Here is a 288,358-nt window from a genome sequence, read left to right on the forward strand (position 1 = left end):
CCTGGTGGGGAGACCACTCCAGCAGCCTTGCTGCAAGCTGCCTGAGGAAATGTCCCAGCTTTAAAAAACCCCAAACCTGCAAAAAAGTGGACAGCACGCCTAGAGGACAGCATGATGCATGGGAAACACTGGTAATGAACCGCTGATTTCACCAAACACTTGGTAGCCTTATACACACGAATGTTCAGGGCGGTTTCTCCTGGGAGGAACTCACTGTATTTTGTGTGCCAGGAGATTACCTATAAGAGCCAGCATGGCAATAACACAGATACAATGTTCAATAATATTTCCATTAGAGAGGATGCATTTGCATCTGGGTTCACCAAGCGACTGAGTACCTATGATAGGTTCATGCCTATAGAGTTATCAGTGCTCCTTCATTTTTATTCTGCACTCTCAAGTCTGATTGGTATTTTTGACTGTGAGGTTAGAGCCAAACTTATTATTCTTTCTTTTTAATACCATTAAAGCATTAGTATTTTGGCTTTGTGAGATACTTTATTTAATAAAAAAGGAAAATAAGGGGGTTTATTTCTACAAAGACTAGCAGGAGGCAAGAGCCGGTATTAACAAGCTTTGAGAACAGTTGCTTTCAGGAAAATAAATCTCCAAATGGAGGCTGAGGGCAATGACCACGGTGAACTGAATCGCAACATGTAATTTCATTACTTTGACTGGGCTAAGCTGCCTAAGCTTATTGCTACCTTACAGAGCACACTGGCTTGAAGTACTGCACCTCTGCAGTGGAGGGATGTGAAAGGCTGCAAGGGTTGCTACAATTTTCTCAAGTGCTGTAAAAAAGCGGCCAATTGGTCACTAGTTCTTAACGCCACAGTTTAAACAGATCCCATGCTACTGAGATCCTGAAAATATGCTGGTTAGCACTTACGGCAGCACTGCCATCAGACTAGCTCTTGCAGAATTACCATGCATATAGGAAATCTGTTTGATTCCCACGTGTTTGGTTTTCAGACTTACAGGCTCCATGGCAGGGTAGGGGGAAAACCAACAATCAAACCATCATTTCCTTGAGCTCTGTGCTGCATTATTTTACTGTATGCAATCCTTTTTTTGTTTACAAGGCTATACATACCAGTACAGCATTTCTTGTCCTTTCTGGTGCTTTGAAAGTAAGAGAGGAAGATGAATAGCAATCTTGCATGATGGGTATGTATATCTGTCTGTATACATTTATATGCTACTTTCATGTCTCTGAATTGTGCTGGACAGATAATCATGAAAACTTGACAGCCTCTCCTTCAAAGCAGTACTGTGAGAAGCAATTACGTGCACTTTGAATACCAGCCGGACAAGCTTCCCACACAATAAAATACAATATTTCATTTTGAACCTGGAGGAGAGAGTCACATCCTGCCATCTTTACTCTGCCTTCAAATAAGATTACCTGTACTGTGCTCCAGGAAGAAACATGCTGCTTATCGTTTGCACTAGCTGCAGGAAACCTCAGCTGAAATTTGCTGACCTGTGTGATACGGAGGGTGAGACTGAATGATCAATCATCTTTAATCCTTAAAATCTATGAACAGAAAGAGGGAAGTGAGCAGCTCACTGCAATATGAGCTGTTCTGTTATCTATGGCACAAGCCCTAGTACGTAACGCTCTGCGCTTCCTAAGCTGCCTCATAAAATCCTGCATTTATAATGGGTGTCAGTACTGGGTGTAACTAAACCAGCATGGAGAGTGGTTTAACAACATGTATAAACAAGACCAAGCAATGCAAATTACAGTTCCTGCAACTCTTTTTGAGCTCTTCTTAGAACAGGGAGGAGCGATACACAATAAAGGGTGAAAAATCATGTCGGTTTTCCCCTTCTCTAGCTTTTACTTCTTGTTAATTAATTCATACTGTGAATTAGTTCTGGTTGGTGGATACATTTACATGTTTTGTGAGTCTGAGAGCAAGTCCTACCTCCATTCAGATTATGAAACAAGCACGACAAACATGCCTATTGACCTATTGGGTATCAGTGTTGCATTCGGTCATTTGAGAAATCTGGCCCCATAAAGGTCAAACGGATGTCTGAGGACAGGAGGAAGGTGGAAGTATAGAGGACCATACGTTGCAAAAGGACTGTCAGGGGACAGGAGGTGTGGACAGGCTGTTTTGGCTCTCCTGTCAATCTACAACTCCGTATGTTGGTGACAGCAATGTATTTACTTTTTTTTTCTTTTTTTAAATCAAGGAACATACCTGAGTTCAATCAGATTCAAATTGTCATTAATCAGCGCTCCAAAACTACCTTTAAGTCTTCACACACTACTTGCTGTCGGTCAGTCACCAGGGCTGACTGCAGAACACAGGAAAAACTTCTTGTCTGATTTCTTAATTTAATTTCCTCAGTCTGAAACATCAAAAAGAGTGTTAATTACATGGACAAAAAGCTTATTCTGATTTCTCAGAATATATGTATTTATACATATACATATGTATAAATGTTTTTAAATCGCTATTTGTCTTTTTCCCTTAGTAGATTTCTAGCTAGCCATTAGAAGACTAATCCCCGCTGACATCCCTGCTGCACCTGTTTGTCGCAAAGTGGCTGGAAACTGGCCAAGAATTATCAGTAAAGCCCAGAAAAGGACAGAGGAGGAATTGGCAAAATCAAGGGAAAAAAAGCTGTGATCCTTTTAAATAATGGCATCGTTAAATGTCATTTGCTTCTATGAGAAACCTTGGTGAAGAAGGCTGTCCTTGCTGGGATTTTCGCAAATCCTGCTGAGAATGGAGGGGTCACCCAGGAGGAACAGGATGTCTTCCACATCTGGAATTTTTGCCCGAGAGGAAGCAATCAGCCCTGAGACTTTGTTCCTCAGTGTCAGGTCAGGATTTGGTCAGCTTGCTCTGGTGCAGAGCTGAGCCGGCAGCACGCCGCAGACGCCCCGGGAAAAGGGGAGAGGGACTGTGATGCCCTGAAACCCTGGGGAAAGGGGAGAGGGGTGACCACACCAAGGGGCGGAGGGGTGTCCCTTGCACCCGCAAGACTCAGCACGGCAGGGGCAGGTAGTCTTGCAGCACCCCCTGATCAAATTTGGTTGATGCCCAGAAAGCTGGGAGCAGATGAGACCATCCTACAGAAATTGTTGGCCAGGCTAATGTGCGAAGACGGTGAAGAGGAAGGTCTTCTCCTTCTGAAGAGATCAGCAAATGCCACTGCCAGGCCCAGAAAGGGGCCTCGTATAATACTGCTATTTCACTTCTTCATTTCATTGAAAACAAAATAATTGGGCAAGTCTCAATAAGAACACAGGAAAAGACAATAATGCCCCCCAACCAGGGCATGGTATTAATAGGCTTAAAACCTCTCAGAACAGCAGTTGATTATCCCATTTTTTTAATGTGTTAAATAATTAGATTGCCTGAAACTTTAATGATATGTGGTACAAGTGCATATTATGCCACCAGTGCATTGCATTGGGGTTGGAGATAATGTAGCTTCTCATCTTGGTCTACTGTATCAGCGGGACTCTCTTCCTGAGCTCCTACCACTGGTAATTCACCGCACAAATGGGCAATCCAAGCCTGCTTTTTGGATCTGTATTTAGTCTTTGGAAGAATTATCACTTAACATTTGTGAAAGTATCATCTGTTATTCTTGAAAAAACAGCAGGCAACTTAACATGTGTGGATTTGGGCTTGGCTTGGTTTTTTTCCTTACTTCACACAGAGAACCATGAGCGGCTCTTTTGATGCTGTTTTTAATAATTGTTTCATACTATCCAATAATTTCATACTACCAGACTTCCTTGGCTGTTATGCATAAAATGATTTCCAAGTGACTAACTCGCAGCCAAACAAAATGAGGTTGGGCTCTGGACCAGGTAAGGGAGCGCCCGCTGGCGAGCCCAGCGCTGCACGCGTCTTGCCTCAAAACGATGAGATTTTGTGGGGAAAGAAGGCAGGAGGATCTGCACAAAGTGGGACGGTGACTGGAAGGGACTGATATGATACTGATCCCTAATATCCATTCAGACTGTCTTTGAGCTATTTGTTCAGCTGCGAGGTCAAAGGAAAAGTGGGCATGGAAAGCAATAAATAGCATTTTCTTATTCTTTGTTGTAGGGTCATGTAGGTTTTTTCCCAATAAAGGAGTGTACACAATAGACATAGACTGAATATGCAGTGCAAGCAGGCTAACAGTGACTCTGAAAAGCATTGCTTTAAAATGCCTGCCCCTAGGCATATCATGCAACAAATCCCAGAAGGTGGAAACTCCAGGCCTGCTTTAACACTGAAGAGAGATATAATAAACAGTAAGAATAGGCCTTGAAAGCAACTTCAAAATCCTAGGAAGTCTGGGAGTGAATTTTCTGTATTGCTCCTAGTTACAGAATATTCATTATCTTTCTCACAAAAATGTATTTTAAATGTGAGAAACATACAAATAACAGGCCCAGCTAAGTCATTATAATTTTCTCATGTTTTTCTCTGATCTTTTCTTCTCTACCTCTTTTTTTTTTCTTTTTCTTTTCCTTGGCTATTTTTTAGTAAAGATGCTTCCTTTCTACTAGACTTTTCTTTCTCTACCTATTTTCATTCCTAAAGCCAAAACAAACAACAGTGATTATCAGACGATAAAGCCCTTCATGATTCCTTTGTTGACATTTTTCTTAGCCTTTTTCTTATCTCTGTTATCCAAAATAATTAGAAATTTAAAGCATTAATCAAGTAAAAAGAAAGAGCAAATATTATGTCACCGCACCTTCTGGGTTAGTCCTGAGGTAGCTATGGCTAAGAGCACCTGATTAAATTTAAAAGAGTGAGAGTGCCTAAGCAACGAAGTTTAAGGCACCGGTTGCACTTTTGTCCAGCAAATAAGCCCAAAGGTGCAGTACAGCTCTGCCTTGCTCCTTCCCGCCGCCTCCTGTACGATGCTACGGCGGCTCTACAGCACGGCAGGTAACGGGACTGGTCCCTCTGGAAACCAACCTACTTGTTCAGCCGAGGAGGTTTTAGCCATAAGACTACTAAGAATTTTGGATACTTCCTATCTTGCCCTAGAAAAGTTTCCTTGATTTTAAAGCATTACCAACTCAAAAATGAAAAAAAAAAATCATCAATATAGAAATTCTTCCCAGACAAATGCTTCATCTGTAATTGAGGATTTTGTTTAGTGTTAATTAACAAAAAATAAAAATTTCAAAATAATAAGCCCTTCAGGATAAAGACTTTTGACTAACAGTGTCTTGGTAATTTTAAGCACAAAATAAGTATTTAATCACAATAACTGAAATTGCTTCCTAGTAAATGGTTTTGATGTTAACTAATGGAGAATTTCCAGGATTATATTAAAAAAAAATCCCAACTTGCTCTACAATAAATCTTTTGCTTCCTCTTCTTCCAAGTTTTGGGGTTTTTTGTTTGTTTGTTTGGTTGGTTTTTTTTAATTTCTCTGTATGGTCTGGCAGTTCTGCAGAAATAGGAATAAAGAACTTCGAAGGGGGGGCGATGTTTTAGACAGCTAAAAGACATTTTCTGCAGATAGCCAGACCATTCAGTGCACATTAAATGCATTAACCGTAAGTTTTTGCATTTGTTGTCTTTCCAGGGGGACAGGGAGATACGGATGTGATTTTTGATACTGTGTACTTGTACTCACTTACATTGTTACGCAAGGCATAGAAAAGCTATAAAATGTTCCCAATTTCTGCACGCTTAAAGTGATCTTTTCTGTCTTTGTAAGTCTCTTGTCAAAGACTGTCCTTGGTCCCTTCCATGCTATCTTTTATTTGCCTTTTTGTTATTCTCTGGAACAGAGAGTTGTGTTCCCAAGGGAGTTTTGTTAGTTGCAAATTGTTCATATCAGCTTAGAAAATCCCATCCTTTCCTGTACTGTGTGTCCTTTTATTTAATTTATAATAGTGAGGCAATTGGACCCTTTGCTTTTGTTCTCCATATGAAACAACAGAAACCTAATAGGAGCAAGCAGTGGAAAGGAAAACCTTACTGTAGGGCAGGAAAGAAATGTCCCTGTAACATCACACTGGGGAATCGTGACCCGGTTTAGCTTCAGCAAAGGGGTGGTTTTTAGGGCAACTTAGTTCAAGCAGCAAGTTACATCAGGTTTTTGCATTCTTTCAGAGTGAGAAGGACAAGGGATGCCAGCACAAAAAAACACTGAAAAAAGAAGGCGGCACATAAGGAAGAATGAGGAGTCTGCTTTCACCTTTTATTCACGGTGTATTTCCATTGCTGACTTCTCATTTTGAGCGTTCATGGTTGTCTGAGTGTTGACAGGAATTAATTGGCTTGTGTACTACTTGAGGCCAATGCCCACTACAAGAACAGCAGCAACCACAAGATATAATTTTTATATTCCTGTCTTACCAAGGTCCAAATTTGGAGTCTACAGGTTTTAGCTGGGTAATTCAGCTGAAGTTGCAGGCATTGGTACAAATCAAAGAATCTCACCAGTCTTGAGATCTTCTTCGAGTAAACTGGCATGTGTGGAAAGAAATTGGATTAAGGTGCTATGCTGAATGATAAAAAGGCAAACTCTTCACTCACTACATAAAGGAGACAGGTCTGTGGGTATTAACTTTTACAATCAAGTCTGTCACCAGACAAATCACTTATAATTCCATTTCTTAATTTGTTTTTGTGAAGAGTGATATGAAGTTACTAGTCTATAAAAACAATTGTGGAAAATATGAAAAAAGTCATAAGGTATTGTAATAGTGCAGGCAATAAAAATGTGCAGTTCATATAGGAAGACCACAAGCTTAGCATAAAGTTTATGAATGTCTCAATCCATTACTGTCAAACCCTACATTTGCTTTTCCTGTGTTAATAACAGAACACCTTTGTTAACTCTCTGGTTTCATACTTCTTCATGGCTAGCACAGTTACCCCCCATCAATAGTTTGATATTGACTTGTGTGAAAAACATGTAATCAGAAATAATTCCTATGATTGGTGATGACTCCATTTAAGATTTTTTATTAACTTTGACCTTTTTGGAAATGTAATTGCATTTTCAAAAGAGATGAAAAACGGTATGTTGAGGTTTAGTTTCTTCATTATTCTCCATGTACTACATTATTAATGTTGCCTCATTGACCGTGTCCCTTGAGGCAGGCACTGCTGACACCTTTTTTATTATTTTTCTCATTAATAAACATGTTTTGCCTCCTCCACTAGCCCATGCACTTCTTCCACTACATACAGTGGATAAAGTGTCTTTTATCATTCGTTTATCACTCATTCACTGTTGATTGTATGTCTTTCCATGCCAGCTTCCTATGAAAAGACCACTTGAGTGGTTAGATTCTTCATTTTGTACCCATGCACGTAACTTAGCTGTTTGAATAAGGATTATAGGCTCTGAGTTTGGACACTGGTAAGTGAAAACTATCAACACAAAATGTTTGAATTGTTGCTATTTTGTCTAGGAGCAAGACATGTCAGTAATGTAATTTGCTAGTGAGTTCTCATTGTAAAATATGAATACACACACAGAACCAGGATGAGGGGAATTCCTACCACTTTTGCCATCCTTCCTATATTCACCCTGTCCCTCATCCATTTAGCAAACTTTTTAACAGGCTTTGCAGTGAGATTTAATGGAGGCTGCACTACAGATAACTCTTTTGTCCATTGGTTAGACACTAAACTACAGTGTACCTCCCCTAAATCTGTTATTCCAGATTATGAAGTAAAAAGAAAAGGAAGATATTGTCTGTGGCCTTTACGGGGTTCTTGGCAACTAGATCCATCAAAAGAGGAGAAAGACACCCTCCTTTCCCATGTCATCCAGCCATGCACTTCCTCTGCACTGTATCATTTAAATGCAGATGTCTCTGTAGCACCCACTTAGCTCCCTGTCCTTCTGTCTTAGACATACAGACACATGGTAAATACAAGGACAGTTTTTAAAGTCTTGGAGTGTATCCTCTACATAATTGCCATGTTTATCCATAATGATATAGGAAGTGTTCAGACCAAAAAAAAATCCCACAGGGTTAGGAGATAACGCCCCTTGACTATTATAATTTTGTTCCATTGCCTCTGTAATTGCACAAGTGAAGGCAATGCATTTTTTCTGCTTGATGGGGAAGATACAGAAGTAAAAGGTCAAGGTTTTATCTGTCTGCAGTTCTGCCACTGAGTTGCTGTATGATCTTGCACAAATCATTTTGAGCTGTTGTGTATCATATTCCTAGCTAGGATAAAGAGTTAATGGCATTTTCCTACTCTGCAAGTAATTTTAGGTCTGTGTCAATTTTAGTAGTTTAATAATGTTAATCAACATTAATTTACTGGAGAGTGCTTCAAAATGTGTTTTGTGTGCTTATTTTTTTATATTAAGGTTTCCAAAACTGTTTTTATTGTCACGACTATAAAGTGCATTTTAAATCTGTACTTTTGTCATGGTATTTTCCCAAGATTGTTAGTTGAAAAGGCTTGGCTTTGGGTTGGTTTTTTTTTGTTTTCAGGAATGCATCTTGTTTTCCTCTAGCACTGATTGATATCAGTGACAAATGATCTGAAAATTTATGCCATCATAGCAATATAACAATAAAACAGTATAGCTTGAAACTTTGACTTTGTTTAGAATTGTTCGCATAGGCACATTAATTCAACCCTACTGTTTATTCTTTCATGCTTTATCCATTCATTCTCTCACGTACTCTGCTACTGACCTATTCATTGCATTATATATTGGTCTGCAAACCTCCAGGCACGTTCACTGCCCTTTTCACTGACTTACTAAATACCTACCACCTGTTCACTCACTCACTCACTCTTGGATTGATCTGCCCTCAGCCTCAGACCTGGCTTCTGGGCCAGCTTCGGTCTTCCTCTCCTTCCCTACTCCCTTCTCCTGTCTTCTACCCTGCAGCTTATTTCTTCCTGAATTTAATGAAGGACTTCAGGTTTAAGAGCACAGTCAGTTGCTAGAGCTTTCTGTAACTTTTTCTTGCTTAATTGCTTCCCCCCCCCCGCCTTGGCACAGATTTGATACAGCTTGCCTAGGTTTAAAATACCCATGTGTATATTCATCCCTCAACATGATTTCTGAACTAGGTATATTATGACTGAGGCAATCTTTACATATTATTACTTCACAGCATGCATTATGTGTACTTTTGAAGATTATACTTTATTATGCTTATAATGGAGGTTTTTAAAAGTACTTTTCATGCGTATCTTTGGAATGGCCGTTATGGAGTTGCTGTGGATGTGTATTAATAGTTGTTCATTATATGATCTCATGGCCACAGCATGTTGTATTTGAAAGATGATAATAATTTTTAGCAAAACAAATTCAGTTATAATGACTGCCAGGACCAGTGTCTTTAGCCCTACACGACTAGTTCACATACAATCCAGGCTAATGTTACAGACCTTTGGAAAACCTCCCAAATTTGTGTCCATCACGCCTAAGAGGCCATTAGTTTTCAAATCCTGTGAAAGTTATTATTTCTAAAGGGAACTGATTGGAATTTTCAGTGGTGCAATTTATGCTACTTGCTGTATGTTCCTGACACTGTTGTTATTATTAGGGCATTTCCTTTTTCTCAACAAATCCCTGTTGGTCACACATTTTACTTGAAAGAAGATTGTGAATGTGGCTGAGAATCTGGTATTTGACATGGTCCAAATATCAATTCCTTGTTTTACCTCTGACCTTTCAGCCTGCAATACTCCACAGGTTTTATTGAGAATGGAGATTGAAAACTACGTTATACAAATGAACAATATAATTCTTAAAGGTCACAAAATCTAACCTGGGTAGAGACAACAGAGGTAATGGAAATTTTGTCTCGGTGCTAGCCTTTGCTCCAGTTCCTTTGTGCCGCTCTGGGTTTTTGGAAGGCCCCCTGTGATTTTCCTACTCTATGCTAAGAACTGCCCTAGCCTAGAACTTGTACGATGCAAAGGAGATTAAAAAAACACCTTTGTTTCTTCCTTTGGAATATCATTTCATAGCTGTATCCCTCAGGAGATGCTTAAAGTCTTGTCTATGCTAGGAAGGTTTTGCTGGTATATCAATACCAGCAGCCAGTCCCAGGGGAGCTGCAGCTTATTCTTTTGCTGGTATAAATTAAAGCAATTCCCCAAATAAAATATGATACGGATTTTTTTATCCTGCTACTGTATTTGCACTAGGGATTTTCCGGCATGGGTTCAGCGTTTGATCCTTTTTCAAGCTCCTGGCAGAGGCAGGTGGATCGTCAGAAGGGGTTCTCCCCCCTTCCCAGCAGACCCTGGCTCCTCAGCTCCTCCTGCTCCCTATTGCTGTTGCCTCCCGGAGCTGGGCGCGACTACTCGCTTCCCCGTGCTCAGGTCTGATGTTCTGATAGTGTGTGACCCTGTTTGATGTTAACGGTGTGATGGATGCTGGTGGCCCAACGGTAAGCTGGCCTAAGTTAAATCACCATTTTGAAAATTTAATGAGGGGAAGTGGATCTCCCAGTGTTTTCCACACAACAACAAACTCTTCACTGGCTGTGCTAATATCCTCCTTCAAACCCTACAGTTTCAGATTCCCTGAACCATCGAGGTGGCCAGGTCTTGCCTTGCAACTCTCGTCATCTGAGGTTATCATCATGAGTCTATGTCTTTAAGAGGCTCTATTTCCTCAATATTTTCATTTTTACAGTATTTCTCAGCAGTGGCTAATGTGAATTGCAGCTATTAGAAACTGTTATGTTACTGTAACAATACATACATATTGTGTAATGCTGGAATTAGGTCAGACAGTAAAGCAAATGCCAACATCCAATAAACTAAATATTTTGTTCAGTCTTGCTTAAATGACTCCTGTTAACAGAGCTGTATGACTTTGGATATCACCTGTTCCCCAGCAATAAAAAATCTGCGTCATCCCTGTGTTGTTTCATGTCATTCATCAGAAGGTCGCCACGAGCGTGTAGAGACATGACGGTAATCAATAACTCATCAGTGACTCAGCAGAAGCATCCTCACTGACCTATTTTCTTTTTTATGCCAAGCTGCTCCTGCTTTAATATTACCAAGCAGTCACTTACGTAGGCCTATGTGTTAAGGTACGGTAATTCCCGTAACGTTTGCCTTCAGTATAAATCATTCATAATTCCATGGTGCCGAGAAGCTGCATCCCGGATGCGGTTTGCGCTGGACCGCAGCGAGCGGATCCATCCTTCCCGAGAGGAGACGGAGCAGGAGCAGGGGAATGCGAATGCAACAAGCAGCACAAGGTGCGAGGCGGCTGTTGCTCGGCCCCATAAATTGCAGGGGCATCGCATCTGCTTTCGGCGTAAGTGCCTCAAAACCTTTTCAAGTCACACAACCCTAAATCATCAGGGAGGAGCCGAGTTGCCGGTACTCTTGCTTGGGGTGTCATCCAGTGGGCACCATCAAACTGTTGCCCTCTCCGGCCGGACGCTGCAGAGATGCTGCCGTTAATGGGGGATGCGCCGGCGGAGGGGGAAGGAAAGAATAACAGAGTTTATTGAAAAGAGGGCGGAGTAGTCGCCCCCGGCCGAGCCCCGCCGGTGCGGCAGCAGCCACCCCGGGCTTCCCCTGAGAGCGAAGGTCGGGTCCGGCCCCCCCGCGTCGCTGTAGCCCCGCTCCAGGCCGGCACTGCGGCCCGTCACGCCCTCCACTCCTCTCGGCCCTCGTCCGCCATACTGCGGGGCAACCCAAACTTGTTACACGCGGGCACCAACTCCTCCTCCCGCCACCGCCCTGCCCCCGCCGGCGCGGGGAGGAGGGGGCTGCGCCGGCCCAGCCTGCCACGGGGAAGGCGCCGAAGCGGGCGGGGCTCGGGCGAGGGAAGCGCCGCAGACCCCCGCAGGTAGGACAGCCCAGCGGGGCGGGCTGCGAGCCGCCTGGGGCTGGGGGAGAAGGCGGCGGCAAGGGCGGGGAGGAGGGGGAGGAGGAGGAGGAGGCGGCGGCGGCGGAGGAGGCGGCGGCGGCGCTGGTGGCGGTGGCGGAGGCGGAGGCAGAGCGGCCGCTGCTGGGGCGAGCGTCTGGCCGTGCCCGCCGTGCCTCCTCCCGCCGAGGTGGGTGCGGGGGCTGCCTGGGCGGCGGGGCTCGGGTCTGCACCGGGGCGGGCGGACGGTGCCGGCGCACCTGCAGAGCAGGGCCTCCCGCCCGGCGGGGCCGAGCCCGCCCGCTGGCTCCAGGGAAGGGGGCGCCGGCGGCGAGGTGGGACCCGGCGCGGGCGCTGGCAGCCCCCGCCGGCGGCGTGGCCGGAGCGAAGCAGGGCGGAGAGGAGGAGCCTCCCGCAGCAAATGAGCGAGGGCTGGCAGGTTTATAAACGTGCTTTTTCTCCCCCCACCCCCTAGCCTCGCTGACTCCGACGGCAGCTCCGTGCCTGCCCGCCCGCCGCCCCGCAGCGGCTCCCCCTGGTGCGTCCCGGGGTGACGGGCCAGCGCCCGGGCCCCTGCTGCCGGTCCTGGTTGCACCTGCCGCGGCGGCGGGGCTGGGTGGCGGCCGGGGGCTCCTCCCGGGGATGATTAATAGGGATGCGAAGCGTTTTCACCCAGGCGGGAGGTGGCCCGGTCGCTTCCAAGTGCCAGCGCAGGTTACCATTAATGTGTCTGGGCACTTCAGGGAAGGCTGCTGTCTGCTGGGAACCGCGGTCCCTTACTCAACGGGTAGCAGGACGCTGTACTGGGTGCTTGCTGTTGGGAAACGGGCTGCATATGTTTTAAAGAGCTATTATATGCTGTTTTATTTTTCAGCTGTCGGGAGAGTTTAAATCAGGTCTGCACAGAGGTGCTAAGTTTGCAAGGGATGGGGAAAATGACATAAGAGTTTCCTGTCTATTCCTATCTGCCCTCCTGCTTTTTATAGGGGGTTGTCTTCTCTACTGCTTCGTGGAGGTGTGGGCTGCTCGGTGGTGTTTTCTGCATGTACAAAACGACACAACATCGATGTTTTAAGGGGGAGGGAGTGAGTGGGTGAATGCAGCGACTAACTTTATTGTTGCAGCTCGTTTCTGTTATGTGACTGCCATTAGCAGGGAGGGGAACAGGAGCTTGTTCCTGCCGTGCCGTGGCGTGGGAGGGAACCTGATGGATCTGCAGGTTGAAGGGCTTTTTCAAAGCTGCTCCTTGGTTTCATGCTGTAATATTTTCCTGCCTTCTCTTACCTCCTGTCTTTATTATCACATACCTCTTGCAAGGAGATACTTAGGCTAAAAAATGTGAAACATTGCCTTTAAGTCTATGATAACCAAGTATCTAGTAGGCTCTGGAAATCTATGTAGTAGTAAACTGTCTTTTTTTTTTTTAAATTAAAATTCCTACAGTAATTAGCCATAGGCTGTTGACTGTTTTATGACCATCAGGCTCAGAAATAGCTACTGACCTCATACTCCCTTTTGGATACCTATACAGAGGTTTTGTGAGAGACCTGTTTAATGACTTCTTTTATTAGAAAGAGTGCGAGCTTTGGCAGCCATGCAAGTGCACCTAAAGGAAGCCCAGCTGCCTGCGCGGCTGTGTGGATGGCGTATGCGGAGGCCGTGCCGGAGTGGGAGTATCGTTTACAAACTGGATTAGAAAGGGGCATTGTCAGAGAGAGAGAACCGAGTAGCTCCTGTAGGACGAAACGCACACCGTGTTCCCTGCAGTGCAGAGAAGTGTATGAGTACAGTGTGCTGTCTGGGATGAGCAGGTTATGGACGGGCCCTCGTAATTCTTTCAGGTAGCAGAGATGAGGTGCAGGCAGCTCTTTTCCACTGAAAGCAAATGAGTGGCAAGGGAATAGGTTTCTACGTACATGTTCATCAAGGGGAAAAAAAAGAAAGGTTTGCAGATGTGGGGCTGCATTGACAGAAGAAATCTGTCTCTACTGGGATTTCTTGGCCTAGAGAGCAAATAATTCACCCCCCACCCCCAAAAAGCAATTATTCTGTGTACACTTTGTGGCGGTCAGGGTTTGCTACAGAGCCTCTTGACAAAAGCTGCTTGCACTTATACCTACAAAAATAAGTCTATAGCTGTTTTGTTTTCTTTAAAGAAACAAAGGGCATTGTAGCTGATGGGGAGGGCGGTAGCTTCTTCCACAGCAAGTGAAGCATTTGATGTCAGTGTTTCATGTGAGTGTATTTATTCAAAACTGTAAGACTGATTGATAGATTTTTCTGGACATTGTAAGTACGGGTGTGCCTGGAGTTTTCGTGTAATGTGCTGTGTTGTCCTCTCTTTGCTGGTGTTATGGTTCAGTCCTCTCTCCTCCTCCAATATAAACAGCTATTACATTAAACACTTGATAACCTTTTGTTAACCTGCTCGCATGGATACAGCTGTGCCCTGCCAAAAGCACGTGGCATTGTACCACTTAGAGGACCTGCAAGAGGAAGAGGTGATCTGGTTGCCCTGGTGCTTCCCTCGCTGGCCTGCCTCCTGAGCAGCTGAGCTTCTGAGTTACCTGCTTCGTGCAACTCCTGCTGGGGGGGGAGCTGGACACCTCTGCAGAGGATCTGTAATCTGCACAGGGACACTGGGCTGGAGTTGGAGACTGCAGCTATGCTCGCTCTGTGCCTGCTTTCATGCTCTCCTGGCTATCTTAAGGGGTGCACGTCGAATGAATGTTACAGTGTTGAAATACATTGTCTTAGATGTTTTCTCGCAGCGAAGTAAGTGGAGGTCTCTTTCAGTCGTGCCAAACTGAATTCTTGATCTGAGCCGCTATGACTTGATCTAATACTTGCATATGCTACCTCGTTTTGTTGCATAAATTAGTAAATGGTTGTGCCTTAGTCTGATTCTAAGGACAATGATCCAAATTGGGACCCTTATTTAAATAGACAGAAGTGCTCCAAGATTTTATATTATCTCTGAGCTCCTCAAATGTGTGGTTGCAGGTTTTGTTTTCTCTGGAAAAAATGGAATCTCAAGCCATAGGTGTGTGATTTTGTAGATCATAAGAAAGTATTTCCCCTGAATGCTCAGGGATGAGGTTCTTTGTCCCAGTTTTTGCTGTGCAAAGATAACTTGAAATGAGTAGTGACAGGGAAGGAAAAATGTAATTGCCAAGGTTGACTAAGATTTCTTCTAAGCTGTCAGTGCTTCCAAGTGTTGGATCTTGTAAATATTCTGTGATTTAAATGAGTTGAAAAGTAGTTTCTGAAAGTGCATGACCATGAAAGTGTTACTTATTAATGGATGCTGATCAACTATGCTTCCCACTGAACCAAGGTTTAATTACTTGCAGACATGACTGAGAGAATTTCTCCACAATGTTTTAATTTTAGAAAAATGCATGAAGAAGTAATATATTCCAGGTAGCATGTGACAATAAGGATGGAGACTTAAAGGTGACAACAAGCAGCAGCAAAGTAGGTCATAAACTTCCCTGAGTTACCCTTTAAAGGTTCCTTTTTTTACACCTGTACATAAATTACTGTGTTGAAAGTTTAAAATGAGAATTCAGATTTTCATTATTGTGGTAGTATTTAACAGTTTTGGGGTGTTCTTTGTTGTGTTTAATACTCAGCTGTTGTGTGCAGTGTTTAGTTAGCTGAAGAAAGATGTGCTCAGTTGGGAGGCTGTATCATAAATAAGGAGCTGTGAAGTGCTTTTGGCCATCTTGTTTGATTTTTTTTTTTTTTCCTTTACCTGAAGCTTTCCCCCTCCTCCTGTCTAACTGGCCATTTCTCTGATGGTAAGGCAGCCTTTTATAAGGCCTTCTTCATCTGGCTTTGCATAGTCTTATGCTTGAGTGTCTAGGCAGATAGGTGGAAGTGTATCGAAAGGAATGAGGAGGGTCCCACTTGTTTTACTGGGGTTTTGAGTTTTGAGAAGATGAAGTGGCTGCAGAGCAGCTTTTCCAGTGTAGCACACAGCTGGTTGCGTACCAAGAGGAGCCTGTTAATGCTGAAAGCATGCTGCTGCAGCTGCCATTTGGAGTGTTAACAGTGCGTCGACCTAGCTGTAACTGGCTGGGTGGAAGCTGTTTTAGCTGGTTTCCCTCTGGTATTGAGGGTTTCGTCTTTGTTTCTCAGATGAGTTAATGAAAGGAAAGAAAATGACTTCTTGTGTTCCCACCACTGTTCAGTTACAAACCAAAAGTAGCGCCTCGTATTTCAGGCTAATGTATGCCAACATGTTGGATGGGGAAGTTGCAGGTCTCGCTGTCCAGAACTGGATTAACGAGGTCTTGTATTTAATTGTGTTCTGGCCAAAAGGCTTTTATGTTCTGTCCTTTTATCTACCTGTAAAGTTCCAGGAATGCAAAGAGCTGTTCAGCTTTTGCCGCAGACTGCCTTGACTACGGGGGAGGTTAGTGCCTCTAATAAGAAGGGTGTTGCGCTCCACTTCTTCTAAGCTTGGGTGTCCAGGAGCCGCTCTTTTCCCTCCTGCTCCCCACCTTGCCAAGCTGTGCGGCAGCAAGCTTCTGGGTACGTGAACACACTTCTGAAAGTGGCATGAGTAAACAACCATAAACTTATTTATGGTACTGTTCACGCTTTTTTTTTTATGATGGGATGGAGGCAGAAGAAAGAAAAGACTTTTCAGTGAGGGGGCATGCATGTTGTTTGTAGTACTGCTGCTCAGATTTTTGACCTGTAAGTGTTTTAAAGCACCAAATGGCAGACTTCACTTCAAGGGTATGTTCTTACAGTGCCTGAGGGGGAAACAAAACAGACGGCAAATTAATAAAACATTGGACTATAGATGTGATCAGATAAGGAACTTTGCTGAGGACAGTAAATAAAGTTAAGCCCGTGTATCAAATTTAGAACAAGTTTGTTAGTAATCTAGAAATAATACCCATTTTCCTGTCTTTCCCTCCTCTTATATGTATTTCTTTTTCTCTCAGTTCATGTACAGCAGTGAACTCATAATCCACCAGGCATTTTCTGCATTGATCCTCTTAAAAAATTAGTATTAGCCTATATATGAAGCACACCAAAGAGGATTGAACACTGTGCTGCAAAATTATTACCTGTTTGGCCTCATTGCAAGGACAGGAAGGTTACATTTCACTTCTTCCCTCTCTGAAGAATGCTTTAGGCATTGTGATACAGTACAGGCTTGAGAGGAGAACAGGTGATCGTGCATTGCAAGGAGCTCAATTTGTATGTTCCTGTGCACGATTGTGCATGCCAAGCAGATGTGTACATGATTGAGCACTTATATGAAATGTATGGAATTAGCAAACTGGGAAATCGTGACGTCCTTAAAGCATCTTATTACTCAACTGAGCTGGGAGACAGAGGCTATGCAAAGCAGGGGGAAGTTTACGGAGACGGACATTTCTGCTGGGAAGGCAGGCAGGAGAGTAGAAACTTCTGCAAACTTTATGAGTTCTTTGCTGGTGGTACGCAAGAGAGACCAGCTGGTGTCTGGAAGCTGAAGCAGGTCTAGCACGACTGCAGCAAGGTGAGACGGAGCAGGGAGGCTGGTGTTCTTTGCTTGAATACGGCCTGCCAGGTCTGGACAGATTTGCATGCATTGCAAATGCTGGAGAGGGAGGAAAAGGGGGAAAAATGCATGAAACGTGATTATAGTTCTTGCTTTGTTCAAGAGTGTTTTTCAAGGGCAGGCTTTAACTGTGTTTCTGCTGAGTTTTTGCTCCGTCCCCCAACATAAAGCAGGCATTCTCCTTGCCCCAAATGACTGGGTTTTATATGTATATGCTTAGTTGTGCTTGGTTTTTTTGGTTTTTTTTTTTCTTTTCATAAACAAATGATGCCTATGAACTTTGTCATTGTAAATACAAAGAGATGCATAGAAAAGTGGAGGCTTTTTTTTTTTTTAAAAAAAGAATGTCTTTGTTCTCATTTCCACTGAAAGAGATAATGTGTTATGGTTGTTTGTTACTGGAAAAACAATGCAGGATGTAGGGAGGAGACCTAGAGATGTGAAAGTTCTTAGATTTGTGTTTAAATTCTCTCTCAGTCTAAATTTGATGCTTTTTGGAGCGAATGGAACAATACAGATTTTTTTTTTTTTTTTTAGACAAAGCAAAGTATGAATTTATGTCTTAAATCAGGTTGCTGAGGTTGTGCATGGCTTTGCACAGGATTGTTGTAGTTAAGTTCCCAAGTTTGAAGTAACTTCAGAAGCAGCTAGCTGGCTCTTACATTGTTTAGTGTAAAATAGGTTGGTTAGAGCTTGTTACTAAATGTGGTAATTTATGTCCGTAGAATGCATTATTGCAACCTCCCAGTTAGCAAGTTGTCTCTTGTGACAGTAGAAAAGAATAAACCTGCTGTGCCTTGTGGTGTTTGGGACTGTCATATACACATGGGTGACACTGGTATGTTCTCTGGAGTTAAGAGTAACTTTTAAGTATTGATATAATACTTTTACAGATACCTTTATCTGTGCTTTTACCTCATCCAGTAATGCCTGAATTTATTCAGAAGCCATTTATTAAATCACATTTAAGAAATAAAATGCCAGGTGCTAACGCAAGTGGAACACCAGATGAGATTCTTCTCACTGTGCAAAGAGGCTATGCATTTCATTGGGCCAATGGATGTAATTGGGAAAGTGATGGGAATATAGACAGGCTTTTGGACAATCAATCTTATCTCAACTTAATCTAGTAAAATATTTATCACTCTTCCCTGCAAGTCATGTCTTCGATGTTCTTGGTAGGCGCTGTAATTCTTGCCGGACATTATAGTATGGGCCGTAAGGTATTTCTGTGTATAAATCTGTATTTAATTTGAGTACAGTAAGAACGATCTGCAAAGCATTGTTCTGCACACAGAGGTTAGTAGTCAGGGCCCTGACCTTGCCAGCAGGCTTGTGTGGATGGACTGTCGCTGAGGTTGGGGATATGCCTCCAGAGGTTTACCTGTAGGACAGGGGCTCCGCACAAGCATGTGGTCCTGACATCTTCCCATTAAAAAAAAAAAAAAAATCTCAAAGCTTTTTTCCACTCCCACATTTCTGTAGTTTCTTTGGACAAAAAGTGTGTAAAACAGCCACAGGCAAGGAATTATGCATTCCTGTTTTCACTCAGCAATTGCATAATTACTAAGGATTTGCTAGAGATGCATACGTATGCACAGACAGATCCCCTTCTGTATTTGGCTGCAGATGTACCCTACCTGAAGGGTCCATTTGTTAGGAAATTAGTCGTACATCAGAACTAAGTGCAAGGAAAATAAATACCTTTGATAGAACTAATATCCCTTCTGCCCTCCTGAACCCAAACAAATCTGCAGAGCTACTAAAAAGTATCTGTCTTTTGCTCAGGAGTAAGAATGACTTTTTTTTGAACCTGTTAAAATCCAGTCTTGTTTAGATGAAAGAATGGCTGCCTTTTTCTTCTTGAAATTAATAGGGTTGTTAAAAATCTGCAGTTAACATGTTTAAATGCTTGGTCCTATTGAAACAAGTTTACTATTCAGCTGAATTTGACTAGGTTTTTACTCCAAGTGTCGGGAAAATTGATAAACTGCCTTGAAAGGTCATCCTGAATACCTGCTAGGTAAGTGAGACATATAATGGCCTTTTCATTTCACTTCTACACAGGATTTAGTTGTGAGGCACTGTATGCTAAGTATGTAAGACAGACCTTTTCATAGGCTTAAGAGCTTTCCTCTCTCTGCAATTCTATCTCCCCAAAGAATTAACTAACTAACTAAATAAACCCCCAACCTATATGTATGCATTCACAGCATATTAATTGTTTAAAATATTTGACTAGCTATTTTCAGTGAGGTTTGATACTTCTGAAACAGTGTTGTCTTCAAATCCACAAATAAGTAAGTGTATCTTTAATCTCATATTTTATATGTCTAAGGGACTTGTTATTGCAATGGCAGAGGGTGTGTGACATAAATCTATTTCATACAAACATATATGGCTGTGTAAATTAAATGTGTGCATTTCAAAATTAATGTTTGTTCACAGAATTAAGATTTTGATAAGGAGACATTCGCCAGTGGTTGAATTTGCTTATTTGGAATTGTTTGGGTTTTTTTTTTTTTAAAGGCTCTGCTTGCATCTGCCCTGAAATGGGCCTCCTATGTGCATAAATTGATTGTGCATCAAATGGTACATGCTGATACTCAGGAATTCCACTGAGGTTGTTAAGAACTTCTTCCTGCTTTAGTATTGACAGCCACCAGGGCAAAAAGTGACCATTGTTCAGAACCTGTCTTCTGTTGTCTAATGTAATTGTTGGCTTTTATGAGAGTTCAGTTCCTGTCGCTGCATGTCTGCCTCTGTTTTTCTTCATAGCTATGCCTTCATCATCTGGAATGGGATGTGGATTTATGATGTCAATTGCTTTGGAAAAATAAATTTCTCAACAGATTATGAAACGATGCTTTTGATCGGGTGAAGCATCTGACGGCCTTTGCACTCTGCGATTTCTGCTCAGTGTTTGCTGAGAAGGTCGTACATGTTGAAGATCTGTGTGGCGCTGGATGAAGGATGGTGCCGAAATAGTTCTGGGAGCGTGTCCAGGGGAAGGGGTGAGTGCAGCAGGAAATCAGCTGAGCAGGTGTAGTTAATGTTTGTCTGTGGAAGGTGAATGGAATCAGCTGTGCTAATTTCTATGCAATACATGGGCTTTGGGAGTCAAAGGTGTTAGTGTGGCCCTGTCATTACACGGCGGTCGGTAGTGAAGAGAGCTTTGAGGTTCCCACAGAGAGACTTTGGCCTGCATATTTCCATGGCAACTGCCATCACTTAAACATTTATAACCTTTGATTAAAGATACAAAAAGGAGGGGAAAACCTTTTAAATGTTACAAATGTAAAGCTTTAACTAGGTCCTTCATTTTAACGGTATCCCTTATTTACATTCCATGGAGTGTGGAGGTTTTATAAGGAACACAGCTGTCCCCTCCCCATTTGGTAGACTTTGAGATGACATTTCGGGGTAAATGCGGTGTTCTGGAGGTAGCTATTTGACTTCGATCATAGCTGCACTGACATCACTCCACGAATTTAGTTGCTATTTATTTACATTAGTGCATTTTGTACCAAAATTATACTTGAAGTCTATTATGCAAGGGGATTTGGGTCCCTCATAAAAGGGTTTGAGGAAAATAACTAATTTTGTGTTAAATAAAACACATTTTTAAAGAGGAGGAACATGAGATATACCCTAAATAAGCAGTCTCTTAAGCAGTATAATGGCTGATACACAAGAGCCTTGTGCCAGCGGGGAGAGCAAGCTGTGCCTGCAGAAGCTGGAGCTTGCTGTTGGCTTGCGAGCTGCATGGAAGGGAATGTTTATGCTTGGTGCATCTTCCCATTCCTCCTTCCTCTCCCCCACGTGCATGTCCTTTAAAGTATTTTACTTTATGCTGTGGTGGCCAGGCAGCAGTGGTGCAAAAGAAACGTGCTCTGTTCAGGTCAGGTATTCTCGCATCTAATGCTCAGGTGCAGCATGTTATACTTTTTTTGTGAGTTTCTCACTGCTGGAAAGCAGTGGAATTGTGGAAGCAAATTGAGTAATTTTCCATAATATTTTTCTGCTTGCTTTCTAATCTTGGGCTTTTTTTTTTTTTCCTATTTTTATTTGCCACCTGCCACTCCTTTTGAATCATCCTTGGGGAGATGAAGTACTGAATGTGCTAGTGGGTTTCATGGTTATGCTAGCAAAAGTTGAGCTGTAATTTCAGAACTAGCACAGTGGGAGCGCTGAAGAGAGATGAAATAATGCTGTGTTTTTTCTGTGCCTCTACTTTGGGCAGCTGAAATTTGGTTTTGCTTTGTACTAATTGGTACTGACTGTAGGTGAGGGTAGAAGTGGTCGACTGGCTTGGTGAGAGAACGTGATGTGTAAAGGGCTGTTTTGCTAGGACTGCATGCTCCAGCATTTCATCGTCCATCACCTTTTTTTCTTTCTGAAGGAAGAAATGTATAGATACTGCTAAGCCTAATAGCTGGTGATAGGTAGTTTAAATGGATAGGGCTGGCTACGGTTGCCAAAACAGGATTTTACTGCTACAGATGCATTGTTCTATCTGAATTTCTAAGGCTGAGCACACTGTATGGTTGTTAGTAGCCTCATGTGCTGCTGCCGGGATCGTGGAGGGGCCTTTGCGCTGTTTTGGTACAAGCCCTTAACATTCCTTGAGAAAGTTTTTAGTGCTGAAAGACCTGGTTGGTTACTGTGGAAAGTTCATAATGACTGTGCAAACTCGACTGGAAAGTTCATGATACTGGGATATTTATAAGGATGTCCTCAGTCATAGAAGAGGCAGAAAGTAAAAGAAAACTTGGAGAAAAATGAAAGGGCACTGTGAAATACTACTTTTTTTTGTTTTTTCATCCAGGCTAGCTGTAGGTATTGATGCTGTTACTAATCCATGCAATTTTGGGTTGGGAGTGATTTTCATTAGCTGTTGTGATAGGAGTAAGTACTTGTGGCTACCCTGTGAAATTAGAGAAATAACTATTCTGGTGACATGTTGCCTGCTTGAGATCTAAAGATACTTTTGAAAAACAGCAGCACACAGAGGTTGTCCTGATGTCAGGGCTGTATGTCAATTAGACTTCTTGGCATAGCATTTCCCACTGTTTTCATGAATCAGAAAGGTGGGGTTTGGGATTAGTCAATTTTTTTCTCCTTTTTTTGGATGAAAACTCTACAGCCCAGTCTCAGGAAACAGCCCAAGGTGTCCTCCGTGTTGAAATGTGCATGTACTAGATTGGACAGCTTGGAATTACATATTCCTGTCTTGCGTTTTAGTATGCTTCCTTTTAGTATTTTGAAATGTTTGTGATCCAGTGCACGTTTTATGACAGCGATGTCATCGTGAAATGGGTTGGCTCACTTACGAGGATTGCGAATGCACAGGTGCTACTAGCGTTAAGAGAACTCAGAGCTGTGTTTTTACATTCTACAGACTGCTTCAGAGTGATTTTTTTTCACATCTGAGTTCCTTAATCTGCTTTTCCCTTCCTAACTTTAAAGCAACTATCCATTCTTAACTTTTTCACAGAATATCAGCCATTCTACAGCTCAAGTGGCTTTTTGTGAAAGTTCTTGATTAATCCTTGTTGTTTCTGTTCCGGAGACGCGTTAGGCCGAGGACCTTTGTAATGAGAGGAGTGTGGTTTACTGCTCGCATGTTGCGAGGAGAAGGGGTTGAAGACTTTTACAGGCATTAGGGCACTTGCTGGGTAATACTGGTCCCTTGAATGATGACATCCCCAAAGAGCTGGGTTTGAGGGGGACCTGTGTAGTGGGGTGAAAGACTCAAACTCTCTGAGGGCATTTGTGGACTCAGCTAACGGCTACTGGGAGGTCAGCGATGAAGCTGGTCTTACCTGCTGGTAGAAGTCTGCTCCCAAAATGAACTAATTAGTGTTTCGAAAAAGGATAATGATTTGGTATGGGGGGGATATAACAACTCAAGTTGACCTACTAGCAGTCTGCAAAGGAAAGAAAGCTCTAGAAGTTTTGTAAGTTAACTGAAAAATGTGCACCAGAATGTAAACGTGGGCAAAATAAAGACCTGAGAATGAAATCTCTGGAGTTAGTAGTGGTAGTGGTTTGCCATCAGCAAGGCACATCTGTTTGCCACCTGCTGAGGTAATTTCTCTCTGAGAGAAGACCTTGGCTGTAGTCGGGGGTTGGGTCCAGAGAGAGGTGTCTCGATTAGTACGCTTTCAGATCCTGAAAAGTAAGGATTTCTTTGACTAGGCTCCTCTTGGATTGCTGAGGTATGAGGTGTTGTTTTGGCAACTTTAGTTTTTAACCAGAGTTGAAAGCATGTATTGAAGTTTGAAGACAGGTACATAGAATGTGGGACAGACCCTAATGATCTGAACGTGCACCTCCAGCTGGAAAGGTGCTACAGCAGCTCTGAACTTGTGCGTTTAGACCATGATGTTTGGGGCATCTTGGTGATCAGTTCATCCAGATCCTGAAGTGTCTGGATAAAGCTCAGCTGGAATAGATCTGTACACAGGAGAGAATACTGTAGCCTTTGTTCAGAATTTGCATGTTTTTATGTTGCCTTCTGAAAAATGTTTTAATGGTTTCACTAAAAAGAGCAGTGTGGATTTTTAATTTAATACTTTCATGACAGCCAGCAGCACTATGAAAATGTTTGTTTAGATGTCCATGTAGGGTTGTGATTGCCGCAGTGACTTCAAAAGTTTTTCAGATGTGATCAAATGACTTTAGTAGGCTTTTTTGAGACCCTTCTTGCAGTGTTTAAAGTCCTTTGTGATTACATGAGTTCAACATGTTCAAGCCTTGAGTTTTAAGGCTTTATACACTTTAAAATTGTAAAGGTATTAATACTGAGATGTTATACTTAGTTATCAAGCCAAGATCCTGTATTTAGTTATCCAGGCAATTATGTTGTTACTTTTTTTTTCTTTACACATTGCTATCTGTGAATGCTTCTTCTCTTCACAGACAGAGGAACCTTGGATTAGGGATAAAATTAATCAAATATTGACAGTAAAGCTGTGGGCATTTTATACGCGATACTGTCTAATACTGGCATACATTAACATTCTTATGGGAAACAAGGAAAAAAAGTTTTATTGCTGAGCTACTGATGATAATGATGCCTATCAATTTTAACTATTCAGAGGAAAAATACAGAGTTTTGAGCCACTGTGTTTATTTCAGCAAGGCGTTTTTTGAAAATGTATTGATGGAACTATTTATACTGTTGTAAGCCATAACAATACCATGTGGGTACTGTCTGTACTGGAACAAACAACTTTATTGAATCACGCTGAGTGTAAGAATGTGAAGGCCAAAACTGCAATAAAACTGGATGATTATTTCTTTTCACTCAAAGAAAAAAGGTGTAGCTGAAATTCAATTCAATTTTAATTCTTGATGTTTGATTTCCTTGACTTCAAAGCATTTGATGAAAACATAGTTGATACTTTGCTTTTAAAGTCAGGACTTAGAATTCAGGCTTTGTTAAAATTAAAAACCACTTTAGTCTAAAATGAATATCAAACTGCTTAGAAATTGTTTTAATATAAATTCTAATATCAAACTGTTCAGATATTTATGTGGGTAGAGCAAAGTTGATATTTTAGTTAGTTTTTAGTGACCAGTATAGGTAGGTTATGTAATTGAGGTCATATGCGTACCATTTGTAACACCTAGGACAAAGAATTGTACATAAAGTTTGCTTTTTGGCTGCCTAGAATTCCTAATGCTAGCATGTACAACAACGTACACACAGCAGCCGGCTGTTCTTTTTGCGAATTACGTGCTACAGATAGCCACATTGGCACAGATTTTCCAGACTCATCATATTGAACCAAGAGTGGGATGCATGCCAGGGGGTTAAGTGTTTAGAATAAGAGGCATGTGATATCCAGCACAGCACTGGCAGTTTTTACCAGCGATGTAATGGTGGTCTTTTCTGGGGCTCCGTTATGGTTGGTAAAGTTTGTGCAACAATCCTTCAAAATGTTGTATTTATATTACTTTCAGTGCTTGGGTTTGTGGCAGAGGGGAAGGAGTGGGAAGGTGAAAGCTCTTCGCTTTCATAAGATGCATGGCAAAAGGAAAAATTCAGCTGAGGCTCTGTCTCGTTAGCCCAGCTGTCAGCCAGTGGGCTGCTCACAGGAGTAAAGTACTCCTGCTTGTTTCAGGATCAGGATTTGTGGCAGGTGGAAACTGGAGTTCATTGAAACAGCCGAGCGTTTGCTGCAGTGGTTGTGGAATGCTTCTGGACTTTGGCTGTAAACCCCTGCTTAGCTCTTTGGCAGGAGGACACAGCAATCTGGTCCAGAGCCTAAGGTCAGCTACTCAGGCTTGTATGTCTGAGTCGTGTGGAACAGTCTAGCTCTGAAACTGGTAGAGAGGAAGAAACCACGGTAGCAGTGAAGATCAGTAATGAAGCTTTACGCTTCTTGTTGTGGCTGTCTGTGGAGTTGAAAATGTGTTCGTGACCTTCAATGCGTGTTGTGTTAACAGCTGTCTTCGTACACGGGGGTCATGTGAACATGCATCATAAAGCAATACATTGATTAATCAAGGAAGTCTTCTAGTGTGAACAGGAAACTTAAAAATGTGGGCTTTTCAGTACCACTTCCCTTTCCCTGTCTCAGCTCTGTCTATTGAAATAATGCAGTTTATTTGCTTCTCAACTTTAACGTTTTAAGGACTCAGCAAAACCTACTTGTAGTCAAGCTTTTCACATCTACTTACATTGCTGCCGTGTTTTTTCCACTTCTTAAGTTTCTTAACATGACTATCATCATTTCCAGGATATAAAGCACTTATTTCAGATCACCCAAAGCAGGGATTGCTTTCTCCGTTTTCGAAACTCCTCGCTTTACTTCTAACACCTAATTACACTTGCTTTTCAAAGTTTGTGTGAAGAGGCTTAAAGGTTTCTTTGTGGCTGTGATGTGGAATGGACCAAAGGAATTTAATCTTCTATAGTTGATGAAAATGTGAGCTTTTAAAAATGGTTGGGGAGCAGAGAAGAAAACAGGCTGAAATTTAACTGAATCTTTGAGAGGGGATATGTGCTTGCAGAAGGGGATATGAAGGCTCATGAAACTTTAATCGCAACAATCGAACACTGTCTAATATAACCAAATTAGGTAGCTCCCCTTACGTGGAGAGGAAGGACTTGCGGGTTGGTAAAAAAGGACGGTGCCTGTCATTTTCTCAATTAATGATTTGCATTTCGTGGAAAAATCTGAAGCTGCTAGACCCAAGTGTAATTGATAGTTTTAAGGTACTACCAGGGCTTGTTGTATTCTGGTGACATTCGAGGGCCCCAAGGAGAGGTTTGGTACCTTAAGAGTTTGCAGTATAAACGTGTGGGAGACTTCCTTGGGAAGTTTACAGCATAGTTTGAAACAAGAAGAAATGGAGCCTCATGGAAGGAGGAGAAGCAGAATTTGGAAGAACGGGTTAAAGATTTAACTTGTGTGGTCCTGCTGCATCCAGTCATTGAGCTGTGCCTTTGGCTGTTGCATATGAAAATTATTTCCTCCTGTATGTCTTGCTGCAAATGTGGATCTCAAATGCACAGGGCAGAAAAAAGGGGCAGTAGCTGTCAGTTTACTGTATAAGCTGCAAAATGAAATGGGGGGAGGGGCAGTGAATATGAGAGTCTGCCGCGGGTTCGAGCTGTGGCTTGGTGTCAAACTTCACGAGCAGCTAACTAGCAAGGGTACAGAGTTGTGAAGGATGGACAACTGGATAAAAAGAATGGATGAATAGAAACAATTATAGAATATAAGTGTCCTTCCAGAAAAGATGATTTTGGTGGCTCTTTGAGGATGGTGAGGATCATGCCCAGATTTTCAAGTAAATATGTGATATGGGGAAGAGAAAGTGACTTGTTTGGAAGAAACATACCCATGCAATTTCCAGATGCTGACATTTGGTCCTGGAGTGAAACTACAGTGTGTTACTGATCTGATGAAAGCTGAAGTTTGTATTATTCTGACGCACACATATCCTTCTTGGTCTACCCACTATAAGTGTATTAGCAAAGCCCACGAACATGTTTTTTCTATCTTTCCAAATTATTTAGAAATAGATATCTAGTTTTATTTTAGAATCATAGGATGGTTTGGGTTGGAAGGGACCTCAAAGATCATCTAGTTCCAACCCCCCTGCTGCGGGCAGGGACACCCTCCACTAGACCACGTTGCCCAAAGCCCCATCCAACCTGGCCTTGAACACTTCCAGGGAGGGGGCACCCACAACCTCTCTGGGCAACCTGTTCCAGTGCCTCACCACTCTAACAGTAAAGAATTTCTTTCTAACATCTAATCTAAACCTACCCTCCTTCAACTTAAACCCATTACCCTTTGTCCTGTCACTACATTCCCTGATAATACCTTTTCTAAGGTATTTCTGCAGAGAAGTAAATTAATCCCATTTTGTAAATGGAGTGTAGTTTTACTGGTGGTCTTCCTCTGCCAGGGCATGAGAACTTGCATAGCTACCACTGCTTATTACCATGTTCACGCTGTGCTAGAAATTTAAAGATAACACAATTGATTATTTCTTGCATATGTGTATCGAGGTATACCAAAAGTGCTGTGAGTTAATTTCTACTAATGGATTTTCCCTGAGGTTTGTATGGAGGCTGCACTAATTGATCCTTGGCAATAGGTGTTATTGATAAATGAAGTCCTAACAGGCAGCTGGTATAATGACGTGAAGTGGGTTTTTGGAGGGTGACCTTAGTGGAATATTGTTCTCATTAGGGGAGAGTACCAGATTTACAGTCATTTTAGTTCTTGATGTTGCAGTACTGCCTGTGGAGACAGTGCGATTACTCCAGGGAGAAGGTGGAAATGCCTTGCATCACTCAGCTGTCCTCCTGCTGATTAAGGAGCGACACTGTCCGAGACGCCTTTCGAAGGCAGGCAATTATTTTCAGCTGAAGAGATGTTAACCAAGAACTGAAGCCTGAGGGGACAAAAGGGTGAGCACGGCTGGAGAGGGAGGGGGGCACTCACAAAACATGTAGCATTTATTTTGCTGCTTCTAAGTTTCGGGGTCTCTTTAGAAAGCTTTCACCATTTGCATGGTGAGGCATTTCATGCTTGTGGCTGACTCTGTGCAGAGCCACAGAGCCAACAGTGTTCTCTGTTTCATATTCTTATTTTTTATACTTGCTTAAATATGAAACAGTTTAGTGCTGATTTGCATTCTGCTGTATAGTTAGACCAGTGCAGATACTTTTAATTTTTGCTACTCTTTTCAGATGGTACTGGGAGGTTGTTTTGTTTTTGTTTTAATATTGATCCAAAATCTGGTTCTAAGCAGCAAAGGGATTTATATCCAGCAGGCTGCTGCCATGTGGTCATTATTTTTGTGGCAGGCTCATTACTTGATGACAAAATTCAGGCCATTGCCTACTGCTTAAGGCAACCTTTTGCTACGGTCTTTGTAAGAGAGCTGTGAGAACAGCCATGCAGCTTGGGTTGCAGGTAAGAAATTAATTTTTTAGGTATTTTGTAAGGCAGTGTAAGTTAAAAGCTCATTTAAAGGTTCTTTATCAAGTAAATTAGTTGTCATAATAGGGAATAATTTAGTAGCAGCAGAAAATAATTGTCTTAGCTTGCAAAATGCTGTAATCTAGGCTCCAAATGAGAGAGGTTTATATAGTGGTGTCAGTGTTGACTGACTGATTTCATTACATCATAACTAACAGTGAAGCTGTTTGAATTACTCAGCAGACTGAGATTTCTTAAACTGACTGTGAGTCTCATTGCCTATGTGGAGATGAATTGTAAATGATCTTACGTTTGTATGTACATTGGAGAGGGAACTCTGACTACAGTCTTATTTCTGTAATAGCCTTGGTCCACTTTGAGAGTATTCAGACGCACACGCGTCGGGGTGCTCCCCACGAACAGCAATGCCTGAGCAAGCACCTCTGTGGCGTTGTGATACAAACTACTGGGAAGCTGTGTTTTTGTTCGTGCATTGTAGGTAGATACCGTGTGTTTTCTATTGCCATATGGCTGAAATAGGGAGATTTAATGAAAAAACCCTTTGGTAGGTGTATTGTGTAAATTGTAGCTGAACAGGCAGCAGCTTTGTTTACATTGTGAGTGTGCAAAACTGTAGTTTGAATCTTGAGATCTATTTTGAAGACATCAGACTTTGAAGTCATCTGTATTAGTGTATACAGACTAATCTGTGTTTACATAAGTAACTGGCAGTTGAATATCAATATTATTCTCCTAAAGAACAGCCATGCTGAAGTTAGAAGAACAAAGGAGGTGGAACGGGACAGGGACAGAACTCAGTTGTGCTTGTGCCCTGGAAGGTATTATTATGTTTTCTGGTTATTGCTTTTGATGATACTTTTGGTTTTTATTAAAACTTAGGCTATGTGTTGCATAACTAGTATATGTTTTTTCTGGTTTTGCTCTTTTTAAATTTAAGTGTACCTTGATTATCAGCATCACTGAAGCTCGCTTGAATAAATGAACAAAACTCCACACAAGTCAAAATCACTAGGGTGGTGTGTGCAAAACAAAAGGCAAACCGAAAATAAAATCTGCCTTTTATGAGACATCAGAATAATCTTTTATACTTCTGAGACTTCTGTTTTCCTTAATAATGAGAATCTATTAAATATTGAAAGGATGCCATTATGTTATAATGACATTGATGCTTTATCTAATAAGAAACAGAGAAAACAAAAGGGGATGGGAATTTGTGAGCATTTTGAGAAACTAAGACTTTAACTATAAACTTGCCTTATGCTCAGTTAACAGGGTTTGGGTTTTTTTTTTAATTTAAATCTGTTGGAATGTTTCATTACTTTGGTTGAGGTCTAAGGGTACCTATTAATTCTTAATCAGGTTTTTTGTTGAATTTGGTCAGAAAAGCAAAGTCAGAACTGTCACTCTAAGAAAAAGGAAGTGAATCAAGAGCAACAATCTTTTGTCACTTTGGATTGTTTTGTGGTGGCTAGGCATGTAATGATGTCTGAGGCTTGATGAGCTGAAATGACTTTCCCCTCCTACTATTGAAAAAAAAGGTGTATATATATCTATATCCAGGGAGATGAACAGATAACAGACAAAATAAGAACTGAGGATGTTCAGTGCAGAATGGAGAATGTTTTTACAGTAAGCGGGACCATGGCACAGACAAGGAATCAAGTACCTCTCGTGAGGATGTCTACTTTTGTTGAGAAGGGATTTTTTTCCTGAAAAATGTTGTGACTGAGGAAATGGTGCCGTGGGTCAGGGCACCGTGAGTGCAGGATGGGTGCTGGTAGGAGAGCAGCATTTGGCTTGGAGGTGGTAGGTCCTTCAGAGAGAGTTTGCTGCAGCAGGCTTTTCTGGGTTTTGGTTTGGCTTTCGGGGCTGCTGGGAGATAAGGTTTATTTTTGTGGGTGCAGGTGGCTTTTCTCTGTGCCCAGCTTGAGTGATTCGAGAGGGTGGTTCCATCTGTCAGTGGGAGATGTGTATGATACAGACCTGCTTTTCTCCTGAATGGCCAAAAACTGACACACGGTGTAATTTTGGGGAATGGTAAGCTGATACTTCTGATCCAGAGTAGCTGTCTTTGGTGTCTCACTCTGCGGTTGGTGCTGCTTTCGCCATCTTCTGTCTGGGTATGTAGCGCTGTGTGCTTTTTCTTTTTTTTATTTTTTTTAAGCTAATCAGATGCTGTGTGACTGATGTCTAGTATAACAGGGCCTGTTTTATTAATGCACTTCAGTACAGACTATTCTGCCTTTGCTTTTACCTGTCCCTTATGTAGTAATTAGTTTTTCCCTGAGCTTTGCAGGGGCTGGAAGCCAAGGGCAAAGGTGCCAGTGCTGCAGAGCGGCTCAGCAAGTCTTCTGCTGACCTGGTGGCAGCGGCTGCTGCTGTGGGAGCCTCGCTGGGGCTCCTGCCTGCCTGCAGCCTCTTCTCCCAGCCTGCCTACGGACTGCCCACCCAGTGAATACAAACACCCGAATGGGCTGTTACAGAGGCTTCCCAGTACCGGTGTAGCAAGGGGAAACGACAGCGTTCCTCACCTTACAATTGCGTCCCCTTCCACTGCTGCTGTCTTTTTACACAAACACATTTTGCTAGGGCTTTTTAAAATAAAAAAACCCACAAACCCTCGTATTTGCAAAGTATTTTTCTTATTTGTGTACTGAGAATTACTGCTTTTTAGTGGCAAAGTTGTGCTGAAGTGTAAGCTGTAGAAGTGTAGCTGCAGATTTGAGTGTACACTGTTCAGATTTCCTTTTTTGTTATTCTGTCAAGAGCGAAATGGTTAAAACAAGTAAGAAAGGTTTCCAGTTACCATATTTGTATCAGTTGACTGAGTGTTTTTCTTATTAATGAAATGTGGCTAACCAAGTAGTTGGCATCTGCTATGAGAGAGGCTGAATGGGAAAGGGAACTATCAAAGATTAGTTTTATGATGTTGCTTTGTAAACCAGCTATTTAACATAATGCAGTAAACCGTACCAATTTCAGAATGATCTTGGCAGTTTCACACGTTGTTTTATTATGTGAGCAAAGTGGTTATTATTCTTCTGGTCGTTGCTGTTTGCCTTAATCAGTGTAAAATAACGTTCAGAAGAACTGCTGTGAAACTAACAATCCCTTTTGAAAGAATCACAAACGTTTGGGATTAGCCCTGCATTGCTTCAGCAGGGTGAACAAGGACCAGATGGGGGGGTGTAGCACAGCGTGCCAGAGCAGGAGCCAGTGGCGCACACTGGCTTTCCCAGTTAAAATGCCTTGTAAAAATAATGCTGACAAAGTCGCCCCATTGCATTAGCTTACAGAGATGCAAACAATCAAGAGGCTTGGGGAGGGCTGCAGCAGCTGAAGTGCTGCATTCTGTTTGGCCTCTGGGAAAGCCACAACATAACCAAATACAAAATGAAGGAGTTTTGTTTTAAAAGTCTTATGGGACTTTGGGGAGATAGCCTCGTGATCGTGAAATTAAGTTCTGTGGACAACATAAATCTGCAGTTTGAATCTTGAAACTAGAAGGAAATTTTCAAAAAGCTCAGTAAAGTGCTTAGATTTGCCTGAAAGACCAAAGTAAAATGAGTGCATAAACTGACTTTCATGCCTGTTACGTTTTCTGCTCTTATATTAAATATTGCTTTCAACTTTAAAGTCATCAGTCAATTAAAAAAGACTATACCTTTCTAAAATGTTTTTAATAAATATAAGTCATTATATTACTTTATTAATATATATATTATAGTACCTAACGTAATACATACTAAACTGTATTATTATAAGTAATTATAGTAATTACATTATTAATCATGTAAATACAAATTTTCTTGTTTGGAAATCTAGTGGAGGACAGGATCCTGAAGGGCTGTATTTGCTTGAAGTTCAGATGTTATTCTGAGGATGCATGAAGAACTTAGAGAAGAAATTACAAGTTATACCTGTTTCTTTGATTTGAGAAGCTACTAGTTACAAGCTCAGGAGTCTTACAGCTCTTATTATAGGATCTGCCTTCTTGCTTTGGATTTGTGGGTGACAGAAGCAGATTTAAATATATAAGGAAGTAGTCAAGAATGGAGAAGGGAGGCTGCCTGAGCTCAGTGCCAACTGATCAGGTTTTGTCCATCTTTCTAGGTGATGGGGGGTTAATTATTTCCTGAAAGGACCACCCATGCCTTCAGAGGCTTGAGGCTTGCTGGGCTCCTGGGGAGCACATTTAACTGTACATTAAGAGTAGTGCTTCTACACCAGGCACTACATCAGCAGCCCTGCCTCTGCATGAGAATTTGCAATGCTGTGGAGGGAGAGACGGGCAGGGGAGGAAAGATCATTACGTTGTGCTGGCACATGCTGTTGGCTTCAGTCTGGCAGATGATTTCCCGAGCGATGGGTTCTGCTAGTGTATTTTCAGTAACCCTTCAGCCTTATCAGGGTAGTAACAGTGGGAGCACAAATGCTTTGGTTGAATTATAATTTGGGCAGAGATGTGTGGTACCAAGAGGGATGAGAGAGTTCCTCCAAACCACGTTGCTACCATAGGCAAAACAGCACTTACTGCTGCTCTGCTTTTGCTCCAGACCATCCCAGATGGCTTCAGATCCCGTGTCAAGTTTTAAGAGAAAGTTTTCTGAGGTCTGGCATGCATGCGGAACACACAGTGTCTTGAGGCTGAAATTTACCTTCCCATTAATTTGATTTTACAGTCTATCACTTTCCTGGCCTACAATGAGATTTTTCTCCACATGGGATTTCTCATGAAGGCTTTTAATTATCTCATGTGCAATTTGGGGAGTTCCCTTTGCATTACCTAGAGCTGATGTTCTGTCAGTGTACTTAGGTTGTAATTTGTATTGTGTTATAATTGTTGTTTATGAATTACACCTACACTATGCTAAAGGTTATCTAGAAATGGAGAAGTAAGTGGCATAGCACAATGTAAGCATAACATGTGAAATACGTGTGTACTGAGACATTTCCTTTGGATTAACATGAAATGTCTCAGTTAAATATGCAAAAATATGCAGAGAGAACATTTGTAATTATGCTATGCAAGGTTGAAGGAGTTAATATGGAAGACTTGTATTGAAATGATTAATGGCAAATAAGAGCAGACACAGAGGAGTGTGGTTTTGTGAAGGAGACTTTTTAAAATCTAGGTGGGATTTTTCAAAGCTGTGTATACAACCAAAGAGAAATTAAGACTTTTTTTTTCAAAATAATTTTCAGATAGGTGACTGAGTAGAGCTTTGCTCTGTGATGACTAGGTGTTATATTTGCAAAGCACGTATATATTGATGCTTGGGTTTAGCTTTCAACTTGGTAATGGGTTGGGCAGAGTCATAATGAGAAAAATCTGTGCTGTAATCATGATTTTTGGTTTTTTTTGTGGAAAAATAAATGTATTCAAAACAGCCAGAAGACTGATGGCTGCCTTGATCTTTGTTGTCTCTGTGAGGTATATGCATGAAGTCTTTCTGAGCTTTTCACATGGGATTGTGAGGTTGTATTTTTCTAAGGGAGTAGCACTTGGAGCAGCAGGCCATTGAGTGTGTTGCTGCCCTGAAATGGGGTTGCACTGTAGAGGCATGCGTGCTATGGCTGCAGCTGTGCTGCAGCTTTCGTCGTTTCTCAGTCTTGTAGCTGCAGTTGCATTGCATTCAGCAAAATGTACAAGTTAGGAACAATCTTGTTAAAACCAAGAAACTGTTGGGAAAACAGTTGTCTTGTATCATCCCAGAATTAGGGCAGCTGGTATCCTGCCTGCCCCGTCCGTGCCCCCTCTCTTGCCGGAGATGGAGGGTGGTGAGGCAGGGTGGTAAGCTTCAGCTTGCCTGAGGTGAAAAGATAACCAGATAAAAAAGTAACCCAGTACTTCCCTAAAGAAAAGCAAATTAAAGGTGTTACCTTAGCCCTTGAGTAACTGGACATCTGGAATGACTGGGTGAAATTCTACCGAGCCCTGGAGTTTGCCCACTACTCTCATTTTCCCCATCCAGAAAAAGGATCTCTCCTCATGTTGTTTCTAATGATTGCAAATCACCCATGTCATCTTATTTCCAATGGTTAATTACTCTCCGCCTTGAGAGTCTGCACATTTTATTGTTGGTCTTCAGTTTCTGGCTGCTGGATCTTTTCAGTACTTTATTAAATGAACGACCGTGCTATTCAGTATCACCTTCTCTGTAAACATAAGCTCTAAGTTGCTTGCATGTGACTTAGACTCTAATGAGGTTTTTTCTTAAGCAAATGGCTTACTATTAAAATTGTTGATCTCTCTTCAGAGAGGTGTATAAATGTCTGTCGTTTGTAGTGTTAAAATTCCAGAATATAGTGTTGCAAAGCTGGAAGTCTTCAAATATGGTAAAATGAGATTATGGAAAATGATGAGCAAAATCAGTAGTAAATATTATTGCGTTTTTTTCCCTGTTGGCTTATTAAATGTTTTAAATATAATGCTAAGTAACTCACCATCTAAAAGCACTGACCTAGAACAATCAACCTGATTATTTGATTTTAAGTAAATAATTAATTTTGCTGCTTTCACCTGTCTGTGAGAAGGCTGGAGGGAAGGATGGATGACCGTGTTATTGAGTGGACTAGTTAACTAACCTTGGCTTTTTACACTGTAACTAATATTAATGCCAAATAACCCTGGGAATGAATTTGTTTTTACTTAGTGTGTATAGAGAGCTATAGTAGTTGCATGCTATATTAAACATGAAAACAGTTTTTAAATACAGGTGGAGTAGGAATTTCTGAAACAGCAAGTGCAGCAAAATTTTAATTAAGCTTCTTGTTCAATTAATTGTATGTTGGTAAGTGTATACTAACCTGTGAGCTGGAGCTGTGTGGTCTGCTGCCTCTCCTCCTGGTAAAAATAAGAGCAAGGTGTACCTTCAGCTAACTCGGCCCATGTCTGGTTTAACTCCTACTTTTGCTAGCAACGGGGAGGGGAGTGTTTTAAGGAAAAAACAAGCCCCAAGGGGAACAGCAGTTGCTGTGTGATGGGCAGCAGGGGCTTGAGGCAGCAGTTGACAGCGTATGTGGTGGTTGAACTCAGGATTAGGTCCCCAAAGATGTGAGGCTGGGCAAAAGCTGCTTGGTCATTGCCTATAGGTATGCTTTGGCAGTGAAGTAGACCAAGTGTGTGAAGTCCTAATTCTGGGCAATAACCTTTTATTCATTTTTTCTACAATATTTATTTTACTATAAGGAATAGTCGCCCTGCTGCTGATTACTTTTTTTTTTTTTTAAATTGATCTTGAAATGTGATTCTGAACCTGGGACCAACCTTGGTTTGTTGTTGAAAAGCTTTGCGGGGAAATATGTATAAATCAATTTGGGAGGAGGAAACCATTGACACTGACTTGCAATGAAAATGTGCACTCCTGTATTTATACCCTTAACTTTATGATGCTGACATGCTTAAGTGGTGATTCTCATGAGATGTACATACGCAGTCTCAAGTGTCTTCCTTCACAGTAGCATTTTGTGACACACAGTCTGTTTTTCAGTGCAATTTACCTTGGCATTTACTTGAGTAGGGTTTTCTGTTGAAAAGGGTATTTTAGCTATTTTATTGTAAGGTTTACAAATTATTGTGTTTAATTGCTCACACTGAAGTGCTCACCCCTCCCCAGCTGCACACACTCTGCCCATGAAACGTGTTAATCCCCTCCTGCCCTCCCCCCATTGAAGAAGCCTGATACATTTCCTTTTGCATTAGTTAGGCCTTCTGGGAAATACATGCAGAAATAAAAGGCTTTTTCTATAGCCTTTTCTCCCTCAGGAATGCATAGAAACCAGTGCCTTGGATCTGGTCCACAAACTTGAAACTTGATTTTAGGGGCAGGGGGGAAATATCTATAATCTTGTCCATATGTTACTGAGAAAGTCGTAGTTACAAATTCAGGTAGAGGTGTAGGATCTCATAAGATCTTATGGTACTTTAGAGAAAACCAACCAAACAAACATGTTCCTTATTTGCAATCCATATGTTGTGCTGAGGTTTGTTTCCAAAGCAGGTATTTAAAGCTCTTTTAGCTTTGTGACATTTGTTTGTCCTTCATCTTTATTAGTAGTGTGTACCTAGACAGTCTGCTTAGAAGACACTTACTGTGTTTACAAAGATTACTCAAGTATGGTCATGGTTTCTCAACTACCAGTAGTATTCAGGCATTTTACCTTAACTATAGCAAGAAGTGTGTGTGCCCTTTGCCTTGGGACAACTATCCATGCATTGTAGTTACACATGTATGAAAACCCATGAGAAAAGGTACTGCAGGTTTTTAGTGATATACATATATTTATAACTGATATCAGTACCTGGTATGACAGGCAGAAAGGCCAGTCTGAGCCTCGTGTGGTTTCTACTCCTCTGTGCGTTGGGATGGATAGGAATGCCCACAGCTTGGGGTGGGCTGACCATCATGTAACGAAGGACCCTAAGTTTTGAGCTACCTACGCATCTCAGCGTCTCTTGGGGCACGTAGGTGCTGTGCCTTCCTGAGAAAGACCTTGTAAGGAGCTAACCTGGGGTTAGCCATGGTGGCACGATGGTGCTGCTAGGGTAGGGAGAACACACAGTGGTGTGATGACTTGGACGTGTGGCCTGTCCGTGTCATTGGGCATATGCTGGTGTCCATGCTCTCCTCCTGCCTAAAACAGATGTAAGCTTGGCTTGAGGCATGTGAAGCATGAATGCGAGCCTTTATTGGCAGGAAGGACAGTGTGGTGGTTCCCAACATATGCTCGCCTGTGGGTTCATCTTTACCATGGGCAAAAATAGAGTTGCCTTTTTCTCCACCATGATTATATGTATTGTTTGCATGTAACTTGAAAATTGCACCATAAAACTGTTTTATTGTGAATACATATGCAAATATCCAATGTTGCCGCTTGCTTGTTGGACTAACTCAAGAGCAGCAGTGATGGTGTTTTGCATGGTTCAGTTCATTGCATTCATGGAGGTTTGTGCTTCTCAATGTTGGTGCGTCGCTGCCGCTGTATATGCCAGAAAAGCCAGCCTAAACTTCTCTTGCCAATTCCCACTCCCTTTCCTTGTTCCCATGTAGCCTCTTCAGAAGTGGTGGTGCAGCTGCTTGGAGGCCTGACACTGTGCCACATCAGTGCTGCTCGCTGATGGTACAGCCCCACCAGCGACAAAGCAGTGCTGCTGCAGGGGCAGGAGCTGCTTCAGCTGGTTTTGCCAGCGAGGGGAGCGTCAGTGAAACCACGGTGTGATCCGTGCTGTGGTGAGCTGGAGAATGAAAATGGGCATCAACAAGTTAGGGGTGAATCTGACTTGACTGAAGTGACAGTTTCTTTCAGCTGATAAAAATATTTCATAAATACTAGCTTTCTTTCAGTTGTTATCTACCATGGAATTGTAGGTCATGTTCCTTGGCAGCCACCAAAGGAGAAAATTATTTTAATTCCACGCCTCTCCTTGAAGCGAGAGATTATGATCTCTGTGATGACAGGTTATCAGGTTATCTCTTTTTCTCCCCCCACCCCCCCCCCCCAAGTTTTAAGATGGAATTGCAGAGGACAAGGTGTAGGAGACCTGTTGCACAACGTCCTCCTCCTTCTGATGCCGACATCATCACATCACGTCTTAAGTGATCTTCTCTGCTTCTCTTACAGCTCGGTTTAATAACAGCATCTGGCACCCTAATGTCTCCTGCTGACATTTTCTTAGAGCGGGCTGCCTGTTTTGGTTTCTCTCTGATTTTAATTTCAGGTGAGCAATTGACCTTGTTTGTTCAGGCACAGATTTTCACCTTCTTGTTTGCTCTCAGTAGGTGGCATTTTGTTCTGCAGGCTGTCTTAGTTTAAAAATGGACCCTCATCGTAGAGAAGGGCTCTCCATAAGGTGAGCGAAGGTGGCGTAATCTGGTCTGTAGGCTTTTGGGTGGGCTTTTCAACACAGACCAGCTTGCTACCAATGAATTGGGGGGCATTTTCTGTGTTATTGTCAGTGGGTGGTGCTTTTTAACAGGTCATATTCTGCTGCTTAAGTAGTTTCCCCAAGATTTAATATGCTCATTTCAACCTGTATTTTTTAAGTATGTTGAGCAAGTTCCTGATTTTAATAGGGAATAGTCATTCAGTAGTAACTTTGCAGGCAGTAGGCGGTGGTTTGCTACAAAACTATCTTGATTTACCTCAACCTTGTGTGACAGTTCCCATGAAGTTTCTTGGTCCAGTTGACTTAATGCCGGACTACTTACTAGGTAAGAAGACTGAAAGCAGAATTTTTTGCTTATTTCGAAAATTCTTAACTTTTTGTGGATTGATGTAGTTTCCATAGAATCACATAAATATAGCATATGGATAGTCTTATTTTGCAGTATTGTTTCCTTTTGAATGGTAGAAAAATTCCAAGAAAAATATGTTAGAAACCACAGCTGTTTAATGATGGAGGTCTTAATTTACTCCTTGATTTGAGGTTTTTATTTTTAGGTGTAGAGACACCTTTCTGTATCAAAACTTGCATCATAGGGACAGAATGGTGTGCAGCTTCTTCTCTTTAGCGATCTTCCTGAAGGAGGGGATGTTATAGGCATGATGAGTCTTGAATCTATTTGTTGAAGAGTGCCTGGAGAATAAAATGTACTTAATTGAGCCAAGTATGTTTATCTAGCACTTTAAACTCCTAATTTGCTGCATTTGTATTCTTTATACTGGTTTTATTTCAAGTAATATGTTTCTCTGTGGAATAGGGTTTGGGAATGGGGAATGTACCTCCTCCTTTTACAAGCGGTATGGCATTGTTTTGTATTCATGGGTCAGAAGAGTGTGTAGATCAGCTGGGTTTCTTCAAAACTAGAACTGGATAACAGCTCGGGGTTTTTTAGGTTTTGGGTTTTTTTAAAAAATTCTAGCTAAAAGAAAAAGCAATTGTCATTCAGGTTCTAGGTGAAAAACTTAAGCAAGAGTTTGGAGGTATAAAATACGAACTGGTAAAAGCTACCTTTGTGTAACTTAGGAAAAGAGAGTTGACCCTTACGTGTAACAAACTGATCAGTTAATGCATTCAGCATGGATAACATGCCTTCTAAGGGTCCAATAAATCAGTTGCATGGTTTGAACAAAGCCGTTTTTTAAAAAAATAATAAAACTGTTTGATACTGTGCCTCAAATTATTAATGGTAGATGATAGCTGTAGACCTCCTTCTGCGAGGTATTTTAATGGCTGTTGCGCAGGGACCCTGGCTGTTGCAGTGGTGTTGGCCGGCAGCGGGTGGTTCGGTGTGCCAGAGCCCTCTGGGGCAGCCAGAGGCCGGTTGGGGATGTGAGATGTGGGGAGGATCTGGGAAGGCTTTAACCCAAACTCCTCACCGAACAGAAACACAGCAGGGCAGCCATTAGAAAGGGAGCAGTTACTGCTACACTGGCAGGCTCTTTAAGTTTGTATCATCTGAGGATATTTTTTTTTTTTTAACACCATGGATTTAATTTTCTTTCTAAATTAGGTGTGGAGTTATTTACCTTTCTTGTGTTTGACAGTGACTCCACTTTAATATCTTGATGGTAATTTTTTTTGTCCGCCCTTGTAAGTATGCAGAGCCTGAAGTAGCAATGTCAGCCTGGTGGCAGTAGGGCTGGCCTGCTGGCCTCTGTGGCCATAACGCCATTCTCCCAGGCATTGAGGGACAGGGAGGAACAGCCACCCGTCCTTCCCTGCTTGTGGGTGGTGTGACAGGAGAGCTGTGCCCCTCAGGTGCCATCTCCCTGAAATGCCGGCCTTTGTGAAGGGCAGCTGGAGCTGAACGTGGCTGGGATGAACGTGCTCTGACTGACGGGCGGCAAGCATGTTGTTTTTCTTCCCGTTTGGTTATTGATTGAGAGAGGTGCAATGCTGCTGCTCCTTTCAGCACCACTACAGAAATGGCCTCCATTTGTAGTAATTGATACCTCTTACCGAATTTTTACGTGACACAGTGTTTACTGTCACGAGCACTGGCTTGATGTGTTTCCTGCCCTGCCATGTGCCCGTGTGCCCGTCCGTTCCCTCCCAGGCTCCCACCGCCTGCCAGAGAGAGCAGGCTCTGAGCGTCTGGCAAGCGTGAACTCCATCTTTTGCCCTTCCTGTGGTTTTGCGGAGACTGGCGTTGCGTGTTGTGGTGTGGCTTGCATGGTGAACGGCTGAAATGACAGTTTGTGAGCATACAGGCCCAGGCTGGCCTTCAATCCAGCGCAGGGGAGGGAGAGCAAACCAAACTCTCTTGCTCCCGCTGGCCTGGGGCGGTGGAACTGTCTCCTTCACAACAGCTTCAGTGGCCTCTGTCCTTTTCTTGTGTCGGTGAAGAGCTGTGAATTGCCTCTTTGTGTCTGTAGAAATTGGATTCATCAAAAATGGCATCAAAAAGCAGGTTAACGAGAGAGATGCCCTCTTGGAGGAGTCATATTAGGTACCAAGTGGTGGCAGGGCCTGTTGTGAGAGTTAGGCTCTGTTACTTTTGGGTAACGGTGCTGTTAATAAGGTTTCCTTCCATGTAATCTGGGAGTATTCTTTGTCTAAACTGGCTTGTTTTTCTAAATGCTGACTCATGCCATCTGAGCCATCAGGTTTCTACGATTTGCTGGGCTCACATACAACACAGTATTGTATTGGACTTTATTTCTGTTTTTCCCATTTTGGTGTTGCTGAGCTCTTTCCTGAAATCCTTTGGGTTCTGTAGCCTGTTTTTTTTAAGTAGGTATTTTTACCTGTATTATTGAGGAGCTTTCTAGAGCACACATGGTATCCACTACCTTAAATCCCCGTGGCTGCTGCTTTCCTGATGCACTGGAGTACTGAGCTAAGATAACATCAGTTACTTCTCAAATAAGTCAAATTCTAAATGAAAATGGTCCCCCAAACCAGAAAGCTGGCTGGCGGAAAACACAATGCCCTTTCTCTTCCCTTGTTATCTCCACTCTATTTTCCTCCCCGTGGTGAACAGAGCGCTTGTGTCTGGGAGGACAGGAGCTGAACACAGCAGTGGCCATGCTGGCTCCGGGATCTGGTGGGGGGGTGAGGGGCAAGCCTGTGTCGGGGGGCACGTACAGCATTGGGCAGCATTGGCCTGGAAAGACTCCAGCCCTTGGGTAGCCCTCCCCTCGCCTTCACGTCTGTTTGTACTGAAATTTTAATTTACTCTTGGCCATGTAATGTTTTGAACCTCAGCTGAGGGGAGGGCATTGGGAGCCTCGCTGCCTGACGAAGGTAAGTGCAGATGGTAATTAATCTGAGTGATTTCTGCCGAGTGATGAAGGCGAGAGGTTTGCTGGCTTGTCATGAATGAAAGGGGAAGGATTTACTTTTGTTTTTTGTAATCCCATTTGCTTCCCTTCCTCTTGGAAACTTTCATGTATGGGAATAAGAGGATGAAAGGGTTTTTGTAAGAGTTTGACTCAGGTTGAAGAGAAGTATGTGTATTCATGGTATGGTCAAAGTTGTGTCATGAGAAAAATCTGTTGTAACTGTCTCAGTAGCTTATCCCATTTCCATACTTAGGTGGAAGAATTTCAACCTATTGACTCATCTTCTTTACCCATGTGAAGTGGTGTACCTAGAGTCAAAAAAAGGACGCAGAAGTGCTCTAGAGCTTACTATTTGCTTTCCCACCCTAGGAGTGCTCTTTTTGTGCTGATTTGGCTGAAGTTGCATCACTTAATGAAGGAACTCGGTGTACTGAACAAACAGCTGATTTAAAAAAAAAACACAACCAAAACCCAAAATCCCCAAACACAAAAAACCCCCACAACACAAAACAAAAAACCCAAAAGCCCTCAAGAGATGGCCTTACCTATGCCCCTTGTGTTGTAAAACGAGTGTATGTGTTTTACAGAGTCTGGGGAGTAAATGCTTGCTGGAGGCTTCTTCCTTTCAGTAATTCTAGAGCTACCTAAATTGACTTGACATCAGAGGAGCCTAGTGCCGACAGCCCCTGGAGGCTGCTGATCTGAGTCGTGACTTTTGGCTCTGAACCTGGTTCCTTTGGGAAGATGAGGTCTTGGACAGCCATTGTCTGAATGTCTCAAAAAAACCCCACCCCAGATTTAAAAGCCACTGCTAAGGATGCATTTGAAAATTTGGGGCTTTTTTGGTAGTCTTAGCCATTATAAACTGGTGCTATGTGTCTTTTTAATCTGTGGTGCTTGTATTGCTGTCAGTTTAGTTGAGGTAAAAAATTGAATTAGTGTCATTTCATTGTCTTGTTTGCCTGTGGACAGGTACAGGATGTTACCCGAGTCCTGGAGGGTTGATAAGTGCTAGAAAATATGTTTATAGTAGGACAAATTCAAGAAGCACTACCTGTATAACTTACCAAAGAAAAGGTAATTGGCATAAGTTGATAAATACAAATGACGGGGAGCAAAAATTTAGTTGACTTCTCAGGGTGAGGTGCGTAGGACCTAGTGTTTGAAAGCTGAAGGCAGGCTTTTTTGACCAGTTATAAAGCACACTTACACAACAGAAAATTGGTATCTGTATTTTCCCTCCTGTAAATGCTTAACATGTATTAATTGTTCCTTGTGGTTTTGTTTCGTTGCTTACAAGTTTCTGTCCCTTTAATTCATAGCTGTTGCATTACCTGCCTTGTGTTTCAGCTTCATACATCATTTCATCTGTACACTAATGTAGAAGCAGAGATGTTTGAAAGTAATGCTGGTACTTGGGGAGAATTACAGTTTACATCTGCTTTTCTAATTTCTTTTGGTTTATTTTGAAGATAGCGTTGAGGCATGCCTTCATAAACTTAGGGTCATAAAAAGTAATGAATTTTAAGCCATTGTTTAAAGTCCTCATCTGTCATTTTTGTCACTTACAGACACTTGACATCAGCCAACCCAGATCCATATTGCTAATTGAAAAACATTTTCTCCCCAAGTGAATACCTAAATCATGTGGGCTTATTACATAACCTGACACTAACAGGCTGTGATAGAATAAATCACTACCATTAGAAGCCCTTTACTTGTCTTACCCTGTTATTTCTTTTTGTTCAGGGATTTCTTTGCTCGTTTCTGAAGCTTTAGACATTCTCTCATGTGTTTTATTCTTCTCAGGAAAATTGGGATGAAAGTATTAATTTTGCTTTTTTGACTTGGTCCTCACATTATGGCACCTGTGATTGCTGTTTGTAGTTAGTGCAGTTGGTAAACCATCACAGTTTAGAAACATTGCTGATAGGAATATTGTCCTGGTTTAACGGCAGCTGGCCACTAAGCACCACACGGCCACTCACAGTTTAGTAATTGAAATGAAATAATAATAGAAAATGTTTAAAAAATTGTAATGAAAAGCAGAATAACAAAAAGAGAAATAAAACCCGAGAAAAATAAGTATTCAAATGAAAAACAATTGCTTACAACCAACTGATGCCCAGCCTGTCCCTGAGCAGTGGTGGCCTCCCCGGCCAGCTTCCCCCAAGTTTATATGCTAAGCATGACATCGTATGATATGGAATATCCCTTTGGTTAGTTGGGGTCTGCTGTCCTGGCTGTGTCCCCTCCCAGCTTCTTGTGCACCCCCAGCCTGCTTGCTGGTATGAGAAGCTGAAAAGTCTTTGACTGCTTGGCAACAACTAAAAACATCAGTGTGCTATCAACATTATTCTCATCCTAAATCCAAAACACAGCACTATACCAGCTATTAGGAAGAAAATTAACTGTATCCCGGCCAAAACCAGGACAATTATGAATTGGTTTTTGTTTTTAAATATGTTGCACAAATTTGTGGAACAGTACCACAAGTTCAAAATCCCCCGTATGTTCCTTTATGCAGGGAGCCTCCTCCTTACCTTCTCCTGGTAAGCGTTTTGCAACTTCTTGTTATGCCTGTCTTTTTATTTTTTTACATTAAAGAATAACTTTGTCATATCACATGTTTTGAAGGAAGGGGATATCTTATTTTTTGAGACATTTGTCTCGTATTCAAATGTCAAAATGTTGTATTTAATTCATATGTTTGAAAACTTGCAAAAGAGCACTAAATGTGACAACTTGGGAGGAGGGAAGGAGAGTAAACTGTCCTTAGGTGGCATTTTGTGCTATCTTTTCTAGGTAATAATGATGGATAAGTGGTATGATACTGAACTTAAAAACTGATGGTGCTTTTGAAAGGGTGCTGTTCAGTGAAAAATTGTAATAGAAAGCTTTTAGGTTTGGGTTTTTTAACTCAGGTTTTCACCTCTTTCAGTGCAAGGTCTTTTTTTGCTGTTGAGTTTGTCATTGAGAAGCAATGCTACCTGCAGAAGTTCAAGTCCATGTTGAATGTACAACCATCACCTTTTGTTCTGCAGTTGAATATGCAAAGGAAGGACTAACAATGGTTTCATTATGTGATGGCTCCTCAATGTGCTGTTGCCTGATGGGCAGAGGTGTCAACTTTAATTAATAGACAGTCTGTTAGTACAGTTTGTTCATTTGAACTGTGCTAGCAGGCTTATTGCTCAGTGATACACTAACCTACAGGAATATTTAGTCCTGTGCCTTGGAAACCTTTCAGACTGGGATATCAATTGCAACATCAGAAATCCACTGATAGGCAGAAAAGTTAGGCTCATGCCAGGAGCTGTGAATTATGATTTATTACCATTTCTGAGTGACAGCCTTAGCATCCAGTTCTGACAGGGAAGTGAATGGGTACCATCCACCCTTAGACATGGTTTTAATCACAGAGCTCCTGGTTCTACTTCTCAAAATGGCAGAACCCACCTAAATCCATTTTGTGACTGTAATGCTTTCTCTTTGGGAACACCTGATGGTGTACATTTCAAAAGGTATGTCTACCTCACTATAAACAAAGTATCACATACCCATTACTTAGGGGTGCAGAGCATGAAAAGCAAAGGTTGATGAAATGCTCATGTGTGAAGGTCTTAGTTGTATGTTAACTTTTTTTTTGGCAGCTCTAAGCTTTCCTGACTTTGGTAGCTTTGGTAGAAAGCAGTGCTTTGTCTGCTGCAGACATCGTGGCTATACCATGTGTCTTGGTCAGTCTGTCACTGTTCATTGATCTGGAGAGGGCAGCCATTAATTACTCATTTCACTACCTGTTTCTCTAGCAGTTTTGTGTTTAGGAGCTCCTGATGAGCATACCGTCTAACTTTGATAGAGTGAGATGGAAGTATTTGAGTAAACATTAGTTTAAATTGTTTCTTCAAAGAACTGTGTCTTCGGATTGATTTTGTTGTTGTTTGTTTTGTTCTTGCACTCTTCACTTGCTCCCTCAAGTTGCATCAAGGTGAGGGCTGTGAGAATGTGTGTAACTGTAATGCAGATAGTTTGCATGTTTGCCATACCAGTTGCCTTCATTTTATAAACGATCCGTTATGGTAAATTCTCAGTCTATACCATGTGGCAAGTAAAGTTTAAACCTGGAAACAGTGCTTGTTCATGCTTTTTGGTGATACCCAAGTAGTGAAACCAACTTGTGGTAGAAATTGTACTTGCTGAGCTCGAGATTCGGGGGTTTGTCTGCTCTGTCTCACAGCACTCAAATGGCTTTCGGCGTTCTGAAGTCAGTGAAGTTGGAAGACAAATAAAACTAAGTAAACAGGTTTCAGCACAAGTGGCTTGTCCCTCTCTCTTCCTCCTCAGTGGTCCTTTTTGGGTCCTGCGGCTGTCCATTTTGAAGCATTATGTCCCTGCCACAGGCTGCTAGCTTTCAACAGCACAGGAACTGAAGAGGGCTGTGGGAGAGCTGCCGTTGTGTGGTTTTGTAATCCTCTGCGAGCAGCTCACGTTGAGGCTGGGGGTGGGAACGGAGTAACAGAGGCTGGGCGTCCCCGGCGCGCTGCCGCAGAGAGGCTTTGGAGGCAGCTGGAGCCCATGCTGTATGTCCACTTAAGGGGCTGAAACAAGGTCTGGGGTGGGAAGAGAGCAAAGGCGGTGTGATCTGTGTTAAGTCCTGCTGTTCTGGGCTCCAGATCTGCTTTCTAGTACATCTGTTGTTACAGGCTTTGATGTGTAGTCAGTATTGTTGTTGATCAGAAGCCTTTGGCTGTGGGTGGCGAGTTTCAGTGATGCTCAGGTTGGTGTTCTTGAAGTGCACTGCTACCCTTGTGTCACAGAAGCACAGCTTGTGCATTTGCACTTGCGTTTATTCAGTCCTCTGGCATCAACACGGGGCTTTCAGAGCCTGCGTAGTCCAGCCTTTCTGTATGCTTCTCACCTTCACTGGAGCTCAAACACAAGTTTACACAAAGTTCAAATGAAATGGATTGGTGTTTGGCAGCGCTTTCTCACTTGGTTAGCAAGTGCCCTAGGAGCTGATTAACTCTGTGTGTGCTGTGAGCCGAAGAGGCATGCTTCAGAATTCACATCAAGTCTCTGGTGCAAGTGCCACAAGGAAAGTTATATTCAAGAGACTCAAAAGATATCCTCATGCAAATACAAGTTAAGGAGACAGGTGGGTCAGTGGAAACTCCAACTTGTGAGGAACGTATTAAAGATGCTTTGTTCCATGGCAGCACCCGGTCTGGTAGCTTCCAATCTATTTTCTCTGGTTGGCAGAATTTCAGTCAAAACCTTAATGCTTTCCAAGACTGCAGTTCTTCACAGTGAACGAGACTGAGCATATTTTTCTCAAAAACCTGCAGTTAAATGAGCTCTTACTTGTTTCCCTGCACTAGTATCAAAACTTGTCTGGCTGTACAGTGAGCTGCATTCAGAAACTGATCTGACTGGAAAGTGGCATGTCAAAACCTCCATTTCTCCCCATAAAAGCAAATGGCTTATTTCTTCAGTTGGATAAGTTTCTTGAACCAACATAAACTTTAAATGTAGTGTTTTCGTTTGTCTCTGAGAACAAGGGAAAAAACCCACATGTGCACATGTAGCTTTCTGCATGTCTCGTACTATCATATAAACATATTTTCTGCTGTTGAAGTGTCATTCCAGGCGCTCTCAGCATGGTGGTTGTATGAAGTCTCCTGTGAATTTTGCTGCTTGTGTGCCTGGTCCTGTTCTTCTGGTCCCTTGGGTGACGACATTCTGTCCGTGGTTGTGGAGGTGGAGAGGAAATAGTGTCTGCTGCCGGCAAGTCTCTGCATCTACATTAATGCTCTGCTAATATTTGTTCAAATTCTCTTCCCTCTCCTGCTTGACACACTTCAAACAAGTGAGCTTTGGGGCTTTTCCAGCTGAGCAAACTTCAGGCAGTTGGTAGTTTACCACCTCTTTAATCCTTGATAAATAACACTGATCAGACGCCAGACAACAAGAGGGAGGAAAAATCTGCATATGCAGATGTCATTCTACCACTAGCCTGGAAAATATGTTTTTGCTTAACTTGTTTTAATATATCCTGGAAGGATATTTTCCAGGACATGTCAGGTCTGAGAAGTGCTAGAACAAGTAACAGTATGGGTTCCTGCCTTAATCCTTTTAGCCAGGATCACTGGTTAAAAAGGAGGTATGTTTGGGGGAGCACTGTTTCTCTTTTTGCTGTGCTGGTAGAGAAAGCTAGCTTTCTCCCCCATGTAGCCAGCCTGTTCAGCAGGGGACAATGCTGGAAATTTCTCTTGCATGCAAGAAAAGGAAGAAGAGTTGGATGAAGGTACTGTTTGAGCAGTAATTTGCTAAGTAGCCACTGACTACCAAGCACAGACTCCTGTTCCACCTTCAATGGGAAGATCTTTTGATTCTCTTTTGCATAGTGATGACATACGTGTTTTTGCCTGTTTTCTGGCCTGAAACCAGGAGTGTTTAGGGACTGTTTCATGGAAATGGAGGGCACAGCATGCTGAACGCATTCACAGTGCTGGTGTCCAGGTGATTTGCAGCAAGGCCCATCCTGCCATCAATCTGCCAGATATGCCTTACTCCACAGGGGCTGAAGTGTGTCAGTTAGTAAAGCTTTTGCCATCAGGCCACTGCAGAGGAGGAGGGGTATGGGTTTGTGTGTTTTAAATCAATGAGTGTAGCAAGCACCCCACTTAGACCATTTCCCTCTGAATTACGAGGTGGTTTTGCTTCTTAGAACAGGAGATGCTGTGTCTTCAACACCAGTGGCACCCTGTCGGTGCTTTCTGTTTTGGTTTTCATGAACCTCATGTTTCAATCACTTAACACGTGCAGAATGAGGAAATGGTACCATTTGCAATGGGACAGCTGGCTTCTCGTTGCAGTTGAGTTTTGGGCTTATAAAGTCCTTTTAGTAGCTCTGGCCTAGTTTGGGAGCTGTCTCTGTCAGCCACATATTATTTCAGATGGGTTAGCTATGCCTGTAACAGTAGCAGCATGCTTACTTTTGAAGAATCCCAGCACTGGAAAAAAAATGATGTCCTAGTCACTGGTAGTACCATTTCCACTTCTGCTTCTCCCTGCTATGAAATCCAAAAATGACAGCCTTGCTTTTGTTGCTCTATGAATGTGAAAAGGCTAAATTTGGGAGGCACACTTTTTAAATGAATATAAGTCAAGAACTGGTTTTTATTACAGAGAAATCTGGGAGAAAAAATGTAAATAGACATCATTTTTTGGTTTTCTTCATGCTATGAGAAGCTTGGCTCTGAGAAGAAGCAGCTATTTGACAAAATGTTCTGAAGTGTGAGCGCAGAACTGGGATTTTGTCACTTAGTGCTGCAAGAGCAGAGGAACTGCTCACACTCACATTTTGGTATTGAATTTTGCTGAATTTTTTATAGCAGCTTTACTCTGATTTTTGCCTGTCCTGTGCTGCTGTCGTAACTCTTCCGGGCACCAGATGACTACTGAAATTTTGAATATGCAGTTGTAGTATGCTAGATGTGACTCCCACTGAAAAACTATGCCTTTTGAAAACTGCCATAAAAAAACTTTTAGAAGAGGGATTCTTCTCCCTTTCTTGTCCCTTGCCTCCCAGAAGGTCTTGCCATGGAAACAATGAAATCCAAAGCATGCAAGTTGTACATTCAGGCTCTTGGTGTCAGTAGGCTGTGCTCCCCTATAAATAAAGTTCCGTGGTTTTTATTATGCCACTCATAGTTTTTTTGGTGGTTTTTTTGGTGATGTTTTGTTTGTAACTGAACACAACAATTAATTGTGTTGGAAAGTGATCTAGAAGCACCAGGGAAATTTGAAAGCTCCATTGTGCTCACTGCTGTGATGAATGTATTTTCTGTTCCTAGATGACTTGCAGCAGTGTCAATTTCAGAGTTGTCTTGGAAACAATAAAACAAGCTTTTACCTTTTGGAACTTGCATTGTGAGTAAAGGGTGTATTTTTCAGTTGGAAAAGCGCACGTATGCTTATTTATACTGCCAGGTGCAGCAGAAGTTAATCCTGTGCTGCAGTATATCTCCTTGAAAAATCATGTTTTAAGTCTGCTGGCAGATGGGTGCTAACAGATGGGAAATTGGAGAAATGTACTTCTAAGTATGAAAGTGTTAAAAGTCAATGTATGTTATGCATCTCTACTCTCTAAAAGCAGTAACTTCACATAGGAAACCTACCTGTGCTCTGTGTTCGTTCTTGCCTCAGTGTGCCTCTTCCAGTACTCTTCTCCTGTACATCCCTGAAGGATAGGCAGTATCCTGACAGCTGAAACTGGCCGCTGCAGATGTGTGGAAGTTATGTCATATGAGAGCTCTGTTCTATAGTCTGTACAGCAATTGTTTTAAATAATTTCTCCTGGTTGGTATTTTACAGATGGGTTGGATAGAATTTTTGGAAACTAAATGAACACGAGTTCTTAATTTCTTGGTTATGCTTATATGAGGCTGTAGCACTGAGGTGTTTTTTAAAATTGTGGATCACTCCAATAGCTTCCTTGATTTGACATTTGTTTACTTTACCAAACAACATACTCAAATATTTAAAAACAAGTGTTGCAAGATTCAATTGTATGTGCGCATTGCAATTCACTATTCTATCACCTTTCTTTAAAATACAAATATTGCCAAAAATGTTGTCAATAACATGATATCTGTATATGATATATGCAGATAGTGAAGTATTTTAATGCACATATGAGCAAAATCTTTTCAGTAATCTTTTTTTCTGCTTCTTGCTTTGCTTTTTGCAAAGGTTATAGCCTTGGGATGCTAGCCAGTCTTTGAACTGTAAAAGGGAGCATTAAGAATGCAGGATGTCTTTAGAATAGTCTCAACTGAGCAGATGGCTTCATTAAATTCTCTTTAGGAGCAAGGAGAGCAATTGCTGGTTTTGGAAGAAAATTGGCTAGAGCAACTGCTTTTACATTGCCATCCCAAGTGTGTGGCAGGTAGCAAGAATATTTGTACAACAATTTTATCTAAAGCAATTGGTCCATGTATCTTCAAAAAATAGGTGCGGGAGAGTGGTGCCTCTGTTTTGTAAACTGATAGGCACAAATTAGAATAAAAGACTGAATATTTCATTATTAAACTTCCTGCACGTTTAAAATCTTGGGCAGGGGAAGCTCTGCTAGTTGCTTTGCTTTGTGCTTCTCAGCCCCAAGCATTTCATATAGTTGTGTTCTTTGCCACAAAATCTTCTGGTTTGTTTTGCTTTTTTGCCCTCATCTCTGGAGAACACTGAGGAAAACTACATTTATAACTACATTTAGTTATAAATGACTTGTGAAGGAGAGTGGTATACAAAAGGTAGTTTTCCTCCTGTAGGATACAAAGACTTCTGGCAGAAGTGTATCAAGAGTCTGGTTGCTCAGGGTTTCAGTGTTCTTGTGTGGATCAAAGTTAAACATGGGCAGTGTGAGCACATTTTTGCTTTGCTTGGACCTAAGCTGTAATTAGGAACTTCATGCTCAATTTCTTCCCTGCCCTTCCACCCCTGAAGTTAAAAACCAAATTTCTGAGGTTTGGGTCAAGGCAAATACTCTCAAGTTATGATATTTTTGAGGCTGAATAGCCTGCTAAAAGCAGAAAAATGTCTGTTGGGCTTTAAAGATGGGGATGGATTTGAGGAGCAGAGTTTGAAGCTGGCTTTTGTTCTTTTTAGATGAAAAGTCAGAGATGTGGAAAAATGTTGTACTCGTTAAGCCCTTTCAGAGTTGTATGTTTTCTTTAACTTGTTTTAAAATTAAATTTGGAGGCAATAGACTGAGTAGCAGGGAAGACAGTGCCCTGCTGTAATGGTAGATTTGATTGGTATTGATTATTGCATATTCATTCTTTGCCCTGTGAAATGCCTCTTTTTTACAAATTACATATTAGCCTGTGTTAGTAGCAGAGGATGACTAGTGCGTCTGCTGCTGGTAGGTCTGAACTCCTGTGTTGAGGTTTGTCTGTTGGTATATGATACATCCTGGGGAAGACTTGGGCTCTAACCAACCTGCTTGGCTGATTTCAGCTCTATAGTCTGTTACGATGCCTCCAGCAAGTAATCTGGGACAGTGACATTGAGATGTATTTGTTGTTTGAGATCATCAAGTGAGGAGAATGACTTTATGAAAGTGGCTGTAGATCAGTTTGCACTATGTTGAACCAAATACTTCTGTGTAATACTTGTGCAGAAATTTGTACATGCATGTTTACATGTTTGCATAATAGAACGAGTCCATGTTTCTTCCTCAAGTTGCGCTTTAAGGGTAAATTTGAGTGTGCACATGTATTGGCAGATACTCTCTGAACGAGACATCGTATTAACCACTATTGCTGCAGGAAAATTTGTGCTTAATTAAAATCAATACATACCATAATGAGAAGAAAATGACCTTTTATTTGGAAGGATGAATTACTGGCATATTATTGGCCTTGTTCCAAGGTTTTTGCTGCATTATTCACACTCTGACTTCTGTTTTTTGTCTATAATACCTAGTTCTAAAACACTGTCTTTTGTGTGTGTTCTCCAGAACAATACGGTACTAAAAGGAGCCGGACAGTACCATTGTTTTGATAGAATTATGTGACCAGACCCACTGTAAATACAATTCTGGCCTTAGTTATCTCATACTGTCACAATCTGTAAGACAAACTTTTTGAAGTTATGCTGATACATCTTCATCAAACCTGAGGGTCCATATCAAGACTGTAAGTGGAACACTTCCCCCCAACCTGTGGTGTCTCAGGTATTTTCCAAGCAGCATTTTTCATATCTCATTTCTCTGCTCCATCTCCTTGTTGCTGACAGGTGTGGCAGTGCTGCATAGGGACGAAGGGACTCTAATGGGCAGGTCTTTTACAGCCCAGATTGTATCCCATTTTGACCTTTCCTTTGAACAAGAACTGAATGTTGTAAAACTACAGTTGTGGTACATCAGTGACTTTTAGCAGTATGTGCTACCAAAAATAGTCTTGTTAAACTCCTGGCCTTGCACGTCCGCTGGACAGGAACTCAGTCATGTATTTGTGTCTGTCATTCTTTTTTGATGTTTTGCAAACATCTCACAACAAAGACTGCTAAACCATTTGGACATCTGGGCTGAATCACATTTAACCAGCTTATGTGAGCAAATGTTTCTACCCATTCACACAGTGAAATGTTAGCAGAAAAGCCTGGGACATTCTGCCACGGCGATGAACAGCTTAATGTGGTTATGATTAACTAAATTCACTGAGCTTATTCTGACTCTGGCTTTTTCCCACGAAGGTGGAAATGATTGCCACTTGCAATCATTGCCCTAGATTGTAGTCTAGGGCTTTTTTTTGGTTTTTAGACCTGTGGAAATGTTTTACTTTTGTGCTTGCCCTGTTTAGCTTTTGCCAGCTGTAGAACCTTTATAAGCAGAAGAAAAGGAAAGATTGTCTGCAGACATACTGCAGACCAGGTGCCTCTTGTGTCCAGTCAGCCTTGGTTTGGACTACAACATCTGAAAACATCTTTTGTTGGTGATGATGATGTTTGTCTGTGCTGGTGCAGTAAATTGTCAACTTCCCTGAAACTGGAGCTGCAATAGTGGCCTGTGTGATAAAAAGATAAGATGTCCAGTAAGGCTGGAGAGTAAATAATCCTCAGTTTCCAGAGCTTTTGTAACGTGCAGTAAAGGAAAAGGACTGCTATGCTCCTACTCACTCCTGCAGTGTGGAGCTGGTTGTTCGTGCTGGAGCTCGTATGTGGGAACAGCTTCACACTGCTCTCAGCTGCTGCAGGGAGCGGGGCAGGAGGAAGGCCAATCCTTCAAGGGTGCGGCTTTAAGTCATGGCTTCAAGTTATTCTTAATTCAGGAACTGCAATTGCCTGTTCCTTGTCTTGTTCCTCCCTTCCCTGACCTCCTGTGCTGCTGTTGTTTCCTTTGAATGAAATCTTAATGATGTTGGGGCTGTAGAGTGTCACAGTTAAAAATGTATTCTTTGTCTTGTTCCACTGAAATAGCTTGCTGATTTTTTTTTTTAATTTTTATTTTTTCCTTTTTATCCCCACCATACTCTGTGTCCATTGCTGTGTGTGGGATTACTTGGCCAGGCAAGCTGTGCTTATTCTTTTCTTGTATTGCAGTGTCCTCTTTAGTGCTGAATGCAAATCCTGCTAATCAGCAAGGACCTGTTTACTGTCTAGGTAAAAAAACTGAGGCAGTTTTACACTAGCTTCCTCAAGTCCTGGTTGATGGGCAGTGTCTAGTCTGTGGGTTGAGAGTCTGAGCCGAGGCCTCTGCTCCCTGTCCTGGATGTTGTCTAAACCCAGACCTGACTGTAGTCTTGACTGCAAGAGTTGACTAATACTTGACTTTCCTGCCTGTAGACTTGCCTTACCCTCCCTCTGCTGGTGATCAGCCTTCTGCAGTTTCATGGATCTAATTGTCAAAGCCAGGCTTTTCTATACAAGTTACGTGTCGCCCTTACTAATCCAAGAGAATTGAATCTTTTTGACTACAAACAATTTGCATTATTGAAAAGGGATTTGACAATAATATACATTCTCTAAGCATTTTTGTTTGCTATTTTCCATTTAAATTTGGCAAACCAACAGCAGAAACAATCCCATGCTCTTCTGTGGTACTCCGCAGCTCTGAAGACCTCTTTGAAAAACAGGATTTGTGTTTTGGTCACATCTTCTAGCTTGCTGCAGTAACACATTGAAGTGTTTGCTTCATCTGCTTTAATAGATCACTTTAAGATCTTGTAATCTTATTTATCTCAAATTTCACAGTTACTGAGGGCAAGGAATGGAGGACTACAGGATTTTTATTTTATGAGTCTTTCACCTGAGAAACATTGTCCAGCTCTGGATTTTGTAGTGCCTTTGTCCTGCCTGGGCAGTGAGGTGATCCAGATGATCATGCCTTTATTGCTTTTAATTGTGTGTCTTTGCCTGTTGAAACAGCAGGTGTCCCTGAATAGGCCACACATGCTACTGTCTGAGAGACAGGGCATCTTGTTGCTTGTTGGTCTTAAAATTTATTACTCATCCAGGAGTCAAAATGGTGAAACAGGACCCTGTGTAGCAGTGGGAGAGAGTTGCCCACCTGGCCCTTGGCTCTTCTGGCAGCATGGGAGGCAGTGTAGGGGCTGGCATGGGCCCCTGGCTTGCACCTGCGTCTCTCACTTATCAGAAGTGTGTGGAGATGGGTTTATTTACAGCACAGGGGAAGTCTGAGGATGCCATTTTAGCTGCAGCTCCTCAGGAAGGAGATACCCCACCACTTCGGCTGCTTCTCTTAATGTGTGTTACACTGATGAGTTGAGAAGAAGATTGACGATACCCGATCTTGCAAGGTGGTGGCAGAATTTGATCGTTGCTGCTGCTGTGATACTCTTGTATGCAGTGCAGTGTTAGTCTGCTTGATTTTTGCATATTTCTGCAAGCCGTTAAAGACCAGATAGGGTGATACTGTGAGAACAGGCACTTTTTCAAGCCTGCCTGCATTCATACCCGTAAGACTAGAACTGTAATGTCTCTGCTGATGGTGTTTTCTAACCTTGCTTGTAAATACTGAAAGTACAGTGACACAGCCCTATGGCAGGCGTGGATTGTTGGGTGCAGTTGGGAGAGCCCTGTGGTGGCAGAGGAGTGGCTGCTAGGATGAGGTGGCCCTGTGATGCGTGGAGGAGGACCGCAAGCAGCAGGGAGATCCTCACAGGCTGTGCCACCAACTTCTCAGCCCTTTAAAGAGCCAGAAATATAATGTTTATTAAACTCGTTTTCCCTCCTGAAAACTTATGAAGTGGCTTAGATGTAGGAGAAATCTATTTGCTGACTGACATAAGCCTTAAGGTGTTTAATCAGAAATTGGTGCAAACTGTGTGTGGTGCAGACTTTCACTGAAAGGTGAAAATTACAGTTTTTACAAGGGACATGAAAATCCTTATTACAGTGCTGTGGATCTCAGTAGGCAGTCCTCTTGCCTTCTTTCTATTGGAGTTGCTGAAATTGTCTTCCTGACAAGTAAAATTTTTTTGTGTTTTGAACTGTTGTTCCTGTGTTCTACCAAGACGACCCTTTCCTTGAGTCCATCATGACAGTCCTCTTGGCTTATTGAGCCTGACTTTCACTAGGAGCCTTTGCGCACTACAGGAGCTGGTGGGGCTCTGTGCTGAGCTGCTGTTTTCCCAGGCATGATCACCTTCTCCTAGTTTTGCAGTTACTGTGTCCTTTAGAATTGAAGCAGTTGATCCCAGGCTTTTGCACTCTTTCTTAGGCATGGAACTGACAACTGCACTGGCCCATGTCAGGGAAGGTTAAATGTAACGTATGTCTGAGAGCTGGAAAAGTACCAAAGCATAGGGTATGGGCAGGAGATAAATGCTATTGAGAAGTTCTGGGCCTTGGATGGAAAGACCCATCACTCATGGAGCAGTCTGAGAGACTATTAGTCAGTAGCTCATCTTTGCCAGGATCTGACCAGATTGTCTTTAGGGCACATTTTCTCTGGAAGTGTTCTGTGAAAACTCACTCAGACAGAAAGGACCGCTGTAGGAAATCCTGCAAAAAAATCCTGTAGTAGGGAGAATGAAACAACACATTTTCATACCCTGAGAAGCAGCAGGAGATAGATCTTTGGTTCCCTGTACATCAGGAGTGGTGTAGTGAACTTAGGTGCACGGCAAGAAGATGAAGCATCTCATATGCATTACAGCAGTGATATAAATAAACCTAATGTTTTAGCATTCTACTAGTTTGTCATTGTCATCAGAAGGTTAATTTTGAGCAGTACTTTCAAATGTTAACATTGGAGTTCCTCATTTCATGCTATCAAAAAGACAAGGGCATTTTTACTGCTGAAGAGTGATGTCAGTTCATATCATCCAAGACGACCCGCAGTGTGACAGTGTTTTGCTATAGATGTCTTGAGGGAGGGGTCAACTGTAGTGAAATTGCATAACCGTTGGCTGTCACATAAACATTGGATGTGCCACCAGTCTTTCAAAGCATGTTAGAATTTAGAAAACTTTAACCTATTCAGATATTTTTAAAGTGCCATGGCTCAAAAGAGCTAACGGTAAAATGGGTGATACCCACCATGTTAGAAAGATAGAGAAGCTGTTTGAGCATAGCTACTCAGGTACCTGTATTTTTTCTACAGAATGACAATTAGTTGTGGGCTTTTTCCAGAGGGGAGTCATGGAAGTTTTGGGGTCAATAAGGAGCAGCTTGTGTAATGCCTTGAGGTGTCCGGTCGGCTGACCTTGCCGGTGGATTTCTCAGGCCATTGCATCACAAACTGTAGCACAGTTTCTTGGGTGTCACTGAACAGTGAATCCGTTGTTAAAGATGATAAGCGTTTTTGCAAGAAGTAATACGTCTGTAGCCTTTAAGAACAAAGAAGCTTAAATGAAGCTTGCTATTTAAAATCTGCCATGAGTGAGGACCATCAGCAAACAGTCCGACAGGAGATAGGTTTCTTAGCAACAAAAATAATGAAAACTGTCATTCAGTCTTTAATTGTAGAAGAGCAGTAGCAAACAGCTAATAAGTGGTCATTAATGTGAAGTAGTGATAATCAACTTGTAGTCTATATATTCCTGGGTACCATGGATGACTTCTAAGAGATCTGCAAAAGCTACTTAAGAAAAGCAAGGCTTAAATTGTCAGTGCAAATCTGGACATTCTGTAGGAAACTTGAAGATTAGTGTTTTTCAAGTTCTCAAAAAAAAAAAAAGGTCTAGACTTAAAGAAGTATAAATAATAGCTTGCTGGAAAGAAGACTGTATGTGAGAAGTTCCTCTGTTCATAAATAAATAACATTACCTAGCTAAGCTCACATTTTAATACTGGGTCATTCTCTTGCTTTGCTGTTATATATACTCCTACAGTAGTTTAAAGCTAATATTCCAATTAGACAAACTTGGGGGAAGCATCAAGGGAGAGTGAGAAGGAAACTAATGCTTAGTAACAATCATTGTTTTATTTCTGCCCTTATTAAAAAAAAAAAAAAGAATCCAAATAACAACATAAAGCAAACCAGCAAGCTGTTAGCAAATGAGCTGCATTACAACTGAAATTTAAATTTAGGAAACTAGTATATCCACAGAGAACTTTGAACTTAAGAGTTGAGTTGTTTTGAATTAATATGGAATGATGATATTTTTAATGGAAATGGCCCATTTATTTTACAGGATGTATGGGGACTTTGATTTGTTTCTTGCTCTATTAAGCGTGCTTTGAAAGCAAAGGATATTTTGCAATGCAGAATGACACTTGGAGTATAGACAATGACAGTATCTTTTTGAGTCCTGTCTCTGCCTGTTCTGGGTCATGCAGCAGGAAAAAGGATATAGCTGTCTCAAGGATGTTCTCCTTTGTGTATCTTTTGGTGGTGTGATACATGGTAGCTGCCAACTTCGGAAGATTATAGAGCGATACACGGAAGCAGCTAGCAGCTTGAGCACCTCTACAGAATCTGGTTCACAAATAACATTAATTGCCATCAAATTCTCTGACGCATCTCTCTAGGCTGGGATTAATTTTGCATATGGCTGGTCTTAACCTTATTTTTCTACTGTGATATTTGAAAAGTGAAAGCTGTGTGTAGTCTGGGGTGAGGAATCTCTGGTTTGAGATAAGATGTGGATGGCTGCTGCTACATTTGGAGGTCAGCTTCGCAGAGGAAGGCTTTGTGTTTCACTATTGAGCTCTAAACCTTGAAGGAAGCACATAAACCTCGTTTTGCCTCTAATACCTTCATACAATTTTACAGTTCTGCTTTTCTGTAATACTAAACCCCTGAAATTTAGCATTCAAGGGCTGGAAACTTGCAGTAATTATCTGTTTCATCAAGAAACTTTGAGGCAGAACCTCTGTAGTATGCAGCTCTCAGATCTATCTTTCCCTTTCATAATGTCTTTAATGATAGTGCAAACAAGATTCTTAAAAGTTAATCATCAAGTGTAATAATGACTCTTTCTGCTACATTTCATTTGGCATAAGAAAAAACTCATTTTAGGCTTGGCAGGAGTTAAAATCCCAATAATGCTCATGAGAATGTTCTGCAAGCAAAGCTTCTGTTAATCCTGTTCCTGACATGCTCACACATCATTTAATGTGAAATCTGAGGCATTTATACTGAAAGATCTGCACCTGTGTTTTTTGAATGTACAGAAAGCAGTAATGTGGGCACAAACTGATATCCAGTTACTAGCTAAAGGTCAAAATTACCTTTGCATTGTTAATATCAACACAAGGGTTGTATTGAGGCAGGAGCAGGTATGATTGATGCTCTGCAACCTCATAGAGTGAATGTAGCAACATGTGATAAATTGCTGCATTTGCATAAGTTCTCCCAAAGTCAGAGTTGTTTTTTCAAACTCCAGAGTTAGTCATTGCTAACTGAGTTGTTGCTAACCAAATTCTGCAATGAAATGTCTATGTTTAACAAGTTTGATTCTGCACAAACTTTTTTGTAGTTGCTGGTATGTATAATGTCTCTGTATATCTTACAGAAGTGTGCAGACTCCCTGGCTGTACAGTGTTAGTTTAAAAAATAGTGAAGGTTAGTGAGCGACAGTGTAGTAATCTGATGATGATTAGTAAAATCCATGCCTATGCTATCTGTGAAAAGCTGTAGCAGCTTTTTTCAAAAGTACGGTTGTGTTACTTCTCAGCATAAAAAATGCCAGAGTTGGTAGATGTTTTAACATGGAAAAAAAGAGCAACTCTCTTCTGAGCTAGCATAGCCTTAAACACAGCAAAAGCCCAAACCTTTTAAAGTGCTTGCCACAGAGGCTGTTTGCATTAGGTGTTTTTATTATGGTGAAATGATTTCTTAAATTTTAAGGCTACTTTACTGCATTTCCATGGTGCTTGCCAAGAAAACATGAGTTGCAGTCTGCTATTGGAGATTAAACTCCTGTCAAGATCTTGGGTATTTAAAATGACCTTTGCAGTGTGGTGCGAGTTCTGGATTTTGAACCTAAACCTGGTATATCCTGATTTGCATGGGGTAGGTTGGGACATGGATTTGTCCCATGGTACGTGCTCTTTGCCAGTCCTTCAGAGGCAGCTGAGTATCTTGCATATGCAAATAACTGTAAGGGTAACACCCTTGTGGCCACGGTTTAGCTGATGAGAAGGAATTGTAGTTTGTTACTCACCACTGGCAGAATAAAGTAAATTGTTTTTATAATGATGTTGCAGCAGGAAAAGAGCAACATTTACTGTCAGGGACATAGCCCTACCCTCGGGTAGTTCTGAGTTTTGTCTTTTCAAGGTCTGTTGCAGCAAGCAGTCCTGTAGAAAGCTCAGTCCCCTGGCTGGTGCTGTGCAGCATCAGAGGGGAGAGCTGCATCGTGTCCATCACAGGCCTAATCCCAGATAGCACTCAGTCCTTCAGGGTTTTGTTTTTCAGGCCAGGATCCTTCATCTCTTCCTTGCATTTTCTTACATTGGCCCTGAGGTGAGGCTGGGAGGACTCTGAGTGAGTGTAGCATTTACTGGGCTTCCCACTCAGTTTTTCTTTTTTCTGAGGAAGGCTCAGACTTAATGTCTCCAATGGTGTTGTACATACATTTCATCCGACACAAGCTAGCACTGCTACTGAAAGGAGCATTGTGGATGGATTTGAACTGCCCTGACCCTTCTCTTCTCCAAAGTAGGTTTTAACCTGTGGAAGTTGATCAGTCGACTTCCATAATTGGTTGCACAGTGACACAAGTTTGAGCTGGGAGGTGGAGATGGATGGAGACCAGGGGACACAGGTAGGCAGGACAACTTAAATAAGCAGGCTGGACCCTTGGTAACTATACAGGGGAGGAGCAGTTACCTAGCTTGTTTCCACCATCCCTATTTTGGGGATCCACGGTATGATTTTTTTTAAGCCATTCACCCTGGCACATTGCTAAATTTCTGATGTGTCTTAAAACTAAGATGTTCGCATAATTTCTTATCAGTGCACAGTTGCTTTCTAGGACCCATGAAGCCTAAATGTGCTCTAATTAAATAAGAATATGGATAGAAGAGTGGGTTACCACATACGACAAGTGGAATACTGCAGGGGAAAGAGGAAAACAGCAGTGACCTGGTGACAGGCCAGATGTGAGACCTGAGCATGTCAAACTCTGCTTATGTCAGTGCAGGGAAAACTGCATTGCTGCCTGGTGCTCTTGATGCTGTACTTGAAAATAAAACTTGACATTTGATGTCCAAGGGTCTGGTATCAAAGAATGGGAATGGAAGGTAAAAAGATGATGTTTCTAATTTTTTTCATTAATAAGGGGATGAGCAGACCTGAGGGAAATGATCAATTTTAGTGGTTTTTTTGTTGTTGTTAATCTTTAAACTACAGCAGGTTCTCAGTGGAAATAAATTTGGAAACTCAACTGGTTTTAGCTTGAGAAGGTTCCCTGTAAAACTTCCATTCCATGATGCATCCTAGTAGCACCTGCATGGAGGCACTGGCTTCAGCTCGGTATTTATGAAAGAGAATTGACAGCACTTGTGCTTTAAGTAGCTGCCATACAAATGGCATTCTTACTCAAGAAAAAAAACCCTGGCATTTCAAAAGAGGGCTTTACCGCACCACCTTCGACAGGTGTACATGCCCAATGCAGGGAAAAATGCACAGCTTTTACTGTTTAACCAGCACGATTCACGTCAAATGCAAAGCTGGTTGTGTTTAGTGGGCCACAGAAGCAGCTCTGTGGAGTGACAGGTGAAGTGCTGGGAGCAGCAACACTGCTATCTCTTCACTGCATCCAAAACTGAAAACTCAAAATTATTATTGCAGATCCATTTGCCAGTTGGATGTTGTAGTTCTTTGTCCCAAATGAAACTGGGAATGTGATACAGGATGATTCAGGAATGTGTGAATTTCCTGCTGTCCATTCTGCTTGTTTTGCTATTGAGTGGGCCTGTTTTTAATGTGATATGAAGTATCAGCCTAACCAGTCTAATGACATTCTTGTTTGTTATCACTTTGTGCAATTGGACATGAGAGAGAGAGAGAGATAGTTTTAAAGGGGTGTGTGTGATAAGGGACTTGTAATGCATGATCAGTAAGATACGGATATTGGGAAGCATAACAAATTTTACCTGTGTTCATAAGTCAGATATCCTTACATAACTTGTAAAGCTTGAGGAAATCCCTTTTTATAGCTTTTGGGGTTTTTTGGACATGAACAGTTTTGTTTTGTTTTAACAAAAAAATGGGTAAATTCCACCTGTGAACTTTAATTGTTTTTTAATAATAAATACTGCTGCAAGGTTCAACTTCTGAATTCCATATAGCCAAACACAGTGAAGTTTTGTTTTTGTTATTTCTCCACTGTTTTTGTTATTTCTCCACTGTTTTGAATAACTTGGTTCAAATCCCCTATTTCAGCAACCTCACGCAACTCCCTCTGAGATGCTGTGTTGTGACTTACACAACCAGGGAGCTGACTCTCTGGCTTTTTGAACTGAAGTCACCTGTTTTCTCAGCACAGAAGCTTTTACTCAGGACGGACAGGTAACCTCTGCCAAGGCTTCTCTTCAGTAAGTTGGAAAAAGTTGTGCTGTGCAGGGTGGAGGAGGGCTGTTTTTAAATCTCATGTGCTGAGAGGAAAATTACTCTTTCTTTTCCTCTCCCTTCTCCTAATGCTAATTCATTTTAGGAGGGTAAAAAAAAAAAAAGAAAAAGGAAGACAGTGAGTTGGACATGCTTTTAAGGTTCATTTAAAAGCTGCCTTAGCATTTTGCCTTCTTGCTGTAGGTGCCCCTGAGCAATGCACAGTGTGTAGGGGTATGTACAGCTTAATTTAGTTGGATGTTTTCACTGGGCAAACTGGCTGAGGGTGTTCTGGTACTGAAAACCTCTGCTGTGTGGACAAGGTGGCTTTTGTATTTACATCCTCTGAGAGTCAAGAAACTTCAGGGTCTGGCACCTGTCAGTAACTGATGTAATTTGTTAAACTGTCTTGAAAGCTTGAAGAGCATGAATCTGTTACTGAATAACAAGGTTTTTCTACAGCATCATGATGGTAAAATACTCTGGGTTTTATGCATTAAAGACCCACTTCCATGTCTTCTCATTGCCTGCATTATTTGGAAGAGGCCATGCATTTCTTAAGGCAAGAGAGAGAAAGATATCAAGACAGCATTGAAAAATGCTAAATATGGAATGCTGTGAAGTAACAACTGTGTGTTTTGTAATCTCAGTGTTCAGATAACTCTTTTGAATATATTTAGACTATTACCTGTGAAGAGTGGGAAGTGGAGTTTTTGTGAAGAATCAGAGATAGTCAAAAAAGGAAATGCTGGAGTAATAAATTGTTGAAAAGCAACAAAAGGTGCTATCTGAAAGTGACAAAAGATGTGATCTAAGCTCTTAAGAAGTTAGGTGGTGTAATACAGCATGTTGATTTTAGCTTTAGCTTTTCTGGGTTGCTGTATTGTCATAGGGAATATAGAAATACAGGATATTCATTCACTTCTCTTTTTAATATTATGAGGTGTTTCCACGTAATTGGCAGCTGATACTCTTTTAGGTAAAACATCTCTGTGTAGCAAAGCTTGTAGTACAGGCTTCCTGGTTGTTGGGTGGTTTTTGTTTTTTTTTTAACTCTTGACTTTCTTGTAGTGTGCTTCATTCATTTTGTTAAAGAACATTAACCAAAAATACAGGCAGAATTTAAACTTTTGTTTTTTGTTATTTTTTATTGAATACTTAGAGTAAGATTTGGAGGCTCATCTGCTGTTCCTTGTTCAGGTTTTAGCACCAGCAAATAATTCTCTGGATTACTCCTTTTCTGATAGAAGGAGGAGGAGACCTTGTAGGATAATAAGGGATGATGCTTGTGTGGTGTGAAGAGAGGCAATGATCTCCTTCGTACTGACCTTGTCGAAGTAAAAATGTGTTGAATATGAGGATGCTCCCAATGACCTCTGCTTCTCAGAGACTCTGTTGTTTATTGGCCACATAAAATACTCTAATGCAGCCTCTGAAAGAGCGTTTGCTTCCTTAAGCAAATGCACTCTGTTATGAGTACAAATAAATATTACATGTCCTCAAAGCAGTCATTTAAAAAGTTCAATCTGAAGCCAAAGTGCTGGTATTTGCTATTTTCTTTGTGCAGTTGTGCACCCTCCTTTCTCTTCTCCAGCGCTTTGTGGCTCTTGGTCTCACACAGTTGGTAGTGCTAGTGTCCTCTGGCTTTATTAGAATTTGATTCAGAACCGCTACCATGTTTTTGGTTAAAATTATATTATTTCTATAATAATGCAAGTATTTGTAAAATATTTTAACTGTAGGAAAGCTAGAGTTGTGAAATACACTCAGATCCTTTCCTGAAGAGGGGTAGCATGCATAGATAATACCATGAATGCTCCCATCCAGTTCTGTGGAAGTCAGGTTGCTTAATTACAGTTTCTCTTAACATCCTTAAAAATGGAGGAACTCTGCTGTCAGCAGTAGCTGGCCCAACCTCAGTATTTGTGTTTTGTCATTGGGACACAGGAGAGATTCATGGCAATCCTGGCCTCTCTGCTTCCAGGATAGTCTTTATGTTGTTCTTGGCTTTTTAGAGGGTGCTTGTGAGATCTGAGCATCAGGTTGATGGGGGAATTGAAAGCTGAAGATCCCAGTCCCATTTGGGCTAAATTAAAATGACTGAGACATAAGAGGGCTCTTCTGCTTTGTTGTTCCAAAACGTGGTTTAGCACGAGCCTCTGCTGCAGGTTAAAGCTTCTGTACATAAAGTCAGGCCCAAGTCAACCCTATCTTTCTTTTAATGTAATGTTTAGAAAAAGTTGGGGGCCAGTAAATGGTTATGTGAAATAAAGATTTTTTTTTTTTTTTTTAGGAAAAGTGAAGCTTCACAAGTCGGAAGGGGGAAAAACATTTGAGGCTTTGCTCTGTAAATCCTGTAGTGTGTTTATTACTTGACTTTTTTCACCCCAATGTCTTGCATAGATGATTAGCAGGTATGATCGGTCCCATCGAGAGAGGGTGGGAGGTATGGAAATTGCTGCAGTCAGCAACAGCAACATTTTGATATGTCAAATACCCAATTATCAAATTAAATTTGGGTATTTAATTATTAAAGTGCTGGTAATATGCACAGTTCTCGAATTTTGTAGTCTAGCCTACCTTTTCATGTAATTGCTTCATTTTAAGACTCTAAAACCACACATAGCATTCACAGGAAGGTTTTTAGCACGCTGTCTGTGGGCAGCATACGCAGCAGCCTTAGTTATTCATAGCTGTATGTCGGCTTTACCTGTGGCTTCCGTACAACCATTTAAGATAGCTTTACTGAGAAAGCACATACAGGTTGTGGCCAGCTTGAGGTGCGGGTAGCAAGTATGCCTCTATTTGCAGTCATCAAGGTATGGGTCTGGAAATTGTATTTTGGTAAGGTCAGTGAATAGTACTGTAATAATACAAACGTTCTTAAACTTAAAATTTGCCTCCATGGTCTCTCCAAGAGTTCTCTCAGTAATTCATATTCATTTATAAGCTAGTTTTCTTCTGTATTTCCTTTCTCCTTCTCATTTAGAATCCCTAGGACCTGGTTACAGCAGACGTATGCTTGAATAGAGGATTAAAGAAATGCTTCTGATATGGATGGTAATTGATGTGCAGAAGGAAGGAGTACAAGTTGTGTGTTGGGTCTTTTTTTTTGGTGGGTTTTTTTAAATACAAGTAGGCTTTGACAGCTAGAAGTACCTTGTAATAGATTAATGTGCTTTGGAATTTGACAGAATGAAGTCCTCGAATAAATAAATATATGCAAACACACATATATGAAGGATTGTGGCTCTCTCATGAAAAATTTCTGTAAGATGACTATCATGTTATTCTACATAATATATTCCAGGGTGTCTTTCATTTATAATCCAGTAGGTGTTTTCTTTAATCTTTGAGGATTTAGTCACAGTTGTCAAAATAATGAGCTTTTTGTGGTGTAATTTTTTGTTGTCCCTGTACCGTCCCCCCCAAGCTCAAGTAATTGTTACATGAAGAAACAGGGCTTTTTTCCCCTTAAGTTTACACTGAAATATGGTTTTCAGTCTTAAAACCCAACAGCGTTCAAGGTTTGTTAGGGAACTCCTGCAGTGCCTGCTTTAAAGGATCACCTGTGAGGCTTGGGTCAAACAAGAGGACCCAATGGGTGCCTGCAAACATAGATGTTAATTTCATATTCAAAGTCCTGGTTGGATTAAAGGGTTTAATTATGTCATAGCTTTTGGCAAGCTGTGAGTAGTTACTCATGTGCATAGCATGACTACAGGTGTAGTCCAGACAGGCAGCCAGCAGCAGCATGATCAAAGGAGGAGAATTGGCCCCTGCCTGCAAACCACCCTTCACCTGAGTCTGGCCACCTTCACACCCAACCCATGTCTGTGGGCTTCTCTGCCGGAAACACTGATGGTTAGTGCCCCGTTCTCAAGGGACAGACTGAGGAAGGGTGCACTGCTCTTGGGAGCTGAGTTCTGGAGCAGAGGTGCCTCAACTTCAAAGTCTTTGTGGCTCTTCTCCTCCCCCCTGCCTCTGTGGAGATTCAGGGGGGCTGGCTGAGGGCTGGCCTGGGCTCCAGCCACCTGTCCACCTGGCTTTTGGGTCCCCAGTGGCCTCAGACCCTAGCTCAGAAACCTGGAGCCACTTGTGGAGATGTGGAAATCTCTATGACAGGCCATTTGGAGAGCTAGTGAAGTCTGCAGGTCAGCTAATTTGCTGCAAGGGTTTTTATGGGAAGTTTCACACCTACTGTAGCTATTTATTTAGATGCAAGTGCTTCATTATAATGAAAGTGCTCATACAAGCCACAGGCTGCTAGAAATCCTTTCTCAGCAGAGGCAAAAGAGAATTTTCTTTTCCCTGTAAGGTACCTAAAATGGATGATTATACTTTTGTTTGCTCTGTAAGTAGTTAGGAAACACGCTAGGATCTGAAACCTCTGGGTATCTTGTTGAAAAGTCATTGTGGGGAGAGTCAAGAGTAGATTCCCCTCTCTGTAACGCAAAAGATCAAAAAGATTTTGAAAATACTTTTTTTAAGCAAAAGTGGGTTTGATGTACCTGTTTGATACCTGCTACCATACTGGCAGCCACAAAACATGCTCTGTTGAAGGACAGGGCAGATACTGTGCCTTTGGAAAGACCCTGTACAGACTCTCCCTTTCCTTAGAGACCTGCAATATTGGCCTTTTTCTTGTAATTTTGTCTGGCCTGTTTCTTTTGGGGCCTTCTGTCTTGTGAGTCTTTCGTATAATCTTCTGAATCAAGAATGAAGCCTTCAGATGTGCAGTGGAGATTTTTTTAGGTTCATTCTCTTCACATTTGCATCTGTGGAAACCCTCTCACTGTTGACTTCAGTGAAATCCAGATCAGACCCACGGTGGCTTGCATTTAAAAAACACTATCCCTTCAGGTAGCCCACACCCTTCTAAAAGTAGTTGGGTGAACAGTAGGAAGTATATATGCTAAATACAAGCTGATGTAACAGTATTTAAGTCTGCATATTTAAAGGTATGTTACCTAGAATAGTGTTTGGATAAATGCACTGTGCACCCTGTTTTGATTGCTTTGGAGTGGCACACTGTTCTCCTTTGATTACAGCAAAATAAATTTGAACATGCAAGGATTCGTCATAAATATCCAGATATTCTTGTTCTAAGCTTGTGCATAATGTCGTCGTTCAGTAATGCAGGAGAGTGTTAGAACTGTTTTATGTGGATTTAGTAAAGATAATTGTGGGGCTGGCTGGTGTCTAACCTTTCTGAGCTCTGTTTGTATGTCCTGTACAAGCATAAGAGGTCCCAGACTCTTACCAGGGTCGATAATTGCTACTGCAATGCAAATGTGGATAATTTTGTACTGAGTGGTTCCCAGCCAGCTTGGGATAGAGGAAACAAATTACTGAGTTTGAAAAGGGCTGGTGTGTATGCTTTTTATCAGGACTGCTTAACAGGGGTTTTTTTTGTGTTAAGTGGAGCATCAGGGTCATGGCTCATTGGATGCAAATGTATTGGTTCTGGTTTCTGTCAGAAACTATCTGTCCTGGTAATCTGTGAAATAAAAGCCAAACTTTCAGGGGAGGATTTATTATAATTCCCATAACAAAACTTGCCTTTTGGATTTATGTGGTAATGATATCAAACCCCGTTTCTTATCTCTTTGCAGAAAGAACGTGTTTCTGACAACTCTCCAGCTCCAGGAGTGTGCAGGAGACTCCAAGGGGTGGCAGGTAGGTACAGTGAAACTAGGAGTACCCCCTTGCAGCAAGGGGGCTGTGGTGGATTCATGGTGGCAGTGTTACAGGTGCCTTTGTTAGTAAAACAAATAAATACACTGCAAGACTAGTGACTTAATTCATGCGGAAAAACACAAATATGGATTTAATTATAAGCTCTATTTATTACTTTGTTTTTCTTCAAGACCAGAATAAACTTATCTAGAAAAGGGACTTTTTTCACTCAGGGAACGTACTGTATATTTACCTGTGCGTTAGTTACCACTGAAAGGTCATGTTCAGGATTGCAGCCCTCATGTGTTACCCAGTTTGTGTGTGAGGGGGTACTGGGGTTGCTTTGCAGAGACGTTTGTATCTTTGAAAGTGTTGCTGGACACCTAAGATAAGTGTGCTTTTTAAAAATAACAACCAAACTCTGTCTATTGATTTTGACACGCAGGTACTTTAGCGAGTGTTGTTAGCTGCCAGTAGGCATCTTGAGATAACTTTGACTGACTCAGTCCTATGAGCCTGAGAAGAAACAAGGAAGAATCTGAGCAATATTTTGTATTGTGTATTGTGTGTTTAAGTGGTAGGGGAAGATGGAATTTCAGGGACTTTATTTCTTGGTCATTTGAACTGTTCACACTGCAGCACTGACAACTGTCACAGCCTAGGTTCAATATCTGGGAGAGCATAGTGAGGCAGAAAAAGATCTTAGAACACATCTGTCTCCTGGGCAGCTCTTGAATTCTGGATTTGGGATAGCTCAGCATCCAAGTTAGCAGGAGGTGCTGGCATTGCAGCTGTGGTTGGGTCCCACTGATCATCCTTGTAGTTTTAAGTGAATAATTTGTTTTGTTTGCTTCTATGCAGCCAGGCTGAGAACCCATGTCTACAACCTCTGATAGCCCAGAGGTCAACTTGTCCAAGGCTAGAGTTAGCTTTCTTTTTCTTAAAGACAAAGCAACTAGAAGCAAAACCTGTTTTCTCTTTCCTGTTGCTCTTTGAAAGTGAAGTCTAACAATCCACCCGTAATAATCTGAAAAATAAGAATTTTAATCTCCTATTTGTGTTCTTGTAATCTTTGGGGTGTTTTTTATGTTTGTTTTGTGGTGGTTTTTTTGTTTGGGTTTTTTTTTCATAATACTTTATAATCTTCTGATCTTTACCCCCAAGAAAGTGCATAGTAGTAAAGAAAATAACAGGAATGGGAGTTTTAAAAAAAAAAAAAAATCTCTTCGTGTATTTCACTGAAGATTATAAATATTCACTGCTTTAAGCTGAAGCAGTAGTTTCCTGAGTACTATTTTATGGCATACTTATAATGCAGAATCAGGAAAATATTAAATTTCTGTCTTCACAGGAAGCTTCAGAATAAAACTAGGAATTTCATTTTCCTCCAAATTTTTATGCTCTTTTAGCACTAGTGCTCATCCTCCAGCAAGCTTTGTGGTGGTGATCAACAGCACATCAAATTACCTTAAAAAGCTTCATCTAACTTGTAAGCACCTAGCAACTACAAAGTATTTTGGTTACAGTTTGAAATGTAAATAATGCCATGCTCTACTTGTGTGTTAGTCATAAAGGGCTACTGGTCTGCTAGTTTGAGGTTTTAACTTACCTCAGCAGAAGAGAAGTCCATACGTATTGTATAATAAGAAAGAGTGTAAAAATGATGTTTTTCATGAGACAGTCTAAAAATGGCAATGTGGTTGAGGTTTTAAAGATTGAAAACTAAAGCAAAGGCTATATCCAGCCTGTCCTTACCAGTCTAAAATAAACGAACTATGTAAATAAAATGCAACTGTCAAAGGTAAATTGCACATTTCTTACTGTATAATTTGATTGCTTAAAATACAAGCATTGCTAACTTTTTCTTCCATTTTTGGAAACAAAACTTTGGGCAAATTGAAAAAAAAAATCAGTTTTAAGCAAAATCTCACAGTGGGAGTTCTGTGGTTGGGATTTTTTATGTATGAATCCTTAAAATCTTTGTTATCAAATACGCATAAATAAACATTGAAGCAGGTCTGTATTCTGTTAAAGCTTTCAAAACCCTTTGAAGAAAGTTATTTTGGGAGAACTTGCAATTTATGCCCTCTGACAGATGAATTCTTTAACCGCCGCCTTTTCTGCTGGAGGAAGCAATTTGCTTGTAAATTTGCCTGTCTCCACATACTGAGCTTCATATTGTTCATCATAGTAATGTACAAGTTTTACAAATGCATTTTATATATATGTATTTTTTTTTTTTCACCTAAAAATAGCATGCTAGGCTGCCTGGGAAACCTGCTGTGGTTTTTTGCTCCTGGCGGTGGGAATGGAAGGTGCCTTGTGGTTAGTTTTTGCTTACCGTGAGGCTTTTGTTTGCAGTGCCTGGGCAGCAGGTGGTGTGAGAGTGATTTCATGGAGAGGTAGGGAAGTATATACATTAGAAGGTCTTCCTTCTAGCCCAGAGGTGGGTGGTCTTTTGTCTGATAGCCACACCGGGGCTTGCGTCACTTGTGGTCATGTAGCTGCTTGTGTTGGGGAGGAGGTGGCAGCAACATGGATGGGAGCATAAGCACAGAGTAGGCAGGGGATTGCAAGAAAAGGCAGTGCTGGGGAGGAGAAAAAACTACAATACCAAATGGGAGGAAAATGATGGGGACACTTGGTGTGCCTAGGGAGTCATGAAAAGAGTGACAGGAGTAGGCCAGGATGGCCGGTGCCCTTCTGACTTTCTGCAGGGGGAGGCTGCATACTGTGTGATGGTAATGATCATTTCTTGGGAATCACAAGTATCCCAGCTATAATGCTGACTGCTGTGGGCATGTCAGTAAATTCTCATATGGTTTTAACCTTCACGGAGAAGACAAAGATGGATCCATTCAGCAATTTGTGTAACGCTGAGCAGAATTCAGAAGTTGCACAATGCAACTAAGCATTTATTAGAAAAAAAATATATTTCAAAACCAGGGTTGCAAAATTGGGCATTTCCTAACTTTGACATTCCAGAGTTTAGATGGCTTGTGCAAGCATTGCGCATACAAGATGCACACTTTGCCATGCTGATTGGGGGTGAAGACACTGACCTCTGGGTATTTGATGTTGTGGTTTTTTTACTTATCAAAAAAATTATTTGGTACTGATAAGGGTGGCTGAATAGGCATCTGTGAAAGGTGACATTTTATGTTCACAAATAACTCTTTGTGCTTAGTTTGCCTCTGTTTCCTGGAGGATGGGAAAGATGGCAGACTTCTTCTCACTGTTGGTTTCTCCAGCTTATACCATTGCAGGGCTAGCATTTTGCATTTTTCCAGTAGGTGGACCAGAGCACTGCTTCTTTGATGCCCACTGGCACTGGCAATGCGAGAGCCAGATGTTTTTTGATCTTGGTGACACTCAGGATATGCCATTGCAACTTCCTGCTTTCATAATTTGTGCTAGTATTCCCTATTTAACACTTAAGCAGCCTGAAATTTTTCTTTCTATCGGTTTTGATTTTCTGTCCTTTGAGAGAGCAGAAGCTCATCTCTTCCCATTTCCCTGCCTGTGCACTAAAATTATGCGTGTCAATGGGAACGTTCACAGCTCTGAATTTCCAGCTGTGCTCTGCCAAACTGACAGGAGCTCTGTTGATTGTTTCTTCTTCTATAGTTGCCCTGTTTTCAGTCACCATAAATAACAAGCATTATGGAAAACTCACGCAAGTAGTTGCTGCAGTTCATCATTATACATTGATTTAAAATCAGCAGCAGCAGAGTGCCCAAATTAAAATTATTCATTCAAATTTTACTTCAGAAATTTTCAGCAGTTTTACAAAAAATGGAAAAGTAGACCTGTGGTCCCTTTTAATTAGAGTTTAATTATATAACTAAGCATTTCAAGTTTCTTTCTGCTTTACTTCTTAAATGTTCTTGTTTTCAAGCAAATTGTGGTTCATTTTTAGGAGCAAAACCTAAAGCATTAGGAGACCTAACTTTCCAGAAATGCAAAGCACTCAGATCTAATCAAAGTCCATGAAAACTGATGGAGCTGAGCTACTTCAGAAATTAGGCCATTGTCTGTGCCTCTTTTTTTTTTTTTTTTTTCCCCTCCTTCTTGTGTTATATAAAACCGGTTTTATATTAGATTATGGATGACTTCCCAGTGGATGTCAGTGAAGGAGTTATTCCAGATAATTTTCAGCACAGGGAAGGGAGGGCAGGGAGAGATTAATTAAATTGAAGGCTAAATTAAAGGACAAAGTCCTGAGTGCATTTTCATCTCTATTTAAACTAATAGGAGTGAGAACAAAGTGGATCTTGCACGACTGGGCATGTAACGTTCACTGTAGTCTGTCTCCCTTTTTTATCATGCAGAATTTTACCTTAGATCGACAAATAATGTCCCACAAGTCAAACTTACTAATGTGAAAAAGGGCCTGTCTTGCAAACCCATGCAGTGGGAATGAAATGATGTTTCTGCTTTGTGTGGCCAGAGCAATTCTCCAGCCATACAGCAAAGCAGGCACCAACTAACCCAACCAGACCTTTTGTCTTCTTCAGAAGGTAATGTATTTTGTTGCGGATTTTGTTGTCATTTTGCATTTTCTGAGGTACGTGGGCTAGGGTAGGAGTGTAACTGTGGCTGTAGGGAGACTCAAGATTTTCCTTTACAAAGGCATAGATTTGCTAATCCTATTTTAAAGTCCAGAAAATTTACAGGCCTTCACAAGTCTTCTCTGGAGACATCTCTACCTTACGGTGTTGTACATAAATGATTGTTTATCATTGGGACTGGTACTGAATAATGGTGCTCCGGCTGACTCTTTTAGAAAAAAAAAATATCAAGAGTTAACAGGGAATTGATTATTATGTGGAGTCTTTTCAGTAACAAAAGGTGGTATGAAAAAAAAGAATTAGCAGTGTGTAGAAATAAAGGCTCAAAGATCTTTCTTCAAACTGCTATTTTTCCCCTTACATTGCCATTAAAATAAAATTGCTAAACTGCCTTGAACTTAATCATTGAACTACTGTTCACTCTTTAAGTACTTAACTGTAAAGCTGTTTGCCTCAGAATACATTTGTGTGATACTTTACAACTCTGAAGAATTTTTAACGTATTTGAGAGCAAAACATGGAATTGCCTGTCTATGATAATAAAGAGGAAGGGTGCAAGACAGACAAACAAGCCTGGCAAGCTTAACTGAAAATATGATGCCTAAAAAACCAAAATGATTTATAGGATCCATTATAAACAGTTGGATCTGATGCAAAGTGCTTACAAAACTAAAAAAAAAAAAAAAAAAAGTCAGACGTTCAGCTTGAGCAAGTTTTGGTGTTGTGTGTGGGGTTTTTAGTAGACAACAGATTTGCAGGAATAAAAGAGATTTTTAATTTTTTTATCTCCCTGTGATCATTTAGTAAAGTAGGTGTAAAAGCTGCTAATGTATTTGTCTGTCTTCTATTCAGCCATGTTATTTACGTGTTCTTTAGCAGATCCTCTCGTTCCATGTCCCAGGGGATACTTGCCTTTGCCTGCTTAAGCCCAGGGCCTCTCCCTCCCAAAGAGGCTGTCGGCATCGTGCTTGTCTTTAGAGATGTTCCTGATAAAACTTTGCCTTAGTTTTTTACTTATACCTTTCAAGTGATGCCCCTTCCCTCTTGAACGCTACTCAGGTTTTCACAACCCTCCCTTGCCCTCATGGTGGATAACCTCTGGGTATTTTGGTTATCTTGGATTGTGGCATGTCTCTTCATAGTGTCACACTAGTGTCTTGAGCCATGGCACGGTATAAATCTAGCACCTTCTCTGCCCTGCTGCATGGAACAATGTGCTTTTCTCACACCTTCACCCCGTCCTGAGTGTCCAGCCCCCAAAATTTATCCATATGCAATAATCTAGTCATTGATGAATGCACTTGTTTCTCCTGGTTAATGCGTGCAAGAGCCTTGACCTAGAATGGTTGTAGGAAGAGGGGAGCAGTGGAGACTCGTGGAAGGTGATGTAGAAAGTAGTGAATGGTTTTGTTGATTGCTAAGGACAGAGCCCTTTCCAGGCCTGAGTAATGGGTGGCTCACAGAGTGATTTCATAGGCCTATCTAGCAGTTTTAGTATTTAAGCATTTTCTCGCTTTATTTTGTATGCAATGCGTTAGCTCTTTGTTTCCGTAGCTGTGTTTCTTTCTACCCCTGCACTCCTTGAGTGCATTAGTAGCATGAAAAGACTTAGCTAAAAATAATGCTTCTGTTCATAAGATCCCAAGGATGGCAGGTTTGTATAAGCAATGCTTAAGATTATTCCTGCATTCCTCATGTCCTTTGCTCTCTGAACTTGGTCATAGTGATTTTGTTTCCTTGGTTTATCATTTATCAAAGAAGTGGGATTTTCTTTGATTCACTATTAAAAGTAAGAAAATATGTAAACTAGACTTGAATTTAGTGCATTAAATGTAAGTGAAAGATCAAAATATTTATACTTGTCATTCTAGATTGAAATAACTGCTTTCAGTTACTGCTTATTTGCCATGTAATTTGTGGCTTGTTTTTAAGAATCATATTTTCACCAATGCATGTAGTCTTTATCCAAATTAAGCTATGCAGACAGCTGTAGAAGTATTGCAAGATGAGTGCGTACAATGTGTTATTTTTGGCAGTACTCAGTTTGCTTTCTCTTCTACTTCTTGCTCCCTTCCTTTCTCCACAGCATCATTTATTTCCTCAACGAAACAAAAGAATGTGCTCAGTTGCGCTTCTCAGCAGCTCCACAGCCTGTGGAGAGTGTGGGCAGTCTCTGTATGCAGCATCCTGGAAAATGTGCGTTCCCTTGAAGTGATCCGCTGAAAAGCGTGTACTTGTACAGTTGTTCCAGTCTGCCTTGTTGCACTGCTCTCAAGGTCTGAAATGCTTGGTCTCTAATACTCCCTGTGATTTGCATTTCTTCTGCCGAAGAAACACTACCTGCCGCAGTTATCCAAGGAGCCCTGAAGAGCAAGGACACTGAAGATGGCTCTGTGTGCTTTTTATGCAATTTGGGGTTTGTTACTGGAGGTGGCAGTAGCATTTGGCCCAGTACCGAGGATCACTTGGGAACACAGAGGTAAGAAGAGAAGTTTCAGTAATGTAATACAGGACACTGCCACAGCCTCAGGGTTTCTGTAGGATCTGAAACTCCTTGAGGCTGTATGTTCTTCCAACCTGCTTGCTGAGAGTTTGGCCAGGTGTTGTTGGCTTTGCTTAGTTTATGAAGTGCTTAGGATCAGAATATTCGCAAGTGACTCAGGCACTAGGTTAACAAATTTCAGATCCTTTAGAGTTCTGAAAACATAGCTTTTTAAAGGAAGAATTTCAAATTTGGCTTTCTCAGCTGAAGGATCTTGCAGCTGAAGCTTGCTTCAAGAGAAAAATCCAACAGCCATATTTTGTTTTAATCAAATTATTTTTGCTTTGAATCTGAACATTTTAGCAAAATGCACCTCTCCAGCAAATAATTTTTTTTTTTTTAAGACTTTTTTGGACTGAGATGTATTTTGACACTGAGCCATCCTTTGCACAAAATAAATCACCAGGTGAAGGAAAGATAAGCATTTGGCTCTCTTCTGACAGCATCATATGGTGTCTAGAGTTGAAAAAGCCTTTTCATAGACCACTTTCCCTGTATTTGAAGTTGCAGCAAATATTTGTAACCTTCCAATACAGTTAGCAGGAGTCAGCAAATGTGGCACAAAGAGAAGTGATAGGGAACAGAGAATCCTTTAGCTTTTAGTTTAATAATTTAGCCTGGGTCTGAAGAGAACTCTAGAGCAAGGACTATAAAGTAGTTATTTGCTGCTGATTGTGAATATCCTTTTTTTTTTTTCTTTCTCTCTCTTTCCCCACCCCACACTTCTGTGTGGCATGGATGTTTTAGATTTTATAAGGTTTGTGTTTGGGTCCTCCTTTACTACTAGTTAGTTAGCAACAATTACTTAACCAAGTGTGCTATAACTGATCAAAACCAAACAAGTATATGGGCAGTAAGAAGAAGCAGTCTTAAGTAAGGATGTTAAATACTGAGCAGTCATAGTATAGGAAATGTAGATGGAGATTAAGAATGAAGTAACAATAAGCTGATTTATGAGATGACTGTAGGAAGTGTTTTTCCTGTTTATTGGTATAGCAATTAGTTGCTGATGTAGCTGTTCAGGCAGAATGGTCTAGACAAGGCTTGTAGTTCCTACTCAGGCTCCCTGATGTTCCTATCTTATATAATAGTTAAAATTTGGGAAGTTGCTCTTTAATGGTATTACGGTAATGCTCCAAATTACTCAAAATAAATGGAATCTATTTTCATTGCTGCCATTTATCCCTGCCTCTCCCTGGTAAAGATTGTTGCATTTAAATATGGGAAGCCTCCTTTGAATAGGAGGGGGAATCTGTATCAGTGGAGGAATGAACTTGTGGAGTTGTATGAACGTGTTCATCCGTTTGGGGAAAATGTTCTCGCCAAGTAAAAGACTTTAAAATTACATGCTTGAGAATCTAGTTTAAAATGAAAGTTTCTGGAGTACTATAGTTGAAAAAGTGCAATTTCTAATATTAGAATTGGGAGCAATAATACATTTTTTAAGATACAGGCAGAAAACAACCATGCTTAATTTTGTGGTGGTCTCTTGCACAAACTACAGTCTCCCAAGCTTTCAGTCATTTTTCCATTATGGTTGTACATGCAGAAAAAATATTCTCGTATATTAGTCATTTTGTGTCATCTTTCTCCAAGCCATTCTGTTCCAGTCTGCATGCTTCCTCATTCCACTGACTTGTCCCCTGTGTCTCCCTCTTTCTCTCATCATCTTCCTTTTCATCTTGATTTCTCCCTTGTTATTTCTTTCTATCATGTGCATTTCATCTCTGGTCTCCACTTCAAAATCAGCTTATTGACCCTGTGTTGTCTTTCTGCTATGGTAACATACTGAAGTGTTGTCTTTTAAGGTGCATGATTTTTTGTGAGATTGCTTTGGGGTGGTTGCAAGGGACGTGGTGACTAACCAGATTTTCCACAGTAGGTGGGTATGTGGAAGGGAAAAGGTAAGAAGGGACCTGACAGTGGATGTGTAAAATGGAAGGTTAGAAAAAAGGGAATTCACAGGTAGAAAAAATGAAGGAAGACATGAGTTACAGGGTTCACTACAAGAGGAAATATTCAGGCATTTGAAATTGAATGAGAAAGTGGGGACCGATGATTTTGATGTTGATAATAGGAGCTGCTGTTTCTGCTGAACCAAGCTTCTGAGGGGTCTCTCATCTGTTACATGGGTTGTTCAGACTAACCTTTGTCGTTTTCAAGATATCCAACAGCTGTTAGACAACATAGAAAAATGACCCATAAACTTGACCTTCAGTGATCGTATTTCTTCACGTAGTGCTATTTTTCTTTCATTTCAACAGAGGTCCAGCTAATACATTTTCATGAATCAGAAGTGTCAAACTATTCAACCCTGCTGTTAAGTGAAGACAAAGATGTTCTATATGTAGGAGCCAGAGAAGTGATCTTTGCATTAAACGCAGTGAATATTGCTGAAAAGCAGCACGAGGTATGCGTTTTAGTACATGATCCTCCTGGTAAAAATTCTACTCCAAATTTTACTTAATTTCCTGATATCAATAGCACTGCATTTTAGGTGGTAGGTACCTAAAAGAGAAAATACTGTGCAGGCTACTCCTGTGTTATTTCTGGAAGACACTATAGAGTAAAACATGCCATTAGGTGAGAGGAAGAAATGGGAAGTTGGATATAAACAAATCATTAGAGGTCTTCTAAGGTACTTTCTTGTTGGGGCCAGCATGCTGGACTGAAGGAACTTTGTGTATCATCTGTAATGGTGTTTTTCATACAGGGTTTTTTTTATCAGGAGTGGGCCATCTCCTGTTAATCTGAATCAGAAGGTAATCTAATCCAAAACAGAAGCAGAGTTGAAGTTTGCTCAGGAGTGGCAGGCTGCAGACATGCCTCAAATGAAATGAGAGCCCTGTCCTTTCGGTTTCAGCTTCTTTTTTGTGTCTCTAGGTGTGTCTGCACAGCAAGCAGTGGTGCAGACAGGTCTGATCCAGCTTGCTCAGAAAAGTATTCTGGATGTGTTTGCTGACACTGGCTTCTCAGAGCAGATTAGCCCATGTGGAAGTCTGCTAAAGTTGTATTGCTTCCAGTCCTTCTCAGGCTCCTGCCTCTCATCCCATCAGCAGCACAGCCTGACGCTTAGGGTGCAGCATGGAGCCCCCACCTAGGATGTTCAGGAAGATGCTCACACAATTTTTAATCTGAACAAAATGTGCATGGGTAGTGGTGGTCAATTTCACGAGCGTATAAAACTTGTTTTATGAGTGCATGTAACTCGTCAAAGTTGTACTTCTCAGTGTAGTGTAAATTGGTCCAGTAAGTTTTGATTTCCCCTCCCTGCAGTGTTTTTCATTCAAGTGTGAATGAAATGGAGAAGTACTTAACAGTTTAAAGTACTTCTCAATTTTAACAGTTACATTTCCCTAATACATATGGTAATGCAAAATTCATTAGCATTTTGAGAGGAAGCAGCAAAAGATAATAGCAGTGGTTTATCCCCACTTAAGGCACATGCATTTGGAAGTGCTGCCTCACCAGGAACGAATGGCTTCGAACATTTGACAGCTACTTGCAAAATGGCATGCAGCAGATAGTTTTAGGATTGCCTTTTTTTGTGTGTGTGTGGGCGCGTGTGTTATTGCAAGATTTTTCAGACCTTGCATTGAATTAAAGTGCTTTAAATGTGCCTTTTTGTTGCTTGTTTTTTAACTTAGCTTCACTGGAAAGTCACTGAAGATAAAAGGACTAAATGTGCAGTCAAGGGCAAATCAGAACAGGTATGTACTTTTATTGAACTTTGAGAAAGATGTTATACATTTCACTTCAAGAGGAGTGATGTTAAAAGAAGAAAGGCTCCAACTGTTTTAAAATCTTCACATAATCACCTAAATTCTTTAACTTGAGCTTTAGAAACTGCAGCATGCTTAGTATTTTTTAAAATTCTTAGTTAATTATTTCTTGCTAGTGAATATTATTTGAATGTTTGAAAAATCTGAACACACCCTTGTAATGTTACAAGTTTTTCCATTGAAATGATAAACTAGTATTACTTTAATTGAGGTAACCGATAGCAACTGTTGTGTTATGTTATTGCAATAATTCCTCCCCAGCATTTGATTTTAGAAAATAACTGATAATTTTGTTTGCTTTGCTTTAGGGCATAGGGTTTATTGATTGGGCCAGTGCTGTTCCACCAGTGTGTTTTTTCACTGACTACATACATCCTTATTGTGCTGCTCAGCCGGGTGTGCCCCTTTCGGCAGCACCTTGCTGATATGACTGCTCAGACAGCTCCCTGGCACCTGAGCAGCTTGATCTCCTGCCAGCTCGGCAGTGCAGGCAGCTCAGCCACTGGGATACCTCCGTATTTCTGGGAACCACAGACTCCTCGCGACTGCCAGCACACAGGCTGGCTTGCTTATTTTGAGATGGTTTACTTGAGGTGGTTGACTGTGTGTGGATGTACCTTTCCCCTTGTGTAGCGCCACTTTGTTTAGTGATATGGTAAAGTGAGAGTTTACTGGCCAAGACTGATGGTCAGGCTTTTAGCACGGGTTTGAAAGTGGAAGTCTGCAAGCCCTGCGAATACAAAAAGCAGTCTTACCCTACACTTGCAGGGATTTGACATGTGGCACCCTTGAACCTGCAGCCTCTTTGGTTCACACTGTTACAAAACCCCAGATGCTACATCCAGGGCTGATAGACGTCCTGCATTCATGGTGCTCCTCGAGGTAGGAGTGGGCTCTGTCTCCCTTGGCTCAGTTTACTGCCTTTCCTTTGACTGACAACCATCACTACATTATCCTAACACAAGGTGTGGCAGGTATTTAAGTGCCATTTCCTCCTTGTCTGCTGCTTCAGGATGCATTCAGAGAGTGTTGTATGTGTTCTGCAGGTTCAGTTGGGGTTATCAGTAATAGTAGTCACATACAGCCACAATGAATACGAGATATGAATTTCTCTCAGGTGCATACAGTTTGGTGGACAGTGTGTGCATCTCCACCAGTGCTCTGCAGAGATTATTGGTGTTAATTAGAAGTGAGGTTAGACCCCATGCGTAGGTATTTTGCCAGAGCTCCAAACTTCTCTTCCTTTTTTTCCCCATGCCCCCAGTTTAACAAGTCACACATTGCCAGCCATGCTTTTTCTTCACTGTACTCATAGAACCTTTTCTAGTCACATTTATGTTGTAGCCGTGATGTTTTGCATATGCAATGGTTTCAAAAGGGTCAAGGTATTAAGCCACTATTGCAGTTTCTTACACTAAAATGGACAGTCATGTCCCCCACCCATCACTACTATGCTGTTTAGTGCCAGCAAAAAGCATTTATGCAGGTGTTCAGGGACCTCATCTGGCAGAAAACTGATTTTGCTCTTTTTTCCTCCCATGGAGGTTGTGCTTTCATGGAACAACTTGAGATGGACCTTGCTGAGTGTGTGGTACTTGGTGATGCTACCCTGATAGGTATACTGAGGCAGCTGTGCACTACTGGCTGTAGGAAACCAGATGCTGCAGGACTAGAGCTCCTGGAGATTGCAGGGAGATGGTGTCCCAGTGGTGACTGTATCACCCAGCCTTACTGCTCTGGTGTGGCAGAAGTAGTGGCAACAGACAAGCTGACAGCATAACTTCAATTGTATATTTATGTTGAAATGTGGAAGCTGTACTTTATCAGACTGGTCCTTTTCTCATCTTCTGTTACAGACAGAGTGTCGTAATTATGTGCGTGTCTTGCAACAGCTGAACGATACTTTTCTCTATGTGTGTGGAACTAATGCATTTCAGCCAACATGCGATTACTTGGTAAGAATGTACATACGTTTTGACCCAATTACAACTGTAACTTAAAAGCAGCTCATTTAAACAATGAGTTGATCTCCATTCCCAAAGATTGTTGCAATATCAGTGCCAGCTGTAAAGTCTGGAACATTTATTACACTGTCCCACAGATAGAGTATGGAAATAAACCATACTGTCCTTTTTTTTTCAAAGCGCTTTCTGAATTACTGGTTCATCTTGTTTAACGGCGGATTTACTTTTCCTTAGCTTTCATAATTCTTTGTGTATTGTGTATTAGCATAAAAACGATTTCTAAAACTGAAATGACATTCTTTGTGACTTCCATCCATTACCGAATCTCCCTGAAATTTGTCAGGTTCCTGTCTCTGCTTGCCTTGTCTCTGCTCCTGGCTATGTCACAGATTCATAGTGCTGAATGCTTCAGAGCGAAGTCTTGGCGCAACATCAAAACTCCCTTTTCTTGCTGCTGGCTCTTGTATCGTTCTCCTTACTGTGGCTCTTAACAATTCTGAAATTGAGAAATCTTGTAATTGTTTGTTCATTTTGTCTCCCCTGCCTGCAAGTCTGCCTGCCATCACCTCTGGAACATTGCTAGAAGTCATTGCCCTTAGCCTCCAATGTCTTCATTACACAGTATATGCAGTATAACTGATGATTTTCTCAGTACTGTGCCTACGGTTCTCTGTTGTCTTCCTGATCCTCATTCCCTCATTTTTAAAAGGATTTATAAAGTAACAGCCAAAGTACTGTGTTGCTCTTTAAAATTTAGTTGCCCCATCTCACAAATTTAACAATCTTGAAAATTGCTAAGTCCACTTCAGAAAGCCTTCTTGATTTCTAAAACTCTCAATTTTTGTGCAGACTAACTCAATAATGTCCAGCTCTTTCCATATATCAATTAACTTCCCTGCCTTTTTTGCTGTCTGGCTTTTTTGGGTGCTCTTTCTGGAGGTCTGTCTGGATTTAACTTTTCATCTTTTGTTTTTTTTCTGCTCCCACCCTCACAAATCATAGGATCACATTTCTTCTCCGTCTGCTGGACTTGATAAGATTTTCTGAAAATGTGTATGCCTTTTATAATCTTACAAAAAATGCCTTTGATGCTGGAAGTTAATGATATAGTCCATTATTTAGTATTAATTTTTCAATTAACTTTGCATATCAAGTGGCTGAAAGAAAAGGTGCTAACAGTTGTTTTTGTGGTTTTCAACTTACTTTTTTTCAGAATTTAATTTCATTTGAACTCGGAGGTAAAAATGAAGATGGTAAGGGCAGATGTCCATTTGATCCTGCTCAAAGCTACACATCTGTTATGGTTGGTAAGTTCAGACTTTGCATACCACATTATTATGTATTAAAACGTTCGATCTTTTTCTGTTGTCATTTTCCAGTCTCAATACCAAAATAGTAGTTTGTGTCCATATTTTTACATCTTCACTCTGTATCTAGATAGACATTAAAATATGTAGTCAACCTTAACATGTTTCTTAAAAGGAAAACTTAAAACTCTAGGTTGGTTTTGAAGCAACTTTTAAAATGCTAATTTTTAAACTGTTTTTTCAGCTATTTAACATATTTATTCCGGGTAGTCTAAAGGTACTTTTACTGCCTTTGTAGTATCAATTGCTTCCATTTCAGTAAATTTAACAAGTAGAATTTTTTAGCTGTCCTGAAGACATAGACATGAGACAGAATTGGGAAGCGAGATATTTATAGCAAGTATATTACTGCATGGTTAGACACCACTGAATCTTGATTTGGTGAAGCTGGAGTTCATGGCTGTACCCTGGTGTCACAAGATCATAAAAGAGAAGCTCAAAGAAACAGGAAATGAGAAAGAAAAGAACACACTCCCTGCATTGTTGCTTAAATTCTTAACAGTTGAGTTTGAATAATGGTGGCATAGAAAGAAAGTAATTACTTCCAAAACTTTTGTGGCACTTCTGAAATAAATTTGCATGTTTGTACATGAGCTGTAGGCTTACATGTTAAATGTTAAAGTACACAAAAACAATGCTGACTTTTGCCAGTTGCTTCTGTTAGAGCAATAATAAACTCAAGTGTTGGAAGTGTTAGCCTTGAGAATGGTCAGCAGAAACGTAAACATAGACATGCTTGGGGCAATTTAAAGGAAATCCATGTTTATCTTTTCTTGTGGGAAGTTTACGCTTGCACAGTCTCCCAAAATATTTATGTACCCTTTTTGGTAGTCCAGTGCATAAGAAAGTCAGAAATACTTGTTTTTGTGTTAAAGATGAGGAGCTTTATTCCGGGACTTCTTACAATTTCTTGGGAAGTGAACCTATCATTTCACGGCACTCTCATCAGAGCCCTCTGAGAACAGAGTATGCAATACCTTGGCTTAATGGTAAGTGGGCATGAGAACTTGCGCAATCAAATTGTTTTTCCTTCTTCAATGTCACATTTATAGACAAAGAGTTTACATGTCTTACCTGGGGCAAGGGGCAGTTGTCTAATATCTCAAAGAGAATGGATTTTGTTATACTGGCATACACTGACATGTGAGTGTGTGCCCTCATGTCTGCCATCAAGAGATTTTATTTTGAAATTTCAGGGGGTTTATCAGCTTTGACAATGAAAACAGCTTCAAGACATGCAGGCTTCAACTTGACATTAAAAGGCTAGAGTTTATTTTCTATCTACTTGTTCATCCTTGCAATAACGCAGCATAGTTATTATACAGTAAGGAAGAAAACGGGTTTGATGGGTTTTCAAATTGAGCAGATCACGGTTCCTGATGGTTTCAGTTCTAGAATTTCAAAATTCACCAAGTTTTGTGAATGCTCAGAGGTTTGTGGCTTTCTGCCAAAAAGGACCAAAAAATGTCCAAAAAGTACAGGATATTGAGTTTTGTAATACATGTTGTAATGATCCTGTAATTCTTAGTGTTTCAGCTAGTAGCTGAAGTAGAGCAGAGGCAGGCAAGGGAGGGTACCTTTCCAGGCCTATTAAAAAAGCACACTTGAGTGCGGACTGAAGAATGTTGAAGTAATGAGGTATCAGACCACAGAGATCTCTCAGGTATCTTAGTGCTTTCACATAGGGTTTGTGATTTGTTTTTTTTTCTTTATTTCTATAATTTTTAGAAATGCTATTCATGTTATGAACAGCAAACTGTGTAGGCAGTTCAGTGACGGAGAGCAGGTAAATGAAGTTGGAGGTTTGAGCAAAAGAGAACTCATAGAGGGTCTTTGAGGGAATCAAGTTAGTCTCATATATAATACAATATTCTTCTCTTTGTGTCTCTAGAGCCCAATTTTGTTTTTGCTGATGTGATAAGGGCAGATCAAAACATCACAGATGGAGAAGATGACAAAATATACTTCTTTTTCACTGAGGTGTCTGTGGAATATGAATTTGTTGGAAAACTGATGATTCCAAGAATAGCTAGAGTGTGCAAGGTGGGGATGTAGTTCAATTCACTTTTACTAATTCAACTAGAATTTTGTGTGTGTGTGTGCTAAAAAGCATTTATTGTTGTGGACTTACTGCCAATTAAATGCAAGTGGTCAAACTTGGTGAATCTTGGTGAATCAGCAATTTCAATCACAACTCAATCAGAAATTGAATCAATTTCTTGGAACTGATAAAGCCTAACTGTTACTTTGGGAATAAATACTTGATTTAATTTTGCACAATGGTGAACTTCCAGTACATCTGAGGGTTCTGCCCACCCCTGGGGGAAAAAAAACCCCGAACACCATAAAACCCAGCAGCAGAAAAAAAGTGTTTCCCCTGGCTTTCCTTTTTATTTTTTATTTTTTTAAACAACTTGTTTAAGTACAGCTCCCTGGGAAGAACTGACTTTGGAGCTGAGCAGATAGGATGTTTGTCAAGTTACTTTCAAGCAGCTGTATACAAACAAAACTGTAGCTGTGTCCACAGCAGAATAGCTCGTGTCTGTGGTCTAGCAGATGGGATTTCCCTGAAGCTGTTGGAGCTGCCAGAGCCCCAAGGAAAATGGTCACCAGCAGCCTGATTCTGTCACACTTGCTGTGTTTAAACCTCAGTGTGTTAGGCTGATTCAAGTATGTACTCAGGAGTGTTGGTTAAAAATCTTGCTGATGAAAGATGTTTTTTCCAGGAGAAAATGTTAATTTAGCAAAAACCTTTGCAGTGGAATGTATCAATTTCCTTAGGATTTTTTTTTTCCAACAGGAAATTTATCTACCCGTTTCATTTTGATGAGGTTGAAATGTTGTATTTTGACTTAACTGTTTTATATTTAAGCAGAGAAGTCAAAACATCAATAACAAGTTAGTGCCCTTGAGATTTCCATTAAACAAGCAGCTGGAGGCAGATTTACATGGGGCTTATTATGGCCCTCTGCCCACTGACAGCTTGTGAATGCTTTAAAAGGGAAGTATCATGGAGTATGAGAGCTTTATTGCTGCTGCTTTTCTGAAATAGGAATTAATGGCAGGTTGCATATCTATAAGCATTTATACATAATTGTACATAAGTGTTGGAGATTTCCTTTAATACTTTGCATAACAACATTAGATAATGAATGGGAAATATTAATGATGTTCAAAAATGCCTGCTTTTTGAAGACAAGTAACAGAGCTACAGCTTAAGTATCAAATATTTTGAAACACTTCTAACTGATACATCTTTCCTTCTTTAAGCCTTGGTTCTGCAAATCCTTAATAAAGGTGGTAATTACTTGCAGGATTAAGCCGTTGCTCCATTTCTTCTAACAGAATTATTAATGTCAGGCAAGTTTAAGTGCATATTGCAACATTAGAATTTAAATCACAGTTCAGATATCACAGAACAATTGCAATGCTACTTTCTCTTAGGGAACAGTAGCATACTTCCATGTTCATTTTACTTCTTCTAGTACGCAGGGTTTTTTCTAAGGGTACATTGCCCATCTCAATTTTTCAAGTGTTGCTGAAGTATTTTTTTATAAGTCTCATATCTTACCTCTGTGTGTTGATAAAAACCATTCTGCATTATTTTTATTGAATCAGCTAATTGTCCTATGGCTTCCTTACTTTTCTGTTTGTGAATGTGTTAACATTTATTTATGTTGCTACAGATGAAATGTTAGAAAATAATACAGGTCAGTAATTCCATGCTATATAGCAGTGGTGTTTGAATGCAAAAATGCTGCTAATTCTCTTCACAAACACCTTTTTATTTTTTTTTAATATCAAAAGAGAGACCAAGGAGGATTAAGGACTTTGCAGAAAAAATGGACTTCTTTTCTCAAGGCCAGATTGATTTGTACCATCCCTGATAAGAATTTAATTTTCAATATTATCAATGATGTTTTTATTCTCAAGTCTCCAACTTTGAAGGAACCAGTGATATATGGAGTCTTCACCCCGCAACTGTAAGTGTAGTATAGCCTTTTCCTGGATAAGTACTCTTAATCTCAGTTGGTTACTACAAGAATTAATAATCACTCCTATGATTTTTTTTTTTTCTTTCTTCCTGAACTTTTAGGAATAATGTGGGGCTGTCAGCAGTGTGTGCATACAATCTGTCTACTGTAGAAGATGTTTTCTCAAAAGGAAAATATATGCAGAGTGCTACAGTGGAACAATCTCATACAAAGTGGGTACGATACAATGGGGAAATTCCTAACCCTCGACCTGGTGCGGTAAGTTTCTGTGATCTTGGATCTGATGACTAGTCTTCTTTTAATGTTCAGGAGTAAAGTAACTAGAAAATCTGAGAGAACCTACCAAAGCGTATTTTAGTTTGCCCTGATCTGGATACTTTTTGTTATAAAGGCTTGGTAGACAAACACTCAAGTGATTTATTCTGAAATTTGTATCTGGGAATTGAGATGGGTTTTTTAATTTATAATTGACTTTGGTTGCTGGTTTTGTATTTTCATTATTCTGTTACTAATTTTCTAGTGGTGAAATAGATGCCAGTACACACTAAGCAACATCAAATACTTTTTAGTTCAGATGAACAGAAATAGCAATTGTTGCACTGTCTCAGTAGGTTCAGCATGTTTATCCAATGCAGTGCATTGCTCTGCAAACTAAAATGTTCATGGTGCTGGGTCTCTCTCACACTTTTCTTACTTTATTATGTTCCCTGCAGTCATCTTGTTGCTACTGCTGAATGACATGACAGTTAAAAGTAGTTAAGAAGCCTGAGAGTTCAGAAAGAATATTTTCCTAAAATATATTTTGGGCCCAAACAAAAATACAGTCTGAAGCTCAGAGATTAGTACACCGCAGAAGCCAAAGTGCTGTGAGACCAGAAGGCCTTCCTCGGTAGAATAAGTATAATGTAAAGGTGTGCTTACTGGCCCAAATAATGCAGAGATGATGATGTATGTAGCTGGTGTTGTCTCTACTTTGTACAAGTAAATGATACAATTTATTGTCTGTCTTTCTTTGTTCCCTCCTCCCTCCCAGTGTATAAACAATGAAGCCAGAGCATCAAACTACATGAGTTCTCTGAATTTACCAGACAAAACACTGCAGTTTGTTAAAGATCATCCTCTAATGGATGACTCAGTGACTCCAATGGGAGACAGACCTCGACTAGTAAAACGAGATGTGAAATATACCCAGATTGTAGTAGACAGAGTCAGAGCACTCAATGGCAGCATATATGATGTTATGTTCATCAGTACAGGTGAGTTCTGCAACACACTTTTTTTTTTTTTGATGCACTGATTCTTTAGGCTGAAGTGTATTCTAAGAGAAACTCTTGAGATTTCCATACTTACAGTGCTTTTACACCAGCTGGTGTTTTCATTAAAAAGTAAGAGGCCAGGGTGAGTGAGTGGAGAATCATATGTGCTTTGAAAAAGTATTGTAGGAAAAGAACTACAAAACTGCAATGACTACAGCAAAAGCACACATAAGATAATCCCTAAGTGGTCATTCCTTGTCCCAAAATTTATTTCTTGCTCAGAGCTCCTTGTGATGGCAGGTTTAATGGTTGCCATTGGCACAGAGTTGGGTGAAGTCTTCAGCTGAACAGCAAGCAGATTATAGCAATTGTGCAATTTTTTACTGCCTTCTTATTTTAAGGATCTTACATGTATTGCTTTGTTGTTTCAGATCGAGGAGCCCTGCACAAAGCTATCAGCTATGAAAATGGAATGCATATTATTGAAGAAACACAGCTTTTCCCAAACTTTGAGCCAGTTCAAACTCTCTTGCTTTCATCCAAAAAAGTAAGTGCTGTAAGCGTCACAGCATTCATCTCACTTTGCTTTTTCACAAAAGTTTTTAGTACCGCCTTGTAACCTTGTTGTGATGAAAGATGGCTGTGCACAGAGCCCAAGGCTGCATCTGTAACTCCTGGTGCAGCAGCAATATCACGTATTGCCTGCTGCATTTCAATGTGTTTGGTAGGTAGCAAGCTTCTGAAGGTATGTAGATATGGGGAAGGTATGGAGTAGGGAACAGGTGTGCAGGTCTTCACCTGGATTCCATGTGCAGAAGCTGAAAGCTGTTAACATGTTTTAAGGTACTAATTTTCAGGTTAGGAGAAATGTAAAAATCCTGACCTCTTGTGGCCGTTGTAAATCCATGAGAAAAAATCCTTGGGGATTTAGCAGAGGAGTGGTATGTCTTTCTGAGGAAATAGACCTAAGAAGAGAGAACAGTCTTGTCTAGCAGAGACACTCATAATTGTGTAACTAATTGGTTTCTGCTGTCCCAAAATCTCTCAGGCTCCTGTATGCGAGATGTATCGTGAGAGCAGTCATGTTGGTGCAGCTGAGGGTGAGGACGGCTGGTAAGGTCCTGTCTGCCCAGCAGGGCTCTGTCTGGGGCACACAAGCCTTGCTGCAGGCTACAAACCCAGCGGTCATTTTGTACTATTAATCAGTTGCTGGGTTTAATCTTGGAGTGGTTTTGGGACAGTGGGAGGATAATCACTGTATGTACTTTGTACATTAGTTAGGCTTTTGGCCCTAGTTACGCAGACCTGCAGATCTGTGAATGTCTGTGAAATTATTACCCTAAGCAGTAGCTTGTAGCATCAGACACCTCAACTGGTGAAATTTCAGGGTTTCTTAAGGAATGAATGACTCTTTTGAAGTGTCTGGTAGTAATACTGGCATTCAGTAGCTACCTAGCGATTAATAAATTCTCTGCAGCTAGCAATTTAGGAGTACTACCAAGATATCTTAGAAACAGCTTTTATTTTTGTTTGATATTTAATAAAACTTTGCATACCAACATGATCAACTCGGTGGAAAAGACCATTATGCCGTACTTTTCAAGCTCATCTTGTGTGCTTATTTGTCCTTTCATGCTTATAATAGAAAGAAGTCTTGAGGACAGAATATACCTTTGATAGACAAATGAATATCAGTGATTAAAAACTAGAGTGCTCATAGAGTTTAGTAAAGATGTTTGTATTATTTTTGTATGGCGCGTCACACTGGCAACTTACGCGCACATATATGTATATTGTCTGAGTATATACACATAGAAAAATGTTTGCTGGTTTCTTCTGCTTTGTCTGCAAAGAAAGCTTCAAATGCCTTGCTTTGACAGGATATTTCAGCATTTGCCCTGTGATAGAAGGTAATGATAGGTGACTCTTCTAATAAATAAGTTAAAGCGCATTCTTCTGAGTAAATTGTGGGATCATTCATACACTGGCTTAATTATGATTCCGCCATTTCTGGGTAGTGAAAAGGAAGGGATAGGCATTACAGCCTGATAAGAGACACATGATCTAGCAGTTTCAGTACACGCTTGGTAGCCAAGGCTAGTGTAGAAATGATGGCGCTGTATTTATTCGCTTTGAATCTAGGTGCCACATTCTCAGTTCCTCAAGAATATCCCTAAAGGGGGCAGTGTGAGACATGGCACAGGGGCTGCTTAGGGAATGCCCTGTCTTTTCCCAAAGAAACTTCTCTCAAAGCTTAGGATTGAAACAAAACACTGCTTCCTGCATGGCACTGTGGAGAGTAACAGCTTGTGTCTTCTGCAAGGTAAAATTTCCTTGTTGCTAGGAAACTTTTGACACGTAGAACTAACAGCAAAACTGAAGCAGTGCTGTCCAGTCCATTCCCATAAAAACAGTGGTCCTTTCCAGTGATGAGGAGTTGGAGGTTGGGTCAGGTGCCAGAGTCATGATGGCTGTATAGTCATGGTACCACCCAAGCAGGGATTACTTCTGCTCCCCAGTGTGAAAACACAAGTTTCTACCTCCTTAGACATCACACTAGCATTCACAGTCAGTTGCTACTGCAGTCCTTCATAGAGCTGATATTGTGATACATGTAGTGGCATCTTGTAGTAACGGATTAACCACAAGAGGGTAACAGTTGTTACCCTGATGGTGGGCTTCACACGTCTTTGGAGTCAGAGTCCTTTCTGAACATGTTAATGCAGTAGTCTTCAGGCCCTTTCCATACATACACCTTCTTCACTGTGTTTGCAGGGTGGTGGGCAGAGTCAGATGAACCTGTAGTAGATCCTCATAACTCTTGCTTGACTGAAAGATGTGTCTGGATTTTTTAAAATGGTCTGCTCAGCTCGCTTCATGTTCTCTGAACTCATGCATGGGAACCATGCCTAGACACTAAAACCCATGCACAGTCTTGCACTGTTGGCTTGGGTGTTTAGCTAGCAGAGTGCTAGAGCAAGGAGCAGTGCTTAATGCCTTGGGGGAGCTTTCTGACAGAGTGGAAAAGAAGCTCTTCCTAGAAAGTCCTATGTGTCTACTGCAGACTTCCTTCTGTGGGCACTCCAGCATAGTCCAACACCAACCTAAGTTAAATTTCAGCATGAAATACTGCATTTGAATGTATGTCTCTGAAGTTTGATTCTCTTTCAAAGTTCATCTTCCAGCAGTGTCATCAGATTCTTTTTTATCTAGTTTTGTCTTGCATCTTCCAGTGTCAAGAGTTTCCTTGAAAGCTGTCTACACACTTGACATATAAGATGAATCCAAACTGATTTCTGCTTGGTCTTCCTCTAGAGCTTCTTCTAGAGACTACTGTTAGTCAGAATGCATTGTTCATTAGCTTAATTTTAAGACAGACTTCTTAATGATCATTGCATTAAAGAGACTAACCTGTTCTGAGCTTTCATGGCAAAACTCCTTATATAGTGAAAAAACCATAAGATGCCTCATTAGTTGTTTTCTTGAGGCTGTTTCTGCTGCCAAGACCAAGAGTCTTCACCACAAACATGAGATTTTTGAAGAATGTTTCTCTACTAGAAATCTTTCTTGAATGTCCATCACTTTGTGACCATATTCATCGCACTGGAGTCAAGCAGAGTCCCTGCAGATACGACCTCTGAGTACATTTCACCGTACTGAGATCCGTATGGCTGCAGTACAGGAAAAGCATCTCTGTGCTTGGATCTGGCTCATGGATCTGCCATGACAACTATGGTGGAGTGCTGATAAATCTACTCAGTATTCTGCTCAGGATGAAGCCAACCCACTGCCAAGATGGGGAGTGCGGTTTGGCTTTGTATGCACAGCCTCTAAAAAAGACTAGAGGGTCGGTCGCTGGTGGTTTTGGGTTGCAGCATAGGCCCCTTTCTTAAGGCTTTGCATAATTGTAAAATCACAGTGTACTTTTAGCCATTGGTTTTCCTGAGCCTTGAAACAGACAAGTGCAATAAGGCAGATGCCCACCTTTTATGAGAAGAATGTTCGGGATGAGTGTGGCCTTTTCCTTCCATGCTCAGGGTGAGATTTGTTTGGGATCCCTGACAACAGTGGGTCCAACAGCTGTTCTGTTTGTATCTCCTTTTCCTAGGTGTCACACAAGTGCTGTTTCCTTCGAATACTCTCCAGTGTTCCTCCTTGAGCAGCAAGTAGGCAGCTGCATTTGACTCTTGTAAGGCTGGTGCTGATGTGGCTGCAGAGACTTGCCTGGTAGAAGAGCCGAAGGCAGTAGGGCTGCTTTGGGTTGGCAGGAGCAGGTCCTACATACAGTAAGCCTTGCCTGTCAGGCTTGCGTGCACCTGCTGGAGCCTTGTCATCAGCACAGGCTTGCCTTGCCTCACACAAGGATTGTCGGTGCATTTGTATTTGTGGAAAAATTGTGCGATAAAGCCACCGTTAGACATGGTTACTTTCCATTTTCATAAACTGTACCTATTTCAGATTTTTGTACTTCCAGCATTGCTGAATATTTTCAGGATAATTTTCCTTTCCTTCTTAGAAATAAAAGCTAATAAATGTTTATTCCCCTCATGTTCCAGTTTTTACAAACATGGCTGTACGTATGCAACTCTTTACTTTTAATAATTTTTAAATTGTTTCATGAATTGGATTGTTTGGCTTTGAGAAGGTGATTGGCTGTGGGTTTTTTGTTGTGCTTTGGTTTTTTAGGGCAGAAGATACCTCTATGCTGGTTCAAATTCTGGTGTGGTTCAGTCTCCGGTGGCGTTCTGTGACAAGTACACCACTTGTGTTGACTGTGTTTTAGCAAGGGATCCTTACTGTGCTTGGAAACCCGTTGAAGCTTCCTGCATTGATATTGTTAAAGAAAGCGAAATTGAAAGGTAATGGTAGCCTTTGATTACCTCAGTTACAATCAATATTGCATCACTCTTGCTCCTTACTGATAACTGGTATTTATTTTAACTGAATGTTTTCAAATATAGACGTTTTCTTATCTATCTATGTCTGTGTGCTATTTAGATAAGATGAATCTTACTGAGTATGAGAGAATGGGCAGACTGTAGGAAACAAGATTTGAAGTTGTAATACTTGGACTTCCTTTTACAGGAACTGGATTCAGAACATAGGTGGAGATGCATCGTCTTGTTCTGGTGAGTTAGTTTTTGAAGAGTTATTTCACATGTCTAAGCAGAGTAGTGAAAGTTGTGTTTAGTTCGGCTCGGTTTTTGTGATTATCTGGACATTCACTTACATTTTAAGGTATGAGTTTCTGCTTTTGACTATTTGAGCATCTGTACAGTCTGCATGTTTCTTAAAATGTCTGTATTTGTGTACATTTCAGTGTGCAGTGCACAAACCTCTGAAATGAACGGGGGCACCTCAACTGCAACTTGGGAATGAAAGCAGTATTTACCATAAGTACTTCTAGTGCAGAGGCCTCTGTCTCTGTGATACAGCATTTGACATTCTACTGTGAGCCTTGATAAGGGCTGCTGGATCAGATGAAATGATCCTGAAAAAAGCTGGTTTTATGGTGAGCAGGGAGGGGGACTCAGAACACGATACAGAGCAGCTGACGTACCCTCCATAGCACTTTAAGGCAAGTAACCACAGGTCCTTTCTTTATAGTGTGTGCTGCTCCCACCAGATCAAGGAGATCTTGAAGAAGAGTAGTGTTACAGGAGATTTGTACTGCAGTAAACAAAGCTCTTATGAGTTTGATTTACTCCATTTTTATTTCTAATCCAAGCAAAGCACGGACCACTATGAGAGTTTTGCTTGTTAGTTTTTTCATTCATTTATGGTGTTGCATTGTGGGTGTGCCATAAGTGCTGATATCTTTTTTTAGAAGGGAGTTTGAGTAACAGCACTTTGTTTCTTCTTGCTATTTTGTAGTTTCTTCTTGATATTTTGTAGTTGCTGATTTACTTAAAACGCACTAATTGCATATAAAGTGATACCAAGTTCAGCATCTTGTCTCAAATAACGACTCATCTCAGATGCACACTGTTGTGGATCAACAAGATCTCATCTTTATCTAGAAGTGGAGGCTGTCTTAGAGTTTGAGGTGTCCTATCTCTTAGTCTGTCTTGATGGTCTCGCACGCAGCTGTAGCTTGGTATTTCACTGAGATTCTTGCATGCTGTCATCTTGGTCTTGTGAGGTAATCTGAATGCTGTAATCTTTACATTTCCGTTAAGACTATAGCACAGTCTTGTGAAACTGTACGGATTAGAGCAAATGGGAATCATTGCTGATACTCTGCACATTTATTTTGATGTTCCAGATAAAGTAAGAGAGAATTCCCTACAGCACACATTCAAGCATGGGAGCACAGCAGAACTCAAGTGTTCTCAAAAGTCCAATCTGGCACAGGTAGTTTGGAAGTTCAAAGACGATGTGCTCAGAGTGGAGAGTCCCAAGTACCGTCTGCTGGAAAAGGCACTGCTCATCTTCAATTTATCAGAAGGAGACAGTGGTGTTTACCAGTGTTTGTCAGAAGAAAAAGTGAAGAATAAGAAATTTTCTCAAGTGCTGGCTAAGCATGTTTTGGAACTGAAAAAGATCCAGCATACCACGGTGGGCCCCACTGTGGCAGCTGCACCAACAGAAGGTAATAGTGATGTGCCAAAAGTGTCAGCTCTACCAAGCGAGGGGTCTACCACTCACACCTCGACCACTCAGATGGTACCGGTAACAACAGCAAGGATAGTAACAAAGCCTATTGGCCCCATCCTAACAAGTGCAGCTTCCAACACAGAGCTCTTCAATTCCATTCCTGACGCAGTCCCGGAAAAGACGATGTTCCTCAAGTCAAATGATAACTTCCTGTTGATGTTCCTCTTCCTCTTCTTTTTTATTCTCTTCTTGTGCCTGCTCTCCTACAACTGTTACAAAGGGTACTTGCCAGGGCAGTGCTTGAAGTTTCGCTCTGTCATGCTGCTTGGTAAAAAGAAAACGAAGTCAGATTTTTCTGATTGCGAGCAAAGTGTGAAGGAGACCCTGGTGGAGCAAGGCAGCGTCAGCCACCAGAGTGGGGAGCAACCAAAGCCGGCGCACGACACCGGCTACGAGACTGAGCCCGACTGCGGGAACGGCCAGCTGCAGCCTGGGGATTCACAGGCATCCCGAGAGGCCAAGGACAAGCCCTTCGATGTCAAGTGTGAGCTCAAGTACGCCGACTCAGATGTGGAGGGGGACTGAAGAGCCCAAGCCGTCGTTTCAGTGGTGGAAATCAGCTGTGGTCCTGCGGCTAGCTATTCGAGCACAGAGAGCGTGGGGGTGGCAGCTGAGCCATAGCGGGGTTTACATGCTTAAGCTGTACAGCAAGCCAATTTGTGTTCAGATCTTGCCAGATTAGAGAAGCGGTGTTCTTGTCTGCAGACCATAGCATCTTGTGTTGTACTGTCTTTATTTCTTTTTTTAAAGGCCAGTTTCAGATCACCATTTGTTTGTTCCCAATTTTTCCCCCACTGAGCGCTTCACTCTGAACAGTTACTTGCTTGTTCTTTAGCCCTGTTCTTCCATAGTATAAAAATAACTTTCTAATTCAGTTGGCTTTAAAAAGTTGTTCAGTCTACACATATTTTTAGCTGCCATTAAAAAAAAAAAAGACCTAGTTTCACTTTAATTCCAAATTGGAAATTAAGTTTAGTTTATCAGATTGGTAAATTATAGACTTTTGTCCAGATTGGGACATTTTTTTCTTTGCTTTTAGTGATTATTTTTAGTTTTGTGTTTTGGCATACTAGGTCTCTCTAGTTGGTTAAAGTTAATTTTTTTTGACTGTTTTTAAAGTATCTTAGATTTTAAGGTATAATGGGGATAGCATTGGCTTGATTTGTGTAAGACTCTCAGGGATAATCTTGTTTAAAGGCTTTTTTCTTTGCTGCTTTCTAGAAATTAGGTACAACAATATCAGTACAAAACATGGAATAAGTGGGAGGGGATGGAGGAAATAATAGATTTAGGAATGTTTTTCTTTTTCTTCTTTTTTTTTTTCTTCTTATCCCACCTCCCACCCCTCAACCAGCAAGCTGGACACAGTCACATTCTATTTTTTTATACAAAACTGGAATTTTTTTTATTTTTTCTTTTCTTTTTTTTAATGAAACAGTACAGGCAAGCAGCTGTCAGTTAGCACTGACACGGGAGAGGTTTTTTGCACTGTGGAAGCGAAACAGGAATCAAGAAGAATTAACTACAATAATTGAGCTAGTGACTCGCTGGAATGGACTGTTAGGATACAGCCTGATGAGAAAACATTGTCGATTTTTTTTTTTTCTTTTTTCCAGATTCAGAAATAACTCAGCTTCTTTTTTGTGACAAATCTTTGCAGCGTCACCCTTTCTGGATGACACCTTCCAATCTCTTAGGCAACTGGAGACTGAAACTGGAGCTGCTCAATCAATCAATCAGTCACTTGAACTGTTTATGTGAATCATGCCTGCAAACGTGAAAGTGTGCATTTGTTCTCAGCCTGGTTCACAGCAGCACTGTTTGTCTGTAAAAGCATTTTGTGTGGTACAATCCTGAAGAATTGTTCCTCTCACTGCATCTTTCTGTAAATATTACTAGAAGTAGAATACATTTTAACAGTTAATAGCAGTGTGCCTGGGCTGCTTTTCTATGTTGAACTTTCATGCAAACATAATTTAGACCATCTTAGTGTAAACAGTTTATATTTTATAAGATTCAGTTTGGTTTTATTTTTCTATTTTTAATTATGTACATATAACAGAATAAATATTAAAATAAATTGTATTATATCTTGGCTTTCATGAAACTTGACACAATGACACTGCTTTCCATATTGCAAGTACTAATGTTCCTTGTGGTTTCCTTTAAGGGGGAAAAGTGAAAACTTCTGTAATTAATTTGAAGCAAATTTTCTTCTCAGCTTTGAGTGGGTTATAAGCAAGGGTGGTGGTGGTGGTGGCGGATTGGAAGGATGGAGAAAGAAACGTGGGTGAAGGAGGAAAGCGCTCTTTTGTAGGGGCCTAGGGACACTTCTTCTTATTACCCTTCTAAAATTCATTTGTCTTTTTGCATTATTTCTTCAGTGTGTGATGTATTTCTTACAACTTTTTTCCTTAGTACCCTCTTTTTTTTTTTTCTTTTCTGTCCTCTTCTGTCGCACAGCCTCATCTCCTATACCTTTCCCTCCTACTGGTACCTCCTTTTTGTCCTGTGTGGGAAGTGATTCACCTCCTTCACCCACCAGTACCCAGCCTGATGTTTGGTCTAGCACAGACCCTGTAAAGGTCATGTTGTTGCCACCTTTCCTAAGTGACCAGGCACAGCATGTTAGTGTCCGTGGACCCTTTCACCTCTTCTGCCAAGCCATAGGTAAGTTGGAGGACCCCTGTATAAACAGCATTTTCTGCATTGAAGGTTTAGATATGTCACCATGTACTGTGTATGTTTTACTTTTTTGACATTTAAAAAAAAAAAGACCATTTCAGGATGTATTGTGAACATGCTGTCACCAAGAATCTGGCACTGTGAATACTGTACTGTAAAATGCAGGCTCTAATTTAGCAGCCTACTTCAGTATATTAATAGGCAATTGACTTTAATAGGCTCACTTGCACGCTGAAGTTCACTGAATCATGATTGTATATGGATGTTTAGCAGGAAAATATTTTCTCTGTCAGTATGTATGCTATTTAAAAAACACTCTTTATGTTGGATTTTAATGTAGTGTATTTTTTCTGGATCAGATCAGTTATTTCTTTTTAGTCTTAATTTACTTCAAATGGTAAAGTACTTACAGCAATGGCAACTTAAAAGTAGTGTTGTTTTGTATCGGTCTGTGGGTTAGTGTGTGTTAGTGTTACACAGAATCAGATCAAAATGCATAAATCTTTATTAGAGTAGGCCTTAAAGGCAAGATTTGTAATTCCATGGCTAAAAAGAACAGCAGTGTGATCTGGGTTCTTTCAGCAATAATTTGTTCACTGCTGCTATAGACAATTCAGAATCACGAAAAAAATTGTAAAAAGCAGCACAAGGGATTTAAACGGTTTGATAATTGTGCTACACATCTGGAATTTATTTTAAAATTACTTTTTTCATACAGCAATGTCTGTTTTAACATAATACTCATGCTGCTTTTTAAAAATTGTCAGTCATTGTAATTGCCTTGGCAGTGAACTTAAGAAAGAAGGAGCGGTGTCCTAAACTCAGCCTGTGGAATTCACTCCTGGGGGTGGGAGGAGCGGGTAGGGACGAACAGCAGAGGAAACTGTCACAAGAGTCTGGCATCCAAGTGATGATTTCCAAAATCTGTGACAGACTGGAGTTTGTGCTACAGGGGTCAGGATGCTCTTTTTGCAAAACAAGAGATGTGGCTGATACATCACTCTTAACTTTATTCCGTTGAGTTAAAAAAACCCCGAACAACCAAAACCCAACAAATGCAAGCCAGCATACCAGACTGTTGTAGAGCTTTAGCATCTTTCTGGGACCTGCATGTGAGGTTATACTTGGATTTATTCACATTTCTTCAGTGCCTATTGATATTTCTTTATACAAACATAGCTGTAATGGCACTTTATTTCTCTCAGAGAGTTTGAATGTCGTACCTGGTCTGCTGCTTAAAGGATATGGTATCAGCAAATGTATGATGCCAATACATAGATTGCCACATCATCCAGTCAAAAACCTGAAGCTTATTTTTAGTTAAGTTTCTAACATTATTTTTATGAGAATTACTGAATCTCTTCCTTTTTTTAATTGTAAATGTCTGCTTCAAGCTGCCTGGAAACTCAGCAGGAGTTGGTGAGTTCTCTTACTCATCTCTTACTCATCCCACCTGTTTTTAACCTGACAGCTTGCCTAGGGATAATACTTTACACCATTGTAACTGGCTCATTTCAACAACATTAAGTTCAAGTGGATACAGCACAAACAGCCACTTGTCACATACTGTTGGGGGTTTTTGTTTGTTTTGTTTTGGGTTTTTGTTGGTTTTGGGGGGTTTTGTTTGTTTGTTTGGGGGGGGAGGGGTTTGGGTTTTTTTTAATGGAAAATGAATTTTTCAAGAACTGACCACTGCTGCCCTTCCTGAAAAGGAACACAACTCCCTTCACGAGTTGCCTTCCAGTTTCTCTCTCTACTCCCCTGAAGACTCTTGCATCTTCACATTTCTCCAAAGACCTGTCTGCTAGATATGCACTGGCAAACGTTAGGTTTCCTGTATACTTTCTCTAATAGAGCTTTTATCTCCTGTTACAGAATTTAAAAACATTTGAGGCGAGCTTCAAATAAATTGAGCAAACTACACCATCTGGTGCAGGCGAGAGGCAGTGCGTGATGTATGCACCTGCTTTATAATTTCTCTGATGTGCTCTGTTGAATTTGGGTATAGTGGAAATGGGCTTTTTCTAGTAGTTTTGGTTCTGCTAAAAGATGTTTTATTGACACCTCCGCCCCCAGCTGTAGAGTAGTATATCCTTCACCTTAACTTCACAGATGAACGGCGTACTAGAATACCCCGAGTATGCTGAGCCACAATTTAAATGCATTTATAATCAGAAACGGTGCAAAATGTTATGCTTTGTATTTGTGGCCTACAGATTCAGAGGGCCCTCAGTGTCCGTGGTGTCAGGAAGTCTAACCTCCTCCCTTAGTTCATCTGAAGCTGGAGTTTTTCCATAACGGTTTCTTAACTTTCCAGGCTCATTAAAATAACCCCAGGAGTGTGAACACAGACATTCCACAAACTCAGCAACACACTTTAAAGAGGTTATTATTTCATGGAGATACTGAGATGGGTACCTGATAACACCCACGTACCATGCCTGTTCCCTGTAGTTACGCTATTTTAAAGGGAATGCAAGAAAGCTTCCCACATCCACACAGGGAAAAGATCCATAACTCACAAGAATCACAATCGCAAGTGATTGACTACAGTTTTTCTGTCTGTTGAACCCTGAAGCTGCACTGAAGGGGCGTGCAGAAGTGTGGGGAAAATATGATGTGCTGCACTTCACCAAGTGCTGCTGCAGACAGAGTAAAACTCCAGCCAAAGCACCTGCAGAGCGAGTCCAAAACAGACCTTCCCACAGCTGTGTCTGGGTGTCGGGAGGGTGGGCCCTGCTGCTGTCACCAACTGCTCGTGCAACACGCGTCTTAGCAGTGGGGCACAGGAGTCCTGGCACCCCCAGGTTCTGCCCCATTTGCCCCTGGGAGGAGGAGGAGCTCGTCTGCCAGAGATTGACTTACCCACAGAAATGAGTAAGACTCCTGTCTGGAAGTGGCTTCGTAAGGCATTCTTGGGTGAGGTTTTGTAAAGAAATTGCATCACCCATGGTGCCCTGGGGTGGTCTGATTGGTGCGATGCATTAAGAGCTCAGTCAGATGAGGCATGGGGGTGTGCAGCACCCAGAGCAGAACAAGCCTGTGTAGGAAAGTGCTTTCAGCTAGACAACAAAATGTTTGTCTGGCACCACACAGCATTTAAATTACAGCATGTCAGTATCTTAAAATGGAGCTTACTTTGGCTGTTTCTTTGTTCTGCTCTTACAAGAACGCAAATAGCAATTTTCCATGGATGTAGACTTGTGTTTTATAACCAGTTGCAGTTTTCCAGCTTTTTTTTTTCCTTTTTGTGAACTGTTGTATAAAATAATTCCCAGAACATGTCCTTTTCCTGCCTTTGTTACTGAGTGTTCCTTAATAATTATGTCTGTGGACAGATACATTATTAGTTTTTTGAAACCTGAAAATGATTTAACTGGTAGCCTAGAGAGGAAAAGCTCTGCATCTCCAGGACAATTCAATCCACTGCACAAATATTTTAAAAATTTCTAAAATATTTTTATGCAGTATATTTTGAGATTTACATGGTGGTGCTTTGTTGAAGCAATACCCATGACTTTAATCTGCATGGTAGCGTAGTAATCTGGGGTTGGTTTATCTTCATCCTCATATGGAAATCTCTAAGTTTGTACCTTGTAACGGTTCCAAATCCCGCTTTTTGAATTGGCTTCTCTGCAGACCTTTGGTGTTTTATCTCATGCTGTCTGCCTGTGACTCAGTTTCAACATCTTTGGCTACAGCGATCTGATAGCTGTTGATTTGTAATTTTGTAGTTTTATACTGCTTCTTTCCATGACTTGTGCACTGAGTGAACATTCATCACTGAAAGGCATCGTGGTACGATAAAACCATTCCTTCGTGCAGATCTGTGACATGCCGCCTGCTTTTTATTATTTGAGATGCATCTTTGTTCCTTTAGTATATTAACCAGAAAAGGACTTAGAAGTCTTGGCTTAAGGTTATAAAATCAAGTAAATATTGCAGACCCATTTTGCATAAAAATCACAGGCATTAAAAATAACCTTCTTGTTACTTTAGATTGCAAAATGTTGGCATTCCTTTTTTCAGAGTCCAGGGCCTGCTCCTACATCTAACTCTGCAGGCAAAAGCAGCAGCATGTAAGTGTTGGTGTTACCCTGGCTCTGATGGCATTCTCCATAGTGACTTCTAAATTAGTGACAATTAAAAATTAATTTCTGTAAGGACTATGATATGAATGCTGCATTCTTAAATTCTGGCATCAACAGCAGATTTTGAAAAATTTACTTTCTTTTGCTGTGCACTTTTATACGTGAAGGCTATTGTAAAGCTAAGAAATATGTGAAAAGATATGAACCCTTTTTCCCCCTTTTTTGTAATATATTATTTTCTTGTAAGGACTAGAATAGGTTCAATTTCAACAGAATTTAAGGGTAAGGCACATCAAGTTAAAAATGGGGAAAGTAAGGAGGAGAAGTAGAACCAAGAGTTTCTTCTTAATTCTTCTTCAAAAGATTTCCTTCAGTTTTTTTCTGCTGAATAGAATCTTACCTTGCATGGTGTGCAGCTGACTGCATTCATACAGGTTTTTCCTGTGCAATGAGTAACAAGGTGCAGTTTGGAAGCCTCTTCTTGTGTGACTTGATAACTTATAAATATTGAAAACATAAGAAAATACACTAAAATATCTTTCTCCCTATGAGGAAATCAGTTAGGACCAGTACTTACAGCCTGCAAGTAATTATTACTGTTGCAATGCATGTTGTACTGTTTCCCATATATACCAGTAAGTGTTCTTGTATACTCATTAAAGGATAACTTTTATCAGCTGCATCATATGTTAGCAGAGGGCTTACATAAATTAAGCCTGTTACATGATTTTAAAAGTTTTCGATTGGTATCTGCACAGTTTGAATAAGCCATCCTTTTGAGAAAATAGTTTGTCAGAAAGTCTCTGGAGACAAAAGAGAACAGGCGATGCCTGTGCACAGGCGACCTCTGTGAAGCACCAGCTGTGCTGCTGAGTGGTTCAGTTCCACTCACTTCTGGAATCGGGTGCTGCACGGGCTGTTTGCAGAGACAAACTGATTTCGTCACAAAACAGGCAGTATTCACCGTTCTAATTTAATATACACATGCTACTCCCTAGTTCTAGCTTGCTAATGCTTCATTTATTTAATTATTCTTATTAATTTAATTATTCTTCAGAGGGGGGCGGGCAAGGAGTGCACAAAAGTTATTGCAGAATCCATGGCAGCTTTTATAGTGTGACTAGGTATATCTAAAAGGAGAAGTTTGCTTCCCCTTGGGGTCTTCGAGATCCACATATGTAACTTTTAAATGATTTTTGGCATGTGTCCTCTCTCAGGAGAGAGATTTGCTTTGCTGTACATTTGCTTCTATGTACCATTTGCTTATGGGTTTTACTTGACTTCCCAGCTTAGCCTTTCTTCTTTTGCACTTCAACATAAATATTTACACTGTGTTTCTCCTTGCTAATATGCAACTCTGATTCAGTAAGGTCTCAGCTTGGAGCTGTGCACTGGTAGTAGCTCCTAAACCCCGGCTGTGATTGAGAAGCCGGATTTCCTGGTCCTGCCTAGTGAGGTGTGATGTGTTTGGATGGGTGTTGGAGCATCTGGAGCCTAACCCCAACTTTATGCTCTTTTCCTCAGAACTTGTTTCCCCCACCAACCCAGTTTGCAAACTGAATACCTGTACGCTTATTTTTCTTGTCTTCACCATGAGAGCTACAACCTGTAGACCTGTGATAATTAATCCCTTGGTGTGCTGGCTGATTAAATGGGTACTGATTTTGAACATAGCTGTCACCGATTATTAACTATTTCAGCAGAAATTGCTTACCAGAGCTGCTTCAGCATGTCATGTGCATTGTTCCCTCAGTGGAGATGAAAATCTCATTTCTATCTCTTCCAGTGATCTTCCTGCTACATCTGCTGGGCAAACAAAGGAGCAGAAGCAGTAGCTTGTGCTCTGTGGAGAGCAGGAGTGATTTCTGGAGAGCATGTTACTCCCTAAAATACGTTCTCCAATTTTCTTCACTTTATTTTAAAACTTCATGTAGCAGTCTTGTTAGCTGATGGGAGGGCCAAAAATAAGTAAGCAAACTTGACGTGGAAACTTGTTTTTTTCCTGCTACTCCCTAGTTCTAGCTTGCTAATGCTTCATTTATTTAATCTTATTATAATTCAGTTGTTCTTCAGAGGCAATTATCTAGGTCCCAACTGTAAAACCTTTTTTTGGACCCATTCAGAGAATATCTAAATAAATGCTGTTCGCGCTGGCAAGTGCAGTCAGTTAGGAATTGCATTTTCATCTCATAGGCGAGTCAGACATTTTGCCAATCTGCTTTCCAATTCCATTCCGAGAAGGCAGATGCTGTGCCCTGCTTGCATCCGCATCGTGCTGTGCGTCGCCTCCTCCCGTGGCTGGCTGCTGCTGCCAGCTTTTACCTGGTTTGGGTTTCACAGGAAGCACTTCCTGCTTTTCATCTGCCTTGATACAGCTGCTTCAACTTTTCGCCTCGATGTTACACCAATTGACTGGGGATTTAACAAAAGCACCAGGTTTTTGAAGGAGTATGTCATGCGTTCCTCAGTATGAATTATTTGGTGTTTGAAGTAATACTGTTTGTTTGGCATTTCAGAGAGGTCTCCTTTCCTTGGCATTTTAAGTAATTTTTTTTCATTGCTGTCAAGCTATTTCTAGTTTGTTTTCTAGAATGTACTGCCCCTACTTTAAAAAAAAAAAAAAAAAAAAAAAAAACCACAAAAAACCACCCAAAACCAACCAACCAAAAACCAAAACTACAAAAAACCCCCAGTTATCTGAGATGTTACCTACCCTGTACACAACTGCAAAGGTGCTTGTCTCAATTTAAAGAGTCTCTTTCCCCACTTTTCCAATCTGTTATCTTCCTGATTGCTTCATTTACTATTTAGTATTTTGCAAGCTTGTTAGCAATAGTGACTCAAGACTCCTACAACTCAAGAAACCGTGACCAGCCTTAAATCTAACTTTTGTTCGTGTCTTGGGTAGTGCTGGCAGTTTGACTAACCTTTCCCTGTGATAACTTTCATGTCTGATTTAAAATAATCTTTCTGCACCCAGATTATAGTGTCATTTTAAAACTTAATCCCTGCTATGGATGAGAGCTTCCTATATGATCTTGGTTTTCTGAAATCCGGGATGTTTAGTTCAGTACAAGCCAAAGCTGCAAGCTAGATACCAAGTATTAAATCCAGATGCCACGTGGTTGGTGGTTTATTTTATTTTTTTTTAATCTGCTGCATGTTGTGAGCTTCAGAAGGGGTTTTGGCATATATTGGGGAATACAGGGGAGTTTTTTCCAAACCTAAATTCCATGTCACTGAGGATAGCCTCTGGTGGCAGCTCTGTGTCTAGATTATAGGAATTTGTGAAAAAGACTTTTTGTTAATCGTGCTGGAATTTCTCTGTGGGCTGTCAGTTATCTTCACTAGATTTCAATTTGCTGTCAACTTTCAGAGATTAGGAAAGCTTTTAAGAGGTTTAGCCTTGCTGATGGCTCCTGCATTGTTTTACCCACCGCTCCCCTCCCTCTATCTGGAAACGTTGCTCTGAATAATTCATAGGGAAGCCTTGTTTTAATGTTTACCCTTCAAGAACCGTGTTAAAAATTAGGAAAAACAGTGTGTTACACCAAGAGCAATGGGGTAGCACTTCCCAGTGTTTTGCTGCATGGCTTCATTCGGTAACTTCTGAGACGTCTGCGCAGTTCTGCAAGATGCAGCTAAAGGAGCTAGCCTGGCCAGTACTCCTTCTTGCTCCCCCACTGCAGTCTTACATCAGCGAGCTCGACTTAATCCGTAATATCTTGCCTTTAAAATAGTCAATCTCCAAGCTTTCTTCAAAGCCATATGTCTATTAGGATTTGATGTGTATATGGCAAATACTTAATTTGGTACAGTTTAGCAGGGCACATCAGCATGCTGATCTGTAGCTGTACACTTCAGTTCTTCACATCTGGATTGATTGATCTTAACCTAAGATCAAATTTATATCAGTAATTCAGTGAACACGGTTAGACTGCAGGTAGAAGTTTACAAGCAGGTGCAGTGGTTTTAAGTTTTTAATGCTGTCTGTGGCTGCTGGATTTTTTCCTTGTGGAAAATCCTGTAGCAACATCATCTGTCTATTGAATACATGGCTTGTGCAAACCTGCCTGACTTGATGCAGGTTGGAGAAACCATTTTGCCAGCGGAAGCTACCCGGACAGTGCCCTTTCACTCACAGTGCTGAAAGCAGACGTATGGAAAATGAAATCTATATGGAAAAGTAGCCAAACACTTCCACAGTCACTGGAAATTATGAAGGGCTTATGCAGAGAAAAAGGGTAGCTCAGACAGTGTGGCAAAGTTTATTTTTGTTTGATAACTGTTAACCTTTTCCTTTCTAAAATCATTAAGGTGAAGTTGATTATTAATATTTTTGCTGAGATTGAATCAATGTTTTAAAGTTAACTGTTTGAAATATCTTTCATTGTTGCTTAAACATAGCCACTTACATATCTGTTTAATTCTTTGCTTGAATATTGTGTTTTAATGACTTTTTAAAAAAATCTTTCAAGCATTCTTAAAATGGATGGCAAAGTAAGTAGATCAAATGTGTTAGAAATTCCCATTATAAAGTTTGCACTAGACATGCATTTACTTTGTATTATAGCAACAGTAGCAAATGCCCAGTATATCTTCATATTAATTTCCTTTATATTCAAAAAATACTTCTCTAACCATCACATCTGAGTCTGAATTTTTCTCGCTCTACAATTGTAGAAAATTTGCATTTAATGAATGTGAGTCAAAGTTTTTTGCGATGAAACTGTTTCACAGTGTATTTTTTTTTCTATTGCTCAATCCTGAAAGGGAAATCAAAGTAGAGAAAGTAATAGCACAGTGCCTGGAAATCAGGAATAAACTGCAGTGAAACATAGAGATCAGTAAAAACCCTGACTAGTGCTCGAACCTAGATTTTGCTGTCGACTAACTTGTATGAGTGGGGATGAGTGCACCTCTGGGGGGGTTTCCAGTGCTTCTGACTGCACAGAAAACAAAGGCATAAGATAAAATTGCCCTGTCGCAACTTCTTAAGGGGCTGACCTGAAACAACACAGCTTACAAAATTTCCCACATAAGGCAATTGTTGGATTTTAGTCTTTTGGTGAAACGTGTACCTACACAGAGCTTTTGGCAGATTTCCGGAACAACTGTGATCTTTAGCACCAGAAGATAGAGCAGGTTCTGTGGTGTGATCAGCAACTTTTGAAGCAAGTTCAGGGAAGTCTCCTGCTCTGAACATGCCATTTCCTCACATGGCCCTAAAATGGCATTTTTCAAGCTCGTGGTTTTAGGTAATGGCCCTATTCCCATGTGTTAGGGCTTGAACTACTGCAAATAAAACTTGTGAGCTTGTGGCTTTACTCCAGCACCTGGCTTTTAGCTTTCCAGTGCTGGAGTAGTAAATTTTCCATGCTTGGAAAAGTTCATCCTGAGGCCGTGCCACAGCGTTTCTTCTTCATACTGATCTTCACTCTGATCAAGTTGGTTCTTCATTTCTCCAAGTCTGCAAACACTATTGCTTAATTTCGTTTCTGTATTAATGCAGTCTCAGATTTATTGTGGCATTTGATAAAAATTATAATCCAGAATGTTTCTCAAGGTAGGTTTCTACTCCCCCCCCCCCCCTTTTTTTTTTACTTAAAGATTTCCATCTTCTGTGCTTTTATTTATTTACTATTCCTCCCATTTGTCCAAGTTCCAACTTCAGCATTAGTTTACTGAAATAATTTATCCCTGGCTCCAGACTTCCTGTGATTTCAGTGATATGTAACCTATCTACTGTTAATTGTAGAAAGAGTACATTCATACAGAAAACTTTTTTTTTTAGAGTGTGTGCTAGGCTAGCTGTTTCCAGTTCAGTGTATGCTTGTTCCCTCTTTGTCAGAGCTGATTGTGTCCCGTCCCTCCCTCTGAGATAAACGCTACCAGATTTAAACTAGATCACATTTTCTATCATTCACTCTTACTCCTAATTTATGTCTCTGTAGTTGTAGTATTTATTTCCAAATGAGTTAAGAATTTAACACAATATGCTGATGAAGTGGACAGATGTAAAGACTACCTTTTTTTTTTTTTTGGTCTGCCTGCATGATTTTGTAAAATTTAATTAGTTTTCAGGACACTGACCTAGAATCACATCTTTTTCTAGAGAAAAATGCCACATTGATCTGGAATCTGAAATGCTCATAGTAAAAGCTGACTTCTGTAGCAGGTTACTCATTCTGTTCGAAACGTACTTGCAAAAATAGTTTATTTTCTTTTTTACCCCAATTTTTTTCTTTGTCTTCTCTTGCTAAGGCTAGGCTGGATTCTAAACCCCAAGGGAAAAACAGGCATGTTTTAAACATCAGAATTACTGCAAAGTTCTTAGCTTGGCCCAGACGCCTGTCTTCTAAATGGGAAGGCTCTGAGACTGCCAAGTACACTTCAGCCAACCTTGCTAATTTTCTGGGAACAGCTGTTCTGTCCTCTGGGCTACTGTCAATCTCTGATTTATTCACATTCTGTCCTCACAGGTTAAGAACAATAATAGCAAGAAGGTTAAAAGATTAGATTGCTCTTTGTGGTTGATCCAGCTTCTTCCAAGTTCTGTCTTGCCTAATTGACTGCTGCAACTAATGGTTCTGTACTTTTTCCAATTCTGCTGCTTTCATTATTAGTTCCAGCATCTTTCACACACAGAGTTCTTGAACCTTCTCCCCTCCCGGCCTGTATTTCAGATTTTGCAAAGCATGTCTCAAAGGGCTTCAGCTTTGTACCATAAGCTAGCTTCAGCAGCAGCAGGTAATGTGGCCTAGCTCTACAGGAAATAGTATAGACAGATAGTGCCTATAGATCCGTCATCTGCTGTAATGTACTTGTGGCTAAAAAAGTTCCCCCTTGTAAGAATCCAGACAGAACCCCTATATACATACAAACTCACAACTTTGGCTTGAATCTAAGTTAGCAGTGCCTGCTCCTTTTTATCTCAGGTTTTTGGTATGCATAATTTCAGCTGAACAAACCTAAGAAACATTACAATCAACCATTTAGGCTTTTGAGCCTTAACCTTGAGGTCTTAGGCTTTTGTTTTCTTTTCAAAGACTCATCTTGTATTTTCTAACAAAATACACTGACATTTTTACAGGCCCGGATGACTCCTATTTTGTCTGGAAGAAGAATGGACAGAAGATGAAGGCATGCATCACTGAGCAATCTCATATGCTGTTTGATGGCAGAGTGCATGTTCTGAGTTGGGTGAAAGACTCAGTATCAGAAAATACAGAATATAAATGTTTGTTCATCTCAAAAGTTGGGAACACAACGTCAGAAGTGGTCATCACAGTGGAAGATAAAGGTAGGCTGGTTTTGAATGCATGCCATGACTGGCCTGACCCCGATGAGTAAAGCTCTAATTTTCACCCATAAACGTGCATATCTGAAGATGGTAACTCTTGCTGCCTGTATTAGTATCCACTTTAACTGTTTATGAAAAGGTTTCAGAGCCATAAAATTTCCTTCTTCTACCCACTCCCACAAAGGACTAACCTGCAAATTAGCAGTTACAATCTAGAAGTGAAACCCAAACCCATAAACTAATGGACACAAATTGGAAATGAGATGAGTTACTAGAGAGTTAAAAATAGGTACTCTGCCAGAATTCTACAGGGTAATGCAGAAAAATTCTTTAATGCCAAGGAAGCGGATGGTAAAGAGAACCCCCCACCACCCAGGATTTTTAAAAATCAGATGATTTGTAAACCACCTGTGGTTGGGTAAGGTCATCTCCTACCTCTTCATCAGGACACTACCTAGGTAGGACCTCTGGGTGCAACTTAAGCATCATTTACAACTAGCTTTTGAGAACTTATCCAGGCCTGGAAAAGGTCTGAACAGTCTTTAAAAAGACAGCAGGAGCAATGAAGATGATACAGTAAGGATTTTCTTGGCAGGGTGAAGGAAAAATTCATTAGCTTGTTAATAACAAACATGAATTTGTCAAGAACAGCTCAAACCTTTTTTCCATGCCAGAGAAAAGCAACAGGAGTTACACAAGCTGTCTTGCCATCACTCCAGTTACTTTGAAGTCTGTCTTGGAAGCAAAATGAAGAGCATCTCAGTGAAACCACTCTAAATGTAAATAAAACAGAGGGAGGCTTTTGCTGTGGTCCAAAAGCATGATATACTGTTGCACTGTACAAGAAAAGCTGGCAGACAGAATTACTAGAATTTTATCAAGATGCAATAAAATAGCCCTTTTTAAGTTCTCAGAATGAAGAGTAACTACATAACATTAGCAAAAAAATAGGGAAATTACAAACTGGACATAGTCAGCTGTATCATATCATTCTACTCCTCAGGCTTCGTATGACCTAACTGGAGCATTCCTGTGCTTCTTAGATGGGTTTGAACTCTTAACTTGTAGGCTGCATTTTGTAGATCTTGAATCGCAGATAAAGGCACTGACTCTGTTTACTCTGAAGGCTATAGTTTGCTGCAGAAGGGATGAGACATGACCATTTCAACAGAATTTACTTCCAAATAATGTAAGAGCAGGTAGAGCAAAATGAAGGACAAGATGGTAGCCTTTGTTCCTTCTAGCCCAATCCTCCACAGGAAGTAACTGCAACTGAACAGCTATCAACTTACTTCATCATTATGTACTTTTACATAATCATCCCATGTACATTTCTCAGGTAGTGCTGGTCAGGATGGATGGACCAAAGAATTTGATACCTGGAGAAGTGCCATCAGTGAACATGACAAGATGATGCAAGACTGGAGGAAAACATGGGTAAGAATTTTTGGAAAAGATATCTCCTACAGTGCTTTCTACAGTCCCAATTTTATAAATAGCCTATGATGCTTCTGGAACGAAATGTATTTATATAACAAAGTGATTAGTGTTCCTGTACATGTCATCATTCTTGACCCTCTCAGCAGTAAAACCTGTTCGATCTGTGACACGTTATGGTTATGTCAGCTTGCTTCTTCACTAACCAAGTGCTGATCAGTCAGTAGTTCTCATCATGCCCCAAATACTAAGTCTGTTTATACTGAATATAGTAGATTAATTTTATCACATCTGTTCACTAATTGGATTGCAGAGACTACTGGATTTCATCAATGGTGCTGTTGATCAAAGCTGGCCTTCCTCTAAAAAAGTCCATACTTAGCTTTTAATGTTTTTCTCCAACAGTTAGATCAAAGATTACTTTTGATAACTTTTGGATATGACACATACTTGCTGCATGTAGACAACCTTTAAACTCCATTTTAATTTTTAAAGCAATACTAACACATCATTCTGATCCTTTTCTTCTTCAGGAAAGCTGCAACAAGAAAAACAGCCTCTAATAGAAAAAGGAATGAACAGGCTAGAAGGAGAAATGTATGCAAGTTAAGAGTACCCAGTACTCTTAATGTCACAGCATTCAAAGAGAGATTTGTGAGTGCCAGTGCTGGCATTAAAACTGATATTCAGGAGAATCACCTGAAGCTTGAGGTGGAAGAGGACAACCTTACTGCACCAAAGAATAACCGAGTTACAAGAGAGGCCACTCATCCCATGCTGGAACTTCATCCCATGCTGGAACTGTCTCTGGTTTTCTGATGCCAGTTATTTCAGCTTAATGAAGAACAAAAGTCATCTCAGTAAGACTTGTGCTGCTCAAATAATATAATATGACGTATGGCTTCTGTTTTGAGTTCATTAAGCAAACCAGTTAATTTGGGGCTTGAGGATCTTGGCATATGATTTAGAGATTAATAATAACATGTGGATCACATTTATTTAAAGGCACTTCAACTGACCCATTTATTTTCTTTTAATGTGTTTACCCTTATGCTCTGTTCCCAGTGTTTTGAAGAGCATTCCCTTCTCGTGTCAGCAAGTTCATTTGTTCAAATGTATTTCCTTTGGTAATAAAGCTTCTATAGCAAATAAAGAACTTCTGAGTAATGCTCAAAATACACACAGATTACAAAGCACAGAAGTTAAAGCAGATTCTTTAGTTTCTGTAAATTGTTCTTCTGTATTTGAGGTAACTGTGGTAGCTTAAAAAATTCTATGTTGAATGAATTCTCAAACTATTCCTAGTGAACAACTGCAAATTGAAACTTAACCAATGCTGAAATTGTTTTACTGCATTGCTGTTCAGAGTTTTGTCCTTCTGCATCTAATAAACAAAAGTCTGAGGCATAATTCAAGTTTTCTGTGTTATCTTCTCAATGGTTTTCAACAATCTAGAAACAAGTAAGGTATCACAGCTGCTTCTAGCAATAGCAGAAAGCTTCATACTTATCCCCTAACTGGTAAGATGTAAATTAGGTTGTTTTCCACATTGAAGAAACCATTCTCCTCCCTCTAAGATCTGCCTGAATGACTTTTTTTTTTTTCCGCCCCTCCAATACCAGACCACCTTGGTGGTTACACATGCAGGGTGAAAATTCTTATACACAAACCATTTTCGCTCTTTTTCACATCAGCAATCACAAATTAATGCTAATGCAGACTTCTGACAGCAATGTTCAGAGGGAGTTTTTCCCCACTGCATTTCTCTTATGACATCTTTTACAGCTAAGGTACAATGAAAAAAAGACTTTTCTTGAGTTGTGCCTCCTCTATTTGTTCAATAGATCTGGAGCAGTGTACCTGAGCTCTGCCTTGTCTCTGCAGCAAAGTACTGCAAATAGTAACAAAAGATTGCCAGATTTTTTGTTTAGCTCAACTTTGTGAAAAAGCATCTCTGTAACAGAATTAGTGAACACAGCTGTAACCCCTTATGGTGAATTTTTTTTGCTACATTCTAAGAACAGGAAATAACTCTCTAAGACTTTGAACAACCTATAATGCTTCTAAAGTAACTTTTCATGCTCTTCTACAGTAAGACAAAGTAGAAAATATGCCCCCCCCCAAAAAAAAACCCCCAAAGCTGTTAATGTGATCTTCACCAACTGGTCCCCATTCCATGCACAGACGAGGTTCAGCAGTTTCAGAGTTTTAGATGTGTATCAAAGTGGCACAAGTACAAATAAATCAGAACTTACCTCTGGATCAAGGATATCTGCTGGCCAAAACCACCTTTCATCACTGGGATCTTTCACCCTCAATTTCCATTTAAAATTATAAGACACTAATACAAAAAGATCATCATCATAATGAGTGACCAACCATGCATTTTGGGCTTCCCTTACCAATGTTCTTCCTCAGAACTGGCATTTCAAGTATCAAGTGCCCACCCGAAGAGTCTACTTAAGTCACAATCATACTTTATAGAATCAATATATTGTAACAGATTTTATACAATTTACATTCTACAAAATTGTTTGAATTCCAAAATTATTTTAAGTTTTTATATAATTTCTAACTTCAGAAGGCAGCTACTTTCCAAAGTATTGCACTACAAATGTTCAATGTAGTGAAGCTTCAGAGATGCTGGCAGCAGCACATGGCATCTATATCATCTTTCAGAACAGCTGACAAGTTACATGTGCATCCTCCAATTACTTTCTTTAAGCTGTCCTCTTACACCTGCAACTTGTAAACAATAGTATTTATATAGAACATTCCCACTAAGGTGCTCCACCGTCATTATGAGAACATTTTATTTTTAAAATTTTCTATAGGAAATAAAATCTATTTCCTATAAGACATTCATTTTCTCTACCTTAGATATAAACTGAAATTGATCAGAAAGTCTTACATATATACACTGACACAACTCCAAACTGAAGGAATGAGGAGTCAGTCAGCATGGAGAAGTTACAGACAGGATAGCAGGCTGGCACATTTGCTGTCCTTAAATATCCTCTACCTTCAAAGCAGGACCTATGATAAACTAGTCTCAGTAGCAGCAGAAACATCATCATTGTACGTTTAATCAACTTCATAAAATTTCTAAACAGAGCATTTTTTACTTCAGGAATTTCAGACTTTTGTAGTCCACGCTCTCTCCTTTACACATGCTGTATGATCCCAGAAGATGACAATACTACACAGAAGAGCTAACTGGGAAGTTTGTCATTGTGGTCTTCCTTAATTTGTTTCAAAGAAGCTGCCTGCCCTGAATTAATTTCTTGCTGACAGGAAGAAAGTGACATTGATGCCAGCTTGCCCACCTGAGCTATTTAGAAGAAAAAACCAAAACTAAACCTACACTCAAAAACCAGTTTTTTAAAAAAGAGTTAAAAATAAAAAGCAACTCCCCGTAGGCACCAAACTTCTGGCTCATGGAATCTCTTCCCCAAAAAATTATCTTTCTAGCAAAGTTCTCTTGGTCTATTGTATCACTAACAAATCAATGCTAGTCCATCAAACCATTAAAGTATGCCAAGCCAGCTCAAGTGGTTTGGGGCAAAGGCAATTTGCTGTTGTCAGTAATCAGCCAAATACATAGAACATAAAAGCATTAGTCAGTGCCTCATGTCCTCCAGTGTGTCTTTTGCTTAAAGGGGTTCAGAACAGTTTACTTAGCTGACTTCCAATATTTATTACATTATTTAATTTTGCTACTCTCTTCCCAGGGGGTCTAAAAATAAAAATTTGCAGATCCAATTCTACTGGGCTTTTTTACTGATGCTCTTCTGAATTCACTATCACCATGCCAGCAGCTGCACTCCTTTCCAGTTCCAGTGCATATGGGTTATACTCTTCTTCAAGTTTTCTCTTCCAGATTTTAACTAGAGAATATTAGAATAAAAAAAACAAACAAAACCATAAACAGATTACTCTATAATACTTGAGGAAAAACTTAAAATGAAAAGCCACACTGATTTTCTATCTGCTCCTCAAAGTAAGTGCTGAGGTAAGTTGGCACATAGATGTGTTGCCATGTACATCAGGTGACATCAGATGATACATGAAAGAATACTTTAGGAATGATGGGATCCATTGAGGTCCTTGTGTCCAGCCCCCTACTCAAACAAAGCTAACTCTGAAGGTGTATCCAACTTTTAAAAACCTCAGAAGTTTTCAAAACTTCCAAAGAACTTTTAAGTTGCCTACTGTATAGGTGACCATATGAGCATGGCTAGAGGAATGTCTTTCTAGAAGTGGCAGGCTTTTACTTTTGGACAGGAAGATGCATCTCAAACAGGCTTCAATACAAAAATTAAGTCCACCGTAGTTACAGAATATGTGCTTCTAGAAAAAAACCTTATGAAGACTTTGTAACAAATAGAAATAATATGGAGCTCTGTTAAACCTCCTTGGACAAAGGAGTGAGTACTGCCTGCCATCAGTGGATTTCAGAGGAATTTCTCTCAGACTTTCTCAGCAAGAGCTGACCTCAGGTTTATAAAGTTAGTGTGGCAAGGGGAAATCACAGAAAAGCAGAATTTCCCCCCTCTTACTAACCACTGCAGGGTCAGGTGTCATTTGTTTCAGTGCAAATGGTAGAACCGAAGAGCACTTTGAATGAAATCTGAACCAAAAACAGGTCAGGAAATACTCACTGTAATTTGGTACATCCTCATCCGAGTCCTTGGAAGACACTTTACCAGTTTCTGATAAGCCATTTTTTTCATATTCAGTGGTTAAGATGGTGGATTGGGTTTGTCTAAGTCCTCCTTCAGCTTCTTCCTCTAAAGCTGCTATCATATCTTTGTAGGCCTTCCTGGCCTCTGTTGTCAGTTGTACCATTCTATGAAAATGGTCCTATGGAAATATAAAATATTAGTAGAGCTTAAATCATACAGGAAGTTTTAACATATCCATGAAAATCTGCAATGAATATTCCTTATTCAGAACATAAATGTTCACATATAGAAGCATGTATAAAGACATGAAAAATGATTTATAAGCATTTATAAAAACTCCAATTATCTTAGAAAAAAATTTTGAGAAGAGGTCTAGATGGAGAGGATGTTAGAAAGAGACAGCCAAACTACTTTTTTGAACAGCGCTGAGTGGCTGTACTTCTAAAATCAATTTTTTGTGTAAGCCACTCACCTGGGATAAGAGTCTAAGTGTGCAAAAGCAAAACAAATAAACAAAACCTTAAAGTCAGAATATTTTTTTCCCTTACAGGTAAAAAGTAAAGCTAAACAAAACCATGAACCTAGGTATTTCAGCTTACCTGAGCCCCATCGTAGCTAAAAATTCCCACCACACTCACAGGCACTGCTTTGTTCACACAGCGCCCTAAGGCCTTGCGATTAAGAGCAAAAACAAACGGGATATTCTGTTCACAGGCGCAGTCGATAATGTTGTGTAGAGTCTCATCCAACCCACCTGGAGCAGACAACAGAATTAGCAAAAAATGACACTATTCAAGCTGATTATAACTGAAGGACAGTACTGATAAAGATGGCAAAAAATACCCTGAGATTATGCGTTTATTTTGAAATTAGAAGAGTTTATACAAAAAAAATACATGGATCTCGGTAACAGCATTGGATCTCCATTTTCAAAGGAGAATTTGCCAATTTTTGTCTTAGTTCTTAATTAGCAGTATCCTTAGACTGCTACTATTCCATACTTAGTTATGTGTGTAGTATAGTCTAATGTAGTATTAAAAAAAGACCCAGCTGCTAAGAAATTATTCAAAAGTTAATCAAAAGTAATGACAGTAATTAAAAAAAATTTAAACAAACTATCACTGACAACTTACTGTTAATCTGTGGCCTAAATGAGAATGATACAGCAGGACTTCTCGTGGCGGCACAGCTGGCACCAGTAATCTTTGTCTCTTCTCAGCTGTGCCAGTGCAACCTTTTGTGCAGCTGCACTGCAAATCGGTCAGAAACAGACCCTAGTTTGAGGTAACGTCCCCCACCCCAGACAGTCTTGACTCGGCTCACATTTCAGCTGCACAGCAGTAAACAATCTGAAGGAGGAAGGCATCTGTGTATGACTGGATTTCAAAAGTTACTCAAGTAAGTCCCTCCAATAATAATACTGCTGCCAGTACAGTGAGGCTGCTTTTTAACATTTCTTTTCTTAAACAAACATTTTTTAAAAAAAATTATTTACCCTTTGACTGAATCTTTTCACAGTTAGGCGATATGATGACACATTTCAGTTTTTTCAGCTTCAGATGTTTCAAAACTTCTCTAAGACCCATAACAAGCCTGCGTTTTATCTTGGCCTTTACTGGGTCTTTCTGATACAAGCGATCTTGGAAACGAACGAGTTCTTTTAAGAGATCTGTCACACAACTGTCAACTTCTTTACTAAGTACCTGGCTGCAATAACTGGAAGAAAGTGTTAAAAACGCTAAAATTACAAATATGTAACACATACATAAGTAAAATAGGTAGAATATAAACACTTTACCTTCTATTCTACGTCTTTGTCTTTTTTTCTATTTCCACTCCAAACACACTTGTTACATACATGAAAACAAAAATTTACTTAAGATTTTTTTTGGTGGCTGAGAACTTAGAGTTTTGTTACTTGTGGTGTCTGGGTCCCATATCAAACTATACTAAAAATACATACACACATGTACAATAAACCTCTCTCTATATATATGTTTTATACCAGTAAGTATATACATACATATGTTTTTTCTATTGAAGCATTTTCCTGAGGGCATTTATTGTGACCACTACAAATCAAAGTACAGCAACCAAAGTAAAAAAATTCTTATTTATTTCTATAAATACAAGCCTACTTAAAACAAAGACAGAAATCTGGATCAAATTTTTCCTCCCCAGGTTCATATTTTTTGCCTGTCATCCTATTTCACTTATCAGACTACAGCCTTGTGGTGTTCATAAGGAAAAAGTAAAAATGGATGTACTTCATCTTTCTAGTATTGCCTGGGAAAGATCAGGGTTCCAAATTATTTTTTCCCCATCTCTTACACAAAGAATCATTCAGTAAAGAAGGGCCTTAAAGAGAAAAACTAAAGGTATCTCAACTGCACAGTCAACATAAAGATACCAAGTGGCAAATTCACATAAGAATATGAGAAGAGATCACAAGATCTATCCGGCATCTCAAGAGATACATTTATCTCAAAATTTTATTTAAGTTACAAGAGTTTTTATTCACTATTTCGAGTTGATTTCTCTAAGGCTCAAAGACAAGTCTACTAAAACACTGAAAATCTAAAGACATAAAATATTCTAAGCTTTGCTGAATGCTCTACATCCTATAATAGGTAGAACTGAGTTGCCTGGTACATATTCAACGCAAACTGTGCTTTCAGTAAAACAGTGTTACATAGACACAAATTATTTTTTAATGCAATTAAAATTTAAATTAGCATCAGGAAGATAAAGAATGGCTGTATCAATATTAACCTTTATGATAACAAGAATTGCACAAAGGCACAATGGTCCCTTTATGGTAAGAAGACTAAAAGTTAAAATACTGGTTACCTAAAAGTGACTGTTTTAAACTGTCATGACTGCATCTCTGACCTCTTCAAATACAGTAATGGTTATTTCTATTTTTATAAGGAAACATCTGCTTAAGTAAAACTGAAAGTGTTTGCACGTAATAACCCATCAATTTTCTTTACCTAGCCACAACACGAAAATGTCATCCGGCTAGTCACATTCTTTAAATTTTTGGCATTTGGTCTGGCAGCAGAAAACAAAAGAACACACTAAAGGTAAGTAAGGTGTACCACTCTTTCTTAAACATTAAGCTGATACTCCATTTATTTAAAATAAGGTACTTACACTTTAACAGCAGGTCCTTTTCCTTCCTTAGCTTCTAATGAATTCCTGATCTGTTTTTTTCCTTCAAGGAACATGCATTTTGAAGTAAAAATTACAACAACGTACAGACTATTTCTCTGGATATAATTTAATTGTTCGTTTGTGTGTCACCTTACAGAAAAACTGAAAAAAATTTTAGAACCTTCAGTCTAAACTCCAATTAGTGTTGCACAGAAAGCAACTGCAGCATCTTGTTTGAAAAAAGCCGTATTGGTGGTACTGTGGAAAAACAGACATCAATAAAATCAGTACTTACTCTCTAAACTTCCTACTGTGGATTTTTGGAAGACTGGAGGTGAGCTGCTTTGATGCCATAGAACCTTCTGTAGATTCCTTGATCCCTGTGTTCTCCAGAAGCCCTTCAGCAACTTGTGTTACAGGAACAGCTATCATGTAAATAAAAATATTTCAATGAAAAGACAGACCAAAAAGCTACAAGGATATATAGATCTCCTCCCTCCTCCTCTGGTGGGATGGGGAGGAAAAGAAAAAGGTAAAACTCATGGGTTGGGATAAGGACAGTTTACTGGGACAGCAAAGGAAGAGGAAACAACAGCAATACTTATAACAGAATATACAAAGCAAGTGACACACAACGCAATTTGCTCACTGCCCAGAACGTGATGCCTAATCCATCCCCAAGCAGCAATCCCTCCTCCCCAGCCAGCTCCCGTTCCTTATATACTGAGTGTGACAGCATAGGGTATGAAATATCCCTTTGGCTAGTTTGGGTGAGCTGTACTGGCTGCGTCCCCTCTTCCAGCTTCTTATGAAAATTAGCTCTATCCCAGCCAAACACCAGGACAATTGACTATCAGCTTTGGTACACTATACATAAGCCCAAGCTGAATCTTACAAAGTTCTGAAGTTAGAGTTTTCATCTGGCAATATTTAGTTCATAGTCTTGAAAGTACTAAGCGTGCTCAATCTCAAATCTCCATCTACATACTGCATTATAGCCTTCTCTTGAATGGTACCTGCTTGACTATCCTGCAGAAGCAATTTATCTTCAGTAATATTTTCTCCAGACTGACAAACATCATCTTTTGGTACTGCTGTCTGTTCCAACAGGTGTTGCTGTTTTCGTTGTTCTCTTTCTTTCAGAATAATCTAAAATATACATACATAAAAACCAAATTAATTCAATGTCACATAGATAACACGGTAGTTTCTCTCACCAAGTGTTTACATACAGAAGTTTGGTACTATCGTTCAAAGTCTACAACGTTTTTTTTTCTTAATTTGCACATGAAAAGAAGAAAAGATATTCCCTACTCTACATAGAAAAGGACTTTTTCCTTGATTACCAGTGTCTGGGTGGAGAAAATAATTACCAGGGATCAAAAACTACACAGGCAGAACTAAGGTTAAAGTGATAAATTGCTTCAATGAAGAGAAGCAGGTGAAAAAGTCTCCCTCTTTACTTCTTCAGACTGTCAATTTGTAGCAATTCAGCCACACACTCAAGTACATATATATATATATGCACAAATATTCTTCCCCCTTATTCCCCTGTTAAAAATCGTGAGTCAGTCTAATACAATGCTGTCTCTGAATTTGCTAGTTGAAGAAAAAGAGAATGTATAGCTAAGCCATATGGTACCCGGAAGGAACACAGGACATTATGTATCCCAACATGTTATCATAGGTGAAAGCAATCATCAGTTTCCTGAAACTCATCTTCCTTTCTGCTTGCATAGCTACTAAGAAGCAGTTATTGTACAGATGACCACTAGCTCAACTAATCTACCCAAAAATTTTAATTAATTATACCACAGAATCTAATTGTGAAAGTAAATGTCTCCATTTGCATTTGTCAAAGATGAACAAAGAAGAAAAATAAGGTCCCTACCACACTCAGAACACAGACATTAATTACACAGACAAAGCAATCTTTGTCTTCTCAAACCTACTTTGGAAAATAGATGGCATGAAGATAGAACAGCCAGAAGACACAGTAATTAGTATCACCCCCTGAGAGTTTGTTGTATGTTGTTTACGTTGTATAGCTCTCAAATTCAATTAAGCAGCACAGAATGGCCACTAAACTACCTTCACTAGCCCCACGAGAATTGCTCTAGACCAAAAAGTGACCTAGCAATGGAGTGGTATCTCAAAATCCTCTGTATAGAAGACATGACAGGAAGCAACGTGAATAGGCAGAGAGGTAAGTTACAAGAGAAATCACCAGGTGGATCTAGCACCAGCTACTGCAGAATCAGCTGAAGTTCTGCCTTTGAAAAGCACAGAAACATCAGATTCTACTTTTGTGTTATCCATTCTCCCCAGTCCTGCAAACAAACATATCTTGTCCAAAAAAAAAAAAAAAATTTCTTTGGATGTCACCCTGTACCAATGATGTGCGGACGCTTTTGTAGTGGTACTTCTTCAGCTATCAAATGATTTATGTAAGAAAATATATTTTGGGGGAATCTGTATATGCTATTTAGCAAGAATCCCCTCTTCTTCCCCCCCGCCCCTTTTAAACCAAGGAAAGCTAAAATTGAATTTAGACAAGTGGATGCTGAGATGCTGATCTCCATACCAGAAGGTTTAACAGACTTGCAGAGTAACACTGAAGGTAAAAATATGAGCACCTTTTTAAGAGGTGTTGGTCTCTTTGCTTTAGGGACTTCTCTCTGTTTCCCTTTCTTTACCAAAGGAGCGCTGGAATCCAAAGGGTTATGAGGCATCTTTCCTTGGTTCAACCGGTGACTTTTTGTGGCTGTAGCAGGTTCTTTAGAAAGCAATGGTATGGCACCACCAACTGAGATTAAAAAAAAAAGTATGCATCAGACAACTGTAACAAACACCTAAACTAGATTCCAATGCAAGTTTAATGACTAGATTAGGACTAGTATACACATATTAAATTTGTGTTGTGTTGCTATTCCTGTGTCATTAAACAATGTTATTTAATAACAATACTCCTCCCACAAGACTCACATGTCCTCTACTTTTATTATACAACTCCAATGACAAGCGCTATCCCTGAGCTCTCAAAAGTAGAATTTGGGAAAACACTGTGCTGCTCCAAGTTACCTTCAATGCCATGCCATGCCGGCTTGGCAAACCTTCAGGAGTATCCATGTTTCATGGTAATGGTATTTCCTCCCTCAGAGATTCTGTACTATGTTAAGATAAACACTGAGTTGCTGTATTAAAGATTTTAGATTTAATTGCTGTAAATAATCTGGAGCATTTCCTCCTACCATTTGTTACACCTTAATGAAATTGGATGAAGTTCATTTGCAGATGGGTAATGAGTAATGGAAAGCTACAGCTAAGTCTCTTTTGCTTAACCAGCAAAGCTCTCAGGAGATGTCTACTTTACTTGCATTCTTCAGAGGGTTTAGAGCACAGAAGCTTTAAATGACTGGCCGAGTCACTGAACCTGGTCCTTCCAAACCATGACCTCACACCCTAAAAACTACACTCCCTTTGCAACTGCTATCAGTAAGAATTGCTGTATCCTGTGAGAGTATTTTGTCAAACTTCAGTTACCTGCAATATAAACCAGTTTACATTAGCAAGTCAATGAAGAGGATGATGTAAGTATCAGTGGAATGAGCTTGACACCTTTACGCCTCAGGCAATTTTTTTCCCCTAAAAAACACCCAAAGCTTCTGGCAGCTTGTCTTAAGCCATCTTCATTTACTGCTTCCAAAGTATTTATATGCTGATCCTCCAACACTACCTTCAGTACTATTAGCACAAAGAGTTTACTTCATAAAACTGCTACACCACAACTTCTCTTTTTTGGCTCTGTGTAACAAAGGCAAATTGAGAACACTGCCAAGAATGTTGTGCAGTATATGTCAGCATAAGTGGCTACAAGAATTGAAGCTGGATTTGAAGCAATACATAAGTATACATCCTGCAGACACATGGTATTTCCTTCACTGTGTACATCGCTTCTTCCTTTCAAATTCACAGAGTTCCCACGTTCATGTTCCTGAACTTGATCGCTTTAACAGTTCGTGCCGTTTTGCATGACTAATGCATTTCCAAAATGTAATTTAAATTCAGGTTACAGAATGACAGAATGGCAGGGCTTGGAAGGGACCCACGAAGATCATCTAGTCCAACCCCTCTGCTAAAGCAGGTTCACCTAGAGCAGGTGATAATTACTGCTTTACTATGCTGTTCCATCCATGTTATTTACCAAATGAAGTAGTATGTGGAATAAAATAACTTTGTCTGCAGTCACACTCCTTGCCCGTCTTGTTCACTGTGCTTCTCTTCTGGTTACAGAGGTCACTTCACAAACCAACGTTACATTTTGGTACACACAAATTTATTGGGTGCACTGAATGTTAAAAAAAAGAAGTATAAAGCTGAGTAACATCTGCCTTATACTTCCAGGATATGAACATGACACATCAATTTCCCTTCTGCAGCAGATTCAGACACAGGCAATTTAGTATTAGAAAACAGGTATCGTGATCCGTAACTTTGTGCTCTACTATCTACTTGCCAATCCATGCACTGTATAGTTTTATAGAAACAAAAGTGGTTATTAGCACCTCTACAGCATTGAGGTTGACTGACTCAAATGAAAAAAGAGACCAATTGCAGAAAAAGAATTTAAAAAAGCATGTTACAAGTTCTCTCAGTAAGTGAAGAAAAAAAAAATCTCATTGATGCTTGGTATTTTGAGCTTTTTATTTAAAAGCTCAGCTATCATATTAAACATTGTGTGATTAATTCTCTCATGATTAGCTCTCTTTCTGAAATAATTAAAAAAAAAATTCTTTACTGAAATAAGGAGAGAAATTTTAACATCATTAAATTCTAGCAACCATTACACTTCTTTTTGCAAAATATACTGCACTAACATAGCCAAGACTAAGTTTTGACTTACAATGGAAAAAGACACCGAGCTATTTGTTTCGGCTTCCTGGTTATGCATCCACAAGGTCTGAAAGATTCTCTCCATCACCAAAACCTAGCATTTCATTAACAGCAATTATTTTACAATTATCAGGCATGGCAGAACTCATCCTTTGCCTTGGGCTGATTGACTCTCATAACCCCTGTGCTGCGAAAGAGGTTCTTCTCTCAAGTTACAGCTCTAGGATTTCTAGTATCAGAGGAGTTTAAGAAAGCCTTTGTTACTGTGCAGTGCCCTCCTGCAGATTCAGATCACAACAGCAACACGTATTTAAGACAGAGCAAAAACCTCTACAAATATTAGTATTTTCAACAAAGCTAAATTTCAATTACCTCTCATATTTATGCAAGGTATTCTTTTACAAATCATTGTCCTGAAGATTTTTTCCCCCCAAGTCTTCCTCCAAGCAATTCAGATTGCCATGCTTTTTTATTTTTTTTTTTAAAGAATCTTCATTTTCTCTTGTATTTTGTGAACTGTGCTCCCACCTGCACGTTCAGAGATCATTACAGCTCCAAAATCAGTCTACATTTAACTTTTGATTACTTAAAAGCAACTCAAGGTGAAAGAAAGGAAATTTCATCATAACCAATACCTGAAAACACCACAGGTTTAGAAGACTGTTTTGACTTCTCTGTTTGCTGCTTCTGCTCCAAGACTGCCAGCATGCCACCCAAATCCAACTGAACGGGAATTTGACTCTTCTTACCACTGCTCCTGGATGCCTCCTGAACAAGTTCAGTACCAATTAGTAATGGCCTCCATTTCAGAATATAAAGTGTATGGTATGTAATACATTCTTAACATTTTCATCCACGATACTTTTGATTTTTAACTTGATTCAACGACAATATTTTGATCTTTAAATACACATCAACTTTAATGTGAAAAATAAAAAAATCAGAAACAGTTCAAATAACTTTTGAATAGCTACTGGAATAAAGCATAAAAATACAGTCTTCAATAAAGGAGGTGCTTTATGTCAGGCTCCCACTTTGGTCAGACTGACACCTATCTTTGAAAAAGAAAAAAAGGCTGATCAGAATTGAAAGCTTTGTTAAAAGTGCAGAAAAACTACTCTCTGAATCTTCCAGGGTATGTGATTGCAATACACATATATATCATTATCTTCAATGCCTTATTAAAAAGAGAGGTCATCATCTCTCAGCACCACCTTCTCATAAGCAGTAATCTTTCTGTCTGCTTTGAAGAGAAGGCAAAAGCAGCATCCCACGCTTGGCACCACATTTAATGATTCAGACTATAAAAAGATTACAAATGAATAGTCTAGCAAAGACTACGAAAGGGCAAACTACAATGGCAGAACACGCTAAGGAAATGACTCACAGATTTTGTATTTTTAGAAGTCTTATCCTGGAGGATCAATTCCTTATAGCTTCTGTTACAATAGGGTTAAGGAATGTGACCTCCTCCTCCTGAGCCTAGGATCTCATCTTGCATCAGGGCTACGCCAGAACCCTCTCACCAACATGGAACTACTTACTGACCTCCCTGTTGCTCTGTAGTTCTCCTCCTTGCCCCAAGCTAAGTGGATCTCCTTGCCTCCTTGTCATAATCTGGCAGACCACTTTTAAGAGGTTGCCTACTCCTTAAGACAATCAGTTTGGATTGGATTTGTGCCATGATCAAATAAGACAGGTGAAAGGAAAGTTCCTGATACCTGAAACTCACAGACATTCATGAAAAGCTAGTATCTTTCCCTAAACACTGTATCACAAACTGGGGGCTAGCAATTACTACCACTGAGTGCTTCCAATCAAGAGGACCTTGTCACTTATCTCGAAGTATGAATGACAAAGTACGAATACAATCACAGATGAGCTTGGACTTAGTCTTAGATTTAAATACGCTAATTTCCGTTGTCATTTTGTCTTGTAAACATTTCAAACATGAATTCATTTACCTGCATTTTCTTTCTTTCTATTATAGAATATGAAGCTTGCTTCCCTGACAGTCCATCCACCTTGGGAGTTCCATCCAGCGTGGGAGACCGACTATCCCAAGGCTCTTCGGGGAGTTGGATCTTTGAAATTTAGAGACAAAAGGTGACAAGGACGAAGAGAAAATATTTAAAGACACGTGGAAAAGGGTAAAGTGAAGATGATATTAAATTCAAATGGAATATAGATAGTGGGATTGAGCGCACCAAGTTCGCAAATGACACCAAGCTGAGTAGTACAGCTGATACACTTCAGGAAAGGGATGCCATCCAGAGTGACCTTGACGGGCTTGAGGAGTGATTCTGTGTGAACCTCAGGTAGGTCAACAAGGCCAAGTGCAAGGTTCCGGACCTGGGTTGGGGCAATCCTCAATATCAATACAGATGGGGGATGAAGGGATTGAGAGCAGACCTGCAGAGAAGGACTTGGGGGTAACTGATGGATGAAAAACTGGGCATGAGCCAGCAATGTGCACTCGCAGCCCAGAAAGCCAATTCTATCCCGGGCTGTGTAAAAAGAGGTGTGACCAGCAGATCGAGGGAGGTGATTCTGCCCCTCTACTCTGCTCTTGTGTGTCCCCACCAGGAGTACCGTGTGCAGTTCTGGGGTCCCCAGCACAAGAAATACATGGACCTGTCACAGCAGGTCCAGAGGAAGCCCACAAAAAATGGTCAGAGGGCTGGAGCACCTCTCCTATGAAGACAGGCTCAGAGAGCTGGGGTTGTTCAGCCTGGAGAAGGCTCCAGGGAGGCCTTATCATGGCCTTCTAAAAGTGTGATCAATTGTTGGCTGCTATACTACTTACATAGACTCATGATTTCCTTCTTCTTTGCAGATTTGCAAGACAAAAAAAGCAAGGTAGCTTCACCTCCAAATATTTGTTACAGAGGAGTATGATTGGCTTAACGATCACGTCTCTACAACTTACATAAGCTTTGAGAGGTTATATCCCACTTACGCCTACGAAGCTAAAAGTTTTCTCTTGTTTGAGGGGCATGTCTCTATTGTACTTTATAACAAATCTGGTCTGAGCAATTACTGTGCTTTTTCACTGCTCCCTGTCAATGCAATCTACTGCCTCAAACAAAGCAAACAAGGGGGTTTTTTTGGTTTTTTTTTTTGTGTTCTGGTTTGTGGGGTTTCTTTTAAACTATTAATATTCACAGTGAAACAAAACCAGGGACAAAAATTTCTAGTGGCAAAACTAGTTTCAAAGAAACAGAAACCTGGAATATTGTCTTTATTATTTATTTGCTTTTCAAGAGCAAATGTATTTCCAATCCTTGTGACTTATGTTTGGGATTCATTCCCATATTGAATGAATTTCCAAATTAATTCTTGGGATTGATTTCAGTCAGGTAAGAAAAAAAAAAAAAGCTTGGATTTATAATTGATGTTAGACTCAAATTCTTCCCCTTGCACAGCTTGAGAACAAAGTATTACACTGTTCAGATGCCCCTGAAATTTGATTAAATGAACAAATAGCAAAGGCAGAAATTGAAAGAGTCTTAGCATTATTTTTATGAAATACAAAATTAAACTAGAATACTACTTGTAGGAAAAAAACCTACACAAACACAATTCATCTCAATTTACTTTGAGTGTCCACAACAGAGGTGTCTATATTGAAATTAGTAGCTCAGAGTTTAGGCAGCAGCTCAGAGACCAAAAAGGTATCTCCTTTGGAATGACATGAATCTACTGAATACAGTGAGTAGCTGTTCACTATCCACAGAGTACCTAAGCGGACTGCCAGGGGCAAAGCCCTACATCATAAGCACCTACGTTTAGTCAAAAGAATTCCACTTTTAGTCTCATTTAAACCTAGCAATCTCTTCCTGCTTATTTTCTTAACATTCACATAATGTCATATGACTACTTACTTCAGACTGCTTTCTGACAGCAGGAGTAAACGATGATTTCTGAGATCCTAGCCTGTTTCGCCTATCAGAAGCAGCTGCCAGATCAGGAAACTCCTCAGCATCCTATAAATCAGAAGATGATTTTATAAGAACTATCAAGTCCATATTCTGAAAATTGATTTTCCTACATTCAAACAATTTTCTCCCTGCTTATCAAACATTCACCATGATTTGTTTCACTGTACAAAAATTGTCAAGCACAGTGACATCAACTGTAATCAGCACTGCAATGGTTAATCATCTATGAGTCAGCTAATTCAGGGCTGAAAGAGCTTACAAGAGAAATACTTCCAACAGCAGCTTGTTATTGCTGTCAGCTGATACAAATAATTAGAAGTAAATGGCTCCTAAAGGAGTGTTTTTCAGATCATTTAACAGCCTTGCAAACAACTTCTCTCTTCTTCCAATACAGTCTCCAGCTGTTCAATTCTGCCTTAAACATGTGAGTAGTGAAGAACAAAAAGGGCAGGCAAAAGGGTAATAACTCTTGACTACAGTATGGAAATAAACAGATAAATCACTCAAGTGATTATGTAGTCTTAGACACAAGAGTAAATTTTAGTAGCAGAGGATACATTATCCAGACTCCAGATTAACTAAGCGCAGAGAGGCTGGAACTTGCTCTACACTAGTCACCTATCCACTATCTCAATCATAATGACCCTGATCCACCACCTTGGTTTTCATTCATCTTTTCCTCCTCCCATTTTGAGAGGCCTTTTTAGCTGTGATACAATACTACTGAACACACCAACATTTCTGCAGCGTGAAAGAGTTAATTTAAACAGCCCAAACTAGGAAGCTCTAGTATAAGGATGGACACACCTCACTCAATGAACTATTTTTAACGAAGTTTGGAGGTATGCCAAAATATGACTGCAAGAAGGGGAAAAATGTTTCACAAACAGACTCTTCCACCTCAGAGAAATGCTGAACCAGAGGTAGTACCTTGGCATTTAAACAGCTATCACTAGAATAAATTTCTATTTCAGTCTGTCCAATCACTTCTTGAATTCAAACAATTTTCTGGTATTTGAAACATCCTGTAGCAAAATGAGTAAATAAAATCTAGCACTCAGTGTGATTTGACACCTCCTTATATTTGCTTTTAACTCATCACCTATAAGAACCAGAGGAAATCAAGCAACATTAGGAGAAAGATCAAATAATTTCCTTTTTATTTCCTTGTCAGTTCCGACTCCCACTTAGCCATCTATTTTGCAGACTGAGAAGTTCTAGTTTATTCAGTCTTGCCTCCTACAGAAATTGCTTCATACCTTTGACTATTTCTGGAGCCTTTTCTCTATGTTTTTTAGTTCAAGCATGTGTATTTTTTTAAGAAGTGGGGGAAACACAAGAAAACAAAATCCAGACTGTACTCAGATTGGACATGTCCTAGATTTATGTATTGTCATAATCCATTTTATTTTCTATCTTCCTAATAATTCCCAGCACTGTTTGCATGTCTGACAAGTACTGCCAGCACTGACTTGATTATTAAGAGCAGCTTCAATTTTTTTCCCCTCAGGGAAAATACCTAGCTCAGGGCCTATCACTGTGTATGGAAAAAACAGGATTGTTTTCTTCCAAATGTATCCATTTATGCTCCTTAGCAGTGTCTATAAATTAATGACTTTTATAAAACTAATAAGCAATCCAATATATTGCTCCAGTGAGCTGCTGCACATAGAAGGACCTTCTTAAATCTCCTGGGTGCCCAGAAGTTCAATGTGGAGAAGTTCAATGTGTATGATCCTCCCATGCTTTTCTACTTCGAGAGCATCATACAAACACCTCACCCATTTTTCAAACTGATGAGCACACAAGCATTCCCAAAAAACCAGGAGGGTCTGAATGCTGACCCCAATGCCACAACAGACGCTGCAGCCACATCACAGATTTCAGTGCAATGCGTATGTCCTGTTCCATGATTCTATGCCTTTTTTTCCCCCTTTTTGTCTTCAATAGTCCCATTATCTTCCTACTATTTTCCATGACTCCTGCCATTCTCCCCCTGTTTAGATGAGAAATCATTCACAGGTCAGACATTGTATGGTAGTACAAAGTAAAAATGGGGATGTTCTCCTGAGGGAAAGAACCTGCCGATCTTTGATTCTACCCATAATTCTCTGACAAAGAGGTCTGGAAACAGTCACCTCTTGTGCTGTTCCAGGACAACGAACCACACAATGAAAAGAACGTGCATCCACATTTCTGCTCCGTGTTCCATGTTAAAATGTACAGAACAGAAGACAGCCAGGAAGGCTTCTTTATGCTGTCATTTCACAGACTGAACATTATGTACACTAGATCAGACATATAAATCAGCACACAGTGCTGTACAATACTGGGCTTTCAATGAAGCACTGTTAAACCATGGACCACTCAACAATTCTGTAATGTGAGAGAGTCTAAAGCCTTCATGATACTGATACATAGAAGCATCAAAATACTAATATGCATATTACAGCTGATGAATTTGAAAAAAAAAACCACCACCCTGCAACTAGCAATCAGAATGTAAGCAGTGACAAGTGTGTTACATAGAAATTGCTTCCCAATGTGAGATGGGTAGAATTGTAATACCAATACCACATTCTTTAAAACTGTGGCACACTAAGGTACCCTGTACTTTCCCTGTTCCTTGTGCATTTTGCTTTCTGCAAGTTGCTACACAATATTTTTAATTTAGGCAATTCGATTTTTATTGTTGTCTGTCAACACCCAGACCCTGAGACGCATCATTCCACATTTGCTCTTAAGTCTCTTCCATCCTCTTCTGTCTCACTGAATACATGGTAAGCCAAAAGGCACAACTGTTCCCTACCAGTAACTTCTGACAAACATATCAACTGAAATGGACCCGAACCAATATCCTCTACAAATGGGATTAGAACTTAAAGTGTACAAAGCTGCGTTAATTTCTGGTCTTCCAATACGCTCATAACACTTGAAAGAACAACAACAAAAACCTCTTCATTGTACCTCAATCCTTGGTGGTTCCTGTATTGTAGCAGATTCATTCTGAGGTTTCTCTACATCAGTGGGCGACTTTGTTTTTTTCTTCTTTTTCTTCTTTTTTTTCTTCCTTTCTGACCCTTCTTCAGGCTCAGTTTCACTAGCATCATTTTTTGTTTCTGACTGCTGAAAAAAAATCATGAGGCGTGACCACTGGAAATTGATTTATTTCAATACCACTTACCAAAGTAAATGCAAGTGACCACACTTATAACTAAAGGGTATCTTAATCAATCCAGGCTAGGACATTAAGTGGAAAACGAAAATTCAAGATCTCTTAGAAATTCAGAGTTACTACAAAACTCTTCATGTGAAGCACATTGTATGGTTATCAGAACATATCAGGACTACTGAGATTTCAATAGGAAATGTAAGACATAAATAAGGCCACAGCTCCATGTCTCATTCTGAGGGTCAGGAATCCGAAAAAAGTCCAACCTAAAAGTAATGTATTCAAATCAGCTATTTTGGAAGTAGCACTGTCTTTTTGACATCTGGTTATTCTTTTTCACTACAAGAGAAGAAAAATTCTAATAAGGACAAGGTATTTTTATATTACTTTTTAAAAGCTGCATTAGAATTGGACACTGTAAGGAGCCTAGGGAAAAAAAAGCCAATGTCTCACATCAAGAGACACAACCACACAGTGACAGAAATTAGTTTAAAGCAGACAAATCTCAAGTACCTTTGCTTCACTATCCTGCTTCCCTTTGCCTCTGGAAAGACCTTCAGATGCTGGTGATGACGCAATTTTCTTTGGGGGCTGTGAAAGTACCATGGCCCAAGACACATGTGGCTGAGCAGAGCCATCTGCAGGTGTTTCAGGAAATGCCGTTGGGGGAAAAAAGTGATATACAAAGATGTCTCTAAAATATTTCTCAAATATTCAAAAGAAAAAGGATCAGTAACCAATTAATCAAGGACTAGGAAATACAGCAGAGTGCCATATTACTTCTGAGGAAGAACTGAAATAAGACACTTACACATTTCAATTCTCCAAAAAGCTTTCTAGAATTGTAACTATTCCATATATTGCTGAGCACTATATACATAAATTTAGCCCAATTAAAATATAATTGGAAATCTATACCATATACACTAACTACGTTTAATTCCATGCTCATTTTCTAAACTATTTTACTTTAAAATAATGAACTTTTGCTATATTTATATATAAAACTCTTTTTAATACTTATCTCAGTCACACAGCTTTCAGATACAAGGCCACATCAGTATTTTCTATTTTCTAAAAAATTCCCAGTTTTACAGACATATGTACCAGTTGAAAGACTTCCTCATGTGCCTCAGTATACAAGAATTTCACCCACTACCACTTAGAGGTATTAATGTTTTGAAAGAACTCACAATTAATTTTGAAAACATTCCTAACACACAGCAATTCAAGAAAAATTTAGATTTTGTTCTGTAAGATTGAGAAAAACTTTCACTGAACAATTAAATAGCATAATGGGTTTACATGGCAAGGTTGGGTAGCGGAGGGAGGCTGCAGGGGTGGCCTTTGTGAGAAGAGGGACACTGCCAGCCCTGGTTTGGTTCCAAAATAGACCCAACACCAGACAGAGCTGAGCCCATCTGCGACACTGGTGGTACCTATGTGATAAAATATTTAAGAAATGGTAAAAAACACTGTGCAGGAGTTGTGAGAGGGAGAGGTAAGAAAAAATGTGAGAAAAACAGCCCTGCAGACACCAAGGTCAGTGCAGAAGGAGGAGGAGGAGGTGCGCCAGGTGCAGGAGCAGAGATTCCCCTGCAGCCCCTGGAGAAGACCACGGTGAGGCAGGCTGTCCCCCTGCAGCCCCTCAGAGGAAGGAGCAGCAGAGAGGAGCTGTTATGAACTGACTGCAACCACTATCCCTCTGTGCCACTCGGGGCAGGAAGGAGGTAGAAGAGTCAGGAATGAAGGAGAGATGAGCCTGGGAAGAACAGAGGGTGAGGGGAAAGTGTTTTTTGCTTTTGTTTCTCACAATCCTATCCTATTTTTAACTGGCAGCAAATTAATCTTTGCTTTGCCCATGATGGGCGACCAGTGAGCAACCTCCCTGTCCTTATCTTGATCCACAAGCTTTTTTATCTTATTTTCTCCTCCTGTGCTACTGAGGAAGAAGAGCGAGAGAGCAGCTGGGTGGGAATCTGGCTGCCAGCCAAGGTCAACCCACTACAAACCGCTACTTTATTCTGGGGAATAGGAATGGAGATTAGTGTTTGAGGAAAAAAACATTGTCAGATGACTTCAAAGTTTGTGGAATAACTTTATCTTTAAGAGGGCCCTTCAATGCACTTCAGCAGATTAAGTTGTGCTTTCTGAATCCTTACTGAAGTCAGTGGGAAGATAAGGACCGAACTGCCCAGAGTGGTGCTTGTCCGTGTGTGCGCAGAAATACAGTGGGAGGCACTTAGACAATTCAATGCATAGTGCATGTGACACCTCCAAAACAGAGTCCTGCTGAACAGGACACACAATTCTGGATTTTAGTATTTTAATTAAATTTAAATGCTTACTTGAAACTAGCCACTTGATAGGTTGTGGCAATTTAAAAAAAAAAAAAAAGAAAAAAAAGAAAGAAAAGTTCTGTGTCCCTATAACCAAACAACAGGTAAACGAAACTAAAAAAGGGGATATTTTATCATCACAGATCTCCACAGCTATCCTCCTTTGTTTAACAGACTTGACAGAAACAACACATGCCACAGAATAATTTTCAGGTATATACTAGACTCTAGACCACCAGCTATTTACAACAAATCTGCTGATCAAATATTTACCTCTCATTCTTGAAAAAAATCTGAAAAGAACTCAATGGACTTCCAGTAATCAATATGCATTACTTTCTCTGCTCTTAAACAAGGGAGGTAACTACAGCAACATTTGCCCTTAAGCATCAATGAAACAACAGAGAAGACAGTCCTAGTTTTGATCTGCTGACGAAATTATAAGCAAGAATGAGCTATAAGTGGCCATCTCATTTGGAAGAAAGTGATACAGATTTATCTGGGTTTTTTTTTTTAATTTTGCAGTGAGCTTGTTGTTTAACTCCTTTTTTACTTTACACATCAACTTTTCCAAACTGATGAGATTCAAGCAGTCAAAATACAGGGAACTTACTTCTACCATCAAATGGAGAGGGAATTAAGCTGGCTACTCTTTCATTTGAAGTTTTTGATGAAGCTTTGCTTTCTGCAGAAGTATCTTCCTGTAAAATAGACAGTCAGGTATTGTAAAAGCAGGATTAAAACCACACTGACCTAAATAGAGCTAAGCATAAAACCTTACATAAACTAAAAAATCCTCAACCCGTGCACAGATAAAGGTGAAGGGAATTTTGTAGCCTGACTTTTTTTTGTTGCTTTTCTTAGTGGAACCATCATTTTAACCCTATAGCATTAGAAAATATAAGCAGATGCTTCTCCACTGCTGTACAAGCAAGACGAACCCATCTTACATTTTACAAAAGCATCCAATGATTCTAAGAACAAACAAGAAAATGTTTTACATGTTCCAAGAACATTGAAAACAAAGTCCATCATCAGCCTCAAACTAGCAATGAAAAAGGAAAGTCAAGTGACAGCAGAAAGCTCCTTCTTTCATCACAGGCAGGTTTCCACTCAGAGGCACTGGAAACATTACACTGTTTGGATCCTTCAAAATTATTCATCTTTAATCACTGTTGAAAACTCTGATTCAATGTGACATACTGCTGAATGTGTCAGTATTGTATTTACTAACAAATAGGGAACTAAGGAAATCAAGAAAAAGAATAAAGTTAAATGCTTACATCTTAACAATATTTTTTGCTCCTCCTGGAATTCTGAATTTTTATCCTTTAGCTTAAAGCAATTAAGTACAATATTCCAGACCTTTTTTTTTTTTAAAATCTGTTAAAACTATTGGATAAGTGACTGCTTGCCTATTATTTCCAGGCAAGAGAAAAAATAAGAAGCTGTTAAGAAACGTCAAGAATATATGTGCTCTGTATAGGCAAGCTAGAAGTCTAGAGCACAGCAGTATCAACCTAAATGCTAACAGTACTTGGCTTTCCCCTATCTACTGGCAGCACAGACAAGGAAAGAATAGCGTGAAAGCGTAAAAGAGGAGCAACCATCTACAAAAAGAACAACAAAATCTCTAGCTCTGAAACCCCTTGCTTGCAAGGTACAGGTTTTAAACTACCATACTGAGTGCAAAACACTTGCATTCAGAAATGCTTGAACTTTAGTCAAGTTCTATTTTTATGAGTTCTACAACATGAAAGCATCAGCTAACCTCTGTGTTCAACAAAAGAGACATCTGTGGTTGACTAAGGCACGTAATGTTACTTTCTGCTGAACATACTGGTCCACTTTTATGCTGCACATTCAATACCTCACTGCTTCCCAAACTCTGTGACTTGTGAAAATCCAGAACGGTAGCTTCAAATGCAGGTACAGGCAGAGACTCTGTTTTTGGAGTATGACTTGATTTCTTGTTTGTAGTTTTATTGAACCTGTCTGAATAAAGCACATAAAGTCTAAATTAAACAAACTTGCTTGTGATCATTTCTAGATGTTTTATAGTACACTAGTTAACCACAGTAATCGTCACAAGAACTATTGCTACGCATAGCTCATATTAAAAAACAACCTAGCAATTATAACCATTGTGTATACACAACGTTGACTCAACAAGCAACTGTAAATTTAGATGCTTGCTTAGGAGAATTTTCATTATTAGTTTACATGAATTTGTTCAATTAGCAAAAACATGTAAGTCACCGTCCCTTGTCAAAAAGTCACACAGGAAAAATCCTATGCCTTAATTATTCTAGATTTTGAAACATGGTCACAAACAGGAGGCTATGGCACAGTCAACCATTTTACATCTATCCAATGTATTTCTAACCAAACACCACATTTGTACCTGGCTTCACGGCATCTGTGCTGCACGTGGAGGTCTGGAACGAAGTCCTGTTCACAGTTCTGACAGAAGAGTCATCTTCGTCATGCCTTTTCTTGTCTAATTTTTTCTCACCCTCTTTTGATCTCCTCTGCTGCAAGTATTTTTTATGCGTTATTTAGTTGGTTTTACTTGAACTTTGAAAAGTCATCAAGTTTGCCTTAACTTGAGCTACAGTCAACTACCTCTGCATCTGGAGCTTGACCATCAAGTTAATACAATATGAATAGTTAGCATACCATTACCATAAATAACCAATAAAATCAGAAACAGCCAGTTAAGAGATTTGTTATTTAATTTTATCTACCTTGTTAACCGTGCCATTTTTAGCACATATTATAGCCCAAGCAAGAGGGATTATTCCATATGTTTCTAGATAACTGTAAAGATCTCATTAATCAGAGCATTTCCAATAGTTTAAAATTGTTTGGTCTTAAATCATCCAGTTGGATTTTCTAAAACTGAGTTTCTTCTAGAATAAGGCTAAAATCTTAAAAGCATTCCAATCTTTTGACTAAACTATGTATTGTGGGCAAAACAAGGCAAGACTGATGTCACAACATCCAAACCACTTGGAGCAGACAGAAAATAATTAGAAAATATATGTGTATATGTGTAAAGGAAAGGAAACACATTCCCCTACAAAGTCTGGAAAGGCTTGGATTGTCGCAAGGAACAAAATCTATGCAAAGTACACTGTATCAACCTAGACGAGTGACTTTACTCTTTCTGATTACAGGATGCTGAACTAAATTCAAAGTACATCTGGCAGCAACATTATTTTCTTGGGTAGGAGGACAAGGCATTTCCTGACCTCCAAAGCTACTTAGTTAAAGCTTTAGGAGATGTGACTGAATTAATGCAAAGCTGCAAAGATCGATCATTTCTCTTCAAGCTCACAAAAGAAAAATTAAAATGATAGGGAACAATGACAAAAAGACTGTCAAACAGTACACAGGTCACCCCAAGCCCCTACAAAGATCACAGAACACCTCCCGGAAGCTAAACTAAGTTTCCTCATGTTACAACTGTGCTAACACTGTGCTAATCATCTCCCTCGACAGCTTCAGTGTTTAATTTTTCTCTCAGTAAGAAAACTACGAATTTTCAGTCTCTAGCCTTTGTATCTTATGTCTAGTAATGCATGCTTGGGATCTAATTTTACAACTTCCTCTATACAGGCTTGACCACAGTGAAGTTACCAGGTCTCTGCCTAGGCAGTAAGGTCCACCAGAACAATGTGACAGGAGAACAGATTACCTGAACCTCTTGGAAACAACAGCAGCCTTACAAATCCAAGAGACACAATGTCTAACCACAGATGGAAAGGGATTAATAATACATTTGATGTTTTTTTCCTGATTTTTATATTTTGAGGAGTTGCATAATATTTTCAAACAAAAAAATAACAAATTTTCCGGAAATTAATCCCAAACAGGCACACACAAAATATGACAGAAGATATTTACCAAACATCTGTTTTACTTTTGATTGAAAGAGAACATTTTTAACTTGAACCTTTCTTCCCTCTCCGTACCAACACAAGTTCCTACTCTCTTGTGGAGTTTTTTCTACCTGTAGCAGGTCTTGGAAATCCTTCAACAACAGATGTGGTCTCATCACTTATCAGCCACATAGTTGATTACAGCCACCAGGTCTCTCTTAACTCAGGTTCATGGAAACTGCCACTGGGCTAAAAAAACAAAAGCCCTCTCCCCTCCCCTCAAGCCCAAGTAGTGAACAAAGGAAAGCAGAGTTCACAAATGAATGATCTTTTTTTTTCCCCTCAGATTCTGCTCTCTGAGGAAAAAGAATTACATTCCTCTCATGTTCCAAAAATTCTGCTTGAAAAAAATATATTAATTTGAACTGTAGAATTCCATGAACTATTTCGAAATCTGATGTTGGGCACATTACTAATATCCTCTTTAAATGTCACTTATTATCACTACAAGAACAGAGAGTGTTTGTTCACTTTAAAAACCGTACCAAACATTTAGAAGGATTGATTTAAAATAAGAATTTAATTTTTAAAAAACATGTATTTGCTCACCTTTGAAAGATTCTTACTTTCTTGTCTGATTGGATACGTTTGCTCAGCAGATTCACTGACTATTCCTGAACCATTATAGAGTGTTGAGTTGTTAGAATGATACTGTGAGCCAGCTACTGGATATACGTTTGAAACAACATCAGGTGAGTAAGAGCAACTGGAGTATTCACAGAAGGCAGGATCTCCCAGAACACTATGTGATGGACATTGAGAAAGAGATGAGAAGTCATCCCAGGGCAAATCTTCAGCATATGCTTGTTGCCTAGATAAACATATCATTCCTTGGCTGAAGAATTTGTTTAACAAGAAAGCTGTACTTCAAAAGAAACTATTCCATGTTACTTCAATTAAGTATTTAATCACTGCTATAGACTGCTTTAAAAATACTTAATTTTGTTTTGGGAAAACACGCAATTTAGCAAATACTTTAAAACACAGATGTTATCTGTTTCCAAGTTTCAAAGCTAGTCTGCTTTGCAGTTATAGTTCTCTATTTAAGATTCTTTGTACTTATTTTTGGTAGGCTTTTTCTTGTGAAACAAACCAAAAGCACAGTATAACTACATGACATGCATTACTTACTTAACTACAAAAATGCAAATGTTAAAAAGTAAAACCTGTCTTAAAATGCCATAATATCAAAGTAGGAGTACAGCATCTTATGGGGTATGAGACATGTATGAAATGCAATACAGAGTTCTATGATAATCATTAACTGACCTGCATTTAACCAGCAGAGTTTATGAAAAAACAACATGTCTGGGGCATGCCTTTTTCCTTCAAATGTACACTCAAAGTTCCTTTCCAATTTCCTCCTACACTTTGTACAGAAACTATATACTGAGATCCAAATCTGATTAGAGAGAAAGGAAATTTCTCAGCTCAAGAAAGCTGGGTTTAGTTTTTAAAGCTGTTTGCCATGAAGTGGCCAACCTCTGTGGGTAGATAATGAAAAACAGAGAAACTTTCCCATCAGAACAAGAGACTTCAAAAAACACATTTCTTACTGTCTGTTGCAGTTCTGATAGTGTAGTCAAAACAACTCTTACAATCAAACTTTACACACTGAGAACTGAAAAAATAACTATGGCTCAGTCCCAACAAGGCTGGGACTATATTCATCATAATATTGCTGCTGTTTGCTGGGTGTTTTTTTAATGCTCATTGATTTGATGCTAATGCTGTGGTCTTTCCTATGCATAGATCAGGCCATACTCACCTCAATGCTGAATTCCTATTACTAATCAAAATGGGTTGAAAACACTGAGATTTCCTGTAGGATAAAATGAAGGCCTACAATGAACGTGCTCTCTAAGGGCCTAACTAAACTTGTTACAATGCACCATTAACTTTGCAGTAATTGCCAAATTAATCCAATGCTTGGAGTTCTGAGAAGCAACTAGAGAACTATGTAACATCACAAGATTCTGACAAGACTCTATTATTTCCTGTCCTACTATGTAGGCATTTTTCCAGCTTGCTCTGGGGCTAGCAAGACTTTTATAAGTCTGCCACGAATGCTTTTTTTTTTTTTTTTTAGACTTTATTAGGAAAAAGAACCATTTAGAAACCTGTAGCATTCTTACTAAAACTGCCTTTCTAAGGATGCATGGGTTGTGGAGAGGAGATCCAGGAGCAGCCCCATACATTATTTCAATGTTTTACAGCATGAGAAACCTTCTTGGAGGATCTTCCTCTTCCTTTTATATGACTATATTTACCCCAGCCTTGTCATAGCACAACCATTCTTTCACCCAAGGACTGGATTTAGCTCCTTCCAAAGCACAAACGAGCCAGATCAATCATTACAGAACAACAAATCCTCTTTAATGCTCTGTAACAATACAGGCCCTTGGGAAGAAGAGACAAGGTACCAGATAGATGCCCAAAGAAAATAAATGCAAAAACCTCAATCATGAGGACAATGCACAAGCGTTTCTACAGTTAGAATATTAATGTATCAAAGCTTTTGATTTTGTAAGAGTATTCAATGTGTGAAACCGGAAGGTTAAAATCCCCCAAGAAATAAAATTCAGAAAATATACATACTTATCCAAAGATGGTTCCTGAACAAATGGGTAGCATGTAGTTAAGTACCTAGGAAAGACACCTGCTTCTGAGGGTTCTGACCATGCCACAGTTACCGCCGCATGTTTTGGAACAAATGGTTTGACCTCTGCTGACAACTTGATGCCCTGAGAAACAAAATGTTTTTTGGCTACACGCATTTGGAGATTAATGTTATAAGTGAAAAATACTCATCCTTGTGAGTTTAGTTGTCATAGGAAAGTGTTAGTTTGCTCTGTTCTAACAAAACATGCAAAACAATAAAGCTCACTGAAAGAAAACGGAGGAAGAGGGAGAAACAAAACCAAGGAAGTCTAACAGTAATGCAACTGCTCTGGAAAGTTACTTCCTTTAATCCGCACATGTATGATGAAATACTCATAAAGATCAGTTACAGAAAGGACAGAGGCTTGCTTAACACAAGATGCAGTAAATGATAAAATATGAATTCTTACTTTAGTTTTGAACAAAGAAGCTAAACCTCACAACATATACTAGCACTACTACAAAATCAAACTCTGGAAGTACAAAACAGTAATGGCTTTGTGTACATCTGTATTTTAAGGTACTGTCTCTGAAATGAATACTTAGTTATATATCCTTCTCATTTCTGCCACAACACAAATCTATTAAGACAAATTTTCCATTTGTTCTGAATTACCATGAACTTAAAACGGATATGTATATATGGAGGGATATTGAAATGAGACTCAAAGTATTTATTGCCATTACAGTGTTACACAGCTTTACTCGCCCTACTTACATGCCACAAGTAATTCCTGCAGTTGATTGTGTATTTTAGGGTAACTGACACACTACATGAAAACCGGGATTTTTTCACCTGTCAAAGCCAATTTCAATAACTGAGTAACAAACAAAGCTTTTAAAAATACTTGAATGGTAATTTCAGTGCTGGAGCATATAAACTGGACTCCCTGCATCCTCTAGTGGCTCAGCAGTCACTTGTATCATAAACATTTAAAGAGCTCTGACAGCCCAAAGTAAATTAGAATTAACCGCAAACTCTTCCGTTTCTGAATTTACTAGGCAGAGTCAAATGTACAATGAACACCCACTGGAACGGTGACGTTACGTAAAACATGATATTTGCACAGTGAAGTACACTAATAAATATGAAAACATAAGCTTGGGAGGTAATTAAAGCAAAGCAATATCGAACAATTATTGAGAATACCTTATTCACTAAACGCGTAGTGGAAGCAACTATGATTTCAGGCTAATCACTAACTTTAAGGACCCCTGAGCCTGACCAGGAAATAAGTCCATGTGCGCTGCAACGCCATTGTTACCGGTTAGAATTTGTGCACCCATCTTGAAAGTGACTGGGATGTCTACCTGCCCTTGCAGCAAACCCCGCACTCTCTCAGTAAGACGTGGGTTTCATACTTCGGCTCACGGGAAGCCTTCTCTGGGGTTCCCCCTCCCAGGTGGTGGGGAGGGACTCGCCGTGCATCAACCTGAGCCGCCCTCCCGCCCCGGTTCTGCCCTTCCAGAAGGTTCCTCTGCCCTGTCCTGAACCAAAGGCTGACTCAAGGCGCGGTGCGAGCCGCCCGGCCCGGCCGAGGCCCCTGGGCAGAAGGGGCGCTCGGCCAAGCGGCGCCGGACGCAGCCGCCTCTGCGCGGGCAGCCCCCGGCCTCCGAAAGCCCGGCCGCCGGGTGAGAGAAAGGCAGCTCCCGCGGGCCCCGAGAGCGCTGCGGGCCGAGGCAGGCCGCCCACGGCTCCCACGCCGGGCGGAGGCGGCTCCGCACCTCCGTTACGCAACAGGCCGGGAGGAGTTGGAGAAGGAGCGGGGGACTGCGAGGAGCTGCTGCCGCCGCCCTTACCTCGCCGCCTCGGCCCGAGCCCGGCCGCCTCTCCGCGGACATGGCGTGGGCGGGCCGCGGCCCCCGCCCCGCAGCCCCCACTGCAGCCCGCTTCCAGGCCACCTCGGGCGAGGCGCAGCGGCGCGCCGCGATGACGTCACCGCCGAGGGAGAGAAACAGTGGCGCGTCGGTCCCGCCCCCGCGGCCCAGGCCGCATGGACAGCGCGCGGAGGGCCGCGGTCCGGAACGGTGTCCGGGAAAACAGCGAAGGTTTGCAGCACAGCCACGTAACCTGCGGCCGTGAGCTGGAGAAACCAGCGAAGAGCAGCCCCGGCCCCGGCAGAGTAGTTGAGGGAAGAGGTGCAGACAGGGTCTGGGGCTCCGTCCTGTCCCAGCTGATCTTCGCAGGCGGGCATGCACAGTGACAGCAGCAGGAAGCCTCGTAAGGACCACCAGTGGCAGTGGGACATCAAACAACAGCAGCCCAGACTCTGGTGCCAAAGCCCTGGGGAAAAACACGGCTTTAACACAGCTCAACAACATTATTACTGATGGTTCTTCTATTTAAGGTGTCTGCTCAGCATGCGGAGAGCCCCCCTCTGCGGGGTAAGAGTATGAAGTCTTGCACTTGAGCACTGAGAACCTCTTACAGACCGTTTGACCACCACAGACATAACAGCTCTAGCAACATTAGAGGAAAGACCACAGGCATCATTTTCCTCCACAGATTTAGCAGGTTACTTACTTCTGCCCACCATCATCATCATAATGACCTTAATTGCAAGAGCACATTACACAGGCAGACCATGTACTTTGTCAGTTCAAAACAGGAACATGCACATAGCTCCTTGGCCTTCCAACTTCTGCACAGATGTAATGCGAGCTTGCATTTGAAATGAACCTGACACAATCATTGGTACTATACACACTTCTTCAAACACATACTGAAGCACCTTTTAAAAAAATAATCTGATTGTACTGCTGTTAGTATAGGGTCCCAAGATGCCACAGTGACTATTTTGATGCAATTTATTACTTGCCAGATAGAGTGCATCCAGCAGCTCACCTTTGCTGGCACACAAAGCAATGTCCTTCCTAAAAAGGGGCTGATCAGAGTTTCACTGTGTTAGTGCTGACTTTTTTTTTTTTTTAATACGTTGCGGAAACTGAGTTTATGCTGCCCTACAACCAACAGCTCCTTTTGTCATATGAAAAGCACTGTTTACTTGACAACACTTCTAAACCGAGACTGCAGAGTACAAGCTACAAGAAAACAGGATGCAAGACAGGAAGTGCAGGGCAAAACCCCAGACTAACAAGTTTGCAGCAGAAAGATAAACTGGTACTACTGAAGTAAAGCAAGCAAGCATAAAAAAAATCTCTATGAAATACTTCAGACAAGTTTATACCAAGGGACCCACAAGGATCAAGTCCAACTGCTGACTCCACACAGGGCAACCTCAAAGGTAAACCGTATCTCTAAGAGCATTGTCTAAACACTTCTTGAACATCAGGAGGCTTGGGGCCATGACCACTTCCCCAGGGAGCTTGTTCCAGTGTTTGACCACCTGTGACAAATACATTTGGCCCCAGGGTGTACTTTGGTTTAGGCTGACTAAGGAGCAGCAGGCCTTATGCCCTGTGGTGAACCTGCCAGCTGGAAAGCCCCTGGCTCACCTACAAGGGAGTGAAGATGCTGTGGAAAAATATTTCAAAAGGTGGTTTTGGAGCCCAAAAACGTAAGATAACCAAAGTTCAGAACAAGATGACAGTTAAAATGAAGACATGTGTCTTGTCTACACTATTGACCAGCAGCCAAGTACTTCACTCTATAAATATTACCACCAGGATGGGCCCAGTTTGAGCTCTCCCTGAATTGCAGCTGGGCTGCATACCAGGTGACTCTCCCCTTGAGCAGGGACACCTCTCAGGGTTAGAGTCCTTACCTGAGACTAAAAGATCTTTCCTTACCCAAGGCAGAGAGATCCCTTACTTGTGACAGATCCTTGGTAAGTGACTGATAGCGTGCCAAATTAATACTAATGAAACATTACTAATCCATGTAGCTAGTCAACATGAATTATTATAAACTTTGTATAGATAGTTCCATTAGACACAAACCATTGTCTAAGTCTGAGACTATGATTGAACCTGGCCACACCTAGGCTCCATGAAATGTTTAGAAAGCAAGGGAGTCCACTCTGAACCTTGTGACTCAATGGGAGGGTCTTCCTTACTCTTTTGCATCTCTGGTCTCTGTGCAAATCATTCTTACTCAATTTAACTCAGTTTTCCTTTGCAGATTTCTTCCATGCAGTAATTAATCACAGAACAGCAGGGGTTGGAAGGGACCTCTGGAGATCATCTAGGCCAACCACCCTGCTAGAGCAAGATCACTTAGAGCAGGTTGCACAGGATCGCATCCAAGCGGATTTATACTATCTCCAGAGAAGGAGACTCAGGAACATCTCCGGGCAGCCTCTTCCAGTGCCTGGTCACCCTCACAGAAAAGTTGTTTTTTTTCTCATATTGAGATGGAGCTTCCTGTTTTCCAGTTTGTGCCTGTTGCCCCTTGTCCTGTCACTGGGCACCACTGAAAAGAATTTGGCCCCATCCTCTTGATATCCTCCACCCTTTAGATATTTACAAGTATTGATGAGATCCCCTCTCAGCCTTCTCTTCTCCAGGCTAAACAGACCCAGCTCTCTCAGCCTTTCCTCATACGAGAGATGCTCGAGTCCCCTCAACATCCTCGCAGGCCTTGTCTGAACTCTCTCCAGCAGTTCCCTGTCTTTCTTGAACTGGGGAGCCCAGAACTGGACATAGAACTCCAGACGTGGCCTCACCAGGACAGAGTAGAGGGGGAGGATAACCTCCCTCGACCTGCTGGCCACGCTCTTCTCAAGTGATACCCCAGGATACCATTGGCCTTCTTGGCCACAAGGGCACACTGATGGTTCATGGAGAACATGTTGTCCACCAGGACTCCCAGGTCAACCCCTAACCTGTACTGGTGCTTGGGGTTATTCCTCCCTAGGAGCAGCAGCCTACACTTACCCTTGATGAATTTCATTTCGTTCCACTCCACCCACCTCTCCAGCCTCTCCAGGTCTCGCTGAATGGCAGCGCAGCCTTCTGGTGGATCGGCCATTCCTCCCAGTTTTGTATCATCAGCAAACTTGCTGAGGGTGCACTCTGTCCCCTCATCCAGGTCATTGATGAATATGTTGAACGAGACCGGACCCAGTACTGACCCCTGGGACACACCGCTAGCTACAGGCCTCCAACTAGACTCTGCACCACTTCACACAACCCTCTGGGCTCTGCCATTTGGCCAGTTCTCAACCCACCTCACTGTCCACTCATCCAACCCACACTTCCTAAGCTTACCTATGGGGATATTATGAGAGACAGTGTCAAGACTTACTGAAGGCAGACAACATCCACTGCTCTCCCCCTCATCCACCCAGCCAGTCATATCACCATAGAAGGCTATCAGATTGGTCAGGCATGATTTCCCCTTGGTGAATCCATGTGGACCGCCCCCCCAATAACCTTCTTTTCCTTGACATTCTTAGAGATGACATCCAAAATGAGCTGGTCCATCACCTTCCTGGGGATGGAGGTGAGGCTGACTGGCTTGTAGTTTCCTGGGTCTTCCTTTTTGCCCTTTTTGAAGGCCAGAGTGACATTGGCTTTCCTGCAGTCCTCAGGCACCTCTCCTGTTCTCCATGACCTTTCAAAGATGGAGGTGTGGCTTAGGAATAACATCTGCCACTTCCTCAGTGCTTGTGGGTGAACCTTGCCATCAAACTTCTTGAACCTTGGTAAATCACTGTTAAACTTTGTTAAATTCCATCTGATCTATTGAACTGTCAAATTTTCTACATAAACTACACAGTCCCATAATGTGAGCATGTCAAAAGCTAGTCTGAGCATTACCTATCACTGTCAGCCTTCTTTTCAGATTGCCAGCAGTTCCCAGTTCAAATCAGGGTTAGGAGCTTTGGCCTGTAGGGCAAAATAATTCTTAGAGAAACAAAATAGATTCATTAAGTTAATTTTTTCTGAAGTAGGTACTCAACATGTTAGACAATGAATTTTTTTCTTGGGTGAATTAGAAGTCTAGACACTTAGGTTTTATAAAGCATTAAAATAGATTTTATTTATTTATGCCTACTACTAAACAGGTGAGCCACTGGATTTGAACATGCTACACTTCAGCAGAAAAGCTGAGTGTAACAGTTATTAAACACAGGTAACAAGTGATCATCTACTCAGGACATGCAATACATAAATTTTAATAAAGCAAAATTCACTGACAAGTCAGATAGGCACTTACATTAACAGTGAAGAAGATAACTTTACTCTTTGAACACCATAGCAGCCTACTTGGAATTCCATTTGACTGAGCTTTGTTGCTGCGAATAATACAGCTCATGCACAGGTACGGAAGTATGATTTGTACATCTTAAAGTATTCACTGAATACTACCAACATATATACACTCATATACATAGTTCCAGAAGATGACTAATAGACAGTGGTTCATTTCTGCTCATCCTTTGGAAGAGGTCTTCTGAAGAGAAGAATATGCGGTTCTGCAGAGATAAGATTGAACAAAGTGTCAGTCTGTCCTCTAAGTCTTGATTACAGGGATTTCTTCCATTTAAGAAGGCTTGAACAATATTTGAAGCTTGCTGTCAAATAATAAACCAATTAAGATATCAAGTCCACAAATATGGCCCCTACTACAAATGTGTAGTATTTACAGACCAACTTTGCAGTAACCTTACAAGAGTCGGGTGCTTTTGAGTTTTATACCAAATGTTGTCAGTATCATAAACTTAAGATACTTACAGGAAGGAAGTACTGGGGAAAAAAAAAAAGTATTTTTAGTTAGTATTGGTACCAACTCTGTCTCTCTACATTAAACTATTTCATGAGCTTTGTTACCATAACTTAGAATAACAAACTGCTGATGCTGTCCTTGTTAGGTACATAGTGTCAAGCATCAACAAAAGCCAGCTTACATTATTATTGATCAGACTTAATTGTAAACTCCTCCAAAAAAGCCCAAAGTATCAAAGGTGCCCAGGTAAGGGAAACACTGGAAGATTATGCTACTTCCTTCCCCTAGTTCTTCTGAAACTTGGAAGTCCATGCTGCTGCAATTCATCAGTTACTTTTTATTCAGGCTTGTCAATGGCAAGTAACCTTGAATGGCTGTTTTCAGTACAGTCCTAGTTGGTAGTTTTAGGGCTTCACACTCCATTAATGGAATGACTGGTTTTAAGTGCTGCTTTTAGTAGGCTGTGTAACTAGAGTTCAAACTATACTGTAGACTTTTCAGAGCATTAGTACAGGACCTTGTCTACATGGGCATCTATTAAGTTTTTGTACAAAAGTAGGTGTGTCAGCTTTGTGATTTAAAGATACACTGCTACATAAAATTTGGTTCAGTAACTGAGATACTAACATTATTCAAGAGCTCACAAGAAGTCTATTTCTATAGGCAGAGGTAGAACAGTTTCTAGTCTGGCATGTTGTCTACCGATAGACCACACATACCTAGGACACTGCTAGCATTTTGCAGTTCTGAGAGCAGGATGTGGAGGTTTAAAATAAAGGCTGTTATGTTGCCTTTGTTGCCAAATGGCTGAAATAGCAAGGTGAAAAAGAGGAGTCAAAACATTCAGTAGCGAATTCCAGCTGGATTCCACAGCACAAGCAATTATGCACTACACACTTCAGTTGAGCACCAGGCAGTTGATATTTTAGACTCTTTTGTTAATCTAACTCTATTCAAGTCTGCTTACCTGGTGCATGGATCATATAGTGAACCCAGCCAAGACTTTGCTGAACACCAAGTCGCCTCCACTCCTCTTCAGACATTAGATGAGATTTTGGCACTTGTTTTGAAAGTTCTCTTGGCAGCATCACGTGTCTGTAGAGGTTTAATAATTAAACACACACTACACATGCTAATGCTTATGTCTACACTGAAAGACAATAAGCAAGTTCAGTTATGAATACTAGTGTTCTATATAAGGAAGCCTAGGGTGCTAATTGATACCACTAATTTGATTATGAAGCATCTGTGCATAATCCAGTATCATATTCACTTTGTCTACTAAACGTTACATCTGTAATGCAACTATATATTGAAACAGTCACTAATTCTTCTGCATGTTCTAATCAATGTTACTTGTGTAATAATATATGTTCCTGGCAATTGGCTGTCACATCAGCTATTTGAAAAATAAGGATTCTGGACTTTTAGAATGATTGATAACATCACTTTTGTTTGTTTGTATTTTGCATTTTGTAACCAATGATGTATTTTCCACAGAGACTACAGTACTGATTTTGAAAGACCGCTCACACCAGTTAAGAGCCTGATCTGTCAGCTGAGGAGAAACATACAGCCTGCTCTCCACATTTGCAAGTTCCTTTATCACTGAATAGAAAGCAAAGCATTCAATCTTGGTTTTGAGATCATAAGAATCAGATGGTAGGAGGAACACTTAGATCTCTACACAGAGGAAAAAAAAAATATCTGATTCATAGTAATGCTTTCAAGTAAGCCTAGAGGACTGAACTTTAACACTATCAGTTATAATCCAGAACCGACCGGTGCTATAGCATAGCTTTGAAAACTAGCAGATAGAGCACTGTCTCGAAGGCTTTACAAACTACATTTATTAGTACTGTTTTGACGTGGCCTTATGAACTGCCTTCAAAGCAGATACATTAATCAAAATGCATGCTTCATCCACATTCAGAGCTCGAATCGAAACAGTACCAGACGTTACTCTTAGTTAGGTAGAGTACGAACACGAGAGTTTGAGTTTCCTGCTTCATTCAGCTCCATACGGCATCTAAGCGAGTGAGGCGGCGGGGCCCGATGCAGCGCGGCCGGCCCAAGCCCTCCTGCCCGGGAGCGCCGCGGCCCCTGCCCTGCGGTTACCGCTAGCGCCACCAGCGGGGCGGACGGGGCTGGCCGCCCACACGCGCTCGTCGGCGGTGGCCACCCGGGGCCGAGCGCTCCCCAAGCCCACCTCTGCCACAGCAACGTCTCCCCGGCCTGCGCTGCCTCCGTCAGCGCCCGCTACCTGGGGCCTGCGTTGCCCGCTCGCCAGACGGTCGCCCTGAAAGGGTCAGCCCGGACCAGCAGTCGAATCGCCCACCCCCCCTCCCCCAGCCGGTCATAAGCTACGCAAAAACCCACCACGAAGAGGTAAGGCACGGCCCCTCCCCGCAGGCTTTAAGCCCCTCCGACCCCACGGAAGCCAGAGCCACGGGCGGAGCTTACTCCCCGAGGGCGTCGCACAAGCCCCAGGAGAGGCGCCTGACCAAGCCGCCCCCCCCGAAAAGGGCCGGCAGGAACCCCTTCCTAGTCCCTTCAGCCGGCCCCCTCGCGCTCCCCCACAGCCTCGTACCGGTACTCGTACTGCTCGTCAAAGTACTTGTCAGAATAGTAGATTTGCTTGTGGGCCATGGCGAGAGGCGGCGGCGGGAGCAGCAATAAGGAAAAGACCAGCTCTCCTCAGGAATAACCCCACAGACTAACCGCCCGCTTCCGCGCCCGCTCAGTTTGAATCTAACAGCTCAACTCCTACTGGCCCTTGCCAAGCCCAGCCAATAGCGTGCCGCGCCCGCCGCGCCGCCGCGTGACTCGAACGCTCCCCCTCCCGCCAATCCCCGGAAGCTGCAGGGGAATATTACGTAAGGGAGGGAGCGGTGACGGTTGGGAGAGCGGCGGGGCGGGGCAGGGACGGGCGTGAGGCGCAGGGGCGCGGTGATTGGCCGGCCGCCGCCGGGGCCGGGCGGTTCCAGCAGTTTCCAGACTGTAGGGGGGCGGGGGCGGGGTGTGGTTGGGCCTGTTGGGGGCCGGTGCGCTGCCCCCTGCTGGTGTCGCCGTCTGCTTGGCGCTGTCCTTGCGTTGGAAGCGGCTGAGGTGCTGGCTGTCCAGGGGACTGCTGGTGGCAGACAGCGGGAGGGAGCCTCTCTGGCCTCTTAATAAAGCTTCAGGCTTAAATGAAGCGTGTGCTGTGCCCTGGTGTCACTTCTGCACTGCACACGCCAGGGACCGGCAGGTTTCGTGAACTCGTGGTATGCAGGACTATGGTTACTTCACAAACATGGCTGCTCCCCTGACTTGAAAGGCCACGGTATTTGTAGTACCTCTGTGCTGCTTGCTCAGAGCACAAACAGAAAACATGGGGTGCTGGTGTGTTGAGAGCCGCGTGGGGTCTGTGGGCAGGATTTCAGCTTACGTGCGTTCTTACCCAGCAAAATAGCGCAGTAAATACATTAATGGTGAAAAATGAGTAGCAACTTGGCAGGATTTGATAAGAGGCACTGCAGTTCCTAGGATACAAATGTTAATTATGGCATCAGGTTTTTTTAGTAGGTAAATACTGAAATCTGTGCTTTCCTTGGACTCCCATGGTATATATTGGGTGTAGTTGCCCTGTGATGAGGTAAGCCTACTGGAAACGTTGCCAGAAAGGGCGAGGTCACCTTTACTTTCTTCCTCAGATTTTGTCAGGCATGTTCCTGCCTCGTCTCCTGTCACGCCTCTGTAGTAAAAAGATTATAATTTTCTGTTTTCATGGTGCTACCAGAAACACAGGTACTGTCTCTGATTATGTAATACATCTGTCTGAAAACTCTTCTGATGGGGAAAAAAAAATCAAGGCCCTGTGAAGCACAAGTGCTGACGCACATGCATGAATAGGGATCATTGCTTTTAGCAGCATTATTTTTACAGATACTGCCACCTGATGTGTTAAATGCTTAAGTTTAAGTCAGTCTCACGCCTTATAACCATTAAAAGGAACACTTACATAATTCAGCAGTAATATTTTTCTCTTAACTGGACTGAATCTTAGGGCATGTCGACATAGGTCATTTGCAGGCAAAATGAAGTCAGTATTTTTCTACTGCTGTAGTTAAATGTGTGAAGTTTCTTTTGGTAACAAAGATCTTCAGCAGGAATACCAATTCCAGTATAATTGTACATGTACAAACTACCTCTGAGTTTTCTAAGGTTGGATTATTCAAAACAGGAGTATGGGGTTTTTAGCTTAGTTTCAGGTAGTACAACTCTTATTTTTGAATATTTAAGGTAGAGAGTATACAATAATTTCTGGTAGGAAAGCTGTTGTGTAATAATGGAAGAAGAGTTCAAACCACTATGACAAAGGGGTTCTACTGGATGGAAGACGTTTCATCTATGTGCCTTCTTTATAACCTTTCAGCTTATTTTATGAGTATTGAACATGAGAGAAAATTGATCTTTATGGAAGCCTATGTATAAGCCTCCTTTGAGTTCACTCAGAAGTGAAAGCCTGTAGTCCTTTTAAAAAAGTTTTCTTTCTATTGCAAATACTCATAATTATACCAAATCATAATTTTGAAGAGGATTAAAAGGATCCTTGGGCAGATCTGCATCCAATTCTCTTTGAGATCCCTCAGATTATTGTGAAAATTCTTGCTCCTCGGGATTGAACAACCATTTTGTCAGGCAACTGGTAGAGCTAACAGAACTGACATGCTGGTTTTAGTAACCCAGGGTTAGGAGATCTTAGTACTGGAGTGCCATTTCAGCTTCTTCTTTCATAATTTCTTTTTCCTGACAACTTAAAAACTTTGGTGAATGGTAAATAATGCAACAGTACTAGGAATTTGTTAAGTTCCATTATTAATTTGATATCTTTTTCCTAAAATGAAAAACTTATCGTCATGGATGTTGTTTGTAAAATTACTGAAATAAAGTAATAAGCTTGCTAAATGGTTGAGCTTGCTAAATGGTTAAGCTTGATAATAAGCAATGGTTAAGCTTGCACATAAGCAACAAGAAAAGCATCAGGAGTAATCAGTATGGATTCACCAAGGGGAAGTCATGCTTGACCAACTTGTTAAACTATGATGAAATGGCCTGGCAGAGCCAGGGAGAGAGCAGTGGTTATGGTTTGCCTAGACCTCAGTAAGGCTTCTGGCACTGTCGCCCATAACATCTTCATAGAAAAGCTGTGATGTATGGGCTGGGTGTGCAGACAGTGAGGTGAATGGCTAGGTCCAGAGGTGATCAGTGGCGCAAAGTCTAGTTGGAGGCCAGTGACTAGTGGTGTATCCGAGGAGTCAATACTGGGCCTGATCCTGTTCATCTTAGTTAGTGATCTGCACAATGGGGCAGAATGTACCCTCAGCAAGTTTGCAGATGACATGGAACTGGGAGGAGTGGCTGATGTACTGGAGGGTTGTGCTGCCAGGTCGGTGGGCTGAGACAAACCTCATGAAGTTGAACAAGGGGAAGTGCAATGTCCTGCACCTAAGGAGGGACAACCCCAGGCGCCAGTGCATGGTGGGAACCACCCAGCTGGAGATCAACTTTGCAGAAGCAGGGTCAGGCAACATGGGATCACTAACAGGGGTGCTGCTCGCCTTTGTAGGGAGAAAATTCGTGCAGCCAAAGCTCAGTTAGAGTTGAAGCTGGCCAGTAATGTGGGGGACAATAAAAAGGGCTTTTTTAAATACATTAATAACAAAAGGAGGACCAGAGAGAGTATTGGCTCGTTACTCGATGAGAACGGTCACCTTACAAACAGAGACATAGACAAAGCAGAGACGTTTAATGCCTTCTTTGCCTCTGTCTTCAACACTGGTGACGGGCTCTGGGACCCCAGCTGCCCCGAGTTGGAGGACCATGACTGTGGTAACAATAAACTCCCAGCTGACCCCGAACTTGTGTGGGACTTGCTGCTCCACCTGGATGTGCACAAGTCATGGAGCCTGATGGTATTCATCCCAGGGTGCTCAGAGAGCTGGCTGATGTCATTGCAAGACCTCTCTTAATTATTTTTCAACGGTCTTGGGAATCTGGAGAGGTCCGAGTTGACTGGAAGCTGGCAAACGTTGTTCCAATCTTCAAGAAGGGCAAGAAAGAATACCCTGGTAATTACAGGCCTGTCAGTCTCACTTCAGTGCCAGCTAAAATTATGGAGAAAATTATGCTGGGAGTTATTGAAAAACACCTGAAGGACAACGCAGTCATTGGTCACAGCCAACACGGGTTCGTGAGAGGAGGGGCCTGTTTAACAAACTTAGTTTCCTTTTATGACACGGTCACCCATCTAGTTGATCAAGGGAAGCCAGCTGATGTAATTTTTTTTTAGATTTCAGTAAAGCTTTTGATACTATCTCTCACAGTATCCTTCTGGAAAAAAGTCCAGCATACAGTTTGACAAAAACATAGTGAGATGGATGAGCAACTGGCTGACGGGTCAGGCCCAAAGAGTTATGGTAAACGGGGTTACGTCAGGCTGATGGCCAGTCACTAGTGGGGTTTCCCAGGGCTCCATTTTAGGGCCAGTTCTTTTTAATGTTTTCATAAACGACTTGGATGTAGGACTAGAAGGTGTTGTGAGCAAGTTTGCAGATGACACCAAATTGGGAGGAGCTGTCAATTCTGTTGAGGGTGGAGAGGCCTTGCAGAGAGATCTGGACAAATTGGAGAACTGGGCAATCACCAACTGCATGGTGTTTAACAAGAGCAAGTGCCGGATTCTGCACCTGGGAAGGGGCAACCCTGGCTATACATACAGACTGGGTGATGAGATGCTGGAGACCACCCATGCTGAAAGGGACTTGGGGGTCTTGGTCGACAGCAAGTTGAACAGGAGTCAACAGGGTGCCCAGGCTGCCAGGAAGGCCAACCGTGTCCTGGGGTGCAGCAAGCACGGCATTGCTAGCCCGTCTAGGGAAGTGATTGTCCCACTCTACTCTGCGCTGGTGCAGCCTCGCCTCGAGTACTGCGTGCAGTTTTGGGCAGCACAATACAAAAAGGACATAAAACTATTGGAGAGCGTCCAAAGGAGGGCAACAAAGATGGTGAAGGGTCTAGAGGGGAAGATGTATGAGGAGAGGCTGAAGTCCCTTGGTTTGTTCAGCCTAGAGAAGAGGAGACTGAGGGGACACCTCACCGCGGCCTACAGCTTCCTCACAAGGAGGAGCGAAGGGGTACGCACTTATCTCCTCCCTCTGGTGACCAGTGATGGAACCGGAGGGAATGGCATGAAGCTGTGGCGGGAGGTTTAGGTTCGATATTGGGAAGACATTCTCTCCCGTGAGGAAAGGCTGAGAGAGCTGGAACTGTTCAGCCTAGAGAGGAGAAGGCTTACGGAGACCTTATCAGTGTATATAAAAACCTGAAGGCAGATGCAATGAGAATGGAGCCAGGCTTTTTCCAGTGATGCCCAGTGACAGGACCAGAGGAAATGGGGACAAACTGAAACACAGTGATGAGGCACTGGCAGAAGTTGCCCAGAGAGCTGCTGGAGTCTCCATCCTTGGAGGTCTTCCAAGCCACGTAGACATGGTCTTGTGCAAGGGGCTTGAGCAGGGATGTCAGACCAGACGACCTCCACAGATCCCTTCCAACCTCAGCCATGCTGTGTGATATTGTGTGAAACAGGGCTCTTCAGTGTTCTCTTCAGAATATTGTTAGATGCAAAGACTCTGACAGTCACACTGCAAAGAAGGGAATAAACTGTTCTGTATTCAGTGTGGAGAGAACAAAAATGCTTAAACTTTGTCAAGGCAGCTTTAGGGTAGGCTTTAGGAAACATTTCCTACCAGTACCTAATTTAATTATCGAAGAACTGGAGCAAGAACATTTTAAAGAACATTAAAAAAAAAAATACATCCTGCAGGAATGTTTTAGGTCCAGTTGGCCCTGTCTCTGATTTCTTTGAGGCCTGCTTTCTGTGGTTTTATCAGTTATGCCTTCCCATTTTAACTTTTGCCAGTATTGAGCTGTAGAACATAAGTATTTTTTCCTCCAATGGTCTAGAATGTCGTTTTAATTTGAATCGTAATACATTTTCATATTCAAAGAAGTTAGTTCTGGAATTAGGATTATCAGGTGGTGGATCCAGGTTCTGACTCTGAAGCCTCTGAACCAGGTCAGAAGTGAATGAAACCACAAATACCTACATTTATTAAAGAGAAAAGCTGCTGACTAGCTCTTACCATACACTCAGCGTGTTGAAGGCATATATCAAAGCATGTATCAGAGAAGTTTGCCATAGTACAGACCAAAAAGGGTTCTGCATAACCTCAGGGGCATAGGTCTGTAGGGAGAAATACGTGAGCTGCTCAGCTGGAACACATGCTCCTGCTCAAAGCCCTGTCCGATTAGCTCTTGGTGCTGGAAGACAGGATAAAACTTTAAAATGGCAAAAGCATGAAGAGAATATTCTTGAGCTTCTCCCTCTGTCTTCTGTAGCTATTATGCAGGCATGTATAATTTTGAGGAGCAGTAATCTGTACGAGAACACCATGACTGTAGTCAGCATAGAGCCACTTTGGGACTAAAGATGGACTATGAGCATGGGGTTTTTTGGATGATTTCGTGTATGTAGACAGGAGCAGATTTAAATCCTCTGTGTAACCTGTTGCTGGTGACCAAGGCCATCCATAGAGTTATGTGGGCTATGACAAATAAAAATCTGTCATCATGAAGGGTCCATGTGGACCTGACTATTACATATACAGAATCCAGGATGTAAGTTATGGTGGATAAAAATATTTTCTATCCTTTTTGACAGAAGGAGAAGATGCAGTTTCCCATCTGTGGTGTGCACAGCAATTTCTACTACAGTTCTCTGCAGCTTTTTCTGTTCAGTTCTATGAGATATTTGAAAAATTTAAGTTACATGTACTTCTATTGCAGTTCTGTTTTCAAACATGTCCTTATAAAATACTAATGTCGGATACTTGAATGTATTTTCCTGAATAGAACAGCAAGATCACAGTCAAGGAACCTTTTGTGCTGTCTTCATGAGTCATAATCATATACACAGTTAATAATTTGTGAATAATTTGAGTGTGAATCACATTCATATCATATATCGATGAACTGTTATCTGTGCTTTATATTTTTAATGTTTCCTATGGAAATAAAGCTTAAATAATTGTACTTTCCGCTGGTTTTGATCCTCAATTAGCTTTTGAACCTATTGGCTAGTTTGGCCAAACTTAACAAAAAAGTTGGCAAATTAATTATTGTAGGTAATTTTCATGATAGGTAATTTTCATGATAACAGGTGGCCATACAGAGCAGAAGCACTGAGGGGGGGCTTAAACTCATACCTTACTAGACACCAAAGAATCTACCTGGGAAAAAAGACTTTATATAAATGCTTCAGTGGTAAATATCCCTCAGCCTTTGATGCTCATGCCCTCTGAGACAGTAAAGCCAATCACTCACAAACCATGAGTCAGTAGAAAATCAGTCTCACTTAGTTCTGATATTCAGTAAATTAACTTTTTATTTGACTGTGATTTTATTTTGTGGCTTTTTATCGTATTTGTCTAGTATTTCACAACCGCACTAATCCTGAAAGCACTGATTCTCCAGACTTACTCAGGATACTTGTATGTGTTAAATTAACAATATTTGTCTTTGCAGACTTGATCTTCAAAATTAGTGTACCTCAATTTAGATTCTTAAATTTAGATTTATTGCCTTACTCAGTTTGAAAAACATTTTCATAAGCATGGAGTTGTTTGCATGCTAATTAACCTCCCCACAGTTAATGAAGAAAATGGATTATTTTTGTTTTGTTTTTCAGTTCACACAAAAATGTGAACCAGGTCTTGGAGAAACTAAAGAATGATGCAAGTTTTGATGGTTTAGCTGTCTGTAAATAAGCTAGTGTAAGTGTTGAAAATAATCAAGCTGATTTACTGAGGATTTCCATCTGAGAGAGCATAAATTGACTTAAGAAATAGAGCCAGTTATGATGCATGCTCCTTCCAGTATCTGCGCTGGTTTGAGAACTGCATTTGGAAGGCGTTCTTGAATAAATTACTCCCAAGTTATGGAGGAGCCCAGCTTGCAGAGTGGGGGTACAGATACAGAATGTCTGCGATCCGTTCAGATCCTTGCAAAGCTTGGAGGCTACTGTTGATCTGTGTCATCTCATTGAGATTTAATTCTCTCTCTCTTTCTATGGATTTTCCTGTGAAAGGAGTGATCAGAACCATGTCTAAAGACTATAGCTTAGCTCTGAAAAGGCTTGACATTGAAGTATTCCTATGTTAAACAATATCAATAATGATGAATTTAACAGATGATGATTTCCATAGCAACCAATGCTCATATAACAAATTCAGGAGGATACTGTATAATGACTAGAGAATCAAGCACAAGAAGATGGTGTTAAATGAGGCACAATCCTTCTCAGATTTTTCATCTAGGCTATGCAACGTGGCAGTGTCTCCAAGTGGACCAATGGCCAAAAATCTGCAGTGGAATCTCAGAATTCTTCAGATACTGGATATTTTTGACACAGTGGTTAAATAGTTTGAGTAAAGGTTTTATTTAAACTTAAACATGTCAGTGCTAGGCCTGAGAAGAGGTCCTTTTAGCCAAACATATCTCCGCAGCCTTCTATAGTGGAAGAGTGTAGGAGATGTAGAAGTATGTGATGATACATTCCTAAGTTACCCTCAGACGCTAGGGATTACTGATGAGGTATTTATTTGCAAATAACAAGCCCAGCTAGATTTTTGTTTCATGAATTTTCCAGTAGGTTTTGGGCCAAACATCCTGTCTCCACAGTATCTTGTTGCAAGGAGTTCCATGGCTGAACAAGTTCCTTTATGAGAACAAACATCTTTTGTTTATGTTAAATCTGCCACATCCTGGCATTTGTATTGAAAGAGCCTGAGAATTATTTACTCATTGTACCTGATGTTTGTAGTTTCCAGAGGTAGGATTTATATACTAGAGGATTATAGGCTAGGATTTTGAATTTGAGTCCAATGCATAGACTATTATTTTTCTCCACTCCCCTTAGGTGAACATTCCTCATTGATTTCTGTGAAGTTTCTCAAATGTTTAAAATGAATCACTTGTAAATTTTGTACATGCACAGGAGGGAAAGCTGAAAATACATCTGTTTGCAAGTATTATAAAGTATTTTAATAAGTTGCTACAAAGTATTGTTTAATTAAAGTAGTAGAAGATGGCTGAATTCAAGTGAAATTGAATGGATTCTGAATAAACCACATATATACAAATAGGTTTTTTATGCTTATTGTAACAATGTAAGGTTCAAAATAGCCACTGGAGGGCTCACTGATTTCATGTTAAATGACATGCTGGTCTTTGAAAGCCAGTACTTGCAGTTTTTGGCTAAAATATTAATTGCTAACCATTTGAAGAAGATTGGATGATAAGAACAGAATTTTTGCAGATAATGTGCAAAGAGCACTTACATTTTCATCTTAAAGAAAAACACTCTTGTGATTAATACCTGTGTCACGGTGTGAGAACATTTACAAAGGTTTGGAAGGTAGGAGGATCTAAATGTCATAGAGTAAACATAAAGGACCAGATTTCCCACCCCCTAACCATAAAAATCTAAAAAGTTGTCCTGTCAGGCAGCAGGATTTCCCCATTTTGAGGAGCCACCCACACATCTGACAGATTTTCCCTCCCTCCTCTGTTCTGCAGGTGACACCAAGGCTTCTGCAATGAGTCAGGCCCAGGGCTGTGGCCTTTTTGAACTACTTGGTAGAGCTGGGATCAAATGCAACACATTTTTTTGGTGTTAGTTTCTCCTGGCATTTTGAATCAAGTCTTTCTTTCATTGCAGTTAAACAGAACTTTGGGGACAATGAATTCTGCTTACATATTCTTTTCGTATTTTCTTCATCCTGAATTTTTCCTTTGCCTTTGTTTTTTAATAATCTTCCTTGAATATGTAGATTATCATCATATCCCTGATAAAATAAATGCAGATAAACAGTTTACATTCAGTATTGCCATCTTGCTTGAGTTCACAGCACTGTTTACCACTCTTCTGTGGGACAAAAATGTGCTGAACAAAATCCGTTGTTCCTGGAGTGATTATGCCAGTCATAAGTCATTCTTTCTGCTCCTGTGAGCAGAAAAGTGAAGTATTATCCCAATACTTCACTAAGTCTGTTGCCTTATTTCATGGAAACTCATCTGATTTGTTCTCCAGTGATCATTTTCAGTCCTACTTATTCAAAATATTTCCCTTGCACTGAATAGTTATTTGAATTCTTTTACATGATTTTGAATCCTGCATTTTGCAAACTAATTCTATCTTTTTTTTAATCCCTGCTTATATTTCTCAACGTTCAGTGTTCCTGGTGGCTCCCTTCTCTCTTTATTTTAAATACTAAACCAGTCATCTGTTGCATGGGATACGCAGAACTTTGAATTTGCTTTGGCAGGTAAAACTCTTTTTCATTCACAATTAAGTATACATATTTTTAGTTTCTTAATGCTTAACCCACATCGTCCTAACAGTCAGCTTTTTTGTCATTGATCTAAAGAAAAATACCTACCAGTTAAACTCTCCCATTATACATTACCATGCGGCATCTACACAGAAAATAATTGAACAGTTGTAACATAGATGGGAATTCTACCTGGGAATTCATAGAGGATTCTACCTGGAAATAAATTGTGTCAGAGTCCATCCTTTCTACTGCTCAGACTAAAAACATTCATCAAACTCACTTCTGCATTGCATTTGCCCCTCTCTTGCTATTCGTGGGGCCACGTTGCAAATCTGATACAAAAAAGAACTTCAGATGACTTGACTTCTAAAACTGGCGGACGTTGGAAATACGCTGAGCTTGAAACCTTGTCCTTTTTTCCCACTTGTATCTAATGAAAGGGATTGCCTCTGCCCTAAACTTTTCCAGTTACGAGAACATAGGAGAACATGCCTTTTTCCATTTATCCTAGGAATATCCTTGACTGAAGTCTTGTTTGGCCATACTTGAATCTTACATCATTACATAAACGTATATACAGACTTACCTTTAAAAAAAAAAAAATGTTCAGCAAATTCATAGAAGAGAAACACAGGAAAACTGATACAACTGGCTTTATAGGTATTAAAACTTGATTCCTTTTTCTTGTTTTTAGCAGCACATTAGCAGTGTTGTCATGGATACTGAGTCAAGTCCTGTTTTGCCAGCTTGCAGATGTGCTAAAAGTGAGATTTTCTTCCCATCTGTTAACCATTCCTATGGACTTGATTGAGGGTCCACTGAAACTGGTGAAAGATCTTTGGTCATCTCAAGAGATTTTGGACTAGGATGTAAGTGAACAGTAGAATGCCAGCAAATGTTCTGATTCGTAGTAGTTGTCAGCTATTTGTTACATCTTATTACACGGTTGAAAATTAGATACATGTCATGAGCTTTTTCTCATGCTGGAACACACCAAGCTTCAGGCTTCTGCCAGCAGTCTCTTAGTGCAGCATCTTGCTATTCCTCCCGTGGTAACCTATCACTGCTGCAAGAGGGGCATGCAGGCTCAAACTATTAGGTCTTGGGGCTCACTTTTTGGAAAATAATTTTTTTAAACTTCTGTTTTGGGGCATAGTCTTTGCATCAGAGGTCCAAAATGTGTACTGACAGCAGACTTGGAAATCATTCTCTATATTGTCGTTATCTTCTGATACTTTTGGCTCACTATATGTGCCGTGGGAGCACGTCCCTCTCTGGGTGGAGCTGGCAGTGGGCACCAGGGCCAGCACAGAGCCAGTGCCGTCGAGGGCGGCCCCTTCCCACTGGTGATGGTGGGAAGAGGCTTCCGGGCAGTGTTGGAAGGTGGCCGTGCCAGGGTTGACCCCAGCCTGCAGGAGCTGCTTGCAGCTGGGTCCAGCCCGAGCTACGGTCCCTGCTGTGCCTGGCCAGGGATCCTGGGCGTGCTGCCTGTGCGGTCACACTGGGCTCCCAGTGGCCGTTCCCTTAGAGCGCTGTTGGTCCTTGCTTTTCCCCAACAATAATTCCCCAACAATTTCAGCTGTGTCTTAAAACTATCATGTCTGTAATACCTCCTTTTTTGTCTTTTACTGTGAATTCAAACCATACCAATACTATGTGCCAGTTTACAGAGGGAGCTAGCGGGATTTCAGTTTCCCTTGTCCCCCAGACCCTTTTCCAGCTCACCCTCTGCTCCATGATGCTGGAATCGCCTGCCTTTGCAGCGCAGTGCTGCTGCTCCTGACTCACTGGCCCTGCTCATCCTGCCTGCTGTACAGCACACAGCTGGAGCCTGTGTGACTCTCCGTCCTCAGCCTCAGGCCAGAGGTGGTATGATGCACTGTATTTCAAAATACTGCTGGTAGCTGAGACTTTATGATTTGTCTCTTAATTGTTTTTGTGAAATTCCCTAAACTTACTGCTGTCCATGCTGATTTTAATCTTAGATGAAACAGTAAAGGCTATGGAAAACATGAACTTGACTTTTTGTGAAAACAGAAAAATATTGTGAATTCATCTGTTTATGTGTATTCTGGAATGAGGTGTTTGGTAACATAACCACTGCAGTGCCAGCATTTGGCAGGGGGAGGAGTGGGGATGTGTAAGCTTGATTCACATTTTTGACTGAATCTGCAGTGTGGCACTGTACATACATCCGTGTCTGTGGGATGTGCCTGCCAGAATGCATTGTGGGCTCTCTGTCCCTGTACTGCATGGACCAAGGACTGGCCAAAATGTGCCACAACTTACTTCTTGTGGAAACAGCTTGCAGCCGTGTCTTTACTGAACTGTAATCTGCGACACGCAGTTGCCATGCTCATCCAAACCTGGTCAGAGCTACCCCTTTCAGATTCCTCAGCTTAGATAACTTGCCTTACAAATTTTTATATTAAGACCATTGCTAGGTTTTTGGTATGTGTAGCTTTCCAATAGAGTATAACTTTAGTATCAAATCCTAAAGCTGTCTTTAGAAAGGACTGGGATAAATATTGTCACTGCTCTTGGTTTGTAACTGCAGTATGGTAAGGATATAAATCTGGAACACTACTGTTTAAAAAAGCCATAAAATGCATACAACTTTGAGAATGTACTTGGAATCTGTTTTGGGAAGATACCAGAAACAAAACTGGGAGCAAGGAGGGTGTGTTTCAGGATACCAGGTAAAGTAATTGTTACCTGAGACTGAGTCACAGGTTTTTTTGGTTCAGCATTACACAAGCTGCTTACAAAAATTATTATGCTTTGGATAGATGGTATTATACTTGGAGTTATACTTGGCAGGTAGAACAGAAGAAATGGATTTTAAAGGTCTAGCGTTTTGCATGTATGCATAATGGCGAAACAAATCTGAAACAAGTCCCCATCCTTTGGAAACATTCAAATGACACTGGTCCATTATTACTATTATATATCATTATATGTGGGGTGGGTTTGCAACAGAAAGAAGATTAAATAGGAAAGGGGAAAGTCAGGCTCATTATCCACTCTGAAACCGGGAGATGGAGTTCTTTCTCCATGGGCTCCAGTTGGCAGAAATTCGCAAGCACAGTGTGAATCTAATTTGTGTTTTTTCTTGTGAGATAAAAGGCTGCTTATGGGATGAATACTCTGGCTTGATCATGCTCTGTTTTCTCCTGCTTGATATCAGCTACGAATCTGTGCTGCTGCAAGGGAGCCCTCAGTGAGGATATGGCTAGTGTGATTGTTAAGGGTGCAAGAGCAGTTTAAACTTAGTATAGTTGGTCATCTAGGTCTCTTTGATGACAGAGATGGACTTTTATACAGACAAAATTAGTCTGTGCTCTGAATTTTCCTGTAAAAGAATCTTCTATTGACTGGAAAGGAAGCCTAGGCACATTAACCCATTGTCCCTCAAAGTTAGTCCTTATGGGTATCACTTGTCTTCTAATGACAATTGATCATTGATGTTGGATTGACTGGATGCTAAGCAGTTCACACCTGGAGAGCACCTGAAGTGTATTTTAAATAGCAAATTGTGTTGCATCTGTGAAATACCCAATTGCCTTTTATTAGGGACAGACACTTTTTCCACTGTGTATTATAATTTTTTAATGTAAAATATGTATAAATAACAAATCTATGAAATCTCCTAAAACAGTATCTCTGGAGTGTTTCTCTGACATTATTGTGCACTTTTGTATGTCTTGGTTATGCCTAAGGAGTCTGAAAACTTTTTTCAATATGCCTGATAGCATAGCAAGCATTACCATGGTACCCTGTAACATTTCTCCAATCAGCAGATGGAGCCACAAGGGGAAAAAAAGATTCAAGTGAAGAATTTTGTAATGGAATAATGCTAAAATAAACTTGATATAAAAATGCTCCGTATGATTGATGATAAATTAAAGCAAACAGTCCTGTAATGTATCATCTATTAGTTAAACATATGCTCTCATTTATCTGTTCTGTACATAACCAAAGTCAATTACTGTAAATTAGTAACAACTAATGACAGCCTTTACTTAACTTGAAGCTGTATCCCCTTATTTAAGTGCTCACCCTAATATTTGAAAGAGTGGAAAAAATTAACCTTCAGGATGTTGAATATTGGACTTTCTCAAAAGGCGAAATTAGAGTAGAGCCATCAAACTGAATGTGGGAATTAGGAGTGTGGTGATTTAAGATTTTCATTGCGTCGGTTCATCAGTGTCAGTCAGCTCCTTTCTGGAGATAGGGGTGAGGTGCGAGAGGGAAAGACCTTCCTGAAGGATACAAGGTGGTAGCAAGTCTCCTCACCAATCCATTGAAGGCTGATAGAGATGCTTAAACAAATCCATAGTTTAATTTTCCAAAGCACATACTCCTCATGACTGCCAAAATACATCACTTTGCCCTGTTTCACAGCACCCTACCAAGTATCAGTTTTGTGGTGTTTCCAGGAGATGAGCTAGGTAGTGAGGCTTTAAATATGTTTAAATATGTTGCTTTTTTAATCTAGTCAGCCGTATGATTGAGCTTGATAACTACAACATACTTGTTGAAGATATACTGCTCTACCAGTATGGAGTGCTTTGGGTGTTCCAGTTTGAAGTCATCACAGGATAAGGATGTGTTTTGCTCCAACAGTTCTTCAAGATGAAAACATTTTAGATGAGAGTATATACATTGCAATATGGATTGTACAATCCAGTAACCAAGTGCTGAATTTACGCTGGTAATTCAAAGAACAAGAGGAGAATTAGACAGTAACAGGATCAAATTATTTTTATCCTTTTGCTTGCTTCACTTTTATGGTGACCAAAGTAAGGACACGAGGGAAGAGTCTGAAGCTTAGTCTAAAATCAGCAGTTCTTCAGTGTTCTGGCTTCATCAGAATTCTTCCTGCTGCATGAAGCAGATTAAAAGGAAGAAGCTGGATATTTTGCAACAATACAAATGTAACTGCATTAGTATACCTCAGATTTTAACTTGGAAAAACAATAGCTTGAACCTTACTTTCCTTGGTGATGTGTCTTACATTAAGGTGCTGTTGCATTGACTATTAGTAGTGTATCTCTTCTGTGAATGAAGAGAATTTCAATTCAGGGTGATACCTTTGGAAGCATTAAATGCACATACACAAGCACTTTAAAATGGCAGAATGTAATTAGAGCTGTGAGTTTGACAGTAATTCCTACAAAATTACAATATTTTTCACTGTGCAGAAGGCAAAACTAAATGAAATGGATATTGTTAGCATCTGGTAAGCATGATCACAGGGTTTTTTTAGATAGCTTGATGTCATATTTATGGCACACTGAGTGAGATCTATAGCTGTGACTGATTGTGCCTTACCATTCAATTGCATCTCAATCTATCTGCCCCGTTTATAATTGGTCATTATGGAGGATGCCTCTTTCTCATCTCCAAAATACGAGAGGGGAGAAGGTCAAGTTCCCGTTAGGCGTTCAAGCAGGAGTGCTCCAGTGCAATCATACATGCAACCACGTGCTCAAGACCTATTATTTGGAAAGCTACTGTCTAGTATTTTCCCAGTGCAAATAATTGCCAGGGACAGAATAGGTTCCTTGAATTGAATTCTCCTCTTCCATTTAAGCTTAGGAAAAACAGTGCTTTAGTTCTATTCCTGCAGATACTCTGGTCACCTTCTCACTTCTGTTATACCATGTACTGAGTGTTAACTGCTGGCTTTGCTGCATGCATAACATATTAGCACACATGTTCCCTAGTGCTGAAAGAAGATTCATGATTTGAGGCGGCATAGGTGTGGGTTATTTGCATAAATTTCTTGCATTCTTGTAGTTCTCGATGAATTTCTATCGGTGGTACACTAAAGAGTATGTATGCATCATAAGGATGAATAAGAATATGTTCATTTCTGAGTCTATAGGCCAAAACGTGTATTTACTCACTGCTTTCCATACATCACTGGTATCCTTTCAGGATGGTTTAGCTCTCTGTGAAGCCCTGCTCTATGGGATTTTCTCAGACTGCAAAGTTTCTTTTTTTTTTTTTTTCTGTTTTCGTGCAGTGTCCTCTATAATGCTGTTATGGTCCATGACATATGTCACTGAAATACGAACAATGAAGATGATGATAATTAAAAGGAAGATAATAGTAGCAGGGTCCCAGTTTGGTTTGAAATTAATCTAGATATTCTGATTTGCTGAGTTATAAACAAGCCTTCTGAAGCAAGCGACAAAGATTCCTGTAATCTTGCACTATTTGTGCATCGTTGTTAATTAGCAAGCTTCACTGGATTTAACTGGCTCCTCAAAAATATTATAAATGAGGGAAGTGTGTATTTGCTTGCTTCTGATGTTTGAGATATTCCACAAAGAAAATCCTATCCTAGTGAATAGTGAGTTGTAAAAGATTTAATGGAGAACTGAAATATCATTCTATTTTATACTTTCATGAAATGTATTTTTATTCATCAATTTATTCATTTATATGTTACATTACCTCCAAAAGGTTTGCTATCTTCTCACAGTGCAAGTAAGAAAATATAGTACCTCTTCTGAAATATTTATAATGTGGTATTTGTATACATCTGCAATAAATTCCAATAAATGTGGGGCCCTGCACAGGTAAAAGGGTCTCCTACAAGACTTATTGTGGAGTTGACTCTCAGATTCTCATAGGATGTAATAAAGGAGAAGTTGCATGACTTTTTTTTTTTTTTTTTTTTTTCCCAAATGAAACTTAGTATATAGCATATATGGCAGGTTCTTTAATATACAAAGTACCTATCTGGTGTCTCTTATGTATGATGTTTCTAGAATGCAGAAACTGGTAGTGAGGAAGGCTCTGTAGGTAGATTTTCTGAGCGGCTGTAGCTGCATGTAGACCTGAAGCTGTAGGAATATGATTTTTGTTCCAGGAGATAAGCTTTTTTTTTTTTTTGTGAAACAATTTTTTGGAAATAAGTATGTATTGTAACTTAGCAATCAGAGGATAATTATATCTAAAGATGTTTAAAATTCAACTCGGTTTGGGTTTGGTTTCTTTTTTCTTCTCACATTTGCTTGGTTCTATTTTTGCAGTTGCACTGCATGTTTTTGCCTTTATTTAGTCAACTATTTTTGGCTCAGAAAAAGTATCATTACATTATATACACTGACTAGATAGCTTCCTGTATTCATATTTTGAAATTGTAGATGGTTGGAATAGAAAAGGCAGTAAATGCCCTTATTTTTCCTATTACCCTTTTCTAAGACTTGCTGTATCATCCTGTAAAATTGTTTGACTGTCAACAAGTTCTTTGTCAGAGATTTTGCTTTTTGGAGTAAAATTGATAAATGATACCTTTCCAGGCTTCCTCTTATTATATAGCATGTGGGACGGTGCAAAGGTTTCCACTGTGAGAAGAGAAAATTCTTGGACACCGTTCAAAGTATTTGGGAGTTATGGGTATTTTTAAAGTCTGCTAAGCCATTAGGTGAGCAAGCTGCTCACCCACCTGTCGTTATGTAAAAAAACCAAAAAACCTCTGTTGTGCTAGTCTCCTAGAGAACAGATTATTACTTATTTGCCACCTGAGGAGGAGAAAGGAGGAAGAATTCTCTCTTTAAAAAGATACAAAATACAGAAGGAATTATAATTTAAAGACTACTGAGTTGCTTTTCATAGAAACTGCTAATGAGAAGATTGAATTAGGGGAGAGTATACAGCTCATTTAATGATTAGATGGAATTTGTTTGTTCCGAATGCTATTCAAACATTTGAACTGCTAATATGCAGATAGCGTCAGTCTGAATTACTGAGCAGGCATTCACTAAATGTAATTCAGCTGCGGTAAAATCTAATCAGCTCTCTACCGCTGACACTCTCTTTCCACAGCCTGCAGAGAGAGTTTAGGATGACTAGATTTCTAACTCAAGCCCCTCCACTAAGTGCCTAAAATTAGGTGTGTTGAAAATGGGCTTAAGAGACATGCCACTCAATGACAAAACTAGCTTTGAACCTGGAAACTCCCACCTGCGATCTGTATATTAATGTGTCAGAAACGTGCTATATATGGGTGGGATAAAAACAGTTGTTCTGCTTATGGTCACATTGCATTTCTGCTGAGATGCAATAATTATACTTGAGATGGCTTTCTGTGGCTATTTTAAACACATTGAATTCTCATTAACATACCTGAAGTTTCCAGGCAAACATTCATAGATCTCATTCATCACCTTTATTTGTTGCTCTGAAGAGATTTGTTTGTGTTGGTCAATGTCTTACTATCTAGGAATTAATTTTTCACAAATACCACAAATGACAATCATGAATTACAAAAGCTACCTGATCTTAGCCAGCATTTTAAAATTGAAAACCTTTATCTTTTTTCTTTTGTCTATGCCACTAACATTGAGACAATATCCTCTTTTCCCTAAAATACACAATAAAAAATCTGACTTCCAGCAGTGTTAGCAGTGCCCTTTTCCCAGGTCAACAACCTCTTCTGGGCTAAGTCCTGAAATCAACTTATCACAGATATGACTAGCATTTTATGACCTGGCCATGATAAATTGAGAATTAGTCTTGTGTTACTCTTCCATTCCAGTTAATCATTTTGCAATTTTGAAACAGTAGAGGGAAGTTGATATTATATTTTTTATTAACATTAGGAAAACTATTTTCTCCTGAGTAATGTCACACAGTTGTTAATATCACACAAACGTGACCTTACCTAGGAGCTTACTAATCTTGGATCCCAACATTAATAATGTTTAATTATATAATAAGATTTATCACTATGTTGATTAATTTCCTGCAAATTGTAAGGCAAATGTTTTACAACACTGGTAACCATTGGTACTACATCACTGGGACACAGGACAATTTTATGTTCTTTTGATTAATTGTATCTCATGTTGTCCTATTATACCAGTATCTTTTTATACTAGGGATTCAGTGAAGAGGATCACCAATGAAGAGCACAAAGGACAAACTTTGCCATTTTCCGTCTGGTATTTCAAATTCTCTGCAGCGCTCTCCTTAGCCTTAATGGAGATGGAGGAGGAGTGACCTGTTATCCAAACCTTCATGCTGATTCCTAATTCTGTATCTGATAGCAGTGCTTTTGAAAAGACCATTCTCATCTATGAGACCTTTTTCACACTGAGTATAGCAGTTGGATATTTACTTTGTTGTGGTTTATGAATTTCTCCAATAAATTGTTTATGCTTTGTAGCAGTTTGCAAGCAGGGCACTATTCCTTTTCAAGCAACAATATTAACTAGGAATATTCTGCTTGTTTTCTTTTTTTCTTTTGGCAAACAGTCTTTGAGAATATTTTCAAGTTTATGTTAAGAAACCTAGTTGCCCTGTCCAGGGCAAAAACCCTGCCTTTCTTTGAGGACTTCAGTATTTTAAGTTTACCAATTATTTCTAAATTAAACTTGTCCAATTACAACCATTAATGTATTTCCAAATTTCAGTGGAGTCTCTTGATAAATTATTCTTCAGATATGTTTCTGGTCTGATTTTTTTTTTTTTTTTCTTCTTCTTCCTTCTGCTTTCATCTTCTTCTTCTTGACTGCCTGTATATGATATTTTTCCTTTCCTACTCTTAATCTATGAGGACCTTCATTCTTTTTGTCATGTGCATCCATTTTTTCTGCAGATACAGCATTTCATTACCCTTCCAATGAAGGATATTTAAATAACAAAGTTTGTAGTTTTTAAATCTCTTTTGGTTCTTTTTCAGTTTCTTTTCATGGTTTGTGATAAGAAACTAATTAATTTCCCTTGTTCTTGTATGCTTTAAATTTGTGGACAGTGTTTTTGGATTACTTCTGTCTTTCATGTCATAATAAAATGAGGTTTTGTTCTGATAACATTTCAAACACCCAAATTTGTCATGAGGGAATTCTTCAGCTTTCAAGCCTTTCTACAGGATCATTATTTTTCATGATAAATGAGAGTAAAATCTTCATCAGTTGTGCCTGTGCTTGGATATAAGATATGAAGCCGTAACATCTGCTACTAAGAATGATGTAACTGAACTGGTATTTAAAAATGCCAGAGTGAGTAGGTAGGTGTGGGAGATGATAGGAACACTTTTAGCAGGTGCCTTGCTTTCCAGTAACCATGAACCTTAATAAAGTATTATAGATACCTGAATTTTTAGCATTTATTGGTTGATTTTTTTTGCTAGAGTCTTGTTTGAATTTCACCTTTTGTATGTGGTATACAAGTCTTCAAGCAAGGAAATAATGACACTTAACAGAGTATTTAACAGCCGTATGAGATATCAAGCCAAAGATAGAATTCGCAGTGAGTAAACATGGGACAGAAATAGGAATGTGAAGGCGAAGGAATCTATTTTGGAGCAGGGAGTTGTTCTTGTGCTTTAAAATCTCTCAGGAACACATAACAGGTTTTTTTGAGCTTCATAGCTAAGACTGATCTGCTGTAGATTTTACACCTTTCAGTGTTCACTTTATTGAAATATTTTATTTCAAAAGTTTTGTACCACAGATAGTACAATGCATTGCATTTGTTTTACTTTGCCAATTAATTAATACTTTTGTTTGTTGATTGTTATGAGGTTTGGGTTTTTTTTTTTTTTTTTTTTAATCTGGAAGTGATCGTTAACAACACCTGTGGGAGTTCTGAGCTGAAGAGAAAGTGAAAAAGACATTTTGCTTTAAGGCTAAAATTTGCTATTTTTATTGTACCCAAAGAAAATAATTCTACAAAAAAACCAGTGTTTTTGTGTTGTTCAGGCATTAGTTGTAAGAGCTACAGCATTAACCAAGGGCTGTGTATACACCTACAATGTAGCCTTTTGCTCTTGTGTGCTGGTACGGTTAGAGACCTCTCCTCGGTGCCTCGTTTCAGTTCGGCACTGGATGCTGCAGTCTTCTATTGTGGTGCAGGTCACGTAGCAGTGAATGAACAAGATTGCATGAATAATGTGCTTTTTATTCAGCGATTGGATAAAAATGAATGCCCTCAACACCTACGTACATCCCATCTCCACCACTTCCTGCGTGCTTATTCTTCCTGAAGCTTTAATTATTTATCCTTGGAGGGAATTTGACAGTTACAAGTAGTCACGACTCAGGAAGTTAACCCTACAAACACCAGAACCGATCTCCATAGCAAGTACATTCGTATGTCTCATGGAATCAAACATTGATTTTGAAGTTATATGACTCCCAATTAACAGGAAAAAATTAGCATCCATAAATACTGCATATTTTAAAATCCCACACTGTCTTTAATGAAATTAAAATTGGTCTAATATTCTTGCTAATTTCGAGAGGTAGCCTTTAAAGACTGGAGTATGATAGGCTCTAAGTACTGACATTGGCATTCTGCAATGAAAATGCATTTTCAGGAGAGAATGGTCAAGTAATGGGGAAAGCAACATAAGTTAACAAGCCAAAATATGTGCCAATCACACAGTATTGCCTAGTGATAAGAAAAAAATTGAATTACATAAGACGTCTGCTGATTTTGCTACTTGGTTTTTATAAAATGTGTTCAAATTACAGCAAAACTGTATGTATAATAGGAGTCAGTATATCAATATACGTTAAGAGAAAAAGAGCCTTAGAAATAAACTCCTTTATATTGGTTTCAGAGAGAGAAAGGGAGGGAGAGAGAGCATGTGTGTGTGTGTGTGTGTGTGTGTGTGTGTGTATGGGTATATATGTATATAAATATATATACATTTTGTCTACCTGATCTGAGTGCAAAGAAGATCATCGAAGAAACAGTAAAATGATTTTTCATGTGAACATTTTCTTTATTAAAAATATTTGTTGTGTGGCTGCATTTTAGAAGCCAATGCTGGAAAGGCCAATATTAGACTACATTGCCACAGATCATTTTTACCAAGTATGTTGTCTCCCTTGCCCTCCACTCTCCCTGACAGTGGTGCCCTGTGCAGACTTAGAATATTTTTATGGTTCTTCTTTTAAGGAGGGGTTCCATACTTATATATCAAAATTAGAAGTAACAGCAGAATATCATTACTCCTGGGGTCCGTAATCAGGATCCGGAATAGCACAGAGAAATTTGTGGATGTTTTTACCTGTCGATTGTACCCTTACTCTGTTGAATAACGTTACTAACTGGACTGCATGAATCACGGTGTGGGGGCAAATCTGTCTGTATCATTAGGCTGCATAATGCAGGATCATGCCCATCGCTGATAGCTACTAATGGTTTGATTTAAACCTTAAGAATTACCTAGAAAATCTATCTAACCTGATTCAGACCTTATTCATCTCTCCATGCTAAGAACAGGCTTAAAAGTGTAATGTGAGGTGGCTTTGTTTTGTGGTTTTGCTTACAAACAGTAAACAATTGTGTGACTGATCACAGTAGCAATTTATCCAGAGCTGTGACAGCTACTCCGAGACTGTTTTAATATACACCTGATATTTTCCTCAAAAGTAACACAGTGGTCCAGTGAAGAATTACTTCACAGAAGACATGTCCCCTGTGTAATGCGGAAGGTTAGAGTAGATATTAACAGCAGTTCTTTTTACCTTTTGTTCTAGGAATTAGTAACTGTAAATATTAGCGTTAAGCTTATTTCAAGTCTGTTGATAAACTGTAAATTGCATAGTGTTGTATTCAGTGCTATTGAATTGAATGTGCAACTGAACAGCTGGACCAATGGTTGAGATTTGCCAAAATACTGAGGAATCCTGAGTTTTGTGTTCTAATTAGTGATAGTAATCATGATCATGGTGAGATGGATAGAAGAACTGAACTGTTTGTAACTGCTTTAGTGCATGGAATTTGGCAAACTCATATTTTAAATTTTTGAGTGCTAGCATGAGAGATATTAACTGAGATAACCATAATAAAAACAAGTATATAGAAGTACAATGGTGTGTCGAGGTACTGTCAAGTGATTCTTTTAAGCATTTATGACAGGTTTATCCCGGTCTGCAAGAAGATAAGGGTGGAAGGTAGGTTGGCATATTTTGTGAGCTAGATTAAGGGCATATGAACAGTCTCATGATTTCACAGAAAGGAGAATGTGATCCGAAGCTCCAAACTTAGATTAGAAAATTATTCTTACTCCCAAGTGTACACATTGCTCTACGGCATAATACAAAGTCTTTTCGCCCCAATACAGTGACAGCAAATCAACTCCTGCTAACCACATTGATTGTATTGCCGATGCCTTCGACATTATCTGTGAAGTTCTGCAATACTGGTAATACCTCCGATAATATGTAAGAAGGCATGTTTATTAAAAGCATTAGATTTTAAGACATACAGACTAACATTATGGTGCCTTCCTTTCTGGAGGCACAGGCAGAAGTTCACCTTTTTCCCTGCCTTACTCCATGCCTTACTCCATGAATATGGTGTTAGTTAACATCTTTGAAACTCCCTTTCTCTGTAGTTTTTGGCTGAATTTGGTCAGTGGTTTCATTAACTGTTGATTGACTAATGATACACAGAGTTACAGAGTTACTGAGCAGTTACAGAGGTGACCAAGGAATGCCCACAAAATGTCCATTGAGTTAATTTAGTCCATGGCTTTAGGCTCCATCTCTTATGGGGGTCACTCAAGGCAGGAGAGGTAGTGCATTGCATGAAGTTATTGGGCACCAAAGCCAGCTCAGGTCATGTCACTGCTGCACTGGCACTGCTTCTTGTACGGCTTTCCTCCATTGGTTCAGGTAGTTCCTGCTATAGTAATTCCCATAACATGCAACTCAAGTCATGGGTTACAACATTTTAAAGGTATTTCCATTGCCATTTCTGCCTCTGGTCCCTTTGGACCAGACCATCGGGTTTAACATTGCAATGAACTCCTCGCTTTGCCTCTGCTCCAGCTTGGACTTACCCACAGGCTGCAGTCCCTTAGGGCTGTACCTGCTCCAAGCAGAGCCTTATCCATGAGCCACAGTCTCTCCAGGGGTATACCTGCTGTGGCATAGACTTATCCACAGCCACAGTTGCTTTGAGGTGCACCTGCTCCAGCATGGCCTTACCCACAGTCACACTTCCTTCAGAAGTAAACCTGCTCCAACATGGCCTTACCCATGGCTACAGTCCTTCCAGGTATGTACCTGCTCTGTCATGGCTTATCCATGGCCACATGCTTTGAGGTGCTCCACCATGGACTTATCTAGAGCCACAGATGCTTCGAGGTGTACCTTCTCCAGCATGGAGTTATCCTTGGGCCACAGTCCCTCCAGAGGTATACCTGCTGCCACACAGACATAATCATGGCCACAGATGCTTTGAGGTATACCTGCTCTAGTATGGACTTATTCACGGCCACAGACGCTTTGGGGTGTCCTGCTCCTGTGTGGACTCATCCACAGGTCACAGTCCCTTCGAGTCAAGTGCACACAGGAGCTCCAGCCTGTCCAGCAGAGCAGCACAGGAACAGCAGTGATGCCCCGGCCATCTGCCAGCCCGCGTGCATCACCTTTGCTGTTATCAAAATGTTCCCAGGCACAGCACGGTGAGATGATAAGCAGTACAGCAGTACCGCAAGCAATGAAAGCAAAAAGCAGCTGCTAACGAGCACTGGACTCTACTGTACAGTAAGGCAAGCAAGCCCGTGGCAAGCACAGGAGCCTGCCAATTAATAGCTAAACAGCAATAACAGCTATAAATTTGATCTGGCACATTCCAATCAAATCTGTCATTATCTCAAACCCCTCAAGCTCCACATTGGGCGCCAAAAAGGACCATCATGGTTTAACGCCAGCCAGCAGCTAAGCCCCATGCAGCCATTCGCTGCTCCCAGGATGGGGGAGAGAATCGGAAGAGTGAAAGTGAGAAAACTCGTGGGTTGAGATAAAGACGGTTTCATAGGTAAAGCAAAAGCCGAGCACACAAGCAAAGCAAGACAAGGAATTTATTCCCCACTTCCCATGGGCAGGCAGGTGTTCAGCCATCTCTGGGAAAGGAGGGCTCCATTACACATAATGGTGACTTGGGAAGACAAATGCCATCACTCCAAGTCACTCCCCCTTTCTTCTTCTTCCCCAGCTTTATATGCTGAGCATGACATGATATGGTGTAGAATATCTCTTTGGTCAGTTGGGGTCAGCTGTCCCAGCTCTGTCCCCTCCCAACTCCTTGTGCACCCCGCAGCCTACTTGCTGGCAGGGTGGTGTGAGAAGCAGAAAAGGCCTAGGCTCTGTGTAAGCACTGCTCAGCAGTAACAAAAACATCCCTGTGTTATCAACACTGTTTTCAGCACAAATCCTGATACTAGCTTCTATGAAGAAAATTAACTCTGTTCCAGCCAAAACCAGTACACCAGGCTAAAAGGTATTAATTTGATAGTCACTGTGTATAAGTAAAGGACATTTTTATGGTAGCTTCCTAGCAACTAATTTTATAGAATCATAGAATCGTTTTGGTTAGAAAAGACTTTTAAGATCATCAAGTCCGACCGTTAACCTAGCACTGCCAAGTCCACCGCTAAACCATGTCCTTACATGTCTTTTAAATACCTCCAGGGATGGTGACTCAACCACTTCCCTGGGCAGCCTGTTCCAATGCTTGGTAACAGTTTTGGTAAAGAAACTTTTCTTAATATCCAATCTAAACCTACCCTGGCACAACATGAAGCCATTTCCTCTCATCCTATCACTTGTAACTTGGGAGAAGAGACCAGCACCCACCTCACTACAACCTCCTTTCAGGTAGGTGTAGAGAGCAAGAAAATCTCCCTTCAGCCTCCTTTTCTCCAGGCTAAACAACCCCAGTTCCCTCAGCCGCTCTTCATATGACTTGTGCTCTAGTCTCTTCACCAGCTTCGTTGTCTTGCTTTGGACATGCTCCAGCACCTCAATGTCTTTCTTGTAGGGAGGGGCCCAAAAGGGAATACAGTACTCGAGGCGCAGCCTCACCAGTGCTGAGCACAGGGGGACAATCACTTCCCTAGTCCTGGTGGCCACCCTGTTTCTGATACAAGCCAGGATGCTGTTGGCCTTCTTGGCCACCTGGGCACACTGCTGGATCATATTCAGCCAGTTGTCGACCAACACCCCCAGGTCCTTTTCCGCTGGGCAGCTTTCCAGCCACTCTTTGCCAAGCCTGTAGTGCTGCATGGGGTTGTTGTAACCCAAGTGCAGGACCTGGCACTGAGCTTCGTTGAACGTCATACCGTTGGCCTCAGCCCATCGATCCAGCCTGTCCAGATCCCTCTGTAGAGCCTTCCTGCCCTCAAGCAGATCAACACTCCTGCTCAACCTGGTGTCATCTGGAAACTTAGCAAGGGTTCACTCAATCCCCTCATCTAGATCATTGATAAAGATATTAAAGGGAACTGGCCCCAGTACTGAGCCCTGGTGAACACCACTTGTGACTGGCCACCAACTGGTTTTAACTCCATTCACCACAACTCTCTGAGCCCGGCCATCCGGACAATTTTTTACCCAGCGAAGAGTACGCCTGTCCAAACCATGAGCAGCCAGTTTCTCCAGGAGAATGCTGTGGAAAATGGCATCAAAGGCTTTACTAAAGTCTGGGTAGACAACATCCACAGCCTTTCCCTCATAGAATCATAGAATCATAGCATGGTTTGGGTTGGAAGGGACCTCAAAGATCATCTAGTTCCAATCCCCCTGCCATGGCCAGGGACACCCTCCACTAGACCATGTTGCCCAAAGCCTCATCCAACCTGGTCTTAAACGCTTCCAGGGATGGGGCATCCACAACCTCTCTGGGCAACCTGTTCCAGTACCTCACCACTCTAACAGTAAAGAATTTCTTCCTAACATCAAATCTAAATTGACCCTCCTTCAGTTTAAACCCATTACCCCTTGTCCTGTCACTACATTTCCTGATAAACAGTCCTCACCAGCTTTCCTGTAGGCCCCTTCAGGTACTGGTAAGCCACAATTAGATCTCCCCGGAGCCTTCTCTTCTCCAGGCTGAACAACCCCAACTCTCTCAGCCTGTCCTCATAGGAGAGGTGCTCCAGCCCTCTGATCAGCTTTGTGGCCCTCCTCTGGACTCGCTCCAACAGCTCCATGTCTCTCCTGTACGGGGGCCCCCAGAGCTGGACGCAGTACTCCAGGTGGGGTCTCACAAGAGCAGAGTAGAGGGGCAGGATCACCTCCCTTGACCTGCTGGTCACACCTCTTTTGATGCAGCCCAGGACACGGTTGGCTTTCTGGACTGCAAGCGCACACTGCCGGCTCATGTTGAGCTTCTCGTCAATCAATACCCCCAAGTCCTTCTCCTCAGGGCTACTTTCAATCCATTCCTCGCCCAGCCTGTAGTTGTGCTTGGGATTGCGCTGACCAACGTGCAGGACCTTGCACTTGGCCTTGTTGAACTTCATGCGGTTCACACGGGCCCACCTCTCCAGCCTGTCAAGGTCCCTCTGGATGGCATCCCTTCCCTCCAGCATGTTGACCACACCACACAGCTTCCACTAAGTGGGTCACGTTGTCATAGGAGATCAGGTCAGTCAAGCAGGACTTGCCTTTCATAAACCCATGCTGACTGGACTTATCACCTGGTTGTCCTGTAATTTTAATTTACTTTGGCTAAAGTTCTATTAAAAACAAATTAATTAATGACAGTTTAGAAAATAAAGCTTTCTCAAAAAGGCACTTAACAGCCCTTAAAGAATATTTTCATATTTGTAAAATTCAGTAAAATCTCTGGTGATGCCAAATGAAAATTCTGCTGGTTCAACCCACTGTTTATTTTTTAATAAGATTCTGGGCATCTGCTGTACTGGGAAGTTTCACATTTTATTGTAATGAAGTAAAAAAATAATTGATAAAAGAAAATTTGTTGTGGGGAATAGAAAAATGCGTCTTTATTTTTGACTGTTGCTATCTATGTTTTGAAGTATTTACATCTTTTTTTTTAGTCAACCTTTTGATCTGTTTCCTGGTTCATAGCTACAATATAATTTTGTGGACACAAAAATTACAGAAAGATGTACCATATGATCCTTCCCACACTGGTCACATGTCATACTTCTGTTCACTGTGCATCACTTCTCCTGGCAGTACGTATCCTCCCTTTTCCTTAAGTGATGGAAACATCATTTATGCCGTGATAGACCCCCTCAAGGCTGAGGAAGACGGTTTGTCTATTGGTGACATTTTATGGACTGCTTTCTTTCAAAAGCTCAAAAAGCTGAAGCAGCAATTGAAATAGGGTTGCTGGTCAGTGCTCCTGAACAGATGGAACAGGCAGGCAGGACATGGCTGCCCTCCTAAACAGGATTAAACTTATTTTCTCATGGCCCACACTCACTTTTTGCTGCCATAACATGGCCTTGCAGGAACTTAGATGCAAGTTTTTCATTCTCCTTATTCCCTCTTTTAGGTGTGATTTTCAGGCTGGTGGTTTAGCTGCCCGTAGATGCTAATGCTCTAGAGAGAGTTTATGTGCTTTGTAGGAAAGAAAAGCTCCTTCCAGCTTCTTTTGCATCTTGGACACCAGAGGGCAGGTGTTAGTTTTGTGTGACTGAAAGTTTATTGTGCGGAATGGCTGTGTGTAATGAAAGTGTCTGCGTGCTAGAAAGAGTTACAAAGATGTAGTATAGAGCAGTTAAATACAATTTATACCTTTTTGTGCATATATGAGGTTTTTCCTAGCAGAACATTCTTTTGCTTTTTCTTAAAAAAAAGTTTGGCCAAAATTATTAAAACAGAATTAAAGTGGTATTGACAACATAAGAAAGAATGTCAGTCCAGGAACATTGTCGTCTACCCACATATCACTATACTGAAACCTTCTAATATTTCCTTTTCTCTCACCATGGTGGTCTGTGAACATTCATGGTGATATTTGAGTCACTGAGCAGGGAACAAATGTGTATATTTATTCTGATACGAAATTTTGTGTAGTAGACTTATTTTGGCATTAACTGTTGAATTTTTATTTCAATTGTACTTAAGGATTTTGTAGCCACATGGCAATGCTAATGCTTGTATCTAAACAACAGATTTCTGCCAGTTTAGATATGCTGGTCAGGCATATGTTGGTCAGGTGCTGTTCAAAAGCAGGCTCTTAGTATTTATAAAATGTTTTGTGTAAAATCATGTTTTTATTGGTATAATTTTTTTGCTCTTGGGTAGACTAGTGGCTTTAGTAGGACAAAGCACCGCTGTGGCATTGTTTTGGTAGTCCTAGAGAGATATAGTGCTGCTACTCATATTAAGATAAAATATTAATTTAAGGGTAATTGCAGTTCATGGTGGTCAGCAATAGCAGTTAGAGAAGAAGCTTAACAGGTTGCTCCAGTGGCACATAATAATTTTGTAACAATAGAGATACTTACTCTTTCCTATCCTAGTCAAAGTGAATAATAATAGCAGACAATCATCATTTATGCAATGCTAACATGTTGACTGTAATGATAGTGTTCAGCTAGTCTCACAGATGTGCTGTCACTTGAACTTGTTGAACTACCTGGAGATAACAGCATTACTGTTGCCAGCAGGTAATAAGGCTGATAGCTTTCAGTGTCACTTAGTAGGATTTTTCCTTCCGCTTTATTTATTGCTGTAACAGGCCATCTCAGGCAGTGTGGTGGTTTCAACGTTCCTTTTCCTTTTCTCCCTTCTGGAACTGGGAGCTGGGGTCAGTGTCTCTGCCGGGGGCATTTCTCCTCCACCTCTTCCTCCTGGCACCAGTGCTGTCTTGAAGCCCAGTTCTCAGTGAGCACAATGCAACTCTGGAGTCAGTCTACTGATGCATGCATTTCTTAACAGATTTGCATAGTCGACCATTTTCTCCCATTCTTGGGTAGCTCCTCTGACCTGGATATCCATCAAATATCTGTGCTTCCCCAGTGGGCTTCAGTTTCTGCTTGTGTGTTCAAGCTCTGGCCAAGTTTTTGGCTCCAGCCTCTGTGCTGTACATCCTTGCTACATGTCTTCATTGTTACCAAAATCTGGTCCTAGCTCATGTGCCCAAAGTCCTGTGGAGAACTGCTGACACTCAGAATACCAGTAGCTTCCATCCTTCCTCAGCCTTAATTGTACTGAAGTTTCTCAGGGCTTTGTCCTGCTTGATCAAACAGACAGATTTTCTGAGGGTACCTAGAGAAAGTCAGTATGTACTTTAGTTATAGCAAAGAAATACTCAAGCTGCTGTAGATGACAGTAGGGCAGTACACACATCTGTCTCCATTCCTATGCCACTCTGTGCATTTTTTAATCTTAGAGTCCTTTTTAGAGTGAAGGATGTTTGCCTCCCTTCTGGTCTGCTTTAATGCATGGAGCTTAAGACAGAGTTTCTCAGTCTTCTCAGCTGTTTTAATTCTTGCCTTTCCTCACAGTACTAGCAAAGGAATTTGTAAACTGCAGTAAAGTGTTCATTTAAACAGCTATTTAAATCCTGCCACCCACCCCTGCTTCATTGCTGTGTCTTGTGCAGGTTGGCCAGCCTGTTTTGCCATACCTGTTCTTGTGTCTAGATAGTCCGACTCAAAGGTAAGGAAGGCAAGCAACCTAGCTGAGAAAAGAATGTATCCTTAATATCTGCATGCACATGTGCATGCCTGCACACACACGCATATACGCGTGTCTGTGGATGCCTCTCCCGCATGACTGTACTCAGAAAGAAGTTAACCCTCACTTCAGGTCAGATAACAAGCAGCATTAGCATAAACAGGTAGAGTGACTCACACCAGCAATTTGTACAAATAATGCAGAAGTACCCCACATTCTGAATTTTTCAGGATGACTGCTGCTGTGAAAAAACCCTCCACCGGCACTGTTACCCACTGCTGCAGAATTGCCAGAATTCTTTTAATAAAAGCGTTGATTGGTAACTGTTTTGCTGTTAATACAGCACAGCATGTAACTCTTTGTTTGTCAAGAAAATCTGTATGATTTGGTGGCACAAGTTAGTGGGTTGTGTTTCAGGGTGAAGTTGATGCAAGTGGGTATTAGGCGTTTGTCCTGGCCTGTGCAATGAATACATTTCCTCTCCCTCTTTGCAGTCCATGACTGGTTATTTCTGCCCTTGCTCTGCCTTCAGTTCAATTTGTTTAGTGAATCAGAGTCTAGAACTGATCTGGTGGAAGAAAACAACCGTTTTTTCTGTGTTATTCTTCAGTCAGTGTTTTATGGCAACACAGCAAAGGTGATACAGTCAGTGACAGGAGGGTGAGAGCAGGCTGAACAGCTCTGCTACTGCCACCAAATCTCTGCACTTACTACCAAAATTTTGGTCTAATGTGCAGCATAAGACAATGATGGCCATTTATACTGTCTGTTGTTTTTTGGTTCTTATCATTTTGATTATACCATTTTAATTAGGGGAGGGGGAACATACGGATTTGGGAAATTTTGGTATTTTTAATGGACTGCTGTCTGCTCAGACAAGGTACGATTAGCCCTGCCTGATGCTGAAAGCTACAAAAAATAGCACTGTGCATTTCTCCGTATCATCCTTTCCATTGCTGCTCTTCCTGCCAGTATTTAGCTCTCATAATAAAGAGTGGGTACTGGATTGTAAATCTTCTGCTATGGTAAAACACAGATTTGTATGTATACTATATATGTAATAAATTATTTTTTCATGTATTTAAAAAGGAAAATATCAATAAAAATTAAATTTTCATAAAATAAATACACTTTTGGAATGCCAACCAATGAAATATCATTTATTTTAATAACCTGTACCTCATAGGTATTTTTCTACATTTTAATCCGTTTAGCTAATAATTCTTTTATAAAAATTCAGAAAGAATTAAAATTCCCAGACTTGCATTTGGATTGGGCAACCTGCAAAAACATTGCACTGCTATTGAAATCAATAGGAGACTTGTGAAGTCAGAACTTCGTATGCAGGTTTTTTTAAAGCAACTTTGTTCCTAGGAAAATAAGATATAAACAGAATAAAAAGAAAGTACACAACCCCCCCACTGAAACACCAGAATAGAAATAGACACCTTATTACAAAGTAGAAAAGAGAACAACTGAATTATTAAATTCAAAGGCGCTGGGTTAACAAGTAAGTAATTGACTGGCTCCCCATCAAAGGAAGACAACAAAAAGAGTTCTTGCATAATTTGTCAGTGAACTAGGTTGCTATTTACTTTCTCCTCCAAATCTCCAATTTTTCTAATTGTTTAAAATGAAAACACTTGGAGACGCTTGGACTTTAATGCATACATGCCCAGAATAACTGTCATTTCCATCAGTACGAGTGCATCATAGGACCAAAGAGAAGGTTGTGGGCCTCTTGTTTACAATACAATTTACAATACAGTGGAGTTTGTTGACCATGTGATCGTCTGTGGACACGGAAGAAAACATGACTGGGAGGTATTTCTTTGGGAAGCAGAGTGCCTGTCTAGGGTGATGCTCCAGCTGGAGTGTGGCTCCTGGTGCAGAGGGCTCAGGACAGGGAGAAGGAGGATGAGCACCTACGAAGGCAGTCACACAGGCATGGCTGAGCTTTAGATTGTACTTGGAAAATACACCCCTATTACACTGCTGCTACTTCTCTTCCTCGCCACAGGGGCTGGCTTAGAGAAAGGAAGAATTTACTGTAAAAATCTGGGTTTTCGTAAAAGCAGGTCCCATGTTACAAGGTTGATTTAGTGCTGGCTTGCAGATTTTAATGCACTGCCCTATCTGAGCCTGCCTTGCAAAAGCTTAGTGTCATGTTTGGATTCGGGTGTTATCTCAGATCCATCTTTACTCTGAACTTTTATAGTACATTGACTTTTAACAATAGGCCCCCAGGAACCACTAATGGAGCAGAAGGAGTTACAAGTTTCATTTTCTTCCAAATATTTCATGTCATATTTCACAGGGTGAAAGTGTCTTAAGATGAGAATTGTTTCAGTATTTTCAGCTAACAGAAAAAACATCCTCCTTGTTTAGGGTCAGCTTCTGGCTCAAAACCTAAGCATCTGCACCAAAATTTGTAGGCGCATTTCAGACCTTAATTTTACATTCTGCTGATGTAAATTAAGTCAGAAGTTGATCAGTAATGATTAATGATCACTAATTTTGAGCAGTAATACTTCCAACAGTGTGGTTTTCCAGAGGAATAACTTGCAAAGCTGCAGATAATGCTCCCATTTACTGGCGCAGCCCACCCTTGGCAATAAGGTTGCCACGGAAACAGCAAAACTCTGATCTGAGAGAGAAGGGGTGAGAAAGGGAGTTGGGGGCAATTTACAGCAGTTTTTTTTTTTTTTTTTTCTAAATAAGTCAACTAGAATTTGTTAAAATTTTACTAGGTGAGAACCTAGCCTTTGCCTACAGGTCTTGGGGTTTTTGTGTTGGTTGGTTTTGGTTTGTGGTGGGTTATTTTTGTTGGGGTTTCTTGTTTATTTGTTTTGGTTTGGGTTTTTGGTTTGTTGGTTTTTTTTTTTCATAGGACAGTAAGCTGACGTCTGACTCAAACACCCAGTATGGAAAAAAAAATCTAAGTGATGTGACTCCAGTCTATGTTTTTTTCCTGCAAAATATTTTGAAGTAAAGGTAGATAGTCATGGCTCTATTTAATGACAGCGATGGGAACTTCAGTGCCTTTCAATATTTCTATCAGCTATGTGATGAGTCTCCCTTGAAATCACAGGAACACGTAACTGAGCTCTGTGTGCAGGTATATCAGAGACACAGAGGAAGACAGAATGTGACGTATTAAGTATGTACAAACAGAATAGATAAAATTATTTATACATTTTTTTAAATTAAAATAGCTACATACCTTCTTAAGAAGGTTAGATCATAATGCTTTTTAGCTTGTCTTGATGTTATCATCTTGCTTGTCTGTAACGACATCAGCGGAGGTTGTCTCACATAAATGAAGCTGGATTAATAAATGGATAAGAGATTTCTGGTATATATCTAGCTCATGAGGAAAAAGCTGGTATTTTCCCTTCTCAATTAACTAATCAAGAGAAGAAGTGTCCCCACAGGATATTACAAACCTTTGCGCTATCGAAATACTATCTTTTTATGTGAGGAATCAACCATTTGTGATATTAAAGATTCCACAAGACGATTTACTAAAGTAGAGCATTAACCCTTGTGTCCATCATATTACAATGTGAGGAATAGCATCCTGTTTGCTGGTGGCTTAATGCTGCATCATAGTAACATTAATTGTTTAGGGCTTATTGTAAAGAAGAATGTCAATTACGATGGCCCTGTAGCTACTTTTTGTGTGGTGCAATTAATACTCAGAGCAACATCTATATTTAAGTTTGTCTGCTGTATTCACTGTTTCTTATGACTTAGCTAACCCAAATTCAGTTTGGATGTTGTTTTTTCCAAAGTTAGTGTCTTTCTCATGCTCATTTTTTAAAAAAATTCAGTTTAGTCCACAAGCAATTTTACTGGCACTGGGCAGCTGAAATGCAAATGGTCTTTCAGCAGAATTTTAAGAGTTTCTAGCACTTGTTTGTATAGACTACATATTTAATCACAGTATGTTCTGGAACTAGATATTTTTGCTGATTCTGATTGTATGATTAATATTTATCTAAATATGATATGATTGATATTTCTCTAAATTCACGTCATTGAAAGTCACCTTTTTTGCATTCGGGAGAGTTTCTTACTACAGGTTGCGGAACATGGGAGTTGTATTGCCTGTGCTTCCTCTTTATGGTGATCACACCATCTTGCCTGGTTTAACTTGTGTATTGACATTACTTCCTACATTTGCATCTGCAGCAATTTAAATTCTTTCAAACCTCATCCTAACAATGGAAACCAAAATGTAGTTTCCCCTCTTTCCTCCCTCTAATCTTGCCCCCCAGTATCTTTTTTTTTCCCCCCTACCCTTTGCTGTTAATAGAAGTTACTTGCTTCTGAAGTATAGGCTGGAGAGGTAGTTAAGATACAGAAGGAAAAAAGGTGACAGGTAAGCATGAGCCCCTGAGAGCCACTTGGAGGGAGAAAAGGAGGAACAGTCATGTGAGATGCAGACTGTGTCAGGGTGAGAGGAGGATCCGTGAGAAAACAGAACTGAAAAATAATGGAGCAAAAAATCCTAAAAAGAGCAAATGGTCAGAGATGCCAAAACTACCAATAGTTCATGAGAAATGCTATACTTTTTCAGAGGCACTGTACACCCCCTCACTGTGTATGTATTGCTAGGATTATGTATTATTTTGCATTTACCAACATTGAATTTCCACCTACCATTTTATTACTGAGTCAACAATGAACTCATTGTTCCATGGCCACTTGTTACTCATGGTGCCAGTGTCTGGCTCATATCCATGCTAAAAGAAAAGAAAAAGGCTCATTTTCAACTTGGATTCACTTTAGTTGCTGACCTAGCATAGGTGCAGAGAGCAAGATTAGAGAGAAATTGTGGTTTGAATGTGTTGCTGTCGGTAGTGCTATGACAATAGTGGTACAAGCTTGTTTAGGGCTTGCGTGGTATAGTCAGTGTGCAGGCTACAGGCATGTTGTTGGAATTGCCAAAGCCATTATAATGCTCTGGCAATAGCTAGAATTAACTAGATCCTAATTTTGATGGCAGTTTATGCCTATTACAAGGTCTCCTAGTGTCATTCATTATTTCCTGGAGTTGGATTTGAACCTGCTGTCTGTATGACAAAATTACTTACGTTTTCTAGTCCCAAGAACTATAAAGGGCCATGTTTTCAAATGTTTAGTTCTCCCAAGTTAGGGCCAGATTTGTGATGGAGACTGGCTCCCAATCAGACACTGAAATGAGTACCAGATTTCAAGCGCTGGGCAATTCAGTGGCTACTACTCCTCTGCAACATCTAATGTCAGATTTCCAGGAGAGCTCAACATCCAAAGGATGTCTTGGTAGTGTTTCTGTGTCCAGTGAAGCAGTGTCAGCACCTTCTGCTGGTGCTCTGGGAAGCTTTTATCCTCTAGCTTTCCCTCTGCCTCTCTGTCAGTGGACTGATGATCATACTATTTTTAAATATCTACTCTGCTAATAGGGTAAATAAGTATATGCAATTTTTTCAAGGAAGTGTTTTTGTTTGTTTGTTTTTTGTTTTTGCATTAGGGGTCTCTAAAGGCAAACTTATAAAATCTGTGAATCTGCTGGTGCACATAGAGAGCAATCGAACATCAAACAAAATGTGCACATTCATGTTCCCATCCTGGATGTAAATGAACCAGCTGAACGCATACGTCGGGGAGAAACCCGGATTTGACTCCCCGCTTTTCCTCACCTGCCACCCTTGTGGACATCCCATGCATTGCTCTGGCAACACCCTCTCTCCTATGGGGGCTCTGCAACCCACCCTCATCTGCTCAGATGCTGGCTTCATTTTCTGGTGTTGCTGCGAAAAAGAAAGGTGCCGCCTGTGCTGGAAATGGGATCTTCCACTATTTAGCAAGGCTTTGCTGAATGAGTCATCAAAGCCGGCTGGTATTGGCTGGGCTGGTGAGCACCCAAGGGATTGCCTGGCAGAGGCTGCGAGGCCTCGCTTCATTCACAGAAAAGTGGGGATGCTAGCCAGCCCTTTCATTCACACGCACAGAATCTCATTCACATTTTGCAGTTTCGCTAGCCGCTTCTAATGAAGAGAGCCATTTGGGATCAATAGGGTTTTCTGGGCAGTACAGACATGTAAAAATAGCCTATGGTGTGTATATTTGCTGTTGCTATGCTAGGAGGATGAAGAGAGGAATGAGTGCTGTGTGGATGCTGTAGCAGGTTTGCAGTGTGGTGCTGAAAAGCTATTCCGCAGATCACTAGAAACCTGCTTTTACACTGACTAGGACATTGCCATTACTCATCACTGCTGGGATAAGAGGTGCTGACTTAATTTAATGTCATGTGTATACTAATTAAATACCTGTATTTGAGCTGGCTGTTTCACTGTACTTGCACTTTGTATGCTGCAGCCTTTAATCATGGGAGAGGGAAGGAATTCCATAGGATTTTTCCTTTAAATTGTGCTGCAGTTAGTAATTTGTTTAAAAAATAACTTTGCACTATGCAACTTCTCTGGTCTGAATTTGTTTATAATGCAGTGTATTGTCCTACATCCAAAAGCTATTTTGCAAAGAAGATCAATTTATAGAAAAGAGCCATATGGCTTGTGATGGGCATTGTGTATAACAATGCTGTACACATTTTGTATTTTTCAAAAAAATGTAGGGGAAATGAAATATCTGTTTTCTGCATGTTTTGCTAGTTCTGAGATCAAGTGTTTGTGGCTGACATTTATGCTTAAGAAGACCTGGTGCATTTTCTTATTTTTCACTGCAGGATGTCAGTTTGTTGCTACCTGGACTTTTGAATATTCTTTTAGGTTTTTTTTCAGTTTTTCAGAATTAAACCAAACATTCCAGTGAATTGAAGATCCTCTTCATGTTTTTCTTCAGAGTGAGTATCAGTGGTGAAAGAAAAAACATCTCTTAAACCTGTTGTTGGACATCTGAAAAATACTTTTCTTCACACATAGGTACTTTATGTAATTCCTGCATTAAAATAGAAGATTGTTGTGGAGTAACAGGGGAGAAGGATTTCTTTCTCTATCAAAAATTGGATGGAACAGTTTCTGTGAGAGACAGCATTGACACAAAGGCACTTGTAAAGTCTGTTAAGCTGCTTTTGTGGAAGAAAATGTGTATGTTATTTAGTTCTGTCGTCTGTTTTTAAAATACTTTGTGTGCTTAAAGGTGTTCTGAAAACCGTTAAGGTGTCTGTGTTTTGCTGGGGGTGGAGGAGGAGGGGGAAAAGGAGGATATATATGTGTAAATATTATCCAGATATTTGCTATCTAATTCTCACTTCTTTATAGATTCACAAATATGTGAGGTGGAAGAACATTTAAACAGAAGAATAAAGTGTGGTATTTCATAAAGGCTGTTAATTCAGTTTTAAAGGTAATTGCTTTTGGTACCAAAAGGGTGGTGGTGGGGGGGAGGAATTAAAGGTTGGAAGGAAATATCTGTTTGAGAAGATAGGAAAAGGAAATTTGAGAATTGATTGGTGCTAGTGTGCTGTAAGTGGGTGGATGGGTTTTTTTTCTTTTTTTTTTTTTTTTTTTTTTTTTTGCTACAGGAAGTGATTTGCAGTGTTCACTGAGCCTTTTGTTGAAAAGGGTCCTTCTCATTTGTGTGAGTCATGCTTTTGCTGTGAGCGAGTTGGCAGCTCTAAGCAGGACTGGGATCTCTGTCTTAGAAAACTGTTACTTCACCCAACCTTAACGGGGAACCATAAGAAATTTCTTTAAAAAAATATTTTTTTGGTTCTTCCTTATACTCTTATCTTTTTTACCCCAAAGTCTTGTTATCTGTCTGTGTTGTTATGAATTGCTTGGTATGTTAGCACAGGCATCTCCTGTGTTGGCATCAGGTTTGCCAGAACATATGCAGGAAACCAGATAGGAGGGCATGCTTCAACGTACCAAGTACAACCGCTTCAGGAATGATTCGGTGACATCAGTTGACGATCTTATTCACAATTTGTCCATGAACAGCAAGGTCTCAACAGTTGCTACGACTTCAACAACCTCTTCCTACCTTGTCTCGCCAGAAGTTCTCCGCAAAGACCAAGAAGATGGACCCACCACTCTGTGCACCTTCATCCATAAAGTGTCCCACTTGAAACTCTCTCACACAGGCACCCTTCTGGGTATCAAAAACCTCTCTTCTGCAGTAAAGGAGCTTGCTGTCTCCAAGTTGCAGGGAAGCTCGAGTGCTTGTAGCTCAGCAGCAGGGACTTCAGACAACACATGTAACCTTGTCTCTGCCACTTCGTGTTCTCAGCAGGACATGAGCAAGATGAGTTTGGGGAAAAAGACACGATCAGAGGAGTTGCACCCAGGAGAAGAAGACTGGAATCAAAGTAGCAGCTTTCTCAATAAACCCTTTCGAGGATGGCTGCACTCGAGTGAGAAGATCTTGGGACCTGGTGTGACGTACATTGTGAAGGTTGGTCTGATTTCTTCCATTCTCTCTTTTTATCAATGAAAAATTCTCTGCTGGTTTTGATGACAGGCTAGACAGGCTGAAAAGATGTTTATTTGTTTATTCTTTTTTTTTTTTTTGGTGCATAATGCATGGTATGTAAATGCAGGAAGGCAGGATTGGGAAGCTGTGTTAATTTGTAAAATTAGAGCAAACCTGCAAATAGATTCTTTGACAGATAATGTTCTACAGCTGTGTAAAAATTCTGTTCCTAAGCTAAAAGCTGGTTTTCTTACATTTTTTTTTTCCCTCCTTCTTCTGAATCCAGGTTTTCAGTGTTATCTAGCATACTGTATATATTTTGGATACATAGGCTTTCAATATGTCTGGTGCAATATACAGGAGGAAAGAAAGACTCCTTGATGTGTGAAGAACTGTTAATCTTGCATGATATTTCAGTTTGAAAATACCTCTAAGGACATGTGTGTTTTGAAAGTGAAATTATATTTGAAATCTTAGAGCAGTAAGGCACAGACCGCAATTCTTATCATGTTCTACAAATAGAAATAATGTTGTAAGTAGAGCAGGAAAATGCAGCTTGTTTTACATAATGAGAATTCAGCCACCTTAAATGTTATTGCTGTTTTCAGTTCATTGATACAGCATAGCAAGAGCAGAGTCCTAAGTTTACAGGGTAATATTTCCATATGCTTTGAAAATATTTGGAAATGACCTGTTAAATTAGAGCCTTTGGGAGAAGGGTATGTGCAACGTTTTTGTAGTCAGGTAAGATTCTGGTTACACCACCCAGCACAGTGTGCAGAAAGTGTGAAGATAACATTATTGTCCATAATTCATTCTTCAGTCACCAAGCTTTATTTACCGAGTGGCTTTTGTATCTTAAGTGTTAAACTGTTTTGTAGCAGACTAGTAATAAGATTACAGGTCTATTTTTAGTCTCATCTTATTTTGGGTATCAAAGTCCAAGTGTGACTTTGTATCAGGATGCTTTAACACTGAGTGACAACCTTGTTGCTTAACTCTCACCGGTTTTTCTCAAGTCTCATTATCAAAAGCAGAGTGCATATTTAACAGTTGGAGCACTAGGTAACAGTTTTCATTTCTTGCTGTTAGTGGTGATGGTAGATTTTGCAAGTGATGGCAGATTGGGCAAATTGGCCAATTCAGAGTGGAAATTGTACTGTCTTTTTTACTACTGTAAAATTTACTGGAACCACAAAATAGTCAGTGCCACCTTTCAGAATACAAACTGCTGCTCTGTTACTGTTAGAGAAGTGTTTCAATAAAAATAACCCACTGATGCTAGATACAGTGGTGTTGAGACCCCATCTTTTTTTTTCATGGAAATATTCTGCTTAACAGAAGGTCATTTACCATTTTCCCATTAGCTCAGGGAACTCAACTATTTTATTTTTTATTTTGCTTAGGATATTGTAAGCCTGCAGTTAATGACTGTGGGAATTCACTGCTGCTGTTTGTTTTACCTGAAGTGATCGCTATGAAGCAGAACAAACACAGTATTCATTTTCTTAATTTTTTCAATGGTTGACTTTCTGTATGCTGGAGGAAGATGATATCCTTGAATTGAAAAGGGAATTAAAATGATATACAGGTGGACTTACATTTGAAGTTAATAATTAACCCATATCTAACACTAACAGTAGAACAATATTTTAATTAGTGCAGCTGGTGTCAAATACACAAAAGTGTATTTATACACATTATGTGTATTAGAATTTTCAAAATAAGCCATTAGCACCATACAACTTATGTTTTTGGTGTTTGTTAATGTCATTAAAATGTATAGAGTATAGATTATTGTTTCTATTAAAAAAATAGGATGATATCTTTAACTTCATGCTCTCTGGCATACCGCGTCACAGACCAGTGCTTTAAATGTAAAAACAAGGGTTAAAAATAAATACCAAAATCAGTGGTTAATGAATGAATGAAAATAAACTGTTCCATAATTTGCCTGTTCATTAAGTATCTTAGAATTTTCCTCAGCAACTGCAGCATTCGTATAGATAAGAATAGAAGTGCAGTTCCCACATCATTAAACATTGTTAGTTCCCAGGGCTTTTATGCATTCAGACCATCAAATCAATACATTGATATCATACACTGAAGGGAAACATTCTTTGGATACCTCATGGCTATATTGACTATCTGGGGGACTTGTACCATGTTTGATTAGTACCATATGCCTTGCAGAAAATTTCATATGCCATTAGTTAAATGAGACAAAAATTAGATTTGTTGTTAACCAGCAAGGCTTTTATCCTTTTGTGTGTAAATGTGCACTGGGTTACTATTTTCTCATTAATCCACATTCAAAACATGAAAATTATCTATGGGCAGGGTAAATTGTAACTACTGGGCAGTTTGATAACTCAAATTGGAATCTTCCGAAGTAAGAGACACAAAGTTCCTCTGTGCAACGTATAAGAAATCTGTAACTTTACTGCTGTCCCCACATTTTCACATATTACCCATTTTTTAAATGGGCAGTGTAACTCTAATGCTTAAAAATGGGTGTAGGATTATGTGTTCTGATCTTCATCATTTGCTGCGATGGAACTATTTTTAGCCATAAAAATAGTGGCACTTTCAGTGTTTGGTTTTTTTTTTCCTCCCTGTGGGTTTCACATTGCATTTTTAGGTATTATTTTAATGGGAAAACTTTCACAGAAACAACAAAAAAATTTTTGTAACAAATTAGACAATGACCATAGCCATATTAGGTAACATAAAGTGGTGAGGTACTGATATTTTACTTAATACTAGTGGTGAACACTTTAACAAATTATGGATTAATGGAAAAAAAAATAATGAAATAGTTTGCTGTGATGGAAGTCATTGAAGAGCTCAATGTTTTCCCCATAGAGGGACTGATTACTATAGGGAGTGATTATAAATGTTCATGTTGTCAGACAAAACAAATACATATAATAAAAAAGTGTAAAACTGTTTAACATAACAGTAGTTAAATGTTTCAATGAAATCTGTTTCTTTCAATGATAAATATCAACTGATGAATTTAATTGGGTAATGGCATAGACATTTTGGGTTTTGTTACATTTAATTAAGAGCACAACAGTCAAGAGGCACATGTATGTCTGTCTTTAGGTAGCTCGTGGTTGGGTTTTGTAACAAGTGTTGATGAGCTTAAAATGCTGGTTTTCACCAGTTCAGAACTAAATAAACCCAAAATACTATAGCATAATTTTATAACCCTCTATACAGTATATCTGAAAGAGCTAACAAACCATGAAACCGAGACAGTGATATAGAACAGACCTGGGTAAATCTAGTGTTAAAAACAGATACAAAGTATCTGAGAGGTAGAAAGAAAAAAGGACTTCATCTGAAAGAAGCACCACAAGAGAAGCAAATAATATTTCAGTGAAAAGCATGTTAAATTATTAATATCATTGCAAAGTATCTAAAAAGTATAATCCTAACTACAATTATTTCTTTAAGATTTTAACACTTTGATGTCTTGGGAGGGGTTAACAGCGATTTATGTCTAATGAGGAAAATAGACATCTTTTGTGAAGCTGTTCAAACACATGACCCAGTAAAGGCTTCAGTTCTGCAAACATTTCTGCATGACACTGTTTACGGGAATGTTCTCATTGAAATAACTGAGGCTACTCCTATATGGTGAAAGTTAAGTATGTGCTTAAGGATGAACTGAATTGCTGTGTTGAATGCTCTTACTGCATCCTTTTCTTGTGTACTATAGTATTCCCTGCAGCACATACGCAGGCCAGCTGTGATTTTAGCAGATCTCTGCAAATAGACACAGAATTTACAAAATTAGTTTTCTCTTTAGTGCCTAACCCAGACTGCAAAGCACAGCCTTAAATGGAGCTAACACAGTGGAAACTGCAACATATCTGGTCTTCCCCTAGAAGATTTCAGAGGTCTTTGGAAGAATGTTTTTTTTTTTATTTTTTCTGTTCTAACCAGAATTGATTTGCTGCTAGTTTAAAGTAGGAGTAAGATACCAATGCTTCATGGCTTTGTGGTGATACTCTTTGCCCACCTGTTTGAAAGGAATCTAGCATAGCCTGTAAGAAAAACAGAAGAAGGTTTCTTGCTTCCTTCTTACTCCTTTAAATAGACATAAAGTCAAATTTACAATCTACTTGTTTAAATAAAGAAGAATATTAACACAGCAAGACATTTAGTTTCTCATTTTGGTTGATGCTAAATTTATCTTCCTTCATTATAGAAAAAATTGTGCAAGGTTTTTTTGTTTGGTGGTTGTTGGTTTGGTTTTTCTTTTTTTTTTAAATGAGATTTAAATTCTGCTTCTATCAGTCAAGTTGCAGTAGTGTTAATTGTGAATCACTAACAGGTTGACATGACCTGAGTAAAAACATACTCAGTAGGATTCTGTGCATGTGATTCTAATAATAAGGAACACAGTCCCAAAGCATCCTGTTTGTAATGAGGTTTACCTGTTTAAGAAGTGAGTTGTGTGTTTGAGCCATATGGTGATGGTAGGACTAAATACCGATCCTTTAGGTCGGGGTCTGCCATCCTCAACCCAGGTACCCAAACACTGTTAGTCAGAGCTCAAGGACTTATGAAACCGGCTTATCACCATGGATTTTAAAGCTGCGTGCACACAGGTTTGGGGAGAGAGAAGTAAGTGACAGACCGCATTGGTTTTAGCAAATAATCCCTCCCAGTACACCATATTCCTTTGCAATCAGTTAGTATTCTTTGCATTTTCTTTCACTGTTATTTGGGCTATGAAAGAAAGATATTGATGCCTGTTGCTCTGTTGAAAACCTCTTTTTTGAGCTCCATGGATCTGAAACACTGTGGGTCCATTGGAAAGCCCACTGATATGAAAAGAACATTTCTCACAGAAATTAAATCAGATTCTATGAGCAAAAATCATAGAGTCTTTAATTATATTATTAATTCCATGAATCAAGTACTATTATCGTACATTTGCACACCTTTCATAGAAAGCAAAGCACATAATGATTTTGGTGGTGAAGGATTCAACTCTCAACATGAATTCCCGGTCTGCAGTACATTTGAAGTGTTTGCAAAATGGCTTGGAAACTTTGGTGTAATTTCCACACCTAGGGATATTTCATGAGTGACACAATTTGTGCACTGTTAATGTTGATTTGAATAGTTAAAGTCAGAACTGTATTTGTTTAAGCAAAAATTACACAGTCCTGCTAGTTATTTACAGTTTTAAAATCCACAAATTAATTTAGCTGGTCATTTTAGGAGCTAAAACTGCATTCAGCCAGAATTCCTTCTCTGTTTCTCCTTGGAAATTGGATTGTTGGTTTCTCTACTTGTCTTCAAAGAATGGTTACAGTAAGAATACCATGTGCCCAATGTAAATATCTGCTGCTACAAACATAAAGGAAACACACAGACGAACCGAGATCTTCAGGGAAAACCCATGCCTCCCTTTGCTGCTGGAGACAAGTCACTCCTTTGTCCAGGTGAGAGGGCACTCCTTTGTCCCCTAGACACACAACCCATTGAGGAACCTTGTCTCAATTAGCACACTAGCTATACTTGTGCTGCTGCTTAGCTTCATTTTATAGCAGAAAGTTGAAGTGAATGAAGTATCAATATTAAATTTTCTTGATGTTTGCAATGGGAAAAATGCAGATCTGCCCTGGGATATTGTCAGAGACAACCAGCTTTCCCAGCTACTGACACTCTTTCAGGGTGATTTACTCCCCTAAGCAATTAAACAAATTCCATAGTTGTAGAGGAAGAGGAGTTTAATATTGCTTCTCTGCAGTTCTACGAAGTCATGCAATATTCATATTTTATTTGATTCTATATATTTATGATAAAATGTGATGTAGATCTGCCTTTGGCTGCTCCAGGCAGGTCTGAGGCAGAGCTTGTCCATTTGCATTGTGATGGGAATAATGATGGGAGTCAGTGCAACCATGTTTCCAGTCATCACTTGTTTTCAGAGGAGGATTGGGCACAATTATTCAGAGTAATCTATAATTTTTGTTTAATAAGTGATAGATATTCTCCTAGATTTTTCAATACATTTTTCGTAGGGCCAGGAAAGGTTTCAGTCTCAAAAGGTTGACTCAGAGAATCCAAGTCACAGCTAAAACCTTAAAGACTAAAAAAACCCTTTCAAATTAGACAGGAATGGCAAGCAAAAAGATAAAAGGTAAAAATAAACAGTGTATAGGGAGACACAAAGAAAATAATAAGCACCACGCAGCCGCTCGCTCACTCCACCCCCTCAGTGGGATGGGGAGGAGAATGGAAAAAAACCACCTTGTGGGTTGAGATAAAGATAGTTTAATAGGATAACAAAGGAAGAGAATAATAACAATTATATATAATTAATTGGGTGCACCAAGTGCACCCAGGTCCCTGAGCAAAAGCAATCCCATGGATGGATTTGCCTTTGCCTGAAGCAGGGATAACCCAGACTGCCTTCCCCAGCATAGTCTTCATGTGCACTACAGGAACTTTATCCCCTTCTACAGTACGTGGAAGTTTTGACTGGGCAGGGCCAGGTCCGTTGGTAGACCCCCTAGTGTTGACCAACCAGATTGCTTTTGTTAAATGAGTGTCCCAGTGTTTGAGGATCCCACCACCCATTGCTCTCAGGGTAGTCTATAGCAGTCCATTGTATCGTTCGATTTTCCTGGAGGCTGGTGCACGACAGGGGATGTGATACACCCACTCAGTGCCACACTCTTTGGCCCAGCTGTCTGTGAGGTTGTTTTGGAAATGAGTCCCATTGTCTGACTCAGTTCTTTCTGGGGTGCCGTGTTACCACAAGACTTGCTTTTCAAGGCCCGGGATAGGGTTCTGGGTGGTGGCATGGGACACAGGATATGTTTCCAGCCACCCAGTGGTTGCTTCCACCATTGTAAGCACATGGTGTTTGCCTTGGTGGGTTTGTAGGAGTGTGACGTAATCAATCTGCCAGGCCTCCCCATATTTATATTTCAGCCGTTGTCCTCCATACTTTAACCAATTGGCTTGTTTAATCGCAGTGCATGTTTCACATTCGGGGATAACCTGTGTGATAGTGTCCCTGGTCAAGTCCACCCCTCAATCATGAGCCCATCTGTATGTTGCTTCCCTTCCTTGATGAGTTGTCATCTCAACCCAGCTATAAATAACCCTTATGTTGCCAGTCCAGATCCACCTGAGCCTCTTCACTCTTGGCAGCCTGATCCACCTGCTGGTTGTTCTGATGATCCTCAGTGGCCCAACTCTTGGGTACGTGGACATCTACGTGATGCACTTTTACAACCAGCTTCTCTATCCAGGCAGCAATGTCTTGCCACACTGGGTCAGCCCAGATGGGTTTGCCTCTGCACCACCAGTTGCCCTGCTTCCACTGCTGTAACCACCCCCACAGGGCATTGGCCACCATCTATGAGTCGGTATAGAGGTACAGTGCTGGCCACTTTTCTCATTCAGCAATGCCTAGCCAGTTGGATGGCTTTCACCTCTGCAAACTGGCTCAATTCACCTTCTCCTTCAGCAGCTTCTGCGATTTGTTGTGTAGGACTCCATACAGCGGCCTTCCACCTCCGATGGTTTCCCACAATGCGACAGGACCCATCAGTGAAGAGGGCGTATGGCTTCTCATTTTCTGACAATTTATTGTATGGTGGGGCCTCTTCAGTGCATGTTACCTTCGCTTCTGGCGACATTCTGAAATCTTTGCCCTTTGGCCAGCCCATGAGCACTTCCAGAATTCCTGGACGATTGGGGTTTTGTATTCGAGCCCATTGTGTGATCAGTGCAACCCACTTGCTCCACGTAGCATCAGTGGCACAGTATGTACGGGGGACCCTCCCTTTGAACATCCAGCCCAGCACTGGCAGTTGGGGTGCCAGGAGGAGCTGTGCTTCAGCACCAACCACCTCCGAAACAGTTCAAACCCCTTCATATGCTGCCAATATCTCCTTTTCCGTTGGAGTGTAGCGGGCCTCGGATCCTCTGTATCCCCGACTCCAAAACCCCAGGGGTCGACCTCGAGTCTCCCCTGGTGCTTTCTGCCAGAGACTCCAGGTAGGGCCATTCTCCCCGGCTGCGGTGTACAGCACGTTTTTCACATCTGGTCCTGCCTGGACTGGCCCAAGAGCTACGGCATGAACTATTTCTTGTTTAATTTGTTCAAAGGCTTGTCATTGCTCAGGGCCCTGTTTAAAATTGTTCTTCTTCTGGGTCACTTGATAGAGAGGGCTTACAATCAGACTGTCAAAGTAGGTCACCCAGTACACAGTGCATGCCAGAGCACACAGGGAGAATAGAAGATTCCCTATGAAATGCATACCTAAAAATGTTTTATAAAAAGCCAATAAATTGTTTATAAGCTCAAAGTTCATATGATATATGGTATTTTGCAGGATCAGAGTTGTGGAGAATACCCTGGATATGATGCAAGATGCAAGACAGGTTTTGTTCACGTTACAGACTTAGTCTGGTATATGTTGTGAGCCTGAAATGAGCAATATTTATGAATGTATTTTTTAGATCAGTGTTATGAATTGCAATTCAGGTTGCTCAATGATAGGCAGAAAGAGTAGTAAGTTATGTGAGAGGCATCTGAAGAAGTAAAATTGATGTGCAGCCTGTAGAGTTAGGTGCAGCAGACTTTTCAAGTTGAAACAAGATTGAGACTATTTAAAATACTGTTATTTATCTTGTGTAGATTACAGCTGGATTTGAGACTGTTCTGTAAGCATTCATTTGTTACAGCAATAGTTACATTGGATAAATAGCCTGCACACAAAGCAGGTCCATTCTGGAAGAGAAAACTTAAAATACTGATTGTTCAAGATGTATCTTTGTGTCATTTTGATCCTTTTGTAAATTAATTTTATAGTCATACAATAAGCAGAGAGCTTACTGTAAGTAAACAGTAGCATTACAGGAACCCTGTCTTGCAATGTACGTATTTCTGCCAAGGGGCTGGAAGAGCAGGGCTGCTTGGTGCGGGAGGCAGAAGCCAGGATCTGCGGGTGCCCATCCTGACCTGGCATTGACCTTGGGGCTTTTGGGCAGGGGGGGTGGGGAGGGGTCCCAGGTGAGGCTGCTCGGGGCCATTAGTGTGCCCCCAGCCCCCCAGAGCTGCTCTGCTGGGATTCTTTGTGGACTTTAAGCTGCAGGAAGACCTCTTTGAGATTTTTTTTTCATGCTTTAAATGCAACCCGGGATGTCTCTCGCCTTATTCCTCTGTTCCGTACGTTAGAGGTCATCTTTTGGGCACTTTTACTGTGAACACAAGTAACTATAGCTTAAGCATAAGAAAGCTAAAGATTGATAAAATTCAAGAAAAAGATATGGTTTAGTTGCTGGACTCTTGTGATGAAGACCAGGGGTACGTGCAACATTTATATAAAAAAGGACTCTCCCTCCCTCCTTCTATGTGTTGGATTTTCAGTTTTAACAGTGACAGATCCTTCCTAAATCACACCTCCAAATGTACAATTTTGAAAGCATAACCATATAGCATTTCAGATACATAAGTTTATATTTGGCATAGTGGAAAAGCACCTGTTACATCTTCCGTCTTCTGTCCCTGTGCTTTAATAATACTCCTCATCAAGCAGTTCTACTTAATGACTGAGGTAGTATAAACTCTTTAATAACTAGATATGCTTACAGTGTCCATATTTACGGTTTCAAATGTCTAATTATGATTTTCAAGTATTGAAGCATAATGTTTTGGCTGCAGAAGCTTTTGCATGTTTATGTTAAAGGAATTCTGATGCAGAACATAAGCTGCTAGAACTAATCTGCATGGTGCTTTAAAGGGAAATGTATCTTACTGGATATTCAAGGTAGCAAGCAAAACAGTCTGGAAAGTGTTCACTGAATTAAGTATGCAGCTGTGAAAATGAAACAATTCATCTGTGATACTGCAGTGCATGCTCTAAGTGGTTCACACGGAGTGATATCACACTGCAGTAATTGCATTCACCCTGTATTATATATTTTTAAAATGAAACCTGAAAGGTATAGAACTAAAGTTTTTTCCAAATGTAGCCTTTTTCAAAGAAAAATTTTGGTACATGCAAAAAATTGAGGCATAATGCAGAATGTGTTTACATTTAAAATAATAAAGTAAATCGTTGTCCAATGTGTTCACTTCTGGTTGTAGCATTTCTGAGTTTTCGCAGGCAAAAACATACATCTGTAAAATAAGAATGTAAGAAATATTGTACATGCAAAACTACTGATACGGGATTTTTGTGGAATCTTGTGAAAGCCCAGTCCATTTAGCATCTGTATTGCCTGAATATTTTTGAGTATGATGTTGGCAATCTTATTTCATCCACATACAAGTAAGAAATAAGAGAAAGCTATTTTCTTTGAAGATGTGTTGTTTTCGACCCCATTTGAGATAGAGATTAGAAAATTGTCAGAAGCAAAATTTGCTTCCCTGTGGTATCTTTCCCCTGACTAGCAAGAAATGAGACCTTAGATTTGACTTAAGAAATTGCTTTTCAAGATAAGATAAAATATATTCTTCTTCCTCTAGCTGAATCTTTGGCCTTATTTTTTTATGGGGTTCTGAATCATTACCATATGATTTGATTGTGAGATGCTGGCAGAATGCTTTCACAGGGGACAAATATCAAACTAATATTAATATTTAGTGAGAACTGTAGATGTATCCCAAATAGAATGGGTTCTTCTTTTCTTACAGAGGTTTATGGTATAGACTTTTAAATTGTGTTCTTCCTGGTAAGATGCCCGTTATTCTCATGTTGTGTGGAGATTTCTACAGCTGCTCCTGTCTGCAACTCTGATACAGCAAAAGGAGAAAAAAAATCCAGTTTATTTTAGTAAAATCAATTGAAAATGCATTCTATCTACAGAGGGAAACTATACTCTGAAATACAGTGAAAATATAGCACATTGTTGCACAGCTTTTCTTCAGATATCTCTTTTCCCCAGCAACCGATAATATATAGTTACGTAAAAGCTTCATCATACTTCAGAGATGTGTTAACAGACATTGCTTAGTATTGTTCTACCTTCTGTCCTGATATCAGTGGCACATAAGTATATTTTCTTTTGCAAATGCTGTGCTCTCTCTGTGCCTCGTTTTCAACAAGATTTGGAGGCATTGAACAGGTGTTCATATATTCTCCAAGGCCTCTTTGTTTACATGAATCCCTAGCTACTGAAGAAGGACTTTATAGGTTTTCTGATCTCCGTGGGAGAAAAAGGAATAATCTCTTTCCAGCTTTTTCAGAGTGGTGGCAAATCTTGATACCTTTTATATATAATCTTATTTACCAATTTATTAATAGATATGTACAGCTGCCCACTGAAACTTTAAAATAGTTATAGATATTTATATACTGTATTTCAGAAATAATTAAAAATTAGCATTTTTTTTAGACTTAAGGATTCTTGATGAGCATTCTTAATAACAGTGGCACTGTATATTTGTGCATGCTTGAAGTCAATATATAGGATTTCAAGGTCTGTATATATTAAAAAATACATGCATATATAAAATATATAAAAATAAAAGTAGGTATATATAAATAATTATTTTTTATCATGTTAAGGTGAATTTTTTTTTTTTAATTATTTAAGCAACTCAGTGCAAGAAAGGCCTGTGAAATAGAACAATATAGTTGCCTTCCTTTTGTTTAGAAGTTGATTTTTCTACTGGCAGTGAATTAGACTTAAGATGAATTTATTTAGATGAAAAAGTTTCACAGCATTTCAGTATTAATTAGTCAATGCTAGGCACTTTGTTTTATAGTTGATCCCAGAATCCCTCTGGAAGTCAGTCTTGCTTTATTTATGACTGAAAGCCTTTATGAAAATCTTCAGGAAATTCACTGTAAAAGGATTTACATGATTAAAGCTAGACGTCTAGCAAATATGCAGTGACTCACAATCATGCAGTGAAAATTTTAAAACGTGACCTTTCCTTTTATTATTTTGTACTCTGGGTGCTAAACAAACAATGTTTCTTTTTTGGTGCAGTGAATCAAAATATATCAAGGCACAGATATACAGAGAAAGTCTTATTTCTCCGCAGTCTCTTATGAAAATGTTTTATAACTCTACTATGATAATTAAATCACAAGCTTATAAAGGTTACCTCTTTTACTGAAATACTTTAATAGCGTAATTTTAGCAGAATTCCCGTTATTGAAATCCAAGCATTTAGTTCAAAAAAACAAAATAGAGAAGCAATACATTGTAAACATCATAAGTTGCCAAAATAGCATTGAATTATACTGAAAATAATGTGTTAATTAAGGAATCAAATTATATAAATCCCAGGAGTAATTTCGGGGAGGTACTGATCTCATGCACAAAATACATTTGTTTGCCTCCTAAATCCCTTTATTATTACAGTTGTGCACACCTGAGCCTCGTGTTCAAGTAGGATAAAGCAATTTGTTGAAAGAGTAGGCTAACATTCACCAGTTAACAATTGCTGAAGTCCATACATATAGGGACACTTCAAGTATTTTTATATAACAGAAACCAGTTACTGTACAAGAGGAAATAGGAAAGAGCTAGGTGTTGGCCAAAATTGGAAGTATTCTTGGGAGAACTGTGTCCTCCTCTCTCTCACCCATTATTGAAGAAGTGAACCACCTGTTTCCAAGAGAAATGCAAACCTATTGACAGTCATATCCATCATCATTTGTACTAGTTCAGAAGCTCTGTTGGTTTACTTGTCTCATGGAGCAATTTGTGATGATAAATTTACAGCCAAAGGGTCAAGGCTTATTTGTGGTTGAACCCCGAAGAAGACTTGTTTTTAGATTTTTCCGTTCCGTTTTCATTCAATCAATCCTTACTTAGAGTTTTCGGTCTGGATTAGAACACACATTCTTTAATGAGAAAAAACCCTTTGGGGGAAATATTGATTCACTGTAAAGCTCTATACATGATTACTTACTGGTATAAAAATTACCAACTGCAGAAGTATGAAAGCACAGAAGAGAGCCTTTCTGTTTTTAACGGCAGCATATGTTTATGACACATTTTTGGTGTTAGATTCTGACAATGTCTAAATATAGGGCCGTTTCCTCATTCAGAACAAGGCTGGCAATGTTTCTTTCATGCAGGATTGCTGCTCCCCCGAGCAGGTGTGGTGTTGTGCAGATACCAGGGAAGCAAGGGGCAGAGATACGGGGCAGATCCCTCAGCATACGCCATCAGGTACCCCTGGAGAGCCGCATCTTCAAGTAGTCCTGAAGATGTGTCTTGCCCCAAGGGGAGGGAAGGGCAGGGCAGGAGTGTATGGTATATCTGGGGGAATAACACTCATGTTAGGTAAGATCTCACTGTTGTGTTACCTGATAGCTAAGCAGAGCATTTAAAAGCAAATATTCATATCCTGAACTGCTAGAGAAACTGGAATCTCTAGCAGCTGACTTACAGCTCTGTGACTACTGCTCATACAAATTTATTTCTCTCTGAATATCCAGTCTTGCTTCTGCCCACAGCTTTTTCTAATATTGTAACTCACCCTACATTAGAAATGTCACAGAACTAATCTTCCATTCCATCCTTCTGCTTAAAATATCTAGGTACACTGACATAAATCTGAATGGTTGTGTGCATGTGAGACCTTCCCGCTGTGCTATCTACTCGCGATGGTAGCCAGCATTTGCCAAAGGCAGCGTACTTGGTGTTATCAGCAACATCCGCAGTGAAAGGGTGTCCCGCAGACTTCTCTGGTGCCAGGGTTTGGGTGGCAGCATGGTGATGGCAGGACGAAGTACAGTGGTTCTCCACCTGCCAGGAAAAGGTTTGCCTGAGGTTTGGCAAACACCCTCTTAACACTGGGCAGCTGTTAAGGTTAAAAAAAAAAAAAAAGTTTATTGCACATTAGAGTGCAGTTCTTCAGAAAATGCTGACTTTTTGGTGATACAGAGAAGTACCTCTCTATACTGCTACCTTATGTTCTAGTTTAGCTTCAGCAGTAGCTCCTGCGCTCCAGCGGGCTAGCTGACTGTTGACTCCAGAAAGATTTTTCTGAGCTCCCACCAAGATCTATGTCCCAGTCAGGTAGCTGAGCCACAACCCAGACATGTCTTCAAAGTACCCCTCCTTCTAAAGCAATCTTTTTAGTCCACGTGAATTCAAAACATAGGCTGCTTTCATATTTAGCCTGACTAAATGAACCATTTACCTGTTTTGAAAAGGTTTGAAAGCCTTTCTGGTAACTGGTGAGAGGATTTATGCGTTTCAAGGTGCTGTATAAGCACATCATATTTTATATCATTACTATTGGAAACAAAATTTTGTACGAGCTTATGTGAGTGATGTAAATACTGGTTAGTATTAGCTGTTGTTAAAGACAGCATTATTAGCAAATGATTGCAGTTAAAGGTAACTGTGCTTAAGAGGATAGTCCATGAAGAAGCTTGCTGGGTTTGTAGGTAACATGCAATGCATCCCCACTGTTATTTAGCACAGCCTCCTTCTTTGCTTTCCTTCTTTCCTATTTATTTATAATGGGAGAATCTAGGTGAAGAAGAACTCAGGAAGGTAAGTTTTCTATGTCTGGGCCATTTGTTGTGATCAGTATGAGAAGCAACTGTTTCATATCAAAAAGAGGATTCCCACATCTGCCTGCATGTGGAGCCATGCCTCCAGACCTCCTCTGCCTCCCCCACAAATCTGATGAGCTGGCTTGGTACAGGGGTGTGCATGCTATGCCAAATTCAAAGGGTGCAAAACTACTGGTGTGGAGGCTTCATGTCATCCTTGCATAGGCTGCGTGAGTAAGGATAGCAGATTTGTCTGCAAAAATGCTGAGCAGTTACCTTTCCTCCTGAAGATGTGAAAGGAAAGGTCCTCCTGGCATGTGCCAATATCTCACAGCCTTCTGTGGAAATGCTTTACCATAGGGTAGGGCATTTTGCTATGGGTACCTGAAAGGATAATTATGTACTTCAAATTCTAGGTATAACTCTGTACCCAGTTTATCTCAAAAAAACAGCAAGGACTGTATTGTTACTGTATTTATTCAGGCAAATTTTTGTCAGTGACTTCTAACTGCCTGTAAGTGGATGGATACTATGAAGTACCCAGCAGACTGGCAACCGCCAATCAGAGGCTTATTTATGGATTGGCAAGGATGTTGTATTACCAGATACATTTGTATTGCCTGAAGTATTTCAGAAAAATGTATTTTTCTCACTTTCTCTCAACATAAAAGTTTAGTATTTTCATGAATTTATAATACTTCTAAGATTCCACTATCTTCACAAAATTAATAAAGTTACTGCTACAGGATACTATGTAGTTTAATCAAATACATATAACTACACTATGATCTCCTTATGAGGTAAAGAAGCAAATATATGTTGTGATAAGCTATCTTCTCTTTTTGTGATCTTTTCCTGCTCATTAGCTGAGTTAAGTAATTTGTGGTGCATGTCTCAGTCAAATTAGTAAGGTATTCAAGGTAATAAATGTTCAGTTAAAGCACACTTAAAAAAATTAGGAAGTATTCTGGCAGTTATTATTTTTCTTTTACTTAGTTTATTTTATTAAAGGAAACACCTGATTACAGTTCCTTGTTCATTGGTTTTTTTGGGTCTTTTTTTTCTCTTCAGTGGTTTAGAGAGTGGGTATTGTAAATTCAGTTAAGTTGGGAAATTTGTCTAGTACGATAGCGAAAGGATTCAGGTTTAGTGTTTCATATTAATTTGCTAAAGAGAAAATCCCATTTTGTAAGATACTTGTAATTATCAATCCTGCAGTGTCTGGCTATGACTTGGGTTGCTCTTCTCATTTTTTTCTTCTCCTTTTCATGCATCAATATGGATATTAAAAATCCTGACTGCGTCCCCAGTTACATGTGGACAAACTTACTACTTGAAATCAAGTCCTGGGCTGTTTCTATTTTTGTAATGTTGGGGTGCATTCAGTCTTGAATCTTAATATGATGTAGTATAGATAGCAAACTTGAAAGTAAGCTGTAAGTATTGCAGAACATTGTGGAACTCTTAGTGTTCATTTCACAAGCCCCTTTGGCTGTTAATGATCAAATCTGAAATTAGAATGAACTGTAATTTTGATGCATAAATAAATGCATGTTGCAGTAGAAGCAACATAATCTGAATTTGAAATAAAAGCTCTTATTTTTAAATAAGAGACTCCTCAACTGGAATTAACTAGCACTTGTCAATTCATACTAACTACTTATTTACTTTCACAGCATACTTTAAGTCTGGATTAGCTCTTTGACTAACAAGAATAAAATGCAAAACAAAAAACCCCACAAAAACAAATCAACAAATCCCCCTCCCCCCAAAAAAGGAATAATGAAAATGTAATGATATGACTTGAGATACATATGAGGAACAGATGTAGCAAATAAAAAGAGGCTCACTTTTGCATACTTGCCAAGTAAAAGCACAGCTTAAACCTATAGGTGAGAAACTTGCAGTGAATTGTCCAGCTTATTACAGGTTGTCTTATGTTTCAGAGATTTCTATTTTCAAAAATTAGATCTACATACACCACCCAGAACCCTGGGAATCTGAATCTATATTTTGAGTCCCCAGGCTATTAGCAGCAGCTACGCACTGTTAGTGCAGATTTCAGATACATTGATATTTGAAGTCACCGACTAATTTTTGGCTAACAATGCAAATGCATGTCTGTGTGCTGATGTAACCAGGTTATCTCTTACATAACTCGCACGAGGCTTTGTGTGTTGCAGGTACAATCTGCAATGTTGTGAACCACTCAGATTTGGTCATGGTCATCTGGTTACGCAGACTATCTTAATTTGCTAATAGTACCCATGCGGTTTTGGTGAGCTAATGGTACTCCAGTAGTTCAGACTCCAAGATCAGGAGTCTTTATTTTGTTTGAGAGTAGGTGATGGGCAGATCTTCCTGCTACCCATGTTCTGGGCAGACACTTGTCTGCTATTAGACTTGCATATGCCATTCAAGTGTTAAGTGTTCAAGCATTTGTTGTTCCTAGTTTGGACTGGTGCAGCGCAGTATGGGGCTACATCTTGCTACATTTTTATGAAAATATTTGTTGCTATTGTCACTACTAGCTTCTGAGTCAAATAATGGAAGTTTTGGTCAGTAACTTGGTTTTTGAATGAGCTTGTTAGGAAACACTGAACAAGATTGTTCATGTTTGTGGGGCAAAAGGCATCTCTGACAGTGACTACCCTCATTTGCCTTTTCCCTTCACTCCAAGCACATGAATGCACTCAGCGCTCCTGTGTTGCACTGCTTCTGACAAATGTTGGGAGAACTCCATACTGTTTCTTACACAGGGTACAGTAAAAAATTTTAGTTGTTAAACAAGAATTTTCTGACTGCGTCATAGAGAAGGCAGAGGTGCTTTATGGAATATGGAAAAAAATCTTCACCTACGGGAAACCAGAAACCTGGGATATATGGCCTTCTCTTACATTTACCTGGAAAAATTGTAGCTAGTAAGGATGTTGGAACCTCATGCAATGAGAGAGGTGTGGTCCCGAGAGTATGTGGCACTCTGCTTTTAGATCTACGTCAGCTTCCTGCAAGGTGCTGTTTAGCATGCAAAGTACTAGTTATGAATCTAAAACCTCTGAACGGGAAGGTATTAATTCATATGAAAGACTTTTTCCTCGGGGCGTAGTACCATTCAATGTAGGTATACAAGCTGGAAACTCATTCAAACATTAGAAAGTAGACAGGAGGCAGAATGTTATCTGAGAGAGCTTGGAACCGGTAGTCCCAAATCTTCCTATTTCAAGGTGGGCTGCATCTCGGTATGTTTTTTTCCTGAGCAATGAAAGGGAAGTTGCTAGTAGGAGCTCATAAAAATCACAGTGCACAGTAGCTGATTGGTTAGAATATACACTAAGTGCTGGGTGAAGAGGAGCTTTTTTAGAAGTAGACTGTTTTATAATTATATATTTCAAATGTTTCATGGAATGCCTAAAGCAAAAGATAGCATTTCTTTTTAATCAGGATAATTATTTGTTGAAATAAATGAATAATTTATTTACTTGCTATCTTGGTTGTATGTCTCCTTTCTGTGGATCCTTGTCAGGATGTACTTCAAATGGATATTTTTAGAGAGCAATGTTGGTCTTGGGGAATAATTGAAGCATAGCAGTAGGTGAGTTATATGTCCCTGTAGTTCGCCTTTGGACCTTTTGAATGTCAGTTTTTATAGTAATCTCGTTACTTGAAAACATGCCGTGGTGATTAAGTGTTCACATCTTTTATCCCAGAAAATCAGTTGCCATCTTTGCCTTGATCAGTCAGGAATACTGCAAGCCTTACTATGTTGTGTTCAGCTGTCTTCGTGCTATACATAAAAAAAGTACAGGATAACTTTTCCATCTGACCTTCCTTCAGTCTGGTTTTGTCTCTACTTTTGTTAATGCAGATCAGGTAGTATGACTGAAAGGAGTCTAAATGCACGCCTTCTAAGTATGTTTATGGGTATTTGTCTAATTATTTGTGTGTTTATTTCGACAGTGACTTGTGTGCACATGTGTTTGTATATTTATTTGCACGCTTGCATGTACTTGTCAAACTACCTCCTAGAGTTTGCTTCTAAAATGTTGGACCTGGTTCTCAAAATTGTACAATTACTTTGCGTTAAAAGACTTGTGGCAAATATAGATAAGTGAAGGAACAAGTGCAAACCAAGAGTGGTTTAGTATTGAGTGGTCTAAATGAACAAGTTGATGAAATAGTGAAAAACAAGCATTTCAGTAGCAAAAAATCACCTGGATACCTTTGAATAGTTATACCATTTATAGCATATTTAATTACAAAAGTGTCTCACATGAAATACATAATTGGGAAAATTTATCTATACAAGTATCATAGAATTATTAAAAAAAATGACACAAAAAGATTACAGGAGAACATCTTTCATTTCTGTATATTGGCATAACTTAACTGACCTCAGCTGAAAAAAAGGAATCTACCTGTAATAAGATAAAGGGAGTACCTAATTTTGCACTGATAGAGGAGTGATGATAATCGAAACAGATTGAGAGTATGACCCTTAGCTGGAAAGATCCATGTGCCAGGATCTCTATAGACAAGACATTTTCCATGAGGATTTTACAGGCTTTTCAAACATAAGATAAAATTGCAGGAGATTTCTAAAAAATTCTAGGAAGTGGATCTTGAAACGACACTTTCCAGAAACTGTGGGCTATTATAATCCAAGTTCGAGCGATGTACTGAATAGGAGTCACTTGATATTTTAGTTTATTTTATTCAGTATTGTAATAATTTTGTTACTTCTGGTAGCAATAAATTAAATAATAACATGTGAAAACACACTAGATGCTTCCTCAGCTTATAAACAGTGTGTAACCTATATGTTTCTATAGAGAAAGCATTGCTGAAATTCTAGATAGTATAGTTACTGATGTAGTAATTATCTAATCAAAAGGTCATTTTTCCAATATAAATAAAATTCCCATACACACACAAAATGGTGGCCTCACTTGATTTTTTGCACCAGTTTCATACCCAAATAGATTGCATTAGACCGTGAATAGATACAAGAACTGATACAAAGGCTGATATGAAACCACAATACTAGAATAGTATTATCAGGCTTATTATGTAAAGACTCATCCCTGTTTCCTCTGACTTTCAAAAGTCAGGTGTGTGGTTGAGTACTTAACCTACATGCAAAGATACTGCCGTGGGATATGCCAGGCATGAGTTGGTTTGTACAAAGCCACTATCCAAATATCCGATGAGAGCTGTAGCTGCATGTGGACTTTTGCACATGCAAATTATGCCCACTTTTGGAAGTGAGTCCAGATGATTGACGTCAGTTTTTCTCAGTCTGGTGATAGATACTGCTCTAGTTTAACAAAATTTCTAGCAGTACTCCCGTTTTTTTTCATGGAGATGCAGGGCAAAATCTGAGGCAATAAGTCTGGTCTGTTCCACAGCAACACATTATAAACTAGATGTATTACAGTGATTAGATTAAACATAAAAATATATGTTGAACCAAGCTTGACACTTAAATGAAATAAAATGTTTATGGAACAAATCTGTGACATACAAGAACATAATCATAAAACCCTACCTGACACATAGGATAAATCAAATGTAAAAATAAGAATTGTACAGTGCCTTTTAATGATTAGCTGCATTTTTTCCTAGAACTCAAGAATAGTTATAATACGTTTTCCAACTGTTTCTTTTTCCTTACAGTACTTGGGGTGTATAGAAGTCTTACGCTCAATGAAATCTCTTGACTTCAATACTAGAACACAGATTGCAAGGTAAGACTTTGTACAAGCAGGTTTTTTTAAAGTAACTTCTGAATTGTGTTCCCAAAGTGGAAAGGCCCAGAAGATGGCAAAACACATAATAAATAATTTTTGGATACTGCAAATCCACTTTTTAATTTTGATTATACAGCATCTCTCACCTGGTATTAATATAGCTCCAACAAGGCTTAAAGGATATTTTTTTTTGTGGTGTTCTGATGCACCAGGAACTGCTTTAGAAAAGTTTTGCCTGTTTGTTATGTCAAATAACACCTAGGTACCAATTTTGTGACATTTAAGCCAGTGAGAATTAGAATAAGCTTAAAATTTACAATGCATTTGTCAAAATGAGTCTAAGGAGCTGGTTTGGAGCCGCAGTTTTATATGTTTTTATAGAAATTTCTTATGAAAAGATGTAAGATTATAAGTTGGACATACAAAGGACATAAATGAAAATATATCACCACAATGATATCAGAGACAAATGTAAGAACATCGTCTTTTCCAGACTGTATGTAAGAAACAATAAGCTTGTATTATGTTCTTTTAAACCTGTCATGGTATTTTTTTAAGAGTGGTACATAAGTACAGCATTGCCTTAAGAAGTGTCCATGAATAATTTTATTTCTAGAAGACTGTTTTCTGAGAACTACAGGAAATAGTGTTTTGCAGGCATTTTCACTTGAAAAACTGAGCTCCTTGTTTTCAGAGGACTGTAAGACTGTCATCTAGCAACTGGAGAGCATGATTTCAAATTCTGGCATTGAAATAATGAAGTAATCCTTTCCAAAGGAACAAACATAAAGTGATATGGCTGGATACAATGCTTGAATGTCACCTCTTTGAGACATCTTACAGTTGCAGATCATCTATCATAAACCATTTGTCATACCATAGACAACTAAGTACTTCTTTTATTAAATGAGAAGAATTACTTATTTTTAGGCTTGGGTGCTGATCGTATGGTCTATGTGCATTTACTTTGAGTTACACTTGCATACAGCAGCTTTGAATTAGACCCTGTGAGTCCTCACAAAATGTTAATCATTAATTTGTCGAGATACTACAATGATGAGAGGTGTAAAAGCACAAGGCCAGGTAAATGACAGAATTCTGGTTTTCAGGCAAGGTACATTATGGAGGCATCTGAGAATTTTACTACAGTACTTTTTGAAACTCATCATGTACATATCTGTAGTATTTGCAGCAGTGACCTTTTAAAATGATTTCATGTCTAAACAGACTTGTAGTTCCAATGCAGGTGGCACATTTGTGTTTACCACTTGGAATGATACTGGCTTATGAAACAGTTGTGGTAGTTATTGTTTTTGTATTCTATATGTGAAGGTGAACCGAATTTGGATTTATTTTTCAGCACAGTCTCTTTTCCTATATGTCTTCATTGGAATAGTGTTGCACTTTTCTTACTCTCTAGCTTAAAGACACAACTCTGCCATTAATAGTTAAGCATATTTTCTGATCTAAGCAATACGGTCTGCACAAAGAACGTATCTTTCTGTTAGAGTTCTTTCAATACAAAAAATGATGCTTGGCTTTTGCTGTGAAACCTCCTTGGAATTACATTTTTCTTCTGTTGAAGTTATAGCATATTGGACTACATGGTGCGCATTTTCTTGGCTTATCTTCCTCTGACCACATCTAAAGCACAAGACATTTTTTTCAAGCAGTAAGCCATATCTTCGTGTTTTGCTTGGGTTTTTTTGCATTTGCATTTTCTGTTGATTATAAAAAAATGAAAGCTCATTAACTCATCGTTCTGATCCTGTAGTTCCTGATCTAAAACTTTTTTTTGAAAGTAGGAGTCTTTAGGTGACTTTTGAATCAGGATCTAGCATCTCAATCTGCATTTCATTAATTCATCTGGCTCTAGAAACCCCCATGACGTGTCTTAAGCTTTAAGTACCCACAGGAAGCAGTCTGTGCCATGCTTTGCCATATAGCATTTCACACACAAGCCTGTTCTTTATTAAAAAAATATTATTAAGGAATTATTAAAATTCACATTTGCTGATTAACTTGCTCATGTGCATTAAGAAAAATGAGAGGCTTAAGGTATGTACTGAATTAATAAGGCTGATGTTCTGATATTACAGGCACCAATTCCCTCTTAAGAAGATGCTTAGCACCAAATGGTCTCTGCAGCCCTTTGATTACAAATAAAATAAAAGTAGCTGAAAGTCACATTTATGTCTATTATGTCATACACTTATATTTAGGTATGTCTGTTGCTGATTTCTCTGCAGCCTGCCACCAGTATGGAAACTGTTCTTGTCCTGACCAAGCTTTGGGTCTGTAGATTCAGTAATGTCGGCTGTGACTGCTCCAGCTGAGGAACCTAGATCTATAGCTGCAGTAAAAGCTTTTCTGTGTATGGGGCCATGTAAACTTCTCTGTGCTGTTTCCTGTAACTGAAGACACAGACATTAAGGCAGCTCTGATCCCTTTCTGACCCATAACTTTGTAAATTGTTCCTACTGCATGCGTCACACCTGTTTAATCTGTTATTTTTTCCAAGACCTTGCAAAACCAGTCATAGAAGAAAGTGATCTGTCTTGGGCCAATATGACTTCTGGTATTATGCAGTATTTACTAAGTATGATTAAAAAACAGTTGGAAGAGATGAACCAAGTTACCTGATTCAGTGTCAAAGTCTGGATGCATCTCTTCCTAACAAGCACACATCACGCTTGACACATACAAAGCACTCCCCTTCCAGCACGGCATCACATCCCTGTCCCTGCCTGCTCTCTTACCCTTGCTTTTCCTCCATGTTGCAGGGATCAAACACAGGAAGTCAACCATTAGGAATCCTACATTTGCCTTTTTTCTGTCTTCCGGTTATTGTGTATGTCACATTATCTCTCCACTAGCCTTGAGGAAGAACAAAACCCCAAAGTAAGATGAGCAGCACCAATTCCTAGAAGGAAAAAACCTCTGTTGCTCAGTCATGGAAGGGTGAGATGTGTACTCTCTGACTCTGCTGCAAACACTGGGTGTTATTTTAGAGAAACCATTAGCCCCAGTCACAGACAACTGTGTGATTAAATTAATTCGTGCTTGTAATGGGCACTTAAATTGTTGGGTGAACATTTATAAATTACTTGAAAATTGGGCTAAGATTTCCAGTTATCTAGTGACTTAGACACCCATTTTAAATAATAAGGTAATGGGAAACGCTTGTCCAAATATTTTGAAAATCCCAGCTGTTACAATGAATACATTACGGAAGCATATACATCGGTGTGTATGTATGGACCAGTCTGACAAATGAAGAACTGTGACTTCAACACCAGGAACTGTATTGAAGCTCCAGTGTAAACAGTTTGGTCTTTCCTTCCTTGTCACAGTGATGTGAAAAAACAATCTGTGCCATTTAAAGCTGTTGTACGTGGCCTGTGACTTGGTTTTGGTTTGCTTTTTCACTTTTTTAAATTAAAATGTTAAAACTTGCAGTGATACATTTATCTTCATGTGAAAGCAGTGAGCAAGCACTTTCACGTGTCATAGTCTTCATCAGATCTTAACAACCTTGGTGGTGCCTGACAAAAGGTATTGTTATCCTAATTTTGTATCTGATTTGAGGAAAAATGAACAGCTGTGTACAATTTATAACAGGTTTTTCCCTTATCATTGTATATTTGAACTCTCAAGATTCTTTCATTACAGTAGAAATAGGAGAACTAGGGTGGTATTAATCAGTTGTATTGTATTTTTTCTTTTCTGTAATGAATGTCATGTGAATTCTTGAGCAAATAAATGGATGCACAAGACAAAGGGTCAGCAGTTATGCATAATGATAACTAAAAGCCAGCTAAATCCACATGTTGCATCATTAATTATCCAGTGATAATTCTTGTAACAAACATGAAGTCAAGATGACTTTCTTGAGCAGCAAGATGAACAGAAGCATTTCATTTTCAACATAGCTGAGGAACAGGAGGACTAGCAGGCGAGACTACTGAGCTAACCGCAGGTGGCAAGTGGTCCTGAGTTCATCTGAAGCCTACCGCCATCGTCATAGAAAGGAACCACTCTTAAGCTTGTGTGGCCAGGCCCTTTGTGCCCTCAGGCTGTTTATTAAAAAAAATAATTAAAAAATCAGGTAACATTCTTTTGCAACGTGTCCAGTGTTTGCAGTTCATATAACATGTTTCTATGCTTATTGTTAAATCCGTGTAGTCATGCACTGGATGGAGTTAGAATAACGTTGCATGCACTGTTTGTTGTACAGTAGTGTTTGGCTGCATGTTGATTGGTTTCTAATTGAATGCAATGAGTTTACTGCATGCAGCTTCAGCAAGTCGCATCTCCCCATGCTGAGTACAACATTATATTGCATGTTGTGTTAATAGCATGTAGATCAGAAGACTGAAATACTTCGTATCAGCAGTGGACCTGAATCCAAATTCTGATCCCAGTCCTCTCCATGAACTTTGTTGGGCTGAACAATTTGAAAGAGATTCCTCTCCAAATTTGAGGCATGAACTTTATTAATAGTGAAAACTAAACCTATTTATGCCAATACCCCAAGCTTCTGGAGGGGAGATGATGGAAATCCAGATTTAGAGCTGGGTTTGAGTCCACTGCTAAACAATATCAATGAAGTTCTGTTGATGTAGTTTTTCTTTCAACCATATCTGTGTTTTTTGCAGAAATTTACTGTCAGGAAGCATCATTCAAAAAAGGATGGAAGACTTGAAAAGGAAGAATGTATCCCCTGTGATATTTGAAGGCGGATAGGTAACGTGTTATCTACAGTGAATTCCGTATTCAGTGTCCTCCTTAACATGCTCACTTCTTTGGAAGGTGAGTGTGGTTCACTCCTGCTTTCTGCTACGTGGACTCTGGATATGGGTAGTGCTTAGGGGCTGGTGCTTAGGCGTTGGCGTACCCGCACCGCAGTCTGGGCACACGGCTGTATGCGGGAAGGGGTGTGAACAAGAACCCTCTTTGCTTGTGCACAGTTACTTCAGGGCCAAAGCTCTGGGAAGCACAAGGTGCTGACTACTGCTTAGGTCACCAGGAAGCAGGATTCCCAAAAGTGGATGGGGACATCCTTATAATTCATACAGCACACCTGTATGTGGGGCAATGACAGCCATAGTGCCTGATATCATCAGAGAATAATTTACACTTGCTAGTTTAGCTGTCATTAATACAGAAATGAGTTAGAATAAATAGGGTTTTGTATGCTTAACGTTGAAAACTTTCATTTTTCAATGTGCTATTAGTAGGGAAGATGTTAGCTAGTGTTTGGATTAATTTGACTAGTATATGGTAATGCAAAGCCTGAGTGAGAATAATTAATTGAGCTCCCCCATTCCACTTGCCTGAGATGGGGAAGGTGGACAGTTGAAAGCCAAAGGGTCAGGGAAGAGTTTTGGGTATAGTTGTACCCTGGGTTTTCAGAAAGCTGGTGACTCCACTTGGTACTGCAGAAGCAGAAGAACTAAGGCAGAGTAGTATTACATGTTTTAAATGCAAATCACAATGAACAGTTAACAACTGCCTAGCACCTTGGAAACAGAGACACTCTCAAATTCTTCTTCTAATAGCACCTAGCAGTTTGATTACACAGAGAAAAGAAGGCATAAGGAATTTGAGTGTTTTTCATATGATATATCCAGTCACACCAGACAGTTTATCACCACTGGACAGTTGGGTTTTGCAAATACAGCTTGTATATTTATAAAATGTCATATATCTTTTGGGGTTATTCAAAAGGGCAGTGTTAGAACTTCAGTCCTCTCATAAGGATGAAGATACCTATCTCCAAAGTCCTGCTTTGGACATGAAACCAATTAGAGGTTAGAAAAAAATATTAGACTAATTTTTTTCATTTTACTTTTTTAAGGTTTCCTATGCCTTCCTTTGAAATACCTGCTGTGGGCTACTTTTTGAGAGATAAGATACTATAGTAAATGACCTAAGGCTGGACCTAGTTTGGAGGTTACTATGATCCTGATTTAGCCACAAAAGACAGCTCTCTCCATCTCCGTGACCACTACTGGAATAAACAGCTAGAGACCAGGCTGAGTGGAAAAAAGCCTGAAGGTCACAAAAGAAGTGAAAGGATTGGAGCTACCTAACAGATCTAAACTTCCAAATACATTTTTCTTTGGTTTTTTGGTATCATTGACCTTGTTCTTGACAGATGGAGGGTTGTGCAGAAGGAAGGCTTTTGTAGGTGTGCATTCAACATCAAGGGTTTGTATAGCCTCACTTTATGTTCATAAAAGCTGTAACCAGTATTTTAAGTGGTTTCCTCTTTGAAAGGTACCCCAAATTTTGGACCAAGATTGTCAGAGTCTAAATAACGGTTAATTGCAGATGTATATGACTGTGTTCTCAGCACTGGAGGAGTAGCTGTATGCCTCTTTGGCATCGCCTGCTGGTGGCACACATTTACCATAGCTATAAGGAAAAAGTGGGTATGTTTGCTCCAGTTTTGCAAAGCACAAATCTGACTGTGTGCATTCAAAGTGAAGAGATATATCTAAATAAGGTGTGCTATTGGATACACAGTTTCACTCTACATTTCTAAAAATAAGACCATTGTTCAGAACTGCTGTATTAGAAGAAGTCATCAGGATCAGGTAGACTTCTCTGTTACTGATGAATGAAACAGCTTCTGAAACTACCTGCATGTTATAAAAGAAGGTACAGATTGTGCTGAAATTGCCTCAAATATTCCTTAAAGTTAGATAATCTATGAATACTAAGAACAGAGCTGTCATTGAGCATACCAATAGATAAAAAGTTTCTTTGGCAGTAAAAGCAAAATAGTCCTCTCTTACTGAATTCTGTTAGCAGATTGATGTAAGTCTCACACTGAAGATGCTGGAGCATAAGAATAACGATTGGATAGATTGCATGCTACTTACCTAATAGCATGCAGTACTTTATGTCTAACAGTTGCCAAGGCCAACGCTTTTACTGTATAAAGTTTATTCAATAAACCAAAAATGAAGTTGGCCAGCTTCTTTTCATTTTCTACTTGTAGATGTTCTACATACGTAAAAACCTCTGTTTCAAGAAACAAAATGAGAAGCTGAGTGGAAGAAAAGGACGAGTCGTCGTCTCCTTGCTCTATGAGTGACAACAGCTCGCGTGCCACATCTGCCGAGGTCGACTTACTCCACAAACCCTTTTTTTCCAGGCTTTCCATCACTTGTGCGGGGAGGAGGGGCTTCCCTTCGGTCAGGCTGCTGTGACAAACGGCATCGCTCAGTCTCTGCGCCACTTCTGGGGGTGCTCCTCGCAGGGGTTCCTCCCAGCACGGTACTCTGAATTCATGGCAGTAGGTGCATCCACGCCACGGAGTTAGCCTCCCCTTCCTATCCACACACTCTGTTCTGTTTTCCTTTGCTACTTCTGCAGCCTTACTTCTTCCAGACGTGGTCAATTTGCCAGTTGGCATTTAAAGTTCTGTAAACAGTAATATACTGGTTTAGCCTTCAGAGCTTGTGAATGTCCCCTGTGCTACTTCAGACAGCACTCACTCATTTTGCCTGTTTTGCAAATGAACAAATAATATTTCAATTATTAAATGGATTTGTAAAAAGGTATTTTTGGTCTCCATTTTTTTTCTTTTTTCAGAAGCAAGTTATTTTTATGTTTGGTATGAATTTTATTTCTCCTCAGCAAATACTGGTACAACACTTGGTAATTATTTATAAATTATTAAAAAAATTGGCAGGAATATAATACTGTTAAGAAATAACTGCGAGCCTTCTGTACAATTCTTCTCGACATGTCATGCTTTCATTTAAAAAGTCCATCTTTCAATGTCTGTTTTTCTAACCTGTGAAGCTCTGTGCTTTGGAGGTGGCAAAGATAAGCTTGGGAACTCTAGGACATTGGAAGATATTAACAACAGAATATTGGTAGGTTTTAGGTCTTATAATGTCTGTTATACAAAACATTTCAGACTAAAAACTAGTTACAGTTTCTCATCTCAATATTTGAGATGGCTATACTTTTTCCAAATATGTTGGGAAAATCTGGGCAATTTGTGTGTGCCTATCATTTCCCTGAAATATGAGTTCTAGAATTCTGTTTTTTAATCAATTGAATCTTATTAATTAAAACCAGCAACAACAAAACCTAGCAGCAGAGCCAAAAGAAAAAATCATTGAAACCACAAGAAGGAAGGGTATTTTCATGTGATGGTGTTTCACAGAGGAAGAGATTTGAGCTTCCTGAATATGCTACTTTATATAACAGTTGGAGTAAAATATGACTAAGACTATGAAAAATGTCAGGGTATTAGCCTTTTTAATGGAACAAAATGGCAATGTAAAATGTCTTTTTTTTTCTGTCTTAGAGAGATGTCAAGTCACTTTAAAGCAGAATAGGTCAGACTTGGAAAATACATATTGGTAATTTTTCACTGGATACATTTGTGTGCTGAAATTATATTCAAAATACACAACATGTTTTGTGCCAAGAAAATGACTTTCTGATGATGGTATGACCATCTGCAAAGCAGAAAATACTCTTGGACAGATTTGGAACTCAGGACGTGGTCCCTACTGCAGACAGCGCAGTAGCTAATTTTACAAGAGATCAAGAGAACTCTACACTGGTATTTATCTGAGCCTAGCTAATGAAACATCATGTGGCTTAGAAAGGTGTAACGTGCATCTATGTCGAATAACTTTCTTATTGGAAAGGAAGCACCCAGCTTTTCCAAACTCTGTGCAACTGTTCAGCCATGCAGGTACGTCCAGAACTTCTGGTTTTGCCTTGCTTAGACAAGCGTTTGCATGCAGAAGTCAGGTAGCGGCACTCTCAACTTAGCAGTGATACTTATTTCTGGGCTTGTTTGGTGGCTTGGGTGTTCGTGCTGAAGAGCGGTTTGCAAATTTGATTTGCTGCAAAAAAAAGCTGATGTCTGCCTTGTGCTGCCTTGCAATGCAAGCTTTCTTTCATCCTAAAGAAAGAAGTCTTTAGGATGTCTTTTTCATATCACCAGGCTATCTGTGTAAAAACAGCTCCCCCCGCCTGCCCCGCAATGTTCTAGAATATTCAGAATAGAGAGATCCAGGAACCTTTGCCTGGAAAAAGTGCATTTCAGTGCAGTGGCAGATCCTCAGCTGTCCTTTTTCCTCCTGTTTTTGTCAGATGCTTATTTAAGACTCCTTGGCTCCCAGGTGGGTAAAGTACTGTGCTTTTTGTTGCAGCTACAAAAAAGAACTGCTGCCAGGCCACTCTGACCTTGCCTAGGCAGAATAGTTCTATGAATATCTTTTCTGAAGTTTCCAGCATTTTCACCAGAAGCATTATTAACTTAAACCCTGCAGTTGCTGAAGTACATTAGTATTTACAGAGTTTCAAACCCCAAAATTAAAATAATTGCCCAATTCAAGTTCAGACGTCCTGCCTGATCTGACATGTATCTCACAAGCTGTCACCTTTCTCAGGTCCTTCCCCCCACTTCCAGTCTTCCTGCAGACTTCGGGAACACCGAGTTATTTTACCAGAAGACAGGTAGCTGGAAAACCTGTAGCGCTTTGTTTCTGAGCGAGAGGATGTGCATCGCAGCTTTTCAGCTGCTCATCGCTTTCCCCACGCCGCCGCGGCAGGGAGTAGGAGCAGTAACCAGGGCTGCCTTGCCAGCCCCCATCCCTGGGCTTCGAGCCTTTTCAGCTGTTGCATTTCCGCTCCTACAGTCAAGTGGCAGTTTCGATCAACAAGGTCCTTGAGTCAGATGGGTCTGTTGAGTAATACGCTTTATGTCTGATTGTCGGGAGCTGGCAGGCAGAAAAGGCAGTAGCAAAACCACTACAAATCTCAGCCCTGAAATAGAAAAATGGAAAGCTTGTAAGTGGTTTTTTGTTGGGTGCAGGGGCCTGAAAATTCGCTTTTCTTCCTACCTACTCCATGTTGTTGCTAGAGAGAGAAGATGGTGGAGGCAAATAGGAAGAGAAAGGAAGTTACAGGCAAATTGATCCCTCAAGCACAGTTAGTATCTCTGAAATACAAATCCTTTTTGTGAGAGGCAAAACCTATGAGGGATCTCAATGCGCTGATCAGGCCACTGGAGGAGGCAAAGAGGATGGAGTGCTGGTGGTGACTTGACTTGCAGCCAAGATGCCCAGGAAGTGCAGGCACACCTGGGGAAGCAAGAGGCGTGGGTCTGAAACACAGCAGTGGGCTGGGGACTGCCACAGGCCTGGACTTCCCACCCCATTGCCTGCAAAGGATTTGGTTCAGTGCAAGAAAGAGATGGGAAATCACGGGGTTTAGCTCAATAGCAAGGCTGAGGGTATGGCTCTGTATAACACAACGTCTGTTTGCTTTTCCCGAGTCCAAGAGCATTTTTGGTGGGGAAGAAGAATATTTCTTTTTCCTGGTTACATTTTCGGGAGTAACCTATGTCTCAGTATCATGATGATCAGTGCATGTGATGCTTGCTGTGCTGTGTTTCTAAGATGCATCAGGTTGTTTTTTAAACCAACCAATTTTTACTTGCTCTATAAGAAAAGTTAGTAACTGCTTTAACTAAAACACTTCTTTAGACTCAATGAAGCATTGTGGTAAATGTGGGAACTACATACAAGGGCTGAGCTGTTAAATGGTGCGCACTCGTAGCTGTGATGGTCTGAGGGCATATGCAAGGCAGGTTTTGTAGCGAGAGGCAATTTTATTACATGACCAGATGTAGTTGGGGAAAAGAAAAAAGTAAAAGACAAGCTGTGGAACAAATAATCTCTCCTCTAGACCCGAAGAAAGGAATGTGTGCCTGAAAGCTTTTTTGACTATCTGTTCCTGTAAGTCTCACACTTTTTCAGAATGACAGGACTTTAAACCTGTTGCAAGGCCTGTTCTACCGCTGCAACCACCCACCCCTGAAAAGTAATAAATTCATGTGATTCCTTCAAGTGATTTGAACTTTGGATTTAGCCCTAGGTAAAAGAACTTCATGCATAACTATATAGTGATTATATAGTTATTGGAACTGGATAAATCTGTGACATTTGCTGAACCATTATATGTTGAATGCTGATACTTATATGACATTTCTCTCCTGACTCATTGCTGATCCTGTGCATTCACCTAATGTGTAGCTGAAATATCATCCTGCACATGGCATAAAATTAAAATAATTCATGTTTTTTTCAAGGTGATGTTTCAAGGTTTTGGTTATTTTGACTGTTCTTTAGCTTGTAGTTCATTGTCTCCCATTCTGTTGTGTTTTTTTTTTTTCTTTTTTTTTCTTTTTCCATAAAATACGTGATATTTGCATACTTTTAGGCCTAAATACAGTGTGCTGTTAGTCTCAATCCATATTCAAAACAGTTAAACAATGTTTGGAGTCACCTTTACGCAGAGCTGTGCAACCCTTCTGTCTTACAGCGTCAATGGGATATGTCTATTATAGCTTTGTAGCTAATGATCACAGGAAGGTCTCTGCGTGCAGCGGAGCAAATTTTAAATACTGACTAGATTGACTATTCAGGTAGCAAGTTCTTAAATACTGAAATGGTCTGTAAGATTTGTTTGTAGCAGTATGATTTCAAGAGTTTTTGTAGTGTACAGTTACTCTCCTGTGAGAGAGTATGAATTCAAATTCATTTTCAACATGTGTTTCTTTCATTCTAGTTGAGTGCCATGGGAAGAATGAAGCCATATTAGAAAACTGAAGCAAAATGTTAATGACATTAATTTTGCTTACAATGTAAAAATACGGTCACAAATAAATTACATTTTATTGAACAAATATCAATTAAAATTATGTACATCATGTGTATTATATGCAATGTGCATATTTCCAGGAATATTTTAGGGATCTGATATTATCTAAAGCCAGGTGGGTTTGCTATGACTGGAAAAATGAGTAGTATAGTAGTGAGAAAAATGATAGTTACTACCCCTTACGTTACACGAAAGGTTTTAAAAAAAAAAAGGTGTGAAGCAATGTTGATTAAAGACATGTCTTATGATTCCTTGTGGCTTAATAAGGTACAAAGATGTGACTTAGAAGAAGGTAGTAAGACAAATATTCTAATTTACGGTGAGAAAAGGTCTTTTTATTAGTGCGAGAAAACATTTTTTATCTTTTGTAGTTGTCAAGATACTCTTCTTCACACTAACATTGACTACTGCCTTCTGCTTCACACTGAAGTAATTGAAATTTGCGTGGCACCTGTTTTAGCCTTGAGAAGAGAGCTAACTGACCCACTAACTATCCTTACATGTGAACAGAAGTACGGTCTGAAGCTGTTCTCTCCCAGTGCATTTCAAGTATAATGAAGAAACCCACACATTCATTTGCCATAAAGCTTTTTTCTGTCTCTTCAGGGAAGCAATCATTCGTGTTTGTGAAGCCGTGCCTGGTGCCAAAGGAGCCTTCAAGAGACGAAAGGTATTTTTCTTTTCTTGTAGTGCAGTTAACTGTATTTTCTTAGTTCAACACAGAGGAGACAAGGCACAGCAGGCAGGTGACTTTAAAGCAGCTTTGAGAATTGCAGATCATTAATCATTTAAAGTACTGGCTGTTTTCACCCACTGTATGTTGCCTCTTGCCCTTTGGTCAGGATCTGCTTTTATACGCATCTAGAAGTATGTGTACATCTAGAAAAAAAGACTGTGGCTTGCCTTTATGTTCCTACTGCAGAAACCCCCTCCTTTTCCTTTTCTTTCTTCTGTAGATTGCAGGTGGAAGGCTTAAAACAAAAAGGGGAGCCTTTTCCTAAAATGCATGAGTAAATTGTGGAAATAGGTGCTGGAAGCTATGGCAAAGGCCAATGTTTGAAAGTGATTAGATCTGTTCTTGAAGCATAGCTCTGCTGGTGACAATTAATGAGATTGGAAAGCACTGATTTCTGGAAATGGAGAGAACATACCAGGTGATCCTCTGTTCCCTATGCTCTTTCCATAAACACCTATGGCCGATACTCAGTGGCCAGCACTGACAGCAGGCCCAGTGCGCGTTGGCGTCACACGGTTATTACCATGCTTTGATTCTTGTGTGATAGGAGTTCGGATCTGCAGGCAGGGAGTGGAGGAAGCCTTGGCTCAGCTCCTACGTTGATGGCTCTCAGCAGTCTTGCACTGCCTGCTCTTCCAGGGGTCTATTAGCAAAGCTGGGATTTAATGCTAGCTCTAAGGGAAGGAGCGTAGAAAGCAATTAATTACAGCCCAGGTGTGTGTTGTTGGGTACAGGAGAATGGGCAGGTGAAGGAAAAGGTCTGTCTGCTTCCCCAGCTGCTCCACCATCTAGGCAGAATCCCAGCAGAAAGGGATGGGATGAAATGCCACTTGTTTGCAATGCAGAATCTTCCCCTGGTAAAATAAGGCATATGTATATGATAAATGTCACAGGTTAACTGGAAATTGTCTCCAGAATCAAGGTTGTGATTCTCCCCTCCTGCCACTAAATTTATCACATTGGTATTTATAAGTTCCCTCGCTTTTGTTTTTAAACCTGAAATAAAGAGGAAAATAACTTTTTCCTTGGAAAGCAAAATGGCACAAAATATAATTGGAAAAGTAGGTTAAACAGAGTCCCAACTGCCCGGTGAAACACCTTGCTGTATTGCTGGTTTTAGAAGCAATATGTTGCTTATTCGTTATTGAAAAGAAATAGTGTTTTTAAAGTAGGTCTACTGGCTGAGAAGAAAATTTTCCCAGCAACAGAATTTCAGATAAACGTTAAAGACAGTTATCTTTTGCCAGTCTGTACTTCATCATGTTTTTACCACTAGTGGCTTATGAGTTTGGTTAAGGTAACATGTACTTCTTGAAGCCAAGTTTTCACACTTTATCCACACTGTGGGTAGGTGATCCTTAGGCATGAGGGTTTAAGGAAAGAAGAGAAACAAAAATATTCAAAAAGGCTTGTTTTAAAGAGAAGTTACTGAAATACTAGCTCTGTAAGATGACAAAGTTAAAATAGCACAGCATAAGTGTTACATACGAGTAGTATGTAGGTAGCTTATTTTTAATCAATTAAACAGCAGGAAAAGAAGGTAAACCTGAACATATGTAAGCTTTAAGGAGTAAAGGAGCACAATTGTGTCCATCCTGCCAGGGACAAAACTTTCTAAGCTTGAAGGCAGCTTAGGACAAACACAGATGCAGTGCCAGAAGAACATTGCCTCCAGTCACAGCTTTGCTTTTATATCCTAATGACCAGCATAAATATTCACCAGTGCAAGCAGAGCAAGTGGAAGGACTTGGTCTGTTACTGCTGGGCAGCCTGGCTGTGTACAGGCTGTGGTTACCTGGATGAGGCTGCTCTCATGCAGCTGCCTGGGTCCCTGGAGCTGTTGAAGGTGAGTGAGAAGTTTGTCAACTTTGCTTTGGCAGCGTAGCTTACACAGCTACAAAAACCTCCTAAGATCTAGTGAAAGGCCTACAAAAGTTATCAATATTGTTACATCCCCTTGATTACATTCCCATGTTTTCTACTTATTCTGTGAGTTAGGAGCGATCTTTAGCTGCATGTTGTACCCCAGCATACACAGGTTTTAGCCTATGGCCGGGCTTCTACCTACAGCTCGGAAATCTACAAGCATAATGACACTGTATATCCCTTTTTGTGAGCATCCCATCGGTATCACTGGAGTCCCACTTTCCATGTGGGAAGGGGGTAGAGCAGTCAGTACATGCAGAGCAAACAACAGATTTCTTTTCAGGAGTTGAAGCTCTTTTTACAGAATGAGAACATGCCATTTTAAGATACTGACTTAAGGCATTCATCTTAGTCTACTCACTTGGTCCCTTGGTGAAGATGGGGCTTTGCTGTCTCACAAAACCCCTATTTTGTTGGGTCAGGAGTGGATGAATACCTGCCTAGCTGCTATTATGATGATGATGATTATTATTAATGAGAAATTATCTCCATAGAAAAACAGCTGTTGCAATGAAATGATCTTTGAAAGGTCAGCAACTCTTTAGAAACCTTTAAGATTACAGCTAACCCTGCATACAATGAAGGTCATCCCAAATAAACAGAGAACAAAAATGTGCTTTTTCCCTCCCCCTCCTCCCCCTTCACAGCAACCAAGCAAAGTTCTTTCTAGCATCTTGGGAAAGAGCAATCTTCAGTTTGCAGGAATGAGCATAATGCTGAATATCTCCACCACCAGCTTAAACCTAATGACTCCGGATACAAAACAGGTGAGTGTAACTGCCATATTAATTTGTGAGGCTTTTGATGAACAGCCTACTGCACCTGCTGCACAATTATTTACTGTCTGCCAAAATACTCAGTTGCTCAAAGTTATTATTCCTCAGTAATGTCTATAAAATGAATGAAAACAGAATATAAAGCATGGTAGGAGTCATAGTTTATGCCAGTATTCAACACAGCTTTGATGAATTATTTTCTTCTTACCATGTTTCAGGTAGCTCAGTTTTGCTCTTAAAAGACCTATGACATGAAATGGCATTTTCTGCTTGTGGGAGTTCTTGTTGGGTACAATTACAAACTTTCAGGATATTAAAAGGGATGTAAATTTGGAGTAAGTAACTAAAGGACAGGATGCACATCCTCAATTTTGTTGTTGGTCTTCACATTTAGAGCCTTAAAGGGCAATCTATTCCTAAGGCACTGCTAAAAATACTGTCTCAGGAATTTTGCAGCGTGGTGAAATGCCAGTCTTTTAGAGAGACGAGGTGCTCTTTTTCAAGCAGCCCATTTCTTCTTCTTCATTGTGCTGAAGGTGCAGACAGACTTTGGAGAATCATTGCAGTGGATTGTGAATGATGTACGAGATGAGAAAAATCCTTGCTCAGGGTATATATGTGAAGAGAAAGCAGACAGACATGCGTAGTCACTGCTGTGCTATTTGCTATTTGTGAGCCACATACTGTGTTAGGGCATGCAACTTTCTGCCTAGATACAGCTAGAGAGGAAAAAAGAAAAATTCCTGCTGTCCTTAAGAGCCTCAGCATTAAAGAATAAGAAAGAATACATACATTGTCTATTAAAAAGCTTGCTGTTTATTATTATGCTTCCATTGATTTATCTTCACCCTTATCCTCATTTAGAAAACATCGTTGTCTTCTTCAGTGAGCACTGAGACTGTGGGAGCAGCATTATGGCTGGTTGCAGTAGTTTGGAGCCTTGTTATGGAATATACACAGCAGTGCTTTTCATGACGGTTGCCCCTAGTCAGAAGCATAGGAACTTGATGTTAATTAAATCTACTAAAAAACTGCCAAACCCTGAAAGTTGCCTTGTCTTCAGCTGACGTCAGAGTAGAAATGGCATTAAACTAATTTATCTCAGGGAAGAATCGTCCCCCAGATGTTTTGCCTTTTCTCTGAGTTGACAAAACTGTTTATCTTTCTCTTGCATCATTCTTTTTGAGATACTAAGTCTGGGTGCTGCAGGCCTGGGAAGCATGTGGTTTCTCAGAGATCCCCAGTCTGACTGTGGTTTCCCTTCTTTCTTGTTTGTGCAAAGCATTTTATTTGAAAATAAGCACGGCCCAGCAGCTTCGCTCTTTGAGACCCAACCCAGGAAGATGGCTGTGCCCTTCTGTAACAGCCTCTTTTTCCCCAGAGGAGCTGGAAGGAAAGAAAAGACAAGACAAGACAGTGTTGTTGCCCCTTGGGGTAGCAGGAAAGCAATTGCATGTATCCCTGCGCAACAGTCTTGTGAACACGTTAAGCAGGGATGAGTTGATTTTGGTTTGTTTATTTGCTTAAAATGTGGAGTTGGGTAGACTGAAATGTTTCTAAACTATGTGCTAACATTAGTGAATCGGTTAATTTTAAGCAATGCAAGGCCTTGGTAATATGCTATGCCTTGTTTCAATATACAAGGGGGGAAATACCCCTGCCTCAAAATAAATTAAACTGTTGAGTTGTGAAATAAAAAAAAAAAAAAAAAAAGTTGTCTGACTTGAACTGATGGTTTGATTTGCAGTTTTCTTAAAATTTGGAAAAACAAGTTTTGAGGCAATCTGAAATACTTTTTTTTTTTTTTTATCATGCTGAACTAAAAGATTGGGTGATTTGCACAATTCAAGACAGTGACAATATTAAATGTGTAACAAATCTTCACTAGTTCACCTCTATTGTTTGGATCGCTTCTTCCTTTTACGAAAAAGAGAAGGAAATCCTCACTGACAAGTAAAGGAACAATGGCTCACCAGTGAACGCTTAAAAATCAACCACATTTTCAGAGGCTGCTGTGTGACAAACAGTAGTATTGAAAATGAAGCACTCTTTACATGAAAGAAGCACAACAGATAGTTGTCGGGTCTCTCTTACTTGGTGAAGCACCAAGAGCCATAGAAACTCATGTCAGGCTTTTTTCTTTCCAAAGAAGATAATTGCTAGTTCAGGCCTTTAAGGTGCCGGATGGGAAAACAGCCCAGAGAATATCTTTTCGTCCTGGTTTTGGCTGGGATAGAGTTAATTTTCTTCCTAGCAGCTGGTATAGTGCTGTGTTTTGGATTTAGGTGAGAATAATACTGATAACACACTGATGTTTTTAGTTGTTGCCAAGCAGTCAGGGACTTTTCAGCTTCTCACACTGCCCTGCCAACGAGAAGGTGGGGGGGTACAAGAAGCTGGGAGGGGACATAGCCAGGGCAGCTGACACAAACTGGCCAAAGGAATACTCCATACTATATGGCGTCATGCTCCGTATGTAACTGGGTGGTGGGCTGGGAGGTGGGTCTGCTCGGGGTCTTGCAGAGCATTGACTTCAGGTGGTGAGAAATTGTGCTGTTCATCACTTGTTTTGTATTATTATCTTCCTTTTTTTGTCCTATTAAATGGTCTTTGTCTCAACCCATGAATTTGTTTTTTGGTTTTTTTCCTCTCTCCTTTTCCATTTTCTCCCCCATTCCACTGGGAGGGGGGGAATGCATGAAAGGCTGTGTGGTTGTTTTAGCTGTCTGCCATGTTAAACCATGACACTTTTTAGTCTCATTTTTTTTCCAAAACAGTTTTCTAAATTATGTGGTACCCACTCCAAAGTGAGCAATTAAGATCCAAATGACTATTATCACATGCTCTGAGGCACTGAATAAGGGGCCTGTCCTATACCAGGTGAATTCCTTGGCATGGTTTCTGTGACTCAAATGATCAAGTGAAATTTTCTTTCAAATGACCTTTTCTTTCTTGGTTGTTACATGATTTCATTATTAAAAGATTTCATAAGTTAAACCTCAGAATAGCAATGGAGCAGAGCTTTTTTCTATGTATTAGAGGTTCAAGACAATTTGTCTCTTCCCAGAAAAATATCATATTAGTTCAAATTGTATATAAGCAAATTTAATTTCAAATGCCCTGGAATATGCTTGAGATTTTGTCCATGATGCCACAGTGCAGCTAGATTCAAAATTCTGTTTGCATATTAGAAACATGTTGGTATTTTAAACATAAAATTACACAGTAGGTATTGGAAACAATGTTGGGATCCTTAGCTGGTATGTAGATTGGCATGATTTCATTGATTTCACCAGAGTGGCATCAGCAGAAAAGTGTTTTGTTGAATACGACCCTTTGCTCCATTCTTCACTATCTGTAATAATGAAAGTGAGCTTTATCAGATTAAAATTTATCCAAAGATACTGTATGACAAATCTATTTGATTTACTAGAGTTCTGAGCACATTTAGCAATTTTGCTGTATCCTGCTAGGTTTTAAAGAACACCTGAATAGATACATTCATCCTAAAGTTTGTTTATATTATGATACTACTCTTTGCACTCCCTGCAGGTGAAACACAGAGGTCATTTTGAACTTGGTTTTGGATTTTCACCCCTGTACGAACCAAAAAAAAAGAAACCAAAAGGGTAAACTGTAAGAAAACCTATTGACTCACACTTATTCTTTCTGATCCATACAGATCATAGCAAATCACCATATGCAATCTATTTCCTTTGCGTCTGGAGGTGATCTGGTAAGCATTTCTTTAAAGCTTTCCCCCCACATAGATATTGCTTTATGAGGACTGTGTGACAAAATTTATTGCATAGTTTACTGAAAGGAAAATATAACCACAATAGCTCCTGTTTCTTGTTTCATAAATTCTTCTTGATTGTTGCCATCAAACTCTTTTTGAGGGAAATGACTGACAAGCAGTCATAAATCCTCCTCTTTGAATGGCTAAAACAAAAAGTATCAAAGGGCTATGAGCATTCATATAACAACTGATAAGCAGGGCTCTGTTTTTTACAGTAATGTAGTATAGTCATATTTTTGAATTTTTGTCCTGACTCTGTTTTATTTTGTACTTTTTACAGTGATAGACTATGTTGCAGTTAGTTATATTTATAACAATGTATGCATTTATTTTTTTTCTTCTTGTCTTTAAGTGTACATTGAGAAGACTGTGCTAAATACTGCCTTCAGGTATATTCACTACACTCATGCAGCGTGAAGACAGGCTTTCAGGAAAAGCCCAGATCTTTCTTACTAGTTTTGCACAGCTTTCAGATACACCAACATACTTGGTTCATTTAAATCAAAGGGCAGACTCCTGCTTGTTGTGCTTTTCCCTGTTTTTATAAGCAGTCCATCCAAAGGCATATTAGATGTGCTTAAAAAGTATTTGTCACCTGGGAAGCAGTGGGAGAGTTCTAAAATAGAGACATTGCTCACCACTTACCTTAGAGGTTTGAAAGCTTTTAAACCTAGATTAATTGAATGAATCTGCCTCTTCCTCCATCATGCGATTATCTGTCATTTATCAGTCATGTACTACAGGTAAGGCAATTTCTAGCCTGCTTAGCGAGTTAATATCCTCAGTTCAACTTGGTTAAGTTGAAGATCCTTGGCTTTTTCTCTGTTCACTTCACTATTCTCAGGAAACATAAGGGCAAACTTCAGTTTGGTTCCAGAAGGGAAAAGGACACCATATCATAATAATTTGGGGAACAAAAAATGGATCAACAGCAGCTTTGAAATACAACAGATTGCAATGAATGCTGTAAATGAACAATTCCTGAAGTGGGCAGAGGAGTGATTAGCACAGTTTTCTGCCTCCGTAAGAAGATTCTTTGCTCCCCATCTGCCATCCCAAATGCTAAGTCCTGGAAACACCATTGCACACTGCCCACTGATAGAGTGATTACCAGGAAAGAAGAGAGAAGAAGCAGTAGAGATTGGATTTGGAGTAAACAAGCTCTTCCAAATGTTATAGAGAGAAAAAAATCATGCTACTGAGTCAGTGAGCTACCAGAGAAATCAAATTGCATGGTGTGAGGGAGCCTACAAGAGGCAGTGAAATTGTAAAGTTGTGTTCCCAATAAGACCACTGCATGGTGATCTCATTCTGGGGGGTGGAGAGGGTAGGTATGAGTATCTAATGATGCTCTACAGGCTTGTCTCAGTAGGCTAGTATCAACTTTAACTAAAAAGCTTTTTCATAAAGCAGGTGGTTCCTTTGTCCTGCATGCAGACAGAAGACAACAAGATGCAAAGATGTAATTTAAGTCACAGCTTTATTAACCTATCTGAGGGTCATCCAGACATAACTTTCATCAGCCCTTAATGATTTCCACTTGGTGGAGGACTGCCACCACCAAATCGTATCCCCCAAACACAGTTGGGCTCCAGCCCATAAGCTCATCCCCTTATATGAGATGATTGAAAATGGATGGAGAAAGGCCATACTGAACTAGGAACCCAGATCTGTGCCCATATTTCTTCAGAAAATACTTCCCTTACTTTGAATTTTGAAGTTTGGTTTATTTAGAAGCAAGGCTGCCCCCACTTTTCACCCCATCCACTTTTCTGCTCTGGATATCTGCCATACATTTGCTCCAGCAATTAGCTTTGCAACTTTCCTCCTACTCCCTAAGCATTAATTACCTTCATCATTCAAAATATATCCACTGGAGAAGTGTTCCACAGTTTTGGAGAACAGCTTGAGTACCGTATATATTTTTGCAATATTCCCCATTGCAATGAGTCAGACAGTTTCTGGCTGTGTCAGTACATAGAAGCTTAAAAATCTCTCCACCAAATCCTTGTACACACCATTTCAGAATCATTTTTAGTTCACTTCCAAGACTGTGTTCTGGATTTGCTTTAGCTCTCTTCAGCCCTTCCTTATGAAACAGTAAATATTTTTCATCCATAGTCATTTCAGGTGGCTGTTTCCAGGCTGCTAGACAAGACGTCTGTTTTTTGGAGATGCCTGCTGAAATTTTAGAGAGGTGGATTTCGTAAGGTCTAATAAGGCAGGTCTCTCAGAGGTCCCTGAAGGCAGCAGTTTTTCAGTTTCAGCCCTGCCTCCAAATTTTGACACTGCAATGGAATTTCTTTAAGGTGAAAATTATAGCTCATTCACACTTGTCTTCAGTCCTTGAATGTCAGGGACCACTTTGCTGCATCAGCCCAGCCCTGTGTAGCCTTTTGATGGGAGTCTTCTAATTCAGCCACCATGAAATGTGCCTGCCTGAGGTCCTTAATGGTTTGTCATGATCAGCTTGAATCTGAGAGCTTTAGATGGAATAAAGAGTAGGTGGTTCCAGTCTCTCACACCCAGGCTAACTATGAGATAGATCTATGATTTACTCAGGAATAAATGTATCCATTATCTATGTTTGTTCCAGTAAATAAAATGATCTGTGGACTGTTTTCTGACCCTAACACTAAATAGCACAGTGCAATTTGCATCCGTACATTCACTCACGTCCCTTCCAGTGGTCTCCCGGATCGATGCCCAGCACGTGCTGGTCCCTTGGAGAGTTTCAGAGCATGGCGAGGGAAACCAGCACAGCCAGGCAAGGGAGAATAGCCATTATTAAACAGCATGCACAACTGTGGGACAGCTCTCAGGCCTTTCCCTTGGCTCTGTTTTATTTGCTGCTTTAGACATAGCCACTTTTCTCGTTCACTTACTTGTTGATATGCATCGTTACTTCCACTCAGGTCATTGCCCAGACACTATGTCACTGGGTGCTTAAGAAATTACAGGACAAAATGCTAGAGCTATCCTCTGCTCTGCTTTTTTTACAGGCCAACCTCATTACTGCTGTGTCTGAGTGCCCTCCAATAGTGCATTAAGTGATGTGGCTACACTTCTGTCACCAGAACCGTGAATGTGCTTCATCTTTTCCCTTGCTCTCTTCTTAGGAAGGAAGTTGTTTATACACACAGTGATTCGTTTTGGGTGGGTGGTGGTGGTGTGTTCTTGCACTAGAGAAAGCTAAGCTAAAGAAGTGTATCTGAATCTAACTGAAGATTGATGTTTGTTGCATCATAACAACATAAAAGTCATTGGTCTTGGATCAGCACCCTGAAAAGGCTTTGGGTAGATTTATGCAACCAGCTACATATACCTCAGTTACAGGTATAGCTACACCTGACCAGCCAGGCATGTCAGGAAATATCGGATCTAACCAGGACTTCCTGATTGCATCCAGGTTGCATCCAGGATATATGGCGTTTTCCAGATGTGCCAGCAGGCCTCACATTTCCTGGAAGCACTGGCCTTTCTGTTTCATCTGCAGAATGATAAAAGCCTGTGCTGCTTCTGCACGGGAGTGTGAGGGTGGCAGGAGAGCAAGCCGAAAATCCCCAAAGAAGATGTCAGCCTGCTCTTGCCAGAAAATCCACCTGGTGTGTGGCAACGGGGATGGCTGGAAGAGAGCATCCTGGCAGACTGCTTGCCACAGCCAAGCAGTGGCCGAGCACCTCCGTGCCATATGGTGTTGAAGTCAATAAAGCCAACACGCCTGCTTGTCACACATGAATTAATGCCACTGCTCAGTATTTCTGGGGAGCAGGGCTGTTACTCCCACTCTTTTTGCCACAGAACCAGTTGATTATTCGTGTTCTGAACCAAAATCTCTGGGTAGTTTGAAGATGAGGACTTGCAATTCTACTCCCTTCTAAATGAGGCCTAATCCAAATCCTAGTAATTTTGTTTAACTGACTTTCAAGGGCCTAGGAAGAGACTTCTAAGTTCTGCTGGAATAGATCACACTCTGGAGAAAGCAAAGTGGTGGGATTAGTACCAAAACCCATAAATGTTTTTATGGGGTTTAAGTAGTATGTAACTGTGGTGCAAAACATGTCATTTGAGACTCTACTCACAGGAATATGCACACTCTGGACTGTGATCTTTTTTTATGATCAGTGCAAAGATTTTTTGCATTCATTGTAGATATCTTAATTTTTTGACAGGATACAACTGACTATGTTGCATATGTAGCTAAGGATCCTGTTAATCGGAGAGGTAAGTTAGAAATATCTATTTGGGATCTTTTTTCCTTTCAGAAACATGACTTATTCATGGTATAATTCAGTCGATTTTTGTTTTTCCCCAGAAAAAAATAAATGCAGACCAATAAAAAGATTGCCTTTGACAGAGTCATGGAAAGATTGTGTAGCAATAAGGAACAGCCATGCAAAAGCTGGTTCTCAAACTTGGAATGGGTCTTGCCTGTAGTTCATCTCCAAATATGACTTGGATTCTCTTAATCTCTTAAATCAAACACTTGCCTTACTTGGCTGAGTGAGCTTCTAGGCAACAGCTAACTCTTACCTACACCCAATCGTTATGTAAGAACTAAACACTCCTCTAATTAAGTCTTCTTATCTATTCCGTCTTCTCAGCACATGCCTAGTTCTTCCTGACAGAATCTGGTTCTTTACCAAATAGTGAGATTTTGAGACACCTTGCTGGAGGCTGTAATCCTCTTTCTCAGTGAAGTTTTATTCAAGGTTGTATTGTTTTATGAACGATTGGTCAGGAACAGGGAACCTCTTGTTGATTGTCTTCAAAGACTAAGATCCAGTTCAGATTCTCAAAAATAAAAGTAAATTATAAAAAGTGTAAATTACAGCCTGAAACAATAGGTACAGAAAACATTCCTGCTTGTAATGCAGAATGCATCACTAGATCTTAATGCTAGGTAAAAAGTATTGTATAATGTACCTGAGAATCTATTTATTATTCATAGATTCATAGAGAAAAAAAGACTAGTTCCAAAAAAAGACTCAAGCACTTCCAACAGGATTTCTGCAGAATTCAGACACTTAACTCCAAAATGCCAACCCTGCAAACCCTGAGCTGCCACAGGCACAAATAATCAACAGCTTCCATATTTTGTCACCTTTAAGGATTTTTAGATACCTCAACAATCTGTTGCGTCCATGTGCAGAGATATCCAGACTTGAGAACTTTACCTCATAAATAATACCTGCAGTAAACATACTAATATGCTGAATACTGAAGAGTGGGAGGTAGGGAAATAGTCCAGTTCCTTGCCATGCCCGTTAGGTTCCAACCTCATGTGTCCGCCCATCAGAAAGGCTCTGGCATCAAACTGTAGGCTGCATGGGGTAGAGCTGCTCTCCACCCCGGCTGCTTTAGCAGTACCCTTCTCCTAAACTGGAGACTGATTTAGTTGTACTGAGAGATCTCAGTGGCCATGCGGTGGATCAGCATTGCAAACCAGATGTTTGCACTGTAGGATTTGGAGAAGCCCTGTACTCTATTTTCTGTTTCTCTGTGAGTGGATTTTATATAAAAACTGTTTCATGGACTGTGTTCCTTAGATATAAGTTGAATGTGTTTAGCCTTAGCTTCCTGTCACTGTTCCTCATTGAGCTAGTTTATACTAGACCAAGGATTCATCTAAACACCTGGTGGTGTCTTTCTGTGGTGTATTTAGTTCAAGTAATTTCTCAGTTTTCTATATGAAAATTTCGACAGAGTGAACTCTGTAGGTCTCCAGCTGCAGTGCACATCCTCCATCCTTCAGATAATTTCTGTTCCTCCTTCTTTCATTTTTCTTCATTGTTCTGAAAAGGTAGATGATTCCTGTTATTATTTGGAGTAATCTAGTATTAATGCAAGCAATCTATTACAGATGCTGCACCTTCCTATTCTTGCGTTTGTCCTCATCATCAGCCATTTTCTCACAAGCCCTTTTTGCTGCATCGAAGCGCTGATATCTCCTGTGAAATTCTTTCATGCTGTGATCTTCAAGCCTTCTGCATTAGAGCTTTCCTCAATTGTGTGTGTACATCAGTGGTTTGCAGAGCAGTGACTTTGTATGAGACCAGTATTAAAACACAATTTTTAAAAAGATCTAGTTTACCAAGGGATCTGGATTGCCTTCTCTCACCATCACTGGCTATTCTATCAGTCTTTGTGTTATCTGCAAATTACCTTCGAAGTGAGTTCGAATTTACTTCTGTATCTAGTGAAAATGTTACTGCCCCTGTTACTGACACTAACACTGAAGCCGTAGTGTGGCTTTCACTTGCATATTAAACTCATTTCTTCCCAAGGACGGAAAAGCTCTCTTCGTGCTTTATATTCTGGATCTATCAAACTAAAGGCTGTCTGTCTTCCATTGCAACATTCACAAGAAATCAACTCTGTGTGAGCCAAACCTTCTCATCTTTTTACAAGAAGCACATCTCCTACCTGCTGAAAGTCCATTCATGTATCCAAGGAAACAGGTTGTTCATTATGTCACCTCCGAAACTACTTAATGACTCATCCTTCGTTTCAGCTCCAGACAGGTTCAGCAGTGAGGAATGTGGCTTCTTTAAATCCCCACTCAAGTTACAGAGTGCAAAATTTACAGCTTTGTTTGGCGTAACCACTTTCGGTCCATGTTCATGGACATAAGTCTGCACCTTATCTGGGAGCTGATTGTTCACTGCCCCCGGCAGTGGTGCAGAAGAGGTAACAGCAAATATCCTGCTGCTAGCTGAGAATGTCTACCTCTGTCTTCGAACACATGAAGGTCCTGGTTTTGCCTGCTGAGTCCACTTTCAACATGCAGCTAAGGACACTTCCCCTGATGCAGGCATTCAGCACGCTGATCAGCACAGCAGATACTATAAGGTGAGAAGAGAGCATTGCTTGGTCCATTAAACCGGGCAGCACCGTGACTGGTGCCGTCTCATGCTCCATGAGGTGCTGCTGCTGCTGCTGATGGACGCACAGCTTGGTGTCCTGGTCATTCCATACCCACATAACTGCAGGTTTCTTGGCCCTTTATTCCAGCAGATCAGCCTCTGAGAAGTCATAGCTAAACCTTAGTGTCCCTATATTGCTTTAACTAAAATTATGTCGCACAACTGTCATGACCAAGCCTTATTTGTAAGACATTGGTGTAAAAAGAACTTGATTCCACTGAGCTGGACACAGTGCATATACTAAAATGCAGTTTTTCAGGTGAAGAATTTATATTCAGGTTGTTAAAGCAGTCAGAGGTGATAGAAATTAACAAGGTCCCACTCTACGGCGGCAGGGCTTGGGAAAGAACCCATTTCAAATCCAGTCCAGGCTGTATCCAGACGACCATGTGCTTGTCCAGCACTGAGTATGGAAAATGAACTTGCCTGGGCTTTTCTGAATATCACCAAGGTGTTGTTCATTCAGATCTCTAGCTTTCAGCTTTTAACACCCATTTATGTTCCTGCAGTGTTAGGTGCAATCTTCATGAGTTCACCTGTTTACATCATCACATAAGATGATACCTCTGAGCCACTCTCTGATTTAAAACTGGGACGGGTTTGGCTGCTCAGAGAGCTGATAAAGGTTTCTCGGTCTCCCGTAGGAAGAGAGCTTGTGTTGCCAGCCTCCCCCCTTACTGCCTCTGTCACAGTGGATTCAGAGGTGGCACATGGGGGAGTGCTGGAGGTAACTGGGGTCCTGGTGCTGTACTCCCCAGTGATCCCCCAGTTTGCTAGGAGAGACTCCATACAGACAAGCAGGAGAAGGTACTAGCCTCTGTATTAGTGGAATAAGATCAGGGCCCGGGATCTAGGAAGCATCTAGGAAGTATCCCAATTACTGCTCCTCAGCCTGTAATTTGGGAAATTCTGGAAACTCAAAGTGAACAGCTTGCAAACTTGGGGTAATTAGACATAAAACTGAAGTGGGGATAAAATAGAGAAAAGCAAAGAAAGCTTTTTTCATTGTTATCATCTACTAACATTTTTATAATTTCAATTTAAAGCCCAGAATTCTCATATAACCTATCGCATTCAAGTAATAACAAGTGAAATTTTATTAGATTTCCTGTCTTTATGGACTTCTCAAGATTGTGAAACTGATTTGTGGTCTTGCCTATTACAGTTACACACCAGAACAATTTTATTTAACCTTTAAAAAGACCACATTGCCTGAAATTCACTGTGCCAGGTTTGGGTTTTATTGAAACGTGCACATCATGAATAGGGCAACTAAGCCTGATATGTCGGTGTTTTTTCGTAGGTCAGTGTGTGCCATCATAACATAAACAATGACTTGCATGTGCATGTGTCGAATCTTTTTCATTTAGCTTGTCATATACTGGAATGCTGTGATGGCCTGGGCCAGGATGTCATCTGCACCATAGGGCAAGCATTTGAGCTTCGATTTAAGCAATACTTGCGATGCCCATCTAAGATACCTACTTTTCATGATAGGTGAGTATGATTGCAGAAGACTGCTAAAGGATCTTCTTTAGCTTTGTATTTACTTATTAAAACGTGCTCTGGACAAAGTTGCTGGAGACGGACAGGATTTAAAAACTTTAAAAAGAAATTTCTGCTGAATTAGCAAAGCAGGATGGATATGAGAGGAGCACAGTCATTTTAAAAGAATGGGCTAAATATGGATTTCACAGTGAACTTACTGAAATGATAATGTGTTTTCTGTTGTAGTTAGTAGGCCAAATTGGATGGCCAAGAATGGATGTTATTTGTGGCATTTCGTCATTGTTGTCACTGTCATGGCAGCTCTGTCTATTTAGATGAAATAAGCTAGAGTTGCTAAGCTTCCAAAATGACTAGTGATGTTTCACTATTTTTGATATTAGCCAGGGTGAAGTTTTTAGGAATATGATGTATATTGTACAGAGGCTTTGACTGCGTTGTTCTCTGGAGGATACAAAATCTGTCTGCTTGTATGTGTTTAAAAGGCTGGGATATAGCATTCTGTTTTCTTTGGTGAGCTGTGTTTTTGACATGGGTTGCTATATGCTTGCCAACATTAGTATAAATCCCAGTGAGCTGGTACCCTGTGTAATCTCTTATATTAGTAAAATCAGTGTACAGTGAATATAAAATGCTACTAACCTAATCTGGAAGCATTCTGTACTCACTTTAGACTTGTGTAGATGACTGTTAAAAGTAGACTAAAACCACAGATCCAATCTCTTGGCTTTGTGAAGTACTTCCAGATTTATATTGGTGATAGAGCAGCCATAATTAAAGACAAACTTTTAGGCCTTAGTCAATCAATCAAGTAATAATATTACAAATGCTACTGTAAGGTTAAATCAAATTGGTAATGCAGCTTATAGTGGTCTTTAAAGCTAAGTAAAGATACCCTTTACTCAGCATAAAGAATTTCATCCATTGCAAAGGAGGTTTAGATGAAGTTTGTCTAAACAGAGAAGGTCTGCTGCATGATCCATCATTGCTTCCTGACTTACAATGGTAGCTGAATTGTCAAAATAACATACAGCAGTGATCCCCTGACAGGCGGTCTTAACAAGCTGCAAGTATCTGTAAGTGCTTTGCAAGTGAGGAGCAAAATAAAGCACTCACTTTCTTACAGGGTGCAGAGTTTTGATGAGCCATGGGTGGAGGAAGATCACCAGACAACAGAACATCCCTATTACAACAACATCCCAAATAAAATGCCCCCCCTTGGCGGCTTCGTTGATGCCAGGCTCAAAGCAAGACTTCCCACTGCTGCAGATACAGCTCAGGTCAGTGCAATTGCATCTCAGTCCTCCTCCTGCTGGATCCAAACTTTTTGAAAAATGTGTATTTTAAGATGGATACATTGGGACTATTTATAGCTCAGACGCCTTCATGTATGGCCCATTTCCTTTTGATGGGCATTGAAGATCTAGGGGGCAACAAATTAGGCCGGTTCAGGACAAACTAAAGGAGGTGGGCTCCTCATGGTGTTAAAAGATTACACAGGTTCAAGGAAGAGAAATCCACTGAGGGCTATGACATTTGTAGAAACCATGTTTGCTTTGGAGAGTATCAAATAGTGCACACTAACTGGGAAAGATTTGATGCAGAACTGTTTAAACAATCCAGTGCAGTCATTACTAACAGTTGACTGTGTTCGTAACCCAGCAGTATTCAGCCAGGTTCCTAGGTAAGGTTTTCTACCTCACGTTGAACTGACCTCAGCTTGGATATTTCTACCAGCGTTGCTGTGGGAGGTTTGACTGCAGTATCAACGTAGCCACCTAGAGGAGTTTTCAGATCCAGCACAACCCTGCTTAAATCCAGAGAAGCCTTGCCTGTAGACAGCATCCATCCTCCCTTCCACACCCGAGTGCGTCTCCCGGTACCAATGTGAGTCTTTCAGCTCACGGTGCTGGGGGTGTCTTCTGATTCCAGGTGTGTTTCTGCGGAACGTTTTTCCTAGGCACAGTTTGTCAGGGCTCACTATGTGAAGACAAATGTACCAGAGGAGGTGATGTATCATTTGGGATCGCAGGGGTTAATAAAAGCAAGAAGCAGGGAAGTTTACATGAAGGTCACTGGTAATATCTTAATCCTACACAAATGCGTTTGTGAAATAGATATTCTGACACCATGATGAATTGGAAATGAAGAGTGGGAGTACACAGAATACAACCAAGGAAATTGTCAGAGCCACTCATAACATATCTGAGCATTTTAAAGGCAATTGAAAATTTCTTTGCATGTGTGTCCATTCTAGACTGGAACAGGAGTGGGAGGAGATCAAACCTATTACCAGAGTCGTCACTTAGGAGAGAAATTCGGTGAAGACTGGCATCAGGGGCCTGTTAGGCAAGGTGAGTTTTGCTAGTTTTAGCTGTAATACTGCAGGAGGTCTTGGGTGGGCAAAGTGTGTGAAAGTCTGATGCCTCAAAGTCTTAAGGCAGTGAACTGCATTTTGTTGATAGATTCCCTTTGTCTGAATTTTAGCACTGATATCAGTGAAAAGCATTTGCTAATAACCTCCGGATGAATTACTAAATTCACACCTTCATAAAATCTTATCTTTTGCAGAGCAGTTCATAGAGTTGCCTCAAACCTTCAGCTGTCTAGCTTGCCATGTCTTAAAACTCCATGGTATTTAAAGACGGGCCGCATGGTCCGTTCTGAAATCTGACCCACTGGGGTATGGAAGATGGAGTTTCCAAAGGAAGAGCCTACAGTCAGAAGCTTTTTTAAAATGTGTGGCAATGCATGTGTTTGCACATGATCTCTGCTCCACGAATAACAAATAATGCATAGTGTTCTTTTTGTTGTTGTCTATGAATTTTAAGCAAATCACATCAAAACACATGTGTGAAATTTCACCCCTTCCACCTTTATGTGTCTCCTGTGTTTCTGGGGACACTTTAGTTTCAAATGCCAGAATATGTTGTTAATCTGCACAGATTTGAGGATCTTACTCCATTTCCTCTTCTCATGACTTTCCAACTGAGTATCAGTTTTGAAACTGACAGTCTTTATTTACAAAATTTTCCTTTCCTCCTGAATAACATCCCCCTCAAGCCCTCATTGAAACAAAGTTCTGAATCCATTCATCAACATTTTTTTCCTACTAGATCCTGCAGTTATTGACTTACATCTATCATTCCAGAGAATTTTAAACTGTGGTGATGGGGTGTGATGTTATCTGGTCATTATAACAACACTGTTCCGTCAAAGACAAAAAAAAGAAGACAAAAAGTCTTGAATTTTCTAGGATCTCTGGATATTTGTAGTATGTCGGAAGAGAAATCACAAGTAACCCCAACAGCACAGATGCCAACATACGTAAACACCCAGAATATAAATACAGAAGATCTGTTGGCACTTCAGGCAGATGCTGAAAATATCTTCAGTGGAACAGCAGATGATACCAAAGAGAGCAGCAGCCCAGGAAAAGATCTGTTTGACATGAGTGAGTCCCCTTCTTATTCACTTTCTTTCTAACAATCGAACCAATATGCTTGTGCATTAGTTCTGTATAAAAATAAATCTAAAATTCTCCAAATTTTAGTATTCGCAGTGGAGTTATGGTGAATTTTAGAATTCATGGTGTTTTCATATCTGACTGAGTTAAAAGAAGGGTGGCCAAACATTTGAAGCTAGTTTGTGTTACATCTGAGTTAAGCTGAGTTGCAGTCTATGTTGTCCTTAGCATCACAGGCAACCATGTCAGAAGAAAAATAAATCAGGAGGCTTGTCATGCCGGGAAGTGAAGGAGTGAATGGCTGGCGAATTTGCTCCAGCCTGTCCTGTGGATGTGTTACTAGGGATTCAATGCATACTACAAAAACTTTGTGCAAGAGGAAAGCTGGGAGGGAAATTAAAAGGCTGTGTTATCCCTTGCTCTGCATAGGCCTACTATCCTATCTAGCTATCTGTTCCAACTTTGAAGTTAGCTTTTCTTAAATCAGAACCATAACCATAGCTGTGAAACAATGGTTTAAGAATCAGTCATAATTTGATGTTGGTGCTACCAATACACATTGTTTTCAGCCTTGAAGAGATAGTTAACAGGAAATACAGGGAAAGCAGTTTGATGCACAGAAAAATTTCTTCGTTTTTCTACTCTTCCTACCTCCAATCAGTTGTTGATACGTGATTTATTTAATTCAGTTCACATAATTAAAAGGCAGTGAGACAAAGCAAATGATGCCTGTATGTTATTTGTAAAATCACATATCTACATTTCTGTTACCTCAGTATGCATAAAACTGTCTTCCTGGCACGTTTTTGCTGAGATATGGCTCTATTTCCACAGCTTAAGGAGATTTGGGATTAAAAGAAAGGAGAGGGAAAAAAGTTGAGGGAGCATCTACCTGTGAATATAGATCTGAAATGAGAAAATTCTGCTGTCTGAAATCAGGGATGTTAACCTTGATTTCTAACATGCTGCGCCTTTAAAACATGCACATACTTACCTCTGGTTTATACATTCTTTTCCTAAAAATAGGGAAACCTGATTTCTTATGGTCCAGCCTTCATTAATCTTCAGTAACCGTTGGATCATTGGGGAAAAGTAGTGTTAGAAAATTTGTCAACTGGCCCTAAGTTAGTGGTTTGTCATGGTAAACATGTGCTGGGCTTTGTGCAGACTGCAACGTAGTGAAGACATATATAAGCTGGTTTTAAGAATTAGCTGAGGTATCAACAAGCTGCGACAGGACAGCATTTACCCTATTTCTCTGAGCTAAATTAACCTCTCTGCAGCCCCTTGCAAACATGGCTTTGTACTCCTTGCATCTGAGCAGTCTGTTTAGAGCTGGTGTATTGCTTCATGGTACTGCTCTGCAGATGTCCTTTAGTAAGTCTAGTGGGCACAGAAGAATCTTTTTAATATGCACTAGTTGGCCAGGTGAAGGTCTTACAAGGGTAAATAGCTTCTGATAGGTCAGTACAGCATACAACAAAGGACGCACTGAGCTTATTCACTATTTCTGTAAGACTGCTGGAGTCTGTAATGGCACATCTTTTCATTCCACTCTATAGAAAATAACACTGAGTTCAGGGTTTAGCTGAGGTTTAAAAGATACTTCTCTGAAGCTGATTTCAGCTAGGTAAATCATGGTAAAGGTGTTAGCCTGTGTCTATGTTGCAAAGCCCTCTTCCTAGGTGGAGGCTAGGGGTAGGTTGAGTGGTAAGTGTGACTGATCCGTTCTAGACATACCCTTGGGCTGGAGACTCAGTAATGGATAATTTTTAAATTAATATGTTGCTTGAAGAGAGACCAGATATGAGTATAATGACTTGGGTACCCATATTACACAATTTATTCAAAATGAAACTGTCTGATGTACATGGCAAGACAAAAAGAGAGCTCTGCCCAGTTCCAGGGCATATAAATGCAGCTGTTGACAATAGACATTACTGAAATAAAATCGCTACCTTTCAAAAGCTCCTGCCAAGGTTCGCTCTGATTTTTTATCAGCATCTTTCTGTGCGTAACATACATTTTTAACATATTACACTCCTTGGTCTTAATCAGTAGGCCTAGCAGTACATCTTCCCTCATTTTTTTCATAAGGATAAATACAGTGGCCATAACACAAAATAAATCCTGTTAAAAATGACTGGAATATCAGCATTTCGTAACATGATTTACCTCTAAACGATCTTGCCTTTGTTTCTATTTCCATAACCAGAACCATTTGAAGATGCCCTCAAGAACCAAACATCTGAGGCTACATTGAGTAAGTCCACCTCCACTGGATGCACCAGTCCCCTTTTATCCAGAGAAGCTGAATGCGCTGTAGCCAAAGACCTGAGTACAGAGCCGTGGTATCAAGGAGAGATGAGCAGGAAAGAAGCAGAACAGATGTTAAAAAAATGTGGAGACTTCCTCGTGAGGAAGAGTACCACGAATCCCGGCACCTATGTGCTGACAGGCATGCAGAACGGACAAATCAAGCATCTTCTTTTGGTGGACCCAGAAGGAACTGTAAGTGCTGATTCCTAAATAATATAGGAGGTTTCTGACTCTACACATTTTCTCTAAATGTGTTTAATCTTGTTTACAGCTTATTCACAACTGATCATAAGTACAGTCTCATATCTCTACTGTGCCATCACATCTCTAATTTTCTCCCTGATGTGTAGCAGGAGACCCACTGCATGGTTTCTGCATGCTGTAGGGAACTTCAGGGACGTGATTCCCCAGCAAGTTCAAGCGTTGGCCACTGCAGTACAGTTTTAGTCAAACGTGCAGCTAAGGCACTTCTTTAGCCTTCCTGCCGTGAAGCTGCTGGTGGCTGTGCAAGTTCAGGCAGCCTGCGTGCTGGCCATTTCCACGTGACGTCTCTGTCAGCCGGGATACGGACTTGGCCCTCTGTGTTTTCCTGCATGTAAGCCCAGGAGACACCTGGGGTAAACCTGCTCCATCTCTTTGCTGCGCGGGGTCTCCCTTAGCCCAAAAAGGGACCCTCACAGAAGCAGGATGGAGAGGGCAAGGGAGCTCCAGTTTTCTGTAGCTGTTCCTGTCCTGCTTCTGGGGGAGGCTTATTCTCATCTGAGAGAATGAAAGCGTTGCCACACGTTTTATTCTTGGCTCCTGGTAGCTGAGAGTGGGCAACTCCTCTTCCTCTGTAAAGGACAACTTTAGCTGACGAGCCCCAAAGTACATGAGAAACGCTGGTAAAGGAGTTGGACTGTTGGCATCTGTTTCAGCTGAGAAACCTGCGGCAAACCCGCCGAGTTATGCCGGTCCTGCAGTCGGTAACGCTGCGGTGAGGAATGCCCATGGTACTTGTTGTAATGACGTTTGCCACATGAGGGCAGTCAAAGAATGGTTTTGCACTCTTTAGGTGCCGACAGCCTAGTCCTGCTCTTGACCGGGCCACCAGCCTGGGGGACTGGCCCTACACCTCTTGAGGGGCGTCCTCCTCCGGTAAGCTTTTGCCAAGGTTTTGTGAGTCCTGCAGCAGGGCCCCTTAATTCTGCGTTCAACATAAACCCACAAATAGTTCTTACAGGGTAATGAGTCCCAGGACATTTTCCTCCTGTAGGCAAAGGACAGAGCCTCCCCATCTTTTCTGCGCTGCCTCTAAGAGCAGCACTAGTTTGCTGACCACCTTGTGTAGGGACCTCCTTGTTCTCTGCACCTGCCCCCTCCCTCAGCCTACTTGTGACGTGCCATCATGACCCAAACGGCTCTGAAGCTTCTCGCTCAGGAGGCATTGCTTGATAACAACGGCGTTTCTGCAGCTGTATTTAGGTTAGCTGTGCTATCTATATGATTTATGGGATCCTGACACAGCTCCTGAGCAGAACTATTTGTGACTTTTCAGAGCAGAGAATCGTCAATAAAATGCCAGTGTGTGGCCAGCTGCAGCAGCGTGCGAGCGGCTTGCAGTTCTTCTGCTTAGTTGTAAACACAGATTCACACAAAGGCTGACTGAAAATTCATTTCACTCACAAATTAACCAGTGACGTGGTGCAGCTCTTAAGGGTGTGTTTTCAGAGCTGAGTTAACTGTACAATTGCTTCTGCTCTCATCCAACTGACAAAAAAAAAAAAAAAAGAAGAAGAAGAAAGAAGATCTCTAGTTCAGGTAAGGGATGCTTAAAATAGAGGGCTGCAGGATTTTTGCTGTATTTAGAATTAGGGCTTGAACTCTGGTTGATGGCAGACCATACTGCTTATGATAAGGAAACTCTCAACTCAGTTGAATGGACTGAAAATGTGTTAATCTGATTATAGATAAGGAGAGTTACTGCTATTTTAAATAATATTTTACATTTTGAAGATACAGTTTTGAATAATTACAGAAAGTGATGTTCAAAGCTGTATGTTTCAGAAATCGGGCGATTCAGAAATTGGGTTTTCTTCAGTGATGCAGCTACATGCAGACTGTGGGCAGATAGCATCACTTGCCATCAAAGTTGTTAGTTTCTTTTTTTTTTTTTTTTTTTTTTTTTTAAACCCTGTGCTGAGTTTCTAGCAGTTTTGCCAGAACTTAATGATGAAGTCCGAAATATTTCAAGCAAGGTGTCCACCACAGCATAAGCTGGTTTTGGAAAGTTTTAACAAAAGTTGTTCTCTCTTTCTGAGAACAGTTCAAGGAAAGCGGATGACATGCCACACTTCAGAGGAGTGTTCACAGGCTTTTGCTTGAGGCAGTGTATAGCCATCCCAATACAACGCTTTACTGCAGCATGACATTCACTTGAGAGGACCTCTGCTCTGCCTGTGGAAGCTGTATGCCTAACTTGCTTTAAGCATAGGAAGGAAATGTTTTGTGAAGATCTGGTTAAATGATTAAAGATTGTTTTGTAATATAGGTTTTGACCCGTCCTGATTTTTGTCAGTTTTAACTTGCAATATAATTTTCTGTTATCATGGGTGTAATAAATTACTTAGCAGGATGCCGGTGCAGAGGGCTGGTGAATGGGCTAGACAAGTGATGCTCCCTGGCCTGAAATGTTCCAGTTTCAAAGGTACAGGGGTGTGCCATGCAGCACAGGGAAAACCCAAGCCAAGCACTCCTCAGGGCTGGATGGATTTTGGGGAATGGAATTTTTCCAGAAACTGGGGAAGAAGGTCTTTGTTAAGGAAAGCACAAAGATGCTGAGGTGTGTGGAGAACAGTTGGGTTCTGGCATCTCTGGAGGGACAGCTCTTTCTAATGGAAAAGGTGAAAACGCTTAAAAGAAGCAGGTGGTCTTTTGAAGAAGAAAATTTGATCTAAATATCCAACTTAAAGTGAAACAAAATGTACAGAAAGTTTTCAAGCAGCCCTACTCAAGAAGAGTAATAGTAGTAGACTGACGCATGGGTAGCATGCAAAATATCTGTTTGGAGAGAATAGAAGGAGAAAGAGACAAAACAGAAGAAAAATTCCAGAAATGCCAGATTTCCATTGATTTTTATGGGAGAGGAATCAGTCTCTAAAACGTAATTAACTGTGTCATTTTATTCTTAGAGAATTTTAGCGAGAAGTTAAGGGAAAAAGTTCTTTGCTCTTTAATCTATCTTCTTGCATCCTTTTTTGAAGGTTCGTACAAAAGATCTTGTCTTTGACAGCATAAGCCATCTCATCAATCATCATCTCGAGAATAAGTTGCCAATAGTTTCTTCTGGGAGTGAACTCTGCCTGCAGCAGCCTGCTGAGAGGAAACACTGACTCCAGATAACTATTTTAGTTATTGTAATTTGCAAGCTATAACTGGTGGAAATTGCAGATCTGAAAAAAACTTGTGCATTAAAAAAACCCCAACATGTTCACATGTATTTCACCAGTATGTTTTTCTTTAGGTTTAAGAAGCCCCATTGCACACAGTACACTTGAAAATTCTCAATGCTTTATGTAGACATGAAGTCACAGCAGAAGGCTTTCTTAAAAAGTAATTTCGATAAAATTGTTCAGATTCTCTAATGTGAATATTGATAGTGTATATATACACATTATATACATAAATACAGTATATATTTATATTTTTCAAGTGAGTCTGTTGATGGTATAGAACTATCTTCTGTGCCATGTGTTTTTACTAGAAGAAAAATGCCAATTGTGATTGTTCAGATAAAAATAGAATTCTGCAGTCTTAATTTCTTGAGAAAATGAATATTACGAATCTTATTTCTGATTTTACCTAAGAAGCACAACTATGAGGATTACAGATAGATTATGTTGGTTAACCATGGAAGGAGTCGGAATTCAGCAACTAGTATTCCAACTCGGAAATATAGCATAAAATGATTTTGAAAAGCATTATTCAGTGTCACTGATATCAAAAGCATTTCATCTTTCTGATGTCAACTTTGAATTCTTATACGATGCTACTCAAAACATTTGTATCTTGCTTTAACAACGATTTGCTGTGATCTCTCTGTATATGAGGTTTGTGCATTTGATTTTTCTAATGATAATATAATAATATTCTGTAACTTTAATTTATTAATTTCAGTGCTAAGGTTATTTATAAGTAGTTCTCTGCTTATGGTGAAGATCTAGGTGTCCTTGAATACCAGTCTCCAATGAGATGTTACGTACCGATTAGGCAAGTTCAATTAACTTGTGTTTAATACATTTAATGCAAGATGTACGTGGTTGGTCAAAGACATATCTGACAAATCTTTTCTTCTTATAAACAGTGAAAACTATCATGACTCAGTGGTCAGTTTTGCAAATGATGTCACTTGCTTTTACCTACCAAAGCATAACTTGACTTTGGCCTTCAGCAAGTGGCAGGTATTGCAAATACACTGCTTTTCTCTAAATATCAACTTGAAAAATACACATACACTAAAGATGCATTTCTCGCAGAAATGTCCTTGGCTTTTGGTACTGGGAAATGTTTTAAGGAAAATTTGTACTATACAAATGCAAGCACTATATGAGGTTATTTTTCTGTTTTATAAAGGTTATAAAGAGCCAAATTCAATAGACACAGTTCCTGTAAAGACAAAGTTTGTGCCAGAGTCAGGATTTAGCCTTCAGCGTTCCAAGGTCTTCTCTAGCACCAGTATCTCAAATGAAATCTTCAAACTTGACTCATAACGGCCAAGACTCAGCAGAATAAGTCTAGGTTAAGCACCTGCCTACCCCGAAGTAGACAATATTTAAATTACTTAAAATTAGATTTGGTTTTAAGAATTTGTGAAGTTTAAAAAATTGTCAAGTAACAACCAAACGTACTGAAGGATTCACTTAGAATCCTTTCAGGTAGGATCATTATATTAAAATTCTAAAGTAATTTTCTTGTACCTTCTGCTTTGAAATATGGAGAAGTTGCAACTTGGGAACTTTGGTTTTGGTTGATCTCAAGTATGAAAATGATCGAGGCACCTAAGACTAATCATGTGATCTATGCAATAAAAATACACTTGATTCTGTAATCAAGACATTCAGAAGCCAAACTAAGACATTAGTGAACCAAATGCTTCTGATTAATTTTATTGCATGTAGTTATTAGTTGATATTTCTAGGTCTGGGTGGGAGCTGAGAGCAAAGGAAAGAAATTAAACGCTGCATTGCAACCCAAATTAGTATGGTCTTGAGGTTAGTGGAATTCTTAAAATTTGGGTTGTCCTTTTACCAGGTTGGCAGTTGCAAGGGAAGGCGAGGAGATATCATACCGCAAAGCAGTATCCACCAAAATTACTTTATTTAAGAGCAACCATGTTTCACCATATTCCAATTTGAAGTATTTCAGTTGCCACCTTTTTTGTCATATATAACACTTGTCATTCCATGCACCCACCTCCCTACAGCCATGTCCTTGAAAGCTTTTAGTGTGATTATCACTAACTATAAGAGAAGGCCTCTTTTGTGCTTTGAATGTTGTATATCACTTCAGTAAGACCTAGGTGCCTAACTCCCTTAGGTGCCTTCAAAAATCCCACCTGCTGCCTATGTGTGTTTTAGATTCCTAAATACCCTGTCAGTGTATGCCTGGAAAACTGTGACAAGATACAGGTGTATGAATGAAGGCACTAAACATACACTGAAATAAGCATCTAATTTTTTTACTATTGTCCTAGCTATAGCTTTAATAACTTAGCAGCCACCTAGTTGCATGGTTTGGAAATTAAAGCAGATGGCAAGGAGTCACAAAATGAAACAGCTTTACAGAAATATTGAATTCCTCAGACTACATTTCACAAACTCTGCCTCCAGAAAAATGTGGTTATTTTAAGCTGCGCTCTCAGTGCAGCCAATTTGCTGAGGTCGGCGTGCCCATTGATGATGCAAAGGTTGCACATAGCTTGATCTGATGCAGTTTGGTCCTAGGTGGTGGTAGTGCCTTTGGGCTGTGACAGTGCCCTGCTGCCGCAATGGGCCAGGAGATCCTGTCTGGTCAGGTGTGATGATCCAGAGGCTTTTCTAAGTGACTGAGAACCAAATGATCTCAAAGTTGTCCAGAAGGAAGGGCATGTGGGCCAACCAACGCTCCTTTTGTGGAGCCTGCCATTGCTTTTTGTCACTGTCACTCTGGTAGATTTAGCCATTTGGATGGCAGTTCCAAACTTCTTGTTGTTAGAGTCAAAGACCATTTTACAGTGAGCTCAACAAGAGCAAATCGAATCTGCTGGAGAGGCAGGGCCAACACTGCTAGCAATTTAAGAGATGCAGAAGTTATCAGATGGACTCAAATGCTGTGCGATTGTCTGAAAACCAGACAGCTGACAGCATAATTTGAGCCTTTTAATGTTTGCCTTCGGTTTTGAGTCTCTTCACCTTTTGTTTTTATTCTCTTTTGTACAATCCCAAGGGCTAGACACTTGCTGGTGATAATTCAGTACCATGACTTCAAGGACTGGGATTTTACTGAACAAACAAATTTACTAGACTCAACAGAAATCACTGAGATTAGACAATATTATGGTATCCTTTGATATTTTCCCAGGGGGTAGCTGAGAAGTCAGAACTGAAACTAAATATCCTGCAACATTGTCTACATTGATTTTGAGTCCTATCTGATTATCAGTTTTGATTCCAGTTGTGTTGCAACTATGTGAACTATGAGTAATGAAAACACTTTCAATTCCTTTAAACAAAGTTCCTTGAACTTTCAAAAGTGAACCACATGCTTCTGATTAATTTTATTGCAGATCTAGAGGAATTATTAGGATAACAAAATTTTCCAGTGAGGCTAGCAATGATAGACTGGACATTGAGGTACAGTCATGTTCCCATACTTCCAGTTATTTCAGATGCTGCAGAGGCAATGAAACCTCAAAGGTAGAAAATGTCATTTGAAAACTGAATTACCTTCTGACTTCAATGGGAGTTTGGTCAGTGTGAGGACTCCCAGGTTCTCTTCTCTATTGCAAGAAAAGGACATTCAAATTGACCATGCCTGGGTGGAGACCATAGGAGGAGATGCAATTTCCATGGCTTACTGCCTGCCGCCCTGCCCAGGGCTTTGCACGCACGGTGAGGATGGGTTATATCCAATAGCTTTCCTCCACTTCACATCCTACAGCATTCACAATGGGAGATAACGCCGGTTCTGCCAGAAACCTCTCTGCTACACATGTTCAATACAAGCTTGAACAAAGGACAGGGTCCTGGGACCAGGATTTGAATGCAAAATGTGCACTATCACCGGAAGAAAATGTTTACTAATAGTCTGGTAAATGTCACCTGCCAGCACTAATTCTTCTATATCCTGGGTTCATTCTTTTTCTCCTCTGCAGAATAATATGCTCACATTTCTTATCATCATGGCCCCCAGGCATCATGCTGTGCAGTAAGATGAGGAGAATTTATAAAATTTATACCATAGTGCAATTGCTGCTGGCACATCAAGTGCTAGATGCCAGCTACAATGTATTCATAATAGAATTGATGCATATTTAGATATTTTTAAGTAGCAAATGCTCCATCTGAAAACTAGCAGAGTTTTGCAGCCTCCAGGAAATTTACAGCTCTAAAGGGGAAATTTGGAGCTTGTGAATGTTCTGACAACAGATTACAAATCCTGCTTTCAAGCCTTTGTTCTTAGCATCCAAAGTCTATCTGAAGTAAGTGGTAGAAGCAAGAATTTATATTAAGTAAACCATATTTGCGTAAACAAAGTCTAAGCTGAAGTAACAGACACACTTCCCTTTTTATCTTCCAGACATTTTCAAAATATGTCTGCATAAAATCCAAATTCAGATTCACCTTAGCATACTGTCAAAAATATGTTGATTTGCATGGTCTTCTTGCCCAAGCCGAAGGTTGTGCTCTCCACAAACCTATGCTTGCTCAAAGCTGTCAGGATATGGGCAAATTCCCACTGAAAGTTCTGTGCTCAGCTGTACTTTACTCACTCGCACGCAGTGTCTGTGGACCTTGCTCACATCTGCATTAGATGCAGCTGGAATGAGGGCAGGCCTGTGGAAAAGATAACATGGACATACAACTTGCCTGCAGTTAACCAGAGGCTTGGATAGGGAATGAGGAGCTGTCTTGGGAGAGAAAACCCCAGGGATAAGAAGTGTGAAAGACGAGCCAATAGGCATGTAAGCCACTAATGAGAATAGAGAGCTGTTGCTAAGTTATAAACATGCTAATTGGTTGGTAGGGTTAAAACAGAATCTCTGGGGAGGGGAACTGCAAAATACTTCAGCAATGCCTATGGCTCATCTCTTTTTGAGTCAGTTATGTTCATAAGCCCTGATCTGTTCCTCTGCATCCTCCAACATAAGCATCTCGTATGGCTTCTGCTGAGAGAAAGCAGGATTTTTTTTTAGTTTGTCTCAGTAAGGAGGATAAGATTTCAGAGCTACACATATCTAGCAAAAGCACCATGTAGGGGAAAAGCTAAATAAAGAGTGTTTAAACCTTGTTTGACAACAGAACAGGCCGTGGAAACCAAAGGAAGAAAGAAGCTAAAGCTGGATGACTCATTCTACTACCCCACTTTGTGGGAGACAGCACAGATGACTCAGAAAAGGATGGCAGCTTCAGATTTTGAGATTAAGATGCAGATTTACATTTTATGTAGCTATCATGAAGGTCAAATAACATACAGGTCAAATGACAGCTTTTTCAAGCAGTCCTCCTTTTTATTCTGTGAGGCAAACCCCATCAAACACACCCAGGCAAATATTAATTCAAAATAAGTGAAACTTTTCATTAAGTGAAGAATGTAAAGTTTATAATTGGTATATATTTGTGTCCTTTGTGGATAGATTGGTGTGATAACTGCTTCTCAGTAAAGTCCTGCAGAGTTAGACCTTGAAATAAGCCAGGCTTCTTCTTTTGAGGTAAATGTTTTTCTTTGCATAGTGTGGGCAGCAACAAAAAAACAAAAAAGAAGTGACTTTTTTGCTGTAAAAGGGAGTTTGACTGTAAATTTGTTATTTGTTAATATTTATTACTTTTAGAAACATTTTTAACTGAGAATTGCAGGAAAAATACTGTATGTGGAAATATTGTGATCATTTATATTTCCAATGACTTTTGTGAATCTCAAGTTTTTGCCTGTCCGCTGATTGTGGTATTCTGGTTATGAAGGCAAATTTTGTCTCTGAGGAAGTCTTTGAGCAACAGAATTTGGAATATAAGTGTCATGCAACTGTTTTCTGATTATTCAGTTTGTATATGGTTAACCAAAGTAATAAAATAATGAACATTACTATCAAACTGAGATGCACGTAAAGTGGGCTTGAGTCTGTTCTCCTATGCCCAGGTTCCCTGATGGCCTGATTTCCTGGATTTTTTTGTTTACCTGCAGGGATACCCATTTTGTAGCAGAATAAATGAAATTCTACAGGGTTTACCTGGATATTGAATACTAATAAGTCAATGAACTATTCATCTCAGTAGAAACACGGATGAAAAATGTCAAAGGACAAGGGCAGCCAACTCCATGGTCTTTCCATGGAGAGTTACTGCAAGGACAGGGTCCACGCAAGAGCAGCCATTCACTGTGCTGCGGAGAGGAGAAAGGCGCCATGTCAGAAGGAAGCTTAGCTGGGCTGCTGTTCCTGAAATCCTCTTCCTCCAGTGCCCAAGTGTCTCCTTGCAAAAGCCCTTCCCTCTTACCCACTTGGAGAACAGCTGAGCTTGGAGATGTCCTGGGAAGTTACATTGCTCTTGGGGAGAAGAAATGCAGGTCTGAAGACAGCATGAGCACCAGCACGCCTCTGCATCCCTCTGCACGGAGCCTCCAGCCACTGCAGGTGCCAGGAGGCCTCAGGGCTGTGGCAAGTCACTGCCAAGCAGAAACCCCTGATGACTGCTGCTGTGCCTGCCCCCCATGAGTTTTGCCATGAGAAGGGAGTGTCCTCAGGTCTGGGGCAGCCATAGGGGTCCACAGCTCCCAGAAAAGTCAAGGGGCCGAGCTGTGCCCTTGGTGGTGTTGGTGGTCAAAGGGCTGTACCCGGGGCAGTCACCAGCACAGCTCCACTCACCAGGGGTGGACCGGCTGCTCTCAGGACCCCAGCTTTTTGGCACTTTATGCACAGGTGTTTTCTATTTCCTTACTGGAGCAGCTGGAAATGACAAACCTTGTCAGCAGTGCAACACCCTAATTACAGTCGCTCCTTGTAAAACGTGCCTTCCCAAGGGAGCAGCCGCGTGTGGTGCTGCCGGAGCAGACAGGCCTCTGAGCCAGGGAGCCAGGGAACCGAGCCTGCTCCCAGGAAAGCAGGGGGAAAGCCTTCCTCCCACGCTGGGGGTGGTGGAGGCAGAGCTGGGTAAAGCCTTCCTCCCATGCCAGGGGCGGCGGAGGCAGAGCCTACCACCTTCGGCTGCACAGTGTTCCCACAAGTACTGCTTTCAGGCACGACACCCAGAACTTAAAGGCATGCTTTTTCACAGAAGGCCAAAACTTTTTTTTACAATTCTTTAAAAAATGACTGCCACACAACAACTTTGTTCCAAAGGTTTGAGATTTAATTAAAAGTTTTCAAAATGTTTATGGTACCTAATGAGTTGAAAATACTCTGCAAGATTGTTGGCAATAAAACTCTTGGAAAGCATCTTGTGAAAGCTTTTTTTTCCTCCTTAGGTGATTTGATTTGCATTTCTTTTATAATCCAGAACCAAATAAATATTCCAATTAATGAAATAATAGGAATGAAACGTTAGTCTCCTTTGTAGCTTCTGTTCCATGTAAAACCAATTGGGAAAAGGAGAGCTGACTCAGTTTCTTGTATGCTCAAATCAGCCTAGATGATAAAAAGCTTTGGTTCTGGCATGTATTTTAAGGAATCTTCTAAAATTTTAGGGTGAAAGAAGCTATTCTCCATCTTTTTCCAGCTTCAAGGATAGGACATCTTCCTGGTTGTTTATGGTCCACTGTTGTTAAGCCCTTGGCTTGTTACAATTTAAAGTTTTGCTCTGAAATCATCCAGAATCTGTGCTTTACCTAATACGTCCCAGTGGGATGTACCCACTGAAGACTGTATGCACAACAGATTTTTTCCCTTCAATCTTACATATTTTGTAAATTATATTATCAATGTTACATGTGAACCCATGAATCTTAGGAGCCTGCTTCAAGTACAGCAGGGTAGTGAACTAACAAAATATCCCCACAGCTCCGAAATAAGAGAAGGAAATCAAAGTAGAGTTAAACGTTTTTATACTGACATGCAATCACATGGCCTCCAACAGCGGAGTTACTTGCTTTACTTGTGCCTTGCATCAACTCTGACAATAGCTAAGGCTAGAATCCAGATGTTAAATCTCACTTTTATGTGCATATTCTTGGACTTTGGCTATTAAAAATATTAATGTTTTTCACCTAAATAGCGAGAATCACGTAACATCCTTCACATGAAAGTTGGTGCAGAGTTTGCCACAATGTTTTCTCAAACCGTTGTACTGCTAAGGGTTTTCTGCTGTATGATAGCAAGGAATGCTGCCACATGCCACCACCTCATGAACGAACATTCAGAAGTACACAAGTACTATAGCTGGCAGTTTTCAAAGAAACAACTTCCAGGGAGAACTTCCACACTGAAAATACAGCCAAATAGCACTGTACGAGCTAAAAAGTTAAGCAAGCCATGGCAATGCAATGTCACCAGTTCTATTTCTCACAAAGCTACAGAGCTGCTGACCCAGCCTGCAGTTCATATAGTTATATCATTCTTAACTCAGTTTAGCTTTTTCTTTCTTCTCTAAGTGCACCACTTTTCAACATTTTTGGTAGACATTATTTTGTATTTACTACTCTCTTTCACAGTTATTTCATTCAAATACAGTTTTTCTTTGTTCTTAAACTTTTTTAACAGCATAAAACATTTACAAGCAGACTGTTAACTTGTAAAAGATAATCACAATGCTAACCTCTACATTTTAAAGGCTTTTGCTACAGACATTACACAACTTATACACTGTACATACTTGGAAAGAGTCTAATGCTGCTGCTTTAAATGATTAAGACCAGAGTAAAGCTAAGGATGAGCTCTTTCATGCTGTGTATTAAAAAAGCCTCAACTACATCTGATTGTGCATAAGGCAGGGTGTGGTTTGAGACATTAAAGACAAATCTTTGAAAGAGTTCAATAAAGTTAGATGCTTACATTCTTACTGAAGGACAACGGGAACTTATCTCAGAATTTCCCATCCACCTCCACTGAAGCGTCCAGCCATAAAGTACTGCTGATGAAGTACCACGGGCCACTTCCACGGGGACTTGAAACCAGATGTTTATGAAGTCTTAACTGCTCTAGGTCTCAGGGAATCCCTCTGATGCTGAACACCATCCTGTACCAAGGCTGGTAAGGCAGTGATGAACCATAAGGTTGTTTTACATACAGGTTTCTCTGTAACAAGCCTCTCAAAAGAGTGAGTCTGAGGCTCCGGGAAGGCTGGAAGGAAGATCTTCCAAACTAAACAGGCTTTCATTCCAGATCCAAGGCAGGGTCAGGTATAAATGGAGATAGGCCCTTCAGCATGATCCTGTTGTACCACATCTTCCCTCTTGTATCTGCAAAAGTGCCTGGAGGCAGTAGGAGCATAGGGTCCCATCGCTAGAAAATGGGATCTTGTCCCACTGGCTGGACTTCTTCCCAGGGAAAATTTCTAACACAGTCCCATGCTGCAATAGTGCCTGGAGAGAAGGAACTCCACAGTGATCCGTTTGTGGTTCATTGCTTTCTGAAATGACACGTCTCTGTTTCAGAGCTGAAGAATCTCAGCTTAGGTAGTGCATTCACAATGTACACAGGTTTACATAGGTTTGACATACATTTTTAAATACATTGGAAATAGTAAGTAAAAATATATGCATTGAAACAGTACACACACTTGATACACATGTATTATTGGGTCACATTTTAGCTACTTTAAATAGTGAACATGTATAGATAACCTCTCTTGATGGTTATTTACTACAGCTTGTTTAAAATAAGTTGTGAAATGTCACAGTGACAACCGTCATGCTGTCTTTCACTAAACATGAAAAGTTTGAATAACAGTGGGAAGAATAAAAATACTGCATTGATATGACATGTTAAAGTTCCTGTCAGTTAAAAGCTACTACTTCATATATTTTCAAATATCCCCATTGAAACACATCTATTAGTATAATTTGTCACTTTACACTGTATACTGCAATACAATGTTTAGCATATTGTAAACTTTTACCAAACAACAACTTTTTAATAAGGAATTGTACAAATATACAGCTCTTTATACCACATACATATAAGGCCATTAACATAACAGCAAGATACATATAGAGAACTATAATCACCAACATACGTAATGAGCTTTTCTCCCAGTTGGCAATAATCAGGCTCATTTTCCAATTGTCAGCAGTGTATAGAAATCACTGAAGTTTGTAACAGGTTTTATTCACGTCTTGCAAGACCAGGCAGTGCCAAATGCAGCCTCATCATGCAATGCCATCATGGCGCACAATGTCATTAGATGTGTATAGACTCTGTACTGGCTGTGGTGTGGCATGAAAGGTTTTTTTCTGAATCAGGTGTGTTACTGAATGAACACTCAAAGCAAATGATTGGTAGTAAGTCCTCAAAGTTAAATAAGTGGTTAGTGTTTTCCTCTGTGACTTAAGTGCATGAATACTTAAACTACACTTGTAGTTTAAATCTAAAAGCCACAGAAAGGTACTTGTCTTGAGGAGTCCTTTACTTACAGAAGGTTCCATTGTGAAATGAAGATTCATTTTTCTCAGGGATACATGAGGGAATATTCATCCGTGGGAAATCTTCCTTCTGCTTCTGGGCATTGCTGCTACTGGATTTACTTCGACTTTGATCTGGTGTGGGCTGAATAGGCAAAGATCTGGACACCTTGGATTTCACCAGGCAGCCACAAACTAGGCGAAAGAAGGCCCGACGCATTTCCTTACTGGCCAGAGTGTAGATGATGGGGTTCATTGCAGAATTGATGACCGCCAGAGCAATAAACCAATTGGCTTTGTACAGGATAGAGCACTCCTTGACCCTGCAGGCCACGTCGATGAGGAACAGGATGAACAGTGGAGACCAACAGGCAATGAAGACACTAACAACGATCACGACAGTCCTAAGGAGTGCCATGGACCGCTCTGAGTTATTGTGGTTAGTGACGTTACGACTGCTGGACTTTACCAGAATGTAGATACGGGCATAAAGGATGACAATGGCAACCAAAATGGCTATGAAGATACTAATGCAGAACACAACATACTTCTTGGAGTAGAGAGGCAAAATTGTTGAGCAATCTGCTAAGTTGTTTATACAGTTCCAGCCGAGGATGGGTAAGGCACCCAAGGAAATCGAAATAAGCCAGCATGTACCAATGAGAAGGAACACCCTGTATTTTTTATTCGCATCATAAGGCCTCATTTTAATCATGGTCAGGTGACGCTCAATAGCTATTGCTAGTAAGCTGAAGGTGGAGGCTCCCAGGGCAACAAACATGCTGCCTTCCCTAATGAACCAGATTGTGGAGGACAAGCTCAGAGTTTTCTTCCCAGACATCAGAATGTTTACTTTGTAAACAATCCCAGCTAAAAGATCACAGAGAGCCAGATTGCCAATAAAAAAGTACATGCGGTTGTGAAATTTATTGTTTTTCCATATGGCAATCAACACCATCAAGTTTTCCAGGACTATGAAACTACATAGGATAAGAAATGCAATAGTGGGCAGGTCTATGTTATCAGTTGCCTTCTCCCTTAGAATAAGCTTTCCTGTGTAATTATAATGCAGTACGATCAGAGGGTCCATCTCTTCATTTCCTTGAAGGCTGACAAGAGCACCAGGTGGCACAGTAACTGCTGCCATCATTTGTTCGCTGATGCTGGACTTTTCTTCTTTAGTAGCACAAGAATTTAGTTCCGATAATTTTCCACAAGAGGGAGATCAAGCCACGTTCCTCCAAGCGCTCCTCTGGGCAGGCAGTGGGTATCCCCAGCTCCAGCAAGCCTTGCATATTAATTCGGGAGAGCGGCTTGCAAACCACTCTCTGAAAATAGGCTCTGAAAATAAAAACAACAAATGCAACATAAATCACACTGTCTTCCCATGTTGCCCACGGCCCACACGGGTGCTCAAGCCACAACCTACACCCAGGAGCTGAGAGGGACGTTGACTACGATGCGGCACCAAGGTCTTAGCATTGCTGCACGCTTATCAAGGTAGCTGTGGGTAAGCAGTCACTCATGCTCCGCACAGATGCAGCTCTGCTGCAGAAATACGAGGGCAATGTGGAGAACTGCTCATAGATGTTTTCCCCTGCAAAATTTCTGTACTGAAAAAAATGCAGAGGAGCGGTGAGAAGGATTAGCAAACGGTCCCAGCAAGTCCCAGTGTGCACAGCAACCAGCTCACTCCTTCTCAAAAAGACCTAAGTGTACCTGATGCTACAAAACCACCACCCAACCACTGCTACCTGAGCAGCAGCAGGGCAAACTCACTGCTTTCTAAGCTTGTCCCTGTTCCCCAGGCAGACCTAAGGTAGCAAAGAGCCTGAGAAAGTTGGTGTCAAGTCTTGATGCCAGTGTGCATGTTGCCGATGCCTAAAATAACTTCCCACCCTTAATGGTACAAATTTATGCTATTTACAATTAAGGAAATATTCTGAAAGGCAGTCATCATAAACCCAATCCTACTTCCCCTTCAAATTAGTTGGATTTCTGCTACCCTTTTAAAAATAAACATAGCAAGTCATGTCATTGTAAGTATTGCTTTTCTTTATAGTTAACTTTACTATTTTTTTCCTTTGCATGTGTATGCAATACATACATTTAATGTTGTTGGGTGGGGTTTTTTTTTAATAAAAAATAGTTATGCCAACTTTAATTGTCCTTCTCAATTTACTTGTGTTTTTCTTTAAGTTATGACTTTGATTAATTCCAATGTTTTCCCACGGGCTTTGATAGGTTGCATTTTCACAGCAGATCCTCCTAGCTGCCTTTTTTCCAGTGGCATATATAAATATTGCAACACATCTGCACAGTTTTGTAAAAATATCAGAAGATGCCAGAAGTGGTTACTGTTTTACCAGAAATGTTACAGTTTAGTTGCTGCATATTACAATGACAATCAGTGCTCATGGCCCAAATGTATATATTGAGGACAAACAGACAGCCAATTTTTCAGCTTGGTAACCAAACCAGGATGGGGATGAGGAGAGAATTGGTTCCATCTGAACCAAATCTGTAAAGATTCAATTTTTTTCTGGGACAGGTAAGAACATAAAAAGTTGTGCTGGATGGGAGGACACTTTCCACTGGCCCAGAATGAAATAGCTTGGTTTAGGGAACTCTTAAAGAGCTACAGCTCTTGACCTTACTGTTTATTTACTCAAGGATCACAAGCATTTCCCAAAAAACATGTGAAAGACACTTTCAAAGGATGGGTATCAAGGGAAAAAATTGAGATCTCAACCTCTGCTAGAGACCAGTACATGAACAGTTTTCATCCTGCAGCCTGTACATCCCAAGGAACACCTGATTTACTAACGGAGTAGGCTTACTATCAGGCTTAGGTTTAACATAGAAGTGTCTGTACTTTCATTGGAAAATAGCAGCCTTCTTGTACTAAAAGGGGGCCTACAAGGAAGATGGGGATGGACTTTTTTTCAGGGAGTGTAGTGACAGGACAAGGGGTAATGGGTTGAAGCTGAAAGAGGGTCGATTTAGATTAGATGTTAGGAAGAAATTCTTCACTGCGAGGGTGCTGAGGCACTGGAACAGGTTGCCCAGAGAAGCTGTGGATGCCCCATTCCTGGAAGTGTTCAAGGCCAGGTTGGATGGAGCTTTGGGCAACCTGGTCTAGTGGAGGGTGTCCCTGCCCATGGCAGGGGGGTTGGAAGTAGAGGAACTTTGAGGTCCCTTCCAACCCAAACCATTCTGTGATTCTATATACAGGTTTCTTAAGATCACAAAAACATGTGAGCCACGGCTGTTCCAGCACTCTGTTTTGGGCACTAAAAGTGGGAGATGCATTTTCCAGAGCCTTCTGGAAGAGGGGAGAAGAAAACCACATCCCAGATAAATGTAAAGGGATTTAAAGGATGACCCACACCCTATCTTCCTACCCTCCCTTTTCTTGGATTCCCTCCTTCAGAAAAGAAGCAATCTGACAAAAGCCTACAGTGAATTGACTTGAAGTCTTTAGTACATTCAGGATGTTTTAAAATTATTTTCTGAGAAAATAATTTACTATTTACTCATTATTATTATCATCATCATCATCATCATCATCATCACTATTTCCCCATTCTAGTTCTTCACTTCTTTGGTGAAGAGACCTGCTGAGAGAGGCATATTATCCAAGAAACATGGTTTTTGCTTGGTGTCTTCAGTCTTTTTTACTCTAAAGATGACAGCAACCATCTCATTCATCTCCCAGGAGCTGAACTGGGCCTTCCAGTTGTTGACCTCTTTGCTGAAGCCTTGTAACAGTGAAGCTCCTTCAACAGAACAACTTCACCTCAGCTAAGGTTCAATCTAATTGTAATTCAGTTACAATCTGCACACTGTTATCACAGAAAATATCACAGTCTTTCATTGTATTGGCTTATAACAAAATACCACTGTGTCCATATGAATTGCAAGTGCTTTCCACTGTAAAATAAACAATTACATTTGACTAGAAAAGTATTTGTTAATGATAGCTCAACTAGTAATACTCATCAGACTTGCTGATGGCTGCCTGAGAGAATGATACTCGTATCATTTAAGAGCACCACATGCAACAAAATAAATGTTTCTGTAAGTCTTTTCCAAATGGAGTTATCATACTGGTCTATCAAAGGGCAAATATATTTCTTTCTGTGAAGAAAATTATACACCAGGTGTAGGACTTTATCAGCCACAATTCAGCAGCTGTAAACTGTCATGCCTCCACTAAAGGCGATGGTGCTATACCAGTTCCCCCAGCTGAAGGCATGGACATTGCACTCAATCAGCAGAAATCATACAGGGTCTCTTCCATTATTGGTAATTACTTCTTCTCTTCTTCTATTACAGAAAACTTAGTATCACAAAAGTAAATCTTTGCCTCTGACTGGCTAGTGGCAAGGCAATAGATGCTGTAACATTATTATTTGCCAGGACTCCCGGGGAATGAATATCACTCACAAGCCTCTTGAAAGTTAATATAAATAATAAAAATTAATATAAATAATAATGTAATAAATTAAAATTTATTCTCTTCTGGCAGAAACATTTCCAGGTAATATCTTTCAGCCATACGACTTTTTTGTTTTCCTCCTGCTTTGTAGCCAGTCACTCAGAAAGCACATTCATTTTTTAACAGTTAGAAACTTTAAAGTTGGTTGTATATTATAATAACAAGACAGCAGCAGCCAGGTCGAGGATATCTGCGTCACTGCTTCCTGACAGCTCTACAACTCACTCCTCAAAACCTCTTTGTTCTGGTCACTAGCTGCAAAGCACAGACCTCAGCTCGAAATATTAAAAAAAGGACCTGAAGAGCCTGTCTGTGGCATGTTGTCTGTTGAGTATTGCCTTTGTTAGGTACCTCAATGCCCAGAGCTCTTGATACCACTGGAAATCAATTTTATTCCCTCTGAAGCAAACCGCAGGATCCCTATCACTGCACTACCAGATGCCACTAGAAAGATAAACCTACCGGCAGCGCAGGGGCAATCTGGCGATGGCCAAAACAGTGCTTGCTAAATTACTCAAATAAAGGCAGTGGTACAATGTCAAGAACCAAGGTCATATGAAGGACAATTCAGTCACCTCCTTCAGCTATTTGGCTGACTTTTGTCCTTCCTGCCCCACGGATGGAGGGAGCAGTTGGGGTCAGCAGCGAGCACCACCATTTGCCCCTCCTGGGAAATCTCCCTACCCACTACCATGCTTTGGGGTTTCCACAGTGGTTAGTGTGGTCTCCTGCAGAGGTCAAGGATCCTAGCAGGGTTGAGCACCCTTCCAACTTTGAGCAGGGCTCTCGACCATGGCTCCTGACCCTAGGATCTACCAGGGTCTGTACGGTCCTTGTGCCACATGTGCCAAGAAAAGGGCAATGCTGTGTGGGAGGGCAGGACCCCTTGATCTGCCCTATGGAAAGGCACACATCCACTGCCCTCTCCAGCCCCACCACACAGTGGTACAGGCAGAGACTCAGGGCTGCACCAGCTCCCCATGGATAACGCCCTGGGTAAGGCAGTTGGAGTCAACCTGCAATTTTCCTCTGGGAATGTATAATTCCCGGTGCCAGGAGGCAACAGGGAACTGTTGATAATGGGAATGCCAAAGCCCTTCAGCAACTATCCCCAGTACATCTCCACTCTCTGCTCCCAGCAGGCGCTCTGGTAAGAGTCCCATGGGGAGCTGAGGGCTTTTACTATCTCAAGAGTCACTGGCTACTTTACAGCTGGAAGAATAAGAAATTTCTATTTTGAAAACAGTGAGCCAAACTGCTCTCAATTTTCATAATATCCTGAAGTCAAAGCAACAAGTGAGAATAAAGCACAAGTGAGAATAGGACTTTACTTTCCACTACTTACTTTGGCCTACACAAGAACGTACGATGCTATGCCGTCAGTACACTCGCTGCAATTCAGCTCGAATCACGTTTTCCTGCCTTCCAAATATCCACGAACAGACTTGACCAAAGAGACCAGACTCCCCTTCACCACCACCACCACCGCACACACTGCAGTTCTCCCTTCTCTTCCAGACACAGCCATATGTTTTGGCCACCAATGACATTTTTAAGAAAGGCAAAGGGGAAGTCAAGAATGTGTATCTGAAGCCAGACTTTTGTACACTTTATTTATTTTTAAAGCCATTCCAAATGAAAAGTAAGCATGTGTAACTTTTCAGGCACACCCTGGTAGTGTTAAATTTAAAAACAGAAAAGGTTTTTGAGAACAGCAGCACATTTCAATACACATTTCCACTCTGAAATTAAGCTGTGCTACTTGCAAATGAAGTTTAGACAACTAACATCTGCTGCAGAACAATGTCTTGGACAACGCAAATAAACTTTAAAAAGTTTGTTGGTTTTCTTTTTTTTTTTTTTTTTACGTGAATGTGCTGGCAGCTTACAGCCTCAGAAAAGCCTTTAATAAATGGTTATTTTTCTTGGCTTCTGGATTTTATACATTAGTTTGTATTTTGTCATTACAAGTAGCACACATGCATATCTCACACAGGAGCTCCCGGCTGGTTTAATTCTTGCACGTTAAAGTTAGGCACATTTACTTCTTCCCCCGCACCAGCTACCAGCGTTCCCGACCGATTTCCCCCCACTCCAAACTCCAGTTTTCCCTTCGCAAATCTGCATTACTGCAGCCACCTGAACTTTTTGAGGTGACAAACATCCTGCCTAAGCTACTTGAGAACATCCCCGACGTGTCCGCGGCGTGACCGCCCCACTCAGGAAACATTACTACTCATGGTCTGGGGCTCTACTCAACCCGCCGCCGCTCCCTGCCTGCCACTACCCCTTTACGTGACATCCCGAAGCAGCCGCCGGCACCGTGGCTTTCCCGCTCCCACCACGGCCGGCGAGGCAGGCGGAGCGGCGCGGCGCGGCTCTCCCAGCCCAGCGGGCCGGGGAGACTTCGCCCATCGCTCGCCTCAGGGGGACAGACCAGCTGCACCGACGGCCCCGACGGGCGGGCTGCAGGGCAGGCGGGCACCGGCAGAGCGCAGCCCGCCACCCAGGCAGCGGGGAGAGGGGGCAAGGGGGCAGGCAGGGCTGTCCCGGAGGAGAGGCGAAGTACCTGCTGCGTCCCCGCCGCGTCCCACCGGCGCTCTACGGCCGCCGCATCTGACCTCGCCGGCTGCACGGCGCCGCTCGGCCCCCGGGGCTGCGCTGGGCCGGGCCGGGTCAGGCCGGGCGGGGCTGGGATCGCCCCGGCCCTGCTCCGCCGCTGCCGCCGCCGCTGCCCGTAGCCGCCCCGCCCGACGGCCCGCTCTCGCCTCCGGGCTTTTCTCTGCCCCTGACCCCCCCTTCCCCGCGTCCGTTCCCCCGGGTCTCGCCTGCGCCACGCTGCTCCCGCGCCGCCGCCGTCCCCGGTCAGGCGTCGCTCCCCGCTCCGGCGGCCGCTGCCTGCCCGCGGCCCGCCCCGCTTCCCCCCGCCCCTTCGCCCCTCACCACCCACTCGTGCCCCGTGCCCGAGGGGTGCCCCCGCGGGGCTGCCTGCTGCCGTCGGGGCACGGCCGCGGGGGAAGCAGCAGGCGTTACGGGCAGCCGGGGGTGAAATGTGAGACGGCAGAGCCCGCCGCCGAGTATTTGTAACGTCCATAAAAATGCAAGGGGGAGGGAGGAAATTCTGGGTAGTCCTTGCTCAGCTGGAGCTATTAGCATGCCTGAGTGAGGTTCACCTCTCCTGCATCTGCCCCTCTGTTCTACTGTGTCTAACGAAGTGATCTTCAGAGAACGCGAGAGGGGTGACACAGGGTGAAGCATTCAGAAACTCTGAGCAAAAAACCGGCTGGTTTGAACCTGAGCTGCCAATTACAGCATGATCTCAGTGAGATGTCTCTTGACAGAGTTATTGACTGAATAATAGCAACTCCAGGATAGCGATAGCCATGCAGATTGCCTCAGTGATGGGAGCACCACTTTGGAAAAAAAGTTGAAACCTGGATCCTACAACCATCTAATTTGAACATATTTGTAAGATGCCTGTGGGTACAGCAAAGCTTTCTGTCGGAAACGGATATAATGAGCTGGCAAACAGGAACGCTACAACAGCCTTGCTAAGCACGGGCAGGCATGTAGCGTTGCCTAGTTGTCTCGCTGCAATCAGTGTTTTTCTTGGGAGCCTCCTGTCTGGAGCTGAGCATTGTCACACTGGAACTCGTGCCACAGGCTTGGCTGTGGGATTGCCTGCACTGCTACTCGGTGGGGAAGAAAAGTCCTGAAAGAAAGCAGAATCAAGCTTTTTATAGCCAGAAGTTTAATTTAATGTAGGAGAGCAAACAGTGTGTTTCTGTGATTGCTTTTTATCCTGAAGACTAAATCTTCTGGTTTACAACCTTGATAGCAAATAAGGACTACACAGGGCAAAATTTGAAGCTGATGGCCCCAATGGCTACGGCCCCACTTAGCTGTGGGTAGGGCTATACTGGAAGATGGGGTGCTCCTGACTTTATCGTCTTGTCCTCCCATCACGTGTGTTGTGTGAAAGCTGCTCTCTTCTGTGGAAGGGGAGTAGAAAACTCCCATGCCACATGAAAGCACACACCGCTTTTTGGCAAAGGGAAGCCCGGATCTGTGACTTGGTGCTCTCCCATTGCACAGGAGAGCCTTGTCTAACAGTTTCCCTGCAGACCACCCCAGGAAGCTCTGTAGTCCTCCTGGCAGCCACTAGCCGCTTGTCAAGGACCAGTTCTTGCAGAACAGATGTTTTAGTAAGCAGCCTCTGGCCTTGCTCTGTGGTCTGCAATTATTCCTTGTTCTTTTCTGTATATACTTGTTTTTTCTTTACTACCTTCTGGCTACTTGGAGAGAGAAGCCAGAAGAAATAGTCATTCTGGTCAGACTATGGTAGGTAAGGGGACAAGACGCTGCCACCAGAAAGATTTATTGCAATGATGCCAGGAGGTGGCAAACTGCCCTGCTGACTGTGATGGATTTGATTTGCCTTCCTCAGTTGGGCTTGCCACCATTCTGTAGGAGCAGCCCACAGCAAGGCCCCACTATAGTAGAAGGAAATGACACCCCTCTGCAGAGGGTTATGCATGGGAAGTGGTGTCTCAATGGTGCTAAGAAGGTGTTATCTCTGACACCTTTGATGGTGGTGTCTGATGTTGTGGTGCCTGAAAGCCCTTCTTCTGCTGCAAAGCACCTTGAGCAATGCAATCCCACCAGTAAGCACGGCGATCCCATGCCCCAGCTCTTCTCTCCATCATGGGAAACAGACCTCAGCCACGGCTGTGCCAGAGGGATGTCTGGCTCTTTGGTGGGCAGCAGTTTTTTGCAGCTGCCTCTTGTCCCCAGTGTTTGCAGAGGCTGCTGATGCCGTTGGAGGAAGCAGGTGGCAGGACACTGCACTGCAAGCTGGAGAAGCCACCCAGGAACAAAGTGTGGTAGAGAGTTCCTGCACAGAGGCTGCTGGGGATTTGCCTGGGGTGGCATCTCAGGCCAAAGCAGCTGTTGGCAATAATCTTCAGGGAGCTCAGCCTGTTGACAATCGCTCATACAACCCACCGGTTCACTTCTGAACATCATACAACAGCCTGTGAGACATGCATACTGTACTCAGCTTGCCACGAAGCTCTCGTCCTTGTTGTAGTAGTCTTGAAAGAAATTATATTTTTGTGGGGTAAAAAGATTAATAACAAAGTAAGAGACGGAAAGTATAGGACAGGAACAATGACAAATTTTCATAGCAACAGGAGGTTAACAGATTAATTTCCTGGGGATGAGGAGTCTGTTCTGCCCTGGAAATTAATGAGTGAGTGAGCAAATAGAATGAGTAACGGGCAAGCAGCATTTGCTAGTGTTATTGGGGGTACTTGACAGTGAAACTTAAACTGAGGATAAGAAGCTGCTGAGACCTGAAGGTCCTGAGTGACCTGCTGTTAAAATGGTGTATTCATTTCCATGCTGTTAAGTGAAACATAGGAAAAATAATTCTAATGATACATGCACAAATGCCCACAGAGTGTTATCACTCGGAAGAGGCGTCTTTGTGGAGAGTTCTTCAAAAACACCCCACATTCATTAACTGTCAAAGAGTAACCGAATGTTAGGAAGGATTAAAAAAGGAATGGAAAACAAGATGGAAACCATGGTTAAGCTCTTCTGTGAGCACTGCACCTTGACTACCATGGGTGCCTCTGGTTACTTCATCTCCTCATGAATGCAATAAAACACAAGAAGGCACAAAAAGCAACAGAATGGTTGTAACAGTTGTGCCTGTAAGAAAAACACAAGTTGGCTAGGTCTAATCAATAGTCTGAGGAAAGACAAAACCCGCGATGAACCGAGACAGAATAACAGAATAGTTTAAAACAAAAGGAAACAAATTTCCGTCAGTGTACTGTTGAATTGTGCAGCACCTTGCTGCAGGAGAAAAAGAGAAAAAATGGTTAAACAAACCACATGTAGTAAAGGGGGCCAAATACAATGAGAAAGCCCTGCATGCTTCCAGCTCCGAAGTTAGCATGGACTGAATCCTGCCCGGGGTCTTTTCTCCTGTGTTGCAAGAAGGCATGGTCTTGGCTAAGAGGACAAGCCGTGGCACAGGTAACAGCATGACTATTGCCCACTGCTGCAGGTTTCTGTAGGGGATGTGGCAGAGGAAGAGTCAGCAGCGTGACTCAGAGAGCAGTGGCTCAGCCAAAGCAATGGACTCGGAGAGTGACCTGGCGAAGTTGTCCAGATGATCCTGGACCTCCAGCACACTGTGACATCCCGTGACTGTCATGTGTATTACATGGAGGATAACTCATTAAAAAAAGGGGTTTTTACTTCTATGTGTGGCATTTGATCCAATGAATGCAGCAAAAAATGGATGCCATTGATATAAATGGGGTTTCAGCACACGCTTAAAAGTTAAAAAAGTGGTTAAAGTTATTTCCCTTTACAGATAGATAAAATATACAAATATGCAATAAAAGCTGAAGTTATCCTGAGATGAAAGGTATTGTGGTTTCTGTACAGACAAAACAGATTGTGTTTTGAATTTAATATTATCCTTCTCATGTAGTAGTTACAATCAAATCCTTGAAGAATCTCCTTTTTCTGTTAACTTTTTAGGGCACAATAAAATTTTGGTAATTTCTGCCTATCACGATTAAAAAATAATTAATGCAATGTTTTATTAATGCCTTAGTTATAATTTCCTCATACTGCCATTCATCCAGTGCTTTACAGGTCTGTCATTGATTTCCTTTCTTGGAGTTCCTGAAGGAATGCTCCATTATTTGGAAAATCTGTCCTTTATTTTTCACTGTCTTGGTATGTAAACAAAACAGCAGCAGGGCAATTTTAAAATTAGAATTCAAAACAGTATGATATTTATCTGATTATACTATAACATGTTTTAGCTCTCTACTTTTCTACTGCTGCTGAGCTATCTTTTTTATATTAATAAGATGTATTATGCATTTTGTATGGTTTGTAACACCATTTCTGTGCTTATTTCTGTGCCTCCAACTCAGTTTTAAGCCAATATTGAATGCAATATTGTTTAATTTAGAAATGATTAAAAGAGGAAAAATTAATATTTTTATTTAATATAAAATAAAAACAAAAAAAGAACATTTCTTTGGAGTAGCGATGAACCATAATCTGCAGTGATCAAAATACATTTGAATTACTACATAAAAAAAATAAATCTGTCAATCACTATTAAGTATAAGCAGAGAATATTTTGGAAACTTCAAAATTGATGACTTTTTTCACATCTTCATGCACTTGTATGTCATGACTATGCATTTGCTGAATTCTTTTGACTTTATTTGTTTTAAAGATATGAATTCTCCTATCTTTAGCAGCAGTAAAGTTGACACACATTCTATAAATCCACCACAGGAATGATTGAGGTGAAGATCTTGCAAATCCTGTTACTTCTAACAAATCCTTCTAATGCTTTATCAATGTTGTTTGAATCACAGAATCTCATAAAGTGAATTAACATACTTAAATATAGTATCTTTGGAAAATAATACTTTGATTCAGAGCACCTTAAAATACTGACATTGCTTTAACACGCCATTTTGGATTTTGTCTTAGAAATGATCAGTAAACACTAACTGAAACCACATGCATCTTACATTCACATCTAGTTTGTGCTCCCTCAGATCATTATTTGGGATGATGAAAATGGAAAGAATTTGACTTTTTTACAAGCTCATATGAAGGCTGTAGCTTTGGACGTCCTTTTTTCTTCATCTTCTTTTCTGTAACTGTAATGGCATTTTTGAGACATACAGTCTTGTACGTATCATGTATAAATACAATACATGCCCATAGGACATATTTCAGTTGCATGTTGTATATTAACCACTGGGATCACGTGCTTAGTTAAGCTGAACTCCACCTGCTTCTGCAAATGACACCTTCCTTTAGGTTTAATGGGGCAGATACTCAGAGCCTGGCCAGGTATTTATTGTTAGTGTTACGTTAAGACAGAGTCAGCTCAACATACAGCGCTGTGCAGATTACACATGTTAAAAGAGACACAGTTGTTATCACAGCACTTCCAGCCAGACACGATATAAAAAGTGAAATGCAGAGAAAGGAGAAGGAGAAATGAGTTCAGTGAAACAGCTCCTTGGGTTTCCCCATGTGCATCCTGTGGCTCAACACTCCGGACATGAAGACCATATGCCTACATCATTGTCTGAAGGCTTGTCCCTCCTTTCTTTTCTGCACATTGCTCCCACTCTTCCCCTGTAGCTGCGGTCCCCTCCTGTGCACTGAGCCTCAGGGTGCCGGGAGGAGACCCCTGGGGTGACCTGGGCAGCTGTCCTGACTGCCACCGCTGCAGAGTCACCTGTGACCCACGGCTCCTGCAGAGCTCCTGCTCCCCAGGCTGCCTCCACAGGACCCTGACCTGGCCATGGACATCTCTGCACCTGCAAAAGGTGAGCAGATCATGGCTGAGGCGTGGTGCCCGCCACCAGATCCATGGGTGTAGCACCATGCACACTATCCCTGGAGGAGTGCTACACCTCCCTAACGCAACATTATGTCATGGGAGCAGACTGACCCATTTTGTCTTTTAGTATGTGTGTATGGTTACAGAGGGATATATTTATTCTGTGTAAACCAATAGAGACAGCTGAAAGAATGGAAACACTGAACAACTCCTAGCAAAGGTGGCAAAAGTTAGGGATTATTTTGTTTGAAGAGAAAAATAACTAAAACTGTAGATGATCTGACTGAACTCTTTCTAAACTAGCCAAGGACTATTGTATGATTAAAAACTAAAACAAATTTGAGTTTTTTGAATGGATTGTACAGTAAACCCCCATATTTTAATTAATAGGGAATGTAAGGAAGCAGAGTCTAAGCAGATGTTATCCAATGAAGTTGGAGATGCATACATGCATAGTTTTGTTGCTGGGCAAAGGTCCTGGTTCAAGTAGCAGTCACATGTGCAAATGAAAATGGCACATCCACAGAATACAGAATTAACACATTCAAACTTTTTGAATAACTTTAGTATTCAGAACAGCAGAGTAACAAAGTGCCATTTTGAAGCAGCAGGAGGTCGGTTTTGGTTATTATTTTTGCAAGAATTTTAGCTAGTGGAAAAGAAGTCCTTTCTATCTGAGATCTGGTCAAGAACTGAGCCAAAGCAGCTAACCTGAATCGCTGGATTTCAGAGTGAAAGCTTTCAAAAAATGCTAACAAAGTATCTGCCCAGGCCCTGATACTGCTCGTAAAATGTCTTCAGAGTAAATGGGGCAGTTTTAATTTCAGAGACAATAGGATCCCCCCATGATTCAGTGCGTTTGAAGCACAGTTCAAGAAAGTTTCCTTCCACTGAATCAAAACACAGAGCTAGTTCTGTGGCTGCCATCTGCCATCGTGTACCGTGGCAGGCTTTATTCACTGAAGCATCGCTGCTTTGCATCAGGGAAGGATGCAACTGTTTAGATCAAGAGTCATGAAGGCCTGGGGCAAGCAAAAAAAAAAAAAAAAAAAAAAAAAGAATTCGGCAATGGTTGGGTTCTTGAGATGTCTTGCTGAAAATGGACTTCTTTTGGGACAGCAAAGAAGCACAAAGTAAGAAGCTAAACTTTTGCCTTGAGTTCGTACTGATACAATGTTACTAATATCTTTGCAATGCTAGAGGACTGGACTTTATTTCACTGTGCAGTATTTAACTATCGTAATACCAGGGGCACCGACTTTCTAGCCCTTCTGAATTAAGCTGAAGCTATTGCTGCCCACGGTTGTCTTGCTAATGATTTTCCTGGAAGTGGTTACCTCCTCCATGAAGACAGTCTACAGCTTGGTCTGTTGCTTTAAACCATCAGTGACCACGTTGTGCCCTGGACTGCAGAGCGCCGCGGGTTAGGGTGGGTTTAGCATCAACCCTGCTGTCTCCTTTGCAAGGGGCTGCAGGACCTGTCCCAGCAGGTATGGTCAAGCTGTGATGGTAACGTCTCCAATGTCTGGGTGCCAGGGACCACCCCATGTGGCCAGGCCCTCGCCCACAGGTCTGAGCAGGGGGCAGAGCAGGGGCTGGTCAGGGGGCCACAGCCACCCTGGGCATGCCCAGGGGAGAGCAGGAGATGGGGCTGGAGATGAGCCTCTGCAATGATTAGTGCTCCCAGGTCCCTGACGTTGAATCACCTCTGCTGAGCCTATGAGGGGTCATGAGTCAGGGTTCTGTGGCATGCCATGCTTTAAAGCAGTGTGGTTGTATCCCACATCAAGTTTATTCAGTTAACAAGTGACCTTCTTGCTAATTCAGTTCCCTCTAATTGTCTTGAAATTCTCTCAAAGCTTGGTCTGGATAATGCAATCCAAATTGTGTTTTGAGACTCACCAGAATTGTGCAGGAACTGTATGTTGTATCTCAGCTGCCACCAGCTGGGACAAGTCACTATGGACGAGGCATGTCAGCAGCTCAGAAAGAAATTTGGATCTGGAACTCAGCTGTGGAAACCTAACACCTATTCCCTTAACAGCACAAATAAACAGACTCTTTGGTTGGACCTAACCTTGGAAAAAAAGAGGCTGCTAAGGTTCTCCATATCTGCAGAGAATTGTAGCATACCTGCAAGGGCAGGCAGCCTGGATTAAGGCTACTTACCCCCCCTCGCCAACACCTGCTTGGGAAGATCAGGACCTCCTAGGAAACACACATTCCCTCATAAGCCAGTTTGCCTGTTCCACAGTGGCCATGGGATATGGGACATGGGACATGGCCGCAGGGGGAGAGCGCTTCAGACAGAGGCCTCTATTTGTGTTGGTAGCATCCTAGGCTAAAATCTATACCTAGGCTTACATCTAAACAGGCTGGGTGTAAGGTCAGTCTAGGCACTGAAATGCTAACTGTTTCTGCCATGAGTAATTTATATGCTGAGAATGATTATAAGGAAGAAAAAGAGAAGTGGAAGAGGGGAGGAGAAGAAATGACATATCTTACAAGAGATAATTGACCTGGTTTTCAAAGCCATCAAGAAATTCAGGGTCTTACCAGGACTAATAAGGGTTGAGAGTGTTAAATATTGAATGAGAAATGTTGAAAATCAGGCATATGCATTTACTTGATAATAATGATTTCAGAAATATAAAACAAGCACTGTTCAGAATAGAACCCTTGACCCCTCACAGCAGCCCCTTAATGATCTCATGTCCTGCTCCCTTCGACATCTGTTTCCCTTTATGCAGGAGATAAATTCCTCCCATACCACATAACATTCTTAAGAACTGTTATTACTCGCTGAAACAAGAAGTTCCCCAGAAGCATTTTGTGCCCTTTCTGTGAATCAGACTTTAACAGCTTCTTAGGAGCTAATGGATGGCATGTTTGTTGCTATTTCATGGAACAGGACAGTTGAAGTGTCACAGTAAGGGTCTGTGTAAATAGTGCCCAGCTTACCATATGGCCCGCAGGCCAGACTGGGTGTCACTTGTCCCAGACAGCATCACTGGATGGAGCGGGATTGCTGGTGGAAGAAGACCTGAAGATGAGTGAGACTGCACAATGCCTTCACATATATCTACACGATGCCATACCTGCACATAAAGTGGTGGTAAGTTGTTTTAAAGTTTCAAATACATTTTTCACTGTTCACCTTGGGTCTATCTGATGTGAGGCAGTTCTGTGTGGTAAGACCCACACTGGCTCGGTCAGATACCGTCAGCCTTATTGCTGCTCTGGCACAGGACATTCCTAGGTGACTAGCTCTGCTAAGCAATGCATATTCTTAGTGACATCCTACCACCTTTTCTGTCCTTCCTGTCTGTTATATTCTCAGGTCATAACTCAGGGTCATGTCCTTACTGCATGCTATAGACTGAAGTTATTTTATTTTTTTTTTTAACATGAAGCCATTTTCTGGGGCTGTTGCATCAGCTGACCCACATGCCATAAGAGGTTTCCATCCTTTTTGCTAGGAGGACCTTAGTAAATTCACTGGGTGGGCTCTGTTAGCAGAGATCTTTGTCACTAACCTGTGTTTAGGTCTGTTGGCCACCTCATTTTCTTTCGTATATCACCTACCAATTAATGCAAATAGAGTGAAATACTAGCTTTTTTTTTAGCCAACAGAAAGTTCCCCATTGAGATTAATGGTCTTTGTATTATTCCTATTTCTTAAGGCTCTTCTTTATCCACAGCTTCTCCTTTCTGTTCTCTCTTACACTTCAGCTTTTCATATGTCTTACCTTTGTCAGAAACTGAGGTTCTCCAGCTACTGAATCTTCTTTTCCCATTCAATCTCCTATATGAATTATTCCAGTAGTCCCAAAGATTCCTATGATTCTACTTTCTTCTCTTAGACTTGAAACCTCTGACACAGATCTTCTTTTGTCAGTATTCAAACTCTCCACACCTTGTGCCTACTCCTTTCATTTCTCTTAGCTGTTCATTGTTAACTCTTTTAAAGTCTTGTAAGCATCAGTGCTACCAAAAGTCAACATCTTGTCAGTTTTAGTGCTGCAGCTGGTAAGCTCCCAGGTGTCTGCTGGAGTGGGACCCACTTGCCTAAGTGTGATGGTGTCTATCAAACCTTGTCCCCTGGGTCTCTGGCAGCGCTGAAGGTAAATGGATGCAGAACTAGATATAGTTCATGGCTCAGCTGATGTGTGAGGTGATGGGTACATTTCACTTGGAGAGAATCATTACTCATAACAATTTCTCCCACCTCCAGAGGAAAGTAGGAATGTACGTCTCCAGGGCACATTATTCTCTGGGATGCTTTTGGAATAGTGTTATTTATGCCCCACCCTTTGGCAAGCCTGGGAACAAAAGGCATAATCAAAGCCTTATTTAGCTTAAATACAGAGCTTTGTGGTTCTGGAACAGCAAATCCTGTATTTGCATCTCTGCTGATGGTCATGTAAAGCCTGTGGACACAGAATTGTTACCAGTGGCATCCTTGCAGCCTTTACTGGGTAACTGTGCATAAACTGGGGAGGGTTGTGAAAAGGGAGGTAAACATCCTCACTGGCACCGGGGCCGACATTACTATAACACTGTAAGTTGCTGTAATACATTGGTGTAAAAGGTACAAGTATGTGTCTCAGCATCCATGACTTTCTGCTCCATGCAATTTCAGATCTCTGCTGAGTTTAGACACCCTCTCCATCCACCCTGCTGTCACAGGAAAGGGAATGGGCCCCAAGGCAGAGAACCCCTCCCTGAGGGTGTCTCTCACATTTACACCTCGCCCCAGGGCAGCTGAAAGGCTCAGGAGCTCCGGTTAGCTGTTGGGAAAGTCCAGAACAGAATCCGTAGCTCAGCATGAAATTTAGTTTAAAATCTGTCATATTTCTCTGTATTTTCTTCAATGATCTTTCAACTTTCATTGGAGTTGTGTAAAGGTTTGTGAATCTTGCCGTTGCTGGCATTTCCTCCAAAGGAAAGACTCTTAAAGAAAATCACCTGAGTTATATGTAGGAGAACATTTTACATTTCATAAAATATAATAAGATGCTTGCATCTCATTCTGAGAACTGTTTGACGTTTTGGGGTATTTATTTTTTGGGAAATCCAGACATGTTTTTACAAACATCTGTCATTGTTCTATTTCACTGACAAAAATCGGTTACTGCATTAATTTTTTTACTACTGTATCACTTTTCTGTGTATCTTTATATTTTAGTATTCATTTTAATGGCTATTGGATGTGCTGCCATTAGCAAAATGTGGAGGGGTTTGATGTTATCGTACTCCCAAGAGCTGTGGGATCTGGACCAGCACAAGGTAGTAGTCAAAGACCAGTGTGTCTAGGAGTGGATGTCGACATGTGAGGTTGTGCACATATAAAAAAATGTTGTGCCGCTAATAGCATATTGGGAGATCCGTGTCGTGATACTTTGTCAAACAGCAGCATAGTCTTTCAGGCTACAAAGGCACAGACTACCTGTGCCAGACACAAAGAGAAAGAGCAGCAAAGTCGGTAATTGTATTCTGTTCTCATTTAAAGCACCTCATCACTGTTCATTCTGATGGAAGCTGTATATGCACATGTACTCTTGCACTGGGTATAGGGGACAGAGCCCATGCGGCTAACCCTTGTGTACAGATATAGCTGTGTCTATACCAGTCACCCTTTCTCTGTAAATGCTGGTTTGTATCCATTCCTTTTCTTATTGTCTTGTGCTGCCTCCAGACACGGTTGTCTTTGTTCTGGAAAACAAAAGAATAACACATGATAGTGGCTGTGGTCAAAAATAATTTACAGCTTTCCTTTTTATTCACAGACTTTGGAGATTTGTTTAAGAAATGAGTCAGTTTTTCACATTTAAATCAGTGTGCAATTTTCACTTAATTTCCTCTCTCATTTTATAGAAACAGAAAAGGAAGTGTTCTTATTCTCAACTATTAATTTTATTCTGGTCCAGAAATGATGGGCCATACGTTCCTACTCTGAAGTGGTTTACAGCTGCTCAGAACTTCATCCTGAAGACACTGAGACTAATAGACATTTTCCTATCTACCAGGATTTGCACTGTCTGGCTTTAATACCTATCTCTTTGAAGCCTACTTACACATAAAAAATTGAAATCATCCGTGGCATCACCCTGCATATCTGGTGAATCATGAATTTTGTAGCAGAGGACAAGGTATAGGAAAGACTGAAGTAAAGGTCTGATGCTCTTTGTGACACCTTCCTCCAACACATAGCAGATTTCCAAGGACTCTTGGCAAGGGAAAATACTATTGAAAGAGTATTTCCTCCTAAGAAATCTCATCCATAATGTATGCAAGTAACAGTTTATAGGTGAGCTTTGGAAACAAAATCTGTCTTATTTTGACCACTGTTTGGTGATTTTAAAATCTGTTGTGGCCATATTTTTACAGGTGTTGATTTTGTAGTGTCAGTGAAAAAAGCCACATTACTGAATTTCTGTCTGTGCATCTCATACCTTTTGCATTCTTCTCTCAGTTTCCATTCCCTGTGGTTAGTCAGTGGGTTGTCTTCAGAAGAGGCTGAAAGCACCAGCTCCTGTGTCACTAAAAAGTGTTTTGTGTGTCACTTAAGAGCTGTTTCTTAAGATCTCCATAACCAGAAGTTTTTTATATGAACAACGTTTAAATAATTTTTTTTCTAAAGTTCCAGACAGAGCTTCAGCTGGATTTCTGCATAAATTTGTTCATTTGAAAGGATTTACATTATTTTTTCCCAGCCATTTAAAGAGAAGCAAGGAAAAAGGAAACTGTTTTAGAGTTGAACCTGATGGACCTTGTGCCTCTTGCTCAGAAGTAGTTCAGCATATTCCTGCAGTCCTCAAGAGATGTGCATATGATAAGAAGGTGGACTATGATAACAGATACCAGAAGTGTATGAGGTGAGGCAGCTCACCTACCACTGTAAGCTGTGAAGAGCCTCATGATTTTATTTTGGAGGATTTCTGTGATCCATGTTTGCTGACCTGCACTAATGGTCATGCTGACAGTGGGTGATGTTTTTACAGGCTTGTTTGGTGAGTTTTCTGTTGAACCTTGGTTCTTGTCCTATCAGTTAATGTCCCCTAATGTATGGCCAGCTTAAAATAACGTGACTTAAAATAGTTTGTTTGATATGCATTTTTCCTATTACAACAATAGAGAATCAGGCATGATTCCCTAGCACAGAAGGAGAAGAAATGACACAGTGTCTTAAAACTTGCTTGTTGAATGTGGCACAATTCCAGGTATAACCATGTGGCCGCTGGTTAGAGATAACGGAGTCGAGAAGCTTTCCCCATGGATGCTGTGCTGTGGGTCATGTGAGGCTGCAAAGATAAAGCATTTGCCTATACTTACCGTAGAAGCCTCTGTTTCTTCTCTCCCTGTTCCCCAGGAGAGCTGGAGAAATGCATCTTACTGATTTTATTTCATTGGATTCTGTCGTCTCAGCAATATCCTCTGCAAGCTTCTTCTTGTGGCATTGAAGAGGTGTCCACTCAGAAAACGAGGACCAGAGTGTCTGGATAGATTAGATCTGTTTCAGAGAGGGGGAAGGGATGTGCTGACCCACTCAGCTGTGTATTTATAGCTCTCATGAATAATGGCAGGATGCAGGGGGAAGCATATCTCAAGAGATCACCCACAAAAAGAGTCAGATAATAACAGAAGTGCTATAAATATCTATAAATATACAGGGGCTGGGTGACTCGGGTGAGAGTGACTGCTTTAATGGATGAACTGTTGGCAGAATTGCAGGAGAGAGATGTGTGTGAGTGCGTGTGGGGCAAAGCAACAGGAGCTTTTGTGAGCGTATCGTCTCTCTCTCAGAGACAAAGCCAGAAGGATTAATTGATAGGAAAGGTCCTTGAAGGTGTTGGAGTTTTTTCCCTTTTCTACAGCATACACTGTTAACTCTGGTGTTCTGCTCTTCCTTGAGTTTTGCATTGCACATCTTTTCCACTGTCTGTGGGGCGAGTATCTTCTTCATCACAGTCATTCATTAGCCCTTCATGTCTTTCATTAAGAAAGCAGTGCAAAGGTAAACAGATCCTTTCAGGTTCCCTCAGGACCAGTGTGATATGAGTAGCATGGAAGAGGAGCTTGAAACTAAAGGGAAAATTCTTCTAGGTCTTTCTTGGACTGACTTCTGAAGAATTGCTTCTGTGCTTGGCTGAAAAGAAATCATAGAATGGCATCTGAGGCAGGATGAAGCCAAAGATCTGGCACAGTGAGCAGGAGCAGGTGGATTTCTGGATGTCAAAGGCGACCAGTCATGTGCAGAGCTGCTCCCAGCACTGCCCCAATGGACACCTTCATAGGAGCCCTGCTTGGTGTGAAGGAAAGTGCAATCATCATCTGCAAATTTACCATCTCTGTTGGTAACTGGTTTGGTGTGAGTAGTCAATACTGTGGTTCTGTAGGTGTATGCATTGCTCCTGTCTTGTATCATAGGACAGACCTTTCACCCTGGGACCTTAACAGATTTTCACGGTGGGAATTGCTGAGTAATAGAGGGACTATTGATAGAAAGCATATGGCTATTCTTTGCTGAGAAACATCTGTTTGTGTACAGAAAAGGTTATCACAGCTCTCTATTTTAAAGTCCATTTGATTGCCATGGAAGATGTCATAATGTTTATGTAGGATACCTAAAAGGTCTGTGAGACCAGGAACTTTAAAAGGTCTGAACTGCTTTTTGTGATTGCAAGTGGAAGATTTGTGCTCAGAAACACCTATGGCATTGAGATTCTTCCATTCCATTCATTCTTATATTTTATTTCTGAAGCTTATGAATCCTTTTGCTGGGCACTTGGGTGGGAGAAAGGAGCTGGTAATTCCCACCTGAGTAGCTGTAGAAAGAAATGCACTTTTAGAAGATGGAGAGATGTTCCTGCTAGTGTGTTGAGAAATATCTGCCTAGCATGAGTGCTGCTTGCTATAGTTTGCAAAACTTTTTCAAAAGCAGGAGAAACTGTGGTGGGAAGAGGTGGGCTGGCTGCTGAGCAATTTCATCAATTGCACTGAAGTGCCCCGGAAAATGCTGTAACAGCTCCTGCAAACTGAGTCCTTGATGCTCTGTGCCCTTCTTTCTATAAAGAGGACACCTGGGAAGAGGGTATATGCTTCTCTCACAGGCTTTGGTGATGATTACTGCAAATATCACGTCCCGTGTAAGAACATAACTTTTTTTGGGGGGGCAGGGAGGGATATCAGTGTATTGTATGTAGGCTTTTTATGTAAACCATGTTCACAGTTTATGCTGTTCAAAGTAGGAGACAATGAATTGCTCAAAATGCAAAAATACACATGTAAAGATAGTTTCAAGGCTTTTAAACTAGAAAATGAAGACTACATCAAACTAAACTTTATTAATAATAAAGGAGAAAAAATGCTTTACTTGGATAATAGTGCCATGAAAAATATAGCCCAATGACAGGGAAAATTTTGTTGGAAAGGTGGCATAGCCGGCAAATGGGCCATGGTGTTGTACAGCAGAGAGCTTCAGAAGTGAAAGTGAATCCTGTGCTGCATAGGCGGGCTGAGCAGATGAGTCTGCTGTATGGTTTCTGGGACACTTTGGGTGCAAGTTCTCTTTTTTCATGTCTGTGTATGGTATCCACCACTGGATCAAAGCCAATGTCTCAGCAACTGTCAGCCAGGAGAATAATCTCTACACTTTCTCTTTTCTGGGATTCACTTTCCTTCAAATCCTTTCCTTTTTAGGACTTCCCATCTGGGCTTGTGGCAGGTTAATCGGAGCGCAGAAGGTGAGATGGGCACGGTAGCAGCTTTCATGGTGAGTTATAATTGGTGGTATTTGGAGGTGGAAAGAGGAGACCAACTTCCTACAATTTCTGACCCGGCTGCCAGTTCGAGGGATGAGGAGGGGAACGGCTTAACAAGAGTAGTTTGAGAAGGAGGGCCAACATGACAGCCTTGCAGATCCCCCTCAGAGGAGCATGATGCCCGGGCCCCCCAGGATCAGAACGGCAAAAGGCGGCCAAACTGGGGGTGCCACCGTGGCATTGCTTTGGGTACCCAAACCTGCCGACATGTTGGCGCGTGAGTGTCAGAGCAGGTCTCGGTGGCTGCTGGTGCTCAAGCAGCAGGCAGGTGTTTGGGGAGGAGGGTCAGAGGGGTGGTGGGAGGAAGGCGGGTGGGATCAACCGGCAAGCCAGGACAGGGACGAAGCAGACATCGCTGTGGTAGGACTAGGCAGGTATCCACACCATTTTACTGCATGCCCCCACATATATCCGGTTCTGAAGGGGTTTAATAACATGCATTAAAACACCACCTAATTTGAAATAAAAAAACCCCAAACTTGTATACCAACACATTTTTGTGCAAAACACCTCAGACTGACCAGGCAACAAAGTGTAAATAAGCCTTAACTCTAAAATTTGTTTAAATTACTACTCCTCTACAGTGAATCAGGGGTGGTTCCTTTTTAATTGTTAATCTGAGGGCAAAATTAGTTGAGGGTATTTTACAAACTCATCTTTTATTCACTCAAAGTATTTTGTAAATTGTGTTAAACAGTTGAAAGGTGCCAAGGTGTTTCAATTTGTGGAATATTTTATTTTCTCTTTGTGATTTCCTATATGACCATTAGGTCCCTATTGTGTCTAAAATAAAAATGCAAGCAGTTCCACTGAGCCTTTTTAGTTTTATTTTTTAAAAAATGACCAATGTATTAGCATGCAAGTCGGCTGAGGTGGTACGACAGAAGGTTTCAGTACAATGTGACGCACAAAATTGATTTACCTTAGCTCTCATAGCGCAGCTTTTGAACACACAAGATCAAACCACCACAATCAAGGGTAAACATCTAACGCGTCTTTGACAATTACAAGAAGTGCTGTAAAAATAACTAGGATTAAGCATAGCACAATTGCTGGCCTGGCACTGTGCCTGCGCAGGGAGCACGGCACACTGCCCCAGGAGAGGGGAGATTGTCGCTTCTTGGGTCCATTGCATCCTGCTGAGATTGTGGAGGGGAAGTGCTACAGGGTAACCCCAGGATTTTTGGGGTGCAGTAACGTAACGGCAGCATGGCCAGGGCACCTTCCACGTCCGCCCTGGGAGGAGATAGGTACCCAGGGCTGGCTCCGAAGGGGCTCCAGTCCGGCCCTCTGCACCTCCTTCCTCAGGGAGAGCCAGAGGCGTCTTCAGACACAGTCCAGCAGGTATCAAATCTGACAGCATAACCCTGTGTAAAGGGCGTGATAGGCAAAAAGCAATCAGCCAAGCAAATCTGTGTTAAGGCTTGCTTTCAAGGTCTCCTCTTTGTACTAACCTCTCTTTAATTCCGCGTGCAGCTAGCACGCACCAAAGGCAGCGGGGAGGCCTGTGTGGGCATGCTATGATACCGCTCTGCTCACTGCTGTGATCCTTGGCACAGGAAGAAGTCTCGTCTGAAGAAGAGTAAATATTAATTTTTCCTATCAGGAGTTGTTTGATTGTAATTTTTAAACCATTTAAAGCATCAAAAGAGGTAACAATCAGCTTAAAGCAGAGCAATCAGCAGCCATGGGGCTGCGAAGGCAAGTTGCAATGGGTTTGCTAAAGTTTCTCTGACACACAAGTTTTCATGTTGTGAAATACCTTTGTTATTTTTCTGAGAAATAAATTTTGATCTTGCAATGCGTGTGCGAGTATGATTTGAAGGAACTCTGGACTCAGGCATTAAAAAGGCCAACTGATAGTAAATTTCAGGCATCATGCAATTACAGCTGAGTCTCTTGCTTCCTGGGAATGCGCCTGAAATAAATACTTAAGGAATTTGATTTCAGAATGCACCAATAACAGATATTACAAGCTCACCCTTTATGCTAGAGCCAGCTCTGGACACAGGCAAGTTGGAGTAACTCTCAAAATGTCTTTCAGTGACAGAGGATTGAAGAAGAAGTAGGGAAAAGGCATACAAATCCCTGATGTTACAGAAATACTGGCTGGAGTGCGCTTCACGGCTAGCAAGCAAATACTTAACAGGAAACCCCAATGGCTCCTTCCATGGCTTCCTGGCAAGAAGAATTTCCTTTCATATTTTTGTAAGCTGACCTGGCTCACACATAAATGAAGCCCCCAGGAGACTTCCTTCCTTCTCTTTTGGGATTTGCACTGAGAAAAATTGCAATTAATGTGATCTAAAGCAGCTACACATGCCACTGCAGCCTCACAGCCCTGGGAGTGCGGTGGAGATGTGGTGTCTGGGCACTGTTAGCTCTGGGACGTGTTTGCAGTAGCGTGAGGCCATGCAGTTCCCAAATCACTCCTATCTCATCTAATGTGATCAGACCCTGCTGCCAGGATGCCTGTGTCGTACATTCGTGCTGTGCCAGCCAAGGGCCACATGAATCTGTTATCATGGCGCTGAGCTTCAACTCACCAACACTAAGCAGAAGTCCCCAACAGCAGCTTTATTTTAAAAATTTTCTTTTTTCCTTTATTTTCTCTTTCCAAGACTAAGATCTGTGTTTTGGTGAAGTGCGTGCGGACTTCTGAATTGGTGGCAGCCTGAAGAGATGCCCGCCAGCACAAGGACACTGGGGTTGGGGACAGAGTCCAGGCAGCCCACGGCAGCAATGCCCTCTGAAATTAACCCTGCTGCTGCCTCTTCTCCTGTTGTCCCTCACACAGTATGCAAACACCAGGTGCTGGAATCACTCTCTAAATGAGTTACATCAATTACCTCAGCGTAAAATATTCAGTACAATCCATGTCCAACACACTGTCCCTCACCTGTGTATGACTGTTTTTGCCACCGGCCTTTGGGACTCAGAAATGTGAAACTGTCCGCAGTTGGTATTTTGTTTGTTGCTCCTGAAATGAAAATGTTCAAACAAAATGTTTGAATCCTGGACAGCACCATGGACTATATGCGTATGTAACACACTGTCTGTTTTTGACGCACTGCCCTTGAATTTCTGTACCAAATGGTGTAAAATACATAGATGCTCCAACATTTTCACATGTTATTTTGTACTAATGTACACAATAGGTTATAAACTGATAAATAGATGGAGAGCAATATGGCAGATGGAAGAAATTATAACCATCTTTTAATTTTGAGTCTAGGTTCAGAACTGGGGAAGTTGGAAAGGACAGTATTTTCAAATCTTGTGTCTTAGGATTCACCAAATATTCCAACAGTAATGGAAAGTGTCTGTCTCTCTTCATCTGGTATACAGTGACACTAGGGCTAATATGCTCCTATCAAATGTGTTTCAGTTAGGTGTCTGAAGCTAGGTGGGATGATTCCGGTCTTTAGGATATATTTATTTATAAGAGAGCAATGCAAATACTGGCTCTAACATCAGTCTAGGTCAGAATATCTGTACTGGATGGATACTAACCTTGTTTTGAAAAACTGCAGCTGTTTTACTAAGCTAATCAGGCTCACTGAGCAGCAGCACTGATGTGGTTACACTGCTTTCAGCTTCAGGTCCATCTGAACTTAAGCATTTCTGTGATACAACATAAATAAACCGCTTGCTCCTACATAGTGGTCCTGCTTTTGAGATTTTGAAAAGTTTAAGACATACTGCTCTTGCAAAAAAAAGCCAAACCCAAACAACCCCCCCAAAAAAACCCCGCAAGAATGAAATGAGTACCATGGGATATCTATTATCCTCCCACTTATTTTGTGGAAAGTACAAGACAGTTGTATTTTATGAAACTATAGCTGACAGGTAATAAAATAGCAGTTGTCTTGTAGCATAATGACTGTCCACTATCACTTGACATGAAAGTAATATATCCCTTGATGGATCAGAGTTATCTAACTCATGCTAGCAGTATCTTGCAAAAGCAAGCTGTTTTAGATGCTTTCTGCCCTGTCTAGTCTAGCTCCTACTTCTACCTAACTGGCTAACTGGTTGGACACAGCATCCAGCTGCTTCCAATTCTCCTTAGGCAATCTTGTAGTAGTTTCTTTACATGCTTATGGGAAATAACACAGATGGATGCATCCTACTGATCAGATTTTGACTGCTGATTTTGGAAAGAATCAAATCCTGTACTTGTGGCCATGATTGCACAGAAATGCCCAAAAGTTTGGACCAGAATGCCTGACAGGAGAAACAAGGGTCATCTTTCATCACACTTGTCATGGATTGACTCTGGATGGAGGCCAGGTACCCCCCAAAGCTGCTCTATCACTGCCCTCCTCTGCTGCACAAGGGAGAGAAAATATAACGAAAGGCTCGTGGGTGGAGATAAGGGCAGGGAGAGATCACTCACCAATTACTGTCACGGGCAGAACTGACTCGACTTGGGGAAATTAGTTTAATTTATGGCCAAGCAAAACAGAGTAGAGTGATGAGAAATAAACCCAAATCTTGAAACACCTCCCCCCACCCCTCCCTTCACCCTGGGCTCAACTTCACTCCCGATTTCTCTCCCTCCTCCCCCCAGCAGCACAGGGGGACGGGGAATGGGGGTTGTGGTCAGTTCATCACACGTTGTCTCTGCCGCTTCTTCCTCCTCAGGGGGAGGACTCCTCACACTCTGCCCCTGTTCCAGCCTGGGGTCCCTCTCACAGGACACAGGCCTCCAGCAACTTCTCCAACATGAGTCCTTCCCACGGGCTGCAGTTCTTCACAAACTGCTCCAGCGTGGGTCTCTCCCATGAGGTGCAGACCTTCAGGACCAGACTGCTCCAGTGTGGGTGCCCCACAGGCTCACAAGTCCTGCCAGAAAACCTGCCCTGGCGTGGGCTCCTCTCTCCACGGGGCCAAAGGTCCTGCCAGGAGCCTGCTCCAGCATGGCCTTTCCATGGGGCCACAGCCTCCTTCAGGTGCCTCCACCTGTTCTGGCGTGGGGTCCTCCACGGGCTGCAGGTGGAATCTCTACACCCCCTCATCCTTCCTCTATGGGCTGCAGGGGGACAGCCTGCTTCAACATGGTCTTCACCACGGGCTGCAGGGGAATCTCTGCTCCGGTGCCTGGAGCACCTCCTGCCCCTCCTTCTGCACTGACCTTGGTGTCTGCAGAGCACTTCTCCTCACATCTTCTCACTCCTCTCTCTGGCTGCAATTGCTTTTGGTGGTTTTTCCCCCTTCTTAACTCTGTTATCTCAGAGGTGCTACCACCGCTGCTGATGGGCTCGGCCTTGGCCAGTGGCAGGTCTGACTTGGAGCCGGCTGGCATTGGCTCTGTCAGACACAGGGGAAGCTTCTAACAACTTCTCACAGAAACCACCCCTGTAGCCCCCCCACTCCCAAAACCTTGCCATGCAAACCCAATCCCACGCTCCAGTCTGCTAAGAACAAAAGTGAAGTAAAGGCTGTGGTTACTTACAATACACCTACAGTCATTTGGACAAATTCTTCTCAAGACTCATTGACCTCATGCCATTTGCAAACATACATCAGGGCTGTGAACGTTCATTTGGTATAAAAAAGAGGCCCTAGATCTTTAGTCTTGCTGAGAAGTAAGTACAGAGCTGTAAACCATGTCTGCATCCTTCTGTAGACTCTGAGTGGCTACCATGTACATAAATATAAAGCCTATACTTCACACATCATTCTTAACCTGTTGTGGCAGGAAAGCCACTGATATCTCACTGCGGAATTTATCCCCCACCATTGCAGGGACATAACTGAGGTGGTTGATTTGGGAGGGCAGCCACCTAGTCGGAGGTACACTGACACAAATACATGTGCATGCACACACACACATCCCAAAAGGTGGTCAACCAGCCTCCCTGTAGGGCTTCTCTACCAACCATAGTGGGACAATCTCAGTGATGATGCATTTGTCTTGGGTACCTCAGCTAGCTGACCAAAAATTAGCTGGTTTATGACGGCTCTTCTTTGGTCCTTTAGTCTAAAAAATGTGAAACCCCAACCTAAATTAAATAAAATAGCAAGTATGATTCAGGTGCTGGGCAATGGCTTCCTCCCCTGCCCCTTGCTAATGATCACCTCACCTAGCAGTAGAACAGAAGATTTTAAAAATAGGCTGGTTGCAGACCAAATAGGATTGGAGGGACACAGCTAACCTCTTGAGAATTGCAAACATCCATTGGTCTCTGCCTCTGTCCTTTTGGCATATGGCCTCACTCAATCTTCAAAGGCAAATGACATTAAAATGGCACCAGGCTGGAGAGTATATACACACACATAATTTTGGGTAAAATATATTGTGGGAATGTTGTAGTTGTCAAACAATAATGTAGAGACAGGAAGTTTTCAGCTAATAATAATGGATTTTAACCGAAATCCAAACAACCTTAATCTTTTGTTGTAGGTATGCTTAATGGTGTTCATGCTTCATGCAATAATGCTTAATTACTGGTTTTAGTGGCCTTTCCTTTTTTTAACATGCAGTGTGAGTCACATTGGAAGGGAGAAAAGACTGCTAGGTTGCTCTAAAATCTTCTGAAATAAATATAGCACATATCTCTCAGTCATTAGCAACTAGCTTTTTTCCCTGAGTGATTCAACATCTCCTGAACAATTGTGACTACAAAAACCACAGCTCTGAAGCTGGTCCCTCTGGAGTGATCTTCCTTCACTGATGGACTTTTTTTTTCTAGAGATGAGAACAGAATGGATAGATGCCAGGATTATTTACAAGCAGTCTAGTCTCCCTAACAACTCTCCCAAACCATTCATCTGGTTCAGAATATGAAGGATACTCAATTATTCAATAAAAAGGTTAAGCCTGTGGTAAATATGCATAGTCAGTAATGAAATGTACTTCCCCTGGGTATTTTTTTAGAAGGATGCAGACTGACAGATGTTTGCCACATCCTTGCTAGATATGTTTTCTGAGGTTTTAGTTTGTGACACTGCTTATGCTTACTTTCAAAATGCAGTTCTTTGGCTTCATTGCTCTACTGAAGTTGTAACTGGGTGACAGCGAAGTAAATCAGCCATGAAAATCCATGTCTGCCCAAGCCAAGGCAGTACTTCCCATAACATTTCTGTGTGAGTACCCTGCTGCACAAGAAGGGCCAGGGAACAGCCCACCTAACTCTGCTGGCCCCGGGCTTGCATCCATCCTTACCTCCATAGGTCTCTTTGCTTTCATTGCCACAGTTTTTCTGCTAGGTGTTTTGCACATAGCCATCAATATACATTACGATACATATATAGGAGCTCGTGACTGTACTGCTTGATATATTTGGCTCTGGTGCTTGGATGGGAGCTGGTTTTTGTCTTCAGTAATTGCTGCAGGTTTGTTCTGTTAAAAACTTTTGCTGAAACAGTGGGACTCTAAACTGATACTGACTTGGCTAACAATAGCCCTTACCTCTAACCAACACTATTTCCAGCAAAGTCTGGCCTTGAGTGTCCATATTTTTGAAGAATAAATGCAAACACATCATACTATGTCAGCAGAGGGACCACCCAGGTTTCACTGCAGGACTGAGCTTTACGTACAGCATCCATGGCAGGGGGGTCTCTGCTGGGGAAAAGTGCAACAGATCGTTCAGGGGTAGGAAGGACAGATTTAAAGAGGAATGCAATGTCAGGGAAGTTTGCATAACAGTTAAATATTCCCTGTATCTGATTCGTCTCTTTGCAGGCACAGAGAACAAGAGTGTGCATAAAAAAAAGGGCACTAAGTTCAGGTAAATGCTGTGAGAGGCAGAAGGTTAAAGTTTCCTGGAGCTGATCTGAAGTATAGATACATAGAATTGTGTTTCTATTTCTTTTTACTGACCTGTAAAGCTTTTGTAACTGTTGGCTGTATTTTGATTGTGTAAGTATATTCACTATTTTTTACTGCGTCTGAGATGTGTGTTAATGCTGGTTTCTAAGCGATAAACACCATTATTCATCCATTCTCATGTTTTAAAACTGGACTGGGGGCCACCTGCCTGCTTCCCAGTGCTACTATATGTTTTCCAAACATAAAAGAAAACACAGCATTCCTCCACTGCGCTGCACAGGAGTTGTCCGTGCAGAGATCTGCGTGCTACAAGTGTCTCAATGTGACCAGTGTTAGCCAGGAGCACCCTGACCTACACCAGGACACTGGGAAGAGTGACCAAAGCCCCAGGGCTTCCACGGCTCTGCAAATTAGTCTCCGCTCTTCCTGCCTACTCTCCTGAGCTCTCATGGACTGAAAGCAAATCTGCAATATTGCATCTGGTTGCAAGTGTAGGCGGGGGGTAAGCAGGATCTGGAGTTAGTGGGAATGGATGTGAGACCCCTTAGTCTTCCCAGAAATCCATCACAAGGCCGCAAAGAGAAATAAGGGGGAAACTTATAAACTAATTCAAGCTAATCCTCAGTCCATGGGTTTGGAAAGTTGGGTAGTTTAAGAACACTTTTTAGCGTGCCTTCACTTAAGTAACACCTCATTTGCTGCCTTAACATTTGCAAATATTTGCTCTGAGGGCTGGTCACCGAGGTCTTTGATTTCATCTGTTGCACACTAACAATCTGAAATGTTTTTAATACTCATTAAATTCCCATACAAAGAGAAGTAGTTCAGTTAGAAAATCATGTCAAAATGTTGATGATTTTTCTTATTTCCTGTGGAATCTTTCAGTGGGAAAATGTCTTTCTCACGGCGTTTCAAGGATATTAACTGCCTTTGTTGTGGAGGGAAGAACTTATTATATGTGGTTGGTTTTTTATTCTCTTATTGTATTCTTATCTTTACTTAATGTTTATGTAGCAGTAGTGCCTAAAGACTCCAAGCAAATTGAGGATGCATTTGCACTAGGAAAAAAATGGGGCCCAGGCTTTGGCCTGAAAGGCTGGTAAACCAGTTTTTGTTTGCTTTTTTCCATCTTATGGAAAAAATAGGTCTCTCAGAGCTCAGCATCAGTGTTGCTGACAAATGCAAGCAGTCTGGACAGCTTGTAGGCAAAGGCCTGCCAGTTACAATGAACTACACTATGCATTGCTCCTCAGCTGTGGGATAGTCCAGAAAGACCTAAAATACACATGTAACTAGAATTTCCTGTAGATCTACAGCTAATATAAATCCCAGATATTGTAATGAGTATGTAATAAGCACACACCTAGGAGCAGAGATAAGCTGAGAGGAGTATTTAAATGCATGCTATTGGCTTTTTGGTTTTTTTTTGCCAGTGAAAACTGTGCAACACAAAATTGGACTCCATTTTACAATAACACTGAGGTCAAAGGAATTACACTGTTGAAAAAGAGCAGGATGTGGTTCACAGACAAAAGGAGAAATGCAGGGAATATTACATAAGATAGAGCAACAAAGTTGGATGGGTTATGTGTCTGAAATTTACTATAATCTTACTCTCTTCTTAATGAGTGACATGCCATGCCATCTAAATTGTCTCATTTCTTGGAGGACCACACGGATGGGTATTTACACAAAAGTGGTACCGCTGCATGAGAGGTTAAAACAGCCTCACGACTGCAGCAATGGAAAGTACCATCATAATGCATCAAATTAAAGATTAGAGGAAATCGCTCTCTGAGCAGACCCTGACCAAAACAAGAAGTTGCTAGCTTCCTTTTGCTCATAGCACATAGGAAAGCAGCAGAACTCCCGTAAATAGATACTATATGCTGGTACTGGAAGACTTACTTAAATCAGCAAGAAAAAGATACGAAGGGGGAAAAAAGAAAAAAAAGTTAATGCATTATCTGCTGTGGGGAAAGTTTCTTGAAGTACTGGACTGCTGCATCACCACGTATCACAAAGTATATAGAAATGGAGAACAACATGCTAACCAAGCAGTGCTCAGTTGGAAACTGTTTGTTCACAGTTTACAGGCACTAACTGCATCTTCAGAGATATAATAACCCTGTGTTCTGACTCGATTGCCAGGTTTCCAAGGGCCAGTATCAAATTTGAGGCATCACTAATAAAAGACTTGTTCAAACTCTCACCCAGACATTTAGGAAAATTAAACAAAACTATTTGCAGCCTAGTTAATTAATTTTCCCAATTTACAAAGAAGAATCAATTGCCTTGCCAATCAGTATTTTACTAAAAATTGTGAGGCCAAAGCAGCGAGAAGATGAAGTAGTGAATGCAGCAACACTGGATTATTCCTTGCCCAAAGTGCAGCAGTAGCTGTTCCCAGTCGCGCTCTCCTTGCCGGTTCCTGCTGATGCATCGGCCTGGCTGCGTCCAGAGAAGCAGCCCCTGCACCCCACACAGTGCCTCTGGCCTGGGCACGAGGTCCTGCCCCACGCACAACCCCACACACTGCCCCATGCACAGCCCCACGCACCATCCCATGCATTGCCCCACACACAGCCCCACGCACAGCCCCACGCGCTGCCCCACGCACAGCCCCACATGCCACAGGTCTCACTGCTCAGCTGCTCCTCTCAAGTGCTTTAGCAGCATTTTTGTCCAACTGTCTCAGCTCTTCCACAAAACTCCCCATAGCACCAAGTCTCTGTCTCTTTTCAGCCCTCTGAAAATGGATTTTCTTTTTGTTTGTTTTTCCTTTTAGCTTTTAGCCTGTGGGCCTCAAGGCAAGGAGGTCTTCCCTGGAGAGGGGAACCGCTAACGTGGGGCACACCTGTGCATCCGCTGGTGGCCCAGGTTTCTGACCATGGCTGCTGTACACTTCCCACTGCTCTGTGATGCGCCTCCCTGCTTTTTCTTTGCCTGTAGTGCCTCCTGACCTCAGCTTAGCAGCTTCTGTAAAATAAACAAACTTTGGGTCTGGCTGTTGGTTCCTTCCAGCCATCTCTCTCTCTCTGCCAGATGTGGATGGAGAGGTCCTCTCCTCCAGGGCAAGCTGGTGGGGAGAGGAGGATGCAGTGAGAGAATGAGCACTTTTCTCTTTTAGCCCCACGTAAGCTTTTTTTTTTTCCCCTGAAGATTTACAAAGACTGATATCTTCAAAAAGTTTGAAAAATAATTAAACACTACTTCTTCTTTTGAATATTCAACTTGTGGATATCGTGTTGATTCAGCACAGAAAGTCACGTGAGCCGGGATTTGCAGGCGAACGTGAGGAGACCTCAGACAAAGCATCTGTGCACGGCCCGAAGTAGCAGAAACTTCCATCCAGTTGCTTTGCCTCAGATTAAATCTACACAAAACAAACTTTACAAACATGCATGCAACCACAGCATTACTACAAGTTTGGCTACAAATGTCTTCTATTCCTGGGAGTATTAGCAGAGGAAGTTTCCCTGGGATCAACAGCTGAGGTAGACGGGACTGCAAAGTAAGTACAGGGAAAGCATAGGTGGTGGTGGTGGGGGAAAATACAGCTATACATCCCAACTTTTAAAAGAAAACAGAAAATGAGGACCACCGGGTTTGCTGCTCCTCACAGGGCCTGGGAGAGTTGGACTTTGTTTAAATACAAAAACATGGGAAATTTAGAAAGGGACTGGTTTGGCTGGAGTAGCTAAACCCGAAGCCCCATTAGGCTGAACCACAAAGGGCCAGGATGCCAGTTATTTTATGGCTGCCCCAGGCAAATCAGCTGCTGTATCTCATTTCACTGTAGCGCTGCCGCAATAGTTCAAAGGTTGTCCAAGTTTGCCTTGTATTTAGATTTCATCAGTGGAGCAGCAGCTTAGTAAATATATGGATATTTATTTAAGTTTCAGCTTTCTCAGCCATGGCTTAGCTATAGTACTGACAAAACCCAAGCTGTTGGAGCCATGAGTTAAAAGCATGTGGTTTATTTATGCCATTTGAACTATGGG

The 288,358-nt window shown here is 40.8% G+C and overlaps 5 protein-coding genes and 2 long non-coding RNA genes across 25 annotated transcripts; 3 read left to right on the top strand and 4 right to left on the bottom strand.

Moving 5' to 3' along the window:
• The first annotated feature begins 11,392 nt into the window (after positions 1–11,392).
• Positions 11,393–111,319, top strand: SEMA4D (semaphorin 4D). 9 transcript variants are annotated; one of them, XM_075740535.1, is made up of 20 exons: positions 28,163–28,325; positions 68,230–68,293; positions 74,951–75,343; positions 77,671–77,816; positions 79,054–79,116; positions 81,045–81,143; positions 82,366–82,459; positions 83,395–83,508; positions 84,411–84,562; positions 86,327–86,502; positions 86,616–86,772; positions 87,548–87,770; positions 88,202–88,317; positions 92,457–92,629; positions 92,856–92,899; positions 94,036–94,362; positions 96,891–97,097; positions 108,297–108,506; positions 109,846–109,943; positions 110,477–111,319. In XM_075740535.1, the coding sequence occupies exons 3-20, from the start codon at positions 75,250–75,252 to the stop codon at positions 110,504–110,506; spliced, it is 2,523 nt and encodes an 840-aa protein (XP_075596650.1). In that variant the 5' UTR covers positions 28,163–28,325; positions 68,230–68,293; positions 74,951–75,249; the 3' UTR covers positions 110,507–111,319. The 9 variants fall into 9 exon arrangements, with proteins under 9 accessions (XP_075596649.1, XP_075596642.1, XP_075596646.1 ...); XM_075740532.1 differs by lacking the exons at positions 96,891–97,097; positions 108,297–108,506; positions 109,846–109,943; positions 110,477–111,319 and having other exon boundaries at positions 74,951–75,060; positions 75,196–75,343; positions 94,036–95,807; XM_075740534.1 differs by lacking the exons at positions 28,163–28,325; positions 96,891–97,097; positions 108,297–108,506; positions 109,846–109,943; positions 110,477–111,319 and adding an exon at positions 11,393–11,802 and having other exon boundaries at positions 75,196–75,343; positions 94,036–95,807.
• LOC142599523 (uncharacterized) lies at positions 95,827–108,302 on the bottom strand. The gene is made up of 2 exons (XR_012833086.1): positions 108,093–108,302; positions 95,827–102,119 (listed from the first exon to the last, which is right to left on the bottom strand). It is a non-coding gene; the product is annotated as an uncharacterized LOC142599523 (long non-coding RNA).
• A 1,098-nt stretch (positions 111,320–112,417) lies between the features above and the next one.
• Positions 112,418–140,679, bottom strand: SECISBP2 (SECIS binding protein 2). Of its 8 annotated transcripts, XM_075740522.1 has the most exons (19): positions 140,535–140,679; positions 138,672–138,817; positions 137,842–137,895; positions 136,623–136,815; positions 134,534–134,663; positions 133,901–134,124; positions 132,743–132,830; positions 130,304–130,428; positions 129,586–129,744; positions 126,562–126,663; positions 124,642–124,761; positions 123,313–123,445; positions 120,421–120,590; positions 118,801–118,933; positions 118,080–118,209; positions 116,124–116,344; positions 115,228–115,382; positions 114,605–114,806; positions 112,418–113,830 (listed from the first exon to the last, which is right to left on the bottom strand). In XM_075740522.1, the coding sequence occupies exons 1-19, from the start codon at positions 140,574–140,576 to the stop codon at positions 113,721–113,723; spliced, it is 2,637 nt and encodes an 878-aa protein (XP_075596637.1). In that variant the 5' UTR covers positions 140,577–140,679; the 3' UTR covers positions 112,418–113,720. The 8 variants fall into 8 exon arrangements, with proteins under 8 accessions (XP_075596637.1, XP_075596639.1, XP_075596641.1 ...); XM_075740524.1 differs by lacking the exon at positions 137,842–137,895 and having other exon boundaries at positions 134,534–134,660; XM_075740526.1 differs by lacking the exon at positions 137,842–137,895 and having other exon boundaries at positions 134,000–134,124.
• Positions 140,680–144,651: 3,972 nt separating this feature from the next.
• CKS2 (CDC28 protein kinase regulatory subunit 2) lies at positions 144,652–148,204 on the bottom strand. The gene is made up of 3 exons (XM_075740502.1): positions 147,956–148,204; positions 146,333–146,460; positions 144,652–145,114 (listed from the first exon to the last, which is right to left on the bottom strand). The coding sequence occupies exons 1-3, from the start codon at positions 148,012–148,014 to the stop codon at positions 145,062–145,064; spliced, it is 240 nt and encodes a 79-aa protein (XP_075596617.1). The 5' UTR covers positions 148,015–148,204; the 3' UTR covers positions 144,652–145,061.
• A 37,283-nt stretch (positions 148,205–185,487) lies between these two features.
• SHC3 (SHC adaptor protein 3) lies at positions 185,488–249,448 on the top strand. Of its 2 annotated transcripts, XM_075739460.1 has the most exons (13): positions 185,488–185,572; positions 186,458–186,622; positions 206,827–206,897; positions 219,213–219,276; positions 221,916–222,035; positions 225,727–225,780; positions 230,016–230,067; positions 234,140–234,266; positions 235,402–235,555; positions 236,533–236,629; positions 237,532–237,729; positions 239,957–240,252; positions 243,303–249,448. In XM_075739460.1, exons 2-13 carry the CDS (start codon positions 186,464–186,466, stop codon positions 243,429–243,431), a joined length of 1,521 nt encoding a protein of 506 aa, XP_075595575.1. In that variant the 5' UTR covers positions 185,488–185,572; positions 186,458–186,463; the 3' UTR covers positions 243,432–249,448. The 2 variants fall into 2 exon arrangements, with proteins under 2 accessions (XP_075595575.1, XP_075595574.1); XM_075739459.1 differs by lacking the exon at positions 185,488–185,572 and having other exon boundaries at positions 185,802–186,622.
• A 1,170-nt stretch (positions 249,449–250,618) lies between these two features.
• S1PR3 (sphingosine-1-phosphate receptor 3) lies at positions 250,619–261,378 on the bottom strand. Of its 3 annotated transcripts, none has more exons than XM_075739463.1 (2): positions 261,175–261,378; positions 250,619–255,186 (listed from the first exon to the last, which is right to left on the bottom strand). In XM_075739463.1, the coding sequence occupies exon 2, from the start codon at positions 254,993–254,995 to the stop codon at positions 253,850–253,852; it is 1,146 nt and encodes a 381-aa protein (XP_075595578.1). In that variant the 5' UTR covers positions 254,996–255,186; positions 261,175–261,378; the 3' UTR covers positions 250,619–253,849. The 3 variants fall into 3 exon arrangements, with proteins under 3 accessions (XP_075595578.1, XP_075595577.1, XP_075595579.1); XM_075739462.1 differs by lacking the exon at positions 261,175–261,378 and adding an exon at positions 260,916–261,092; XM_075739464.1 differs by lacking the exon at positions 261,175–261,378 and adding an exon at positions 255,275–256,849.
• An 8,210-nt stretch (positions 261,379–269,588) lies between these two features.
• Positions 269,589–278,397, top strand: LOC142599394 (uncharacterized). The gene is made up of 3 exons (XR_012832944.1): positions 269,589–269,865; positions 276,453–276,525; positions 278,051–278,397. It is a non-coding gene; the product is annotated as an uncharacterized LOC142599394 (long non-coding RNA).
• The last annotated feature ends 9,961 nt before the right edge of the window (positions 278,398–288,358 follow it).

The sequence above is a fragment of the Balearica regulorum genome, chromosome Z (assembly GCF_011004875.1).
Source record: "Balearica regulorum gibbericeps isolate bBalReg1 chromosome Z, bBalReg1.pri, whole genome shotgun sequence".
NCBI lineage: Eukaryota > Metazoa > Chordata > Aves > Gruiformes > Gruidae > Balearica > Balearica regulorum.

What these genes read in the sequence shown, in the direction of transcription:
- SEMA4D (XM_075740534.1), top strand. Translation starts at nt 75,250, where the DNA reads ATGGCTCTGTGTGCTTTTTATGCAATTTGGGGTTTGTTACTGGAGGTG. An exon ending in GATCACTTGGGAACACAGAG is followed by an intron (nt 75,344 to 77,670) that starts GTAAGAAGAGAA and finishes TCATTTCAACAG; the next exon opens with AGGTCCAGCTAATACATTTT. An exon ending in GGAGTCTTCACCCCGCAACT is followed by an intron (nt 86,503 to 86,615) that starts GTAAGTGTAGTA and finishes CTGAACTTTTAG; the next exon opens with GAATAATGTGGGGCTGTCAG.
- SECISBP2 (XM_075740519.1), bottom strand. Translation starts at nt 140,576, where the DNA reads ATGTCCGCGGAGAGGCGGCCGGGCTCGGGCCGAGGCGGCGAG. An exon ending in CTCTTTTGTTGAACACAGAG is followed by an intron (nt 132,831 to 133,900) that starts GTTAGCTGATGC and finishes TCTATTTTACAG; the next exon opens with GAAGATACTTCTGCAGAAAG. An exon ending in TAAACCTGTGGTGTTTTCAG is followed by an intron (nt 120,591 to 123,312) that starts GTATTGGTTATG and finishes TTTTAATCTCAG; the next exon opens with TTGGTGGTGCCATACCATTG.
- CKS2 (XM_075740502.1), bottom strand. Translation starts at nt 148,014, where the DNA reads ATGGCCCACAAGCAAATCTACTATTCTGACAAGTACTTTGACGAGCAG. An exon ending in GACGAGCAGTACGAGTACCG is followed by an intron (nt 146,461 to 147,955) that starts GTACGAGGCTGT and finishes AAACCTCTACAG; the next exon opens with ACACGTGATGCTGCCAAGAG. An exon ending in CTATATGATCCATGCACCAG is followed by an intron (nt 145,115 to 146,332) that starts GTAAGCAGACTT and finishes TTATCTCTGCAG; the next exon opens with AACCGCATATTCTTCTCTTC.
- SHC3 (XM_075739459.1), top strand. Translation starts at nt 186,083, where the DNA reads ATGCTTCAACGTACCAAGTACAACCGCTTCAGGAATGATTCGGTGACA. An exon ending in GAGCCTTCAAGAGACGAAAG is followed by an intron (nt 219,277 to 221,915) that starts GTATTTTTCTTT and finishes CCCCCTTCACAG; the next exon opens with CAACCAAGCAAAGTTCTTTC. An exon ending in GGATCCTGTTAATCGGAGAG is followed by an intron (nt 230,068 to 234,139) that starts GTAAGTTAGAAA and finishes TTTTTCATTTAG; the next exon opens with CTTGTCATATACTGGAATGC.
- S1PR3 (XM_075739463.1), bottom strand. Translation starts at nt 254,995, where the DNA reads ATGATGGCAGCAGTTACTGTGCCACCTGGTGCTCTTGTCAGCCTTCAA.